Source organism: Apteryx mantelli, chromosome 5, assembly GCF_036417845.1.
Source record: "Apteryx mantelli isolate bAptMan1 chromosome 5, bAptMan1.hap1, whole genome shotgun sequence".
Taxonomy (NCBI): domain Eukaryota; kingdom Metazoa; phylum Chordata; class Aves; order Apterygiformes; family Apterygidae; genus Apteryx; species Apteryx mantelli.
This window is the reverse complement of record NC_089982.1, coordinates 56,170,141-56,389,485: the sequence shown is the minus strand read 5'-3', so window position 1 is coordinate 56,389,485 and position 219,345 is coordinate 56,170,141. Positions and strand designations below refer to the sequence as shown.

Genomic DNA, 219,345 nt, shown 5'->3' with positions numbered 1-219,345 from the left:
CTTTAAACTTGTATCTCCTGCTGTCTAGGAGAGCATCCAACCCACAGCTCACAGGGTAGTCTAGACTGCATGACTGGATGGCTCACCTAGATCACAGAACCCAGTCCCCCACAATAGCAAGCCGCAATCCAACAGTTAAATGTTGAGGGGAAAGGGGAGAGACAGAAGGAAAGAGAATATCCATTCCATATGTTTACTGAGGACCATGAAATAGTTCTAATACCTGTAAAAGCTTTAGGTGTATTGTAAAACATAAAGGCCACAACTTTAAAAGTCCACACATTGATATACCACAGGAACAGAACTGAGAGCATCAGCTTAACTGAGAGCATCAGGTCCTGGGCTCCTTAAAAGAGCAGGTAACTCACTGGCAGAGCTGAAAGGAGTAGCAAACTCGCCACACTTCTCTCCTTGGCATTCCCTGTTGCCCTGTTCTCAAGTTCAGAGCCCTCTAGTCATTTTTAGGTGCTTAATTCACATCATTCTTTGTAGAGGTCTTCAGGATCCTACCATGGGCTGCACTTGGCAGAAGGTACCCAACAGTTAAGAAAACAGGTGCCTAGAACCACTTTGGCACCAAGACTACAGGTTCTTCTAAAAATCCACTTCTCATATTCAGAGCATTTACATGAAGAGAGGGGTGATGATATTGAGAATGACTGCCTCACAACTGAGACTTAGTCTGCAAAATTTCACTCATTTGCTTTCTTTTCTTCTTATCTTTCCTTTCTTTCTAATTTTTCTTTTCTTTTAATGTGATACCATGTTAAAGTTCTTAGAAGAGAAATTCTGCCTTTCCCTGGAGCATTAAGAAAACTTCTCTTGAGCCACTTCTGTCACTATTGCACTTTGACCCTAGAAATGGATATTGTTGTTAGATGCGTGAAACGATTAGAAATTTTTCTCTGCCTTTTTTCTCCCAGAGTAAGAAACAACCACTTCATGTATGTTCCAACTCACAGTCCCTGTTCAGAGACCAAACTCCAGAGCAATACAGCATTTTATTGCCAGTTTCCATGCTGAGGGAAAGCTCTTCAATGTGGACTGCCATATCATTTGAAATACGCAGCTGTTTTGCTGTTTGCTGTATTCAGATATTATGTTCTTCAGTCTGATGGCTATCAGACTTGTCATTAGCCTACTCACAGCAATTCTCAATACCATGCCTTGTAAGGGCTTAAATCCACCTTCTGGCAAGCAAGTATCTTTAAAATACTTACTGATTTTATAATGACCAGGAAATAAGAGTTCAAGCTTTCTGGGATAACTGTTATTCCTGTCCTTAAAAATCTGGAAAAAGAATATAAATTCATCTCACCAAACTTGGAAGCAAACTTCAGTGATGGCAATATCCAAAATTTCTCAGGGCAATTTCATGCCACAAAAGTGGAAGGAATCTGTGCTTTGGAAACTGCAAAAAGCTAACTTGAAAGCTACTTTTTTAACATATTGTTCGGTTTCCATAGTGGAGAAATATAAAGTCCATAAGCAGAAAAATAACATTATACACTTTTGTGGCAATGTTAGAAATTGTATGTTATGTGTTTTAGTTATAGCTGTAGTTTTTGAGAGCCTGCTCTCCATTCATTCAGATCAATGTAAATCAGGAGTAATTCCACTGAACTCAGAAAGCTGGAATCTGCTTGCAGTTGTCCCAGTGTAAATCCCAAAACAACACTAGCTATATAATGGTGACATAGAAAGGCAAACAAATACAGTAACAATTCTGCAAAACAATGATTTCCTGAACTATTAAAACAGGCTACATTTGCGTTTAGCTAATAAAAAATTCTCCCTGCAGTTGTAAGAAAAATTATTCTTCTTAAATATTTGGTTATGTTACCTTTACTAGCAACAACCTGTAATATCTCCACAGGGAATAGTGAACAAGAGATTCTGTTTTTTCTGCTGGCCATAAAAAGAACATTGTGAATCTCCTGTTGAAAAATAAAAGAAAGATATTAGACTTGTTAATAAACTTCCTACTCTGCTCTGAAGCATTCAAAAGAAATTATATTTTTTACCAATATAGAAGTGAATTACTCTTTTTAATTGGGACCTATCGGTTTTTCAGTAATACATAAAGTAATAATATTGAAAATTGAACTTAATCTAGCAGTGACAAAATAAATGCAAAAGTAGTATCATGGCTCTTCCCACAGATCCTATTAGCCACAGTTCATACTTCTTCCTCTTAAAGATGTGAAAGGCATTTGTAGAGTGTAGGTGTGAGACCCAGAGAAATATAGATGTCATTAACCTAGTGGAGGCTGTGAAGGGTGCAGATGACTTGGGACCAGACTGCCTGTTGAGGCAGCTTCTCCAGCAGGCTTGCTGGACTTTGCATGGTGGTGACCAACCTACACAGGCAGCCTTGCAGCCCCGTAAATACGGTGCTGCTATTGTCTGTAACAGGCCACAGGCTTTTGGTGAAGCTAATGACACAGGCCTTCAGACTGGTCAGGCTTTGTCTGGACTTGTCTTGGCCTGCCTAGAGCTTTGTTTTAACTTGGTTAGCAGCAATTAGCTAATGATTGGGTAACTATTACCTACCTTGTTTTAGCTGTTGCTTAGCTTGGTACAAGTGTGTGGTTTAGCACATATATACTTCTGTAATTAACAGACAGTAATGACAAGTAGTTATTCTGTGTAGGGTGAGCTGGCTACACTTGACTGCAGAACAAAAATGCGGCCTGGAGGCATGTAGGCATGGGATGACAACAGGGACCTTGAAAGTACAGGATGACACTGGAGGCTCCAGGGCTATAAACAACTCACACACAGTCAGTTACTGGTCATCAGAGGAATGCAGCCTTGGGAGCTCAGCAAAACTGAATTTAGAGGCAACAAAGAGAACAAAGAACAAGTATCCACTGTACATAAAACACATCATATACAGTAAATTCAGATGCAACATGGATTTGTGAACCAAAGAAGAAAGAGCAAGGTGTACAGCGTGTTAACAAACGTGCAAAAATGAACCCAAGCAGATCCTAAAGAGAGCAAGAAGAAACCACCAACATTGTACTCCTCCCAATGATGGACTCAGGATGCTGACAACTCACTGTACCCACCCTTATTGAAGCCATAGATCCGAGGACCAAGAGGGGCAGTGAAAAAATGAGTATAGCATGAAATGAAGGGGTAGATGCTAAAAAGTTTCTGTATATAATGTAATATATTTCACTGTGTGCATGTGCTAAACCTATCCATTTTACTGTAATTAAAATTTCATAGTTGTGTCACAATAAAATTCTGTGTCTTAATAATTATATCCATATTGTTTTTCCATGTGACCTACCCTTTTCCAACCAAGCAGCAGTAACCGGAAATTACACAGTCATATGAGTCAATTTAAGGAGATCTGCAGAGGAAGGACTAATGTACTCATAAGGTGCCTGATTCAATTTTTTTTAAATGTCCAGAAGCCATAAAAAATTTAATTTTTTAGGGCTTCTGTCCTGAGAAATCCAGACATATTTTTGTTTTAAATTAAATTGGACCAAGGAATAGGAAGAAAATCTCCCTATAAAGATTAGACAGTTATGGAATAACATTAGAAATGACCTGATAAATGATTTATGGAGTCTAATTTCATGATACATCTGCTGCTTAACTAAACAAAACAGTATTACATTGCAACAAGATGACAACCCAGTCTGATAATTTTCCTGGTGTTATTCCTTTCAGATGACTGTATCTTTCTTGTAGTATGTATGGGCCTTTAGAACAAAAGGAAATTAGTGCAGGTTGAAGCCATGGCAATCTCTCCCCCATAAAGAGAAAGATAAAAACAAAGACTCTGGAGGTATTAGGGGAAGCTACATGGAAAGAGAAAAATATTCCTAAAGTAAGTATGTGTCTCTTTTTAAGGTGCCACCGTCAGAAGCTCAGAAATGCAGGGTGAGAAAAGCTCCCCTCCCTTCCAGTCAATCAGTTTTCTCCCAAAACCAAGAGCAAATCTAGGGGAGAGGTGGAAGGTACAACAGAGAAGGCTTCATATTCTTGCTTTTGAATGAAGAATGGAGAGGGACTTTCAAATACCATATAGAGAGAGGGCAATCCAAGACACCCTTTGCAGGCCATGGAACTGGGATACAGAACCAACCCTAGGAAAGACCATTATGTCTGCAAGAATTTTGGACTGAAGTAATTTTGTGTTTTGACTCTTATGGCTAATTCAGCAGTAGTTGGACCAGGCAAATTTAATGTGCATTCTGAGAAAGAGAATAGCTCAAGGCATATGTCTGCTACAAAATTCAATTTCTTCCACACGCACGCACACACATGCACACTCACCTACTGTTTGTTTCATAATATAGAAATGAAATAACACCCATTTAATTCGATTAAGTGTGTAACTGCATCTATTTGGAGATTTGCACATCACTGATAAGTTGCTGTGAGACTAAATCATAGGGATATATTCTGTAGGACATAAGACAGGTGACCTCTTCCATCATCAAGAAGAGTCTCCTGCTGTATCAGGAAACAATATCATATAATTACAGTCATCAACTCAAATTTCATATGCAACAGAGCAAATTGAGAGGTTTGGGTTTTTTTGGCCACCCCTGCTGCTATTGGAAGGCTGTTCTGGTAGCTCCTTTTTTAGTACCATAAGGCAGATCTATCCAGATGGATGCAATTTTGTTTGCTCTGCCCACGCTTCAAGCCAGCTGCATGCAACTCCAGTCCAGAAGCCACGTAACGACATTAGCCCACAGGGAATATATGCACTCAGTCCCAGGGCTGCACTAACACAGATACCATCTTTCAGAGGTAGAACATGTTATATCAATCTGGAGGGTGCGTTGAGTTGAAAGTACAGGTTCCTATGTCAATTGCTATAAAAGGCCTCATGAATGAGCTTTAGCTTACTAAGGCTAAATGTTCCACATTTCATGATTTTCTCATAAATATGGTTACCATGAACACTTCAAAATGATCCACAGTGTATTCAAGCACTGGGGTTCTTTCCAAATAAAATGTATTTCATGGCTGTGTATTTAACAAGGAATGATGCTTGTCCTTGGTCAGTTTTAAGATGCTGGCATTATCCTGCCTATGCATTCATTCAGAGATTTTAAGTGTTCCTTCACTTAAAAGTATTCCATCATTTTAAACAAAAAAAATCTTGTCCAAATTACTAAAAATGAATTGACATGACAGAATAGAACAGTCATATAAGGTATTTTGGTTTCTTAGTGAAATATTTCTGAATGTTGTTAAATATGCTATTATATAAAAACTTATACTTTAATATATTTAAATAACACAGTGGAATGAATATAAAAATCTTAACATAAACAGCTTCCATGTAAGACAGCAAATTTAAAGAAAAGAATCGTAGAATAAATTTAATGATAAACATACATCATGCTTGAGAATGTAACAGTGTCTACTTTTTGTGTTCAGTGGATAAATCTAGTAAAACAATAATCACGCAAATTTTTTGAAAGCAAAGCTTTTTTCATTTAGAAAAGAATTACAAAGAAAGTATTTTACATTTCAAATTATCGCCTAAAATGGTTTTATTGTTTTTCAAAATGAACAAAAGCTGCAATAGAAAACTACCTGCACATAAAAACTACAAGGAAAGAGTCACAGCCTTCAAAGTCAAAGGAGGCCATTTTGATCATCTGCTGACACAGGGCACTGATTCCCCTGAATTAATTCCTGCCTCAGTTAACACTTATCTTTCAGGGAAAAAAAACAAACTATCTCTGCTAGAAGTATTTCCACTGACAGAATCTAGCTCAAGGATGTAGTTTCAATGGTTAACACTCACTTTTTAAAAACTTATTTTAGCTTGAATTTGTCTGGCTCCAGTTTCTAATCACTAGAACTTTTCATGCAGACAGCTCACAACTACCTATGACCAGTTTGTCCAGGTTCAGATTAACTGTGCCATCAATGCAGAGCTACCAAAACTGGCTCTGCAGGAAGCCAGCTTGAGTCAGACAGCTGGCTCAGACTCTGCGACCTCCATGGCTCATTTCACTTTTCACTGGGGCATCCTGGTCTCCCGTTATCTCAGATAACAGAGGGTTGACTATGTCCGTCAGCTAACAAAATTTAAAACTTTCTGTTCCTTGTATAAATATCTGTAGGCTGTGATCATATCATACTTGATGTTTTTGATTATTAACATAAAAACTCTCTTTGAGTTTCTCACTGTAAGGTGTGTTATCCTATCCTTTAATCATTTCTGCATCTTTGACTCTTCCAAAATTTTCAACATTATTCTTTAATTCAGATCTTCTCTGATATTCCTGTTTCGTACCTCCACAGATTAATAATAGCTCTTTTGGCTGCTTTCCCAATAGGTTGCATTGGGATTTCATGTTGAGTTAGCTATCCATCATAAAGCCACACCATTTCCAGTTTCCTATTTCCCAGGATGCTGTGCACCAACATGTAAAAGTGGCCTGCATCCTCTCCGTGTCTTTATATGTAGCTATAACAAAAATACAAAAAAAAAAGTATCTAAATTACCAAGCAGTTCAGTTATTCTTTGCATTCTTCCAGCATCCTGAGACTTGGCTGGTATCCTAGCATTTGACCAATCAAAACTAGTTGTCCAAAGAGCTATAGAGTAATCACTTCAATGAAAACAAGACATCTGGCCATATTTTAGTAGTCATTTTTTAACAATTTTAGTAGTTATTTTTTAAACAATCCTCCTAATTACTCCAAGAATGAAAAATATTTCTTCATTACCACATAGAATGTGATTTCTATCAAATGGACTCTTCCCCAAAAGAGAACAGAAATATACAATAAACAATTCTGCCTTTTCTAGATTAAAATTAAGCATTCAACCAATTGCACCTGAAGTGGTCCAGTACTATCATAAGACACTTAAGGTAACTAGAAGTCCTTCCGGTCTTTCCAGATTTGCGCTCTTTGTGTTTTGTCTTTCCAGAAACATTCCCTAATTTTTCTCCATGTTTCTTAATTCTTACTTTACCATCTTTCACAATCCTAAGGAGAAGCTTCTTTTTTGATCACAGGATTGTGAGTTTGGCATTTTATAAAATGTACTTAGACAGTTCCCAATTCTTATTCTCACTGTTCTGTTCAAATCCCCTCTCCACTTTGATTCACTTATGTTTGTTTTTTGAGCTTTTGGAAACTACTCCCTTTAAAGCACTACATACCACTGTTCTTTGGTGTGTTCATTACACAGACCAAATAAATATACATATGGTACACATATAGCAGACACCAGCTAATTATTTATCTTGAGTTTTCTTTAAAACTTTGGTCTGACAGTGTTCAAGATCATTTGTTACCGAAAAGTACACTGAAGCCTCACACTCCATCAATGAATCACTCCCTTGCTGAGGCTGAAGTTAATGCTAGGAAATATTATACAAACAGTGAGAGCAATGCTGATGCCTAATGTAAGGAATAAAATCGTCAGAGGATAATGACAAGGAAGCCCAAGATGCATTGTAAAGAAGAAAGCTGAGGGAATGTAAGAGTGCTAAAAGTATAGAGGTGCTGCCAGGAGTGTGAATAATCATGTTTCTGTGGTGATTGTCCAGGTTGGACAACACTGGAGGGAAACAAACTTAAACTAAACTGAACCCTTATTTCAGCTTAACTAAAACCAACAGATTTACATCAAAAATTAATTTAGTTTTGTGAGATTTCATACTTAACTCTTTATTTTGTCATATTGAAAAAGAAAACCTCACAAAAATTCAGAGTTAGGGTGGAGAGAAGATGGATATTGTGATGTGCTTGGTATATAAATAAAACAAATGCTTAATTTATGGCAACCTTTTCTCACATGTAATATTAAGTGAGGGTCACATTTTGGTCAAGAGAAAATTAAGCTTCAGGAGGCAGCAGCACTCAGATATAGATATAGATGTAAAGGAAAAATCTTTGCAGCCTTTTTGCTTGGTAGAGTGGGAGGGATCTGATTGGCCAAAACCAGGAACATACAGAATGCTGCCAAACGCCAGTATTTTGTGGGATACTAGTTAGAATCCCGCCTCCAACTGTTAGAATCTTTCCTTCTTTTGTGTGTGCGTGTTGAAAAACAATGGAAAAACCCAATCAGCCAAAAAATGTCGATGAGAAGTGGACATAGAAACAAAGAAAGTTGGACCAAGTAGCAATAGGAGCTGAAAAAAAGGTCAAAGAGTGTTATCATGAAATGAAAATGTCTCTCCTCAGGAGAAAAATTAGTGGGAGGCCAATGTCTTGGAAAATTAGTGGCATGCAGATATATGCCTTAGAGCAAGAGAAAATTTGGGGGAATCAGAAGAATGATACGTGGAATGATGAATTTCCACTGGAAAAGATGCAAATTTTGCAAAATCAGTTTTAAGAATGTTCAGGTCTAAGATTGACTAGTTCACTGCAAACTTTTTTGGAACAAAATAATGATCCATGAGCTTACAAGTTTGTAGTCTTGTTATTTCCAAGAGACCACAAAATATTCCAGCTCTTACTATTCCGTTATGAGACCTTTATGTACAAATGAAATGGTGGACAATTCAACATATTGTACCCTTGTACAACCTGGTTTTTAATGGGATATATAAAGTTACTTAGGTCTGATTTTTCAAAGTGAAGGTCTGTTAAAGCATTAAATCACTGCTCATTTGAAGCATAAGGACATGAATAAATGCGTGCGACTGAAAATTTGGAAGGGAGAACAGTATACAAAACCCCTCAGCCAATTTTCTTGTTTCTTTTTCAAAGGAAAATGAATGTGTTTTCAACCAGAGACTATTCAAAGTTTGTTATAAAACGGTGAACAAGGTTGTCCACAGACCACTCTCCCTGGGAATGCAGCTTCCTTCCCCCTCCAGCATTGCAGTTGCTGAAGCCTGAGTGGCAGCTGCTTTCCAAAGGCACCCTTGGGTAGCATAACACAGCATCTAAATTAATCAGAGAACGAGGTCTTACCCAGGTGTTGAGGCTCTAGATGGCTAAAATCAGGAAGAGTGTTTCAACTCAAAGTCCTTCAAAAACAACAGCAAAATAATTCCAAAATAAGGAAGTTTGGTGGGCTAGGAAGTACAAACTGAAGATCAGATCAGATATGTATCTTAATCTACATTAGGGGTAACGTCTATACGCAGCTCTGGAGACAGGTTATATTTACAGCTGTTGAATTATCGGTGAATGGTTAGTTTCCAACAATAGTCTGGACAGCATTCTTTCATTTGCATCAAGCTACGAAAGCACAAGCTTTTCTTTTTTCATTCAAGTGCTTATTAGAGTATTGCCGTATGTCCCACATTGGTCACTATCTTGAATCTATCAAGGGCTAAGGCAAGTGTAAAATGCAACCTTATAAGGTTTATGCCAAGATCATACTTCCAAGAAGACTTCCTTCAGCAACAACAATGGTTTCTGCTATGGGTATAATATCTGTACTTAAATACAACATTATTAGGATTTACCAAGCACAAATTATCATACTGAAGCGGCTAAGACCAGGTGAGAAATTTTTGCAGATATGTATCAGCCACAATTTTTGGAAGGAAACTGTCTTCTAGTAAAGTAGCAGTACATTACTACAGCTGTTAGACATGAGATGTAATCTCGAATATAGATTTTTGTGTGCTTCTATGCGTAAATATCTTTAAAATAAATTATTTGATAGAGTTGCCCATTTTTGTTTACGTCTCCTTTCAGCAGACTGATGACAATAGGCAAAAACCACAGAAGATTGAAGAAAGCTATTTCCTTATAAAATACCATACCAGCTCTAAGAAGAAAAAAAGTTCTCATGCCACTTCATCAATGATTTCGGTTGCTGCTTCAATTATACGTCAGTTTTCTTATGAGTAATGCTTTAATGAGAACCTCGCAAAATGAAACAAGGTGGGTTTTTTTTTCCTCTCTGCCTGGGCATTGGTCCATTAGATACCGCGCAGCACCATCTGGTGGACACTTTTCTAATTACAACACTGGGTTGTGCTCTGAAACCATTGGACTAGGAGATGGAGCTAGAGCAGAATTTGCTGAGGTCAGCGTGAGATCAAGTGCTCTCATGGGCTCTAACCTGGGAACTAATCTAGTTCCCAGCATGTCTCCTGGACAGATACTTGACTTCTTTGCCTCAATTTACATATTTCGGATTCATTAAGTAAAGGTGAATTTTTATTCAGTTTCAGTGTTATTTCAAAATAATTAAATTGTCTTAAAATAATAGCATTTTCCCCACCTTCTACAAAGAGGTATCAACAGGCAGAGTGACAGTTAAATGTTTTATACTATTACTAACAGGAAAATAGGAATATCTCCTTTTACGGTTTACAAGATACATAGCATCTCAAAATTAGCCACATATGCAAAGTAAATTATAAAGGACCAGAGAAATTTGCAGCAGAGCATTCATATGTTCTGTAATATGTAAGCACAATCCCAATCACGAGTCTTTTTTCACCATTTACTCCTTAAGAGACAGATTCCAGTTTTCATCGATCACAGAAAATCCTTTGTATAAACTCAGCACCAGATGTCATAAGCTGCCTAACTAAAAATTGCAACTTTGTGGAAAGAAACCACTCAGCTGTTGGGAACTCCACAACACATTTAGACATTGAAAAGAGCCTGTCCTGCTAAATAGTGTTTTGCTACTCCCAAAGGAATATAATATTCAGTGTTCACCATGTCCCTTTACAATTACTTTTATCTTTCAACAAAACTGAAGAGAATAAATCTAATGGTTCCTAGAAGGGAATAGGACTAGAGACTTGGTAACATATTAGAAATATTAGACCATCAAAATGTATTATCCACTTGCCTTATGAGGAGGGACTAAAAGTGTCAGCATTCTTCTGTTTGGAGAAGAGAAGACTGAACTACAGAAATAGCCTGGGAAGACTTCTCCCCTACGAGGGTAGGGGGCTTGACTGTTCACCAGAATTTTAGTTTAAGATAAATAAGCCAGAAGTTGTTCCACCTGACTTTGCTGCTGCTCTTTCATCTACACTGACCTCTTCTTTTGCTGGCGAAAGCAATTGTGAGGCCAAATAGCAAACCCATCCAGACAGCTCATCTCTTCTTGCTGCTGTTGGATCAGTTTCAACTTGAATTAAGAACCCAGTCCAGCTTCCCACGCAGCCACACAGACTCTTGTGCTGGCAGAAGGAGTATAAGTGCCAAGGGTTGAGGGACCTACAACAGCTTCTATCAACAGCAACAACAGCTTATGCTGATTTAAAGGTTTTGCATAGCCATGCCCCTACATGTCACATTTTATTATGTTTTTCATTGGGCTCATCCATCACGATGAATGCCCTTACTTTGTTGCAGTACTTCCTTTTTGTACCATAAAAGTCATTAGACATAGATCTCACAAGCATCTCCATTACTGGCTGGCCCCTAACATAGAGGCCAAATATACATAAATATGTATAAATGTAGGTGAATAGGATGGACAACAGATCTGTGAAGGACTCTGTGCCTGAGGTTTTCCAGGCTTTCTACCAGCTTACAGGAAGTTTCCACATGTAGCGTCAGTAATACCATGCACAGACAAATAGCACTCAACTCAGCAACTATAAGCTACATCTTTGGCAGTTTCTGCACTCCGACGATGAAATGCCACAGCCCAGGAATGCTAAATCATGTAATCTAGTCTGGAGAAATCCAGTCACTACACAAACGTTAAATGACTGCTCAGTAAGTTCCTGCCAAGTTCATGGTTCTACATTTTGAGAGAAAGCAAAATGTTATAATATTTCTTAGTAACTCTCTCTAACCCCTCTTGTCATTTATACTTTTTAAAAGTCGTTATAAGTGAGGTTGCTGTCTACAGTGTTTACTTCAGGTTACATGTCACAGAAGGCCAAAATTGTAGGTGAATTGAAAGGATCCTCTGGAGATTAAAAACAAATAGATGGGTCCTTTAAACCATGGTAATGAAACTGGTTCTGGCAGTAAAATCGCCATGAACTGAGCAGAGCCTCCAGCTACCGAAATTCAGTACAGTCTTTTTGGTTTGGGACAGTGGAGGAGGAAAGCTGATCATTTGTCTCATCAGAGGTAAGATAATACTACTGGGGTGATAACAGGGAAGTTAATGAAAATGTTTTAACACCAAAACAAAATAAAATGCAAAATCAAAAATTTGCTCTCTCTTATTCCTTGCTTTGCGGAGACAGGACAACTAATTCCCTACACACGGATAATAAATAATACTGGTAACACAGCAGTCAACATAAGAAATTTGGAAAGGACAACATGGATCAGTAACAGTAGCAACTCAGCGGCAGGCATCTCTGTGTCTCTCCCAGCCTCCCTCGTCACTTATACCAAAAAAGCTATTCCAAAAAAGAAACTATATAACTTCTACTTCAGAATTTTACTTTTCACATAAATTGTCCATTTTTATGATATTATATCTATCAAACAAAAATATTATTTGACCTACCTAATCTTTTGTCTTTAAAAAAATTAATATTATATAAACAAAGTTCAGTCATAAATTGCTGGCAAAAATGCCTGACATATTTCAGTCCTCTTAAGATATAGGAAAAGATTTTAGAAAAGAATTATAATAGAAAAATTCTAAAAATAGGTTTTAACACATCATATTTCTAAAAACAATGCTAATAATATATACTTTTCCCTCAGCCCAAGTTGACTGAGTTGCTGCAAAAAGTAAGTCCCTATCACACTGGGTCTCTCACTCCAAGTATACATTAATAATGTGCATAAATCTAAAAGCAAAACTAAACAGCAAATGTGGTAATGGAACATTAAGCATTACAGATTCACATCATTTATGCTCCTCAGCAGCCATGCTTCTGTCTGAGGCTGCCAAAAGAAGCCCCAAAACATATTTTGAACTTCCAGAAGGCTAAAAGGAGGTCAGTCATGTCATAAAGAGACATCAGATTCAGGAAAAAAAATAGAAATTGCCAGGAAATCATTCTTGATTAATGTTCTGCATCATCTCACATCTTTAGCATTTCCATAACTCTCTTGAATTTATAGCACAGAGAAGGAGACCCTAAGCTAGGACATAAAACATCCTAAAAACTTGCTAGAACAGTTCCCTAGGTGAAAGGAGGTGCTTTGGAACCAGGGAACAGCAACTACCTATAAGAGCTGAAGGTCAGAGCAAGCTGTCAGGCCAAGGAACATGCCCAGCAAATATCTTTCCCTCAGTTTCATTACTTCAGTTCATGTTGCTGATCTGGCTTTAGAGATCACTGCACCAGAGTTGCAGTTCAAGGTCTTCCCAATAGGGAAAACATGGTCTGGGACCAGAACCCAAGCCACCTATGACACCTACACAAACCAGAGAAGTCCATAGGGATATAGAATAAAAAAATTGAAGAGAGAGAAAAAAAATTTAAAAAGCATAAAATGAAATATATTAGCAAATGGAAAGAAAAATTACTTACCCTAGAGTAGACATGGACTTTTTTGAGATGCAATGCTTTTTCCACCCAGATTTGGAGTGTTTGTACTTTTTGTAGGTGCTCAGTAACCCATGCTCCTCAGTAACCAAATTTATGGGGTATCTCTGGCTAATTATACCATCCTTTCTGATGCACCCAGGGACAGGAAGAGTGGGAGATCATAAGTCCTGCTCTTTTTATTATTTTTATAAAATTATTATGACCGTGTGAAAAATTAACTGTTTTTGTGTTTTCTGAACCTGCCATATGCTGGCTTCTCTTGGTGCCCCCTGGTCCTTGTGCTGGCAGCAGCAATGAACAGTCAGTCCCTATCCACATGTCACTTGGGTCCTTGCGGCTCTTTCCTACCCCTCCATAGCAGCTTCCTATCTGAGACATCCTGGTTGATGTAATCCTTGCTGACCACACTTTCTGACCCTTTTCCAGTTCAACTAGAAATGATGTACTTTGCTTTGCTCTCTATTACTTTCCTAGTATTTCCTAAGATTTAATTCATTTGGGGTTTTTGTGGACTGCTGCTGCTAATAGAGCTAACATTTTCATGGAATTGCCCATAAAGACTTTAAGAATCTGCTCCACAGAAATGATGACCTCAGAAGCCATCAACTCACATCTGAAGTTAGGATTACATTTTTCTCCATCTATCACTTTATGTCTATCTACACTAAGTTTCATCTTTTACTCAGTCTCCTGAAGTTCTGCTTTTTTCTCATGGGTTATTGCCCTGAATCACTCAATGTTAACAGCAGACCTCTGCACCTCAGTAGCCACCCTGCTCTCCCAGTCACTTATGAATAAGTTGAACAGTGGGTTCAGGCACAGATTCCTTGGGACTCTACTGGTGACTTCCAAAGGACTGTGATTTATTCCTGAAATTTATTCCTTCTCACTGCTTCCTTCTTGTTAACTAATTATATGCCCATGAAAGTACCTTCCCTCTTATCTCAGGGCTGCTTAGCATCCTTAGAAGCTCTTGGTAAGCTCATGTGTCAAAAGCCTTTGGAAAGCCAAAGCTAGTTCAACTGGATCACATTTATCTATGTGTCTACCCACCCCTTCACAGAACTTCAAGAATTTGTGAGGCAGGATTTATCTTTACCAAAGCCACGCTGACTCTTCTCCAGTATATCATATTTACACATTAATCTATCAGTTTTCACTATAGTTTTTTCAAAAAAATATATCAGTAGAATTTATACATATTCTACATGCACACATGGACTTCTGTATATGTCTAATTGCATTTTGTATTATGTAAGTCCATCAGGTCAATATTTGTCTCTATACAACAGTCAGTCCTTAACAAGTAATAAATACAAATAATAATATAGCATAAGTAATCACTGCATATCTCCTTTAAGCTAATTTTCTGTTTTAACTTCTAGTGGAGTAAAAAACATCCAGAAAGACTCAAAATTCTTCTGATGACATAGGAAATAATATATAGCACACTGTTGTTACACAGAAGTGATTAAAATTGTGTAAGACCCATATCCCCTCTGGAATGAGAAGGACTGAGAATGGTAGGGAATCTGCTGTGCACTAGTCCACTCCACAGACTGAGCTCCTTATGTTCAAACTTACCACAGAATCACAGAATAGCTGGGGTTGGAAGGGACCTCTGGAGATCATCTCGTCCAACCCCCTGCTCAAGCAGAGTCAGCAAGAGCAGGTTGCCCAGGACAACATCCAGTTGGGTTTTGAATATCTACATGATATTTTTATTATACTTTATATATTATAAGTTATATACACACACACACACACTTATATATAAATATTATATACTATATTGTCTAGATCTACCTGTGGGTACAAAGTGGGAGTGCTTCTTGGTGTGTCACATGCACTCCACGTGATACAACAGAGACCAAGCACCGGGTAGCCACCACTCACAGACTAGCTGACCCAGAAAGGGCTTATAAGAAATCAACAATCTTCAAAAAGTAGAACCATAATTATTCCATTTTTTAAAAGATGAAACAGACATATAGTATTTAAAGGCTTGTTAAAGATGACAGTATAATGCCAGAATTAGAATTCGTGAGTTCCTGAATGTCCAGCCCCTTTTCAGTCTGTTATGCTGATTTTTTTGCCTTATTTCAAACATGATCTCTGCTCAGTATATGCTTTTACCTTTAGCATAAAATTACACTGAGCCCTGATTGATCATACGCAATAAGATATATATGTAACCACATTTCCTTTCCACCATCTATAAAAAGACACTTAAGTGAGACAGATGGTTTACACACACAACTCAAGTTTTGTTTGCAAAGAAGCTGCAATCAAAACAGATAAATCATTTTGAATCTAGCTGTTGAAAGTATGTGTGTGGTCATTTACTCTGAAATTGAAAGAGGACCTATTTCAGACAGGAGTGTTTAAAGATGAGTTTGCACTGATGTGAATAAAATTATAAATTAAAAAATATTTTGGTTTCAACTTGTGTGAGGAATTCTTTAACTCAAAGTTTATCTCCAACTCTAATATCCAAGTCATTGCACCTTTCACTGCCCATTTGTTCTATCTAATGGAAGGAATACCCAGCAACCTGCCTAAAAGGTGTTGTGAAAAAAAAATAATGAAATATGTACTGGAGATCCAAAGTGCTATGAGGCACAAAATATTGTCGTTGAAAATACTTAGGGCCAATGTGTCAGTGAATGAAACCATAAATGTAATATTATGCTGCCTTCTGAAGTTCTAAAACAACTTCACAAGTTTTGAAAATCCCCTCAAACCCTTCATACTTAGTTTGCTTCTCCATTTATAAATTTACTCCTTCAAAGAAAACCTACCCTAGAGGTGAAAGCACTGCACAGGGTAATTAAAGAACGAAAACTAAAAAACAAAGCTTTAATTTAAAGACCAAGTTGAAACTCCGTATTTACCTCTGCCAATGGCAGTCAGTGTGCCAGGCAGCAGGGCAGGCCTTTGGTAAGGCAGAATCTTTACTTTAAAAATGTGCCATCAGGTCTGTTAGGGAAAGCATCAATAATTAAAGTTAATGCCTGGAAACTGGCAAAAGCTACGGGCATGATGACTCAAGCTCTTGGAGATCCATTCATTACATTCAGCTACAAAAGCTAGAAGTTATAAAAAATGCATGAATAAATTCTTTAAGTATTAACACGCTACTTCTTTAAATGTTTGTTCTGACCCAGGTGGCGCTGCTCTGAGTCCTTCTCTGCAGCTTCTTTTCACTTAAATGACCTTACATTATTGCAGCTGTCTCTTAGGATTAAACAAATTACTCTCTTAAAAATGTATTATTGAAGGTTCCTACTTTGTAAGAGGGAAAATGCTCTCTGGCATCCTCTCTTCAAACTCATTATGGAATGCAAGATTTCACAGCAAAGATTATATCCTTAAATTTAAGTATTTTGAGCTAAATATTCCACTTGCTCAATTCACTTATAGGCAGGGCAAAATTATGTACAAGTAGCTTATGAGCTGCAGAAGAGAGTGGATAAACCTCCCAGAGGCAAAGCTGGTAGACATAGTGCCCCAGAGGTGCTGTGAGAGGCTGTAGCACCCAACTGTCTTCCACATTAAATAAACAGTAGTAACAAATAAAAACAACTTTATGGAGATTTGGGCATTTCTTATTTGTTAGAGTGAAAACCCTTCCCCTATGATTTTGGGGTTTGATTTTCTAGATTGTATTCATTTCCTATTTTGTTTGTTTGTTTAGGGTGATTTCTCTGAAGGCTCCTTGCTGTTGGATTATTTTCGGTGGGGGTTTCCTCCCTCCCCACATAGCGTTTGGCTGGAGTTTATAAACAGAAGATTCACAGATTATCAGGAATATCTCTGCTGCCTTCTGCACTTGAACTTTTCTATCCAGAGCAAGGGGAGTTAGTAGAATTTTGGAGATGGGAGAAGAGACAGATGTTTCAGAGAAAGAGAGCTTACACCTTGCTATTTTTTACTCTGCAGCCAAATATACATAAATTGCAAGCTACATGGGTTCTGCAGCTGAGAACCAGGGAATCAGACATATGCCCAGCTCCCAGCCCATGTTTTAAACAGGAAATGAGTGTAAGACTTTCTCAAAATGTAACCTTCAAAAAAACCCCAGGATACTTAGCATCTGTTTAAGTACCTGACATAGTTGAAGCTATCCTAAATTACTTAATCCAAGCTAGAAAAAGAAATCTGGATATTAAAGGAAATAAATGTTTTGGACTAGAAGGTATGTAATAAAATTCTCACTTTTGAAAATCATGACTATGTTTAAATACTGCCACCAAGTTTCAAAAGGACACAGTTCTTCAGCTCACATATTATTGTTGTTGCCTAGATTTTATGGACCACCCATATCTTACGCATCTCAAGTGCAGACTTCCCACGAGGTATTATCCCACCAGCTAAATGCTCTATGATCTTTTTGTCACCCCTTATTACGTCTGTGAATCAATCACTGTCAGTATATTGCAATTAATATGATCTTGCTCAAATACACATACAATGGGGTGGATTTTAAAAATTCCATTTAAATTCTCTCTGCAAAATTAAAGAGTCGAACCCTGTGATACTTGGAGAAAAGCTTGTCTGCTCTGTAAGCATTGAACTCTCAATTCCCACTGAAATTAATGATGGTTGAAAAGTGCTGAGCACATTCCTTCTTCATAGAATCAGTCTCAGAAAAAAGCACAAGGGGAATTCTTTTTCCATAAAACAAGCAGCTAAGAATATAACTTAAAGGGTTTCCTACAATGATTTAACAATTCACTTCTGGTAACAACAGCAAGAATCTTGCATCAGAGTTAATTTTAACAAAAGCAAATGCAGTAATGTGCCATCTAACTCCAAGCCACTTGATGAAAGCATGTTACTGCATGTCGCAAATGAGTGGAGTAACACACTTCACTTGTGGGAGAGAAGCAGCGCTATGTTTATTGAGGTGAGATAACACCAGTTCAATTATCAATTAACAAAGTTCAGTCGTAAATAAGAATGATTTAACAAAGTTTGATTGGCAAGGTTCACTCGGTTATTTACTGCATGGAGGGCAGGGTCAAATGCAAGTGCAAAGGAGACCCTCCTATTTAGTCATGAGGTTCAGAATGGACCCCCTTGCTTTCCAAACTCCTTCTGAGAGGAGCCTAGGTGCAGCTGGATCTGATCCTAGTCTCAGACTTGGTCAATGGTTTATGTCTAAGGGATTATGTGCACAATCAATCAGAGATATAACTTAGCAAAGTTTCGCAAGTTCTCAAAGTTTCAGTATGCTATTAATCACTTACCGAGGATCTGTTACAGGTAAGGAATCTCTCAACCTCGAGGAGTAACCTTGAGAGGCGTCCCTGCTCAAGGGGAGGTTCTGCAGCGCAGCCCACTGCCATGCAGGAGAGCTCAAGGGGCCTCTGGGCTGCCCCCTATTTATGGGGGGGGGGGGAGATGATTGACTCATAGTCATATTTGCATGCTAGATGGGTCTTAGCTGGTGCATGTTCAATTAGCCCCTGTCTATGTGCTGTTTATGGCAAGGTCAGGTTGAGGGGGAGAGAGCACATCATGAGGGGAAAGGAGGACACTGTCGCACCGCAATACTTCCAGCAAGTGGGGAACTGCTTAAAGTGTGGTTACAGTCAGAAAAATGGCTTTGTTAGAATGACACCTTCTTATTCCACAATACTGATCTTGTATACTGATGTTCACTGCTACACCACATCTGTTTATCTTATTAGTAAAAATACAAAGGCATCAGGGAGGGAATTCCATGTTTTGACTATTTTTAGCTTTATGGAATGAACTCAGTATCGGAAGAATAAAAAAGGTTTTTTCTAAGTCAATTTATTCATATTTTAAAGTAAATTCGAATTGCATACTTTTTTTGCTGTAAGCTGTGTGTGTCTGTAAGATACATAGATAGGTATTTATCCTAATTATACCTGATACAGCTTAACCGGGGCCAGTTATAGCAAAAATTAAAAAAAAAAAAAAGTAACTAAGTAACTTTATGTGTAGATTTCCATGAGAACTTTCAGGACTGACAGTAAAAAATAATATGTTTTGATTCAGGAACTAAGCTAAATGCTGATATTTTTTATCAGAACCAAGTACTGTCCTGCTCCAAAACTGAACAGCTAGAACCAGTAGGTAAGTATTATTCAGTTATTGTAAAGGTCAGGTTGGCCCAGAAATGTCTTTATAACTGAGACAAAAAGCTATGGGAGTTACAAATTCCATATTTGTAATATCTCTTCAAAATACAATAACTTTTTAAGTCAGTGTGATAGAGCTTTATTTTAATGAGTCATACAAGATCTAAGAAAATTTTTGATTAAATATTTTTAGATGACATTGTATCTGCATGTCCTGAAGAATTCACATCAGCCATCTATAAAGCTATGGTTAATAAACTGTTATAACATTTACTGCAGTAACTAACTGTCAATTCAATCTAATTACAGTATTAGATTAAGTATATCTTATTACATTATCTAATTAAGTATATTTTATTACATTTAATAGCAATAAGAATGGCAAGCCAATAAAAGCTACAGAAGATTGACATTTAGCCCTATATCCAAAAAGACAGACACTGTCTGACCTTTATGTGAATAGTTATTATAGCAGAATCCAGACCCCCAAGTTAGGCACAGAATTTCTTTATAGAACATTTGGGGTCAAAATAGGATAAAAAAAACCCAGCATCTATGTGGGAAACCACCACATCAGCCAAGGGGAAATGCTAAGACAACTGTGTGTTGTAAAACCTTTTCTCCCCAGAACTTAGGTGCTTCCTTCTCTATCATGGTTCCCTTTTTGGGAGTGAAGCTCCAAAGTCCTTCCTCTCCATCTACAAATGCAGAGGACTAATTCAGTCCTTCCCTCACAGTACAACTGCAGGCAGAAATAGTGGTACTGCGGTTATTCAGTCACTTCCATTTTCTGGGTAAGCAACTCTGCCTTAGGCAATGCAGCTCTCCATCTCCCCTTGAAGAAATGCCACAGACTGCAGGTTACATGCAATTTCAGAGAGCAGAAGAGAATTTTGCATGTTTTCTATCAAAGATTTTTGTCTTTGTATATGGAAATGATTCTCCACCTTTGTTGATTTGCTGACCCCTGAATTTTTCCAGCTGAGGTGTAGTCCAGCTGTACAGAAAATTTCAGCTGACTGCTAGTAGGCTTGTTTTGTCTCACTGCACTTCACAGATCTAGAAATAGTCACAGACCCCAGAGTGGAAACAGTGGATATAGAACAATTACATACTGATCCTGCCAAACTGTGAGAATGAGCCTAACTCTCCAGCCTGATGGTTAGGACACGCCGGTGGGAGGCAGGGTGACTGGCATTCCAGTCACTAGCATCCAGAAAAGTCACAGTGAGCCCAGGACTGACTGGAACTCAGTTTGTCTCCTTTCCCACATATTCATCCTAACCATAAATAATCATTTATGCTAGGTAAAGTGTAACAGCATCAATGTGGGACACTTTGAGGATCTCATCTCAGTAATTCACTGTAGTTATTTTTAAGCACTTTGATAAGAAATAGGAGATGCTGGTTTGAAATCCCTTTAGAGGATTCTTCCACAACCTGGGTGAGTGCTTTGACCAGGAATAAAAGGTATGCCTTTTTTTTTTTTTGGGGGGGGGGGGGAGGGGGTCAGATCAAGTTCCGAAGGGGCTTAGGGATCAGTGCTTTGGTACCTAGAATCATGAAAGTTACAGCATCTGGGTATTGGCCCAGAGGGCAGAAAAATGTGATACTATCACAATGTGGTCAATAGCGCAGCTCTGACACAAAATTAGTGTCCTGGCCCAACCAGACACTTTTGTCTTTTCCATTATTAAAAATTTCCAGTAAAAAGGTCCCAGAATCCCTCCTAAGATCAAGTTCTTGTGCTTCGTTATCTTTACAATGAGATTTTAAGATCTAATCAAAATCTTGATGGAAATTTTATTTTGTCCATTGTAGCTAGGACATGAAGAACAATTTGATCACCCTCCTCTTCATAAAAAGCTTTTATACACTGACAGATTTATTTAGTCTATGGAGGGGAAAACTATGAGAGTGTGAAGCAAATTTTCTCCTTAACAATCAGATTTTCTGATGATAGTGCTGCTGGCCCTTGTGATTCCTCTTTCCCATTCTTAAAATGTGAATCCAGAACTAGATGGTGTGATCCAGGCACCTATTATCTCCAGGAATGCCTTCAGGGTTTGTGCATTGCAGTTGAGGAAAGCATGTTCTTGTAGTACTTAATAAGGGCCCCAAACCCAAATTAAGGTGAAATTTAGGATATTCCTTAGTGTTCCCCTACTGATTATCTTACACATCTCTCTCAGTGATTTTCTGAATCCTACTTTTAAGCACCGAGCTTTCTCTATGCAGAGAGCCTATGGCTCACTAAACTAGGGCTGAAGATTTCTCTATGGTTACCCAACATTCTACAGGCCTTAGGGGCTCTTGAAAAAGCCCTCCTAAGTACCAATGCTGTATAGCAAGGAAGGAAGGTTTAATATTCATGTATATGCTACTTCGATTTTTGCAGCTTTCAAGTACAACTTATCAGGCAATTATTTACTGAATGTATATCTCATAGTTACCTTGGGCCACATCCAACTTTCATTAAAGTGAATGAAGAAAACTCTGAGCTATTTCAGTGGTGGTTCATGACCTTTAGCTATAATTATAATGTATAATTATAATACACTAGTAAATTCACATAATACAGTAAAATTATAGAAATAAACATAATACTTTCTTCACATTGTGAAGAAATTTGTGAGGGAAATTTAAGATAGAGCAGAAGTTAGTACTACACAAAGAAACCAGTCCCTCAACTTTTTCTACACATTTATTTCTGAACCATATGCAAAAATAAGGTTGTCCTGCCACTATATAGCATCATTATCTCCATCTCAATGGTGGATCAACTTCATTTGCTATTTTCTCAAGATGAGATTTTTATAGTCAGCCTTGTTGGTGGCAAGTGCAACATAAATAACTATATACAGAAGAATACGGTATATGAAAAAAGCAGCTACATACAAGATAGTATGCGTATCTATAGTTTTGCTAACATGAAATGCAGCAGCAAAATCCAAAATAGATAACAATCTGTATATAATTTAGTTTTACAGTGTCTTAGTGTGAAAGAACCAAGTTTGATCTTCTTTGCCTGGGCATTACAGAATCATCATTGCAATTGATATCAGCCACTATTGGACAGTGCTAACCATGATGTAGCAGAATCTTTCCAGAAGGGGAGTTAGCAGAAAATGCCACTGCTTTTTGCACAGTACATCTTTTGACTGTGATTGCCATTGCTAAGATACTGGAGAAGTTTGTCCATGCCTTTTATTTCTGCTCCAATGTTCATTCATGCAAGAGATGAAGAAAAGAAAGTGTTTACAAGAGCTTCTCCCACACTAGGCCTTCAAGTCCCAAGAGCTGAAAAGGCTTTTAAAGTTTTTTTTCTGTATTCCATTATTTAGTTCTCCTTAAGCAGAAAAATTCTTATGAAGTTTGAACTTCAATTGCTTGCTTTATAAAATAAAGAACCACAAGCGCTGCTGAGTCTGTGATACTAATAATACATGAAACCACAGATGAACATCCACCATGTGTGTGGGAGACATTCTCTCTGTTTTGAAGGAGATTTTCGCAATCAAAATCTGTATAATGAAATTCATAAGGAGTGAAGAAAAGCAGGAGAAACATCCTGTTTAAATGATAGACTACTGCTGTCTAACTATGGACATATTAAACATCATGTAAATGTAACAAAAATGTTGTTGTAAAAAAGTCATATTTTTTGCAAGGCCACTTAAACTTTAAAATACATCTGTCATCATAATGGGAGCTGCAAAGAAGAAAGAGGGCTTAGTGGTTCTGGAAGACGGTCACTGACTCAGAATGAACCACACAAATATTTATCTTTTAGACACAGACGTGACTGGATAGTGAGGAGGAAATGGACAGGTTAAGGAGATGGATTTCCTCCTGGATACACTTAGTGTGAAACAGAGATCCACAGAAATGGAGAATATTTTGTCCTTTATGGAAAATGATTCCCAGTTCTACGTGGTACATACATCAAATATGGCCAATATCTGGCTTTTGAGCTACTGTGTGGCTCTCCAGCTATCTAAGGGAGCTACCTTTTGAGGGCTAGAGTATTATAAGACAGGTGAAAGGTTGTGTTTGTGTGGGGGAGCCAATGAGCCACCAGGCACTTTCAATGTTAACACTGGTGTATCACATGGGACTAGATGTTTACCTACCCTTTTCACCTGAAAAGGAAAGCTGGGCAGGTACCATCATCTTCTGGATCATCTTCTCCCTTACTACTCAGTTTTCCAAAATATATGAGATGAGTCTTTCCACAGCTGATCACACAAAGAATTTGGCATTCAGGTCATAGAATCAGAAATGCCATCCAGCTTTGAAACAGCTAATACTAAGGGAGTCAATCAATAAAAATATGATCCTTTGTCTCATGACACAGGATGCTCTCTTATACTCATTCCTATTACATGATATTTTATTTCTCTGCTCTGTCTCAAATGGGTGTGGAGAGTTTTAACTACATGCACATATTTCTGCTATACAGTGGATGGTACCTCTCTCTCCCTTTCAAATCAAAAAGTAACCCAACAACTTTGAATCTCAGATCAAATTACTGAACAATTTCTTCTTTCTCCAAAAGACAGTCTTAAAAGAAAAGAAATGTCAAGTTTTAGGATATTCATTCACAATCCCTAAATGCTATATCAGTTTTTTCCATCATAATGGTGTGTCATCTGCATTTGCTGTCCTCTCAAACTGAGATTTTTATAGTCAGCCTTGTTGATGACAAGCACAACATAAATAATAATGTACAGAGTGACGGACTTCTGCCTCCTTCTTGTAGGAAAAAACTGCTTGTTAACTTGCTTCACAGAGTAATGAGTTTTAGTTACCTCCTCATTCTCATCCACACATATTTGCAATTGATGTGTGTAGAGGTCATATATGTGCTAGATATCTGTGAGGAAGTCAGACAACATAACTGCACGTTATCTTTTGCAATATCTTGTGTAGTTTAGTGTCATGCAATTCTGCATTTAAACCTACTCTTCACCCTTCAGTACCTCAGCAGCAACCAAAAAAGTAGATCTGACTGTTCCAATTAGGTGGAGGAATCAATGGCAGAGTCATTTACCTGTTCACACACACAAACAAACCAACAGCATTGAAAAATGTGAACTCTACTGCTGAATTAAATGAAAAGTGCAAGCAGAAGAAATACCAATGCATTGAGAGGCTATATGAACCATTAATCACTAGAAGTATCATAAAGCATTCCAGTGTTAAAAAAAAAATCTTTATTATGGAATATTAACTCTTTGTGCCTATAAATTCCCACTAAAACTTAGTGAAAATCTCTTAATAAGGCCAAATAACAAGACTCTAGGATATCACACACACAACACACATCAACACTATTTCATTCATTGTCTCCATTAGTAGCTGATTATCCTTCTTAGCAAAGAGAACTCAGTGGGTTAACGGTGCTTCCTCTCTCCATTATTGTTTTATAAATAATACAATGACTACAATATTTAAATATAGAATAACACCTCTTACACATGATTTCATTAACAGGATATTCTGCAGCATAACAGATTATTATATCACATTTGCTACTTTCACATTTTTTCCAAGATCAAGAAACTAGATTTCTATGTTTGCTGAGTCCTCTTCTTAAAAAAATCACAAAACTATGACCATCATGAACCAATACACTTTGATAAAACATGTAGAATGTTTTCTTTGACATTTTCAAATTGAGTTGCATTATTATAGCATAGCTTGGCCATTATTCAGAGCTGGATTACCTTTGCAAATATTAAATATTGAATTTATATATTTAGTATTGACAAAAAAGTCTGATTAAAAATACTTAACTTTTTATACCCATCTAGAATCAGTATTTTATTCCATTAAATAGTTCTCTGAAGTCTCTCATTGCATTTCTATGTATGTCATTAAACACACCAATAACCAAAAGCACTTCTGGGCTATCAAGAATACCGCAAAGTATCCTACAGACACACTGCGATGTTCTAATAGAGCCAGTAAGTTCTCCCCTTTCTTCATTCTCAGCAGAGACAAATCAAGTTTCTCACTTCAAAGTTCCCTACAGAGAACATAATCAATTAACTACAATACTTGGCACATCATGATATAAAACTACTGCTTTCATTAGAACAGGAATACACTGGCTAAATAGCATTAGAAAACTACTTAGACAGATTTCTAGCCTTAGGCACTCATCCTTTGAATGAAGACTAGACTACTTAAGAATGTTTTTAGTAAGTAATCTAGAAATATATAAAGAGGTGTAGAATGGACAATAAAAATTATTCCTTATCTGTAATCTAAAAATAATGAAAGTCTTCAGCTTTAGCTCTAAAGAGACTTCCATGTCAAACTGTAATGCAGTTGCCATTTAAATTAGATTGAATAGGTTTTCTAGTATAACATTAGTAATTGATATACCACTACATCCTGTCATTGGAAAAACTCAAAACTCTTTGTCTATGTATAAAGTCTGTCTTTCTTTTTGTGCAGATGACCCTTCTGCAGGTCTAGAATAAATGTTGCTATCCTAGGGGCAACAATGCTATCTCCATAAGTTTTTCAATTTATCAATATGATATAAGCAACCCATGCCAAAATCATCAAACACCACAATATCAGTCATAATCATTATGCACTTACAAAGTGTACAAAGTACAAAAGTTTCATTATTTTAACAGAAAGGATAGCAAATAGTTGCCCAAGCACTTATTTTGCTTCTGTGCCTTTGAAAATGTGTCCCTAAATATTTTAAGTTTTTTTAAAATTTTCTTATAATTTTTTTAACAAACACACCTACTTCTATAAAGTCTGCTTCTTCAGCTTCACATAGTATTTCAGAGACAAAAGTCTGAGCTTTGAAATTCGTACCTCCTAATATGACACAAATTTTCCAGACAGTACTAGCATTCACCTGGTTCATGCCCTCGCCTTATAATTATGGTTTTAGCTTAAAGACAGATATATAAAAGCAAATCTAACATGATGCAATGTCACCAATAAACAGTTATAAAACGTTGGCAGCAAAATGTAGATATCAGAACATTTCCTAGAAAAACAAATATAAGATTCCATAACTAACTGGCAATCTTTGAAGGGTTATACAATTAAAAGACTATCATAGCAGGTTCAGGACCACTTGTAGAATCACTGACATGTACACCTTTCCTGTACAACTATTAGCGGTAAGCAAATTAACACTAAAATACTTGATTAGTAATTTGCATGCACATTTACTTCAGCAGTTCTCCAACATGTCAATCATGCTTGTCCATTGTACACACAAATACCAATTTTTGCACAAAAACTTTGCACGCAGCATTCTAAGTTAGAGGTTTTGGTACTAAGATATTGATCTGCAAGGTCTCTCAAGGACCTAAAAAGGAAAATAGCAAAGTAATTGCAAAATTCATTCATCCTGTCTTGAGACACATTTCATAGGCAGGCCATCCCTTCAGAAATGTTTACCAAGGGGCAAATTTTTCAGTGTACTAGGTCCTCAAAGACATGGAGGCACTGTGGTTTTTCAAAGCAGCTGAACCCCTCAACTACCTTTGAGCTCAAGACTACATGCACCCTTTAAAAATATGTCACTGTGTATTTACTTTCAAAAGAAATCCTGGCATAGTAGATATAGACTGACTCACTAATATTAAATATATTGTTATATGTGCTTATGATACAAGAAATACTAACAACAGTCATTTGTTAATGGTTGGCGGGGTTTCGCTTAGCAGTCTGTTAGGGATCTATCTGGCTAGAACAAAGTGGAAATAAGGAGGGACTTTACAGCGGCAAGAACAGGCCTGTGCTCTCTGTCTCTTTCCCTACAATGCTTTGGATGTTGAATGATATTCAGAATGTCAAGTGTTAAATAACTAACTAGATATTAAGGTATGACCAGTCTAACAGTCCTATACTGTCTTCACCTAGCTTAGACATAAACATGTTATACAGTGAAAAGCTTTCACTCTTAGTTTGTTAAGGAAAACAAAAAAAAAGAAAAACAACAGAATCTAATCTTATCCTCCAAAGTTAAATTACAAAATGATATAGTGGAATTAAACCATTCAGTCATCTGCTTTGTCAAAATTTATGACAGTTGCTTAAGAAATCCCTGAGGCAGTCAATGAGTCTATTCCTAATTTTGACATAGTCTTCTTTTGCAGTAGCAAAAGGCTATATTTCATCTCTCTGCCACAGGGCTTATTTCTACAGTGAATCTAATTCACATAAAATAAGGAAATGAATTTAAAGTGGACTGCTGTTTCTGATTAATTTAATGTGTGAACCCCCCATTTCAAATTACTTTGGCTTAATCACTTTCAGCGAAGTTATACTATCCCAAAATGCAAAAGAAAGGAGCACAAAACAGATCTTAAGACTTGTGCTTCTTGTACATATCAATAAACAAACTTTTGCACTGCAAGACCTGCCTTTCCCCAATATTCATGTGCTTTTGTCTCTATCATAAGCCTCAGACAAGGCAATGCACTGAAAGTTAGAGAATGCTTTGGACAGAAGTGGGAGATAGTAGCCTAATATACTTGAGGCTGGGAAATTTCTTGAACAGTTTGAGGAATTTTAAATTTAAATGATTAACTTTATGATGAGTAGCCTTCTGTATAGCACACTGGTTTTGCTACTTTGGCATAGCATAGAGAACATGGCATAGAGAACTTTGGGTTTGATTTTATTTGAAAATACTGATTATTCAAAGATTAGTACAACATTCTTTCTTCTTTTGATAGACTTTGACTTGGCAAAGTTGGAGCTGTATTTCACTAGATAAATACTGAAATGTTCTGTTCTTCTTCAGAATCATTTGCATCTCAAAAATACCGCAAGTTTTTAATTAAAAAATGGCTCATGGAAGCTCACAGAACACACAAGAGCCATCTCAAGGTACACTGTGGTAAACATGAAGTTGAACCCTGCCAGAAATAACCCACTGGCAAAAAAGATTGTAAATAATTTCTTTTTGTTGGTTTGGGCACAACAGTGCTTGAGCTCCATTGCAAGGTTCACACTAGTCTGGGTTTTGTCATTCAACATCTTTTTTTTTCTTTTTATAACAGCCACTGCATAAGGAAGTAAATCATTCTCCTTGCTAAAGAGTCTCATTTGCCACATTTTCCTTCATCTTCCTTGCATAGGAAGCATAATATCCCCAATAGGTCCCATCCCTCTAAGCCTTCCAATTAAGTTGTTCATTTTTGACCATCCCCATGTTCAGGACCCTATGGGGTGGCTCCTCTCACATCTGAAGTGAAAGGGGACAGGGGAACACGTTGTACTAGCTGTTGCCTTGACCACAGCACTGCCATTTGGTCTATGATTTGCCACATCTCATAAAAGAGCATGGAGTAATATTCCATCCCACTACCTTGTGATAAAAAGAGAAGGGAGAGGGTTGCCACCTTCACATTAGCTAAGTAGAGGTAAGAGAGATGAAGCCAGCCCTGCCCAGCTCTTGGAAGAAGAAAACAGAGCAAGGCTCAGCCTTTTAGGTTATGTGGAAGAAATTGGTAGAGCTGATACTATGGGAATGAAGATGGTTGTCAATAGAGGTTACTAGAGGCAAACACTGACAATAAAGAGGTTAGACAAGTGTTTGTCAGTCCAAGAGCCTTAATACATCCTAAGACCAACCTGCCACCAACACTCCAAGAGCTGAACTAAAAATCATCTCATCAGTGTGAGCCATGTAGTGGACTTAACCTCATTAACACATTTGCCAAATTACAAAATGTTCGGGAAAATAGTGATTATACTGTAAATTCAATGAATTGAAGAAAAAAAGGCTTGTGAAAACTCTAAACTGCAAGTGTTACAGAGGTGATATTTAGTTTATCAGTCACCTTCCTGTTGAATGAGACAAACAATGCTACAGTCTCTTAAAAAAGACAATGTTTGTCAATATTTGCCAAATGCTATAGCCCAAGTCTCATGATTATAGAAAAGGTTTATCCTACTAATGCAGCTAAACAAAACCCTATTACATCTGAAAAGCCTGTTTATTTTGTATTTACTAACAAAATAGAATCTAGATTTCTTTGCTCATTAGAATATAAAAGGATTACTCTATTCAGGTAAAGATATTAAAGGGCAGAAATACATCTTATTCCTGTATATTCTTCTTGTCCTGCCTAATCAGGAGGAAAAAAATCACTAACCCTATAGAGATTGTCTTTGAACTAGTTTGAAAGTCTAAAAAATCCTCATGTATTCAGAAAGGAATCATCCATCTTGAATATTCATTGCCTTGGTAACAAAGAACTATTTTCACAGATTATTAATGAGCTCATTTTACCCTTACTCTTTCTCTCTCTCCTCTGCAGAATGTTTTCCCCAGTAAAATAACAGCAAACAATCAACCTACTTTGCAACTTCAATATTAGAAGTAGTCACAATTATCTCAATTTATCAGCATATTTTAATAGTGTAGTCTTTACGCCTAATAATATATACCAAAGGGCCAAGTTTCCCCAGAGGCTTGCATACACATTGCCAAGGTAATATACTGTCATCTGCTATTTTTTCGTACCACAACAAAGACTGCCAAGCACAGGTCCCTCAAGATCGGGAAACTGGTATGAGCTATATTAGCATTTTAATACTCAACATAAGAACAACAGCTTCAAGTGAAATAGTCTAAAATGTCAGAGGCATCAATAATGTTGCACACTCCAAGCAAATGCTCTTTGTCCTTCTAAATGATATTTGCATAAATTCAGTGGTTATGTACGTGGGGCACCAGTATTACTGGATTAATTATTTATTAGCAGAAATCTATTTTACTTACCTGCCTGAAATCTTGTTGGCTCCTTTGCTCATGGCAACTATTCAGCAAATACTTAAGCTTTTCAAAATCTTTGCTCTGAAACAAACAGAATATGCAAATATTGGTCTATGTAATTATGTGGATTGTATCCTACCCGTCCCCACAGGCACTTAACATACTTTAATTATAAAGGCTTCTACAGTAGCCGTGGGGAACCATTTGAGATATGAAATTATTTTTCTTAAGAAGAAGTTCTGAAATACATCTTAATTTATAGAACATATTCTTTATAGAATACAGGATGCACAGATTGTGAAAACCTTAATGGAAAATAGTTTTATTTGAATGCCTTCTACTGCACAAATAAAGACTCAGCCAACAGATAAACTCCTCCATTACTGGAAGCAAGTTCCTTTCTGCTTTGTACTATAACTAATTTGCTGTCTGCTTGGTCCACTAAAGAGTCCAGGCCTGAAAGGTGTTGAGCTTTCTAGCTCCACTGAACAACCAGGGGAAAAGAACTGGTTGAAACCATCTCTTTTCACCTATTAGGAGAAGTAGTCAGGATCCTGTCTTAAAATACCTGATACATATTTTTTCAATTACCCTACGCGAAAATAGGTTTCCATATATTGTGTTAGTGCTTTACAGTTACAGGATTGTACAAGAATAAATGATTTTAACTAGGACAAAGATATACATTTTACAGTACAATAAACTCTCATTAGGAGTTCAGTGAAAACTGATCCCAATTTATTTTCTTACACATATATTCTGCTGTAGTATTCTGCAGGACTATTTTGTTTTAAGAATGCCTGAAAATGTAGACAGAATGTGTTGTAATCTGTCCAGGCAGATTGTTAAATCTGACCAAAATCCCCTACAAGTGAAGAAAGCTATACACCTATGCAAGGTCAACCCACATAGACAGACTGCAACATAGTTTGAGAATGAATGGGTAAATGAACAATAACAAGTTACCTTGAGTAGACAACATTCTGACAACTTTCTGAGTCTGACATTCCACACCAAGAAAATAGGTAGGACTCACAATATGTAACAGGATAAGTAGTCACACAAGCAAAATAACATATGAGGGAAGAATCAGTATGCTTTGTAGAGATAAGTCATGCTTGTAAATGTATTAAAGTCTCCTGAAAGAGTCAACAGTCATACTGAAATTGTTGCCCAGTTAAGGGAGTATGCGCAGATTTCCAAGATATTTCAACAAACCCTCACCAAAGTCTCTTAAGGAAACTAGAAACTAGAAAAACTAACATGTCCAAAGCTGATGTGGGGTCAGAAGGGAATTCCTCTCATGAACTAATGAGTAATGAAAAGACAGGGAATGAAAGGTAGAAATCAATGGTCTGTTTTCACAATAGAAGAAAGTTACCTCAAGTCCCTGAAGGCTTTGCAGTGTGACCTGAGTTGTCCAATACATACATATATAAACTGGGAAAAGGGAGTAAATAATGAGGTAACAAAATTTATTGACAATACAAAAATTTTCAGGATGATCAAATCTAGAGCTGGCAGTGATTGACAAATAGGTGGAATTGTGATAGACTGTTACATTTGTTGAGAGACCTTTCCCAAAAAGAATATGGTAGAACAAGAAAAAAGTGTAGAGAAAGGTAGCAAGAATGATCACAGATATAAGGAGAGGTTAAACAGATTAGGATCTTTCAGTTTACACAAGAAATGTTTAAGCGGTAAGATATCATAAAGGTCTATAAAATCACCAACAGTATGGAAATAGAAAATGACTGTTCGCCCCTTCTTACAACACAAGAACTAGGGGATGTCCAAAGATATTATCAGCTGGCAGGTTTAAAATGAACAAAAATAAATACTTTTTTATCCAACACATTGACTGAATTATGGAACTCGCTGCCACAGGATGCTAAGGAGTACCATAAACAAGTTAAAAATGAAAGTAGAAAATTTCATAGAGAATAGGTCTACTGATGGCTACTAAACATTATGAACTGAACACAACCTCAAGCTCAGAAAGTCCCAAGACATTGGGTGCCAGGAGTCAGATGAGCTGAGAAAAGACCACTCGGCACAGGCCCAATTTCTTCGATTCTTACCATAAAGGACTGATACTTTGGGTCACAATCAGGAGAAGATACTGAGAAGCAGGGAGATCTCAAGTCTGGCCTAACATGGCTGTTTTTTCTTATTGGGATCAAGGATACTATGTATCCTTGTCCTGTTTGTTCTTACTATGAAGAATATACAAACATTAAAAATACCAACCAGGTTGCTTGTAAAATAATCACCGGTATTGAATAACAGATCTCTTCCAAAATGTAACAGTCAATCTAGGTTGAACATTGCCCCTTACGCTTTTGGACTCCTGTCAATACATCTAGAGAAAAAAAAAGTGTACAAAAAGTTATTACTTGAGTGAATGAAAATGCTTTGCAAAGCCTTAAACATTTATGTATGTTCCTTGTTTTGAACATGAGACTAGTTGCTGTGATGTGATTATTCATACGCTTCAAGGTGAGGCAGCTGGAGGGGAACCAAGCAAAACAATTAAATAATAGTATACACAAAGGAAACAGTGGCACACACATTGCTATGTGTACATTATTTAAAATGTACATTTATAATTTAAGCCATCATAATCATCTGTGACATTCTAGCCTAGAAAATATGGCATCTGCAATCATGCAAGATGCACGCTTGCATGGGCATGCAATCACTATTTCCACATATCCAAATTTTGTGTCACTTAGTTAATATTATCAAAAACTGATGCAAAGCAGTTGCCTCTCAGGAACCAAGTTTCTTCAGATTTCATGGAAACAGGCAGCTAAAGAAAGGACATTAATGGTCCCATGAAGGAAATATGCAGGCAAACATTTTAGACATTTGAAATTCTACACAAGGGAGAATGCACTTCAGTTGGTATTCACGCTTCATCAGAGCACTTGCACCAGAAGAAAATGAAATTGAAGTGTGGATTCTCTGGTGTCCAATAAGACATTAACGACAATCAAAATTTTTCCTGTGGTTAGGACATTCATAACAGCTCTCACCAGTTTGGACTGATGTCTAAACAGGGAATAGCTCCCACTTATTTGCACAGTCATATCACAGTTCTAATAAAAAATCAACAAGCCACCAGACAGAAACCCTTTGGAAGCCAAGTTTATTTAGTTCCAAAATTAATTAATAATTTAATTAGTTCAATGGAATGACTTCTGAAATGTTTTTGTATTTGGCAGATACAGTGAAATTTCACTATTCTGTTGCAATATCCTTACATCGTTATGTGGGGAAAAAAAATGTATTTGTTACTTTGTTGGGTATTGTTTCCAGACTACCAGAAAAAATGTACCAAAAAAAGGCAATTTCTGCTTGGATTGACTAAACAGTGAAAATGAATGGCAACCTTCTGACCAAAATAACAAATTTATGGACACTGTATTTTATGACCAATATAAGTGATGTGTCTTTTTTTTCATTCGGAAATGAAAAGCAATCTTTCTGAAGACTGCTTCTGTCTGTTCAAGACTTTACAAAACCAAAAAGTACTGTGCTGGAATGAAAGATGGTTTGCCTTTTTTATTCAGTTATCCTTAGGTGAAAACACTTTTAAAGGTGACAAATTTGAACACTTTCGAGTCGCAAGAGGCAAAGCAGCAGAAAATTGTATTTATATGCTTAATGCATTGTGAAGACAAGTTTTGTCAGGCTACTGTGTCAATCACTCTGATGGTCCCAGTGTTAAGATTCCACACTATTGTCTCATGATTCAATCATTTGTTTTTATATAATAAAATATTAGTCATTTATTTACAGTTAAAGCTTCTTTTATAAAAGAGGGCCTTGTCTGTGAGTTTCCTGAAGTATTTTCTCATTTTAATTAATACAGACATACTTGTTTTAATGGAAGCAAAGTAACTGCAGCATAATTAACTTCCATGTAGATGCTAGATGAGGCTAGCTGGTTTTCTTTAGAGGACTCTTAACAGAAAAGGATTTAAAGGCCACTGCCAAAGAATTCAGAGCTGCGGTTGGAGCTCTTTAGTAGGGTTTCTGGAGGGTGGACCTCTCTAAAATTCTGTATCTCACCTATCTCACTAACTTTTCCAAAGTAGTATCAAACACATTTGAAGAAAAAAGTTTCCTCCTTAATAATGATTTTATAGATACATCTATTTTCACACAGTAAATGCTGCAGGTAGAATAGGACCTTCCAACAGGCAGGGCTGGTGATTTTCTGATTAAAGAGTACCAGGTCAAAGTGTCTTTTTGGCTGATTTGGTTTGATGCCATCAGCAGTGTCCATTCACAGGCAGAGATTAACCATGCCAAGCCATGTGCAGAGTCCCAGTCTACATTTCCGCATGGCAAAGATCTTTCACTAAATCACACTTCTGACAAAAAAGATGAAGCATCAAGTGTTTTGTTTTTTACTGAACTTACTGATAATATTTTTTTTCAATTATTCTGTGAAATGTAAGAATTAAACAAGGAGTAAGAAAAAAATTAAATGAATCCAAGTTTGCATCACCAAATGTTAAGGAGCTCCCAAGTCAAAAAAGCAAAAATTTTCCTTGGACATCTACTCTTTTTCACACACCCTGCATCAAATCATGCTCATTCTATGCATCCAGAAAACCCTAAAGAAGTCAGTAAGGCAAACAGAGTGGTATTACAGTTCTTTAAGTGTTACAGTTTGGCATGCAAGGCACGCGATTTATGACCATTGCAGAAGCTGTGGCTGTGTTTAGAAACAGACTAGGCAAATGACCTAGATATAGTTGATCCTGCCTTGAGGAAGGCAAATGACCTAGTACTCTTATGAGGTCTACTTTTCTAAGTAGTTTCTTTCATGCCCAGGACTCCTGCTAAACTGGACAATGCAGAATTGCCATCTGCCTTCATTATAATAAATCATTTTGGTTTCATGTAGAGGAAACTAGAAACTAGTTTAAGATCAAATCATGTAATCTGCAAACACTGGGCCATTACATTTCAGTTAATTACCCTTATACTGAAACCAATACTTTATAATTGACTAAAGTTACTCTTTGATAATGGCAGACACCTTTGAAAGCATTGAGATGTGTCCATCATTCCTCTCACTAGCTTTTTGCCATGATGGATTAAATTCGCTCTCAACATTTTTGTATTTTATTTCTAAGCTGAATGTATCTGACATTAACCTTTTTGAGTGACTGACAGCATAAGACAGCATACTGTAAATAAGCCACGCAACTGTCAAATATGTGCTCATCCCCTAAATACACTATCCATACAGATTATCTACTTGTATAGATTCCTGACTCTTTATGAATCTTTTAAAAATGGATTAGATGTCCAGCAGAAGTTTATAGTGTTTTAAGAGTGCTTTGCATCACATTGGTGTATTGATTTTAAATATAAATCCACATTAATCTGAAGTAATTGACTATCTCCATTAATAATAATGTTCAATTTTCATGAGAGAAGAGAACAGTTCCTGTGCCAAGGCAAATGAAAATTATTACTAGAGACTACAAAGGTAGAGATGAATATCATTATTAAAAAGTATGAAGAAGCTTCTGACAGAGAATCTATTAATGTTGCTCAGAGCAACTTTTCAAGAAAAACTGTCTTTATTCAAAGAAAATTACAAGCAAAGGAGAACATAAAAAGGTAATTTGGTTAGCTTCACAGCCTAATTTGCTTCATATATATTTATCAAAATACTTCCAGTCACAGTAATTCTCTATTGTACTCTCTTTCCTGTATTTTTATAAAACATGTCACCAAAAGTTACTGTTTCACCCATAGCTGTCAGGATCCTGAGCTAAGCTTTCAAGTACTTCCAGCTATCAGAAGAGTAACAATTACTGGTATGTCCAGACAGGCACAAGATTTATTTTTAACTTGGTCTTGGCTTTAGAGTTTCACCTCCACAAAGAAAAAAAATGTATGAGATTGAATGGATTATATCTGATTAATGAAGTGCTGAATCCATCATCCATCAGCCGGGATTTTATCCTGTTAATTAAATATGGCTCTAATTCATCAATGCATTATTATGTGCTTTGCTGAACAAGATCCTAAACATCTTATGAGTTAACTTACTGAGGCCCTAATCTTTAGCTCGCACATGTTTAAAATTCATTGTGTGTGTAAATTCTTCATAGAAGGGAAGTATTGGATACCTCCTGCTTATGTGTTACATTTTAAAATACACTTCTAATTTCATCCATAAAACGTCATGAAGAGTTTATCTCAAATAAACTCCTTTCATCTTCTTTCTTCCAAGAAAAGACAGTAACACTACTTTTTTTAAACTGATAAATTACATCACACCATTAGAGAAACCGATCACATCTAGATTTTAGTGTTCTTTATCAGAACTGATACGGTCTTGCGTCATCCACTGTTTGAGCATCTGTAAGTACCGAGGTTGGTGCAGGACTCTTTTAATGGGACCCCCAATGGAATTCAGGACAAAAGTAGTTCTACAAAAACATTTTAACCAACTGATATCTTCTCCAGCAAGTACTTGTATGCTTCTACTTTAAAACTGAATAAACAACTTGAACATATCTCATTTAATAGCACTGCTGCATGAAACAATGTATCCTCTGCTTTTTCTTACAACTTTCAGTACTACTTAACTAGTTTTATGCGTCATGACAGTGGGATCTAATTTTATTGACATAGTTATCCGCAACATATGAATAGGTAGCCATAACTGGGACTCAGATCATCTATAAATATCAGTGGGAAAACAGGTCCGAGAAAATTAAATCATTAATAAAAAGAGGGAGGATAACATGTAATGATCATTCAGAATTAGTTTTCTGAAATCAACTTCTGAAATCTTGCTATACAGCCAGGTCATTGCAGCATGTTTTTGGCGATTTCTAATTTATGCTCTATTTTATACTCTAAAACCTCATCTATGATGTAACAAATGGAGCTCTAAAGCTGTGAAGAAAACTTACAGAAAATAGATTAAGCATAAACTGAGAAAACTATGCCTGTCTGAAACCTCAGATAGAAACAACCACTACAGAAAAGTAAAGCCTAATTTAATTAAAATGGTAAATTATGTTTTTCAACCTATAGGGATCCTTTTGCAGGTTTGAGAGATTATTCTGAATGTTATATTTTCCTTCTTTCCTTTTATTTAATAGCATTGTCAAGTAAGGAACAATGGAAAAGATGCTTCCACTGAACATGGTGGTTCTTGATGTGAATTTGAAATGGAGATCAATGTACATCATCTGGAGGGCTTCAGTATGCAGAACGCAGTGAATTCCCACCTCCCTTGAGCAGTGTAAATGACCCCTTCTGCATGCCTTATTTCAGTCAGTGGGACAAGGTCAGTGTGCCTGGTTATAATAACTGAAGGTGTCAGGGCCTTCTGAGCATCAACAGGCGTTGCTTGCCTCGCCCAGCCTCACCTGGGACACCCAAACAGCCCCCGTGTCCACAGGTCCAGGGGCTGCAGGCGAGTCCAGGCCCCAGCCTTTACCTGTGCTGTGCTGCAGGCAGACCTGTGCCCTGCTCTGTCCCTGCTCTTCTTCACTTGGACTTGCTTTGCCACCTTGCCTTTGCCTAATAACTGTACTGTCACTGGAGCATATTATTTTCACCATCCTCCTCTGCTGGCCCTGAGCCCTGTGGGGGAAGGCACTGCCTGTGCCAGGGTCACCCTCAGCTCCTGGGTCACCCTTCCGAGGGGAGCAGCCCTGCTCTTGTTGCTGGAAGTATGTTTCTTCCTTAGTAGCAGAAAGTAATTAATCTCTTCTATACTGACTTAAACGAGTAATTATTTGCTTTGTAAGAATGTGTTTTCTTGAATGCTAGATGTTTAATTTTATTCATTAAAAATAGTTACAAACATTATTGTTAATTCCTTCATTTTCCAAGGACAGAAAGAAACCTAAACATGGTGACTGTTCTGCTGTTTCAGTAGAGACTCTGAAGCCCACCAAAATCAAAGGAAATCTTGTTACTGACTTAATGGGTTTTGGATCAGGCCCCAAGTAATCAGTTAGATGTATATACTAATGCACATTAGTAGAACCATAGGAGTATAGGGACCATCATAAATATCTGTTCTAAAGCTGGTGAATTGCTTTTTCCCAGAACTGTGTGTCTGAGAAACAATAAAGATTAAAAGTAGAGACATTTATCCTATTAGGACCTGCTTCTACACCTATTAAAGTTAATGTTCTGAGTACAATAAAGAAAACTATATTCAGACATTTAAGTTTGCAGAGAAAATACAGGGCATGAAAAGGAACAAGAGTAATTAGTTTTTGGCAGAGAGGTCTAAGATGTTCCCCTGATGAATGCTTCATGTTGTCAAGGGCTCCTTTGCAGACCACTGTAAACCTGAGGTAGAGGGCACACAGCTCTGAAGGACATCTGTAATTAACCTGTCTTGACAGTCACAGATAAATCCATGTTAAATTTCATTATTTGTGGCACTGGTAACAGGAAGCTTAAGTTGTTCTGGTTTATGTTATGTACCGTTTGTGTTTATGAGACACATTCATGGGAGGGATTAGCCAAAGCAGGGAAGGCTGATGGGGTGTTTGATGCCAGAATGGGAAGTTGATCCTGAGCCAGGGTTAGTATGTTCTTGCTAGATGGGCGAGTTACTGCCTAACTGCTGGCTCTAAGTTACGAAATTGTTAGGATGTTGGTTCATAGTAATACAAGTAAGGTGGAACTGAAATCTCACGGCGCAAATAATCCAATTGGCTTCTAGGAAACTGTTTCAATATGGCTTTTCCTATTCAGTAACAATGCTAGCAGAAGGCCAGGGGGAACTTTCTGAGTAGAATTAAATTTACACCATCTGGAGAGCTTCAGACTGCAAAACACAAGAATTTACTACCATAATCTTGAATTGTGCATGCTCATTTTTGAGTGAAAGCATGCTTATACATGTACAGCGGTGCTTCCAGCTCTAAGTCTAGCTTTGTTTATGAAATATGGGCTATTTTTCGCATGGGTCATTTAAAAGAACCTGTAAGTCTATATGGAGGGACAAAAGAGAAGAGAAGAGAAGAGAAGAGAAGAGAAGAGAAGAGAAGAGAAGAGAAGAGAAGAGAAGAGAAAGGAAAAGAAAAGAAAGGAAAGGAAAGGAAAGGAAAGGAAAGGAAAGGAAAGGAAAGGAAAGGAAAGGAAAGGAAAAGAAAAGAAAAGAAAAGAAAAGAAAAGAAAAGAAAAGAAAAGAAAAGAAAAGAAAAGAAAAGAAAAAAGAAACCAGAAGAGAAGCAAAGGGGAGAACAGAAAAAGAACAAAGAGACAGATGATAGAACTTGTAAGCAGGCAAGCAGCTCTATGTAGGCATTGCAGATACTCTTTAATTACTGTAAGAATCATCCTTCAAACTTTTTAATATATTGATGGCCAAACATTGAGACAGCAAAATCAGCTTCATGTATGCTGTAAAGGAAGATTCTGAAGTTTAGCAAGCCTCATTTCTATTCTATCTGAGTCAGCTAAGTAGCAGAGAAATAGAGGGGAAGAAAATTATTTGTGAGTCATCTCCAAAATGCCATTACCATTTCTCCCCAATGTGTTCTCATAATGGAAAAGAGACTATTGTAAAGTGTAGGGTAGAGATGAAAAAAATGTTTATAGGCATTATCCAAAATTCTCTAGCTGGTCCTGATATCAGTTGTATCAAAACTGTCCTGCTACATTCTAGCACAGGATGAATGAATCAATGAATCAAGAATCAAATGAATCAAGAGCAATAATCAACTATGAATTTTTCTGTTTCTTATTAAAACAGTGAACATTAAAATCACCATTAAACCTTTTAAGGAATATATTCAGAGTAGTTGTTTAACGCAGCATTTCAAAATGCATTACAGGATATTGCAGAAGTAATTTAATTTCTACAATACTTTTTGAAATATAATTTGATTTAAGAGGAGATATGAAGAAAACAGTGATATCACAGGATAGAATCTTCTGAGTACTATCTGCATAAACAACAGCTGAGAAATAAACCCATAGAAATTTCTTACAAATGCTTTTATATCAGTTTTCTTTTTTGGACAGCTGTATCTAAGAGTCAGCTGGATATGTATAAATTGCTATATAAGTTATCAAAAACTTTTGCTTCTTTTCCAGAAGATTTCTAAATATGAAAATATTAAAAATTAGTAATCTATCTATCAGTACATTGATAGTGCTTCATGACATAATATGCAAACATGTATGAATGTGTTTGCTCTGAGTCTCAGACTTAGCCAGTGTGCACAGTGGATGCTAAAGTCATGCAGGCAATCATCTTTCCACACAGTGAAGTCCAAGCAGGCATGGACACAAGAAGGTAGGAGGTAGAGGAACCACTGTATATCCACTAGTACTGCTCAGATAGCAGTCACACAGCCCTGCCCCACCTAAAGCCCAGACAGACATGGCTTTTGGTGTAAAGCTCAATTACTCTACTAATTTCTACTACGTCATGTACTGTTGACAAGAGTGCCACAATATTAATATGACAGAATATCCCAAAAGACAAAAAGTTCAAAAATATTAACACATCAAACCTCAAAACCCTCCTGTGAAAACTAGGGAATAATGACTTACAGTTTGATCAAACTGTTAAAAAAAAAAAAAAAGTAAGTGAGAATACTTCCTTGATAATCAGAGAAACATCCAGGCTAGACAGAACAGAGCTCCACTACTATCTCAGCTCTGTCACTTCCAAGAGTGAGGTTCCACTCACCATTGAGGCAGTTTCTCCAGTTTCAGTTGAGTCTTTCACAAGGGAGAACTGATAGAAAATTCTTTCAGAGCTGTACAGTTTTCCACACCATCCTGAAAATAGTAAAGAAACTAAGCATACAGAAATGTAGACAATCTGTAAGAAATTTGATGAAACCTCTATCAAGCAAAATCCAAAGATGTTTTATTTAATTACGTAGCACAATGAATGTCTTGGCATTCACCGAATCTAAGACTTTTAACGTATCAGGATTGTTATCAATGCACCTATTATACAGTTTAAAAAAATAAAAGCTTCCACATTTTCTGAAGGCATTTTTGTATCTGTATATTTGTTGCTTAAAAACCGCACAAAAATATTCAAGCATATGAGACGCAACATAAGCCACAGACTGTGGCTGAGTCAGACGGTTTCCTAATGAGGACTCTGGCACTGAGTATGAAGACTGAAACCTCCAACCATGATAGTGATGAACTGAAATCTGGGGCACGAGGAGCCTCAGCAAGGCCTTGATTCTGCCAAAGGCTGGCAGAAAAAGAGGAGGGACTGTGAGCTGCAAGCCGGCTTTTACAATCAGTCCCATATTCAAGGCATGGCCAGGTCATCATGGTTGTGGCCAGGCATCTGGACATCTCTGAGCCTCAGCTTTCTGCTCAAAGGTCTTTATACCAGGGCACTTGTCTGACATGCAGTTGTCTAGGTTTGGAAGTCAGCATCATGCTGAGATAAGCTGTTTTAGTAAGGTTCATGTAGTCTTTAAAGGGGTGAAATTTGTCATTATGCTCTGTACTAATTAAATATATCCCAAAACTGAAGCTTAGAGTAACTCTACTCTTCCAATGCAGGGGTGAAAATTCATCTATAGATTTAAGAATCACAAATGTCTTTCCAAATACATGAGATCAAAAGGAAGCAGAACAAATTAAAATCTTATAGTTGTTTCTTCTCCATCCTTTTTGCACTCATGTAGCCAATATGCTTACTATCTAGCAGGATGATTCTCATTAATTTTACACCAACATAATTTTATCTGATTTCATTTTGCTTCATGTCAGCAAAGCACCATATAGATCTATAGCACTAAACTATTCTAATAATATTGACAAAACCTTGTTTTTTTGAAAAAAACTTCAGTTTTTCCGCTCAACCTCTAAGTCTTCATTTTAGCAGTCAGTTCTTTTCTATATTAGATTACTTTCTAAGCAACAGTGAGAATATAAGAATGAACATTACATAAGGTATTTAGACATAATAAGCTTGAGTATAAGAATTAGAAGAGTATGTCCAACTTGTATAAGGAGCCAAGACCGAGACCAAAGGAAAAGCTCTTTCAGAGGGTATTGCAGATATTGAAATTAGAGGAATACTTGTCCTCAGAAACTTTACCCACACACCTGCAGAGTGGCTTGAACATAGAGAATACCTGGAAATATTCTTGGCTTATGTATCTAGCTTTGTATCAAGCCTCTCACAACTGTGACCATACTGAAGAGGGTAATTTCTTCTGGTCCCCAGGCTGCACCTGCCTTCTCAGGGCTCCTGTTACGCAGAGGTGAGCTCTCCTTCAGCTCACACGCTTTCTGTTCATAAGGAATGGCATAAGCTAATTTTGCCGTTAAACGCAAACAGCAGTAATAGCCATAAGGCTATCTAATCCCTTTATAAATTCTATTAGCTCTTTGATTTACCGATTAAAAAAAAATGTACTGACAACTGGCTTTTGCTAAACTGACGGTAGGTGGATTAATCTGTGCGTTTCTCCACGTATCCGTTTTTCCCCCTGCAGGGAGCCGCCCGGGCAGGCAGGCAGGCAGGCAGCCGCCGGCTCCTCTGCACCGCGCTCAGACGCGGGAGCCCGCGGAGCGGCTCGGAGAAGCGCCGCGGGGCGGCGGAGCCCGCGAGCAGCCCGCGAGCAGCTCCGGCACGGGGCGCGCCCCGGCGGGGCAGGCGGGGAGGTCGCCGGGCCCCGGCGGGGCGGGCGGGGAGGGGAGGGGAGCGGCGCGGTGAGGAGGGACGGCAAGTTTGGGGCGTGGAGATGCGCGGCCCGGCCTCCCCCCGTGCCGGCGGCCGGAGCCTTAACGGCAGCGGCAGGCAGCGCAGGGCCGCCGTGCGGCAGCGGGTCCCGCCGGGGGCTGCTTTAACCATGTCGCCCCCGCGCCCGGCGGCCGCGCACGTCGGCGCGGCCCCGCGCGGCCGGGAGGCCGCCTCCGCGGCGCGCGGCGCGCAGCCCGCGCAGGTGCCCCGCGGGCGCCCGGCGCGGCCCCGCGGCTCGGCGGCGCGGGGTGCCGGCGCCTGCCGCTGAGCCGGGGCGGGCGCTGCTCCGCGGGGCAGCACGTCGGGCCTCCGCGAGGGCGAGGGCGATGTCCTCGCTGCTGAAGGAGGATCTGGCGAAGAGGCTGTTCGGGCCCCTGCGGCAGAGGCTGCACGAGTTCATCGAGGTGGAGGGCTCGGGCGCGGAGCGGCTCTACCTGTGCGCCGCAGGTACCGGGGCGGCCCGCCGTGCGCGGCTGGCTCCGCGGGGGCCGGTGGCCAGGCTGGGTGCGGGCACGCGGGGCGTTGTGCACGCGTACGTGGGCATGGGCGGGCGTGCAAGGTGCGTGGGCACGGGTGCACGGGCGTGGCTGCGCAGGGGCGCATGTGGGTGCATGTGCCGGGGTGCGTGTGCATGGGCGAGTGCACGAGTCTGCAAGGCTGCGTCCACCGAAGGGCGGCTGTGCGCGGGTGCGTGCACGACTGGGTGCGCAAGGGAGTGGCAGAGGGCCCGGGGCGGTGGCGGCAGAGCCGCGGGCCGCGGGCAGCGCGCCGCCGGGTGGCTGCGGGCGCGGGGGGCGCGGGCTCTCCGCCCTCCGCCCCGGGCGCGGCGCAGCGCAGCGCAGCGCAGCGCAGCGCCGGGGCGGGCCGCCGCCGTGGAGCGGCCCCCGCGGGCAGCTCCCGAGCTCGGTACGAGATCCACCTTGCTGCACCGGAATTGCCAGCCACCTCCTGAGGTGGTATTTTCTCCTCTTTCTGACCCACTCATAAGGACTTGAGCTTTACAATGCGCAGGGAAACGTGACGCTTTCAACGCATCTGTTGAACAGTGTTCAGGACATGGGCATACTGCAAGTGGCTAATTGGCTTTTGAAAGAGCAATACCTTACTACAGCGCTAGGTATTTTGTAGGAAAGCATAACAATACAGTAACATTGCCCTGAACATCTGTAATTTTTAGAACTTTTGCACTATCCCTGATTTTGTTCTTAAGCCCTATATATTGTCCCAATTACATAAGTAACAATAAATTACAGTCTTGTGGTTTAAAAAAATAAATATTTCAGTGAGTGACTAACAAGAAGTTTGAGTAAAATAAGATGGTTGTGAGTGACAAACTTAAACGTCTGGCTGTTTACTAAATTTGATTTCAGGTATATCTCTGTTTAATAACTGCATTAGAACACAGTTTGAGAAAAGCGTGTAATTTTTTTATTTTTGCAACACTGAAAGATATTCAAAAAGAGAAATACCATCATCCAGAGGTAGCTAGGTTGAGGTGAACACCTTCTGCAGTTTGTTTCCTCTTGAGGTTCAAAATATACATATACAACAAATTATGTACTTGAGATTTTTTTTTGCCACTAGAGAATGATTTCGGCCATATCCTTTAATCATTATTTTTGTAAACACTGAAAGTCTTTAGAACATTTATACTGTTTTACCTATTATGGCAGTTACTGAGCAAGCTATGTACACTGCCCCCAAATATTTTTAGTAGAACGGACTTTGTATATTAGAACTGTAAAAGTAGTTTTCTTTCAAGAAATGGATTCTTGAGCTTTTAGTTCTTCTAAATGCACAACCAACCAACTTGATCTTATAGTTTATAGAACTATGTGGTAGAAGTGTGTTTAGTTATGTGTGATAGAACTAAACAGTTCACTATTATGAAACATCCAAAGAGGAAAAATAACAAAATTCTGTACCTTTAAAATCTTTACTGAAAATTTCTTTTCAAGGCAGAGAAGATCAAGCCATTAAAGAAAGCTTCTAATCAAATTAATTTAATAGAACTCTCTGAAGACATAAAGGAAAATTTATGTTGAGTATTAAGAGTGGGATCTCTCCAGTATCCAATATTATGCTTTTTTAATATGCTTAGGCATAGTCAAGTCAGTGGTGAGTAGAGTGGAAATTTGATTCTGAAAGATGGGTTGCATCCAGCATCTACGGTAATCAGTAGGAGTTTTTCAGTTTGAGTAACACTTCTATGAATTTCTATAGTAGACTGGTATTTGGGGGTATTAGAAATTCAACAAATACTGGGAATGAAGCTTCTTAAAATTATTTTTATTATTTAATGATTTTTAAAGAGCATTTGGCAATGTTTAACAGTTGCAAGTATCAGTGCTATCAGTACAATTAGCTAAGAGCAAACCATACTATCTAAAATCTTATCTCTGCAATGCAGCCTCAGAAAATTCCTATTAATTTCAAGTTAACCATAACAAAGGCAAATCAGTCAAATTATGTATAGGGAGGAAACTGTAGAAGTCTATACCCTTTTAAATATATGTTACAACAAAATCTCAGTGTGGAAGTCTTATTTTCATGGCATATGCTCAACATTATTGCCCCTCATTTTCATGATAGTTAGTCCCAATTCTTGAGTGAAGACAATAGTATCCTTTCACTAAATTGCTTTATCAAACCTGGGAGAAGGTAAAGCTGAAATGCAACCACATTCAGGAATTTTCAGCAACTCTATATTGATATGGCTGAGAAGAATGGTAGGGTTAACATCATATTATTCATTGGAAAAAAGAGGCTCTCAAAAAGGTGTTTGTTCCATAAAAGACCTTAAGAAACAGTTCAGGCTCTTTCAAGGCACTGTCATATCCATATACTCCACAAGAAAAGCTTTTAAAGTTTAACAGAATGAGAAAAGGTAGATCTGAGAAATGCTAATGTTACAAGAAAAAATATTTTTTATTTATGTCTGTCAAATGAGTTTGTAAACAAGCAATATCTAAACTGCAGGAAATGTAAAGAAAGGTTTTATTTGAAAGTGGTCCACCCCAGCTTCACCATGGGGCAGAACATGCTCTTAGCTTCATTCTTTCTGTTACAGCAGTTTCTTAACATATCTGTGTTCTGTCCTTATTTTCATATGGTTTCTATTCCTACACAAGGAGTAGAGAAGTGGCAGTCCGTGGGTTCTGCAGGTCCCTAAGACATCCAGTTGTGTTTCTGAAAGGACTGTGGGTCTTGGGGGGGGGGGAGGGGGCTGGGGTTGTTTTCAAGTCTGAGGAAGACTTACATGTTCACACACAGGAAAGCAAACAAACAAAATGGAAGAAGTTGAAAGTAAGAAGCGAACATTCTAAGATTAACTTAATGGATTTGCTTGTAAGTGAAAACCATTGTAATTCGTTGTAGAAGATAGTTTACTGGTGGTCCTTTGATAAAAATCATTGAGAAGCCGTCATTGGTCTTGAGTATAGGATCAGAAAGAAAACAACAGTGATTTGGATTTCCCAGGAAGCTATAGGCTGAGAGAGATTATAACCAATGTATATATTGTTCATTATTTTGCTTGGAAGGTGGAAAGAGGGGATATCAATACATATCCTTATCAATACATATCCTTAGTTTGTCTTTATTTTACAACCAGTTTCTTATGAACAGGTGAGAAGTAAAAGACATTTTGACAGGAATAAGCTAAGGAGCTTATCTGGGAAGATAGTTAGGCTAGTTTCAAAATGGGTTTTCAAAAATCCAGGCAGCATTTAGAATTAAAAGAAAAACTATTGCCAGATGATCTACAGAAATGTCAAAGAAAAAACGGACTGCAGTGACTTTGTGCTCTGTCCATAGCAACTGTCTTTGGTCCTGCATCCATAGCCTTGTGCTATGAAGGCAAAATACTCCTGTTATAAGTAGGTGACTTCTAGCACTTACCTTAGGCTGCAAGATGGCTGGAGAAGTGGTTGGCCCTCCAGTTGTTATGCTGGATGTGCAGGAGATTGTCTTGAAGACACATTACAGCCCAGGGAGGCACAGGTAATGTCTGTAACACTATGAGGCAATTAAAAGAAATATATATTAATTTGAAACAGATCTCTGTTGACCATCCATAAAAAGCAACCAAATCTAACAAGAAAAAACAACTTAGAAATTGATCTGAAATCAGTGTTCAGACTACAGTGCTTTTCACACTAATTATTGTGTTTTACAGGTGTCTGATCTCCAACACAGCACTTAATGTAATCAATTAATAATGGTAGTGATTACAAAGAGTGTCTTTGTACTCTTTTTACTCTCATTTCCTGCCTAATAGGAGGAAAATGGTAATTTCTATAAAGATAGTACCAGGCAACTTGAAGCTTTAAGAAATATTTTCAGTGTTATTTTTGTTAAGTGGCATTCGTATGTATTTTGTAGGGAAATACTATTTTAAAAAGTAATGGCCACATAAGAGAACTTCCATTCACAGAATAGAAAGTATAGCACAAGTCATGTAAATACAGAGCCTTGATAGTGGTTTCAGTTTTATAACTCCTGCACCCCAAAAAGAATCCCCCTTGCAGTAAATAGGATAAGTGGATTATTCACAGAGATCCAGTGCCAGAATTGGACTTTCACTGTATTACTTGTGAATTCAAATGCAAGGCTTTCCCACAAATACGATTCTCTTTTCACAGGATGGGTAAGGTAAATCCTAAATCTACTAAAAGCTGATGGGCTTTGTAGGCTGAGAACATTGGTCTATCTCTAATCACTGTGCAAAACAAAACCAGTAAGTCCAGTATAGTCCTATACAGTCCTATCTGCCATCAGTTAAGTTATTTAAAATGTAGTTTAAGTCCTTTATTATCAGAACTCTTGGGAAGTATTTGCTTCCATGTGTAAACTTTTTTTTTTTTTTGCAGTGACTAAAGGTGAAGAAGTAGAAATATGTATGGTTAAACACTTTAGAGAGAATCGAGAGGAGAAATATGAAATAGTTGAAAAGTGGTTTTTGAAAGATCTGGAAATGATTGATGGAAAAGAAGCAGATACTGTAAGTGTTATGTATTATTAAATACGTATGTCAACTTTTCTTGTGTTGCAATTTGTGATAGCATTTTGTGTGTCAAAAGAAAAGGAATTTTTTTGTTTATTGCATGTCAGAGGCTCCAGATTGCATTTGTACTGCTTGTAAGAAAAATTGATTTTGTTTATCTGTTGTCATTTTCTTCATTAGTCTTCTGAACTCCTCTTGAGATCTGAGGGACAAGCTAGGTGATTTCTAATTTGTTCATCATAACTGGGAATAAAACTCTCCAACTGCAGCACCCAGTGTAAATCTGGGTTAATTCTATAGATTTAAATATATGTATTTGAAAACAAAATTTAGCTACGTATTTTTATGGAGACTATGGCTCTGTCATTTGAATTCATGAACCTGTTCTCTATGTGACAAAGAGGATTTGTGTCAATGTATAAAACATCATGTAAGTACATGGTTTGGTGTACCAGCTTAAGAAATAGGGCCAAATTTTGCCTCTTTCACATAACTTAATCTTGCTCACATTACTTGCGGCAGTTACATATTTGTGTGAATAAAATATCTTTGGCTAGATTTGGCTCATGGTCTTAACTGTTAAAAGATTCATAATCTCTCAGATACAGCTTCAGAAGGGTAAAATTAGGCTACAATAATACAATACAAAACATACCAAAAGTAGAATTACATCCTATTTTGCAGAAACTGGAAGTATATGCTAAGGAGAATATCTTACTAAGAAAACATTTTAACAACCATCCACCCATAGAAAATATAGTTCAGGAAAAAAATACAGTGCTTTCAAATGAACATAAAATTGAGTTCAGATTACATTATACTAGGGAAATGGAAATCAAGAGCTGACAAAAACGTTTCAGAGTCTTGCTCCAAGGAAAATGACAACTCATTCTGTCACATCAACAGTTCCCCTTTGAAACAAGTCCCACACAACTCCTGCACAGGGAACGAGTCAGACGTGCTCTGTGCAGCAGTCTGCAGGCCCTCTAAACATTACCCTCAAGTCTAAAATCAGGAACTTGGAAACGGAGCTGAGCTCAGGTTCATTGTATACGTGTACCCTGAGGGCTCCTTGCAGCTTAGGCCAGAGGGGGAAAAAGCCACAAGTAATACTCCTTTACATCCTTTGTCTGAGTTATCTTGCTGCTGAAAATGTCCCTGTCCCTTTCCCAGCCAAGGCAGCTAGAGAATTTCCTGATCACCTGCCTAAATTAACTCCATCCTTTTTCTGAAGCATTATACTAAAAAACCCTTCTGAGATGATTCAGCCTTCCACAACTGGGATGATCTAAATCTGTCCTATTTTTTGTTAGAAAAAGCCTAAATGAACCTCAAACTCATAATTATAGGATGATTAACATTGCTATAAATATTCAGAATGTTGTTAATCATATTCACAGAATTTAACAGAACTTAGCTGCTGCTAGTATTGTGCCAAGGAGTCAGAAAGCATGGAGAATTGCAATTTAGGCAGGAAGAGCAATCAATATTCTTCCTCTGACAGGCAAATGTATTTATAACACAAGGCAAGTGCTTTTCATACCATGTGTTTTAGACAACAGGACAAATCACTACATTTCAAAACAACATTGTATAATCCTAATAAAGTACAGTGTATCACTTGGCAAAATTTTTCCTCAGGGCAAAACCCCTAATGGCAAAGAATAACACCTAGTTAAAAACTACTACTTTGTAAAGTTTTGAAAGATTCTTTAGTATGAATAGCAGAAATATGCAAAGTCCGTCAAACTGAGAAAAATACCCGAAGGTATCTGAGCAGGGAACAATAGAGTTGCTGTTCTAATGTCTGTAACGCATGTAATAATTTCCTTCTCTCTCCATTTTTTAGGATAATCCATATTTTGATATGCACTTCCACAAAGTCTACAGTATGGAAGCATATAGTTGTGCATCTAAATATACCTTTGCTCGAACATTAAACAAACTGAATGAAATGTATCTTAAAAAGGACTTGAAGATTGTGAACTTTGATAACACCTACCTAAATGATGATTCAATCTGGTCATCGAACAATAGAGATTGCTTAGTACTTATGAGGATATGCTTTTATGCTTCCAACCTTTTATGTCTCTCCCTATGTCCTCTCTCCTAAAGATGGATTTTATAACGTTAAGGTGAATGGTTGACTTTCGCTGACTAAACTTTCATAAATCATATGATAAGAGAGATAATAAGCGATATGCAGTACCTGCTTTTTAATTTTACATATTAGTCCAAAATGGAATATACTTTTTATATAAGCAATTGATCATTCATTTATATATATTAGAAGGGCCTCACTGACAAATACCTACAAATGTAGAAGACTTTCAACATAGGACCAATAATTCACATGTTCAATGGTGATTGCTCATATAAGTAGAGTTCAGCACTTGCTCTTATGTTTGTAGAGGCATAAATTATTCTTCATTAATAGCCAGAAATATTTTAAAGTATTTTAAGAACATTAGCAGTTAATTTATGTCTTGGAAATAGAAAAAATAAAGCAAACAAATGAGATCTGTACAAGAATGATGCACATTTCCATTTTCAAACTCATTGAAATATAGAACTCCCTTAAAGAGATCATACCTACATGAATACAAGGACCAAATCTTGGTCCTGTTGAATGAGAGTTTTGCCTTCAGGTTCCATGGGACCAACTTTTCACTTATGCATCTGTAATTATTTTTCCCCACAATGTCCAGTAGTCCCTTTGGCCTATCCATTATTTGTGATGCCATCTTAGAAACATAAAATGAATGTTTTTAAGTAAATTGCTTTCTTTATTTGTCAGACCTCTTAGTACTTTTTTTCTTTCATATCATTAGTGTCTTTGTTGCAATTTATTGTTCATGTATATGAACTGGCCCAGTTAGGGAACAGATATTGTTTATGCCTCTTCTCTGCCTCTGAACCAAGAACTAACAAAATACTTCTGGAGATCCTATATAAGCTGTAGTTGGTGGCTATTAGTTACAATTACTTTGTAAGCAAGCGATAGACTTTTCAAAGTTCGTAGAACTAGAATTCTGAGGGTAATTTCCGCCTGATGCTAGCTATGTATTGGCATATTTAGTGCACTACTTAAATGCATATCAGTACTTACAGTTGCATTTAACACGCGGTGGATTCTGCTGAGTGCTTTGGAAGATCTCACCCGTAACAAAAACATAAGGACTAGACTTGTGACAGTATTATATTATGGTAGAAATAAAGGACAAATTATAGCTGCATTGACCAGAAGCAGAAGAGGAACAATGTTGACAATAAGAAGCATAGTGATATTGCATCAGTCAGCTAAGCTAGCTGGCTGGTCTTCCTGTAGGCAATAGAGAAAGAAATGGCAACCCAAAAGCTGATTCAGAGAAACCTAAGATGAGTTTCTGGCCTGACCTTCCTGCATGAGAAAACTTGCTCTCTCTTTTGGAAGCCAAGAGAGAACAGGGAGACTAGCAGTGGACCAAACCAGCCAAGTACCTCAAGTTGGTTGATAAGTAGCTCCCAGGAAACCACAAGCTGGTTAATGTCTTCTTCCAATATATGCCATCTGTAAAATGGGATAGTCATGCAAGGATACTGTGACTCTTACTTCATTGTCGCTTTTCACATGGACTCCCACCTTTAAAAACATCTATATAAAGGTACTTTGGATTCAAAATTGAAACAAAAACAAGTGAGAATATATTTGAAAGACTGTATAAAATGTACAGCTTTTTACTTTACTTTTTAACACTGTCCTATCACTAGTATATACAAAGGCCATACATTTGATTACCTAATCTTTGAAGTTGCATATTTTATTCTAGGCATATGTTGTAAGTGATGTTCCTTCTAACACAGCCTTAATAATTATGTGTCCCTTGACAGTTGTGAAAGCAGTTTATATGGGTCATACAAATCTTCTGGAATTTGTAAGGACTTCTGTTGTACATTTGCCACGTAAATATTGTGAGAGAGGAGGACTGTATTTCTAAACATTGTTTATGAAACTTGGTTGTTCTTTTCAGAATGTCTTTGGGATAATCCAATCCGAGTATGTATGTTGTAACGTGTGATCCATACCTGCAAGAACTATTTGCCCAATATCCAGCTTTCACAAAGCCATTTCTAATAGCAAGTAATTCAGACTACTGTTATACATGACACATTGTCTCATTTGGACTGTGAATTATTGCACTGTATTATATAAAAAATACGGAACATCTAATAATAAACACTCCATAGCAATCCTTTGAAAGACGTGTATGGGTAGTGAATTCCTGACCAGTAGCTGTCTGTATTATGTTAGAAACTGATTAGAGAAAACTCTAGCTAAAAATGACTATAGTGTTCAAATATATTTAATAGACTTGCATAAGTAGTTTATATCTTTCTATTCTTCTACTGTATAAACATTAAACTGATTATATTAGAAAATAAATAATTCTGTACTATATGTGGCATATATGCAGTTAAAATCTGGCATTTCTTCTTCAGACATTCTTCACTATGTGATCAGACCAACCAAGAGGAAAGGAAAAATAGGGAAATTCTCCCTTTAGATTATTTCAGTTATTATCAAAAGGAAAAATATTTAAAAGAACTCTCTGGACTTGATCTAGGGACACTTACACAGTTCTTTATATAAGATATCAAATACACTGTGTATTGCTAATCTGATATGATTGTGCTGTAGAAAGTCTGTGTCCTGAGGTGTGGAAGACTGTCAGTGTGTGGTTAGTATAGCACAGCTGCACCACATGAGATAGAGAATATACTAAATTTTAAATGGAAAAGACCTGACGGGCTAGATAGCCAATCTTTCAATTGATTTGATCTTTCAAAATTGTGTTCTACATCACATTTCCTGACATCAGTTATACAGTGTAGTTTGAAACACAGCATTTGGGGATTCATCTGCTTCTTCTGGGAGACTTCTCCAAAACTGCTTAGGGAGAAACTTACAGGAGACTTAAAGGATGATCAGAAATGCTTTTGTAGCATTCTTACAAAAGGTTTCAACTAAATGGTGGAGTGAATTAATACTCAAGACTCTGTGTAGATTATATTCAGAATACAGGAATTGCTATCAGCCATATCTGTGTTCCACAGAAAAGTAAAAATCTGGCAGCCTGAAAATGAAGAAGAGTGATAATGAACGAAAAAGACTTCATGCACTCTTGGATAAGAGGCAGAGAGAGAAGAGTCTGTCATAAAAGATGGATGATGCTTTTTGTCCTAAGAAGTATCCTGTTTTTTAACTCTTAAACCATCATCAGAAGAACACATGGAAAGAAAAAGGATTTTGGAATATTTTGTTTATAATACTCATTGATACCATGTACATTTCTTTTTTCTGTACTTAAATGATTCATAAATTTCCTGCAACTCTGTGCTACAAAAAGCACTTAATATCAATATTCAAATAAGATGGTGCCATATCAACACTGGAGTTCATGGATTTAAGATGAGTTTTCACCAGCTAAGAGCCTTGAGCTTATATTTAAAACAGAAGGATTCTCTTCCTGTGTGTTTATCTTTCATTGATAACTAATCTTTCCCTGCATTCTAAATTAAACAAATACGGAGAGTGAACAGTTATTTGTCATTAAGGCTGTGACTTACATTCCTGTTCCTTCCTGCCCCCAATCCACAGGTCTAAAACCAGGAAAGTTCAGTCTTGGATCAAGGCAAAATTTGTAAAATAATTTTTGAAGGGAAACAGAACAGGCAAGGGGCCTATTCCAGACTGTGACTTCTGTGTTACTTCAAGTTCTTGTTCTCCTTTGCATATTGGAGTCACCCATATACTGACCCATCTCATCCCAATTGTCTACTTGTACTACTTCTTTCTCTGTCATCTGCCTATTCCCCAATACCTTCAGTCACTTTCACAATATAACTCTCATAGCTTCTCCCAGAAAAAAATGGGAGTGTATTATGTAATTTGTAATATGTAATTTTGGAATATTCTGTCACGAGTTAAGGCTCATATTGGAAGATCAAAGCTCCTTTCTAAAGAGTATCTGGGGGAAGCTGAAATAGGAGGAGCTATGGCACTGTGCATACTGTAAAATGATCTCACAATGACTGTTTTAACATGTATAACCATATTTTAGCATTAACCAACTAAGTCTTGCTTTTTGCACTGAAACAGAATTAACAGCTAAAGACAGAAAATGAAGAGGGGTTTGGACTATTAACAAAAGCTTTATGCAAGCCTATCCAATCCTTCATGGCTGCTTTGTCCAGCCTTTATAGATCCAGCCAGAGACAGTTTTATTCTGTGGATTAACTGAAAAATTACCCTACTGTAGCTTCTCTTTTAACCTTGGCCCTCATGAATGATATATTACAGAAGATGTATAGAGCATGTTGTTTTGTAAGTCAGAAAATAAAACTGTATTCAGTAAGACTGTATTGGTCAGTAATGTTTAATGTTTTCAGTCAAGTGGGAAGATGATACAATAATGATGAGATTGCCATTTTACATGTTAAAAGTCCACATGTATTGGCAACTTAACTATTACAATAACTTGGAAAAGATATTTACTATTGCTTTTTATCGGTAATGGCCTGGCTAATAGATTTTATCAATCATACCTTAAAGGCATAGTGATGTATTAATGTGACATAAATCATACAGTTCAAGTAATCTGTAATGATTTCAGTCTTCTCTTAACTCTGCATGTAAGCCTTGAAAAAATAGTATATTAATTTACATGAATAATGATAAAAATGAATGAAGTATATAGATCATGTGAAGAACCTCCTTCACAGCAATGTTTGAGCTGTAAGGTAGTTTCTCACTGAATGCAACAATGCCTGCAAGTAGCTAAGGCTATTTTTGGACATCAATTCGCATGGTTATATTCCAAATCCTGGATGTTGCAATTAGTCACAAAGTAACTTTTCCCTCTGAGTTATCACTGGCATCAAAGACTGTGAACTACTAATGGCACTTCTGGATTAGGGGTAGAGCCAAAATCTGAGTGCTTTTCACAGAAGAAGTGATAACAATCCTAATGCTGTGGTCAGATTCGAGTTACAACTTTTCCCTTGCAGCTGGGATCAGATATAAAATTCTTTGTCACTTGAAATTCTGAAATACTGTCACGTTACAACATTAAGAAACTTCCTGCAGTACCAGATATATCTGCATTTCTTTTATTAATACTGTAAAGGTCACACCCAGTAAAGATCTGAAATTGAAAGTGCATAGCTTCATTAATGGTTAAATTCTTAGCTATCGTGTATGAGAGGCAACAAAAAGTGCAGAGTATTAATTACGTATTAAAATGTCATGACTTTATTTTAAAAACATTAGGTTATACTATGCATTCTAAAGATTGATCTGTTTTTTTAGATCTCCACAGAGAAGCTGCAAAATATTCATTTAATGTATTATACACCTGAAAATCCATTTGTGATAAGAACAGTTTAATCAGCTTTAAAAAATGGAGAGGGGAAAGAGTACATATGGAACACAGAGTTGCACCAACTGATTACTTCCTGAAAAGCTGTGGAGAAGGATCCAGATGTGCTTAGATCCTACCATCTCAAATATCTTCTGTTGATAGATTTACATTTAAAATTGCATTTAGGATTCAGTGTTATGAAAGTTCATCCTATTTCCAAGAATTTTTCAGTAGAAATCTGCCCACAGTTTTAAGAGAAAGAGAAGCAATTCTTGTGTTCTGGCCATCCTCTAAATTCTATCTATGATAATAAATTAGTGAGCTATTTTTAGTAGATATATAATCCTCAAATATTTTAGTTCAAACCTTTTCCACTAGTTTGAGAAGTGCTATGAGAGAAGGAGAAGAGCAACTAACTCCCATCCCGTCCCTGCAAGTCAACTGCTGGAGGAGGGAGATGCTTCGTGGCATCTGTAGACAGAGATCCTTAACAAGTCTTCTCCAGCTCATTGCAAATTACTCCAGGTAATCAGCAAGAAGCACTGTTATTAAGATATCTAGATAGCAGGTCCCAAAACAATCTGTCCAGAGAGTTGCTAGACAGGGAACTGAGAAAAAAATGACCTGTAACAAAGAATGTGCTACTTGTATTTAACCTAATTCATTGATAACATAAACTAGGGTAAGGCTGTTCCAAGATGCAACAGGTAAGAGGAAATGTGAAGTGAGGGTTGATGGTCCATGCCAGATATAATAAAACTTCTAAATGGATGGAAGGAATAACATCTACGAGCCTTTCTCCTCCCCTAACAACATTTGTCTCCTAAATGACATAAAACTTCTTAATAACTCTGCCACGAGGCCAACTGATGACACAAGAGACATCAGAAACCAGTGGGCATTGTACCAGTTTTGCTTTTGGTGCCATCCATGTTATCTCTCCCAAGATATTATTTAACTATTCAGTTACAAACACTCTGGGGGCAGGAGTTCTGCCTTCATACTTGCATGTAAAACACCTGCCACAGTTAGTAATACAGAGAGATCATGTCTGTATTATTTTGTTGCTGTTTTATGACTTGTAATTACCACAGCAAGGTTTTACAAAGCAGCTGGCCTGACCTAACAGCTCATTGCTACTGGAGGGAGCTCCTTCCCCCTAGTGCTCAGCCTGGCAGGAAGCCTTTCAGGTTCTGCTCTTGCGAGCTGAACCAACTCGCCTCAGAGGCAGGCACACCTGGGAACACGGGCAGGAAGCAGGACAGCCCTTTTACAGGGCAATGAGACACCAGAGAAACTCACGGGCCTCGTGAGAAACCACCCAACCATTTCACCTGCTAGAGCACTGGTAGGAAGCTAGAGAGGCCAGTTCACCTCAGGCTTAGACACCTAGAAGCGCAACCCAGGCAACTCCTAAACACCACCACACAGTCAGAGCTCCAACCCAGCAACACCACCTTCCCTCGCCAGGCTTTTATATCCCAGGCCAGCGGAGCACCGCCCCCGACAAGCCGCGCCGCGCTTCCGCGGGGCCACCTCAGGGAGGAGGAGACCACGCCCTAACCGCCGCCACCGCCCGCGCGCCTCTACCACCGCCCCTCCGGGAGGGGCCGGGCCGCCCCGCGCTGCTATTGGCTCGCTCCACCCCTCCTGGTCCTCAGGCCCGTAGGCGCGTTGCCCAACTCCTCCGGGAGGGGGTGCGCGCGCATTCAGCCCGGCGCTACATGGACGTTCTAGCCTGCAGTCTCGCTGCTAGGCTGGGGGGGAGGGGGCGGTGCTAGGGTCACGTGAGCGGAAGGGGCCGCGGCGGCGAAGCTCGGCGGCTGTTGAGGGGGCAGCGCGCGGCGAGAGGTCGCGGCCGGAGCCGCCGTGTCCTGAGGCGGAGGCGCCCCCCTCGCCCCCCCCCCTCGCCCCTCCCCCCCCACGGTCCGGCCCGGCCCGGCCCGGCCCGGCCCGGGCTTTGCGGTGAGAGCGAGGCGGCACCGGCATCCTGTGTCCTTTTCCCCGCGCTGGGTGTGGGGGCCTGCTCTGGTCCCCGCTGCGCCGCTCCTTCCCGGGGCGGGTGGCCGTGTCCGGGCCGCCGGCGCGGGTGGGGCCGTACCGGGGCGGGGGGTGGGCCGGGGCCGCGCGGAGGGGCCGGGGCCGTTTCTGCAAGGCTCGCAGGTGGGAGGCGGCGAGGCTGGTGCCGGGCGGGCGCTTGGAAAGCCGCGGCTGCTGTAAGCGGCTCTCCTTGGTTTTCCTCGTAAACGAGCGATCTTTTATTTGACAGTTGGCAGTGAACGGGCTTCCCGGGAATTTTACAGTTAGGCTGCACTTTTACATTAGGTTGTTACCTGATATGATATAGGAGTGTCAATATTTTCCTGACTACACACGTAGAGAGGCTAAGCAGTGCTCATTAATAGCCTGGCCGAGTTGCTATATTGAATCTTTCCTATGTGTTTCCTGGACAGGCTGTGCCTGTGAGATGATGTCTTTGATAGATTTCATATAGAAGAGGCTTTGTAACATTACCTTACTGAAAAGATTATTCTAGCGATCTCACAAGGGATTTATTAGAGTCGGATTGGGCTCAGCTCTCTCAAAGCATTTTTCTGAGGAAGCAGCTTTGTCTCCAGCTTCTTGTACTTGTTTCTATGCTTCTTTGGGATGGCAGGAGTTGTAAGTCATGGATGAAGACTGTAGCAATGTACTTGGTCCTGACCTACAGTAAAGGTTTGGGGTGTTGTGACTCAGTGTTGAACTAGTAACAGAAGTTGGACTATACGTCAAGTATCTGATCTTGGGATTGATGTCTTCTGTTTTATAGGAAAGGTGTATTCTGTGCAACTGGGAAAGTTTGCATTAGCTCTGAAATGCGAGGATTAGGGAGTTGCAGCAATCAGTCTGAATGTGATTTAGAGCAGTAGGTGAAGTCCTGACCAGAAAAGATAAGTGATATTTCCAAAATGCAACAGGTTGTTGGTACCTTGTATGTTCATCTTATCCACCTGTTGAAGAATAACTGAAATGACAACCTGAAGCAATTTGGGAAGGAGAAGCTGGACCAAGCATTTGAAAGGGGAGGGAAGGTGTTAGAAAGCATCTAACAGTGGAGTATTACAGTGCCGTAGGGATGTCATATAAACAGCATTTATTTGAATGTCCTGAACTCTGAACACTTAGCAGTACTGATTCCAGCTTGGGATATTGGCCCTTTTCCCCCAAAGCGCTTGGGTTACTAATCATTAAAGTTACCAAATTCCCTGAGCTGCAAAATGTGCTGGACAGTTCGGCTCAGGCATAGTGGGACATAGAAGACTAAGAAAAACGCTAGTGCCTTTCTTGTTTCAAGTGCCAGGGGTACCTTTTTGATTTTGCTATGTGTTTGTCAGAGAAAGTAACCTATGCATCTCTAAAAGAAAAATCCAACACAGTTTTGTGTATTGTTTCATCATCAGGCAGTATAGCATGTGATGTGCATTAATCATGTTTTTAATGCATTGTAGAATTCTAAGGCACAAGTTGAGAGTAATACCAGAACTTCTGCATATAAATAAAAGAACTCAAACATTTCTAAGTATTGCTATTTTTAGACTACCTAGAGCAATCTCTGTGTCGTGTGAGGACCTGTTGTGAATCAGGTGATTATTGCTAGTGCCATAATTTTTTGGAACTTGATTTTTGCTTTTGTGATCTTTGCTAGCTTAAGTGTTTTTTTGGATTTCTACAACACTGAGGACTAGACCATGCTTTGCTAGTGAATTGGGTGATTATACAGAAGTCTTTCTCAGAAGTCCCGTTCAGAATCGTTCTTCAGGATTTTGTTCTTCATTGGTGCATAGTTAATCTAAGTTTGGTCTCATCCTTGATCATAAACTAATATACTAGAAGCTTTTCTCTCAGTGTGTTGCACAGTTACTTGAAGGTACCACCAAAAAAAAGTCAGAACTCTTAGTGATTATGTCTCTTTAAAAAAAAAACAAACAAGTTATTAATGTATTACACAAGTCTAAACCGCTTTCTTTTCTTGCAGTTACTTCTTCCCACCCTCACTTTCTCCCACTGCTGGCTTGTCCTTATTGCAGAGAGAGCTGGATCACTTAAAAAAAAAAAAAAAAAAAAAAAAAAAAAAAGCTTCCAGATCCGTTTTTTTCCCCTTCCTCTTTCCATCTCTTTCTCTTCTACCTCCTTGTCTGCCCCACTTCCCACAAGTCGCCACGAAATCCTTTTGTTATTCAGGAGAGCAAGCTTTTCAGTATTGTGAGGAAAATACTTCTGCTTTCAAAGGTGGATGCACCTCGTTTGTACAACCTAATGGTCCCACCTTGTATCTGCATTGTATGTGATTACATCATTGACATGAAACTAATTCTGCCAATTTACCAGAAGGCGTAAAAGGCAGTCCTTGATGTCCTCATACTGCCTTCTCAGTTCACTGTTACAGGCTATGAGAATGAGGAAGCAAAGTCTGTTTGCAGAACAGACAGAACTTTTAGCAGAAGTCTTTTCTTTTTAGCCACTCGGTTAGAGTACAATATTCAAGATCGGCCCTTCATCCCTAGAAGTTTGTTGCTAGGCATACGTGTTTTCTTTCTCTTTTTCTTTTTTCTTTTTCCTTTTTCCTTTTTCTTTTTAGATACCCTTTTACTATTTCTCTAGATGAGAAACTCCATAATTAAAAATCTGTGATTTCCGTTTCTGAGATCTAGTTTATGTACACCAGAAAAGGCAGCAAATGAGTCAAATGTAATGCCTTATCTTTGCAAAACTGTACTGTAACCCTTTTAGGTGTAGGTGGCCTTGGAGTTGATCGTTCTACCAGCTACGAAAATGCATTCTGTATTGCTGTAACATTTGCCAGATCCTCGTTGGAAGATAAAGAGGAGCAAGAACAGCCTATTAGATTCAATAGTATGTGGTAGCTGACAGGAACAGTGAAGCAGGTCTTGCAAAATGTTAAAAAAACAATCAAAAGACCTGAAGCCTTACTTCTAGAGCCTTAGCTCTGTATCTGTCCTGTTAGTGTCTTCCAGGAATTTTTCTGTTATGTAAAAGGAAGTATTTTGTGCAAGAGACCTCAATAAGCAGAAGAAAAATATAACTTTTAAGATGTAGGAAAAAAATATTAAATTCCATAATGTGGATCCTCCACAATGTTGTACGTTTAAAGAAATGTAGTGCCTGTTCACTGGGTCAAGTTATAGACCTGGGACTGCTAATACGGCAATAATTTTCCAGTAATACTCTCCAGGAATTGGCAATAATCAGTTTGAAAGTAGATAACAACCGTAAGTGTTCTATACAGAGCTATCAATGTGGGAATAGTGCAGTGTTGTTCCCCCCTGCCACCAAATAGAATATAATGTTCTTACTCTATGTTAGGAAAGGTGTTTGATCAGGATACTTGAGAACGCTTTCATAACATCGGATTAACTGCTAATTTAGAATTTATCTATCTTCATGATACCTAGGGAGAAAGGAGTGGGGAAGCATGTTGGGATGCAGAGGTACTGATCCAAAATCAGATTTTTTTTTTTTTCCCCCCCTCTACCAGAAGAGAATTTAGTGATCTTTAAAATATGTATGTGGTACATTCGGTCCCTCAAGACTTAAAGTAAAAATTAAAGTTCGACTTGAAATTGCAGAATGTGGATACTGGTTTGAATGACTGCTACAATATGCTTGTATGCCCAATGTGTAAGCTTGATCTGGGGAAAGTCCTGAAAATATAAACAAAGGTTTTAGGTGTATTTGAACAATTCTGAACTCTAATTTCCATTTTAGGTCATTACTGTAGTGATTTTTAGATTCAGATTCTCCATCCTGTCTCATTCAGTGGGGCTTTTTTGGTCACTTGTCTTTATACAGATTGTTACGTTTCACAGCATTTGTTCTCACCCATTCTAAAATTCTGCTACCTAGTGAAGGAGTCTTTTTTTTTTTTTTTTTGGTGATTCCTATTTGAACTTTTTTCTTAATGTTCTATATTCCACTTTATTGTTAAGAAGCTTTTTGATGTTTGTTATATTAATCAGAAAGATCATCCTAGTATTGAGAAATTACTGTTGTCTAACTGAAGTAAGGTAAGGAGCTTTATCTTGGACTTATTCCCAAAGTAGTCAGATGTCTGTTATGCATGTCTAGATTATGATTCATTAAATTACCTGTAAAATGTAATTTTAAAAACCTGTAGTTGCTATAAGTAAAAGACTAGTTCTTTTTGTGTATTTTGCTAGTCTCTTAAGTCTGCTTGAATGTAGTATGAATTCTTGAAATCTTTTAGCTGAGAGAAAATGACTGCAATCAAGCATGCTTTACAAAGGGATATTTTCACTCCCAATGATGAACGCCTGTTGAGCATTGTGAATGTATGCAAAGCCGGCAAAAAGAAGAGGAACTGCTTTTTGTGTGCCACAGGTATGTAGTAATACCACATGGTATTTCTGTCTTCATCTTTTTGTTTTTTTATTCAGTTGATTTTTTTCTTAGCTTTATTTAAAATATTTATTCTTGCCCCTTATAAAACAGGTGCTTCCATTTTTAATGGAAAAATTAGTTTTAGGTTATACTTCTGTTACTGCTTCTATTAAAACAGACACTTTGCTTTTACTCTCAGATCTTATTGTAACTTGCAAGGAAGAAATCAAAATTATTTGTGTGAGACTAGGTGGACTTTTGAAGAAGGCTTTGTGTAGTGCTTAAAAAGAGATTTAGACCTTTAGGCTGATCAACCTAAATACGATGCAGCAGGGAGTGCTGGTTAGAGTCCAAGACAGAGGGCTCTGGAAAGGCACAGAAACTGAACTGAATTTTAATGCTCCTTTGAGAGTGTGTGCATTATATTACACCTCTTCCAAGAAGATGCTCTCGTCCAATTTATCAGTAAATTAGTCAACTAGTTTTTTGGGTTTTTTTTTTCCCCACTGAAGAATCTCAGAAAGCATTTTTATTCAGAGTAGAATCTCCAGTGACTTCTTTATGTTCCTTCAATAGTGCAGCAATGCGGCCATAGTTCTGCTGTATCAAAGAAATAGCCATGAATTGGCTTCGGTACTTCAGAAGCTGTACAGAGCTGCATATCTGGATGACTGAAACTTAAACTGAGGTGTGGATACTGAGGATGAAACCTGTTTCGAGGGTTCTCTTCTTGTCAAATAAAAAAATCTGAATTGTTTGTAGGGGAGATTTAATGAGTTTAAGTATAGCAGAAACGGATGTTAAAGTAGTTTGAGTATTTCAAAACTACTCTTATACTTCATTTAACAGTGACAACGGAACGTCCAGTGCAAGTAAATGTGGTAAAGGTGAAAAAATCTGACAAGGGAGATTTCTACAAAAGACAAACTGCATGGGCACTTCGAGATCTTGCTGTTGTTGATGCCAAAGATGCTGTTAAAGTATGTGTAACTTTTTTTAGTACAAAATCTGTTCAGGACACTCTTAGTTCCGAGTCGGAGCTAACTTACTTGGCCACTCATTGTCATACAGCTTTGATTGTTAATGTGTTAATTTGGATTTAAGATGATACATGTCCATTACATTTTCTTCCAGTTTTCCCAAGAATATAACCCTAGTAAACTGAGTCTGAATAGTGCAGGTATGCTTGAATAGAAATATTCTGAATATCTGCCCAGTTTATTGTGAATGGTCTCTTAGGGACTGTACAGTACTTGTGCTAAGAACCAGTGGTTTTTGTCTGCTTCAAGTCCTATGTAAATTTTGATTCCAAAATTTAGTTTCCTTTGAAACAAATCATGGCCATCCTGTTGGGCTACATACACTTTTTTTGAGAGGACACTCAAAACATTCTTAATGAGTAATATATAAGAGTGTAGGTAAGCTCTTACATATGTCCTCTAAATCATGGCAGTGGCCATATGTTGGAAAGCATGCAACCCTGAGCTGGTGTTCTTTTCCATAGAACAAGAAGCATAATCTGTTTCTGGCCCATTAAATTCATCTAAGATGAACAGGCAGAGATGAAAATTTTTCATTCCGTGATGTGCAAAAAAACTACTTACGTCAAAACTGAAAACTCCTGAGCTTTTGTCAAATGTAGGGTAAATATGCTTTGTTACTTTAGATATTCATATACTTGTTAGATAGCTTTTAGATTTTCCTTGCTGTTCCATAATATCATGTTGGAGAAACACCTCCTTTAGTCAAGGTTCTGCTTAAAATTATTCTGTTCTTCAGGGTTTTCTTGCAGAACAGAATTTGGTTAAATGTGGTTTTGGAAAAATGCTCTAATGCACATGCCATTTAATGAATGATTTTTGTAAACTTTCTTTCAAAAAATCTTTGAATACCAAACTCTCAGATATTAAAAAATGTCAAAATTGAAGTTAAGTGCATCATGTCTTGATTTATAACTGTGTGATCCTATGCAACTTTTTTGACATGGGTCCTTCCCTCACTAGTTGTCAGATGACTCAAATTTTATGTCATAATGCACTTTTTTGGGGGGAAAGAGGGGGGAGAAAGAGGTATAGTAATTACATTTCTCAATATGAGCTACATGAGGAACTTTTATTGTGCCGTACAGGAATTTTCACTTCCCATCATGTTCAGTTTCATGTGCCACCTGCTTCTCCTACAAATATTAGTAACAATACAAGTAATATGTAACAGCAATGGTAGTATTCATTTTTACAGACTATATGGAAGTAAGAAGTTAATGCACATCTGAAGCAATAACTTTTTCATCAGAAGGAGGCTGAACCTTGCAAAATGCTTGAACTATGATCTATAAAAGAGCCTGTGATCAGTTGCAGTGAATAGTGGGTGCATAAGTGGCCATAGAAAGGAAATTAAGTATTTTAATTAAGTGTTATCAAAGCAATGTTCTCTTCATGGGATGATATGCTTGTTTTAAAATATTTCTGCAGCGACTTTTTACCTAGAACCCTTAAAGAACCAAGTGGCCTTTTTTTATCTTGTCCTCTGCTTTAGATGCTATCACAGCTATAAAATATATAAACTGCTCATAATTGTTTTCTGTTGCCAATTCCCTTAAGTTTCCTTGAGCTCTGCTGTATATATTGTCAGTAATTCCAGCCACGGTTTTTGGTGACAGAAGGCTAACATACAGCATAAGTCATTCTGAGGACAAAATTCCGTGGCAGACGCATTGTAATATGTTTCTTTAAACTGTCACAGGTTTCTGTGTTATGTGTTACTGTTACCTTGTCTAGTTTGAGAAAACATTTTTCATGGTTTTTACTTATTCTTGTAATGTTGTAGCTTCTTCATTAAGGTGCATCTGGGTGCCAGTACTAGCATATCAGTTTAAGGTTGGCATCTGTGTAATTTAATTTTATCCTGTCATTTCAATAATTAAATGAGTAAACAGTCTCTGCTGGTCAGAGAATTATTTATGACTGTTAAGCCTGAAAATTTTCTCGTCTTTTGCAGGAGAATCCTGAATTTGATTTACATTTTGACAAAGTATACAAATGGGTTGCCAGCAGCACAGTGGAAAAGAACACTTTCATTTCATGTATCTGGAAACTCAATCAGAGATATCTTAGAAAGAAAATTGACTTTATTAATGTTAGTTCACAGCTTTTGGAAGGTAAATTTCTACAACTGTATGTTAAGTGTAAAGTTTAATAATTATCAAGGTAAAACAGGTATACTAAGTAAATAAATACTAATCGTGATTTTTTTATTTTTTTATTTTACTCCTCTTGTTATTTTCTTAAAAAGTTTTCATATAAACAAGATGCCTGGAAAACAGATCTTATATTGCAAGACTGGAACAAAATTATATGTTAATGAAATTCTAAATATCATTAAGTGTATTGCATTTCCAGGATATTCTGTTCCTTGAACAAAATAAAACCTACCTGAAAGGTTTAGGAGGCCTAAATGTGTAACAAGTCTTTGTTCTGGTTCTCACTTGCCCTGAGCTAGGAAAATGCTTTAAAAAGTGACATTTATATAGCATGCTAAAGTTTATATAAGGCTTTTATCTGGTTTCTAGTTTATGAACTGTGAAATATCTGTTAAATTCTGCTGGAAGTGCAGCTTAAGTGACTGCTTGGATGCTAAGAGGGCTTTGTATTTTGTACACTCAAATATGATTTTTTACATTCACAGTATCTTTTAATAGTTAAACTTTTAGTGAAGACTAGTGAGTAGACATTTCATACAGTGCTTCTATAAGAAGTGGCCAAACTGTTGATTGATATTAAATAGTAGACTGGTTTGTACAGAAGAACTTGAGTAATTAGAAGCATAAAACAGGGAGGAAGGCAGCTTAGTTTTTCAGTGTTGACTGAAATTTGTTTTTCATTGACCAATAACTTTTCAAGTTCTTGCAAAATTAAAACATTCAACTTACTGCTGCTTAAAAATACGCATGCTGTACATGCTTTGCCTAGCTAACATTCTCTGCTTCCTTTCTTCTGCTTTTCTGTACCTTTTAATTCTCCAGAACTGCCTAAAGTTGCAGAAGGTGCGTAACACCTTTTTTCTTTATTCTTCTTTGTGGGCAATTTTTCATAATTAACTTATTTTTTTAAATAGTGCTTTCAATAGCTTACTAAATTGCTAGAGATAAGTTAAGTTTCAGATGTCCTAAACGCTTTCCATGAGGACTACATTAACGTCCTGTAAACTTTGTTAGCCTTTAAAAGGCTTTTTGTAATTAAACACTGCAATGAGAAATCATAGTTCATTCAAAACAAAACAAAAAAAACCAACCCCCTAAATTTGGTTATATAATTTTCATTTCCTTCAGTATTGTTTTCCCTGTGATGAAACTTACCTTGAGCAGCAAGATAATTTTTACTTATTTGATGATGTGTTTCTTAACTAACCTTAGTATCTTTCCCTTTTTATGCTATGCATACCAAAAGAGACTCTAGTTTCTGTGAAATTTCTGCTAATAATTCTAGAATTGTACTGCAAAATATTCAGACGCGCATTACCAGCATGAGAGGTGAATGAACTGAGGCAGTGTGTCCCTTTATATATGCAGTACAGGAAGGTGGCTGTTTGTTTTTTGCGTATGTTACAGTTTGGAGGGCATCACTGCTGTGAACCAGTTCTGGAAATCTTATTGAAATACATGGAAGACTGAGACTTGACTTGAAAACAATGTTTGTCTAGGTAACAGGTGCTTGTTGTGAAAGTGATTTAATGGATCCATCTACTTAAAAAAGATAGTCGAATATACTTAAGTATGAACATACTGAAGTACTCTTAAAATGCTTGGGGCCTTCTGCTTTTGATAACATGTATTTTATTTCCCTTCTCTACATAAGAATCAGTTCCAAGTGGAGAGAATCAAAGTGTAGCAGGAGGTGATGAAGAGGCTGTGGATGAGTACCAGGAATTAAATGCAAGAGAGGAACAGGATATTGAAATAATGATGGAAGGGTGTGAATATGCCATATCTAATGCTGAAGCCTTTGCAGAAAAGCTGTCTAGAGAGCTACAAGTGCTAGATGGGGTAAAGATTTCTTCTAATGTACAGTGTGTTAGCGTGTAAAACTGTTTTCATTGATACCGACTATGTAGTGTCCTTTGAAAAGGTAGCTAATGTCCTGCTGCATATTTAAAAACATATGCATTTATGTTTTTATATTGTTACTCCTACGCAGAATTACACACTGCCTTGTATCAGATTTTAAAGATCTTGGAATTCAGTATTCACCTTCCAGATCTTCTGGGGTGAGCCTTAACTCTTCAAATGAAGCACAGAGAAGAAAAAAGAAAGGCAGTCTGTGCACACCTCTCTTTTTTTTCTTTTCTTTTTTTTTTTTGAAGGAGAGGGTGTGGCGAGATGTTGATGTTCATGTCCATAGATGTGAACTCCAACTAAAACTTTACTCTGTTTAGAGGGTAATTAGGAAACTGTTTTAGTCTCATAACATTGCAGAATTCAGCCATGTTGTTTGTTGTTTTGCTCTTTAAACAACTGAACCTTCCAGTGTTTTGTTGCTTACAAAAGTAAGAAGATGCAGGGGATTTCTCACAATCTTAAGGGAACAGTCAACAGACTCCTCAAATTGCCAAGTTCTGTGTTCATCTTGTATTTTGAAAATGTTTGTTATCATAGTTACCGTAGATAGTTGGTCTTGCAATAAAAAAGACCATCTTATCACTTAAGCTGTTTTTCTGGAGCTATAAAATGTTGCAGTGTAGTAGGGATTATTGTATTCAATTTTTATTTTTGTGCAGATAAATACTTGAATCCTGAGAACTTGAGAAAAGTTTTGGTTTTATATCTTTTCTTTATGAAATAATGAAGTGTCATGGACTGAGGGACTGCTATGTTCAATAGCACTTCAGATGAGAAGAAAGTATTAAAGGTTTAAATTGTTCAGTCTCTTTCAATCAAGAGTTTGAAAAGTGTGTGTTTGATATCCCCTTCTGTCTTCATTACTGTCAGAATGCTTTTGAGATACAAAAATGCCTCTTAGAATCTTATGGCTTAATTTTCTGTGTAGGCAAATATCCAGTCAATCATGGCCTCTGAGAAACAGGTGAATATCTTGATGAAGTTGCTGGATGAAGCTCTAAAGGAAGTTGATCAGATTGAGATGAAGTTGAGCAGTTATGAAGAAATGCTTCAGAGTGTAAAAGAACAAATGGATCAGATTTCAGAAAGCAACCACCTAATCCATCTCAGCAACACAAACAATGTGAAGCTACTGTCCGAGATAGAGTTCTTAGTGGTAAGCATGTTTGCTGTGCTTATCATGACTGTTCACGTTAAGGTCGTTTGTTGTCACCCTCTTTAGCAACCACGTATGAAGTCTGTTTAAAATCAATTTGTTTCTCTGTTTTGTTCTTTCATTAACTTATGTAAGTTTTTATGATAATGGAATTATATTTATCATTCTTTGTTTAGCAGAATAGCATAAAGCTAAACTCAACCTGCTTTTGGCTTATAGATAGTACTATCTATTATTTTGTAGAATCATATGGACTTGGCTAAAGGTCATATAAAGGCCCTTCAGGAGGGAGATTTGACATCATCTCGAGGCATTGAGGCCTGCACTAATGCAGCAGATGCCCTTCTGCAGTGTATGAATGTAGCTCTTCGTCCAGGTAATGGTTTTGTTAGACTATAGTCTAACACATGGAATTTATTATGGTAGTGTCTTTATTGTAAATTCCTTTCCAACTAATCTTAGATGTTGTTTCTGTACGCTGAGGGAGTTGTCACCTGTGGTCCCTTCTGTTCCCACATATGTTATATAGTTTGTACTCTGGGGTTCTTTTTGTTTGCTTTTAGGACATGATATGCTTCATGCAGTCAAAGAGCAACAACAGCGATTTATTGACTTGCGTGAACAATTTGCACGGAGGCTTGCCAGTCATCTGAACAGCGTATTTGTTCAACAGGTATTAACTTACTACTTTATTTGAATTTTCAGTCACAGACTTTTTCTGAAAAGAAGAATGCTCTAACTGAAATTGGACATGTTCTTTGGTACAAGCAGTAAGTGAATGGACTGCTAGAGGCACTTCAGGTGGAGAGATTACTAAATATACCAAACTGTAGTGACCATAGAAATAATCTTATGTTTACCAAAAAAAAAATCAAACCCAAACCTCTGTAGTAGGTTTGATATCTGCACTAAGCACACCTCTGAGATATTTAAGGATTTATTTTAGCTGTAAGGCTTAATTAGTTGAGGAATAAAGGTTAAATTTTAAAGGTTTAGGAGGCTGAGAACACCAGAGTTCTTGCTGTCTGCACTTCAACAGCCATAAAAAAAGAATCATTCAAAGTAAAACTGTTAAACCTTGGTTTTGAGCCTTAATTTGAAATACTCAGAAATCACTGTCCTGAGATTTGTTTCCAGAGGATGGATGTCTTTAAGCATCTTTTTGTTTTTTGTTTTTTTTTCTTTTTTTATCTCCAATTAGTTTACTCAGACCCTACTTCAACTCTATAACAGGTCCTACTATCTTTCAGTGAGTACATCAGGTTTGATACAAGCTTTTGTAACTAACTTTTTTTTTTTTTTAAGCTTGCCTTATCTAACTAGCAGCTGCATCTTTGACTTTACAAATAAGAAATTTATCCTTACTATTTGTGGAGCATCAGATTTATGCCCCTTCTCCCTTTCAGTATTTGCATCGGCTCTCAAGCTTTGTTTATCTGTGTGTTAGATAACATTCGTCTGATCTCTGGAGTTTGCTAAGAGATGATGCAGCACTGAGATGTATGGAGAAAACATATATTCAGGAAACTATAATATTTGTACAACTGTACGGATATTACAATTACATGTAATTGTAATAATAGTTGTAAATAGAAAGGTAATTCAGTTTCTATACATATTAGTGCAGTCAAAGGTTTTGTGGTTTTTAATGTATTTGTCTTTGTGCAGAAAATGGAGCAGAATTATGCCAGGTGATTGTATAGAAAATTGCATTTGAGAGTGCAAGTGTGGCTCTTTATGGCAGGGATAATTGTTTTCTACGTTTTCTTCATTTTACAGAAGAATTCCAGTTCTACAGCATGCTAAAATTTTGGTCTTTAGCTTCTTTTCTTAAGAAAGCATGTTTCTCCTGCTGCTTCTCATTTTTGAAAAACTGGGCATAGCCAATCTGTCAGGGCCTCAAAATGAGCAAGGAGAAAATTAAATGATGAGAAATTATTATTACTGTGTAATACTAAATATATTAGATGAAATATCTTTAAGAAGGCTTTTCAGTGCTATTGAGAATGAGTGACTTTATCATTTTACCTTTTTATCTAAAAACTTTTTTGAATCCTGGTAGTAATAGTGGTCTTGTTATCTTTCACATAAATGCCCTCTGAAAAGTTTTGGCCAGCTATTAGCCACCAGATATTAATCATCAGGTTAAAATATTGCATCACTGCAAGTTCAAGCAGGAGCTGATAGTCTGCAAGAAATGAGCCTCTGTATTAAATTTTTTGCAAAAAAAAAAAAATTTGTTTACCTCATTTTGAGCTATAGATTTAAGTGTTGCAGATGCAACAGATTTGTGCATTATCTTACAAAAATGACATTGCTTTGTTAGTCAGATGAATGGAATGTAACCATTTCTCAGTCCCACATTATTGAAAAGTCTAACAGGAACGTTTTCTGTTACCTTTAACATCTGAAGAGTTGCATATTTGTTTAGAATGTTTCTTTAAAAAAAATGAAAGCCCTTCAGGAGAAATCTAAAGCAGGCAAAGGTTTCTAAATTAGAAAAGGTGAATGTGAAAGCAGCTGCCTAGACGTCTTCGTGTTAATGCAAGCAACGTGTTCTGGTTCAGAACTCGTTAGATAAAACAACAAAGTTCCATTGTGCTTTTTTTTTCTTCAGCTTAAATATATTAGCTTGAAAGTGTGAGCTTGATCCTTTTATTTATTTGAGTTTGTTTGCTTTTAAAAAAAAAGCTGTGATTCAAACTACTGTCATAAAATATTAGGGTGTTTCATCTCTTCTACATAAAAATGAGAACAAATTTCTAAAATTTTAAACAGAAACACAACTTTGGATTGCAGCTCACTGAAGTGTGAAATTATCTTCAGTAAACTGTTACTAACAGTTAACATAGTTGTCTTTATTGTGTCCTAATAGTATTTCATTAACTTGCAAAAATGTATCTGTAATTTTAAAGTTGTGTTTTTTCCCCACAACCAGGTTCAACATTCAATTAAAATGCAACACTAAGCTTTCTGCCTTTGGAACAGTGCAATGAAATAGTTGAATAACAAACTTGCAGCTTCCTTTGGTAACAGTTAAAGTTATACAGAATAGAGAGAGGAAGCCTGGGTTTTTTGATGGGGAAGGTACAGTTAGACCAGAAGCATTTCATCTTGGAATAGACTTAAATTTTATGTAATTTAGACTAGGACAACCAGAATGATTATTACTGTGGAGAAGTTGGCTTGGAAAGAGGCATAGACTGGGAAGGGACTCTTCATATGTAGTTTTATGAAGAATGTAAATACCAAGCAAAGAATTACTTTAATAAAATAACATGCATAAAAAGTCAGATGAAAGAAGCAAGAAATTTGGCTGTATAGTAGAGTATTTCCTAGCAGTAACATTAGCTAGTCTTTGGACTGACTTAACAAAGGAAGTTGTGGAAGCTGTCAGGTAAATTATTTTAAACTATAATGCACTTAAACATGAAAGGGTATACTGTAGGAGTAAGTGTTGCATGCTAGGGGTTAGAAGAGAGAACCACAAATGGTTGCTATATCTAGTTTCAATAAAGCCTATCAAAGACATGTTGAAAATATTGTTATACTTCAAACACTCACTTGTAACAAAGATAACTATCACTGTTAATTTACTACATTGTAACTCTGTGCTTCTTTCTCTTGTGTCTGTTTCTAATCAATTTTTATGCATAGATGCATGCCAAGAAGTACACACAGTATGATCTCAGCGATTACATGTGCTATATATTCAGCAGCTACTGCTGGATTCTAATTCCAAGTTATATGTTGCAATTATGCTTTAAAAAGTTAGCTTTTTGTTGGATTCAAACTACAATATTTCAGTTTGTTTTAGAAGGGAAATTAACTTATCGGTAAGTGCGAGCCTTCCTGGTTGTCTGTGAGAATAAATAAATGAAGTCCTCTAGGACTTCTTTGTCTTTACTATGGGCTTATAGTGGTCCATTTGTGTCTCATTTATCTATGTCATTAATAAGAGAGCAGGACTTAAAATAAGCATGTGTTGAGGTTGGATATGAAAGTATTCCAGCTTTATGTAGAAGCTGGCTTTTTTTGCATTGCATTACCTAGTTAGTAAAGGTTAGTCTTTATAATGAATAGTAAGTCTCATATGCTTAAAAAAAAAACAAAAACAAAAACAAAAAAACTATAACTGCCTTGTCGATACCGTTAGGGCTTTTTTAATCAAAGAATCTGACTAGTGCTCAATACAATAGAGAAGAGCGAGTCAAAGTCACTTATTTTTGACTCTGTGATCCAAACTGGCAGCTGTTACAACTTAAAGAAGTGCAAAGGCAGCTTTAAAACTATCTTTGTGTTCTGCCTACTTGTTGTATCTAAGCCTAAGTGTCCAGGAATGCCATCTCTGTTAGGGGATATTGGCACTTGTTTGACCTTTTTAAATTGCCTGCATATTCTACTACAGGGACTAAGGATTATTTAAGGCGGGTTTTTGTGCTGTTGTGGCACAAGCTAATACTTAAGATCAAGTTCTGTTGCTGTATTTGTTATAAGCCAGGTAATAAATGCTTAATGGATAACGTTAAAGCCGTTTCAACATTAAACCCCTCTCCTGTGCTTTAACATTGAGCTAATAGTTTGTGTTCTGCTACCTCACTGAACTGTGGTGTCATCTCACTTGTCTCCTGGTTTGCCCAGGAAGCTTGCAGGTTCAAGCAGCTGAAAGCTTAAAAAGCCAGATCTTAAGTTGTTATGGAATACAAAGCAATCTTTGCTTAGAGGATTACTGTTTTTTCAGAAGATCCCCTGGAGAAAAGGAAGGAGGAACATAAAGCTAGTAACTTGCTTTTAAAGGATTGGTTTATGCTGCATGTCCTAATCTGCTTAACTCCAGTAAATGTTTACTGAGCATGTGTGAACTGGTGTTTTCAAAGGTCAAAAGAAGCAGCTTTAAAAAGAAGTAGCTATGTGGCTTTTTTTTTTTAATACGAAAACTAATGTAATATTCCTTTACATTGTTCAGAAACAGTTGAATTCTTCTTATTAGACCTTCAGTCTTGCACTCTCTTGCAAAAAGTGCCCAACTGACTTCTCTTGAAGGCAAAGTTATAAGCAGTTGGGGTCTTAAAATGAGCAAGCTTACTAAGGTGCATTAGCTGCTGCAGCTATATCGTCTTAGTGTCTGTTATATAATATCTAGAGACCCAAGTTGGAAAGATAGATATTACAGTGGGGATCTGAAGTTGAGGTGATTTTTAATTTTACACAAGATACTTTTAATGCTTTTCTGTTTGTCTGAATGGGATGCTGTCAATGTTTTAAGTTATTCAGAAAATCTCTAGTGTATCTGTATAGTGCTTCCAGATTTATTTTTAGTACTTTCTTTTGTTAAGGGTCACGATCAGAGTTCCACACTTGCCCAGCACTCTGTTGAATTGACATTACCCAATCATCATCCATTTCACAGAGATTTACTTCGTTATGCTAAACTGATGGAGTGGCTCAAAAACACAGACTATGGAAAATATGAAGGTCTAACAAAGGTATGTGAAATGCTCAGATGCTTCTAGAGAATTTACATAATATATTCTTTTTACAAAAGTCAAAAGAATTGCCTATGTATGTGTGCGTTTTTCTTAAATATTCCTTCGTGTTAAATGTAATTCACTGCCTTCCTTTTCCTGTTCCTCTTTGGAATAGGAAGCTTCACTTTGGTATTTGTTGCATTCCATATTATTTTTCAGGTTCCTATATGTCTTTGTTCTGAAGCATCATACAATATTAATCTCAATATTTATGTAAAACAGTTTGCCATTTTACGATCTAGTAAGAATAATAATAAAGCTATTTTCATATTGATCTATTTAGTTTTAGTTTTAGTTCAATAGACCTCTAAAGCTTTTGATATTCTCAAATGAAATAGAAACATTTTGGCCTTGTATTTGTGTAATTTTTAATCATGTTGCTTAAAACTGACTTGAAGTGAAAAAATGATTACAGATGTACAGAAGTTCTTCAAATAGAAGTCAGAGGAAAGTTAGTCCTTAACAGCAAGTTGTCTTTTATTAAAGTACTATCATTCAATCTTAGTTTAAATTGTGGAAGCTTTAAATTAGACTCCTAAATGGCTTTGAAATAGTTGTCCTTTGCTTTCAGTGCAAGTCAAATGTTCATTGAACAGCTAACATCTTTGTCTTTAAATAAAATAAAATTAAATTAACAGATTTATAGATTATATGTGTTAGGTAACAGAATTCTGAAGAAAATAGAAACAAAAAATTCTCATGGACAGACCACCTCAAGTAAAAAAAAAATTAAACCTTTTTAGTAAAATCTAAAAACACATAATCTTAAAACTTTTTTCAGCTGTTGTGCCTCTTATCTTCTGAAATTTGAGCTTATTTTCAGCAATGTTTCAAACAAAAATGAATTTGCAATTCACTGAATCTTGTAGTAGGCATGCAGAGTTTGTGCCTTCCAGACTTTTCTGGTTTTTGGTTTTCCTAGTGGGGGAGTTTAATTAGGGAAGACACATACGCAAGAGGATGTATAGGAATGGTATCTTATTTGTTTTTCTGGCATAGTAATAGTCTACTAGAAGAGACTAGGGAGAATAGTGCTGAATTCTCTCCATTCTACCTTGGATTAAGTTCTGCTCCACCACCACTAACTCTACTGTATGCACCAGTGTGTATGTATTTCCTTATGGAGGGGAAATAGCACTTTTTGATTCATTTCTCCATGAACTCTCCAGCAAAATGGGTATCAGCTACTTAAATATCATGAATATATATTTGTGTGTATATATGTCCAAAGCAGTTTATTTTGTACATTTTATTTTCATGCTGCTTTTTAAAAATGAGTAGTATGTATACCCAACCGTTAACTAACTTGTCGTGTGTATAACCAACTGTTAACTAACTTTCAATTTTTCATTTAAGAATTACATGGATTATTTATCACGACTATATGAAAGAGAAATAAAAGATTTCTTTGAAGTTGCCAAGATCAAGATGACAGGCACAACCAAAGAAGGAAAAAAGTTTGGTAAGCTTCCAGGAGGCATATATCTTCCTTTATTTTGTATGTGAATAATAAAAAAAAAAAATACTCATCACAGCTTCTAGAGCCAAAACTGTAATGCTGTCCTGTGCCTAAGCTGGAAATTGGCTGTTTGGCAAGGTAGGAGGTGGATGGAAAATATGGCTAGCAAAACTTCTGACTTCCCCAAGGTCAAGGTAGCACAATGGAAATCTTGTGAAATTGGGCAAGATCAGAAGATAAGATATGATTTGTCAGATTTATAATCTACTCTCAATTTTTAATGAAGAACTACTCTATTTTATTTCTGGATTAAATTTGAAAGATAACTCTTCTAGTTAAAGTAAGCTTTGGAAGCATCCATATGTGTTCTTCTGCTATTTCTGCTTTTAATAAGATTTCTGGTGGATTTTGAAAAGGCTAGTTTTAATGTTAATTCTACCAGAGGAAACCTGTGTATTCTGTTGTTTTTTTAGTGGGATTTACATATGTAGTCTAGGACTAGAAATCATGCTTGATTAACTTGTAGGTCTTTCCACTTGGGGAAGAATGAGCATGGAAGTGAAGTGATTCTAAAAGTAACCTGGACACTTAGCAAACAGCAGTGATATAGGTGCATTTATATATTAGGTATTCTATATTTTAAAGTACATTTTCAAAATTTGTTTGCTTAAGATGTCTATATTTGCCAAAGTTGACTAGCTTGTAAATCCTAAATTCAGAAGTGAAGTGCAGGTTGGACTAGTAAGTTCTGTCAAGCCTATTTTGGGTCTTGAGCTGATACTTTGAAGACTTGTCGTAGAGAGCAGAAAAAAGTAATGAGAGAAAGAAAGCAAGACAGTGGTGAGACTTGACCAGGGCAGGATGGGGAGGAGAGTTGGAAAGAAAAGCCTTGGCAAGCTGTTGGCCATGGAGAGCAAGTGGTGCCATAGTGTGTCATGGTCACAACAGTTAGCTTTTCAAGACTTATAAAATTATCTCATTCCAAGAACAAAAAATTTTAATATAAATTTATTTCTAAAACACTGTCTTGCAACATCTCTTGTGATTTGCGTTTGTGAGGAGACAGTTATACTTGACTTCTGTAAGTGTCTTGAAGTGCTGCCAATTTAGAGAAAGGTTATTTAACTCACCAGCCTTCACCTTGAAGGTTTCTGTTGTATATTTGGGTAAACTTCAAGTATGTTTAAAACTTGCACAAAACAGAGTCCAGCAGTAGAGTAACAAAAGAATTTTTTTTTTTACCAGTTCTCTTGATTTTGATTACTTTTGCAACAGGTTACACTTTCATAAGCATACAAAAAAGTATGTTTTTGTTTGAGTCTCTCTGGTGACTGCTTGACATGGAAAACTTGACCTGAGTGTTCAGTCCTCCAAAAATTGGTAGTCATCAGTCTCTAAATAAAGCCAAAATTGTAAGCTGTATCCAGTGGGGGACTCTGCCAGGATTATTAATGTTATGGTTAGTAAACTTTAAATAATGATTATTAATGGCTGCATATTTGAGGCCACAAGCAAATTTGGCAATGAATTAGATCACCTTCTTACAGAAAACTTCTCTCCTCAGTACTCGTCCTGTTCTTAATGGCACCATTTGCAAAGCTGGAAAACAAACTCTGCATGTTTTAAGAAGGGGGAAAAAAAAACCAAAAACAAACAAAAAAAAACAGTTAAATGAATATGGATTCATTTCAACATTTAAATATCAAATGATGTGTTTATTTTGTAACAGCTTATAGTGTGTAATTTGTAAGGCTTATACATTGAAGGTAGTGATCATAACATTCCTAGTTGCACACTACTTCATTAATTCAAAATGTATCACTTCTTAATAGTACACTTAAGGAATAGCATTAGGTGTATAATGCTCCAGTTGTACTCCGACACTAAAGACGACCTGATTTCAAGCTGCCTTGGTGTGTGTTCTTGCCTTTTTTCTTTTCTTTTATTTATTTTTTTCTTTTCTTTTTTGTGTGCTTTGGGAATAGCACTGCTATTTGAATGCCTCAAATGCAGAGGGGATGCTGGGAGAATTATTCTGGCATTCTATGTTAGTGCAAGGTTCTCTGTCTGCGTTTTTATGGCAAAAATATTCTGGGTCATGAGCATTCACACTTGTCCTAGTCTTGTTGTTTTTTCTTCTGATGAAGCCAAGACTTTGATACTTAAATACCATAAAATCAAATGTGGGAAAGAGGGCTACTATTGTTACATGGTCATATGATGTGGCTTCTCAAATGCAATATTCACTGTGGCTCCTCTGATTGTTGAGGGCCTGAACTTTGCGTGCATCTCTCTGCATTCTGTAATGTAGTCCCATGTGCTTGGGAATTGGGGACTGTGAAGAACTGGGACTGATGCATGACAGATGCATGTGCTACATATACCAGCCTTAAAACTTGATTAAAAAAAAAATAAATAAAGCTTGGCTGGAATTAAATTTGAGTTTGACATTAAAATTGTCAGTGGTGTTGTCTGCTTGAGAACATCTGGTATTTAAGACATGTTTGTGGCATTTAGAAGTATTTACTTATCCTATTACAGTAGGTCTTGCTTGCTTGCTCCATTTTGGGGGGCTTGAAGCATCCATCCTCATCAAGATCCTCTTAATACCATGTATTGCTTTTAGTGTATGTATGCAAATGCCTTTTACTGGTTAGGGAGTCTCTATTTACTACAAATGTGAGAACATTTTTATCATGCCCATTTACTCTGAATTTCAGATTGAAGTCCACTTGAGGAAACTGTTTTATTCTGCACAGACAATCAAAAATATAAAACATAATTTTTTTACTAAAAACTTACTGTTTTCATCCTCTCTGAATCTGCAATCATTAATTTTTGATGCAGCATGAATAACAAAGGTATATTATCTGTGCAAACATCCAAGTTGCTAACAACAGAAAAACACAACAGGCTGGTCAGTTTTATTAGAGATAAGTTAAAAAATGATTTTGCAATATTGGTGGGCTCATTTAATTAAAGGAGGTGGAAGATATCTCTGACTCAGTACAAAATTACATAAATACATTTCATTTCTTTGTTTAGTGTCCATAGAACAGTTGATCTTGGAAACTGAGTCTTTTGCAATATTAATGCTAACAAATAAAGTAAGTTAATGGGCTTCTCTGTTTGGGAGAACTTAAAAATAAATGTTACTAAAGGATGTTCTTTTTCTTTGAACAAACCATACAAGGAAAAGTAAAGTTTAATACTTAGGCTTAATTTGTTTTCCATGTAGTTTAGACACTGAATTTCTAGAGTAGTACCTCTCCAACTAAATGTGTTTGCAATGTAGTTACTTGCTGCTTATAGTTCTCTGCATGTTTCTTTCCAGTTAGAGCTTAACTTGCATCTTGTGCATGGTTTGTGCAAACTGCATTTTAACTTGTCTTTGTCTTTGATGCTTGCAACCTAATCCATCCCAGCTACACTGCCTCGAAAAGAAAGTGCTGTCAAACAGGAAACTGAGAGTGAGTATAACTAGTTGCATTAGTTGTATTGTCAATGCATGTGTATCAATGTGAAGATGTAGTGCTGCATCATGGAACACTTACCTAACATTAAAGCAGTCTGTACAGAATGAAATAAACATTAGCAGAATCATTGTTTTTGTAAGGCAAGAATGAAGTGCAACTGAAATTGTTCAACATAAAAGTTGGATAAGACAAGGTTTTCAGGTAAAGGTACCATCTGCTTTTCCCATGCTACTAATTGATCTAATAGAAGTTTGTACCTGAAAGTTTGTCTTAGCTTTCCAACTTTTCCAGTAGGTTGAGGTAATATCTTTTATTAGACCTATAAACTTTGTCTTGTCTGTGTCCCTAGACCATGATAGCTAGGAGAGGATATCAACAGGGCAATTAAATGAAATGTTACAGGATTGCTTTTAAGTTCCTTCACAGTTGAAATTTGAGAAGTTTACTTGTGGATCAAATATTGATGATACCTTGTTTTTGTTACTAGTTTTTTCTACCCTGTTCCAACATTTCCAGAATTCCAGAAAACAAATGTTCCTCACCACTAAGGGAAGGCCCTGGAATATCAGGGAGAAACATCTTGGTGTTCATTATGATCAAAGGGAGGAGGGAGCATCAGCATACAGTAGAATATACTTGGTGTTACAGATCAGGAAAAATAGCTAGGGTAAACTATGTAGGCAAAAGGATCTAAAAGTTGAAAGATCAAGTTCAAGAAAAGATGGAAAGTGCTTGTGTGTACATAAGGCTTCTTAATTTCTTCCCTTTGTAGATTAATTCTCATGCTTATTGGCAGTCTTTGCCCAAACTGCATTCACAAGGATCAAAACTGGTCTTTGCTTCCAAGTTTTCAAGGAGACTATCTATCCCAGTGTTTCTTATACCTGACAGTTATGTTCCTTTTATACTTTTTCCATAACTTACAATGAAGGCTTTTATAGCTACATTGTACTTAACTTTGAAACTTGCTGAAGTATTTCAGTTACCTTGGTATGAAAAAATGTGTTTATAGCAAAAGTATTTGCAGCTTAGATGAAAGTTCAGTTAATTGTTTGATTTTAATGTAGGACTGTTAGCAACTCATCTCAGGCATTCTGTAACAGATCTGTTCTTCTCAAGTATTTTATTCTACCTTTGCTTCCCTCTCTCACAGTCTCTTTATTTCATAGGTCTCCATGGAAGTTCTGGAAAACTGACTGGGTCTACTTCTAGCCTAAATAAACTCTCTGTTCAGAGTTCAGGAAACCGTAGGTCTCAGTCATCCTCACTGTTGGATATGGGAAACATGTCTGCCTCTGATCTTGATGTGGCTGATAGAACAAAATTTGATAAGGTAAAGCAGAAATGCTATATAGAATTTCCTCTTAGTTTTGTATTATAACTTCATGTGTAGTTTAAAAATGTGTACCGTATAGGAACATTTATCATAGTTCATTTTAAATCCAAAGCATGACAATGTTTTAAATTCCATATGCTATGCACATCTAATAAAGGCAGTTTCTAAGAAATACATAGATCAGATTATTATTCTCTGTGATTATAAAAGATTGTATCTAGTTAATTTGTAAGCTTGGCTTGATATGTAAAGATATCAAACATTAAAAAATGGTGAAGAAAATTTAAGCCCAATATATATTTTTAATCAAGTTTTTTAATCAAATAGAAGTTGCACTGATTGATTCTTGAACCAACACAAGCGTTCATGAGTTCTATCACATTTTGTCAGTATGTAAGCAAAAGTGAAAGGTAAGAAGGCATAACCATTTTTATCCAGGAACTGAGCATGGCCCTAAAATTTTATTTATACTGATTTCACATCAGTCTTCATCAAGGTGGTCTGCTTTAACCAGTGACACCAAATTATTGCTGGAGTGTCCTTGGTATCCATTTAAAAAGGTAACCTTTGAAGGTGTCAGTACTTCTCATTTCTTGTGGAATTAACATCTAAGTGTGGGAAAAGGGCTATTCTCAGGATAGGAGATAAAAATAATTTACTTTTTCTCTATTGAATTATTTGATGGAAGAGTATTTTTCTTTTGCCTTCCCCAAATTCTTGCTAGCTTTCTGGGAGGAGGAAATATTATATGCCTATAATAATCTAACTAAGTTAATACGCACTGGCTGCTTCAGTAATAATGTATGCAGAATTAAAATGATAGCTTTTTAAAACAATTTTATACCAAAGATTAAGTGTTCTGCTATTTTTTCTCACCTTATTTTGACTTTTATTTCACCCATTTGGGGAATTTAAGAGTGACTGAAGCATACAGAGTTGTCAGCTATTGAGCTGACCTAGTAATTTGTTCAAAAAATTTTTTTTTCCTGGGGAATTTTCAGTAGTGTGAATTTACTACTTTGTCAGAATGTTTTATTTATGTAAATTACTGTATGTTTTAATCCTTAAATACTTGCAGAGAAAATATATTGTAGTGTGTAAAGATGATAAAGGTAGATCAGAACTATTTGTCTAATACTTGATTTGCAATACGAGTAATTCATATTAGTAAATTATAATGAATTATTGCCAAAATACTTACTGTTCAATTTTAGATTAAATCTAAAAATCATGATGAATATTTTTATTTCAGTATGAAACTTGCTGTTCGTTTCTAAAGATGTAATTTACAATATTTTTCTGTAGAGCAGTTATCTTCTACATGCATAGCTCCCCCATTTTTCTTCCCTGGGGCTTTTTACCTCCTCTCAGCAACTTAGGAGAAAATAGGGTGGTTGAACCCATGACTTACTATTGAAATGCTAATGTATCTGCAACAGCATAAAAGTCCTTCCTCAGGCTGAGATTGAAAAACTTCTACTAATTGTGGAAAAATGTTTTTTGTTCTTTTCTTTTTCATCTTCCCTTATTTTATATGGATGAAAAGGAACTATGTTTAAGATGCAGGCAACATTTATAAAGGTAAAAATGTGAGTTATTTCCGTTTCTGTCAAGTAGAAATCAGCCTTCTAACGTTTACTGAAGATGGGAAGTATAAAAATCATGTGCAACGAACAGTTAAAAAAATGAGTATTTTTAACTGTTCCAACTATTCAATATATTGATGTAATATTTGTCTTTCTTTTAGATTTTTGAACAAGTATTAAGTGAGCTAGAGCCTCTGTGTCTGGCAGAACAGGACTTCATTAGTAAATTTTTCAAACTACAGCAACACCAGAGCATCCCTGGAACAGCAATGGTATGGCGCTCTCAGTTCTGTCACTAAGTCAAAAACATTGAATAGGCCTAGCAAGAGGGATGGATAACTTCTGAATTAATTTGGCAGTTATGTGAAACAGGCAGTCACTAATTCATGTTCTCTGTTAGCTGGCAGAATCTTTATTTCTGGCCAGCCAATTCAAAATATATTAAAGGAGGACTGACGTTTTTTGCCATGGGCTTGTTTCCTCGTAAAGCCAGGCTAAGCCTACTATGTCATGATGTTATGTAGGAAGGAAATGGGAGGTAATTGTTTGTAATACTGCATTGTGGGGAACATGGCCAGAATTCTTCTGCCAGAACCTTGCAAACTGTTGTATTTCCTTCTTTTGGAGGAAAGAAAAAAAAAAAAAAGCTGATAATTACATTATTGTTTTTCTCAGACGTACTTGTCAGTTAAGTACAGAATTTGAGCCAATCTTTCACCTTCCTGTGTATACATTCCTTGTTCTTACAGAGTGAAGCAGAGGAAATGGATGGAGGAACTTTATCTCGTTCATATACTTCTGGTGGTCCTCAAACTATATCATCTGAGTATGTGTTGATGTTGTTTATTTTTAGTTCTTAAGCCTAAGCATGAATTTCTCTGAAGTATCTTTTTCTTCATAATGATGCATTGTTTCCTTCAGTGAAAATGAATAATGAACTCTAAATTTGTAACTAGGCATTGAATGTGTCAATAAATTTTGAATTTTTAATATATAGGAGGAATGCTTCTGAATATAGTAGAAAAAAAATTTTAATACTCTAATAGTTTGCAAAGTGAAAGGAAACAAGACTTTGTTACCATGCAAAATATGCTTAGCAAAACTCTAAATTTGCATGTGGCAGCCTCCACACAGAAAACAATTTTCAGAGTACTTTATATCTGTGACTTTCAGTTTTTCATTCTGAAAACCCTGATAACTGTTAAATGCAAATGCAATAAATTTGTCCTAAAAATATGTATCGAAGAAGGCTGTAAAATAGCCTACTAAACTGTCAGAGTAATACTTTTATATATTTTTTAATAGGAAGGACATGATCCGACAAATGATGACAAAAATATTTCGCTGTATTGAACCTGAGCTGAATAATCTTATTGCACTGGGGGACAAGATTGATAGCTTTAATTCCCTTTATATGCTAGTTAAGATGAGCCATCATGTATGGACAGCACAAAATGTGGACCCAGCTTCCTTTCTCAGCACAACACTTGGAAATGTTTTGGTGACTGTCAAAAGAAACTTTGATAAATGCATTGTAAGTTCTTTTAGTTATTCTGATTAATCTGACTAAAACACTATAGGAAGCCTGTTCCTATTCAGTTAGATTTTTGCCTTTCCTTATAGTTGGATTTTGCTTTTAAATTAAAGTGAAAATGAGTGACTTTATTGCCATATATTGGCCCCACTTTCAAAAGAAATTTAAGTAACTGGTGGTTGTTTCTCTTCCCTCTCCATTCCAGTTTTCTTGAATGCTTAACTATTTATAAGAAATAAGACTACTCATTCTCAGAATTTCACTGCTGTGAGTTAGCTGACCTATTTATTTACTTATTTATTTAAATTTGTAATTTTATTAAAATTACTGAGGCAAGTCAAGTAAAATACAGCTCTCTGGCTTTTTGACTTAATAAATAACCAAAACCTCCTAATCTTACGCTCACAGGGGAAAAGCAAAATCCTTATAATATGCCAAATAGACATCTTGTCAACATATTTATTTCTCTCTCATTGAAGAAGAAGCTGATAGAGATAAAATGGCAAATCTTCTGGTAGTAAGAAAGGCAGCTCCTACTGTTGGAAATTTGCTTTTCCTAATACAATATGCCCATAGCATGAAATACGGCAAGTTTAATGAAAACATGTTTGCTGGTATAACTGCTAATTTTTTTTGTTATGAACATAATTTGAGTCTAAACCAATATAATAATACTGATCAAGATACTTTAAGCAGTAAACTGGTCATGAATGAAGCTGACTTTTTCTTGGATAATACTCAAATAAGATTTCAGTAGGAGATTAAAGAAACTTCTTCTAGCAAAAGGAATCTGTTTGCTTGGTTGAATCAGAAAAGTTCCATGTTAGATTATCAGAATGCAAGTCCAAGTGTCATTTGCTTCTGGTGAGCATGTTTATTTAAATACCCAGTAAAGGAAGAAAATTTTGCTCGCTTCCTTTATATACTTCCCCAATGTCCTTTTTTCTTTTTTCTTTTTTTTTCTCTCATAACAAACTTTTTTGGGTTAAAAATGGAGAAAGACCTCAGTAGAGATACATCTTAAAAGATAAAATGATTTCCCTGTTTCAATAAAAGTCAGTTTTTCAGTATGTCTAAAATTTTTTTTTTCCCTTATTGTGACGTGGTCTGAAGTCATATATTGGAGACTAACTTCTTTATTTTTGTTTTAAATTTAAGAGTAACCAAATGAAACAGATGGATGAAGTAAAAATTTCAAAGAAGAGTAAAGTCGGGATCCTTTCATTTGTTGCTGAATTTGAAGAGTTTGCAGGCCTTGCTGAATCAATCTTCAAAAATGCAGAGCGCCGAGGAGATCTAGATAAAGCCTATATAAAACTTATTAGAGCTGTTTTTGTCAGCGGTAGGTCTTTTGAGGTGGTTATGCTTAAAAGTGATTCTTTTCTTTGACCTGTTTATAATTTTTCTCCAGTTAACAGATACTGTTATTTTTGAAGGCTCTGTACTCTTTTTCACAAACTCTGTGAACAACATTGTACTGAAATTTTTGGAATCTCATCATCAGTAGGAAAGCACGTGTAAACTTATTTGATTTTTTTTTTTTTAAAGCAAAGGATTAGATATTCCGTTTTTGCGAACCTGAAAAGTAATTTTCAATTATGACAAGAATCTGTACTCAATATGTATGGTCAGACTTGCAATGCTTTTTCTTCATTTTTATTACTAACTTCAGCTACTAAGCCTTTTTCTTTAAAAATAATATTCCTGCTATTTTATTGCTATTTTATGCAGAGAAAGCACTAAAGGTTTCAGCTGACTACTGAGAATTAAGTTAAACAATAATGGTATGAGAGAGAGAATGCCAAGTAAGTAGAGCGGGGATTCCTAGCTTAGAAGATGCATTTCACTGAGGAATGTGTATGTGAGGAGTGTGGAGCAGACTTCCTACCAGCTTCCTTTCCCTTGTTAGTCAGACACCACTGCCTTGTTTTGGCTCTATTACCTTCCCTGAAGTTGGCCAGGACTCTGGAGGAAGAGAGAAGATGGCAGCAGCACTACAAGTCCGACCTTAAATGGTTTCCTGTCTTTTCTTCCCCAGCATGGCCTAGTTGAGGAGCTGAATCGGGATGGGATCCCTGGCATGTGGATCTAGTGCCGTTCATCTTCATAACCCTTGAAGGGAGCCCATCCAGGCCTACTGCAGCCTTTGAATTCTGGCTATCAATCTGCCCCTTTCTTTGCAGATTAGGTCCTTTGTGTCCCAACCTGTCACAGCAGTGTCCTTCTCCAGCCTTCCCCATTTTCCTCATTATACTGTAGAAAACTGGCAACAAAACCCTCATTTAGCCATTTTATTATAAAAAAAGAAAAAAAGGGGAGGGGAAATAAGTCAGTAAATCCTGGAATATTGTTCCCTAGACTTGGAGTGGGAGGAGTTTTTTAGAATTGGGGGGGAAAAAAAGGGGGGTGGGCAGGGGGGAAGGAAATCTCTCCGTGCTGGTTTACCTGCCTACTTTAGAACAGCTCCATCTATGGCACTTCCCAGCCAGTGAGACATACCTCTCTTTTAGAGGAAGAGGACAAAGTAGCGTCAATGAAGCTCGTCTGAGAAACTGTAGCACGGTGGTTCTGAACATATTATGCAATACCGAGGAGATGATCACTTCATAGTACAGAAGACTAGAGTCCATATAGAGTCAGCAGTAGCATCCTAGCTAATAGGACAGTGGATTTTAAAAATGTTTTAATGTTATTTGATTGCACCTGAAATTGCCGTCCTTAAGAAGGTACGGTTCAAGCGATAAAATTAACAAACACAAGAGACAGGCAAAACTATACAATGGTAGAGTAACTAGTGCAGCAAGAATTCAGAAATGATATTTTAAAAGGGATTTGAGATGGAAGATGCGAGTCAGACATAAAAGGAAAAAACAAAGCCTGTTTTGGATTAGTACAGAGCTAACTTTGAGAACAAGGTATTATGATGAGGGGAAAGAAAGAAATAAAGAATGAAAATGAAACAAAGTCAAACTGATGTATAAAATCAGTGCAAGCAGGAAATTCCATTTAATGCAGTAGGATATTTAATTTACAAGTAATGTTGAAACAGAAAGATGTAGTACTTAAGGTTGAATGAAGAAAAGATAAGACCAAAATTGGCAGTAGCAGATTTTTCCGAATGACATTTCAGTGATCTGACTGAAATGGTCAGCTCTGTTCATTGATACTGTGGTGCCCAGGAAGGTGTGCCATAAATGATCCTTTTCATGGAAGGCATCCTATTTGTTAGGCTTGGCAAAATGGCTAATGGATGAGTGCGCATAGAGACTTACCTGCATTCATCATGGCTGACGCCATCCTCTTCCAGTTTGCATTTAGGTACAGTAAGGGAGCAATAAGGTGGAATTTCTTGTCTGCCCTGAACTTGTTTGAAAGTAATAGACCATATGCATGTCTATCCATTTTCATTATCAAATTTGGGTAATGAAAGTAATTTTGACCACAAAATTAATAAGATAAGCAAAAATTGCTGAAGAGAAACTGGGGAAGTAAATTTAAAACAAAACAAAACAAAACCCTTGTTACTGAAGATTTTTCCTCTAAGAAAGAGGGGAAAGAGGCGTTTTGTTTTGGTTTTTTTATATAGTTGTCATGTGAAATTTTTAAAGGCTAATAAAAGCATACTTGTAAGCCTCCACAAAATGCTTGATAACTTCTCAGTTACGTAAATGACTATGTAGTGACTATTTTGTATCTGTTCATAAGTGACTTTTGATAAACAAATTCCATAGTCTTAGAACTAGTACATGTATGTTGCTTCTCTTGAAGTCTCTCAAATATTCACTTATTTAACAATAGTTATGGCAATCATATAAATGGTTGTTTTCAACATAAAAGTCCAAATTTCTTCCTGCAATATTATTGTTCTTTTTTTTCTTTTTTCTTAAAATTTGTCTGTCCTTCAGGTATTTTAAGCTTCTGTGTTTTGTTTTTCTCTTCTAGTTGAGAAAGTGGCAAATGAAAGCCAGAAAACACCAAGGGATGTGGTCATGATGGAGAACTTCCATCATATTTTTGCAACACTTTCTCGCTTGAAAATTTCTTGCCTTGAGTCTGAGAAAAAAGAAGCCAAGCAGAAATATACTGATCATCTTCAGTCTTATGTAATCTACTCACTTGGACAGCCTCTTGAGAAATTAAATGCAAGTATATTCTGGTTTAGCTTGATACATTTGAATGATGCAGAGCAAGCAAACTCTCTTAAGTGTTCACTTTGTAAGGTCTGATCTTTTTACTCATTGCATATATCATAGTGCCTATCTTATTATTTTAGACTTAAGCATGACTGTTGGTACTCTAACTCTCCCCTCACTACTTCTTCCCTCAAAACCAGTTAAGACATTTAGGCCTGTTGGTTAATCAGTACTGTCCATTGCCATGAAAAACTTGGTTATTTTCTTCCAAGACTACTATCCTCATGACTAATCAGGAGCTTTGCGATGTCTTTCTCCACCTCAACTGCAGAGAAAATTACTGGTTTGGGGGATTTTTTTTTTAAACATTCAACAATAATCATTGCTATAACTCTCATAAGAAAGTCCTACATGTCCTATGTTTAGCTAATTGTTAAACCAAATGCTGACTGAGCTTTAGCCTCAAAATACTTCAGTTCTGCCCACTGAAAGCTCCCCAGTGTTAATTGCTTTTTTTCTATAAGAATTTCAGCCTGCTACTGCTTTCAGCCACTCATTTTCTGAGAGACGGACAAACTGAGGGAAAAAAAAAGTCTAAGATGTATTCTCTTTTTGTGAATTAAATAGCTTATTACTGCTTCCAACCTCAGTTGATGCTGTGGCTTTACACAGATGTTCATTGGCATACTTCCCTCTGTTTTTAAACATAAATTGAGCTACCTGCTGGGGGAAGGTGAGAAAAGGCAGCAATTAGGAATAAATACTGCTGCTGTATAATTATGGTGTAAGTAGAGAATTTTCTATTCAAATGAATAGTCCAAGTTCCTGCCTTAAAGATCCAGCGCTTTCCTAGGCTGTGATCTCATTAATTGAGGAGTTTGAGAAAGATTCAGTATTGGTTATAAGGTTGCAAAGAAAAGCTTGATTACTTCTAGAAATGGTTAATTTTAGTTTTACATTGGTACTTATGGAGCAACGTATCAGTGAGCTGAGCTCTGATGTTTATGGCTGAGCAATGCTACCTTACTTGATTAAAAAGAAAAATGGAGGGAACACACAGGAACCATATTGTCGAGCAGAAGCAAGGTAGGCCATCAGACAAACACATGCATAGTTATATTTAATGTCTATCAGAAATCTAAACTAATTAATACCATTATTATTAGCATTTTTTTGAAGGTGTTGAAGCTCGTGTGGCTCAAGGTATACGTGAAGAAGAAGTAAGTTATCAACTGGCTTTCAATAAACAAGAGCTTCGTAAAGTTATAAAGGAATATCCTGGTAAGGAAGTGAAGAAGGGATTGGATAATCTCTACAAGAAGGTAGACAAACATCTCTGTGAAGAAGAAAACTTACTTCAGGTAAACTAAATCATGGTTTACAAAGAATAATCTGAACCTCTTATAATATTTGCACAAACTTTATTACTGCTTTTGCATATGTATTTTGTAGGACATGTCTAGCTTCAGAGTAATTCTGAAAAACACTGTTTTGAGCTGGACTTCCTATAATCCCATGCTGATTCTATTTAACAGATTGATTTTTAACTATGATGGTAAAGAGAGAGTGGTCACAAAGAAACTTCCCTTATGATTCCCCAATTGTCCATTAATGGGTGATTTCTATTTCTGGAACATGCTGAAAGAGGAGAGAACCAGGTTTAAATGAACTACTAATCTGATTCGGAAATTTAGCTGCTACTCTATAGCAGCATATACTTTCAATTAAATCTCTTCTGTTAGTGTATTGTGTAATATTTTTACAATATTCTGTAAATTCTCTTACTGGTTCATGACTTAAGCACTTGTTAAAGGCTTTTTAAAGCCTTACTGTGAATTAGTAACACTGTTCTGGTTTTCTTTTTTTTTCTTTAACTATACAATACAGCTTCTTTTAGGGAAAATCCCCTCATCCTTTCCTGTTTTCTACTTTGAAGTGTAAATTTAGTAGGAGTGATGTAAACTTTTAAGACCTTAAAAGAAACCCAATGGGTAAAAACTATTTTGCTAACGATACAACTCGGTTTACTGTACCTTGATGTTGGCAAGCTTTACCTTTCAAATATCACCTTCACTGTACTAAGACTCAATTAAGGAGCCAGTGTCTTGCAGCTTACATTCTGTGCTTTGTGCCAGTTGGTGTTTTCTAAAGTTTGCTTTCTTTGGCAGGTTGTATGGCATTCTATGCAAGATGAGTTTATACGTCAGTACAAGCACTTTGAAGGGCTGATAGCTCGCTGCTATCCTGGATCAGGAATTACTATGGAATTCACTATACAGGATATCTTAGACTACTGCTCCAGCATTGCACAGTCTCACTAACTTCTGCAAGGGGAAAGAAAAGCTAACAAAGTTTGTGCCTGTATGTAAGGGAATCAAACACTACAAATGCAATTTGTTTTAAAAGGTGGAAATCTGTGTATATGTATAATTAATTGTCCTATGTCAAGTCACACTCTTATTTCAAATGTCTTTCAGTGTGAAATGAAACCTTCAGTACCTGGTTGCTCTCCTACTGGGTTGAAGTACTGTTTGAAAGCATTAATTCTGTGAAACACTCTGGATCTATTTTTCCCCTCCCCTAATGTTCAGATACTTTTATTTATAATCCCTTTTTCTTGCTAAAAGCAACTAGCACTAACTTCCTAGTACAGTAAAATGATACTACTCTCTTCACTAATACTTTGCTTCTTGGAAATTATGTAAGCATTAAAGACTACCAAATTTCTTTCCTTCCTCATTCTATAATGTATGGATGTGGAAGTTGTGCAATGGGAATACTGAATTCATGTTCAAAGACATAATGCGACCATGGTTGTATTTCTTAATTAAACTGTGTTCATCATATTCTTTTCCTCTGTGGAGTGTCAACTGTTAATTTTTTGCGTTTCTGAAGTACTGCCATTGTTTTGTCTCTGAGGACCGAAGTAGAATTACTTAATTTCACAACAATTCTTTTTCTCCCTTTTAGTAAGTATTGGCTAAATATCAGTATAGCCCTACCTTCATGTAACCCCTTCTTTCTTGGACTTCAGCTGCCTGTGATGCAAGGCCTAGTTTTGATATGGCACAGGTGAGTAAGCATGGCTCAGACATCTGAGGAAACTGCTAAGTTGTGAGATACAACTGATAGAGCAAAGACTCTTTGAGGGTCTTGTGGTGAGCTAAACTTGTAGCTCATTAAATCCTAGCTATTTTTTATTAATATTTTGTCCTTCAAGTGTCTCTACATGTGACAAAAAGTGCCCAAAGCAACCCCAAGGGGCGGGGGGGGGGGGATTAACCCTTAGGAGAAATTCCCTTAAACTGGTACAGAGAGGGGGAAAGGGGACTACCTGTCAATTCTATACCAAGTTAGTTGTAGGCACCTCAGAATGGACTGAGAATGGTAAGAGCTCAGGTGTAGTTGCAGTGCTTGTGGGGTAAGCAAGCCTGCAGGTCACAACAGGAGCCATTTCTGAAATTAAAACTTGCATAGTGTCAGAGGTACTTAAAGGAGAAGAGAGTATACTGTTTTTTAATGCTTTGTGAACGGACCACCTTGAACAAAAGAGCCTGTCAATGCTGCAGCTGGCCGAAGCTTATCACATCTCTTCTGTCGGCCGTGCCTGTCTCAGGTTGCAGGGATCTGCCCTAGGCTCAGCCCCCGGCTTGGCTTTGCAGCCTCCCTTGCTTCAGGGCGGGGGAAATGCCCGCTAAGCTTTCGGGGAGGCGACTTCAGGAAAATGGCTGCTACCGCCTCAGACCGCCCGCAGGAGCCGCCCCGCCCCTCCCCGCGGCACGAGGGCTGCCGGGAGCGCGAGCGGCGCGGGAAGGGGCGGTGGTTGGCGCGGCCGGGCGCGGGCCCCGTTGCCGAGGTGACGGGGCGGAAGCGGCTGCTGCTCCGCGCGCCATTTTCAAACCGCCGGTCCGGCCTGGGCGGCTGCGCTGGGGCCTGCGGAGCGGGAGAGCCAGCCTGGGTGAGCGCTGCGAGGGAGCGGCGGGCGGGCGGACATGGCTCCTCGCGGCCCTGTCGGGGCGGGCTGTCAAGTCGGGGAAGGAGGGAGCTGCCGGTGGGTCCGCGTCTCCTCGCGGGCGGCGCTCAGCGGCCGCCTCGGGCTTCTGTAGCCCCAGCAGCGGCCGCTGTTGCAGCCCGGAGGGTAGCGTTGTGCTGGGCCGCTTCCGTGCGTCCTTCCCCTGACGCCGGGGAGAGCCGTTTAGCACGAGCTCCAGGTCTACACAGCGGGCCCTCGTCTCCTCCCCTTCCCCGCCCGGAGCAGTGTCTCTGCCGAGGCCCCACTGAAACGTCTCAGCTACTGCATAGTGGTTTGCTCTGGGAGAATATGCTTTTAACGGAGTGTCTGGTGAGACCGACAGGGAGGGAGGGTGAGAAAAATAAAAATAAACCTATTTCAAAGGGGATAGGCCTTCTGTAGGTGTAGATTGTGGTTGCTGAGAGGTTTTCCATACAGTTTGGGGAGATTATGCTATAATGTAAACTTACAGTTTTTAGTGACTCTTCAAAGAAATCTGTTTTCGTAGAACAAAAGCTGTCTTTCTATTAGCAAGTTGGTGACACTTCAGAGTAGGCATAGTGCCTGAATATCTTTGTCAGAAGTGTTTTCCCAGCAAATCAACTTGCAAGCAGATTGTGCCAAAACAACAAATGCAGATTTACTCAGGGTACCTTGAAAATGCCATTACAACAACTGCCCTTCACAATACAGCCATGGATCCTGTATATGAATGTAATAGACTATAGTAAGCTTAGTCCACTAGGTGACTTTTTTATATGGGTGGAAAAAAAACCAAAAAAACTACCTCTTTATAGCAAAATGAGCTACACAATAATTCCAGGACAGAAACAGATGCTTTGTGAACATCTTTCACAAAACAAATGCCTCCAGCTCTGCTGCTCAGATCTCATGAATGAAAAATGAATTTGGTGTTTTCCAGAGATGATGCTGGAAACTCCAGTTTGTAATTCTCTTTGTTAATGTTATGGACTCTGTAAAGAAACTCTTTTCATGGCATATTAATATGGTAATTTCCTTCCATGGTTGATGAAGTAGTCTTAATTTCCTTTCCTGTAGGTTAATGATCATATTATCTCTTCTACTGCAAAGATCCATCTTTGTTGTCCTTTTTATTATTATATTTTCTAATTGATAACGCAAGTGTTACATTTGGAACAGCCTTAACCTGTATTCACCTTGAGGTTTGCTGCATTGTTTTCAGACTGGCAGGAGGCCTTGACTGCACTAAAGCTTGTGTTTCTCATCTAAAATGTTTAGATGTTTCTCATCTAAAATGGAAATTGTATTTTCTTCCTAGGAGTGGTAATGTACCTGAAATATATAGATATTGGATGATGTGAGCTATTTATGTGGTTAATGTAGCCTTTCTCATGTGGGAAATACCATATTGAAACAAAGTTGTTCGAGTACATCTCAGCAAAATTGTGGACAAATCTAATAGGTTCAACATGTTCTGAGTCATGTCAACAAGGCAATCATGGCAGAAAGACTCACAAGACTATTAAATTTCTTTAAAGACAACAATGTTCTGGGTTGACCTGACTGGGTAAGAATAATTCAGTTGAGGGAGAACACTTGAATTTACAGAAAGCTTTTGAGAAGGTTCTTTACCAAAGCCTTTAGGAAAATGTATCTTTTTTGGATTTGGAGAAAAAAATTTGTGCTGTAAAACACTGGTAAGTGATCTGAAGAATGACTTACACAAAAGGGACAAAAGGGACAAAAGTTTGCTCATTATATGGAATCGTTAAGAGCTGTCCAAAAAGTTGCAGAAGAATATTACAGGACTAACTGATAAAATCGGAGTTAAGGGTCAGTGTTGATAAATACAAATCATGAGCTCTAGGGTGGCTGTTGTCACTCAGAAAAAGAGATGTTAGAATCGTTAGCAATAGAGAATGCTACAGCAAATATCTTTATGGCTGCTGTATAAATCCTTGGTGCAGCCACATTTCAAAAACAAGGTGCTCAGAGCTGCTCTCAGTCTCAGAAAAGGCACAGAAAGGGGTGACAAGGATAATCAACTATATGCAATGCTTTTGCACAAACTACCACAAAATTTTGGAAAATAAATTACTGAGGAGGATATCCCTCCTAAATATAATATACCATCATGAATGACTGAGAATATGACTAAGTAACAATTATTTAGTATGTCTTACAATAATTACAAAAAAAAGTCTCCCCATGAATTTATCATATGGCAAGTTTAAAACAAAAGGCTGTACTTTTCCAGATGTACAGTTTAAATCAAGAATTCATTGCCATCAGATATTTGGATATAAGCATGCTAAAGACTCTAAAAACAGTTAGACATGGAAGAAGGGTCTGTCAGGCTGTATTAATATAATGATTTAGGTGGAACTTCAGACTCACAAAGTCCCTACACTATAAGGTTATAGAAAAATAAGATAATTAAGAGGAAGTTTTACCTCACATTTATTTATGTTTTATACTTTCACTGTCGTTACCATCAGAGATGCAGGGTATTGGGCCAGACAGATCTTAGTTTCTACTGAATCAGTACAGCAGTTCTTCTATTTGCTTTATATCTCAAGAAAGCCATGTTTTCCTGATGGAGAAGTTACTAGATGCTTTTTGATGTGATAATACAAATTCATCTTTTTAACTGATATGATTCTTAAGGAGAGAATGTGCTCAAGAGTTATTAGCTTATTTCTCTAGTAAGTAATATAAGATGGATTCCTGAGATTAGATCTAGACATAGTAACGCAATCACTCCTTTTTTGAACTCAACATAAAGAATCCTCAACGTGAATGCAGAAATACCAAAGTCATCACTTACAGCTTTCCCTTCAGCTGCCAAAGGAGAATGAAGGGCATTTAGAAGAATGACTTAATATTGTCCATTACTGGTTTGCAAAAGGAAATGTTCCTCCTCCTTCAACCAACCCAGTACAATATGTAAGGAATTGTTCTCCATGCTGTTGCCCCTTAATATCTCAACATCCTGAACCTCCTCAAATGAGTATTTTGGTAGTCTCTGGAATAGATGCTGTGCTCACAGGAGTGGTGCTTTTCTCTCATCTGTTGAGCAGTGCCTGGCATCCATAGTCCTGCTGCTAGACCTATTTGTATTGTTTTGATACAATTAGATGAAATCTTCCTTTCCAGCTTCAGACATGAGAGAAACTTCTTTGTTTTCTAACTTTATTATTAATAAATAATTTCATTTTAAATATTTGCATAATTTTTTTCTCATTCTGTTTTAAAATCTGGGAGATTACGAAACAGCATGGTTTAAATAACAAATGATATTCTTTCACCTGTATATGAGATGTAAACAATGCTTCTTCTGATTAGTAGTTTGGCTGCCGAGGTCTTCTGCATAAAGAGCAGGTTAATACTGCAACTCCTGAAGAAACATGAGGGAAATGTTTTACATAAATAATTAGTTTACTAAAATATTACTAACTGTTGAGGAGATATGTATTCACATATCTGAGAAACATCAGCTTTAGTATTCCATTACATTTCTCATTGTATAGCTAAATCCCAAAAGACATAATGATGTGAAAACGCTTCCTCCCTCAAATATATCTGGCAAAAATAAAATTCTCCTCTGGATTCAGGTACAGTAGTGCTGATTTGGACCCTTTTAGACCATGTTAATGATAAAAAATAATCAATCAATCAAAAGAAAAAAAAACTCACAAAGTGATCCTTGAACTGAATTTTTCAGGAAACTGCAGATAGGACTGTACCACACTGAGAGTCTTTTCTTTCCTGCTTTCCCACATAGAAGAAGGGTCAAGTTCAAAATGTTATGCTGCCTTCAAAACTTTACATTTTTTTCACATTTTTACAAAAGGTTGGCTTAATAAGTAAAATTTATATAAGAAAGCAAAAAAGCATGGGGGATTTTGGAAAATTAGCCGTCAGTTTGGTTTGTGGAAGATACCATGATGACTGTGATTCAAAGAATCAGAATCCACTGATTTTATCATCTTCCCATAGTGAAATTTTTTTCAGAATTCAGTTCTTACAGGCTGGAAAGAGAATTTTATGTTCATATTATAATATGTTATGAAATGTTTGGATAGAAACAACTAATTTTCAAGGTAAATACATCTTTGTAAAGAAATGTGTAAAAATTTTCTAAAAGTTTTAATTGTTTTGATTTACCTAAATTTTTAAGAACATGCTTATATATTTCCTACACAAAAAATTTTTTCCATTATTGTTTTCTATATTACTGTAGTTTTAAAGGACAAATGCTGTAACAGACAATCTTTTGCAGGTGACCTGTTTTTCTTGAGTGTGAGAAAGCAAGTTTGAGGTGTGTTTACAATGACCACAGCCGCAGAGCGAAAGTTCATTAATCTCAGGAAGCGTCTAGATCAACTGGGCTATCGGCAGCCATTGGGAGTGGAGAGTTTACCTCTGGTGGAAAAACTTTTTAGGTATTCAAAAGGAGATTTGCTAAAAAATATAATAGTCATATGCCTTTTTTGATTATGACATATGAATGAAAATGCTTAGTTTGAAGATTATTTTCAAATAATGTTATCTCAAAGCTAATGTTTTGTTTCTGTGTGTCTGAGGGAGTCAAATGGATTTGCTTAAGCAATGAGAACATCTTAAAATTTAATTTAAATTGATTGTTAGATAGTTCTAAGGTTTACAATCTAAGAAAATCCTGTTTTTTAGCCTTGTAACAGAACTAATAGTTCTCTTAGACCTATATGAGAGTTCTCTTTTATATACTAAGTGTTTTCTAACATAATAGTTACTATTGATAGGTGATTAAAAGACACACAACTGGTCATATTTGCTGATGTCTGAACTGTGACTGAAGAGAAAGTGTTCACAGCTCACTTTTTTATGATTCCATTTGGAGAAGTATATGTTCAAATTTGCTATATCTGCAGTTGTTATAGATAACCTAACAGAAGAAAATCAAGCTTTCAGGTGATCTTAATATTTCTGCCATTTCATGGCTTTGATGCTGTTAGGAGCATAGTAATTTCTGTAGTAATCCAATTATATTTGACTGAACATGTGCTTAGGTTAATATTCTGGTTCTAGTGCTAGTTAGCACCTATTACAGATGAAAGAACTCTATGTAGGCAAATGTGAAATAATCTATCTTCAACATTAAGTCTCATTCTGATATCTAACAGATAGGTTTAATCTCTCAGTCTTTGATATTATTTTCACAAAAATGTTTATAGCTACTTATCACTAATCTCTTATGTAGCTTTTGATCTCCATATAGATAGTAGTACCCTTCTGGTCTTTTTGATTGTTGACTTTGTGGTAACTTTCTTCTGTGGTAAGCAGTACTACAACTTAAGTAGTGTTTAGAGGAAAAAATCGGCTTGTCAGGTTTGAATTTCTCTATGTAGAAAAGAGAGTTTATTCTATTATTAGATGCAAGCTCTTTATATGATTTTTCCATATCTTTAATTCTTTTTGCATATTCGTCCTGTCCTTTCTTGTTTCCTTTTTTTTTTTTTTTTTAAGTGAATGATTGCGATCTTTCCATTTTTCTTACGTGAATATTATGAATGTTCTCTTTGCCTTTCTTTGAACCCATTTGTTCTACAGTAAATAGGGTCTCAGTCAACAGTTTTTTTTCCTAACATCAAAATAAAAAATGGCATCTGCAATTTAAAATTTGATAACGTTTCTAACATATCTCATGTTCCATGATTCTAGTGACCTTGTCCATACAACAGAGAGCCTGCGCAGTGCAAAGTTATCTGCTGGAAAGATTGAAAAAGAATGCAGCAATTATGATGCTATTTTGGAACCTTATAAAACAGAGAATGCTAAACTTACCAGGGAAAATAATGAACTACATTTAGAAATACTAAAATTGAAAGAGCAATCTGATCGTCATGTTAAAGGTAATATAAAAATTGTGATGCTTTTTTGATCCTTCAGTGTCAAAATAAAATTGTGGACAAATCTCTGATCTACAAATTCACATATATGTATTTATTTATGTGAATGACACCTTTAATGAATTGAGGTTTATGTACAGATACTTCTTTTCTAGTTAAAAAGCTTTTGAGCTCATACACATCATTGTTTTAATTAAGCATGAAACCATTTGAACCTTTTCACATATGCTTTCATATCTTGAAATCCTACTTTTTAGTTAAAATGCAGAAATACTGTTGTGAAATGTGCCTTTATTCTACAAAGGGTTTTTATTTGTATAAATATATATAAATACATACTTATTGTGTTTTTGTGTGTGTGTGTATATATATGTGTATAGTCCTTTTTAGTTCTCTTTTACAATATTTCACTCAACTGATAAAAAATTAATTCATTTTTTTAAAAGAATGCACTGAAGTTTTTAAAGCCAAAATCATGTAAGCAGCATAAGTTATGACAGTTAATATGTTGATAAATTGCTCTTCTTTAGTTTGATTTCTTAATGAAACAAAACTCTTGTGATAATGCTGTCCATCTATCATTTCCAGTAACTTTTAACCCTATTGACCAGTTTCACCCGTATTTGATAGGGGAATTGAAGTCTCTAAGCATATCAAGGTCCTAAAGGATTTTTTTGGGGGGGGGGGGGGGAAGGGGAGGTAGAGAAGAGAGGTACTATCTAAGATGAAAAGGGAGGGAGAACTCCAACAGCAGCCATCTGGCCAGTCAACACATCTAGGTAGACACTAACTGCAGCACAAGGTTTTTTTTTTTTATTGGCCTGCTGGCTAAGCAAAATAAAAGGCATGGGAAGAGTTCTGAGGTAGGTAGTGATGGGAACATGAAGGGAAACCCGAAGTGGTTATGCTGTAAGGTAAAAGAATAGAAATCCATAGTTAAATAATTCTGCTTACTGAGGTTATTTGTTTATTGTTGGTGCTGTTAAGTAGTAACTCATCACAAGGTTAAGGCATTTTTTCCTCTACTAGCAAAATACAGTCCTGTCTTGCATAGCTTAATCCTCTGTACAGAGGTTACGTTTCTTTGACACAAGGCAGTCACAGTAGTCCCTTGTCTCTCTGTTGGCCATCATGTAGAGTTAGACTGACCAGGGCAAAAGGGAATAGATACCCATATCTAGCTATTGCAATATGATATAGGTAGCTATGCCAAGAATTCTTCTAATGCAAGGGAAGCAGTGCAAGTATAGCAAGTATGTAAAATGTGTGTGAAGCAGAAGTTCAGACATTTTACTCTTATATTCTCAACAATTTGGCAGAACCAGAAATGCTGGAGAAGTTTAGAGTTATCTTTAAAAGAGTATAAAAGCTACATGCAATATTTAGGACATTTGAAAAATTCATCTATGGAAAAGAGCATAGGATTCTTTTATGTCTGTGTTGATTCTGTGAGGAAGAATAATAATGAATGATAAGGATAATGCTGCTTTTTTTTTCTCCCCCTCAAAGATTTGAGAGCTACCTTAAGGAAGGTTGAACATGAAACAGCTGACTTGAAATTTCTGAATAACCAGTATATACATAAAATTAAAATGCTAGAAAAAGAAAACAAAGCCAAGACTGAAAAAATTCAGCAGCTTCAGGAGAAGAATCTACAAGCAGTGGTGCAAACACCAGGTAAGTGTAAATAGTCATAGACTTTTTTACTTTTCTGTAGGCTTTTTTTCTGGTTCTTCCAGACCTTATCTTCTTTTTGTATGGAAAGAGGGCTTATTACAACAAAATAACACTATCCAGCACAACAACATTACCTTTTGAAACTTTTGGCTCTGAGGTCAGGTTGTGGTATACAGAATCACAGAATGGTTGAGGTTGGAAGGGACCTCTGGAGATCATCTAGTCCAACCCCCCTGCTCAAGCAGGGTCACCTAGAGCACGTTGCACAGGATTGTGTCCAGGTGGGTTTTGAATATTTCCAGAGAAGTAGGCAGATTTGAATATGAACCTGGAGTCAATAGAAGACTATTAAATTAAAACATGACTGGAAAGCTCAATCAGTGGCTAATTTTCTAATGCTGCCACTAATTTAATCAGAGCCAGGTCTCGTTTGATGCTTGGATCTTCTTGACAATCAACTGATGATATGTGAGTGACTAATTCAGATTTTTGTAATCAAGATCCAGTAGTAGCAGGTTACAAACAAATAATTCAACCCTCTGGAAGCTAACAATATTTAAAGTGTCTTTTGATAAATTAAAATGTACTGTATGTAACTTTTAGGTTAATTTCTTTCTCCTTTGCTTCCTTTTCTTTGTCTTTTTTTTGAAATTAAGGGAAATAATGAGAAGTAGTAGTTTGTGAAGTTTTGAAACTAAGTCTTTTCTCTCTTAGTCATTTGACTACCTATGTGGTTTTGGCATCTGAAAGAAATTAGTATGTAGTTATGGGGAAAAAATACCTTTTTTTTTTTTTAACATCTTTTTGCATTTCATATCTTTCACTTCAAAGATGCTGTGTTACACTTTTTTGTGTCTTTCTCCATACTTACTCCTCTGTCTCCTGGGATTTTTCCATCATCAGATATAGTGTGATATTATTTATTTGTGTAATGAGAAGTAATTGTTCCCTCTGGAAATAGTATTATGTTTTATTTTGCATTCAAGCAAATAACCTATTCTGCTTTGTTATGTCTATGATGCAAATTTATTAATTCCCTGAAATGACAAGAGGTTAGAAGGAAAAGAAGTATTAATAAACAATGCAGAGGTTAGGTCAGTCATAAAATAATTCTTAACTGTGAAAACAAAATGGTTTTTGTGATGTTTTAACTTAACTTTTTTAGTTGCTTTCTTTAACTGCCAGTGGACCTGGTTACTGTACCAGTCAGTCTCCCACTTTTCTAGCCCCTGTCCTGCTAATAAATTGTCTTTTGCCTCCTTACTTCTCCTGTTCTCTATCTTCTTGCATTTGTCTAGGTTGCTAAATAGTATGTGGGGGGGTTTCCTCTAAAGAGCCAAAATCTTTTTTTCTGTAGCATTTTGTAGACTCCAGTGCTTATAGCTACTGTTTAATATGGAGGGAAGGTTAAAAAGTAACAAATTCTACAACTTGGAGCTGTAGAATATTTAGGAACCAAAATGCTGGGGGAAACTAATTGTGCTGGAATTCACATATTTCCTTATTTTAAAGGTGGATTGTGACAAAACTGATACTAACCTGCAAGAATGGTGTTGTCAGCACGTGTAATTTTCACCAGCATACATCAGTAAGATAAAATGATGGAACGCGCCAATTCAGAAGTAGCTGAATAAATATGAATTTTCTTTATGTATAAAAAAAAAAGAGTCCCTTGTTTTCATTTCAAGTAATAAATATTTGGGTTTGGGCTTTTTTAGGTGGCAGAAAAAGAAGCATTCCATTCAGGCGTCAACGCATGCAGATAGACCAGCCTGTTCCCCCGTCAGGTGTTAGGGCCTATCCAGTTCCTCAGCCAGAGGACCCTTATATTGCAGACCTTCTTCAGGTGGCTGATAATCGGTAATTTAAAGAATTTTTATAATATAAATGTTAAATATCTGCTGCTGTGATTTTTTTTTTCCTCTTCTGCCTTTCAGAGATGAGATAGCATTTCATGTTGTTTCAAGTTCTTAAGTAGGATTCTGCTTTGTGATTGGCAGTGCTGCGTATGACAAAGTTGTAATGAGTATTTAATAAGCTGCTTACTTTCTTAAAGGATTTCTCTTAAGATTTCTTTATTGGTTTTACAGTTATATCAATTTTTAAATCAGGTATTCTGGAAAGAAGCTAGGTGTAATTTTTTTTGCATAGGTGTATTTATTTTGGAAGTCTGTGATATTCTTGATTATGTAATACAGACTTGGGGCCCTGTACTGTGAGAGGCTCTGGTCAATTTAAAAAATATATTTCTGATCTTCTTATTTTGAATATATCTCAAACAACATTTTCTGCATTAATATTTTGTATGAACAAAACTTTTTGTTATTGATACGTTTCTTTCGGGAGCAAAGAGAAACTACTAATGCCGAATTGTTGTGCATGTATAATTTTTCCGTGAATCCACATACACAATATATTGCTACATTTCAGAATTCATGAACTTCAGTCAGAAGTAACAGAACTACAGGAAAAATTGGAGATATCTGAACGTGGAATGAAAAATTATAGCAAACAGGTATGCTTACAGCATTTATTATTTCGCTGCATTAGTCATTGCAATAGCCTTGATTATAATTTTTGTATTAACCTCAGTGGAAAGCATTGAAGGTCTTGTGAAATACATTTATTTTAAATCCCATAAATTGATTTATTTCTTTTCCTCTGCACTTTCTTGATTTTATACTTTTTGAGACACCAGCAATGCTAAAATACTTTTAAATGCAGTTATACTCCTACTGCTCTTGTTAATGTATTTTGCATCTTAAAATTTACATTGAAAGACCTGTTTTTGAGAATTGTAAGTAGAGTTTCTGTGTGTCTAGGGTTTTTTAGTGCACAAGCATCAATTGCTTGAAAATCATAGTTTGATCTACAGATACGCTGGAAGAATATATGTGTATTTTTTTCACAGTTTCGACCAGTTAGAGTTTTTGAATTTTGAATTTTTTAAATTAATCTATGGCCAACAGATTTTACAATATTTAATTAGAACGGATCAATAAGGTATGTATTATCTTTAAATGAGGAAATTGCACCAGTTGTTCTTATGTTATTGTATCTTTCAGTATTTGGGGATTGGTGGACACCATCCTCTTTTTTTGTTCTCAGCTTGGTTTTCCTCTTCCAATTTTCCCTGTTTTTCACACTGATATAGTCATTGGACAGAATTATCTGGTTTAAAAGCTGGTTCCACAAATTTAAATGCTAGCCTCAGGTGGTTAATTTACATCATCTATTAATTTCACTTTAAATGAAAGCTGTTGGTTTCTCTTCAAGCAAATAATCTGATAAGAATTTTTTTCAGTATTTTTTCACAAACTTAGCTTTTACCTTTGATTCACTTATTTTTATTTCAAAGAAATCTCTTTGTTCAGCAAAATCCAGAATTCAAAAATATTTGGATGTTAAAAAGAAACACAGCATTACTGGGTGCATCTTTTCTTATTGAATGTTACATAAGTGTTTATTTGAACAAAGGTTCTGTAAAACAGTGTAGAAGATAATAAAGAACTAACGTTTTTTTCCTCAAAGGTTGAGCTAAGAGATAAAGAAATAGAGCGTCTAGTGCTAGCATTGGATGGCGGTCGCTCTCATGATGTTATGTCTCTGGAATCAAGGAGTAAAAGTAATGAGAAGCTTATTGCCCATTTAAATTTACAGGTAATGGATTTATTATTGGCAGTTAGTCAAAGCTAAAAATAATGGCAATCTTAGAAAAACAAACAAAACACCCCCCCCAAACCTTCCAGCTTTTCTTTTAAAATGAATCACTTTTGGATATAAACTCAATCTAACTTGCTTGCTTTGCTTTTTCAATAGCAGTGTTTCTTATTTAAAGAAATTTCAGTTCTTAGTTTAAAAATCTCTTAGAATGTTTTTGATTAAAAAAAATTATGAATTCACACTTGTGTATAGTAATGTTCATCTAAGAGTATTCAGAAAATTTCTGTATGATAAACTGTTTTGACTAAGTTTGAAAAGATTTATTTTCTTTTAAAAATTTTGTTTTTTTCATACATTCTGTTTATGTTTTAGAAACTAACACTGTGTAGATATATGTATGATGAGGAGTAGTCCTGCAGGTGATCCCATCAGATAGTGGGGAATCCTCCTTGTTGAATTCAAATGGTTCTCACCTTTCCTCTGACATAGACTTGCAAGGAAAGAATAAGCTTAAGATACAGATGGTTATATTCAATGTGCATGTTGGCATGCATTCAGTATTGGTCTCAGAATAAGAATTTCTAAATGAAATGTAGGACATGCTAGACTACAGATCAAGTAAAGCCCATCTGTGTATACACACCATCAATTCTGTTTTTCCTGCTGAGTTTTGTTTTGTATACCAGTTGTGCATGATGTACAGTGGCTTGCAGAGTCAGATTGCAGAGCTTATTAGTTCTTATTAGTGCTGCAAGAATACAGACGAGCTATGACTTGGAAGCAGTACAGCTACGTTCAGTGATCCTGAATTAGTAAGTCATGCTGAACGCAAATTGACTGCACAGGAGTGTATGCAGGTGTTTGCACTGTGCTTCCAGAGCAGCATAAAGCCAGTTTTGGTCCAGCAAGGCTATTTCTTCAGGCTCGGTGCCAGTATACCACTTTTACTCTCTGAAAATGGGTGGATATCTCCCCAAAGTAGTATTTGTGAATGTAAGAGGGCTCAGGCTTGCTTTCCTGTCTACAATAATAATTCCTTCTGGAGTTTTGAGGAAAATGATACTGAGATGGAAGTGACAGCACCTCTGTTATCCTGAGGTATATATATTTTCAAGATATTCCAGGCTTCTATTTCCCTGGGTAGTTTAATTTATTGTATATGTATTTTTCCTTCTGCTAAATGTCTCTGTCTTCTCTTCCATTTACTCTGAGGGAAATGCACTGTCAAAACCAGAATGTCTGTAGAGCAGGATTTCTGGGGATGTTGTGTTTAAGATGCTGAGATATGTTGGGGGCAAGATCAGTCTTAGGAATCTGATAAAGCTTTATTTTCATGAAGGAGTAATGGTGAGGCTAAGTCCAACTAATATACCAGAAAGGTAGACAGAAGAAACTTTCCTCACATCTGGGATAATTTAGGAAAGCTTTGAATACACTGGGTCTACTGGGTTGATGCCTGGCACAGGTTTCTATACAGATCTCTGCTTTTCAGTACTTCACATTTTTAGAATAAACATTATGTTTTGGTAGGTTATATAAGGAACACGGTGCAATAGTGAATCCTTCACCATGCACCTTTGCAAAATCATTTTTCCATGTTGATAGTTATTATGTTCTAACAATAGAAAATCTTGCCATTTTTTAACAGAATGTCTTTTTTTTATTACGAGCTAGAGATACTGTATTTTGGAAGATTTGGAGGAACTTTTACTATCTTGTTTAACAATACATATTAATATTTTAATGAAAAATATCTTTTAGGTTGAGTATCTTCAACAAACAAACAAAGAACTTGAAAATCGCATCCAAGAGCTGTTGGACACTAAACAAAATGTGACTAGTGAAGTAGTGCAATTAAGCAATAAAAATGAAGAACTGTGTCAAGAACTAAATGAAATAGACCACTTGGCACAGGAGTTGGAAAGACACAAGGAAATTGTGCTTGAGACTGCAGATAAGGAAATAGGAGAAGCAAAGGTAATCACTAACACTTTACAATGTGAAAGATCTGCTCAGCTCTCAGGTGGTTTTATACCCTTCAGCTACAACAAACTACATATCAGCTTGTATAGGAAGATTACAGAGTTGTTTTTTTTTCCCCCAGTTTACATAATATTATCTAGAATTTCTCTCTGAAAGATGATTCCTCGCAGCAGTTTGGGCTTTTTACTGTATTAGGTGAGATTATTTAATTTAAGAGGCACTTTTAGTCTTCATTCTTCTGTGAACTCAGTATGAAACAAAATTCTGAGATTCTTAAAACTATTGGTATGTAATAGGCAAGTGTTGCCTGTGTTTGGAGATTTTTTTCTATGAGAAGTCAAGCAGTAATTCGTTTAATTGCTGTGTTCAAAAAGAATATGGGTGTGTATGGAGCAAATTTTATATGCTTTCAATTTTTAGGAGCTTTACTGGATTATGTGTACTTAAAATCTGCCAATTTACAAGGAAATAATTATACTTCATTTCCTACAAAAATGATGTGATTCCTTTTTTTTTTTTTGTAACATAGGAATTGTTGTCATTTTACATATATAACTTTTAACATGTAGTTTAATTTTGGTTGATAGAAAGAAATTGAAAGAAAACACGGTGAAATACAGGATCTTGAAGAAACAATAGCAAGACTTAAATCAGTAAGTAAAAATAATTTCAGTTGAAGTATCTTCAAAAAATTCCTGATATGATTTCGTCTTTCCACTTACCGTGTCTGGTTTGTAGCACTTTTATCATAGTCATCCAGATGATTCTTTCCTTTGTTATAAAAATTACCACTGCTTTGCTTTTTTTTAAGCAGAAAACTTGTATTATCCCCAAATTCTATTAAACTAATGTAATAAATTTAACAACTAAAAGAGCTACATCATGTTGTCACAAAATAAGCTGAAAGATTGCAAAGTATGTCAAGAGTAATGCTTACTTCAATTCAATAAAAAATAGTATAAAACAGTGATGGTCTTTAACAAATTTTAAAGTGTAAAACATCCATATTAAACAAAAGTATGTAGTGAAGTCTAATAAAATATTAAATGACTTTTTATGAATATCTTTATTGGCACTTAAATTTTTTGTAATACTGCTTGTTATTTCAGGAGTTGTGTTCCTGTCGTAGAGAGAAAGAAAGACTGAGTGAAGAACTCTTTGGAAAATCAGATGATAAAGAGAATCTTGAACTATTGTTAAACCAGCTTGAACAAGAGAAACAAAGACTGTCTGAAAAAGTAGAGAACTTAGAAATAAAAGGTAAATTATCAAATATAGGTTCCTTTAAATGATCTTTCTATAATTTTTGAGATAGTAAAATCATATTTAAGATACAACTAATAGTACTAAGAGACCTGATATGTGTCAAATAAAAAGCACAGTAGTTCTTCAGTCAGAACTGAAGTTAATTTTTTTCACAAAAGCCTGTTTTCATTCTTTATTTGCGGAGTGAAAGATGAACCATTTATTGTGATCCTATAAGACACCCTAATACTAATAATACAGTAGCTTCATACAGAATAAATTATTTTGTCCAAAACTTTTTATTCTCTCTCTCTCTCTCTCTCACTCTCTCTCACTCTCTCTCTCTCTCTCTCTCTCTCTCTCTCTGAATAAATGAGGTCAGACCATGTTTCTTAGAGTTTTGTCCAGCTGGGTCATGAAAACCTCTAAGGTTCCACGACCTCTCTGGGCAACCTGTTTCATTTTTAATTTATCTTTGGATTAAAAAATGTTTTCTTTGTATCAGATCAGAACTTTGCCTGTAGCAGTTCATCATCATTGTTTCTTGTTCTCTCACAATGCCCTCAGTGAAGAGCCCGGCTCCATCTTATTGATATCCTTCTCTTGGCATTGGCAGGCTACTGTTAGGTTGCCACCTAGAACCATCTCTTTTCCAGGCTCAACAAGCTCAGTTCCCTTAGCCGTTCCTCACAGGGCAAATGCTCTAGCGCCCAACCAGCTGGGCGAGTCCAGGGGAGGACCACCAAAGTTTATCAATGTCTTTCTTGTACTAGGGGGGCCAAAACTGGACACAATAATGTAGATGTGGTCTGATGAGCACTGAGTAAAGGGGGGTAATAACATCCCTCTGTTGGTATGGCCCAATATGCTGTTAGGCCTCTATTCCTGCCAGAGCACGCTGCTGGCTCATATTTAGCATACCATGAACCAGAACCCTTACGTCCTCTTCAGCAGACCTGCTGCAGGGAATTAGTTCATCCCAAATGCAAATGTCTTTATGGAATTTCATGAGGTTCCTATACAGTTAATTGTTTTTATTTCTTTTTCTGCAGAACGAGAACTTGTCCTAGAAATAGAAAGAATGAGATTAGGATATGGTATAGCCCTAGGAGACAAATCTCCATCTCGTCTAGATGCATTTGTAAAGACTTTAGAAGATGATAGAGATTATTATAAGCGAGAACTAGAATATCTTCAGAAAATGATAAAACGAAGGTCTAGCCCAAGCCGTAGGACTCCAGAAAAGGTACTGTTCCTGTTGTCAAGACAAGCTGAAAAAATATTGGAAATCCTGTAGTTCCCTTCAAGGAACTATCAAATGCATTTTCAACTTCAGCAGCAGCAAATGACTGTAATAATTTTTTAATTTATGTTTTTAACAAAAAAATAATTGAGAGGAACTTCGGTGAAATTATTTTTAATTTTCCTATTCACATTTTATAGTAACATTCATTCATTATTGGTCATTTTGTTTAAAATAGATACAATTAGATGATAAACAGAAAATGTTTGAAGTTTTATTGTTTTTCGTTTTTTCACTGATTAGTTGTTATTGTTTGAATTATACCAACAATGACAGGCTTTTTTCTGGAATTACAATTTATTACATATGTATTTTTCATGTATTATTACTACTGTGAGTTTTTTCTTTCTTGTATTACTTAATTATCCAAATATTTTATGTATATTTTAACATAAATTTTATTAATCACTTTGCAGAGTGAAGATCTTAGATTGGTCACCAGAGAAAGAGATGAGCTACAGTCCATGTTAGACAGATTTGAAAAACACATGATAGAAATTCAATCCAATGTGAAATTATTGACTGCAGAAAGAGACAGATTAAATGTTCTTTATGAGCAGGTAAAAAGAGATTGTTTATAATTGGCATTGAATTAACTAATTAACGTGTACTGTACTATTGTTTATTTAAAAAGGGGAAAAAAACTTCTCTCCATAATAGAGCTTAAGGAGTATAGACCTATTAGAATATAACCAAGAATAATATAATTAATATATATATATATTTATTCATTTTTAATAAAATGGTGTGTTACAAAGTTAGGGTATTAACTTCAAAGCTGTTCTAACTTACTGTTCTGGCATTTGGAAAGATCAGGAAAAAGTAAATAGAATGCATGAGAAAGTAGAATAAGAATATAGGTTGGAAAGCAAGGAAGAAGTAGAAGTAACTGATAAGAAAATAGAGTGAAGTTAGGCTGTAGGTAGAACGACATAACTTTGTTGGGAGGATAAGTTCTCGTGCCTCCGTGATTTAAGATTTTGGATGTCTAGGGAAAAATAGGAATATAATAGCAATTCTAATATAATAACACCATTTAAACTTGCTCTCATTTTGTTAGTGTGTATGCTGTGTTAATTGGAATCCATGTATGCTAATAAACAATAAACTTTTGAAGTCTCAAGGTGAATTAAACAGGTTAAGAAGAGAAGCAAAACATAATTTACTTTCTCAAAGTCATGTGGAAGAGGAAAGAGACATTGCAGTGACTGACTTCAGAAGACTAATGGCAGAAAAAGAAAGCCTAAGAGAAAAATTAAAGGTAATCATTTTTTTTAGCTCCATTCCTTTCAGTGAGGTGGTATATAGAAAATTTTGGCTTATTTGATGATACTATTTGTGTCAGGCTGTCTGTCAGTTCCCCTTTTCAATAACTTTCAAACTTGTCTAATTTCAAACTCACTTGAGAGAGCTGGGTGAATTGACTGAATTATCAATGAAACCTCAGTCTCTATGTGGGGATGAGGAGGGAGGAACATGCTGTAAACGCCTGAAGGCAAGCAAGCATCTTGATGTGAAGGATCCAAATATGAAGCCCCAACCACAGATTTTTTTTTTCTATTGTTTATATTCTACTTATATGGATTATATGAATTAATCTTTAGTTATTGTTCGTTATTTTGTAGTAAAGTGTATTTTAAATAACATATAACTCAACCATAAAACATAAATTCATAGCAAGCCAAATTTCATTATTTCTAACTTTTAGAAAATACTTGTTGACAGAGTAATAATTTTCATGTTACTGTGATCTTTTGACATCTAGCATTAACGTGTAATGTTTTACTTGGTTAGAATTAAGAGTGTACAATTTGGGGTGTTTTTTTTTCCCTCTCAGACTCCATTATTGGGCCATTATTATAATGTATACAGGTTTAGAAAACTTTCTGAAAATCCAGAAGTTTAAAAATCATCATTCATGGATTGATCAAAGGGCATACATATGTCAAGAGAGGCTATGCTGAATGTTTTCATAGCTTGATCTACTACCATCAAAATAGAGAACTGGGGTCTATCAGAGTGCAGTGAGTAACTGACCTCTGTGCTAACACATGTCCATTCAGAGGAAGAGAGATGCTTCCAGCTCCATCCTTTCTTGTAGGTGATTGTGTGTACTTCAGCACGGCTTAACAGGTGGAAGTGTTTAGTTATTTCAGCAGCATCTGCTCTAGTGCAACTGTTCAGAAAGCTGACCAGCAGCATTTTCTGTGTGCACCACGTTGAAATATCTTGCATAGCTGGGTGGTACTTTGGTATTTTCTTTTAACTTATGGGTATTTAGTAGCAACTTATTTTTGGATGTTGTGTATCATTGTGAACTGTGTTTACCAAAGCCCACTGAGGGAAGAGGAGGAAAGTCTTAGTTCATACTTTAAAGAATTATACATAGAAATTCATCTGTGAAAGGACATCAAAAACTAGGCCCTCTGAAAGTTCAAACAAACAAACAACAAAAATAAACCAAGAAACCCTGTCCCACCAGTAAAATATAATAGCAATATAGTCCTTTTGCCATTGATTTGTGTGGAAACAGTGTTATCTCCCTAGCTCAGAAATATTTACTGTTATATATGAATTTTAACCTTATAATTGTGATTTGGATTTCTATTGATAGGGTTAAGTTATGAAGACAGGACAACAGTAGTAGATTTGTTTATATAGGGAAATTCAGCTAGAGTGTGAATATAAACTGCAGTTTAAAATACCTATATGATAATTTGAAGTGTATCTAGGCAAAAATATAAAGTAAATATGCCCATGCACAGAAAAATATGTTTGTATAAACAGTGCCTAAATAACAGGAAGTATCGTTTCAAAATCACTTCTGCTAGAATGGAATCATGAGGAGTTTTGAGATATGCAGTTAACATCATGTCATCCTAAACTTTGGCTATATAGATATTTTGGTTGAATAGATCATTGCACTTAAACTACTTTGAAAGCAGTTGTTTTGTATAACCATGTAAAACTTTGCTTCTGAAAGTCTGTGCAAAGCATAATCCAGGTAGATTTGTTGTTTATGCCTATTACAGGGAGAAATCAAAAATCTTTTTCTTTTAAATAATAAGAGAAGAAAATTTGCTTGGTTCTTTCCTTTAGTTTTAGCAAGCAATCAGTGCCTGTTTATTAAGACAGTCAGAATTCGACAACTTTTAGATAACTAAATCAAAGTACAGATATAACCTGAAAAGTGACTCTAATTTATATAATAAGGACACTAGTTTTCACATGTCTTATTTAGTTGATATCTGTGTCAGAAATGTTCACTTGCAACTAAAAAACTTTTCTTAAGGCCAACCATGCAAACTCAACCAGAGGTTGTGAGCCTGTTTTAGTTTCACAGCTCTGTATACGTTTTGGAAAGTGGATAGTTGCAAAAATATATATATTATTTAAAATTAAAATAAATGGGTATAGTTTGGAATATCTACAGGGAGCAAAACTGCTGAATGCAATGTTTAACCACTTTTTGAGCAAGGTGTCACCTCAGTTTAAAATGGACTTCATTTCTTGTAGTCTTAGCACACCTATTTTAAAGCCTCATTATCCCATGACGAAAAGAAAACCTTTTCTTCTCTGTAACCACAGGGAGTAAACAATGTATGCATATGCTAGAAACAGTGGAAAGACAAATATTTTTAACTCTTTGGTAAAGTAAGTGTTAAGCACTGACAGAAAGAAATACTGGCCTTAATATTAGCTCCTGTCTAGATTTAAAAATGCTAAAAGCATTGATTTTTAGTTGTATGTCTTCTCTCTAAAAAAGAAAAGCAGTTGCAAGGTTTTGAATGGATCTTGTTTTGATACTCTTGGAAGAAAAGGAAAGTGGAATAGAGTTGTCACATCATATGTGAAAAGAGTATTGTACAAAAAGCATCATGCTCGGGTCTTTAGAAAGTTTGAGAGTTTGTTTAATAATTTCACTGCAGTCGTGCACTAAAGTGAGACCAGACAAATCATTTCAAACAAGATTTCTTCATAGGCTTGGAGAAAGACCAGTTAAGTTTGTAATATGTCTTACATTTCATATTTCCAAGGTTGTATTTGCACAAATATAATGTTAATTTCTTAAATTAATTTCAAATTACTTAGAACATTAAACTCTACTTGCTTGCTACCTTTCCTGCTGCCCTGTAGCTCTAATTTTTCTCCAACAACTCACAGATATTATTTCAGTTGGGACCAAATATAAATGTACTTTTTCTTCTAAAAGTCCTGTAAAAGATTAACTCATATAGAACAATGTTATGCTGACCTGCAGTGGTGTATTTTCAGCATACAATCTGTAGTTTTATAGAAATAACTTTACGTTGGATTGTTCATCTAAGAGTACAGAGCACTGTTTTCTTAAATCATGCTTGAATCTAAAAATGTGTATCTTATTATATGTAATCCTGTACTTCTATCTCAGATTCAGCAAGAAGCAGCTAACCTTGAAAAATCAAAGATGCAGCATGATATTTCAGAACTGGAAAATAATATTCAAGGGGTAAGTGCATTTTTAGCAAGTAAGCTTTTATTACTTCTAGAATAGGATAGACTTTTCAAGCAATTAATTTTGGTAGCTGTTTTCAACTTAAATTTGTTTAAAAGCTAAAATTGTAGGTTTTTACAACAATAAATGGTCTTTTTTTAATTGCAGTTTGAGATGGAAAGATGTGAACTAAAGACTACAATCTCTGTTCTGAAAGAAAGAATAAATTCTTTGGAAAATGAATTAAAAATGAAGTCCAGTAAACTTGCCCAGACATCAGATGATTCATCTCAATTTAAAGCTGAGCTTTGCTCACTTCAGTAAGTCTAACAAAAAATGTGGTCTTTCATAGATGCTCGCATAATTTTGTTTGTTCTAAATCTATATAGCTGGGGAAACACAGTAAAATATTTTCAAAATATCTTCAAAATGTTTTTGTCTTAAGGACATGTAAGCGTGAGTAAGAAAAGTGCTGTGGTGGCTTTTCACAGCAAGCTCATTCTGGGCTCGTTTGGTAAGCAGATACACAGAAAACTTTTCTGTCTAATTCGGAGTGAAAACTCTCCTCCTAGAATTGCTTCCTCCTAAAAGCGTGTTCTCTGCTTATGAATGTGGCAGAACAGAAATTTCTTAAAGGACTTCCAAATGCCATTTCTTAAAACAAAGGCAGATGCCTGTGCAAGCTGCATCAGTGGGACCAAACTGTGCCAGTTTTACAGAGGTTTCAGTAATACTGAAGAGCTTATGCCAAGTGTTAGGCATTGAAGTTTGACAGTTGAGTGGTTGGTCCATGGAGAGCCATTCTCGTATGGCATCTGACTTGAGCCATTTTTCCTGCATCAGTCTCTTTCATATGCTGTCACTATCACAAACATACTACAGTTTGGAGAGCTGACATCTTATGATCCGTAGGGTCCAATGGAGTTTTGCCACCTTACTCAAAAGGGGAGGGTCAAGTATACCCACGTATTGTAAAGGGTCGTTTAAACAGGTAGGATCATTGCTGGCCTGTTTTAAAGCTGTTTCAGGAAACAACTCCCATCAAGTATCTAAACATGGTGAGATAGAAAGAGGCCTTAAGAGAAAGTAGAAATAGAGTACGGAAAAAATCTGGACAGAAATTTGGAAATCTGAGGTCTGGTTTAGGTGGAAGTGAGAGCCTGAGATGTGAGAGACATTACTGGACAGGTAATGTTGTAGATGAGAACTTAGGCATGTTTTGCAAGCCAGGGTCTGGGGGGCACATGAAAGACTGCAGAACAGTACTATATTATACATTACTGTACTGTATAATGGTACAATAGCAGGGGTAGATAATTAAGAAGAGCTGATGCTCAGAGGCATGCCTTGGAGTTCATCTAAGGCTCCCCATTGCACAAAGAAGGTGCTCCCATAGCTTGGCTCCCATGTTATTTTTTTCCATCGCGTGGGTGCCAAAGCACCCACGTAACACTTTTTTTTTTAATGCTGTATCTTTCTAGTACAGCTGCTTATCTGTGGAAAATATTCAGTATTTGCACACAAATGCATGACAGATTTTCTAAAAAGGAGCAATTTTTTTTCCTGTAAATTATTGTAACATTGAAAAAGTGTGAGGAATCCTGTACCAATAGCTACATTGTCTGAAAAATCTTCAGAAAGTAAGTGTATTTGTTAGTAAAATCATGACTCCATTGATAGAGGTGAAATATTTTATTAGACTCCTTTACAATTTTAGTGGAAATCATTGACTGATATATATAAATAAAAGGGGAGATAAGGAGTGGGACTGTAGTTTTTTCAGCATTTGATTCCACTTTGTCCATGGTGGCATTTTGATACTATTGTGTTTGGCGTCTCATTTTTTTTCTGTGAAGTTTAGCTCTAAATTGAATGAGAACAATCTTTATCTTCAGATACATTGTGTTCTGGTGTTTTTAAAGATGAAAAGCCTCTGTAGCTCTTGCGGAAACCCATTTCAGAGGGATTTTTTTCCTGAACTAATTTTTAAAATAAGTCCATTTAAATGCTTTGGAATTTTGTTTTGTACTTTTTTTTTAGTTTATTCAGATACTTTTTTGCTAATTGTTTTGCTAAAACAATCATGTAGGTAGGTGATCTCATACACCTTTCAGTTCTGTATTTCTTAAAAGTAGGATCAGAACTGTAGTTGTCGATTTGGTTATGGTTCTTAAAATGTGGAGTGGTATGGCTGATAACCACTGCTATAAGCTACATATTAAAATCTTTATATGGCTAAGAGTAACAAGACATAAGTAACAGGAGTTACGTGGCTAAGAGTAAAAAAATGAGTAACAGAAATGAGAGGAAGTGAATATTTCAGAGGATTAGAGTGGTTCTACACAGGTTCAGTTGCCCCTTTTTGGAATGGTGTTGAGGTGGACTTGCTGTTGGGGCCATGGCAATCTAGTGGTGTTGTCTTCAGCAATCCCTGACAGTCTTCTCCCTCCCAGAGCCATGCTGCTGGTCAGTATGGCGCAACCCCATCATGAGGTTACACTGGAACTATTCTAGCACTTCATGCAGCTCAAGATCCTCAAGTTGATGACCCTGACAAAGTTCCCAAGTTTTTTGAACTCTATATTGATTTCCTAGGCTCTTAAATGAACAACTCCAGAGGTCTGTTGAAGATTTACAGCACCGGTTGTCTCTCAAAAAGGATGAACTGCAGTCAGCTCAAGAAGAAATTGTAAAGCTAGAGGAGAAAATAGGTAACCCCTTGTTATTTTTTTTCCTTTTATTTGCTTTTTTAAAATCAAGAATACTTATTCTTTTATTTGTAGATAGGTTAAACCAGAGGAGCACCTCACAGGATGAGACAGTCGATGTGCTTAGAAGTACTATTACTGTTTTGGATAAAGAAAAGGACAGTCTTCAAGAAACCGTAGATGAAAAAACAGAAAGAATTGCATGCTTAGATGACAACTTAGCTAACAAGGTATGTGCCATAAAAATACTATTTTGTACTCCATGTGGAGTGCAGTTACATTTCAGGCAGATATTTTACCTTGATGACAAAAGACTGCACAGAGCTCTGGGCATATTATGTTTGGATCTGGGCAATACAAAGGGTCATTTGTCAACTCAACAAAGTTTTAATTATGATTGTTGGTGTAGTCCTTCAACACTCTAAGAAATAGAGGAATATTATTTGCATTTTGCACTTGGAGGTATATCTTGAGTCATATCAAAATAAGATTCTGGCTTGAGGTCGCAGAGTCTGTACCTGACTGCCCTCTCTTTTTAATGACAAGTCAATCCTTTACCAATAAAGGAAGGAACCTTGAAAATCTGAATGTGCAATTACTTGATGCAATTACTGATTGTTGAAGAGTTAAAATAAAGGTTTAAATATAAAGGTCTTTAGCTTGAAGTATCCTGGTGTGTTGCAATACAGTGTTACTGAATACAGTTTTTGCTTTTATTTCCACAGGAAAAAACAATTACTCACTTGCGACTAACTCTGTCGGAGTTGGAGTCCTCAAAAGAGTAAGTAAAGACTAAAACACTTTCTTTAGTAATTTTGTTTTCTCCAATGAATATCTTTAGTGGTCTTAAAGCTATAGTAGATGGCTTTTTAAATTACTTTGGTGTCTTAATTACTTTGGTATTTAATTGTTTTTGGTGTAATTATTCTGTTTAAGTCAGGTAAAGGAGTGTATGCTGTTGAAAAAGGTATATGTGACTTTTGAAGACACTTTCCTTACAATTACATGGTAGGCTGCTAAGATACTGTTAAGACAGGCATTAACAATTGTTTTCTATTTTTGTTTTTCCTAATTAGTAACAATCTTAATTCTCAGTTAAAAAGTAGCTTTGTAGCATTCTAAGTACTGCTCTAGATATTACTAGGTTCAGACTCGGAATTGATCTCCAATTATTGGCAAGCTAATTCTTCCTGCTTAAATTACCAGCATGCTCTTAATTAAAATACTCTGCTTTACTGTCTGCTTTTAAATTCTTGCTTCGTAGTTTTTTAGTGAGTTTTATCTGATCCTTTCTTGCCAATTTTCAAACACCAGTTCTACACCTATGACTTCTCAAAAGAAAACAGTTAAACATCTGAAGACCAGTTTAACTGAAGTTTTGGTACTGTGATGCATGAAGTATCTGTGGCAAAAAACTAATGCAAAAGTTTATGAAAATTCATGAATATTTCTATTTTTTTTTCTGTTTACTCTCTTCTTTACTCTTTTGACTGTTGCCTTACACAAGTGTAAGCTATAATATTGGAATGGATCTGTCTGCTTCCTTCGTAGTATTGATATGCAATCACTAACAAACTGTAACTACTACCAAACACAGACAAACAAAAATATCTGTCATTACTGTAATTGCATAATAAATGTGTAAACTTTTTATGCCAGATAAATCTTCAAAGTTGAAGATGAACTCTATTTTGAGTATGTTGAGATTTCAAAGCCTTAGCTTATTTGGCTACTTTATTAACTCATGGCCTGTGTAGTGATGATAACCTGTTTGTCAGCCTTTGCAGAGCAAGAAGTTTAGCATCTTTTTCTAAATTTTTTTGTGTATTCAGAGCCTATGTCTGATAATTTTCAGCAGTATGTGCTATAGTATGAGAAGGGACATTTTAAATAGAATTTTCAAAATCCCCCACTTGATAGCCAGCTGAAGGACATGCTGAGCAACAGAGACCGCGAGATAACTAGTCTACAGCGCCAGCTTGATGCATCCCACATAGAACTTGCAGAAACAGGACGAGTAAAGGAAATAGCTCTGAAAGAAAACAGACGGTTACAAGACGACTTAACTACAATGACCAGAGAAAACCAGGTATGAGTGCACTATATAGTATTGAAGTATTAAGTTATGTATTGCTTGCCTACATATAGTTGTAAATCAAAGTTGCTACATCCTGGGTTTTGATTTGCTCTATGAAGTTATCAGTATTTGTTGAGCACTGGAGTATTAATAATGACTGGGTAGAAATTGTAAAAGTAATTACTGTCAGTACTTTTAGCCTAGCTGATACAGTGGGGAAGAAATAAACAAGTTTTCAGTTTAGTCTCCCTTCCCCGGATTAAAAAAAACAAACAAAAACAAGCTAAACAAATTTAGTAAAAGATGCAGTTGTACTGTAATAAAGTTATATTAATTAGTTATATCACTTGCTAGTTGGTAGTTAATTGGTAGAAACTGGTAGTTAATACCTGTGGAACAGGGGGTATATTGAGGGCAAGAAAGCAAAAAGCAGATGGCAAGTCATTAGTGCGTCATAAATAGAGAGAAGGAGAGAAAAAGATTGTTGGTACCTCTGAACGTATTCTGGTGCATAGTCATTCTTGCATTTTATCCATCTAGTTCCCATGGAGCATTTTATGTACTGGGTGAGGTATGCAACACTTTGAGATTAGCATGTTTTGCAATGTAGATTTTAATGTTTATGTTCTGTGAGCCTTGGTAATGGTGGCTGTAAAGAGGTGTTGAGAGGCTTTTTATTTCCTGGTCTGGCAAGGTCCGTTTCCACTGATGTGTGTTGCTCTGCAAGAATTCTGCTTTCACTGATGAACTGGGAGAGGTTAATTTGGGGGGAGGAGAGATGAGAGGGCTTAAAGGCTAGGAGATAGGATTGAAGAAAGCTTTTTTTTTTTTTCTTAAGGTATGATACTCCTGAATAGTCTGAATTTATTTCCTGATTTCAGGAATGGATAAGAATGCACAGTCGATGGGAACAGAAGAGGTTCCCTTTCCAGTGTGTCAAGGTTGTGTGGGGTTTTTAGATGGCGAATTCAAAGTGCCATCTATTTTCCTGGAGAAATGTTCTTATTGGAATGTCTTTGCTTTGGTAAGGTAGGTGTCGTGGTGAGGTGGTATCTCAGAGTTTGACTGTATATTGCAGCTTTTTTGGGTGGGGATCTTTGTTTTGGATTTTTTTGTGTTTCTTTGTTTGTTTGTTCAGGTCAAAAAAGGACCTGAGTATGCAGAATTTTATGTTTGTCTACTATTTCATTTTTTCTTAGCTATCTAGTGCTTTACAGTCATAGTGTACCTCCTTGCTAACAGCTAGCCGGTCAGTAGCTTTAGGCCAAAAAGTTTTTTATGTTCTGATTTCCTAGGTAGGTGGGAAGTAGTTTGTTTATGATTGCCTGGTGGCTGTGAGTCTTGATCCATGTGTACTCACGGACATCCTTCCAGTTGGAAGGTACACAGTCTCTCTCAGCATCCAGTGGCTAAAAACATTTCCTTGCAAAGTGTATGCCAGAAGGGCACAGCTTAAACTTATGTCAGCTATAGAATCAAGTTGAAATAAAATCTTTAATGCCTTGAGGAATTACCTATTTCCTTGAGATATCATCAAGCTTTAGAATGTGCCGTGTAATTTATATTTTATTGAAAGATAAACCGTCTTACAGAATCACACAGAATCACAGAATGGTTGAGGTTGGAAGGGACCTCTGGAGATCGTCTAGTCCAACCCCCCCTGCTCAAGCAGGGTCACCCAGAGCACATTGCACAGGATTGCGTCCAGGCGGGTTTTGAATATCTCCAGAGAAGGAGACTCCACAACCTCTCTGGGCAACCTGTTCCAGTGCTCTGTCACCCTCACAGTGAAAAAGTTTTTCCTCATGTTCAGATGGAACTGTCTGTGTTTCCGTTTGTGCCCGTTGCCTTTTGTCCTGTCGCTGGGCACCACTGAAAAGAGTCTGGCTCCATCCTCTTGACACCCTCCCTTCAGATACTTGTACACGTTGATAAGATCTCCTCTCAGCCTTCTCTTCTCCAGGCTAAACAGGCCCAGCTCTCTCAGTCTTTCCTCATAAGAGAGATGCTTCAGGCCCCTAATCATCTTTGTGGCCCTTCGCTGGACTTGCTCCAGTAGTGCCACATCCCTCTTGTACTGGGGAGCCCAGAACTGGACGCAGTATTCCAGATGTGGCCTCAGCAGGGCTGAGTAGAGGGGGAGGATCACCTCCCTCGACCTGCTGGCAACACTATTCCTGATGCACCCCAGGATACCATTGGCCTTCTTGGCCACAAGGGCACATTGCTGCCTCATGGTTAACTTGGTGTCCACCAGCACTCCCAGGTCCTTCTCTGCAGAGCTGCTTTCCAGCAGGTCAACCCCCAACCTGTCCTGGTGCCTGGGGTTATTCCTCCCTAGGTGCAGGACCCTGCACTTGCCTTTGTTGAACTTCAGGAGGTTCCTCTCTGCCCGCCTCTCCAGCCTGTCCAGGTCTCTCTGAATGGCAGCACAGCCCTCTGGTTTATTGGCCACTCCTCCCAGTTTTGTGTCATCGGCAAACTTGCTGAGGGTGCTCTCTGTCCCTTCATCCAGGTCATTGATGAAGAAGTTGAACAAGACTGGAGCCAGTACTGACCCCTGGGGGACACCGCTAGCTACAGGCCTCCAACTAGACTCTGCGCCACTGAGCACAACCCTCTGAGCTCTGCCATTCAGCCAGTTCTCAATCCACCTCACTGTCCCCTCATCTAGCCCACACTTCCTGAGCTTGTCTATGAGGATGTTATGGGAGACAGTGTCAAAAGCCTTGCTGAAGTCAAGGTAGACAACATCCACTGCTCTCCCCTCATCTACCCGGGCAGTCATTCCATCACAGAAGGCTATCAGATTGGTTAGGCATGATTTCCCCTTGGTGAAGCCATGCTGACTACTCCTGATCACTTTCTTGTCCTCCACATGCTTGGAAAGGGCCTCCAGGATGAGCTGCTCCATCACCTTTCCAGGGATGGAGGTGAGGCTGACTGGCCTGTAGTTCCCTGGGTCCTCCTTCTTGCCCTTCTTGAAGACTGGGGTGACGTTGGCTTTCTTCCAGTCTTCTTCAGGCACCTCTCCTGTTCTCCATGACCTTTCAAAGATGATGGAGAGTGGCTTAGCAATGACATCCGCCAGCTCCCTCAGCACTCGTGGGTGCATCCTATCAGGGCCCATGGATTTGCGGGTGTCAAGTTTGCTTAAATGATCTCTAACCCCATCCTCCTCAACCAAGGTGGTGGTGTAGGTCAAATAAAAATTCTGTAAGATAGAAACAGTTGAGAGGTCTGTGAACTAAACTTTGATCAACATTATTCTTCTGTGGCCATCTTCATCTTGAGATGTTCCTCATGCGTTGGTCACAAGCTAAAATAGCCACTGGTGTGTAAGGCTTATTCTGTCAAAAGCACAGATGGCATGTATAATGCATGTCTGTATCCACATTTTCTAATCGGCTTTATTCCATCTCTTCTTACTTGGACTTCTGTGGGCCTTGAATCCATGGCTGGGAGAGCCAGAAGTGTGTGCAGTCTTGTTAATCCCTCACATAAAGTATGAGAAGTAGTGAGGTGGTTTTGTGCAACCCTTGGTTACTGCTGACCAAAAGTTTCCTAGCTCCAAATGCATGAGGTGGATATTCCCTTACAACAGAATGTGCATATGAACAGTATATAACAAAAATGTCCAGTATTTATAAGGTAAGTTATAAGCATTAGAAAAACTTGGTTAGAGAGGGTATTAATGTGATTTAAAGAGCTAGCCCAAAGTTTTGTTGTAACTTATTACTGTCCATTGAGTTTGTATAACAAATGCAACTCTTTTACAGCTCATCAAGAGATTCAAGTGCTTTGTACAATTTTGATACTGAGATGCAAATGTTACTTTGAATTTGTTGTAAGTGCCAACTCTAAAAATAGTCAGGGCCTTGTTAGTTTAACTGTTTCTTTCCATTTCCCTCAGTCAACTCAGCTGAGTCTGAGGATGGTATGTACAATATAGCAAGATGTTTTAAGTGACAGTGACTCTGAACAGATTTTGTAAAACGTAGGGTACAATACATAGATATGTGGGTGTATTATTGAAATTAGGGATGCCATTCGCAGGTATCTAATAAAATGAAATATTAAATATTTTCATAATATGATGACTAAAGTTTACCTGGTGTGTTTTGTCATGCTACCTCAGGGACAAGCAGCCTGAATTCAACAAATGCTAAATAAGGCACACCACAGAAATGGTGCTGTTGACAAATGTTGACATACCATCAAAAGAAGAGGGGAAGGAAATATGGCTATATGCTCTATTTCCCCCACATTTGATGCCATCATGTGGTGTCAGCTACTCAAGAAAGTATGTTTTCTTAATGCGGTGAAAACTGGGGCATTCTACCTGGGGATAGCATAGAAGATTCTTGCCTTTTTGGCAAGACACAGAGAAAGATGAGAGCTGAACCTGAGAGGGAACCAGAGAGGTGGCTGTTCCATCTCAACTAGATTCCAAGGAGCAATGTTGGTGTTTAAATATGATCTTAATAATGCATTTGGTTATTTTTATTTTTGTAGCATCTTATTGCAATTCTGATTTAAAATAAATATTTGCTTGTTACCAAGCTGACTCTTTGGAGAATTGACACGCAAAACAACAGTCCCTTGCTTGATAAGTGAACCTTAAAGCAAGACTTAAAAAAAAAAATCCCAGCTTCTGAACATGTATGTGTTAAATCTTCCAAAGAGCAACAGTGTGTGTCACCAGAGGAGCTGCACATTTTAAAAAACGGTATAACGTTCATTGCTAATTCTGTGATTATTGTTGACGGGAAAACTCTTGATCTACCTAAGGTAATAAGGGATATATCTGAACTATACAAATCCCAAAGGAATTTGACTAAATTACTTAAAAGTAGAAGAGAATAAAATCTAGGGCATATACAACTACTTTAATTTAGTCTGACCCAAAAATATACAGATTACTTTACTCTAATGCACTGTTTTGCCTTTATGCAATCTTTTTAGGCTGTCAGTACTGAACTGGAAGATGCAATACGTGAAAAAGAAGAGATGAAGACTAGAGTTCATAATTATATAACTGAAGTTTCCAGATTTGAAAGCTTGATGGCCTTAAAGGTAAAGACATAATCTGTAGGCATTCATTGTTTTCAGTAAATGCGTTGGGTTGAGAGTGTAAAATTTTAGAATTTAGATTTTAGAATACAAGAAACAAATTAAGAATTGTAGGGTTTGGAATTTTCCCCACCACCATCACTTTTTTTCTTTTTTTTTTTCTTTCTAGCAGCAGTATTTTCAAGCTACTAATAGATTCTTATAAAAACTTATTAGTTCTGAAGCTTTGATAAATTCTGGCACATATCAACTTCACTGATGTTATTTAAGTTGGCCATAATACTAGAGAAACCGTGTTTGAAATATTGTTTTTCTTTTTGAGTTTTGGGGGTTTTTTACAAGGCAACTGGTAAAATATTTGGTACTATTTCATCATTATAGGCAACAAGCAAAGTTAAGTGATAGTTTTTACTATTTGACACTTTTGGTAAAGAGAAAACTTACGTGTGGTTCTGCTATGGGAAAGAGTGTAAAAAAAAAAAAAAAGTGTTTTCTCTGTGAATGATGAAAGTTAAAAGTATTTCCTGTACTGACAAAATTGGTTTGCTAATGTGTTTTATCCTGATACTTGGAATCACAAGTATGAGCCTGTGAACTAAATATTAGAGTAGTCTAAATATAATTTATGTTCAAGTCAATGTGAACTGATAAATTTATTATGTGACTTTGAATAGGAAAGAATGAGTTTTGATCAGACTTAGCTTACATGTGCTGGAGGAATACATATAATTCAGCTACTTTTTACAAATATATATTGAAGCATAGACAGAGGTTCAGGTCAGTAGTATCCATTAGCTTTGGATCCCCAATTTAAAACACTTGGAGCTTAGTTTTTAAGAATGTTTATAATTATATTGCAAGTCATATGTCCAGAGCAGTTCAGCTACAGATGTGGGTACTCATAATTTTGGCAATGGCAGTGTAATTATTCAAATCAAGTACCAAGAAGCTGTAGAATATACAGCCAATGGCCAATTATGAAAGGTTGGTTTCAGGGTTTTGTCTGGTATTACACATGATTTTTGTCTGTAGAGGCAAAGATTTTCTTTTCTCCAGTGTTTCCGCATTGCAGTATTTCTGCAGTGTTTGGTTGCTTAATCATGAGTTTCTCTTTCCTAGTTGCCCTTGCCTCATTCTGTCTGTACCTTCCAAGTTCTGGAGGAAATACAGAAGGAATTTCGCAAACAATAGCCTTCCTCACCAGATAAACCTGATTCATACTAGCAGCATGTTCAGCCTGCTGTACACTGCATGAAGAGGGGAAGAGGGAAAGGTAGCTAAATACAGAGGAAAAATAAAGCACCGCCTTATAATACGCGTTTCCAGTTGGACCAAATTAAAATTCACAAGCAACATTTGTTCTATCACTGCTTAACTTGTAAGCACTTTTAAGTTCGCAGTTCCATACTTTTATGATAGACTGTTTATGTGTATATGCCCAAATAGATTATCAGTCTTTCAGGCACTGTTGTAATACAAATATTAGTAAGAGTGCAGTGTATACAGGAACTAAAGATGGAGTCCGGCTGGAATTTTTTGGAAAGAGGAGCACTGTGATCAGTACATCTCAGTAATGTGACACTTGACAATGCAGAGAGATCCAAAAGAAAAGCCTTGTAACTGATTAACTGCTGGTCAGTATTTCTATGTAATAAAACTGAATGCCATCACTGTATCTATTTGCCATTTGGACCTGCAAAAGGGATGATACCCTTTCCTAATTGCCAGAAAATAGGGTTAAGAAAATGGAGAAAGTTTCTACTTTCTCATGGAAAAAATGTTATAAATATGGGGAATAAGCATTAAAAAAATCAAGTGACTTGAAAGTATGTGGATCATTACAGAGTGGTTTACTGTTTCATCTAGGAAAAAGAAAATCAAGATTTGTTAGAGAAGTTCCGAATGCTCCATACGCAAGCTGAAGACTGGGAAATCAAAGCTCATCAAGCTGAAGGAGAAAGCAGCTCGATACGGCTTGAACTCCTTTCTGTAGATACAGACCGGAGACATCTTCGAGAGAGAGTAGAACTTCTAGAAAAAGAGATTCAAGAGGTAATAATTAATGTAGTATAATTCTGTCAAGGAAAGTGAGTTACATTCAAGTTGTTTTTAATGAAGTCAATGTATTGCTTTTAATGCTTTAATGGAAGTTGATTCCTACACATGAATATTTCAATTGTGGACACTTCAGATTTTGAATTGGTAACTGATTCTGGTTAGACACATTTTCTCTTTAAAGGTTCTGTAGGAAACTTTTGTTTATTTGCTTAAAAAATATTTGCATGTAGCTTTATGAGTATTTTGAAAATTTAGTTATTAAATTTCTTTGAAGCCTTTGAATAAAGAATTTGAAGCATTGGTGACAAGAATAAAGGTAGATAGAAATCTGGTAGTAGTCTAAATCTAGTGGTAGTCTAAATCCAGAAATCCATTATCCATCAGGAATTTTGTTATGCAGAAACCTAGACCAGTATTATAGAAAATAATGAGGTTTATATTTTAGAAGCAGTAAGTTCATGGAGGTCAAGAAGGTTTTAGAGTATAGTAGGTGTGGACTCACCATAGTTTGTCTATCTTTTAATTCTCCAGAAAAAAAGAGTAGTAAACGATAGTAAAGAATAGATTGTATTTTTTGTTTTTTAAGCTTTTAATTCTTCTTCAAAGCTGCAATACAGCCTCCTTCCACTCTTGTTTAATGCCTGTGTAATTCTTCATGATCTTAATAGTTGTTCTTAGCTGTGATTTAGGGAGAGGGAAGGCAATTAGTATAATCTAAAGTTCAGTTTACCGTGCAGGGAAAAGGAAGTACAAAAAAAGTGTTACTCAACAGAGAACTGTTGCATTTAACACTGGGGGTGGTATCCGTGTTTGTCTTTGTTTAGCATATCGTTGCACATCAAACATATGAATCTCAGATCTCCTCCATTACAAAAAATATGTCCAAACTGGAAGAGGACCTTAAACGTGAAAGTCAGGAAAAGTCTTCTGTGTTGGCTGACCTGACTTCTGTGAGAGAACTGTGTGTGAAACTTGAGTCTAGCAAAGACCTTTTATCTCGGCAGCTGACATCCAAAAGCATGGATTATGAAAGGGTAAGTAGCAGAGGCAAGTTTAATTTATTATAATAAAATATCTTATTTTGTTTTTAATCAACAAACGTGTGTTATATTATAAATACTATATTTTTTGTACAGAAAAAGGGAATTTGATTCATTACCATTACCAAATGTGGCAGCCATAGATTTGCTAACTAGAAAGGCAAGCTATATTTATGTGTTTTTATGTACTTTACCATAATTTTCAAATTTTCAGTTTTTTTTTTTTAATAAAAGATGAATAGTGCATCTCTTTTTTAGAAATTAAAGACTTTTCTCTAAGGATTTTTTTTCAATTGAAATGAAATTTTAGATTTAGCTGAAATGCATAAAATACTTTGAAATATTTGGGCCACAAAGGTGATTAATGGGCTATAGCATGTCTGATATGAGCAGAGGCTGAGAGAGCTGAGACTGTTTAGCCCAGAGAAGAGAAGGCTCGGGGGGATTTCTCAATGTATATAAATACCTGATGGGAGGGTGTCAAGAGGACGGGGCCAGACTCTTCTCTGTGGTCCCCAGTGACAGGGCGAGAGGCAATGGGCACAAACTGAAACACAGGAAATTCCACCTGAACACAGGAAAACACTTCTTCACTGTGAGGGTGGTTGAACACTGGAACAGGTTGCCCAGAGAGGTTGCGGAGTCTCCATCCTTGCAGATATTCAAAACTCAACGGACCCAGTCCTGGGCAACCCACTTTAACTGACCCTGCTTGAGCAGGGGGGTTAGACCACATGATCTCCAGAGGTCCCTTCCAAGCCCAACTCTTTTCTGATTCTGTGAAATAGTTATTTCAATAGAATAAAAGCAGTATTACATTTCCTTAATATGTGAACTTTTTTCTTTGCAACTGATTATTAAATGAAGTTGTGTCTATACTTAGTGACTTGATCTGACTTTCTGTTACTGTATTCAAAAACATGGGAACAGTAAGTCTCATCCTCACAGAATTTGTTTATATTCATAAAGTAGTTTTAGGGCTTAATATGTCTTTTGAGCTCAGTTTCAGTTTTCATTTTTATGAAACTTTCAATCATTTCGTTTTTTGTAACAAGTTTTCAGGAAAGAGAACTCTGTGTGTTTGTGTTTGTAAACCAGTGTATTAATAATGAATATAAATTTGTGCCTTAGGTTCTAGCTGAGTTAGAAGATGTAAAATCAGAGGCAGAGTTGCTGAAAAAGCAGTTATCCAGTGAGAGACTTACAATTCAGAACCTTGAAACATTGCTGGCTACTAGTAGAGATAAAGAATTTCAGAACCATTTAACATCGCATGAGAAAGATTCAGAAATTCAGTTACTGAAAGACAAGCTAACACTCGCCGAGAGCAAACTGTAAGTTTTAATTGTTGTATGTTTTATATGAGTTATGAAGAAACTTATGCACATAGTCAAATCTTCACTACTTAGTATGGTTGAGTGGATTTTAGCAGCCATGCCTTTTGGCCTATCATGACATTGTTTACTTTTAAGTTTCTCTTGGGATCTTTCAGATCTCTTTGAGTATTCACAACTAATTGCAGTAGACATCAGTTTAGCACTAGCAGTGTTCCAAAGGAAACCTACTGTTAGAGATTGGTACACTCTGCTGAGCTTGTTTTCACAGTCTTGAGAATAAGCACTCAATTTCTCTCTGAATTTGTTCCCAGTCTGAACTCCAGATTGTTTGCTTTGGTTTAGTTCTTTCTGTGCTGGTCGTTATTTATTTTCACATCAGAATCTTTCCCGCAGCAGTCAGGCACAAGAGGTGATGTCTTTCATGAAGTTTTCATGTCTGATTTAATTCTCCCATCTTTTTAGGGGAGTCACTAAAATCCTTTCCATAAGCCTTATAGGTAGCTGATCTGTTGCTGGCATTACTGGACTTTATTTCCACTACAGAGCCAGACAAGACATGATAATTGATAAAATTGTTTAGTTGAGTGCATCTGTAAATGTATGTATGCATTCCAGTATGATTTGGATATTTAAACTTTGCATCCCAATATATAACTCCTCAAAGAACGTGACTCTCCTCCTTCACAGGTTCTGATTTTGTTCTTAGCTTCAGGGAGCAATGGATTTCAGCTCTGCTTTTTAGCCAAATGTCACATTTTTATTTGTCTTTGAAGAACTGGCATCTGTGAGCTTAACTATTAAGACAACTCAAATTTTCTTAATTATGAACTATATTTTTATGCTTTTTTTTATTGGAGAGTATTCTGAAGTCCGGACTCCTTTAGAGCAGCTTGGAATCATCAAGCATCTCAAAGCAAACAGAATCTGAATCTTACCTGAATTATTTTTAGAGTAAAATTTTTACATATGTATAGTGAAGATGCCTGATGTCCTTGCTTTGATTACAATATGAATCACTTACATATAAAATAGTAAAGTCATAGCTCTTTAAAAAAGCAAAACTACATTTGCTTCTATTAGTATGAACTGTTAAGTAAAAAATGGTATATCACGTATTGTTTCTTTAAATATAAATAGAGCTGAAACTGACACCTACACTAAGTGTGGCCAGCACTTTCCCTTATAACTGTCTTTGTTTATAACCTCAGTAAACTAACAACAACTTCTTATGCTGTGCATCTGCCTAAAGTAGTGGGTTTTTTTTGTTTTTTTTTTTTTTTTATTAACACTTTTGCAGAGGAAAGGTTAACCTGTTCGGAAGAATGAAGTTAAGGGATGAATATGTTATTCATATGAAATTCATGTACCAGAGAAGTGAGGGATTTAATACATTTTCCTTATGATTTGGAGCAGGGAAATTGAAATTTTGGTTGTAGGTATTATCATGTGTTGAAAATACCTTTTATTCTCCTGGTGATGAATTTACCGGTGATTATAGTGATATCTTTGCATTAAATAGCAAGAAGGAGCAGTAGCAGCTGAATGTAGAAGGTGGTGAAGAGTAAAGTCAAACCAGAATTTCAAGAAAGGAAGAGCAGATACACCCAGTTAATAAGTACTAAGGTGGGGCAGAAAGGAAACACATGGAAGGTAAAAGGACAGATCATGCTCCCTTATAAAATACAGACTATAGCATTCCTGTACTGAATCTGTAAATGACAACGCTATCAATCAGTCCTGAGCAACTCGTTGTTCCGTATCTTAGAATCACTGAATTTTGTTTACTTGAAAAAAAAAAATTCTAAATCACATACAAAGAATATTAACTGTTGGAATATCCTGACTACTAAATAAACAATGAAAAAGTTAGAAAAACTGAAAGAAAGAAAGAATTAGGTTTTCATTTAATGTTAATTTGGCTTTCCTGTGTACAAACATGATACAAGTCTATTTAAATTACTTCATAGTAATTTCTTCACAAAGTTTCTTCTAAAGACATTGTAGGACTCTTTCTTGTTTGTTGCAAATGTCAGTAGTTATGTTTTTGATAGGGTGGAATACTGCAGGCAGAGGGAAAATGTTCTCCCGGAGGAACAATGGCTATTCTATCGCACTGAGTTGTTCTACTACCTTTACCCCAAACATTCTGTATCTTTCTAGGCAAATGTTCAGATGTGGGAGCTATTTGTATATGCCCTGTTTTCCAGTATTGAGTTTGTAGTACTTGGAGACTAAAGAACAGAAGCTTTAAATGCTCACAGCTGTGCCTGAAGTCCATGGTGGTTATGCTTGTATCTTGTGAAATAAAAGAATTCAGTGGACTTGGCATAATTTCAGTTCTAGCAGATGAAAATTTTCTGTCAGTATTGAACATTATTTACAATTTTGGCCTTACCATGCCTGTGCTTCCACTCTCTGTTTATAAAATGGAGTTTTCACAACCTCTGACTTTAGATTCTCAAAATGAAGTTTTGCTTGAGGAGCTCTGCGGTGCCATAATTCTGAGTTCTGTGAAGCTTATGAAGGAGCGAGTAGTTGTATACTTGGGGTTCTATTTGGGTAATAAGGCAGTAAATGAAATCTGAGACTCTTCAGTGATTAAATATTAAATAAACAGAATGTACTGAGTAGCTAAACTACTTGTCAAGAGCTATCTGCATCTCCTGTGAAAGAGGTAGATGTCCTGTGGGAAAAATAGTATGTGATCATATAATCTTATTATATGATTACTATGCATAAAGGTTCCAAACTAAATTAGTCTTAATCTTTTCTAATTTTTGAGTGATTGACTTCATGATCTTAGTTTTGTTTTAATGTCATTTACATGTAATAACCTCAGAACTTACAGAACTGTTTGCTTTCTTTTTATTTTACAATAATGATACTGGGTCCTGAATTCTTACCTCCATCCTGAAAGCGTATGCCAGTCTCTGAAGGACTTAGAATAAGATATCATCGAAAGCTGAAACCTCTTCTCTTCTGCATCTGTTCACAACACACTGGATCAAGAGATCATTCTAGGAATTTTACTGATGAGTAGGGAACACAGGAAAAATCTGCTTTTTTTTTTTTTTTTTTTTTTTTTTTTTTTTTGGATCAGATCACTTGAGTAGCTTGTATCTCCCTGGAGTCAGACCAGCAGGTGCCAGATGGGAGGTCTGTGACTGAGCTAGAAATGGAATCCATTCTCCGGAATTCAAGTCCAGGGCTTTAGCCACAAAGTAGTACATCTTTGCATCCTCCAGAAGTGACTTTTGAGCAATCTCCATCATACTGGCTTTGAAGACTATATGGAATAACATGGTTGTCTAGATTCTGATTTAGACACCTAACTTTACGCTCAAGTTAATGATAATTTTGCTTGCTTTCTAATAGAGTTTACGGTGTTTTGCAAACAAGCATTGAGCTATCCAAGCTGATGGTTAGCTGAGAAGTACATTTAATTGTTACTTAAGATTGACAAAGCTCCTTTTCTTTCTGATTCTTGCAGTTGAACCAGTTGGGCCCAGTCAGGAGGTAGCTGGTCTGAGCTTGCTTTAATACCAGTTCTACATAGATTTGATTCAGTTATGTTCATTTCTAGCCAGAGAGTTGTAGCCTGCTTTGATACACTTTTTGTTGAAGCTATATCTGTTACTTTTGTGTTTTTTGTTGGTAGCTATTACTTTTTTTTTATTCTTTTTAAATGTACACCTAAAGACCTTCTCATATTGCAGCAGAGGCTAGTAAATCAATAAAACAATCATTTGTTTCATCTGTTATTATAAAACATGTCTATGTTTAACTTTGTCCAAAAAAAAAAAAAAAGATGTACTGTAGTAAGAATATGGTGAGAGGCTTGCTAGCTTCTCACTTCTTCCTCACCTTAATTGCTTCCAGAAACATGCTGTTGTATTTACTGTTCTCACCGCTTCTGATTTGTTTCTGTTTTGGGCTGTGTGAAGCAACATGTTAAGTATCTCCTTTTGTTTTTGTTTGCATTAAGTCCTCTAAGCTCCTAGCTGACGGTGTTCAAAGAAAACTTTGTTGCTTTTCATGGTTTTTTTTTTTAGAAGCAGTCATAACAGAGAGGTTTCCATACTTCGAAGTAAAGTTGCGCAGCTGCAGACTGACTATGATGTTTTGAAAAGACAACTAACAACTGAACGATTTGAACGGTAAGGGGCTGTATATTTCCTAGTAAGGTGACTTCTTTTTCATCTTTAAAACTGTTGGTTTTTTAAATACAAGGAGAGTTTATGGAAATTTGTGTTCCTAGTGTCATACAAAATCTGATGTTCTCAACTTGAAAACTGCTCAATTTAAAAAAAAAATGCAGTTTCTGAATTCCCTCCTAAATTTTGTGAATTTACCATCGCTTTTAATTTTTTTTTCCCTTTCTCATGAAAACAAGAAGAAAGTTGAGTGACATTGTAAGAAAGCAAGGCTCTTTGCAAAGTATTGCAAGTATCACCAAGAAAAAATATGGGAAAAAGTTAATTCTTCTTCCTCCTAATATCCTGCAGTACCAAAGTGTTACGTAACTAAAATTACTATCTGTTGGTAGAGAGCGTGCAATTCAGGAGATGCGTCGACATGGCCTCTCTATGTCATCGTTACGCACTTCGCCTCCTCTCAGTTCAACATTAAGGTCTCCTTCGCATTCTCCAGAGCATGCAACTGTAAGGACAGCTGATCGAGAAGAACCTGAAAAGTAAGTAGTTTGATTTTTATCAGATTGTTTCCATGTGAGTTGGATTTAAACTGTGTGTAATTATTTACTTCTTTAATTATATTAAATTCTTAAATACTATAGGAGGTGCTAAGTTCTTTTTTTGTTGACTCTGATACTATAAAATATTGATTGGAAATATTAGCTGCAAAGTGCTCTCTAAAGACCATATAATGTAACAGACTCAAATTTGTTTTTTTTAATGGTTTTACATCAACTGACAGCTTCCAAACACATATTGCCTGCTTATTATTGTCAGTAGTTACATCCAAATATGTATTGCCAATTTATTCTTTTTATTAGTTATGTGCAACCAACAAATGATTCATATTAGGAGATGAACCAGAAATGCCATGAAATTCTCTCAATTACAGCAATGAAGGAAAGACACCCCACAGGTCAAAGTTTAACTAAAATGTGTTTGATTCTGACACATTAGATGAAACTGTCCAAAGAAGTGTCTGAGAGTAATTATCAGAATGTATTTTTCATTGTTTGTGCTTGAAGATTATTAATATCTAAAGTTACGGTCTTCATAGTCTGTCAAAAGTAAATTATAATCAGCTTCTCATCTGTTCATTTTCACTTTCATTCTTCTACTTTTAGAAATCATTTTTGTTTTAGATAATGTCTGTTTGGTGTTAGAGGCCTGATGATTAACTTTATATCCTGTCTCTCCCGTACTATCATGCATCTCAGTAAAGAGTGAAAAGACAGAGAGATAAACAGTGATTGTTTTAGGAAATTGCTAAGTACGCTCACAAACCGAACTAGCTAACTGCTAAACTCCTAGAGACAGTTCCAGACTGGTGAGAGTTCAGACTTTTTCATGTAGGTAAATACATATGGCTTGTCCTCAGGCTTGCTTTTTCAGGCTGGCATGATATGATCCACAGTTTTAGGCAAATTTTTTTTTTTTCTTCTGAGAGTTTATGGCCAGAGAGGGAAAAGGAAGGCTGTAGTAGATGAGATATGAATAATGGGGGATGATATAGCACTTATGACTTTTGCTCTACTGGCGAGCTGTTGGACAAATCCTCTTGTCTTGCAAACCAGTATTTTACACAGTGATTGGTGGATCACTTTCATCTCATTCTTGAGAAACTATTAGATGATATGTTTCTGAGAATGAGTAGCATTATTAGAGAATTATCTATATTCTTCCTTGTTTTATAGCAAGTCAAAATATGTTGCCTTTTGTCCAAAACCAATATAAATAGTCCAGTTGCTATACCTGAGGAATATTGCAGGGTGAACTATTTTTCTTCTTCTGTTTATGTACTCCCTTTTAACAATGACAACTCTGTGCCGTATATTATCAGGGAATTCATGTTTTCATAAAGTGTATATTTTTAAAGAAAGTGTTTTTTAACAACTGCATTCATATGCAGATTAATTTTTACTCTATTGCCTTCTCAACCTATTAATCAATTTTTACATTAGAATGATCTCTGTGTTACCATCACCATCTTTCTCATTGGCATTACTTATTCCTTCTTGGGAGCTTGACACAATAAAGGGACTATGTAATTACACTATTCTGTAGTATAAAAACTTTCTCTAGTTTGATTTAATCTTCTCAAGAAATTTTCTCTTCACTTGAGCAATTAATTAAGAATGATATGTGTTTACAGTTTTGGATAACATGAGAACATGAGGAGATCAGCTCTAATTATTACCTTTTTATTCTAATTTTAATTAGTAAAAAAATATTATAAGCAGATGGCTTTATTTTGAAACTTTTTCTTTATCCACCAGAAATGTGAGCTTCAAGGAATAACCAATACTTAAGCAATAGAAGCATTATCTTGTTTCAAGGACTTGTTTTTGAAAATTATGAAGGCTGACATGTATGTAGAATATCTACCTCTGAGTTTTCTTCAAATCAGTTATCACCTTTGAAATTTGTGAAAACCTGTGAAATAATCAGCTTTGCAAAATTCTACTTTTCCAGTTATCTGGGTTGACTAGATTTTTGCTCGCTGTTTTGATCATTTTTTTTGTTGTGGGTTTTTTTTGTATCGAGACTGGCTAAGCTTTGTGATTATTTTGCAAACCTAATGTAATAATTATAAGAAGGAAACAAGTACTTGATAGGACAGCCTCTTGTTTTCATTTTACTATTTGATTTCTATTTGCTTATCGTATATGGTTACAGAAGTTCATCTTACAGTGTGAACTAACATTGGAGAACATGCTTATTTATCTTAAAAAATGCTGAGCCAATATATATGTATACTGATGATGGTTTCCTGTGTATTTGTGTTTTTAACAAGTGTTTTTGTTTACATATCATTACTTTTAAACACCATGAAGAATGCCAATATATTTTGTGAATGCAAATTGTTTACTGTAGATTTTTCTTAAAAAATAGATCCATTATTTATAAATGTTTTTGACATGTAATAGAATTATTCATCTGCTTTTCTTTAATGTTTTTCTGAAAATGAATTTTTAAAATATTTTCCCAATATTAAATGAAAATGAAAGAAAAACTGATATTTTTAGAAAGTATTGAAATCCTTCAAATATTATAAAATTAATTCTAAAGTATTTTATATTCACATTTCCAAATCATATCTGGAGATATTTTTCAAATTTTCTTTTAAAAAGATCAGAGCAAAATCTGGAATCCTTCACGCAGTTGAGCTCAAGCTGTTAGAGAGGTGACACAGGTCTTTACATTATGACACACATATTGGGTAAGTGCAGTGACAACTAATCTTTAAAATAGCCGACGTACTTAGCAGAGGATAACAGCAAATTTAGACTATGAAGTAAGATGCAACTAGCATTCAGAATCTTGTGATAAACTGTTAAAGTCCATCTATACAGATAATTGTATATAAGATCATTGTTCTATTCTAAAATGTTTCTTTTCTGATAGCTACGTGCCATTCAGGTTGATATAATGTCTATTGGTTGGTGTTATGCAGAGGACTCGAGGTGGGAAAGGTATACCGTTGCTGTGCATCTTTGCGTTGACAATTAGTAGTGTTCTACTTGCTGCACGTTGAATAAAAAACTATGATCACCAGCTAAAATTACAAGCATCTTTAATATGTAAGCAACATATTAAATGATGTGAAAGAAATTTTTTTACTTTTATATTTTGTCTCTTTTGCACTAAGATTGTTACAGTTATAAATTAATAAAGAATAATGTATTAACTGGAACTATTGTCTCATTTTCATAGATAAATAATTGCTACCAGCTATACAGATGTATTTTATTTTTCATATATTTTGTGAGTTTTATTCAATATGTCTATGTATGTATTAAATTATACTCATTCAAAACAACTTAGAACACATGTTCAGAAGTACCTGAAATACTTGCATCATCTTAGGCTTCTGAGCCTCTGAAAGGAATCGTCTATTTACGATGGGTGCATCTCATACTTTTTGTTTTTTAGGTCGCTCATTTCCCACAGGAATGGGGAGATCATTGTTGCTAAGTGTTATTTAGGTATTAATACTGTATTTAATTAGGTCAGTAGTTCCCAGTGACACTAGTTATTCAGGATGAAACTATGTTCATTAAGAATGAGAAAAGAACTTATTTTTCTGCTCTCAGTGTCTTCATTGGTGACTTTTAAATATCTTAATTATTTTGTATATAACACCTTTTATATCAGAATCTGAATTTAAAAAGTGGTGTTCTGTTTTATTGAAAATACTTCATCTCATCTTACTAGAAAATGTATATTCTGACATTACAATTAAAATCATCTCACTCCTATTAATAATGCTACTTGCATGAAAATCAGTTATGTAGAATTAGGGGAACGTCCAGCACAGCTGGTATAATAAAACTAGTATTATTTCAGTGGCTCAAGTCCATTTATGCATTCAGCTTTGTAAAACTGAAGCAATACTAATATTCAGACTATAGTAGGGCTGTCATTTTACCTTCTGTTAATATTATTTTGTATACCTTTTGTTAGCAACTCAAAAGTAACAATTACACGACTTTCGTTTTAAAATCAATTATCTTATTTCAGAAAGCACAAAATGAGCAAAAATTTGTGGAAGATTTAAATCACTGGAATGTCATTTATGAAACAAGCCTTCTGTAAGTCAGGGATATTAAAATGATTGATTTGGACTTTACTGGAGTAGTTGATCTCAAGGAAACTTCTGTGCTGTCCTCACCTCTGGAAGATTAAAAGATCAAGGAAGCCTCATGACCTGTTTTAGTCCTCATCTGGGGTGAGTTGAAAGTGCAGTGGGGCAGACAAATTAAGTCATAGAAAAAGCTGAAATAACTCAAGTTGTCTTTCTTTTGTTATTATCTGCCAGGCGGGCACCTAGAAAAATAATAAAGCTAAAGCAGTGATAGGAATACAAAACAAAAAAAGGAATCTGCAGAGAATAAAAGGACAGTTTTTACCAGCTGATTAAAGCCTGAGTTGCTCAAATAAACCCATCAAAATGTCATTTTAAGAATTTCTTAGAATTAAAAATCTTTTTTCTGCCTTACAGTATGTCCTTAAAATTTGCGTGATTAATCTAAAGTTAAATAAGCAATTGTAGGGTTCATTTGGAAGACATTTGTTCTCTGAATTTTTTCACTCTGAATCTGAGAAAGCTTCAGATTCCTCTATGATGCTAGTTAAAAAAAGGTTAAGATTAGGGCTTCCATCTTTCCATCTAAAATACTTCATAGAGAAATTGTTGCATGTGCAGCAAGTCTGACCCATTCAAATGCTCTTTCCTAAATGAGGCCATCTGACCACAGACTTTTTTTTTTTTTAATCATTCTCTGAAACAGAATTTTCTTACACTGTTAGCAGAGAAAAAGAGGAAGTATAAAATCAAAGGTGTGCTGTTTTGATACCCTAATCTTTTAGCCTTATGTATACAGACATTCCAGTTTCATTTGATCCTCTGAAGCTTCTTGGGCAATGCAAAGGTAATAATAGCTGCAGCAGTTTCAATTCTTGGACCTAAAGTCTTTACCATTCATCCTCCAGCATAATTATCTTTTCAGTCAAATGTAGTACCACATAAGATATGTTGCTTCTTTCACACAAATCTGCTCATACACTACCTCATGAATGTTGATTGCAGACATTTGTAGAATATTTGTGGAGAGAACCTGTTTGATATAGGTGTAAAATAAATTCATTAAAAAAGAACAAAGCCAAAGAAAACTCAGATTTAATTACTTTGTGTTCAACTAATGAATTTTCTGCTTGGCACTGACTCTGATTCACTAGAATCAGCTCTAGAGATGCATTTAAAGATCTCTGGATTTTTGATGGGCTTCTCAAACGTTCAGCTAGCAACCATGTCAGCTATAAACTTTTCAAAGTAGCTTATGAGGAAATATTTCATTCTTGAGATTTAAAAATTGTATAAGCAGGTTTAAAGGCCTACCACTTCAGCCTGAAGCAATGTACCTTCTGTCTCATCTGCTCATCACATTAACCCTTCTTGGTAAAAATAATATTGACAGCAGACAGAGGAAAATTCTCTCCCCAAATTTTTTTCAAGCAAATATTCCTTGAGTCTTAATGTGAAATAAGCACTTGAATTAGTCTAATTTTTTAAAGCAGTTTATATACCTGCTAAGTATTATATTTGAGTAAAGGTGCAGCAAAGTTTCATAAGCTAGATTTCTTATAGCACTCAGTTCCATCAGTTTTGGGGGAAAAAACATAGTGGAAATATCTCCAGGACTTTTCATTTCTTTTGAGGTTATCGCCAAGAAATTTCTTCCAGCAGCATTATGCCCATGGTGGCCAAAGCATATTAACAAAGCAAAGTTTGTGATGAGAGGTATGGTCAGTGTAAGTGGGAAAAAAATAGATGAGATTTCAGGTACATGAGCCCAGAGAAGGGTTTTGTGAGCCTGAAAAGTTTGTCCAGCAGAAAACAGCTCAAGACTTGATTTTTGTTTGTCTCAGAATGTGCTAGGAGTTAATCAGCATTGGTATATCAAGGAAAGTGGCAAGTACACATTACAAGAATACTAGCAGTCTGTGTTATTTCCCTGAAAAATGTTCTGATATTAGAAAATATTTTAAGGGCCTCAGTGAACACATTTATCCAGAATTACTACATAGTGGAAATGTCAAGATCCAATATTGTTTTGTTTGAATTGCTCCTGATAGGTAGATTTCTGGACCCTGTCTTTTGTAATCTGTAAATCATCAGTCAAATGTATGTGCACCTGGGAACTCCCCTGTTACACAGCAATGAATGCACTCAAGTTGTGTGATGTGGCCCTCATCCTAATTATGTGTCCAGATGTGTCTTGTCACCTATCCAATAAACAGACATCCTGCTCACTGGATATCTGTTTTGATGTAAATAGATATATTTGCTTAACTGGGTCGTATGGTTGGATCTTGGATATAATGTCCCATGAGCAGAGATGTGATTATATCCTGTCATAATCACAGGATATCCATATTTGTATGATCAATGTATTTCCAGTCCTATTACAGGGGACCCAGCAGCAGGCCTAATAAATTATTCTAATGGGTCTCTTACAGCCAGTAGTCCACAAGAAACTGAGTCTTTCTATATGCTGTGATCCTGTTTCCTTGATGTTACAACAATGAAACTTAAATTCTGTATTGCCAAGAGGAACTGAGGCGAGGATTGTCCTGGTGTGTATACACTGGATGAGGAATGCAAGCACATTGCTGGTGTACTTTTGGCCTACCATTTTCTAAGAAAGTTAAAGGTTCCAAAATGAAATGTTTGATTATAATGTTTGATATATTTTTAGCACAGGTAATATAGACAATGTGATTTAAAGATAGAGGTTTATCGTAAAATGAGTTAATTTTTCTATGTACTTTATTATTTGTTAAATTATTTTTTTCCCTCAGACATTGTCACTGTTGCTTGCTGTCAATATACTAACATAGTGATAAGTATTTGTGTAGCAGTGGTGTTAAATAATAGTATAAATATAGTATAATAAGTAATACTAATAAGTAATAAATAGTGATAAGTAATTGTGCATGGCCTTGCACTCATTTATCAGGCAAAATATTAATTTCAGTCATCTGCTATTAAAAAAAAAAAAAACCTTAAGAGTGTAGCTTTATTCTTAGTGAAACAAAAAGAAATTACCTACTGATATTTTATCTCCCTCTTTTTATCTGAAATTTTAGCATTAGTGAAGTGAATTTATGTATTCAGTTATGATGCAAGTATTAATGTCCCAACTATTCAGGAAATAGTTATATTTTTTGCTTAAGGAAAAGATAGGTTTACTTTTTGGTGTATTTTTAAAAGAATGATAATTTTGCTTTCCAGATAAACAGTTTTTCCTACTTTTTTGTTTTGTGTTTAAATATAGAACTATATTATGTGTGTGTACTGGGTACTGAAAGTAAGATTTAACATGTACCCCAAGGAGCTAGCATTCTAATCTAGGGAAAAAAAGTCATTCAGATGCATGAAATCTCTCAAGTGGTGTGCTGCATGCTTGAAAGCCCAAGAAACCTGGTTGTGGTCACAGCTGAAAAGGCTGGAAAGCAGTTTGGTTTGTGAGATGTCAATGAGACTCCATTTGCATAAGAACCATGAGCAGTAATATTTCCTTCTTATCTCATCCTTTACAAGTCTCCACTTTCTTCTGATTCTCTATATTCTTACTATTTGTATTCTTTACTATTGTTCTTTCAGTATTTTGTCAAAATCCTGCTGTAAGTAAATTGAATCATCTCAATCTGTTCTTCTAATGGAAGAAAGCACTATACCAGTCTCAGAAAAAAAAAAAAATTAAGGTAGGAAAAAAAGATGATGAATTCTGATTGAGTAATAGAAATTGAGTCTATAGAACTGCTGCTGTATTTGTTCCGAGTGGGAAGGTGTATAATGAGTGACGCAGGGATCTGAAGAAAGTGATGAAATATTTCTCAGTTAAACAGTTAAATGTTATCCTGGAGCATGGAGCCCAGGTAGCTTTCTCTTCAATCCTGCCAGTGAGGGAGAAGGACTTCAGGAGGAGTGGATGGATCCTGCATTATCCTTACAACTGTGGGAACCCTTTGAGGACTGAGGACTGCTAGGAAGAGACAAGATCCTCTTGACCAAGTGGGGTGCAAGCATCTTTGCCAATGGGTTGGCCAACCTGCCGAGGAGAGCTTTAAACCAGGAACAATGGGGTGGGAGACAGGGACCCACAAACAAGTGAGGAAGTAGCGAAGCAGGTTGGTAAGCAAAGGGTGCAGGGTGTTGTGGGCAGGAGACACCTGTGAAAACAACAGAAGAGGATGGAAGGAGGCCCTCTCTAAGTGTATGCACACAAATAAGAAAGGGCTGAGAGAACAGCAGTATGGGAGAAACTCTCATACATTTTCTGGGAAATCAGCGTGACTGCGTGCCTCTGAACTGTCTGTACACTAATGCATGCAGCATGGGGAACAAACAAAAGGAATTCGAGGTCTGTGTGCAGTTGCAGGGCTGCAATGTCATTGGGATCTCGGAGATGTGGTGGGATAGCTCGCGTGACTGGAGTGCTGCAATGGGTGGGTACAGGTTCTTTAGGAAGGACAGGGTGGGAAGGCAAAGTGGAGGAGCTATTCTTTATGCAAGAGAGCAGCTGGAATGCCCTTGGGATGGATGAGGAGCTTGCTGAGAGCTTATGGGTTATGATTATAGGGCAGACCAATGTGGACGACATTGTGGTGGGTGTCTGGTACATACTTTCCGATCAGGAGAAGTAGATGAGACCTTCTTCAGACAAGTGGAAGAAGCCTCATATTTGCAGGCTCTGGTCATCATGGGGTACATTAACCACCCTGATATCTGTGGGAGGGACAACATAAAAGGACACAGTCAATCCAGGAAGTTTCTGGAGGGCATTGATAACTTCCTGACAAGTGATAGAGGAGCTGACAAGCAGAGGCACTCTGCTGGACCTCATACTTACAAACAAGGAAGAACTGGTCAGGGCCAGCCTTAGCTGCAGTGACCATGAGATGGTGGAGCTCAGGAGCCTGAGAAGAGGAAATGAGATAAATACCAGGATCATAACCCTGGACTTCAGGAGATGACTGCGACCTGTTTAGGGACCTGCATGAAATACAAGATAACTGTGCAATGTAGCCCTGGAGAGACGAGGGATCCAGGAGAGCTGGTTGATTTTTTTTTTTTTTCAAGGATTACCTCCTCCAAGCTCAAGAATCGTCCATCCCATTGAGCAGGAAGTCAAGCAAAGGGGACAGGAACAAGGAGCTCCTGATTAAACTCACATAAAAAGGAAGCATACAAGAGGTGGAAGCAGGGACAGGTGACCCAGGAGGAATGCAGAGATGCTTTCTGAGGGTGCAGGGATGGGGTTAGGAAAGCCAAAGCCCACCTGGAGTTGAATCTGGCGAGGGACAGGAAGCACAACAAGAAGAGCTTCTGTAAGTATATCACCAGCAAAAGGAAGATGAGGGAAAACGTGGGCCTGCTGCTGAATGGTGCAGGGGCCTTGGTGACAAAGGACATGGAAAAGGCCAAGGTACTTAATGCCTCCTGTGCCTCTGTCTTTACTGGTAAGACTTGCCTTCAGGAACCCCAGGCCCTTGAGACCATGGGGAAGTCTAACCCTCAGTAGAGGAGGATCAAGTCAGGGAACATTTAAACAGATTGGACGTACAAAAGTGCATGGGATCTGATCTGATGCATCCACGAGTGCTGATGGGGCTGGCCAGTGTCATTGTGAGGCCACTCTTGATAATCTTTGAAAGGTCCTGGTGATCAGGGAAAGGCTCCTGAGGGCAGGAAGAAAGCAAATGTCACTGCTATTTTCAAGAAGGACAAGAACGAGGATCTGGGAACTTACAGTCCAGTTAGCCTCACGTTGATCCCTGGGACGGTGATGGAGCAAATCCTCCTGAGACCATTTCCAAACATATGAAGGACAAGAAGGTGATTGGGAGTAGTCAGCTCAGTGGATGAGGGGAGAGCAATGGACGTGGTTTATCTTAACTTTAGCAAGGCTTTTGGCACTATCTTCCATAACATCCTCACAGACAAGCTGATGAAGTAGGGACTAGATAAGTGGTCAGTGAGGTGGACTGAAAAGTGGCTGAACTGCAGGCTCAAAAGGTTGTCTTTAGTGGCAAAGGGTGTCTTTAGTGTCTAGTCCATCTGGAGGCCAGTCACTAGTGGTGTCCACCAGGGGTCAATACTGGGACCAATACTGCTTAGCATCTTTATTAATGACTTGGATGGTGGGACAGTCTGCACCCTCAGCAAGTTTGTAGATGATACAAAACTGGGAGGATAGAAAGCAGCTTTGCAGAAAAGGACGTGGTGGACAAGTTGATCATGAGTCAGCAATATGCCCATGTGACAAAGAAGGCCAATGGTATCCTGCGTGGCATTAGGAAGAGCATTGCCAGCAGGTCAAGGGAGGTGATCCTTACCCTCTACTGACCGCTGGTGAGGCAACATCTGGAGTGCTGTGTCCAATTCTGGGGTCCCTAGTACAAGAAGGATATAGATGTACTTGAGCGAGTCCAGTGGAGGGCCAGAAAGATGATTAAGCCTCTGACATATGAGCAGAGGCTGAGAGAGCTGGGATTGTTTAGCCTGGAGAAGAGAAGACACAGGGGGGGATCTTATCGTTGTGTTTAAAAACCTGATGAGGAGGGGAGAGTAAGAAGATAGAGCTAGACTTCCGCAGTGGTGCCCAGTGTCAGGACAAGAAGCAATTGGCACAAATACAGGAAATTCCACTTAAACATAAGAAAAAAAAATTTAGGGTGAGGGTGATTGAACATTAGAGCAGGTTGCCCAGAGAACTTGTGGAGTCTCCGTTCTTTGAGATATTCAAAACACGACTGGACACGGTCCTGAGCAATCTGCTCCAGTTGACCCTGCTGAGAGGTCCCTTCCAACCCCAGCGATTCTGTGAAATTTTCATAACAGTAAGCTGATTAGGTTAACCTCCCTATATCTGTAATGAAATCATACTTTATTTCCTACATTAGCTTTGATTTTCTTATTTTAAATTATAAGGATAAAAATAATAGCATTGCCATTGTTTTGGCTCAGTTTTGGATTTATCTACATTAGAGCTCAGGTAGACCATGAGTTTTGGTATATTTCATGTTATTTTTGCCTATCCTAGCTGTTTGTGGTGCTAGCTCAGCTTCATCTGAGTAGAATTGGTTCCCCAGAGATTTGTCAGGGGTGTTTCCTTTACCATTCCAAGCCAGTGACGTGGGAATTAGATTGTTTAAACAAACCAGAATACTGTGATGGCAAATGGAGGAAAGGGGGACAAGTGAGAATGTCAGTGCCTTTTTCTACTCAGTTTTAATACTGCTGAGAAATGACGCCCATATTTTCTTGAATGCAGACACAGAAATGAGTTACAGCATGGTTGTTCTGGTGTTGGTAAGTCAGAAAGTCTACAGGAGCAAATGCTATTGTTCAGGAAGTTTATAGCTTTTTTCATTGAGCCTGGAAGTACGAAGAACACGTTGACATTCTGAGCTTTCTTTGATTTAAAAAGAGATATGTGGGTTACTGGACTATAGCTGCATGTGTAACCCTTTTCTGTATGCTTTTATTTTGAATAAATGGATGAATGAAAACGTACGGAATGGGAGGGAAGTTACCGCCCTAGAGCAGCCTGCTCAGTGCTTTTAAATGGTGTATTTGCGCCACCTAGTGGACTGATGTCTTCTCTAACGATCACGGCATTGACAAGATAGGATTATTCCACAGAAAGTCTAGATACATCTAATAAACTCAGAGTGGAACAACTAATAATAAAGCCATCTGCTCTTAAAGCCCATCCATCACTTTTTCAGTGAGGCTTACTATTGCATTACTTTCCAGAAAGTGTCACTTCTTAAGAAAAAAAATTTTGCTTTAGCTTATTTTTCTCCTCCATGAAAGTGTAAAACTGATCTTTGTCAAAACAAGATCTGATATAATTGAGCAATTGCAGTGATTGGAAGGACCTGGTAAAAACTGAATTTACTTGTATTCTGATGGTTACTGTGGAAGTTTTGCATCTATACTGCCAAATTTTACTGCCTAAAAATGTGTAAGATCTGCAACAGCACAAAAACAAAACAGCAAAAACCCTGAATCCTTCAATGGAGTGCTGCAAAATCCAGCTCTGATAGTTGAGGGTTTTTTTGTAGCCATATATAAAAAATTGCTAATATAAAGATGCATTTAATATACTTAACGTCCCTCTAGATACTGGATCTGGTGTGTAAAGCTTTGTTTCTGGTGTATCTGTTAAAGACATCATGCCCTGTATGCTATGACTTTAGCAGTGAAGGGACTGAAAAGGGAATGGAATGCACCTCTTATGGCTTATATGACTGGTCATCTGTACAACACTGCAGGTGAAAAAATGCCTTCTAGCATTTAATTAATGTTTATACCAGAGACATACAGCTAATTTTTTGCACAAATAACACCTCTGTCTCAGGAATTCACTGAGTTGCAAATCACTAGTGAGTGGGAGAGTTTTCTAAGAAAATAACGGTAAAAGCTTGCCTATTTTTCCTCTAATACACAGTATGGGCCACAGAGACAGAAAAATGTGCAATATAGATCTTTGGTCTGATCTAGCATAGGTGCAGTAAGATGCTGTGAGTAAGATTCTGTAAGATGCAGTTCCTTTTAAAAATAGCAGAAGGAACACTTCAGATTGGGCCAGAAAGTTAGGGAGCAAGCAGGATCCAAAACTGTGTGGCATTTTGTCCATGGGTGCATCTGAATCCAGATAGTTGACTGGATGGATAGTTGACTGAAAGTTTTCTTTCTCAGCGGTGGAGGAACATGGATCACATGATGAGTTTTGATCCAAAAAGTGGCAGTAGGGATAGGACTAAGTGCAAGATCTGGCTTTGCTGCACTCTCCTTGGAAAACTGGTGTCCAGCACTGGTAAAATCTCGGTGTCGATAGCAGAGCAGGAAGCTTGGGGCTCCAAAAGGGGGATAGGACCACCAGATCTAAGGATGTGGAAAAGAAGGGAGGGTGTTTCCTGTGTGGCTGTGGTGGGGAACAGCTGGGTTTTGTTTTTTATTTCTTGTTATTTCTGCCTTTTCTTAGTAAATGAGGGGGGTCAAAAATTGTCCGGCTACAGTGCTGGCTAGGCACCAGATTCAGACCTAGGTCTTACTGCCACATGAGAGCAAATGGGCCTCCCAAGTTTGGGTGCAGTCAGAGCTGCAGGTTTGCTCTCTTTGGGCATTGCAATGGGAGGGAGGGTGCGAATGGGTACAAACATTAGTAGGATCCAGCTGAATCCAGATAAATCCAGCCTGTGCCTTTCTTCACAATAAAAGGAGCTGAACACGAGGTCGAGAGTGAAGCGATGGCTTTGGGTGATGGAGGCAAGTCCCGGGCAGGAGCCGGCGTGCCCGGGGCTTGGCGAGGCGCCGCGCCGCGCCGCGCTGCCCCCGCGGGCTGGGGCGGGCTGCAGGGCGCATGTGAGCGGCGGCGCTGGCATCGCCGTGGGGGGGCAGCCGCGGGGGGAGCCGCGGCGGCTGCTTGAGGCGCGCTGGGCGGCTGCTGCATCCACTGCAAGAAGAAACCACCCTTTCCTCGGTCGCTTCTTACCAAACGAGCGAGGGAAAACAGGTAGGACCTTTTTGTCTCCTTCACAAATTGCTGCTTCAGTGCGAGGCTTTCCGCAGCCCAAAGCTATCGCAGCCGACCATGCTGCTTTGCATCCTGACCTTGTCACTCAGGCGTTAGCATCGCTTCGCCTTTGCTCGGCAGCGGCTGTGTGTCGGGACCGGTTGTCAGTCGGGGCTGCCTTCTATTGTTAGCGGCGGCTGGCGTTTCGGCATTGCTGGAGGAGGTGTGTGCGCGCTGCTCTCTATCGTGCATCCGAGGTGGGGAGCCGTTTTTGCTACATGTGGTATTTCGGGTTTTGAATGCCAATGAAAAGCCATTGTAGCCGTGTACATGCTACTGGCAGCTGAATGCACAGTGAGGAGAGGCAAAAAAATAGCACATGTAAGTAGCTGTATGCCAGTGTTCAACTACCTTTGATAAACGAAAGGGGTAAGAAAAAGAAGGGGTGGGAAGGGGTGATTTTCGGAAGGTGCTACTTTGTTGCTGCCAGAGAATTCAATGATCGCTATTTTTTAAAATTTCTTCTATTTTTCCTTTGTTAGCGTTTTCCCAAAGAACCCTGTATTCTTTTAGCTTTGCTGAAAAACACAATCTGTCAGAAAGATGACTATGTTTCACACTATGCTTCTCAAGGACTGCATTGCTTTGTTTAAGCTCTTGTAAGCCATTTATCATAAAACTGCCATCACGTTTTAATGAGCTATGAAATCTGCTGCTTTTCATGGTTGAAAGACAGTAGTACATGATTTCTGTTTCTTACCCCTTCCTTAAGACTGGAGCAGGTAAGCTAGAGGTAATAATAACTCTCATGGAAAATTGGTTTCTTACACAATCTCTTCTATTAGAAAATGTCTATTTTAAAGATAAAAATATGACTTAAATCTTTTCATTACATATCATTAAGGGATTTTTAGTGAATGGGGTTTGGCTTTTTTATTCATTTTGCAGGTATTAACATGAATAGATCACAAATGTGCATATCTGTAGTTGTAGTTCATAAAACATTATTATACTTCTGCTCTGTTATTTTAAGTGTAAAAATGCCCAATGAAACACAATTCAAGGGGTAAATAGAGACCTGGAAGCCACAACTGTGCATCCTGAAAATTTAATATGCCTGACAATAATGGCACTGAAACTGATCTGCTCTTGGTTGTATGGGGGATGGTGAGCAAAGAGCAAGGTAAGTGTAATTTACAACCACAGGCCTAATAATAAATATTCTGTAGATAATTTAAATTTGTTATATTCCTAAACAGATTTTATGTACCTTCCTTAAACAGCGTATAGCAATTGTATGAGAGGACCTTTTTTCTCAGAATTTTAGGAGGTTTAGCCACCCAATAGCAGTAATGCTTATCAGGTCCTGTATTTTATTAGATTAAAGATAATAATAGGGATTAGAATTGATTTTTATTTAATACTTAGTAATGCACTCTCAAATACTGCCATCACCAAAATAATTCTAATTGCACCTTGCATAGACAATTAAGTCTTTTAATTATATCAAAACATTAATCAGCGACATAAATGTTATTGTGAGCTTCTTCAACAAAGCTACTGATATTTTTTAACATGGGCAGTGATTAGCAGCTCTGCATATAACTTACTTTATGTGATTTGAATACAGGTCAGGAATTACCAAATTAAAAAATCCAACTCTTTCTTGGTTGCCATCTATCTAGCAGATAAGAGGCGCTTGGTTTTGAATATTTCATTCAACAGTGAACTCGAATTTAAGAGAGAGGCATCTATCTATGAAGCATATAGAAACTTTACATGAGAGTGATTTATTATGTACTTATGTCAGAGTTTGCTAATTATAAGAATTCCCCAGAAATCTTTACTAATAAATATGGTACTTAGCAAAGAGATTGCTACTGTTTGATATTGGGGCTTCTTTCCCTCCCGAAAGGAAAATATGTCTCCGAACATCCTATTCTAAAACTAAGCACTCTTTTCAAATAGCCATGTGGACAATCCTGCATTTAGAAAGAATTATTTCACACTTATGAGAAATGAATATTCTTTCCTATACGTTGTGTAACGTGATTTACAAAATTGCACTGATAGCAAACACTGTTCGTGTAAATTATGAATGCTCTTGCTGTGTTCTATGGTAAGGCATTCACTTTTTTTTTTTTTCAGTTTATTTCTTATAGTTGATTTTGGGTCTATTGCCTTGAGAGGTTATACAGGTGTTTGCAGTGGTGACTTGTTAATCCATTAGATAAATTCATTTATTTTTTTTGACATCCAGTTACTGCAAACTTAAACAAAATAGATTTACTTTAAAAAGGGGCTGTTATTTTGGCAACAATATTTTGTTTTGATTGCAGATACTAAAAAGCATCATTTATATTAGTTTCACGCTTCTGATTGCTGTAATAAGAATACTGAAGTTTTGAGGTTTCTTCTGCTTTGCCTATTAGTCATTCTGAATATCATTTTGCCAGGTATCTCTGTCAGTCTCTGAAAACTGAGATACCCATGTGGAGAGGGTTATTTCAATATATTCCTGGCGTAGATGTGTCAGTTAAGCTCTTTTCAAATAAGAAATACATGGCATAATAAGAATTGACTGAAAAGGGATAATGAAATTATGAATATGAATGTATTTGATTGTTTTATTAAAATGAAGTCTAGTAAACACAAATAGAATTTTTATTTAGATAGCATGTGTTTAAATTGACTGCATTATGTCTTTTTTTCCTCACAAGACAGGACAAGAAAAATATTTTTTCATATTCTGAATTATTCATATTGGAAAATAGCCAACTCTGCTTTTTAGGAGTTTTTTTTTGCTCACACAAAATCAATGCAGGAGTCCTTTATTTCTTAAAGGCCCAAATAAGAGAATTAGAGCAAATATGAATAAACCTACTGGTGTGTTAGAAAAGTACAGTCAATTTCTTAGGCATCCACAGACTCAGGGCAATATAGTTGCATAATAGCTTCCTTCAGTGTGATATAAATGTTGAAATGCTCTAAACACCTATGATTTTTTTTGTTAATCTGCACCGTATGTATTTGAATAAGATTTAATGGAGTTGTATGAATTGTGTGGTAGAACAGAATTTGTCAATCTTGAATAACATTATAGAAGGCAACATGAAATTATAGTGTTAACTTTAACTACACTAGTGCTTCCACTGGACAGGTCAAATTCTATTTCTTTATCTATTATTTAAATCAGTTAGTGATGGATAAAATGTGTGCTTGTTTCCATGGAGATCCTGTGAGTCCTGTCTTTTAGGAAACAATGAGTTATTGTGCAGATCTTACACTTATTGTTTTATATCACTTCCTGAAGGGACTGTCATTCCTTTTGATTCTCTGCGTTGCATACTATATTATTTCTTTGATCAAGAACAAAAAAATATTTTCTCAGAAGTATACAATATTTGCACTTACTTTACATTTGGCATTTATACTTATATTGATAAAGTCTTATGAAGGAATAAAATTGACTTGTAACAAGCAATTTTTAATTAATGCTATTCAAGAACCAGTGTGTTAGATAGGCTGAGTCACAGTGACTTATTAATTAAGTTTAAGGGAAAGAAAAATATGAAGATCTTTCTGCATATTATCCTGGATAAATGGCTTAAACTGCAGTTGCACAACACATCAAGTGAAGATAAGTCAAATGCTACTATAAAGGTATAAAATACATTAATATATTTTTTGACCATAGTTTAATTTCTCCTTGGTATATGCATGCTGTATACCAAATTACAGAGTTACAAGAAGTTTCAGAAAGACAAGGCCATCTAAGAAAACAGTCATATATAGCTGATTGTATTTCATGGGACTGAATGATTTAGCTAAGCAAGTGTAGTTAAGACCTTTCTGTCAGCTACTTTCATTTGTTGTAAGTAACATTTATATAGTAAAATCAGTTGTCAAATACTTCATATCCCCCAAATGCTTTGAAATAGCTAAATTTATCATTTTAACAATAATACCTATCTAAGCATTATTTTCTTCAAGTATATTGCTTCAAGAACAGCTATATGAAAACAATCCAAATGAATGAAAGCTCTCCTCGCACTCTAGTATTTGGGTGTGCAAAAAGTTGTAAGGAAATTACATTGCTGATCTTGAATGTTTTTTTTTCATTACTCAGCATATTTTGAAAGTCAGCAGTTAGACTTGAGCAGCATAAAAAAGCAGCTCAATCTAGTGGCTTTGTGGTGAGGCTTCGTGTAGTATGTTGCATATAAGAGATGATGTTTATTGTAACTTGAAAGGTGGAGGGAGTGTAATGAAATTAAAATGAACTGAACTGTACAAGATGCTGACTTTCATGTTGCTTTTCAGAGAAAAATGATTTTCTTCAAAATAACATGCACTCTTTCTCTGTGACCTTTAATAAAGCCATGTTTGAAACTCTCTATACACAGAAGAATAAAGATACAATTACAGTGAGCTGTGAAACAATCTGGCTCAATAAATAAAAACAGTAAATGAAAGCCGCGTAAATTCACAGTACCTGTGGGTATCTGTTGGTGGACATGTATTATAGTTAGGTTGAGTGGGACCATCTGCCAATAAGATTGATCCATCTTCCCCATTGTAAAATCTGTTTTATGTTGCTTATAGCTTTGCAAAGGTTTAGCCTTTTGGGCTGTAGTTAATGGCATGTCTTTATATCTCAGGCTAATTTTTGTTTTGATTCATCCAAGTGATTAACTGAGAATTAGACTAACTTTTGAAATGTTAGAAAAAATTCTTAAGACCTTTTAAAAACATAGTAGTGTCATTCTATTTTGCATCTAGGTGCCAGATCCTGATAAGGCAGCATGCTGTTGTCAAAGGTATGCATTTTTACTGTCTTCATGAAAGCCTGCCCAAATTTTCTATGTCTTCAGAATATTGTAGTTTTTACATGTTCGCACATAAAATCTTTAGCAATATACAATGAGACATTCCACCTTTATTCAACATCCACTACTACAGAATATTTTCAACACTGACCTCAGTGGTGCTTATTACACCTGCAGTTGACATATAATCTGAGAGGAGCTGTGCATATGCTGGAAAAGAGAATTAAGATTCAATAGAACAAAGATATTACAGGTAGTATCAACTGTATAAATACAGGCTTAGGTAGTAATTCTCCAGAAGAGCAGCTGTGGTTTATGGTGGATTACGTGGTGAGTTATGGTGATAAATTAACAACATCAGATTGCTGCAATAATGACAAATGTCAGACTGTGACATATAGATAGGATGACAATTTGGAAGACATGAGAACTGTTACTTCTGCTCCATTCAGTAGTCCACCTCAACCGTAACACTGTAGCCGGTTGGAGTGCACACTTCAAGAACGATGCAGACCGTTGGAAAGAATCCAGAGAAGAATGAAAACAATTGAAGATTTAGAAAACATGGCCTATAAAGAAAGGTTGAAAGAACTGGAGCTGTTTCAGCTCCAATGAAAGAAGAGTGACAGGGAGAACAAGACACGGAAACCTTCAAATGCCACAAAGCTATTGCGGAGCAATGTTCTCCATGCCTGTGCTGGATCAGGCCATATGTAATAGGTTTAGCATTCGTGAAACTGAAGCAATGGAATAGATTATTGAATTAGGTTTTTGAGGATTTTAACTTAATGAGAAGTTATCCAAATATTAGTCAGGAACAACATAAATATGGCTGGTTCTGTTTCGAGCAGTGTGGTAGAATAGATTACTCTTAGGGCTTTTCTAGCCCTATGAATCTCCAATATTTATGCTTCCTGGTGTTGACTATATTGTAGCTTGTCCCCTCACAGATGCTGTTTTTGATAGGATTGCCTGTATGCGAAGTCTCCAAAGTGAGCAGGCGTGTGAGTGAAGAACCTTAGAACTTTTCTTGTAATCTCTTGGGCCAGCCCTCTCTTTAAGATCAAATCTGGATTCATTCCTCCCTTCTTTCATAGTGGCTCCTCTGCTTGTCCCAGGGCATTATGTGTGAGGGATCAGAGGGCCACGTGGCTTTGGGAGGAAACAGATCTGGTTGACAGAGGGAAGAAAAGGAGACAGAAATTGGAGAGCATAGGTACAGATTTAACAAGAAAGTGGACTATGTGATGAGTAGTAGTAGTTGTACAGCATGAACACGGGAACATGAAGAATGTGAAGGGTGGGAGGTAAGACCTTGGGACAGGTGACTGGGACTTGGTCAGGAATAAGAGATAAATTGCATGATAGTAGGTTGCTGGTGGAAACTCCCAATAAACCAGAAGCCTTTACAAGTGCAAACTGGGATCTCACATGTAAGGAGAGCCAAAAGAGATGAAATCACATGACTGGGAAAAGGTGAGCTGGAGACTGTGGGACAGAAGTAATGAAAGGTTGGAGGAAATAGGCAAAAGAGTCTGAATCAGAAGATTATGCTCTCTTCTAAACCCTAGCTGAGAATCCAAGGTTGTACCTTGGCATTCACGCTTTGGGAAATCCACTGTGATTTCATGGTCTTGTCATACGGAGGATGGCAACCTGTTATTGCAATCAGTTATTGTTACCTCAGATAATAGAGGTCAATGCAGTGGATGTAAAGACCGTACTGCACTGCACCTTATGGCTCCTGGTTGGGCATGCAGAATAAAGGATGCAAAAGAAAGCGTTTTTCAATCTGTTTAACAAAGTATGCACAAACTCAATTAAAGAGGATTATCAAGTTTGCAAGCAAAAGATAGAGGGTGCCAGAACTAAAGTTCCTCTGAACATTTAGCCCCTTTGTATGTATGTATTTGTTACCCACATAACTCAAGATTTACTGAGTGTACAGGATGGAGCTGCTCTCAGTGTGAATCATGGCTGCATATTGAAACAAGCTGTGATCCCTGGCACCTGTGTCATTTCTTGCAGAAGTAGGAAGATATTTGGAGAAAGTGAGGTAGAGAGTGGCTTAGCAGAAGCATTTTCATGGACTTAAATTGAAAGCATAGCTAAAGGCACCAGAAACTATGCAAGATTAAGGCTTGCTATTGCAATTTTGACTTAAACGTTTTTTACTTAAGTTGGTCATAGAGATAGTGATGTAGATAAAGATCAGACTCTAATTCTCACCTAGCCCAGCACGAAGCATTAGTACCTCCCTTACTCTGCAAAAGCATGAAAAGAATTTGCTTCTCATGGCAAGAAAAACAAAAGATAAGAGTGTTTGCTTCTCATATCTGCTTCTGGTAGCAAATAAGGAACTTTCTTTTGGAGAAATCACGTACTCTGACTTCAGCTGTCAGAGCACCATAAGTTGCTAAGAAAAAAATGTGGCTGATTTTCCTTGTTCTCTCAGGATCCTGTTCCAAGCTTTCCGGATATTTTGCAGTAGCCTGTGCTGGCCCATCTGGCAATAATGATGAATGGTGCCATACTGCTCCCAGTCCAGAAGCTTTGGCAGTCATTGCTTCATGTGTTGCTCAGGTTTGGAGTAATGACAGACCCTCAGCTTGTACATGTGTTTTTGATATTCTTTCTAACCACCCTGTTCCAACTTCCCATTGTCAGTGCATGGGTGGATTGTACTAAACAACCCTGCTATGCATTTTTTTTTTCCCCCCCGGCAGGTAGTTTAATCTTTCAAGCACCCACAGAGCCTGCTGAACACCGTCATGAATTTCTAGGTTCTGGTATCCTGCTACCAACACCTGATATTTGATAAACTTCATGCTTCAGGTGATTGTGTTTCCTCAGATAAGATAAGAGGGCCTCCTGACTTCTAGGTTTCTGTTACAAGCTGCTGTGGATGCAGGAGGAATAACGTTGTAGCAGTCGTGGTCTAAGGGTGTTAGTGAGACAGGACTTGTGGAGTTATGTAATAGCTTTTGACATATCTACTAATAGAGTTGAAAAAAAAGTAGACAAACTTTGGGGCACACAAGCCTTTCTTCAAATATGAAGTGAAGGTTTGGAATTATATCTTCTCAGACACCTATGTGTGGCAACACCATCTCCAGAAGTTAGAGGATGGATTCACACTGCCTTATAATTCACCTTCCCTGGCAGGCTTCAGGAGTCCTTCCCACCAGAATTTGCCTCAACAAGAGGCAGCCTTACTGTAAGCTGTAAGGATCACTGAAATAATTTTTTCTCAACCTAAGTGTTTTATTGGAAGTATTTTATATTGTCAAAAAGAGCAGAAGATGAAGACCCATTTGTGACTCTGACGGGAAGCTGAATGCTTTTGTTTGTGAAATGGAACAGTCCCAGTGTCATTAGCTGTTATATCCTGTTTCACATTACTTTATCTGCAGAATGCTTATTTACAAATTGCAGTCTGACTGTTTTGAGAAATTACCTTCAATTTGTCATGGTCCAGATCCAAAACCAGTATAGGGTAATGCTATTCCAACTCTCTGTGGCTCTGAGATTCTCTGCCAGGGTCTTTGTGACAATAGTTGTCAATTTTCAGGAGAACAGAATGGCTCCTTATGCTTACATTAGTGACTGATTAGTGAAGGACAGTTCCCCTGAGCAGGGATAGGGTTTCCTACAGTTTATTCTGTATATCTTTGATTCTTTGGATGTTGCACTGCCCATGAAAAAAAAAAGTCTCATCTAACCATGCTTTAGAAGACAGAATTTGCAAATATTGACCTAGATTTGCTGATTGGCAGATGACCCTATGACAGCTCCACTGAGGACTGGAGGACTTAGTCTACTACAGTTTGAAGTTTTGTCTGAATGCATTGGACCAGATGGGAGTCTATGTTTATGTGAACATGTCTGCATACTCGGGTGAAGTTGGTAATACATGCTTACATGACCTTGCAAAGTGTTACCTTTGGTTTTTGATTGTCATAGTTCTGAAAGACACCTTGTGACTGCATTGATCACAATTTTGCAGACAGATTTGGACTCATTTTTGATCATGGGAAGTCCCATCCAATATTTAGAAGGGAATGCATCTTTACTCCTAACCCTCATCCAAGCAGTAGTTGTGCTGCTTTGGTCAGTTGGAGGGCTTATTCAGACAACTTCAGAACATGGGTCTCCGATCACTGCAGAAGTACCGTTTGCCAGAGTTGCAAGCCCTTTAGAATGTATTTCATACCAAGCAATGTCACATTTAGTTTCTGACAGACAGTGACACCACACTGTGAACAGGCACATGAAGGATGACAGGACATCTCTTCTTTTGTCAGGAAGTGGTTGAGATTTAATGTCTGTTCATCAGCACTAGATTTATTTAACAGTAACTTCTGTCTCATGAGTCCTGAATAGTCCAGCAGACAATCTGAACTGCCTCAAGCTAATGGACCGTGAGTAGGACAGCATTTTAAGAATTAATTTTTGGAACTGAGTTTTTAAAGACAATCTTGTTTTCCATGGAGACATGGAAGGAGAAGGAGCGTGCCATGGATAATGCTGGGGTCAAAAATGTTTTTTTACTGAAGCAGTATGATTTATGCACATTGAATATGTGTATGGGCATATAAGACTATATTCCTCGAAGAAACTTCAGTTGTTGGTAAGTGGTCTTCCTTTCTATCTCCATGGATTTTCTGTGTACCTCAACATCATTTAAACTAAACTGTTCACAGAGCTCCTAAGTTCTGTTTTTCTCAGTTTGTGGGTGCCGTAGTTAAGGTTTGAAGGCCTATTAATAGAATTGCTTAATGATATAACTTTGAAGTCAACAATTGTATTTTGAATGTGTAAATAACCATGCAGTGATAAGTAATCACAAAAATCCAAACATAAATGTTTTAAATTGGACACCCCAAATTATTAACTATATTTTTACCATAATTTTGTGGGGCAGGGGGTGCATGTGCACATGCATGCCTTGCTTCTCTGTTTCTGCCAAACAGGATGAAAACATCCCCCTTGCTTCCAAGATGCTCTGCAGTGTTCACAGTTCCCATCAAGATTTGTTTGTCCCAGTGGCCAGTCTGTCCCACTGGCCACTCTTGATCTTCAGGAACCTCTGACTCTCTGAGATTTACACTGTTTGGTATAGCTACTCACTCATGGCACAGGGCACAGCTGAGCCCAAGTGTCTAATCCTGCTTCTTCAGTGGATCGCTCACTCAGTTTTTCCCAGTCACGCAACTCAGTTTCGTATTAAATTTGTCACTAATGCTTCCTTTTGCAGAACTTTATTGTATGTGGCAAGCATAATGATACGTACGTGCTATCATATAGTGCCCAGTGGAGTCCAAATGTCCAACAGTCTGACACCAAAAAAGTCCAAGCAATGTCTCTCTTTTACATATATGTAATTAGTTCTTTACACATTGTATCATGCATTCTGCTGTTGATTATGATCTCCTATTGTGTGTACCTCTTATACATTTTAATTCATCACTTTTAATACACATTAAGTATTCATGCAAGTTCCCTATGTCAATAGCACCCATTAGGTCTTTTCATGTTATGTAGTGGCTTACAGGTGTAGCAGCTTAAGCTTGCCGTTACTTCAGTTGCGCAGCTATAATAATTAGCATATTTTCATATATTTTATATAGAGAGATATTCTTCTATAAATTATAGCATTGATGTAACATAGATCTGTATTAGCACAGCTTGAGCCTACAGGCTGATACTACAGTACTGACTGCACTAGAGGGTTTGTGAGGAAATCAAAATTCTGTCTTCAGAGCAAAGTATGCCTACTGTATGGTAAATCAAGCCTTTGTTTCTAAGCATGAAAAGAAATCTTGCCTCAATGCCCATTAAATCAGAAAGAGTTTTACTATTCTCTAGCCTTTTAGTGCTCATCTTATGAATAATAATCGTTTTAAGTAATGTTTTGGATGTAATATCATGTCTTTGTGTATTTACTAGATACATTTGTTCAGTTTGGGTTCTTTTTTTGGTCAGTCTAAGGCTGTCAAATAGATGTCTTCCATTCTTTGTAGTTGCTGTCTATAATTAGCTTTACTATCCTCTTCTGCATTTTATTTACTTGGACCATGGAGGATTCAACCCTTGGAATGAGTTAGCCAAAATATGAACACTTTTGACAGACAGCTAGTGTTCTAAATATTTAAACTGCCATGGAAACTTTTTTTAATTGAGATTGTATAAAAATTTTAGATAACCCTAATTGAACTTGATGGAAATTGAACCATTTCTAAAGAAAAAGCAAATTTTTTAAAACAAAAACCAAACCTCAACCTTGTTTTCTAGTAGGCAAAGAAAAAGCATCCCAGAAAACTACTGATGGTATTTCCTTAATATTCTCTCCAATCTGGCAATGATGCGTGTGAGGATACAATATTGAATTCATAGTTTAAAGTTGTAGAATATTATAAGCTCAGAACTTTCAGAATATGAAGTTGTGTCCTGCACCATGAAACAGAAGAAAAATGCTACACCCTGGGAAACTGTATGGCTTGGTTTTAAGTTTTGTCATTTATAAATTGGTTTAATTTCCTTCTTTCCTCTCTTCCAAATGAGCAAGTGCACGCATGCGTGCGCACACACACACACACACACACACACACAAACCAAAGAATCCTGCTTTTTTGGGTTCTTTTTTTATCTATAGTAAAGTTACAAGTATAGAAAGGATTCTAGCATTAATATTTTCTTTCCAAATTTGGAGTCCATATCTGTGGTTCTAGTTATTAGAACCAACTAAATTATATAACAATATATTTATTAAAATATTGTTATTCAGTAAAGGAGTGTGTGTGTACATGTATATGTATTGTTAAATATAATGGAATAAATAATATAATAACTGCTCATCCCCAAAAACCTATTACGGAAATCATTTTACAGTCTATGGCTAGCCTGCCTAATAACCTTAGCTATGCAGTCCCTATGCAAATGTCAGCCTTCCAGCATCTGCTTAAAAAGCCACCCTATTGCACTGCCATCCCAAATTCCCACAGCGGTTAGTGCTGGGAGAGGGAATTTTGACCCAGAGAAATGTGCACCAGAGTGGGAGCAGAGACAGCCCAAGTAAGATTTTGTTATGCGGTCGTTGGTACTTGCGGGAGCTACGCCAATTTTGTTTGTGGAAAGAGGCAAAAGGAGTATGTATTTCTGTTGACTCTGCTTTGCTTTTGTGAGTACAAGTGTGTCAGCACTTCTAAACACCACAAATACTGTGTATATAATTGTTACTTGGTACTGATAGCTGTCACTAACTGCTTCCTAGGGATGATGTCAGTGAACTCTGCTCTTTAAAAGAGAGATACCAGTGAGAACTCAATGCACCCTCGTGATAGATCAGCGCTCTCGTTAGTTCAACCTGCTGACCACAGTCAGGGAGCAGCCTTACTACACTGGTCCCACAGGACCTGTTGCAGCACCTTTGGGAGACAAGAGCAGGCCTAGAGCAGCTGTGGTGGAGGGCGTGCAGAGGGGCTGGGTGTACAAGACAGGGAGCCAAACAAGCAACAATTCAGATTGTTAATCAGAGTCCTCCTACTACAGGCATTGAAAGGGTTTTACCATGCTGTCTCCTGTCAATACCTAAGTGTCTTTGGGAGCTACTGGGTTTGAGCTTGCCTGTGAGGTAGGCTAAGCGGGGAGGGGAATGCAGTCAGTTCAGCACCCAGGGAACTATGGCTGCTTCTTTTATTATTATAAAGTGTGCATTTTTATTTATGTTTCTTGAAACTGTGAGTGGCTTCACATTTGAGGTAGACTTATGTTTGGAAGGTTCCTTCCCCCAGAATTTAAAGAAATTAATAGCTGTTCCATCATGAATAGAGCTGCAAATGGTGGTGACACAAATGTGCTTCAAGATCGGTGCTGAGGAGATCTCCAGCAGTGTTTAATTATTCAAATTGTTATCTGGTGACCTTAACATGTGCTGCTTTATAGGTATTTGCTTTTGGTCTTAGTACTCTATGGATGGAGCTTCTGCTGAATTCTGCCTCTCTCTTCACATATTTAGGGACTGCAGTGCCAGCTTTGCACTTTTCAGCAATTTATTGCAATTACCCATTGCTCTCTTATCACTTGAAAGTTTCACCTCTCTTGTGATTTTAAGCCCAGACCTGTCAGTCTGCAAACAAAGAGGCCCCTTGGATTTCTGTTTTATGCTTCTTCCTGGCTATAACATTTTAAGCCCTGTTAGTTTCATTTCTAGGACTGTTTATTATTGGTATCATTCAGCAGAAAAGACAGAGGCAGCTTGTTGTTGGATTAGTTTTGTTTTTTTTTTTTCCAAAACAATCTTTTAAAGTTACAGATAAAATTCCCTGTTACAATAAGCTATCAAATTTCAGTAATTAAAATACTAGCGGTGTTACATGGGAAGTGATAATATTGATTAGAATCATTTAGTGGTTAACATGAGATGTGTAAACAAATAACTAATATGAGACTGTTTTCCCAGGAAAATAACAAGCTGAAGGCATTTCTCTTTTTAATCAGAAACTTATTTCAATATATTTGAATTGATAACCTCTCAATCTGGGGATGGGAAGCTGTCTACTGTCTCAGTGAAAACATACTCTGCGTGAGGAATAAAAGATTGATGGTTGTTTTCAGGCTTGTCGCTGGGTGATCTAAATCAGAAAAATACAAAATGATTACAGCATGTGCTGGCACCTTATAATTTGATGGAGTTTGTAACTGATGAAAGTGAGCTCCTTTTTTAATGCTTGCAGGCTGCCCTCAAAAAAACATTCTCGTATGGTTTATCTTTGAAATCTTTGTCAAGAACTACCTGACAACCTCTGTGAAATAGGAAGCAGGTATGGATGGCTGTGAACAACTGCAGGTATTCTGCAGTAGTCTGCTCTTGACTTCTGTTGAATTATTATTTTTTAAAGCAGGAATGAAGTCACACCAATATGTTGATACAGCTATGTGAATTCATAGGTTAAGTGTTTACATTTTTTGGACTTTTTTCATTATTTTAGTAGAGGAATTAATGTCTTACTGCAACTTTGAGTTTCAGGAAAGTAAAACACTGCTGTCACACACTGAGTGACATTGCCAGGAAGGATGCTCATGTTATAAGAACTTTGCAGAAGTTCTAACAGAACTTCTTTGCAGAACTTCAATTTACAGTTCTTTGCAGAACTTCAGAATGTAAGACTTGCCCGTTTCTTACTTCTCTTCATGTCACCTTCCAGCTTCCATTTTTGACCTTTTCATCCTTTCCTAAAGGAAGAAGTTTGAATGTCTCTTAAGTTGGGCAATGATCTTTTTCTGTATGTCCTCCTGCAAGAGTTTTCTTAGTTACTTTTGCATAAATCATGAGTGGTGGTATCAAGTGTGAAAGTATATAGTGGTATCAAGTATGAAAGCTTGCATGTTTGGATTCTAGACACAGGTGGTGGTGGTTGGACTGGCAGTGACTGTGACCTTAAGTTTAACTCTTCATTAGATGTCTCACAAACCTAGCTAGATTAGCATTTTGCACTGGGATGGAAACCTTGCTCCTAGATATTTCTGCTGGGCTTTTTTATCCTTCGCTAAGGTCTGAAATTCCAGTTGGTTACTTCTGTTAAAATAATGCCAGAATTAAATAAATAGACTTGGCAGCTGGTAAGTAGGTTTAAACAATAGGGAGGACAACCTCACCACATATGCAGAAGTACAAGAAAAAGGCTGTAAATCTTGGGTTCTCTTCTGTCTGCCCCTTCATCCTTCTCATGCAGGGAAGAGTATGTGGGCTTCTAGTCCAGCTGAAAGCCATATGAATTTGGTGTGTGTGGTCACGTTAAGGAGAAATCAATATACAGGCACAAACAATGGGCTTTTAAAGTGGCACTTTGCCACTGAAAATCTGAGAATGAAGCAAAAGGTAATTCTCAGGCTAGCCTCTAGGTTTGTGCTGCTGAATCTGAACTCCCCCAATAAATGCATCTTTATTTTGCACATGGGGGATATGCAATTCGCAATAAATGAAATGACAGCTATTTAAATGGCAAAAATTCTGATATAAATATAATGTATTAGATAAATTTCTGTACTTACTTAGATGCCTTGGTCCTGGTACAAGCAACTGTTGCCCAGTTTCCTGATGAGCCTTCTGATAAAAAGGAAGTAAAGCATTGCTGAGCTTGAGGGAATGTCACTGCTAGAATGGTTCCACTGGTCAGTGATATATATATATATATATATGTATATATATATATATAAATCCTTGTTGTAAAATGCACTGTTGAGTTTATAAAAGATTAGAAAGAGAAGCAGCACTTCCCTGGTCATATATTTGCTTTCTTGTCAGAAACATATCTTCTCTTTGCCTTACCTTAGTACTTCTGTTCTTTCTCTGAGTTGCTGCTATTTTTGTGATGAGGAAATCCTTAAGATTTTGCTAGTGTGATACATCTACCTTATTGATTCAATTTTTATACAACCCAGTCTTATCTGGAGTTTTCTTAAAAAAAACCCACAAATACCAATTATTTTTAATCTTCCACATGCTTCACTAATATTCTGCATTTTTCCCTAGGACTCTAGTGTCGTGATGGTCAACATTATTGACAATTTTTTATTTAGTATTAGAAACTAAGTCCCTCATTTGTCTAGCAAAAAAGTTCCTGTTTTTGAAATATTAGAAGAATTAGTGTCCATCAACAATCCCCAATTGTGCTATATGATCTTGTTCATTACTATTTTGCATTGTTGATATGTACATCTGTTCTATGCCTAGTGAGAATGAATGCTTAAAAATAATAATAGTATTTTTTTTAGTGATGGAGGAAACAGTGGAATTGATTCTGTGGTGCTTAGGTTCTTACCCGTGTTCTAGAGCTCTTTAAAGCAGACTGCACAGTATGAATCAAGGTGATTAAAAATATTTATATATCTGTTTATAAAGTGGATATTTTTTCTTTGTTTTTTAAAAAGCAAGTCTAAAGGGAAAAATGCAAAACTGGTTAATGGCATGAAATGTTTATACTGTATAGACTGTTTGTTCTTTCTCTTCATACGAAAGTACTTTGAAAGATAGTTTAATAATATATACTTGGTACCTAAGTCAAATCTATCTAGTGCTTGTATTTTTGCTCAACTGTTACTTAATACCCAAGTACCATGGCTTTAATACACTGGTACCATGGCTTTTTAATATGATAACAAGAAATGGTTCATAGGTCAATGCATGCTACAGTGGTTTGATGTTTGTAACTCTAGTACATTATATCAAATAACAGTTTGCTGGAGAAGAATGTTTTCCTTTAGGAAATATATTTTTTCTGTATGAATTCTTATGCTGCTTATGTCTGTTTTAATATTCCATGCACTGTGACAGATCTTGGATTCATAAAGCTATTTGCAATGAGTCTTTGACACCATTTTCATATCTGAAAACATGAAGGACATTCTTTTTTCAGCATAGGTTATTTCAGATACAGACCTGGCTTTAGTCATCTCACATAATTGCCAAGATAACATGCAACAGAGCTACCTGCCAAAGGCGCTAGTCAGCATTGTTTTCTGTGAATAATTTCCTGATCACCCAAGCTATTACTGTGCTGTAAAATTTATATATATATCTGCTTAGGTATGTCTGTTTCTCTAGCCTTTTTTTTTTTTTTGGTAATGTAAGAAAACCTTTTCTGTTAAGTTTCATAAACTTCACTCAAAAATTAAGTACACTATACATATTCAGATTCAGATCCCCCCCCCTTCCCAAAAGTAACAGATGGTTTGTTTGCTCTAAGCCTATTCTACCCACATCAACTTCTGTTTTTAGCTGTGAATGGTTTAATATAGCATTGGCGTCATGTCAGTTACTGTCACCGTGCAAAATAAGAAACAATATATGAACATTTTTTCCAGCAACATAAACTGTGTTCATTGCTAGTGATGGGGAGATAATAAACCTTTAAGTTTGTTAGCAGATTCCTGAATGTAAATGTCTCCAAGTTGGCAGGACACAAAAAAGCTATAGTCAAAAAATCTTTTGACTATATTGCATTCTTCCTTAGGATCTGGACTTACTATCTCAGGCTATCTACACTATGCTAATGGGGTCACGTATATTTCAGTTCGGCGTTGGCTGACATTGGGCCTTACCTGTTTAGGGATGTCTGATCTTAGACTACTTTGTAGACATTTTGGGTGACGTTCTGCTCATCGTCTGAACTGAAATATTGGATTCTTTTTAAAACTCCAGTAGGTCCAGGCATTTGCTATCATTTGGAGCTGTGTCATTCAGTGTCCGGTTAAAACACTTTAGATAGAAGGCCTTTGGTTTGTCAGCGCATAGAATGGGCTGTCTTGATCTATCCAAAAAGAGAACCTTTCTCTGCTTATTTGATCATTGTGCAGGACAGCTGAGATTTGATATCCAACAGCTGAGGTAATTTGAAGCTGTCTTGTGCAAAAAGCCCAATACTCTGTCTCTGCAGATAAGAATAATGCTGGCCTGGCACTGTCTAGGTAGTACATGCATTGGTTTCATCTGTGTCCACATCTGCAACTGCTTCGGCTCTGTCTTCCTGGTAACATTCTCTCTCTCATTTGCACATAGCTCTATGAGTCATTAGGGGCTGCTTTGTCAGTTGTATGCATCCTGATCCCCATTGCAAAATGACAGATTCTTCTTGTGTAGCAACTTTACACAGGGAATAGCAATTTATTTTTAGCAATATAAGCATATTGGTTTTAGTGTCTTTTTGCCTTTGCAGCTAACCTCTTCTGGACTGAAAGCAGGTGTGCATTTCATTGGCATAGAGGGTCTGGTCACACTGTGTGACTGAACTAAAGTGCACATTACTCAAAGCACGTGGAGCATCTTTTTTGGGTTGTACAATTGTAATTTTTACTCTCCCTAATTTTGCAGATCACCCATTGGCAACAACTGGTGATTCAGGTACTGGAATAAAGGAGAGTAATAGTGGAAGTTATTGACATACGGAGTGGAAAGAGAATTTTTTCTATACATTAGAAAATACAAAGTGATACAGTACTATTAACAGAAAAGCTGGAGTTCTCCTGTATCTGTATGTGCGTGCATAAAGAGCTATTTTCTAAATGATACCCTTTTTATTTCTTTATTAATATAACCAAGAAGAATACTGAGTTTTTTAATACTGAGATGTAGATTTCCTAATAGCTATGGACTTCTTGAAAAAGCTAAATTCTCATCAAGAAAGAGGAAAGTGAAATGTCTATCCCACAAAATAGGTCTACTGGCTCAGACAAGAGTTGCACTTTTTCTACAGTCGCTAATTGCTAAAGCACTGTGAAGAATAATACTCACCCAGATTTATCTTTTCCTCCTTCAGATAGAAGGCTTTCAGAAAGGTTGGTGGCAGTTCAACCTGAGCTGAGATTTTAAAGCTGACTTAATTGAAAAGTTTCATGAATATTTTTAATTCTGTTTTAGACCAGTTTTTGAGGTTGTTTCATGACTGATCTAAGTTAAACCAAATTTAAAGTCCATGTACCTTTTATTAAATCTTTCCTTTTCATGCAGACAAAGCTTATCTGTGTAGATTCAAGAAGACCAGTGCAAAGTAACCTAATGCCCAGTGGGGAATGGAGAATGGCTCAGGACATTAAGTTGGCAAATGAGGAATACCAGGTTGGCCATGAGCTAAGTCTGTCAAAAGACAAAACTGTGGGTTAGAGTCAAATGCCTTTGTTGTTTTGGCTTTGACCCCCTGAGCAACTTTAGACTATGCATTTTACCACTGTATGCTTCAATTTGATTATCTGTGAAAATATATGTAATAACATCTGTATTACTTCATCCAGTGATTTGACAGTATGGTTATACTGTTCAGTGCTTTTTTGTTCTTGTATCTCATATGGCCTCCATAGCTGAATAGTGTTACGTTTATTCTTGGGATATATTTTGTATATGCCTATGTATGCATGTGTTTAATATGCATAACAAATTTATTGTGGTAGCATTCAAAAGCAGTGCTGCCAGTAATAACAAGGGGACTGAAACTCCATTGTGCTAGGCCAGAAAGAATAAGTTTCTCTAGTCAATATGATATGATAATGAGGCTTTGAATAAGATAAGAATTTTGTTTTTGTAGATGATTTAGTTATGCCAGTTTAAAATAGATATTAAGTTTACAGTCTAAAATAAATAAGAAGTCACAGTGATGTGCCTAGGAGCAAGAGGACAGTTTTAGTTATATATACTTCAAGCTGGTTTTGTCTTTTATAAAGAAGAATCAGTAAAAAAGCCAAGACTCTAGAGGAAACTATTCTCTCACCCTTTAGGTTTGTGATTTAGGTAAACAGATCTAGATTAAGACAGAAAACTTGGAGTAACAACTTTGGGCCTCAGAAGAGCATCTGAATTTGGGAAAGCTAATCCCTAGTTCACTTATTCATTAACTTCACTGTGGGAATAGGCATTCCTTCTTCTTGCTTATGTAAAAAAAAAAATCTTCATAACAACCCCGATATATTTTCTTGCCTATATAATATTCTGTCATGTTTTAAGGACTCTTAACAGCAATAAAAGCAATTTTTCCCCTGAAGAATTTCAACTCAGTGGAAGATTGTTGCAAACAACTGCGCTTTACCTTGATCTCTGAAGACCTCATTATGGTCTGAAACTGATTGCAGTGCTGCCCCTTACTTCCATGGAGCAGGGCTGCTCTGTAGAAAGAGATTCTGTTCACAGGCAGGATGCATCTAGCAGTGCCGGACTAGTGAAATGCTGGTGGGTTTTTTGTTTTTGATGCCTGAAACAACCATCTAATATATGTTATGAATCTTATACTAGCACCTTAATGTTATATCAGAAGACAGAGGTATAAAAAGAAAACAGTACAGTACAGCAAACGAGCAGAGTCACATAATCTCACCTGACTATTGCAAATAAAGTGCTTTCAAGCCAGTGCTGAAAATCAGCACATGCATCATAAGCTGTTACTAGTTTTACATGACACATTTTTTGTGCTTCAGTGATCTCCTATACACGTTACAGATTAGATGTGATGAACTAGAGAATTTGGCAGGGAATCTGTGACCCAGCTCTCAAAGGCAGGCTTGCTGTAAAGCAGCTACAGTTTGCTGTGTGTGCTTTCCATCCACAGTGATCATTTCAAGTTGGCTATTTGCAAATGGAGTTGACAATATATAATGTCAGAAACTGGTTTCTGTGTTGGAAGTACCTGTTGTGCTACACTTGACAACAGAATAATTCACTCTAGGATGTGAGATTCTGCACTGTAAGACAAGTTAGAATCTAATTAAATGTAATTTTCACCCCAAGTAAAAAGTCATTATTCCATTTATACAGACCACGTATTAGAATAGGATATTAGTGAAGGCATCAAGCATATATAATATTATAAGATTGCTTGTTCTGCTCTTGGTGGGTAATTAGGTCGTCTATACCTTGTGTTTGCATAACAGTTTTTTTTGAAGATGTTTAGACTTGCCCAACAATTTTTTGATATCATCAGTTTTCCATCCAAATATGAGACTTTTTTCATCAGTTGTTTTTTAAATATTATATTCATGTACAGATTAATAGGCTGAAATGGCTATGCTTCCAGAAAACATTTGAAAAAGAAAAAAGGCTGCATATGATGTCTCACAGATCAGTTGAAAGTACATGCTTATTTAATGGAGAAAAGGAGATGTCATGAAGTTAGAGTTGATATTTGCATATGTTGCACAATATGTATAACTGAATTTCTTTACCATGAACCAGGTATTTCAAAGGTAATTGTAACTGGGCTTTTTGCAGTCTTGACTACAGTATGGTTTGTTTGAGCACTGGTAATCATGTTTTAAGAGTAGGATGAGGCTGGGAGGAAAATTCCTTTTGTGTCCTTGATTGCCAAGTTACCAACCTTGAGTAGGGACACAGTAAGGAATACATAAGTTGCAAATCAAATATCTGTCAAGTGTTAGTATCCTATCAGTAACATGCTTCAGCATACGTGGAAGTCTAAGAATGCTTTTTAAAAATTGTTTAGTTGGAGTTGCAGAGTGTTATAGCAGTATTTTAGAGCTGAAATTTTAGCCAGCCTCTAAAATTCCATTCTTTCATCATACCTGTTTTGAAACAGTATAACACATGTGATGAAATGGGCAAAGTTAGACCCTTGTTAGTCAGGCTTTAAGACCAAATTCTAGGTCAGGGGAGATTATAAAGATGAGTTTTTTCCTTTTCTGGGTCTTACGGCATAAAATCTAATTCTAGAATTTACATTCTACATCCCAAAAGGTTTAGAGCAACTGCTAAGAAAAGTTATTTGTGGAAGTAAAGAAAGAAATGTAGAGTTACTGGTGAAGATAACAAGGAGGAAGACTGTGTGTGATTTTTTTTAAACCATACGTATTTCAGCTCTCAGTTCATGTAAATGAGTTTTTTTCTGAAAATGCCTCCTTAACATGACACTGTGTTCTTTTAAATATGCTTTATAATCCTTTCTCAGTTGTTGCTTATTAGTCAGCCCTGATACAGTTGATAGCACATTATAAGCAGGAACCATTTTTCAGTAATTGTTTTAACTTTTAGTCTTGTGCACCACTCTTAAGAGTGGAAGCCTGCAGAATCAGCTGTAAAGTGTGTGCTGGAAAAATGACTTTCTGCTCTGCTGCTTGACTCTTGGGAAACACTGATGCTTATTCTGCTTTGGCTAGGGAAGGGATGCTGGAGTAGACAAAGCTTAGAATTACCCTCCTAAACCATTAAAACTCCTATAAACCAATATGTTAGTGTATGTCAATGATGATCAAGCCCAGCTGGTTTGCTCCATGGCACCCTATGCAGGTTTCCAACTGATGGAAATAGAGTGTTGCAGGACGTTTGCTCTATCAGTATAACAGGGAAGTTCTCTTCTCATTTTAATTAGGGGACAAACCTCCTGTTCCCTTTTTCTTTTCTCTTCTCCCAGAGAAGAAAACGAGAAAGAAATACTGGATACAAATTCTGTACATATTCTCCTACCTGAGTAGGCATAACTATGGACTATGGGCATTTGGAGACTGGTGATCCCCTGAACAAGCTACCATTGGGAAATAAATGGAGCCAAGTTTAGTTTTCAAGCACTACGCTACCTATGCAACTGCCAGCAGTTTCCTTCTTGGCTGTTGGACAACATTGATTCTTTCTTCCCTTTCTGCTAGGTTACTGAGAGCTGAAGTTTGCACCATGCAGCAAGGTGAGGATGACAGGCTAGTCGTGGACTAGCAATGCAGCAAACAGGAATATCATACTTCTGTTTTGTTTTGTATTGTTGTTGTTGTTTTTAGTTCCCTTCTGTTCTCTGTTCCCCACTCCCCCAACACACACTTTCCCCAGTGATGAAAAAGGGTTAATATTTTGAAGCCTGTAGGAGTTGTGAGGAAAAGAGAGTAATTGAAGGTAGATCCTAGGTAGATGTTTTTCCCATGGTGGATAACTTAGCAGCATTGCGATACAGTGCTCCCATGTATTCTCTGGGGAGCATGGGCTGTGGGAACCTGATCCATAGTAGCCTGTGGTCAGGGACTGGATGGTGCCAGAAATTTTAAGTGGCTGTTTACGCCGCCAGGAGCAGAACACAACAGCTGAGACCTGTAGAGGTGGTCAGAGAGTCTGACTGTAAACTCCTTGTTACGTAACACATTTATATAAGAAAAGAAATTCTAAGCTGGATCACTTGGGCTGTGTGTCATATGGAGATACATAACGAAAACCTGCTGGTTGAAAATAATCAGCCGTATTTTGCATCAGTGTACTCGTAACTAGATAGTGCAGATGTGAGAATGAATGCTTTCTGTAGCTAAGACCCAGTTGAAATAGCTCAATAATACAGCTTGGTTTGGTCCTGCTTTGCACCAAGCACAGTATACCCTCTCTAATGAGAAGGTACTAGGAAAGGATTTATTTTCTTTGTATATTGGGCAGATGTGATACTTTTGTTACTGCTGTCTAGTCTTATCTCAAAACCAAGACTAAAAAGATGCTGTGCCTAAGACTAGTGGTTTATCTGTGCTAGTACTACAACTGATGATCCTGTTGCTGGGAATGGGGTGATAGCAACTGTGGATACTTTTAGGGAGAAGTCTAGATCATGAAAGGATATACAGATTGGGTTTATTAGAATTACATCTTCTAAATATTTGCATTTTTGAAACTCTTAAACCAGTGTGATTATACATTTCTCCATTGATATTACGAATTGCTTACCATTTGTTTGTTGTTTTTAAGCAACAGATGTATAAGCAAGAGGTGTCAGAGCAGTGAACTGGATAATATGACAGAAAGAGCTTGTAGAACAAGTAAAGCTGGATAAAGGAAAAAAAAATCGGGGGGGGGGGTGTCATTTTTGCTGGAAATATATACCAGATTGTATAATAGAGTTCTCTTCAGATCAAGCACTATTCATATTGTGAATAGCCTTTTCAAGTAAATATGGTTCACTGGCATGAACACTGAGAACTGCAGCGGCTGTCAGCATCTGTTCTTCTATGCTTGGAACAATTTTTACATTGAACATTAGAGGCCAAAAAGATTTTAACTGTGGTGTAACACTACATTGTAATTTTTGTACTACAGTCAGTCTGGCAATGCAACTTTTTTCAATAAGGAAGTACAGCAAGTAATGTTGTTTGCGTGAATCTGACTTAACAAAGCTCTGCCTCCGCAACACTGTGTTAGCATAGAAAGTATTTATTTTGTAGAATGACATGCACATTTTTTGTAAATAAGGGGCAGATCCTTCAGAACAGATGTTTAATGTTAGTTGAAACTATTTTAATTTATCACCCTAAAAAAGTGATATTTTCTTCTAAATGATAATTGCCTTACTGTGGTTGCCTTTTAAAATGCAGAACTCTATTCACAGAGTTAAAAAAAAAAAAAAACCCTCCTTGTATGCACTTTTCAAACAAGTGCTTATTTATTTTTGCTTTGTTTTTTAGCATACTGTCTCAGAGCATCTGTGTGAGTTTCACCCAGGAAGCATCTCTGTACTGTCTGGAAGCCAGTCCTAAACTTCTCATCCATAAAAACTGGTGGGTTTTGGTCATAACAGTCCATGCAGTAGCCAGATTTTACAGTCAAGGCAAGCTTCATAGTCCTGAGCACTAAAAATGTAATATCCAGTTTTACTACTCGGGTATGTTGACCTCCAGGGAGGTGGGGAATTCTCTACAGTGCAGATCCAGTCTTTCCAAAACTTTGCTCAAGTAGAAGTCTAAATTAAGACACATTTCTCTGCCCTCAGTAGTGGGAGGTTGTGCACAACCCTGAGATTTAGTCTTTGAGTCCACCTGGGGAGTTAGGTAAGAAGCAAATATGTTGAAATGACAGTAAGCAGATTTGCTCTATCCCAGGTAGAATTTACTACATTGCAAAGGATCTGCATTGATCCAAGAATAAGTGACACGAGCCTCCTGCTGGGCTTCTGTGCTGGAGTGGATTACACCTGCATCTAGCTTTGTCTCCAAATTGTAGATATTTCTAGTGTCTGTCACCATGGTATCCTAGCAGCTCCAGCAAGGAAAAAAAACAACCCAACAGTGGGTCCAGTCTTGTTCAACTTCTTCATCAATGACCTGGATGAAGGGGCAGAGTGCACCCTCAGCAAGTTTGCCGACGATACAAAACTGGGAGGAGTAGCCGATACGCCGGAGGGCTGTGCTGCCATTCAGAGAGACCTGGACAGGCTGGAGAGGTGGGCGGAGAGGAACCTCATGAAGGTCAGCAAAGGCAAGTGCAGGGTCCTGCACCTGGGGAGGAATAACCCCATGCACCAGTACAGGTTGGGGGTTGACCTGCTGGAAAGCAGCTCTGCAGAGAAGGACCTGGGAGTGCTGGTGGACACCAAGTTAAGCATGAGGCAGCAATGTGCCCTTGTGGCCAAGAAGGCCAATGGTATCCTGGGGTGCATCAGGAAGAGTGTTGCCAGCAGGTCGAGGGAGGTGATCCTCCCCCTCTACTCAGCCCTGCTGAGGCCACATCTGGAATACTGCGTCCAGTTCTGGGCTCCCCAGTACAAGAGGGATGTGGCACTACTGGAGCAAGTCCAGCGAAGGGCCACAAAGATGATTAGGGGCCTGAAGCATCTCTCTTATGAGGAAAGGCTGAGAGAGCTGGACCTGTTTAGCCTGGAGAAGAGAAGGCTGAGAGGGGATCTTATCAGTGCATAAAAATATCTAAAGGAAGGGTGTCAAGAGGATGAGGCCCGACTCTTTTCAGTGGTGCCCAGCGACAGGACACAAGGCAACGGGCACAAACTGAAACACAGGAAGTTCCATCTGAACATGAGGAAAACATACACAACATACACAACATACACTTGCACCTGTGTATGAGTTCTCTGCTTAACTTGACCTTTCCTATTAATTGTTTGGGTATGTGAACCCTTTTACTTCAGAGGGTCAAAGGCAATTCCAGTCCGTTGACACAACTCCCTATACACTAAACTAGTCTTTTTTATAATAATTTATTCATTATAGCTTAGTATAGCAGTCACTTCTGGAAATCATCCTTCTGTTAGAAGCAGCATAAGATCTTTACACACTCTGCCATGACAGAGCTGTCTCTGGTGGGGGATTTCTGTCACTGAGAGCACCAATGATATACCACACCTTGGGATCATAATGTCAAGCTTAATGGGACTGCCTATAGCTGGTGGCTATCTGTCATTATTTAATATGCGAAGGCTTCTTTCTGGCAGCCATTAGGCTTCAGAAATACAGGCCGAAGTGATGGATCCATTCTACATTTGCCCTTGGCTCCGGATGAAGTGAGCTGTCAAATGTTCATCCTAGCTGATTTTGAACTGCAGATGGACATTGCTAACATTTAGCCTACAAAATGCACCATTAATATCTGTAGGTCCTAGTTTTCAAATCACTGTATTTCTATTCTGGTTCAGTTTCTTGGATCAATGCATTAACTAGTGTTCTGGGACACTGATTGGGAGCAGCACGCTGAGAATTCAGTTCTTCATGGAAAAAACATGTCTTGGAGCATCCAAGCTTGTTTTATAAATTGAAGCACATTTTTCTTCTGAATGCAGGAGTCCGTTCTATGTTCATGTCTTCTAAATCCTCCATGGCTCTCGCACAGTGCATGTATTATGTTTGGAATACCAAACAAAAAGAGCAAACAAAAAAGCATGTGTTTTTCATCACCCAAATTTTCCATAAAAGAGCTGTAGCTCACCTTAAACTACAAGGCTTGCTATGTGTACTTCGGGAGCTAAATGACTTGCTATCTGAGCTGCAAAAACTCACACTAAAGTCTTTATTGTAGTGTTTTGGCTGTGCTGCAACAGCTGCAAAATAGAAGGCTGAATTGTTTGCTCCGAGGTCATCTTAGCCTGGACTAAGAGGCTTTTTTTTTTTTTTTTTTATTCCTGTCTAGCTCATAGGGTTCTATTTAAACATTAGTTAGACTGTTCTCTCTATTCTTGCTCTACCAGTGCTTTTCTGCATCTCATTAGCAGTCAGAGCTGTAAAAAAGATGGCCATTATTTTTGTATGCTGTGTTCTCCCTGAATATGGGGCTTCCTGCTTCTCCACTCTTTCTCCTTAAAAACATGCAGAATTTCAGCTTTTTTTAACCACTTTGTGTATTTCCAGCAATCACAGGCATGCAGGGAAACAGATATAACGCTTTATAAAACCAGAGTATTTATTATATTCCATAATATATTGTTTTGGACCAAAACTTGTTTACAGGTTTCTCAAACCTTTGGAGAAATGGAGCTGACACCACCGGTGTTCTGTATGGAGCTAAATATTGTCTGTGTAAAATGTGCTCTGCTTAACAAATATTGTGGCCATAACTTTTCTGTTTAACTAATCTGTAAGAATGCAAGATATGCCCCACTTCTTCTCGATGCAAAGGAAACTGAAATCAAACCTATATTTAAATAAAATTAGGAATGTCTCTTTCAGGGAACTAAGTGAATTATTTTCATCCATGAATTAATGAGCCACTTATTTCTCCCACAACAGTACAACTAGAATTGGTACTAGGCAAACATGAAAAATACAATAAAATAAAGCTTGGTGACATCAGTTTTTAAAGAAGGGTAGTGGACTCAGCCACATCTTTCAGTCAGATTAATGATAGGGATTTGATTAAATACCCTGAATTGCTTCTACAATCACAACTAGAATGTTTAAAGCATTCAGCTAATCACCTTGCATTCACATTTATGTGTGCCTGTTCTCTATGGAAATTTCTGGATGAACCCAGCCAATGATCTGGGTAACAAGCTGTAATGCACATTATCAAGAACTTACTAACCTTTCAGGATACATATCACTTAAATAGCCATGTATTAAGAAAAGGAATTTAGATATCTAATGCACAGATTTCTCATATCTGAGAAAATACATTTATATTTTTATTTTAACTTGCAACCAGCTTTTTGATGATTCTATGATGATTCTTTAGTGATGCATTTCATATATTTAACATTATTAATCAACAAAGTCTGTATATAATTTTGCTTGCTACTTATAGAGAAATCAATTTATTTCTTAAGGTCTCTTGCTTTTACACGGGCCTATTCTAATGTATCTCTTCAAAGCCTATGACTCCTAAAGTGAAAAAAATTTGCAACCTTCTGAAAATATTGTATTGTTTGTTTTTTTCTTAGGAATTGATTGAGAAACTACTATACAAGCATGTAACTACCTGATTTCTAGAAAAAGGGGAAAGCTACATGGTCAGTTAATTTATTTTCCATAGCACATCTGTTTCTTTGAGATGAGTCTAGATTCAGTGATGTGTGCTGAGATGTGCCTAGATTTTATATAATTTCTATTATCGTGTTTTTGAGTGTTTTCAGATGAGTAACTGGAAAAAAAAAAGCAACTTTTTTCTCCTGCTTACTGCACTGTACTCTATTGATAGCTCTTTTTCTTATTGATACTTATTGATAGATCAAAAATATATTTTAAGAGTGTGCATATTTGATCTAAATGCTCTTTAATGGTTGGTAGAATTATCTATTTAATCCAAACATAAGAGCTTTTTGGCTGTTCTGGAATGAGCCATGAGAGGTAAACTGGCATTACTGATGAATGAAGGATTTATTTTGTTGTCTAAATCTTCACTGTCATAATGGGAGCTCTCTACCAAAGGCTTGTTGAAAAGGTCAATTCTGCAAAATATGATTTTCTTGAGTTCCCATTTATCCATTTTCCATGATTTTAAGATGTTTTGAAATCTTGCCATCTTGAATGAGAATGTTATGCATGCTGTTTTTTTCTCTATGTGCAAAGACATCAGTATTCATGCTCGCATTTAATTTTTAGGTACCCGTCTGCTGAGCAAAAATTGAAAAGTGTAACACTGAATGTTGTTTTAGAGAAATAAGTGATAGCCAGAGTATAATACATGGGCAGACCTCAACATAGGGTTTGTGGTATCCTTTACCAGGCATACAAATTCCAGGCTGTTTTGAAAATGGCAGCTGAACGAGAGTATATTTTGAAGGCAACACAAAATAACTGAAGGTGTGTATTTGGGGGTTATTTTGACATTAACATATTATCTAACACATTAAAACATATTATGCAATAAATAATAATGAATAAAAATCAGTGCAATACAACGTGTTATCTAATACATTGTGTTAAGTATGAAATGTTTTGTCTGTCTCAATTACGTTTTAGTCTCATGTACTAAGAAATACCATATACAATTTTCAATGGTGCACTGACTTTTAGAACAAGATTAACTATATTCTGTCAGTTCCTCTAACCTATCTTTCTGTTAGTAGCTCACTGAACCATAGAAACTGCAATTGGTTCATATCAGCAATTGGTTCCTATATGATGCTAGGTTTGCTGCAGAAAATGTGATAAAGTGCTAAGATTTTACATAGTTTCAATTACTGCTTAGACAAATTTGTGAAGGAGAAATCTGTCATCTTAAACACACAGCTGCTATTTCTGCTTTAGGAAATCCTTAGTCTTTAAAAGCTGTTAGACTATACCAGGAAAGTATATGTATAATCTCTCACGGTCTTCCTCAGACATTTCCAGGGCTGGATGGGTCTTGAGCTGCCGCAAGTTCTTAGACTGCCAGAACCCCACGTAGAGATTAATCTAATCTTGAGAAGAACTACTTACTACTTCTGTTATTATAGGATAGTAAATCTTTGACCTTTTATAGCATCTTCTGAAAGTTGTTGTTGTTTTTAAAGAAAAGTTTCTTAGTTAAGCTTTCAGGCCATCCTGTGAGATAAGTGACTAAAATACATTGTGCATTTTAGCTGTTTAGGTAAACTTAATATAAGTTAACTTTTTGATTAACATTAATTCTTATGGTGGACTCGTAGATTTGAAAGGGTGGATATAAAATACAGTCTTCCTTTTTTGGAAAGATTCCTTATGTTGGAGGACTGCTTCATAGACCTGTCATACCTTTGAGCATCTGAGTGGAGAGTATCCCTCTCTATTTGCTGTCTTATTTTGGGAGTATGAGAAAAAATGGACTCTAAGGATTTGCTTTGCAGCTAAAGTTTCCCAAAATGTATCAGTTTTGAGGGTGTTCCTAAGCTTGAATCTTAAAGAAAAGGCTGTGTTGGTCTTGAAGAATATAACAGTTAAATCAAAAGTGTCCAGAAAGACTTGAAATGGACATGGAATTAATTTCTGTTCAGTTCTGTGTATGCAGTATATTAACAGTTGAAGCTAATGAGGTTCCAGCTCCATTTTGTCAGACAGAATGACTAGTGAGAGTATGACCTAGCTAGAGCTGCTAGTTTTATCTTGCAGGCATAAGCAACCATGGAGTTTGGGGCTTTTGTTTGGAAAGAAAAGGTCAGAACCAGATGAAATGTGTGGGGAAAAAAAAATCTACTGCCCCTTGCCTGAGAATGCAGCCATGCTGATACTAGATTTGGCACTGGGTACAGTTGGGAGGTAAGAAAGAGACACTGGAGTCAGAAACATCTCTTAAATTTACCTCTTTATTGTAATGTTAATTTCATTACTAAGAATTACAACAGATAAACCGATTGCTGTTTGACCTCCTTACACAGAACTGAAAAGGTTTTGGTCTTGAATTTTCAGCAGGACTAATAACATTTATAAAAGCTTGGAACCTGCAAAAGTTACCAAGTCAAATAGCTGGGATTGTAATAAACTTGAGAATGCATCTGGCTTCTGGCCAATAAATGTGAAATAATTGCAACATTAAAGAGAGAAGGTTTATGTTTTTATGCTCCAGGTTCTCTTCCAATTATATCTGTTTAACATAATTTAATAGATAGCAAGTTAGTATTTGTACATGATACGGTTAAGGCTTAGGAAGTATTTAATTTAATATTTTTCCCTCCAGTAAAAGCTTTTCTAGGCTTTTGGGATATCAGTGTGTTGTAATTTAAATCACTTGTTGAATCCTTACCACAGGTGTTTCTCAAGATGTTTTTTTATAACTTTTACAAAACCTACTAGAAATACAAGATGCATTTTTATAGCATGTTCCCCTATTTTGCCTAGGAGGTGGGGGAGGAGAGTGGTATGTTAGGTGGGGCAGCATCCCATACTGTTTTTAAGGATTAGCACATGCTTTTTATTATTTTTTTTTTTCTGGGAGAAAGGACAATTTCCTGAAGGTCTGCAGGAACTCAGTGAGAGCCAACCCAGCTGGAGCAGGCCAGCCCAGGAGCTGCTGCTGCCTCTTGTAGCTCCCCTTGGGTTATTATCACCGCAGGTGTTACAAGTGCCTGTTTTTGAGAAGTTTTGAGTTTTGCCTTGCCCAGTGACAGGGTCAACCAGCCCCTGCAGAGCTCAGAAGTCAGTGGGCAGCTCTGTAATTCGGCAGCTGTTGCCTTTCGGCACTCTGTGTCAGCTGATAGATGGTGGCTCACTGCTGAGAAAGGTAGTAAATGAGTTCTGAGATCAGCAGGGTATGCCAGCCTGCCACTTAGGGAGGCAAGATTTAAATGGTATGGTAATCACACTGCATTTGCTTGGGAATATTTAGTATCTATATTAAAAAATAGTTACAAATAAATGGCCTTTGTTTCTGTTTGTACGTGGAATTTTTCTTAGAATTCTGGAGTTGCTTTTGGAACAGAAATTCTGGCTTTGACCGGTTCTGTTAGTGACTCGAGTGGAAATGATATGTGTCCTTTTACCATTAAAGTTAACATTAGAATAGTGGTGATGCTTGTTCTAGTTCTGACTTGCACAGCACTAAAACCACAGATAGGCCTTTATCATAATGAAGCAGAAATGTGGTTCCATTTTTCAGGCACCCTCCAGTCCTAAAAGCCATGATCTACTGGATTTGGAAAGCCTACCAACTAGCTGGAACATGGAAACGTTGCAGGAAGATGCAGTATGATGGTGCATGTGGGAATGTGCATGTTTTTGTTTTGGTTTGGGATTTTTTGTGAGAGGAGGATTTTAATGGAGTATCAGAAGCTAGGTTGTTTCAGGAGCAGGGTTTGGACATAGAACCAATTCAAAAAAGGCAGTAATTATTAACTTTCTCTCTTTCTAAATCGTAGAACACCTCACCTTTAATTATGCCCTTTTCTTTCTTTTGCCTAATCTTTAAATAGTAATTGTATATTTTATGTTCAAGGTAACTTTGATACATGTTTTTCCTTTTCTGAATGTTTTCCTTAGAAAGTCTCCATGGACTGCCAACAGATGCGTATGAAGGGTTTTGTTGCGTTTTGTCTCCAAAAAATGTTATGATTCAGTGACTTTAAGGCTTATGCCTATAACACTGTAATTTGTTTTGAAGGTTCTCTGGAACCTCCTTGTCACTGAAACGACGCTCGCTTGGTTTCTGGTTCTTGTATAGAATTCTAACATTGCTTACGTTTCAGATTCTGATTCCTCCAGGAGTTTTTGTTTCAGCAAGATTGATGAATGTTTAAAAACAAAACAAACAAAAAAAAGAATTCAGAATGCTCTGCCAGTGCTTCTAGGCATAAATCAGTTTGCATTGCGGCTTTTTTTAAACCGGCAAATATATTTCTTTGTCTTTTTGCCTTTTTAATCTGCAATTAAATGTTTAATTTGACAGTTATATATACATGTTTATTCTAGTTCACTATTTAATGTTACTGAATATTATATGGCCATTGCAACTCTCCTTAGATCAGTGTATGAAGGGCAAGATACTCATATAAATACTGCATTATTTAAAACAATCCCCCAACTAGAAAAATAAATAATACAAATGACTCTGTTAGGTGGTGCCTCAGAAACATTACTTTTAAAGGGTACAGATTAATTGATCTTGTTAACCTAGTGTTTCAGTCAGCCCACAGTCTACTCCAAAAAGTCAAATAAAACAGTATGTGGCATCTCATGGAACAGTAGTGTTGATCACCTTCACTTCTGTTCCAGGCTCTGAAGGACTGTACGTAATCTAGATCCCCTTTTTCTTCATGTTAAAACTGAACTATTTGGAACCAAATTGGCTTCAATCTTGTTTTGTAATTCTTATTTGCAAATAAAATGACAAGTAAGAGAGGAAAATGGGTTTTAAGGTGACAGGATTTCAAAACCATTTAAACCCCTTTCTTAAAATTGCCCTTTTCTCTCTAGGGTCTCAAGTTTTTTGGGTGGGTAGGTGATGGGTTATACATGGGTTTCAATAAATAAACCATGAATGATTTTGCAAATTATTTTTACAAATGTAACTTGCGCATCCCAAATGATTAACTGCTTTAAGATGCTAGTGGTCTTCAGTTACTATGAAAAATCATAGTAAAAGATAGAAGAAACTATAGAAATTGAGATGTAAGTGAAAACCATAAAAAATTGATAGAATACTGTGCAATACTGTACAGAGGAAAATATATACTATTTTAAATCTACCTGCAATTCAAACTTAACCTGTGACTGCAAGCACTAATTTAAATACATGTTAATTGTCCTGTTGTTGTATCATTTCAGGGTAGAGTTATCTCTGTCTTTGCCTCCATACGGCCGGACCATTAGCAGAGGCCTGTCTTACTTTGGAATTCGGGGAGGGCAGCGTTCATCTGGGAGACAGTTACAGTGTGGCTGAGCGGTTCCCCCTTCCGCCCTCGCTCCTGCCTGTATTGCTGATACATGGTCTAAGCAGAGTTCTGTTTCCACAAAAGTGTTTTGTTTTTTTTCAGTTTTGAAGAGAGGAAAAAAGTGTTCTTTGTATTTTCCTCTGGCAGGGAATATCTAGATATCAAAGAGAGTAGAGCATTTGAGCCTTTTTAAATTATTCAGGACTCCCATATATTTTACATGAGAAGATATTCTTGTATATCTTGATTAAGCAAAGGAAACTTGTCAAATGTAGTGTGCATTAATTTGTAGAACTTTAGATCCTAAAAAGATAGATATGAGTAAATGTAGCTTATTTATATAAAGGAGATATTACAGTAGGGGGACATAAGACTCTAAACCTTTGGTTTACATGATTACAACTGAATTTTCTGCTACCATAAACATCACCTAAATTATGTGAAGACAACTGCCTGCAGAGAAATATGAAGCTGCTAAAACATAAAACTAGCAGGAAAAGTAACTGGTGACTATTTTAATTACAGATGTTTATGGAGGTATCTCTGTTTAGCTCAGTTTCAATTTTCCATCACTCAAGCAAAACAGTTTAAGCCAGGCTCTAGCTAGCTTGCTGAAGAAAAATCATTTGGTTTAATCCTTAGCAATGGAGTAGAAATTACAATAACATTTTATTCCCAGTGCATAAAAACCCTGAACAAAAATATTTAAAGTGTGCCAAAATAAAATTAATATACTCTATAATTAACCGCTTTGTGTTTGTTGATGACATACAGATGTTCCACATTTATACTTGCTCAACAATAGTAGGCATATTCATTAAAACATTCCATCAGTGTCTACTGGATACATGTCACTATGGTAAATGTAGATTTGGAATTTTTGATTTATGACAGGAATTAGAAATCTTAAAAAAAAAAAAAAAAAGTATCACACTGTCTCACCATGAGAAAAGTCTGGTTATTCTTCAAAACTCAGCATATGTATTTTTTTCTTTAAGGGAAATTTTATTGAGTAGTTGTTTGATGCATAAAGACCTGATACACATTTTTCTCTTCTCTGAAAAATTTAATGAACTGTTCCTTTAGAAATTGGAAATGTCAAAAATGTATGCATGCAATAGTACTTTTTTGCATCATACTGCTGCAATAGGTGTGGAATCTTAGTACGGCCACAGGTTCCCCCCCCCCCCCCGAATGTAGTTGAAGGTATGATTATGTGATAGGTCTACTAAATTCTGACCATTTTTACCACTCATCATGAGTATATTTTAATGTCTATGTTCAGAATAAAACAGATGAAAATATCTGGCATCCCACAGCTATAAAACAGGTTTTCATTATGAATCATTCTAGAATCATCAAGTTAAACATAGTGTCTTTGGATTTCACTAATGTCAGAAATTTAATCCTACAGGTAGAGTGGAAAGTAGAGTTGATTTACATCTAAAAATATTCAGAGTAACCTTATTTACAAAGCAATCACACTTGTATAAATATATTTTTAAATGCTGCTGTGTGTGCATGCATATTTATGTACATTTAAGTAGTTGCTACCTAATCTCTAGTGTACACTAAACAGTAAAACAAGTAATCTATCAGTAGCCTATATATTTGGCTGATGACCCATAACTGACCATGGAACGTGTGAGTGTCTTCATCTGTTTTTTATGATACAATGAAAGGATTTCGAGCCAACGTGGTTACCTCCATTTGTCACCTCACTGTAAAGTACAGGATAAATTCTCTGGAAATGGTGGAACTGTATGTTAAACTATCTTTCACTTAACAACCTTTTTGATTTCTGAGGTTTGTGTATTTTTTGTGTAAGTAAAGTCAAGTCAAATTAAATGAATTGAAACAACTGCAAGCATTACTTTTTAGTGAAGTATTTCATGTGAACGCTTTGCTGTTTTACCCTAGAATATATATGAGTGTGACTTTATTTTGAAGACTGTGATCCTGTGGAGAGGTGTGGGAATCTGCGTGTGCGTTGTCAAAGAAATCCATTGTCAGAAGTATGGGATACTATTTGCCCAGCTGAGGAAGCCTTCATAGAAGTCAATGCATTGCTGATAGTGAAAGCCAACAAATTGAGATACTATGTTTCCCTAAAAAAAGGACTTTTCTCAGTGTTTTGGTAATAGTTTGAACTTGATAAAAATACAAATCCTGTGTTCCTTTCACTGCACCTGGAGTGGAATAATTATTCTTCTCCTGGTACGCATAGAAGTTATCTCAGTAAGAAAGCATGCTACTGGCCAGTGTTAGTTTCTGTCCACCTTGACTATTGTGTTTGTTCCAGGATTTCTTCGCAAATGGTAACAAATGCTTTTATTGTTTACATAGAAAGAAAAAATCTCTCTCACCCAATCAACATAGTTATAGCTAGTGCAAAATCTGTGTGTCAGCCGGAAATTTGAAATGTTCGCACCAGGATATGTTGGATGAAATCCTGGCTTCGTTTAAATTGGTGGGAGTTTTGCCACTTACTTCAGTTGGCCCAGGATTTTTCTCAGCATGTGCAGTTTAAAGGATACTGAAAAACTTGGGACAATTTTGGTGGACCAGATGGTTGTGTTTAAACCTCCGATGGTACAAAAGTAATTCATTTAACTTTTTGGCACAAGGCCTGTGTCTTTTCAAACTGGGAAATGATGTCTGGAGTTAAAGCTTGAGCTATTATAATAGAATGGGAAAAATGGACTAATATAGCAACATAATGATGTTAAATTGGAAACCATTATCCACTTCAGTAAACAATGAAAATTCACAGTGACAATCAGGGTTTTCTTTCCCCACTACCGTGTTCCTTGCTGTTGACAGAAAAATCAAATCAGAAGATTGTTTTATGGGGTAACTGATTTAGCACTTCCAATGTGTATTTTTAAAAAACAAAAAAGCCATTGATTACAAAGTGATGCCAATTGCTTGACTGTGATGGATTTAGAAAGTAATGTTTTGTACTGAAACAATACATAAGGGCTTAATCTCAATATTGAGTAATGCTCAGCACACATTTAAACACCCTTCAACACACATGACAGCTTTTAATTAATTTCTCCTTTCTGCTACTATTTCTAATTTTTCTATCCCTGATGAGCTGGTATCTAATCCAGTAAAATGAGCAAGGGCTGTTGGTTTTAAGAAGCGTAATCATCTTGTAAAAATAAGACACAGGACAAATATTTGTTTCAGGTTCCTTGCCAAGTGCCAGAAATTTAACCTTAAGAAAAGTCTATGGGGCTGTTACTGAATCTCTTTTCCCCATAGGATCCATATTTAATTAAAAAAATTATTATGAAGTAGTAGAGTACAGACTGACTTATAAGCTAGGTTTCCAGAAGCATGGCAAGAGCAGAACCCTTTCCCTACTGATCCAGAAGCAGTGCTGAGCATGCTGTGGTGTGAGAAGTCAAAGTTTCTCTTCAGGGATTTATTTCAATAGAATGCTTAAAAGGCAGGTTGCCCATTTGTAAAAGTAATAATTTCTTCCCAGAGCTCCACAAAGAACTACAATAGAAGTCTTCCTTTATTAGATTCCACACCTTTGATGAACTGTTGCTTTATTTAAATTATTGTAAAAATGTACTTTGTTAGTGCAGGTGCTGACCAGCTTAAAAACAGTGCAAAATGCTTCCTGTACTCTGCTCAGAATGTAAAAATGGCATAGAAGCTGAGCCAGTAGTGATGTACATCACTTAATTGGGACATGCTTAATAAGAAAATCTGTTTAATTGGGATATCTTCCAGAGAAACTGTTTAGGCTGAGACTGAATGGAAATGACTGCTGCTTAAATGGGACATTATGAACAAAAAAATCATCTAAATGGGGGTGCATTTGGCTAGGGACGTGGTACTAAGCAATAATTAACTGAGTGTTTAAGTAGATATGAAATTTCTTAAATACAGAAATCAGCAAATAAAGATTATGCCCTCCTGAGGTTCTGTCCTGAAAATTCCTAGGCTTATATAAAAGGCATCATAAACTAATAGTGGCCAGCAACTAAACAAATATTCTCTATTTTCCCTGCCTTCTAGGCCAGCATTCTTTTGCTCACAAAACAGATGGTTTTAGTCAAGCAGCCATCATTGCATCTCCGTAAATGTGATGTTTTGATCCTGGTTACTGGGCCTTAAACTGCCTCAGAGGTTTCACCCAGTTCTGCTCTGGTGGAAGTTTGCAATTCAGTTCAGTAGCAACAAACCCAAAATCCAGCTAACCTAAATAGATGATAGAACAAGCATCCTTTTAACTCTTGTGTTGGGCTCTTGTTCAAATCTGACACTTCCAACCTACTTACATTTGTCTCGAGATGCATTTTATATATGCATTTATCTGAGTGACAAGTTTATTTTCTGCTTCTCTTTTTGTTCTAAACTATGCTGCGTTTCTTGTATTGAATACTGAGTCTCTTTAGTATATTATATTTTTCCCCAAAGCACTGCTCTCTCTGAAGTGCAAAATGGATCTGCATATCTTATTTGGGAATGTATTTCTGTGGACCTCATCCTTATAGGAAGATACAGAATTTTACCCTCTTTGCGATACTGCCTTCCTTTTTTTTCCCTTAACATCCTACTTCATTTTCATCTAATGAGCCACAGACTTCCAGGAATTAGAGAAGGGACTCTCTATATGTAAGCTGGCATGAGAGATTTCTTTAGGAAGGCAAACAAAGCGTGATCTGTGCTGTGGCAGACTAAGCAAATACATCACAGAGGTTCAGTGGAAGAGAAGCTAGGCAGCAAACAGTAACGCATGTGTTGGTACTGCCCAGAGTGTTGTCCAGCTCTGTCACACTGAGGAATGCTGCCTGGATTCATGGTGCCATTTGAGATCTAGCTGCAGTAGTAAAGAGATTAAAGACTAGAAGGCTGCTCTCCTTTTCCATAAAGAGGAGATTGATTGGTGATGTGTTGTGTGAAATTTTAACATGATTTTTGGTGTTAATGTTTTCCTTCGACCAAAAAAGCCCAGACTTTCTTGATTTATTGAAAGAAAGAAGTCTAAGAAAATAGTGTTGGGTGCTACGACTTCTCTGTATAAATCTATCAGTATGTTTTAGAGCTACAACAGTGACCAGGGAGAATCTGCAGTAATTTGTCACTGGATGCCACAGAAAGGAAAGCACATGTGAACAGGGTCTGTGTACAAAGCAGAGCAGAGTAGACTCAAGAATTTCATACCCTTTTGCTTTTATGCTATTTAATTGCCAGATTAGTTTCTCCTTACAATTCCAGGAAGCTGAGGCTCCTGGAGGGAACGGGAAGAAATGAGGAACAGGACAGGGGTTGTCTTATTGCCTTTCCAAGGCCTCCACTTTGTAGCTGTCTCCACTGAATACCATAGTATGGTGAAGGCAGGATAGAAAAAGCTGCACAGGATAAAAAAGCAATGTTTTTCAGTCTTTGAGAATATATTTTTCTTGGGCTGCCTAAAGAACCAAGTTTTTACTTTTATGTTTGTTTTAAATTTTGGTAGTGAGTGCTTTTGTCTACGTTACAGGATGTGCCTTATACATATACCTTTGTAAACTCTTTGCTTTATTCCAGTCAGTATCTGGAAAGCACTTGGTAACCTGAAAGCCATTTCTAGTCCTTCTGATGGTGGCTTGTTCCATGCTGGTAATTTTTTAACACGAAATCAGTCTGTTTAGGAGGAAATGCTATGTCCTGCCACCTTGGACTGGATTTAACTGTGGCTTTTTACTTCCTTTAGGCAAGTAGGACTGCTTTCCATGCCAAGTGCTGCCAAAAATGGTTTTTCACGGCAGCTGCGTATTTTATAACACCACCACCGAATGTTTCATCTTACTCCTTGTTAAGCATGGAGTGGGCTTTGCTGAGCTGCACTGGCTGGGGTGTGCAGCGGGATGGCGATGTGGGCAGTGACCCTGCAGCTCCTCTCTCCCTGCTAGGGCCCTCAGGGCACCAGTAGGACTTCATTGCCTTGCCCGTGATTGCCCTTGGCTCCTGGGCACCTTCCCTCAGGGAGCAGCCCCGCTCTTGACACTACCCAGTGCCCTGCCATGCATCACATGGGGAAAGGGGGGACTGCGGGTGAGTGGCCTGAGCACTTACACTGAAAGCTGCTATTCACTCAGAAAGTGTGCTAGACTGAGGCTGCTGCCAGCCCCTCTGTGCAAGCGCTAGCCACAATATTATGAATGTCTGGTCACCGTGGAGAGAGTGAAGACAATTGAATTGCAGTCTGAGGTGTAACAAGAAATAGCTTGTCACAGAAAATGGACATATGCAGTCGTTTCTAGTCATTGGCATTTTACATCATTGAGGCAAAGATACAGCTATGCTAAAATGTGATGTATTTACCGTTCCTTTAAATGTTACTGTCTAGTTGGTGTCTTTCTAAATGTCTCATGGTTCAAAAAGAAATAGTTGGGCTTGGTAAATTAATTCTCATGAGAAATTTTAGGATCTGTTGGGTGGTTCAGACTAGGTGATCATAACGTCCTATTTTCGCCTTACTCCCAAACAGTGTTGGTCCTCTGCTGAATGCAGATTCCTTGGCACTCACTGAGAGGACAGAACTTTTTCAGTTTGTCTTGGCTTTCAAGAAGTTTTGGCCCAGAAGAAGGGCCTGGGAAAAGATGTGCTGATTCTTCACTCAGAGAAAAAGAAAAAGGCAACGTCTGCTCCTCAGAAGTAAGGGCTGGCTTTTATGTATCAATGTGTGCTTGTGAATGGCATTTAATCTCACTGATTAAGGGTGAGAATTGTAAAAATTAGCAAGTGTCTGTATTTTAAAAGGTGGTATTTGATGGCATTAGTTTGTCTTATTTTTAGTGATTATCTGGTAAAACTCCTTGCCCCTCACTAAGAAAGAACAAACAAATTCCTAATAAGAGCTTAAACTGCAAAACTGGACAGTGTAAAAAAAAAAAATCCAGAAACAAAACAAAACAAAAAATGCCAACCCCCCAAACCTCTCTTTTATAGAATCAATAATATATGTATGTTGGAAAGCAATCTTCTTTAAAAAGCTGAATTAAGTGCACTGTTTACAGTGCTGTTCAGAGAGTTGGCTCTAAAGGTAAATGTTTATTCCATGCATGAAAACCTCATAGTTCAGAGTGCTGAGGAGACTGCAGGAAGTTATGTTGAGCCTGGAGAGATCACAGCTTGCAAGAGTGAGTAGTCAGGACCTCTAGTTTTCTAATTTCTAAAAATTCCAATTTCTAAAAAATTAGAAGGCCTTACTTTTCTTTTACAGCTGTAGTTAACTTACTTTTGTGGGAGCTGTTGGGGGGGGAAAGGATAAGAAACATGGTGAATATTAGTATTGATGAAAATGGAGGTTAATGCCAGGGGTCTGAGAGTTTAATACAATAATATATGAAGTCCTGTAAGAAATCTAAGCTACAGGTATATTACCAACTCTACTCACTTAAAATTTGCATATCAAACAAATGTTACCCTTCCAGGAAGAAGAAAAAAAAAAAGGCACGGCGGGATGTTTTATCTTTTTAATGGTAATTGGCATTGTTTATTTGCCTATGTCTTAACTGGTATTTCTGTTCCCAACACTTCCTTCATAACTATAAGGAACATTTAAGAAGGCATAGGCTGAGGCATTGGGGGTTAGACTAGATGATCTCCAGAGGTGTCTTCCAACCTCAACCATTCTGTGATCGTTCCAAGGGGCTGGATTTTAAAAAGCACATCAAATGCTCTAAAAACTTGTCTGGGCACAAACTCAGGTCCTCAACTGTTAGGTGGCAGTACTGGAGAGAGAGCTGCTTCACCCTGGACATGAGAGAGCATCTTTTATTCTGCTCCTGAACAGTTCCTTCTAATTAAGTGGAGATAAGTCTCAGAAACAGAGCATAGACCTTATTCTCATTGACTGAAGTGCAGGGACCTCAATGATGCTGATAGCAGAAGAGAAATACGGACTGAATTCTATTAACTGAGGGAAAAAGATTGTTTGTGCCCATCAATAAATTGCTTGCATAAAGGGAACTGTTAGGTAAAGGTTATTGTCTTCAGCACTGAAATCAATAACATACGATTTTACGCCTGCTTTTAGGATTTGGTTTCTTTTGGATGTTCTGGAATCTCTAAAAATATCTGACGGGTTTTTATTTTTTGGGAAAGCATGACTGTCAGCGAGTATTTTCCTTCTCTAAACGAATGTGGGTGTATGTGAATATGTAATGCAATTAATTACCCGCAGTGGATGACATTACTTTTCTAGATGGTGCTGAAATAGAAGTCAATAGTCACTCTAAAATAGCTTGAGTTTCTAGCCTTCAAACAAATAAAGAAGAATATAGCTTTGGTGGGTGATCACTGTATTTCTTTGCCCTGCATGCGTGAAGTCATGTTCTTATTATTACAGAAAACAGCAGAATATTATCAGGAATGATGTATTGGCTTGATACAGAGCCTCGGGAGATGTGAAGAGCCTCATTTTGCCTGTCTGTTCAGAATCCCTGGGAAAAAGTTCTCTACAGGTTTGTTGGGGGTTGTTTTTGCTTAAAATTCTTTTTTAATGTAAGCCAAAGCTTGTTGTTACTGTTGCATAAAGGAGCAATGGTGCCTTCCAGTCACTGAGCTATGTTCTCCTAGTGAGACTCACTGATCCTAAAGGTACATGGTAAAGCAGAAGGCAAGCTAAGACAGTCTGCTGAGCTTATTACTCTGTGCTTGGTGCCTGAGCAAGTTCTGAAGGAGTGGCTGAGAACCATGTTACTTAACTTCTTTGGGAACACAAGAATATAACAAGTTATTTCCGAGGCTCAAAATAAGTGTCAGAGCAAAATTAAGTGATAAACTTTCTACAATGCAGTGAGTACATATGTGCAAATATGAATCATTTTAGTGCTATGCAGCTCATAAGTGTACGGGCACAGTGATCAACTGTAGAAGGATTTTTCTTGCTGTTCAGGAATGCATTTGACTGTCACATAAAGAGAAGTGTCAGCCTATTGCCTTACTACAGGATTGGCATCATGATCCACCACTTTGTCAGTCTCAGACTGTTTGCCAAAAAATGGCACATTTTTATACAGTATAGTGAAGAATACAGTTGATTCTTTTAGAAGGCTGTTCAAATTCTAACCTTTGCTAGGGAATGTTTAGTCTTGTATTTTCAGACTTTTTTTTCAATTTTCATATGTGTTCAATACATGAGTTAGGTGCTACTATGCAGGAATAATTTGGGTTTCAACATACATGGCATTTTACTTTCCTTGGGTTTTAAGTTCCAGTTCCCTATTATGATGGGCAATTATGCCATGTATTGCTTTCATAAACTTATCAAATTCTATCGTTAAAACTGATCACAGTTTTTTGCTTCGTTATTTTTTTTTTCCAGACTCTTACTGTTTTGTAGGTTGGGAGGGAGGAGTTCTCCACCCTCGTCATAGCCAGTGCATACCTATTGGTTCTTGTGGAAACACTACCTATCATCTTAAATAACTTTCTTCTTATTCTCTGATGTATTTCCAGAGAACACCTCCTCTTTGCTTTAGTTTTACCAGACTATAGAATCTGGCATTTCTGTGCTGTTGTCCCACTGTGTGGTGCCGAACAGATACATATGCAAAGATTTTGGCTGGCACTGATTTACCCAGCTCCAGAAACCAAAGCAGGAGCTCTGTGCCTCATCTGACAAGGCTTGCTGAAAGCATACAGTCTTGCTAACATAATTTCACTTCCTTCAGGATGTGAGATGGTGTTTCTGCCCAGGGGTCAGCTGAGCCTATGAACATGCCCTGTCAGTTTGTGTTAACTTGGGAGCTCTTACTCCACTGTGCAATGAGGCCTTAATTTTCTCTTGTAACATCATTTCTCTTTTCTCCTGATCATTCTGCTTGCTAGTCTTTGCATATGCATCCATTTGAATTATTCTTCTCTGATCATACGAAGCCAGTGCCTTGTACAGCAGCATGAGTACATATTCTCCTGAAAATTGTTAGGCCACTAAGATGAGGAATAGGTTTGCTTCTTCTTTTGCTACATTACCTTTTATTGATTAATTGTCATGCTTAGATATGTCATGGTTAGTAATTCTTCTCTGCAATTTAAGGATTAGTGGCTAGATCGAAGTTTTGTAAGTGACTCTGGACTGCTGCTAGCCTGGATGAATAACTGATCACTGATTGTTGTGGGCACCCAACAGTTTAAGCTTTCATATAGGCAAGCAGTAGCAAAATTTGTAGATGAAATCCAGCATGTCCTTGCTACTCATGATGACGTATATAAGCAGAACATAGCTAACTACCACAAGATCACTCTGTTCTCTTCGAAAACAGAGGCTTATGTTGCTTGTGTGCTGCCACCCACTAGAGGATCTGTTTCTTTTTTTTCACCCTCTTTTCTCTCATTTAAAATACAGTGTCTGCCACTTGGGAAAATGCCCAGTCAGTGTCTGTTTCAACACAGATTATCAGCTGAAACTATCTCAACTAGGGGGGCATGTTAGAGAGAGAGAAGTTGTATCTGGGGTTTGTTTCAGTCTCAGTTTCTGGATCACAGTCTTATCTTTGTTTCTTTCAATGAGCATAATCCCAGACCATCAAGCCTCCCACAGCTCAAAGTGATCAGATTCTGCCTGTAATAGATGTAGATGAATAGCTGAAAATTTCCTGGATTTCATTCATTTGAGCAGTAGATAAGATATTCTAGCTGCATGCTATTTGGGGTCCCAAGATGAAATGAAAATGCATTATTCTTTTAAAGGATTGTTCATGTAAGACTTGGGTTCAGCTTCCTTTGCTCAGAGACTTTACACAGATCACAGGGAATGTGCAGAATTTATTCAAAATGTCGTGGCTCCATGCTTAAGAGAACAAAGGAGATTAGAACTGGACACATGAAAAACAGATAGAGCTCCTGCATAACTATCTTTCTGCTGGTAAGGTAACTTAGCTTGTTTTCTGGTTTTTATTGTTGGGTCTTCCTATTGCAATCTGGCCAATTGTGGCATTGCAAGCCCTTGGACTTCTAAAGGCTTGGTTAGCCCAGAAAAGCCAGAATTCCTTATTCTGAATGACATGCACAATTGTTTTATGTAGAAAACCATGGATCTGTCCTGTCAGGGTTTTATGCTTTTATACTAAGAAATACTACTAAATATGATTTTTTAAAGGGATTTTAGAAAATGACAGAGCTGCAATATAGTGTTTTAAACTATTATTATTGAGGGCTAAATGCTATTTCTTTTTGTGTCCAGTAAGCTATGATGAGGCATGTAATCAGGCAAGTTTCAGGCATATCATTTTTCACATGGTTTGTGCAGAGGAAAATTAGTAATATTATCAAACTGTGTAGTTTAAAAGCCTTGAGTACTGAGATAGACTCAAAAAAAAAAAAAAAAAAAAGCTCTGCTGTTCACTGACTTGTGAGCAGAGGAACTCAGTATTGCTGAACATGGTTTACATTTTCTCTTGCCCTTTACTTATTGACAGCAACTTTCTTTGGCCACAGATATCATCAGAAGGCTACTGCCCAGGGTCCAATGGTTGGGGCCACAGTTCTGTCTTTAAAAAAAAGAGATGTTAGTAAGTGACTCAAGATGAAGATATGTATGCGAGTGCAGACATTTGCTAGGTGTTGGTATAGTGGCAATAGAGTATGTTAAAATTTTTAGGACTCCCAAAATATATTACTATTCTTACTGTCGGCTGAAGGTGGTGTGCTAAAGTTTGAAAATGTAATGAGTCAACCACATAAGTGGTTTGTCAAAAAGTAAAACTAAGCATCACTCCAAGATGTGGAGATCTGTGTGTAAAATTTCTTTTGATATCTTTTGAGCAAGTGATGAAAAAACATGTCTAGTATTCTGAAAAGGCACTATCATTTTGAAATATTATTTTCCTGATCTTCTAATTGCCCATTTTTTGATAAGTAACCACCAGGGCTATTAAGAGTCCTCTTTGTGGAAGTCAACAATGAGAGTAACAGGTCTGTTGCATTTATTTTCCTAACATCAAACTAGATATAGGTGGTTGAAAGGTACCGGACCAAATTATTGGGGAATATGTTTTTGCTCCCATAATGGCAAAACTGGAGTGGGGCAAAGGTTTAGCTGTATGATTTCACAGCCTGGGGAAGGAGATTTTTTTTTCTTAGAACTGGCAAACTTGATAACACAAATGTAATACAAAATGCAGCACCTAGATGAAGAATTTTACTATGTGTTTTAAGTGGTATAATGGAACCATTAGTGATAATTATTTCATTTTTATTTGTATGATGGTCTGGTAGAATTGCTTTTTATTGAATCATATAATGGACTTGCTCTCATCTAAGAGGAAATCCTAAATCTTTAGTGATAGTTAATATATCGGAAGAAAATATAGATGCCTTTAGAAATGTTTTATTTCTGAACTGTTTAGGCTTTCCTGCACAAAATAATTACTAACCTACTTAAAGCCCTGAAAGCGTCTAAGGTGACAGACTGCATTTTAGTACTCTTTTAACTTTTATTGTAGAAAGGTCAAACATTTGTCAATCTAATTCTGTCCTGGTAACAGATGTTTCAGACACCACAGGGTGTCTGGAACATTGAGAGGAGAAATAGCAGGTTGAAGCCTATGCCTGTCAGAAGGCCATACCCAGCAACTTTACTACAAGATAGCTCAGCATCTAATAAAGGCCAGTATCTAACTTGTAATTAGGTGTGACCAGTTATTTGTGAATTACATAATATCACCTGTGATAAATCCCCCCAAGCTTTCTGAGCTTATGGAAGTTTGGGGAAAGAGCCTAAGCTCCCATAATATATAACTGAATATTTGGAACTAGAAGACACTGAGCTTTGCTTTTTGCACTGCCACGACTACCATCTTGCCTTCCTGCCTCAGTCATGATATACACCCTAGCCCTCGCTGGTCCTTGATGTCCTGCCATTACCATTCAGCATCTCATAATAGCTGTGTTACGCCAGAGTAATGAACCTGTCATCCAGCTGAGTAGTTCAGAGATGCAGGATCAGTCTCTGTTCTCACTGACAACTTTTGGCTACAGATTTGACATTCTGCCTCAAGTTATGAAATCTGCATGGAATCACTTCCATTAAAATACACTTGGATAGCCTTAGTGTAAGAGCTCTGAGATGGAGCTGCATGATGTGCTCTGAATATTCATGGTTTTCCCCTCACAAATCTTCCTTTGCAGCACATGTTCCAAATCGGAAGCTCTATAACCTTCTTTCATGTTAGAGAAATTATTTCCTGTAGAAGATGGTGCCTGTTTGTCTGTCTCACAATATTAGCCTCTCTCTGTGCTACTGTTAAGAAATCCCAGGTTCTCAGAGCACCACTCTGTGCTGCCAAAGGCGCATAGGTCACACTTTTCTTTGCCTGGAAGACAGTGTGCCCTGACAGTGGCCCTACAGTTTCGCTTTCTATTTTGAGATACCTGCTTCATCCAAGAGCATGCAGCCCATCTGTAAGTGCTTACTCTTTTGCACTTCTGAGATGCTTTGTCTAATATACTGTTCAAGGTGATCTCATCACCTTTTAACTAGCCTTTTGCAGCAGTTGCCTATGTTACACCTTGGGATTTTGGGATGGTTCTTGGCTGTGACCCTTTTACAAAAAGCATGCAAATGCTTTGTAATGTCACTAAGTTTCATTAGTCCTTTGCTAGGCTCCACAGAAGTTGAAAGGCAGCTGGATACTCCATACACCTGACATGGGAGAAGAGTCATCTCAGCACAAAGACGTTTCTGTGTTACATTTTCTACAGTGTTACCAGAGGTGATGAAATGAATGCCTCTTTTTTGCCAGAGTTTTGCAACATCATTATCAGTAATGAAGATAGAACAATTTATGTCAGCTGAAGAAAAAACTTTCTCATCAGAAGTAAGCTTTACAGTTACCTATAAATACTATTCTGTTTACTTGCCATCTTTTTCACTTTAGTAATTTCATTTACAGGACACCAGTAATTTGACAGGTGTTTGACACACAATTTGGAAACAGTTTTTAATTTACCAGGAGTCTAAAGGTCCTCTTTATCTGATCTAGCTCAAAGCAAATCCCTTCTGGAAACAGCACAACCTACGCTGCATCACAGTGAGAAAGACAGACTGGGAGTTTTTGTGGAAGCAGATGGTTCAGTGGGCTGCATTTGATTCGTAGGTATGCAGCTCATGTGAGCATGAAGTATTTATTTTAACTCAGAAGCTATTCTTGTTTAAATATTCTTACATAGGTATTGTTTTTAAGTGCTGCAGTTTCTATGATGTTTCCAATAATGAAAGCAAATATACATGTACCAAATGCTTATCATCTGAGTACCAAAGACTTTGCTCGGGTTTGCAGTTGGGGATTGCTCAGAAAGCTGTTTCCAGGCACAGCTACCACGACATCTTGAAATAATTTTAACTGAAGTAACAGAAGTACTTTGCTACTGGCCATAATAAGGAGCACTGATAATATCTCCTGCCTGGTCAACTGAGCTTGTAACTTCTAGAGCTAAAGTCAGTGGAAACTCTTGGGAAATGTCTTGTATAAAGAATTTAATTACACCTACTTAGAACTGAAAATAAGTCAAGGTTAAAGCACTCAGAAAAATAACGGAATGATAGGTATTTTAGCAACAGTAAATGATTTAAAAAAGATTTGTTCAGAAAGCACAGAAGGTTCATCTAACATAGACAGATACAGACATTTTTAACCTCTAATGTCCTCTTTTCTCTTGACCTTCCCTCCCCATCAGTCTCTGGGAGTTAGATAAAATAGAATATAGATCAAAGTTTGAGTTGGCAATAACAAAACAAAAACAAAAACTCCAAGACCTATCCCAACTTTGGCTCTTCCTCAATACAAAATCCAGAGGAATCACTGCAGAACTTAGTTAGTATAACCAAACTCTGTCTGAGCACTAGATGCAAATCTCAAACACTTTTCTTTCCTTCCTGGAAGTTTAGAATATTCTGGCTTTTATCAGTCCTGACAGGTGCGCGGTTAATTTTGCCCAAACTGTCATAACAAGATTTTTTTTTTAACTATCAAAGTTTTGCACAACTTTGCTTGCCCTAATTGATATTTTCCATCCTACCTGTTCAGTCCTGAGTATTATTTTGGGATGTTTCAGAAGAAATTGACTTCTCCCTTTGGGGGAATGAAATCTAGAGGTGGGGAGAGTTTTTCCTTTTTTAAAATGCTTCACGACTTAAGCTGAAAAATTCTAAAGCCTGCATGCTTTGGGGTCAGGATTTCAACTGTGGTAAGAGGCCTGATGTGGTATCAGGGATCTTTTTACTGTCCTCACAAAAAAGCACTTAAGCGATCTTCCCTTTCCAAATCTGAAGATAGTTCATACATATTCAGTACGGGTTTAGTAGATACTACCTGTGATATTCTTCAAAGATAACATCTACAGTTGCCTTCTACATCCTCTCATGATGTGCATGTGTGAGTGGAACTGTTACATGTGCTACACCGGAGTGGAGAGACCTCAGCAGAGCTTTCTCCCCAAATTGCTTTATGTTGTTTCCTTCAAATGTGCTTCCTACACCTTTCAGACCTTTTATTCCTATTCTTTTCAGATTGTAGTCAATATATCAAATATTTTTTAATGGTGCTTGTATTACCAAGGCCATAGTTGAAAAGTTATGCTGGTGTTAACTGTTCAAGAAAAGCGTTTTTTTGTGAGGAGAGCACTGCAAGCAAGCAACTATGCAAGCAAGCAGAACAAATGAATCTGGAAAAGTTAATAATTCTCTCTAGAGTAGATTTTGTGTAGTGAGTGATACATGAGAGTGACAATAATGAGAATAAAATGAGCACTTTTAAAATAAGCAATGTTCACTTAGAGCCCTAGCTTAGTCAGGCACTAGAGTCTTTACAGTGTGATGTAGCTCTGAAGAGTGCTATTCTCTGCAGGATTCTTGGCTGCCTAGGCCTAAAGCTTTTTTCTTTTGTCTTTTCCAAACATCAAACCTCCCTGCTCATCTGTACAATCCTGTCATGTTCCCTGAGTTATGTCTTTGGAACTGCCCATCTTTGCCTCGTTCATCTGCTAAGAGATAACAATATAAGTGTCCAACTAAATAAGGGTTGTTCAGTTTGTCTTGTAAGTACTATGGTTTGGGGGGGGAGGGCAGGAAGCAGTTTTAAAAAAATTAGCTGTTCTGAACTCCCTCTCTCAACCATGCAGTAGATCCTGATAGTGGCTTTGCCCCTCTTTGATTAGTAGTGCACAGCACAACTGGTACTACCACGAAGGCAGAAATGCCAGCACGATGTCCCAGTCCTTGGACAGCCAGTCTCCTCCAGGGAAACAGTTTGCATTGTCAGCTGCAGACCCTCTTTGTAAGGCCCCTTCCTACCCTGTGGTTTGTGACCATCTCTGTGCTGGAGGTTTTCCAGCTGTTTGGTTGCCCCCCAACTGAGGGGGGGCATCATATCTGCCAGGGTAGAAGTGAGCAGCTGGTGAGGGAGAAGAGGATGGACCTATTACAGGAAAAAAAAAAAGAAGATTAAACAATTATTGTTTGTCAAAACAGTTCATAAATGAACTATATCTTAACAACCCAGTTTAGATGTAGCAATTATTTGCTCTTTTATTACTTGCCTTGTTTGGAGTTATTTCACTGCACTCTGAAATGCATCTATAACCATTATATATATAATACATTTTGATAAGATACAACAGTATCTAACAAGATAGTCTAACAAGACTAGCCCTAGCAAAGAGAAGACTTTTCCTTGTAGCATACTGATCTTTGAGACTTGTTCAGCGTTTCATAGATTTGCAATTCGAAACCCTACTTGCCTCTAGGATACAAATTACTAAACCAAGCTGCATCAGAATTAAAATCCTGTACAAAGCTACAGTAATTTGGAAAGAAAGGTTCTACCACAGCCTATTATTTTTGAATAAAGGTGATAACACCTCTTTTGCACTTTCCGAAATCAGGTAGCTAATTCTGACACAGAAAGAAAAATAGCTTTGCAGCAGAATGAACTCAAGCTAAAATATTCTGGCTGCAGCTAAATTCTTTGGAAAGATGAAGTCTACCTTTGGAGAATACTCAACTGTTCTCTTAATGCATTTGATCGATGTAATCCCCCAATGACTAGTCTGCAAGAGCAAGGAAGCTTTCTAATGCACTTCTTCAACGTTCTGTCTCCATTAATATTTCCATGCCATGAGGAGATTTTCCATACAACCAGGAGGCTGCAATTTACAAATTAAAGACACCTAAGGGAGTAACTTCGTATTCAGTTAGAAGATGTAGCCATTTACCTCTCTCATGTGAGCATTTTGAATGCTTTCTGTAGGTCTCTTGTGTCAATTTGAGAAAGCACCTGAGGGAGTTTGTAGGTTTTGTTAACCAACACACAGGCTAAAACTGATCAAACATCCTATTAAACTAACCAGACATAAGTACATATTTTTCATGTTAGCTCTAAATCACGCTAGTGCAATGGATTTGTTCAATCCAGCCACTACCTGAGCTCTGTGAATTTATTAAAATCTGTGCATGCATCTTTGCATTCCTTCTCTTTTGATTCAGGTAAGGTTATTAGTGAAAAATCTTACAACCTTGTAAATTGCATATAGACCCTGTTATTGGGAGGATGTCTTTGTCCCATTTTAATTAGTAAATAAGGTTGAAGGTCTGGCTGTCGGGGAGGTAGGGATTTGTCACCTGGGGACATCTGCTGTTGGAACTTTTGCCATTTCACCGTTTTTCTTCAGATCAGGAGTCTTAACGTGTTTCACATTCAACATATATTTGTTGGGTTTCACCTTTGTTTTTGTTTTTTTTTTTTACAAGTCCATGTTTTCACAGTGACTAGGTATATTTGAAAGGTGGCAGGCTTGTTCTCTGTGAGGAGTTTAACACTGTCAAGCACTAAGCATGAATTTAGACCCATGTGGTCATCTAATGTGGTACTATTCTAAAAGAGTTGCACCTAATATTCTTCATACAATAATGTATTTGGTCAGTGTGGCATGATTTGTTGATCTTGTTCAGATCTTGGAAGACAAGTGTTGGCACATCATCATTTTACATGTGGAGCTGGCACTCCTTGCAAGAGTGTCTGGAAGGAACCAAGGTTACAAAAGAACTATGAAATGAATTGCTGTAAAAGCTGAAATGTCCCAGATGCCTTGTGTGCAGGGAGGATCATGCTGCTGCTACTTATATCATGTTCATTTTGTGCAAGGACTTTCAGCCTTCCAGACCTGTCATTTTCATTTTATTATGGCCACTGATCACAAATATTGTCATAATTGACTGAACAGAAAGTCCCTAATAATATGGAAAAAATTACGCGGTACAAGAATGATAGAATATGAAGACTGATAGTGTCATCTTGGGTAGAAAAGAGCGTGAAGATTTTGGTTAGACTATGCAAATGAGGAATGACTTTCCTACCTGTGAATGGCAAGGAGCAAGTCCACTGGTTCCATTTAAACCAAGCCATTGTCATGTAATTGCCATTTTACACAATGTAACACAGTGTAACACAATGCAATGTGACTCTGAAGAAAGTTAATGCAAAAAATAGATCAGAAAGGACCCAATCCTATAATCTTTTAGTTTTAGTATGACACAGGCTGTAGTATATGTCAATAGTAATGAAATATATAGGGTTGGGGTTTTTTGTAAACCAAAAAATCAAATTTTTTTTCCTGATATGTAAATCAATACTCTCTGGTTTAGTCCACAGTAAGGCATGGACAAATTTTTAGGCTTCTCACTTATAATTTGAAAATAACCAAACTAACAGTTGTGGAAGGCCACATTTTGCATTTATTATATTGACACAGCATATCTTTTCTTTATGGTATCTGTATTGCTATTGAAAATAATCAACTGAAGAAACCTAGGGGAACTTAGCAGCATTCGTGCAGGTTTTGTGTTTTCAAACAAATGAACTTTTCTCTCTTTCAAGCTGTCTATTGATAATGTTTTGAGAATTTATTTTTTTCAGCATAGGGAATTGTTTTTTAATGTCAAGGGAAGATGGACTTATCAAAGATTTGAAATTGCCTTTGTCTCAGATGCATATGATAGAGTGCTTTTTTAGACTCACAGAACCTAAAACAAACATAGAACAAGCTGGAAACATGCAAATCGTGCTTTCATGTACAATTTCCAGAAATTTTATTCTGAGTTCTTGGCAGCAATACTCTAGGGCCAATATTTCTGGTAGTATTTTGGTAATTCTTGGAAACTGAAATCTAGAATACAAAAATCTTATGAAAGCTTCTTAGACATTTTATTTTAAAAATAGATATGTTGAAAAGAACACATTCCCAATTTTAGCTTAATGATTCATCTGCTTGCAGTGGGGTGTCAGTGTAAGTATTGTGTTTGCTCACCTGTTTTTCTTTTCTTAATGTTTGCTTTTGTTGGTGTGTATATATAAGCACATATAAAAAAATACATATATGAATATAAAAAGATATAAAAACCACACACGTGCGTGTACACACAGACAGACAGACAGACACACACACACAGACACACAGAGCTTCTGTAACTGGTATTCAGTTCTCCATAGTTTTGGCTCCCTGCTCATTTCTCTGAACAACCCCTCTAACTTTTTATTTCCTATAGAGGTGTCTCAATTCTGTTTGTGTCAGCTGGACTTCTTAATTGCTAGTACCACGGTGAGCATTTGGGCATTCCAGTACCACTGATAAATGTGGTACTGGATAAATGCCCAACTTACCACTAGGCAATATCCCAAATTACTGAAATAAGATAATGCAGGAAGTTATTACGATGTTTTTTATTTTTCAACATAACAAAATACTAGTATCACAGATACCAACCTGCTGACCTTTTTCTAAACTTGGAAAAAGTGCTTAGTAATTGGGTCCTTCATATGTTCAATGTCACTTTAATTTTAGCTATACTTACCTAGAGAAAAGAATAATCTCTGTGTTGCTCTGAGAAAAGAGAGAAACCAAAGATCAAGAAAAGTAGATCAGGGCACTGAAAGTTTCATTATAGAGAGACTGGATCTCTGAGTTTAAAATAACACAATTAAAAATCAATCTACACTAGAAATATTTCCTTGATAGTGAAGAATCTTTTGTCCTTCAAGAACAGGCCTTTTGAAACTGTCAAGACTTGAGTCTCATGATGGATTTATGTTGTAACTTAATTATAAATAAGCATCCCAGTACAATTACTAAGCAAGGTCCCAGTCCTGCGAAAGAATGTCCTACTTTGTGTTGCATATCACATTGTGCAAGATGTGACTCGAATCTGCGACTGTGGAGCCTCTGACTGAGCTGATGCTTTGTTTTATGAGGTCTCTGAACTCCTTTAGGAGAACCTGCTCCTTCAGAGGATCTGTGCCGGCTGCAATCTGTTTGTCATGTTGCTGGAAGCACAAGGCAGGGAACGAGTTTCCAAGTGAAATGTCACAACAGTGGTCTTTGTCCCAACTTCCCATTGTATTTTCTTTTCATCTCCCTTTGGGACATGCTACTTGAACTGTTTTTCTTTCAAACTTCTGTCCATTTTCCTGCTCTAGGCATCTTTTCACTGAGAGAAAGCGTGTGAACTTAAGTGTCTCTGCTATTTACAGCTGACAAATACTTATCTTTTACTCTCTGATTGGCAAAGATGCCCTTTTAAGGTTGGTACAGGGAAAATATGAGAAGTATAGCACTGATCAATAGGCTCGTTGGTCAGTAATCTACTGTTAGGATTTATTATTGCTGCAATAGCAGCAGTTCCAAAAATGTCTTGGATACTTCTCAAACTTAGGGAAAGATGTAATGCTTGTCCGGAAGAACATGCAAACCGTATAATTAGAGCAATCGTAGCTTAGGAAATTCAAAAATAACGTAGGAAGACTTCCTAATCTATACTTCTTTTGATGTGGAGAGAGAAAACACAAAAGTCTGAAAATATCTGCTGAAGTGAAAACTTACTTAGTGTGTGAAAATGCAGAGAGTGAAGACAAACAGTGTTGCTGTTGCTATGCAGTACTTTCACACCTACATTTCTTTCACTCTATGTAATTTTTCCATGTCTGTCGCACTGGAGGTGGTGGTGAGTTGCACAGGCAGCTACACCTGAGAAAAAGTATCTAAACTACTTTAAAAAATCACTGACTTGAATGTGTAGTATTTGCAACTTCTAACTTCATCCAGTCAATCTTTTCTGATAATTTAAGATTACAATAAAAAACCTCCACTCCTTTTATAAGTAGTTACTTTTTTAAAGGGCTTTTATATCAAATATCTATTCCTTTTTGTAATGAATAGCTTCTGCAAAAGATGCATATTCTGTTTGGAAAAGTAAAAACAGTAAAGAAGTTATTCATCTATTGCTTCACTTTGTTGGGAGACAGAGCTATTTAAGTGAAAAGAAAGCACAAAACTGAATAAGAAGCACAAATTCATCTTTTCTAGGAACTGGTCTTTACAGTTATCAGAAGATGACTTTTTGAATAATTGTATATAAAATTTAGCATGTGTTTCTTTGCAGTGAGAAAAAAAGACCTAGCAGGAAGGCCTTACTGTTTGAGAAAAGCCTTTAAAATAATTCTTAGTTTATTCTGCTGTTTAATTCAGCAATGTCATGAAATTTTGGTCTTCCTCATTTTGTTGGGAGGTTTTTCCAAGTGTGTTCTGAGATATGCCCTCTATTTAGATGAAAGAACAAAAGATTGAATTTCTAACAGAGCTGTTGTTTCTTGTTAGCCCTCACTAGATATTTAAATTAATATTAACCAGTTTTAAGCTGTGTAAATGAGTAAATTAACTGTTTTATTTAATTCTTCTGGCTAATGCTGAGGACTTTGCATTTATTTGTCTGTCAGAAAATTTTCAGCATAGATTGAGTTGTGAAAGACAAGTAAAAATTTTTCAAATTTTGAAGCTTTCTTTTATATGTTGTAAAAACTTGAAGAGTGATTTTGTGTGTGCCTGTGTGTATATATGTATGTGTATGTATTTCATCTTTGATATTATTACCACTACTGGTAGAAGACTCAGGAGCCTTGCTGATGATAAGGGGCAGCGTCACCTGTCAAACTGACAGGTACTAATGTTTGCTGGAAAGTTTTACATTTTGTTCCTGGAAGTTTCATGGAATTAAAAATATATATATATATATATGTATATTCTATGGTACTTTGCATGGGTAATCTCAAGGGAAGGATAAACTAGAGAGTTGTGATATGCACATATTAGAACTTTAATACAATGAATGCTTTCAAGTCCTTTTAAGACTTTTCTTACTTCCTTTGAACATCTTGCTTTTATTATAGTTTTACAGAACTAGGTTATAAACACCAATAGAATTTCTGTCTTTCACTAGATATGGGGCTTTATTAAATAAATATTCTGAACACTGAGCAAGAAACAATATATCCGCATATTTCATAGAAGAATGTCAAATCTTCACAGAGCAGTTTCTTTTCCTCTCTACCCTTCTCATCTTGAGGTTTGTGCACCTTATATTTTATATCCTAGGATAACTAGAAGCAATTAGGGAGGCAAGGGAATATATAGGTACATCTGCAACCTCTTTATTCTCTCTGTGTTTAAAAGAAATCAAGATTAAAATCAAAGTATACTATCTCACCAATAGTAGTAGAAGAAATGTTTTTATCTTCTCTCTGTTATCCCTCACCACTCTATTTTCTTTATTCTCTCTTTATATGTGAGAAAGAAAACGTAGAAGGTTAAAAACTCTTCAGTTACAGAACCACTGATTATCCCTAAATAATATTAATCTTGTCTGGACAGCATAGCTTTTTACATATAGATTTCTTGCAGGGAAACAGTGATAAATCTCTATGCAATCCCACGTCTTAATTTCCAGATGTACAGGAGAAGGGAAAAGTACAGCCCATCTGTGCCATTTGCTATCACCTAAACTACATTATGTCAGTATGGGAGAGTGATGTGAATGCATGTGAATCACAATGCAACAGCAAGCAAAAGCATCCATCAGGAGGAGGGTATTGGGCTGCCAGTAACCATTGACCACAATTTCAGGGTCAATTTGTCATATTAGAACAGGTTGAAAAACTGTATCTGGAACAAGCTGGAAGAACATTATGTTTAATTTGCTTGTACAGCTAATTAGAAAGTAAGTTCTTAAACATATAGCAAAGAAGGCAGCTTAGATCATTTGCCAGCTAAAATGATTGCATGAAGCTGGCATGACACTCAGCTGTGAATTTCCTCACCATGTACCATGACGGCTGTTAGCAGAATGGCGGTTGCCAGTGAACTGCTCCCTCTGTCTCTTTTCTATAGAGAAGAAAAGAAACAGCATGTCTGTAAGGGTCCGGCGGGGGCGACGCCTGGACTCCCGGCAGGAACAGATACACAAACACAAGGCACACTAAGGTCAATGCTGAGCGTTTATTACCTCTGCGTCTGAGCGGGGGTTCCCCAGCGATTTCCCGATCGAGGCAATAAAGGAGCGGGAGAGTCCCTGGCACCGCTGAGCGTCGGTCCATGGCGAGGAACACCGGGGGGGCACTATACGTGGGTTTTGTGTACTACACACATGCGCAGTGGGCACGTTGAGCTCATCGCTAATCTCGAGTCAAAGCCCGGGTGCACACCACACTGGCATAGGCCCAGCTACATGGCTATGGGTCAACATGTCCTGTTGATGCTCCTTTTCCCACGGAACAGTCTGGCTAGCTTCCATCGCCTATCTCCTCGACATTCTTCCGCACTTTCCCATACACTCCACCCCCGCGATGGAAAGCTAGTTACAGGCCATTCCAGTCTTCAGAAGGGCGTGTGGTATGAGGGCAAGGGAATTTACAAAGTAATGAAATCAAAACATAACATAATATAATGCGAAAGATAAACAAGAGTTCTCCTTGTATGAGGTGGCCCGGCCATCCCCTTAGGGAGCCAAACCAATTAGCCAGCCAGGCATCTCCGCCATTCTGCCAGGTATGTTGGATAATGTTCTGTAAGTGGCTGATATCAGTCTCAGTAGATGCTGATTCTTCAGTGATGGTAAAGCAGCACATCCCAGCAAAGTCAGGATATCCATGGTTGTAACACAGTAGGAGATAGTCGATCACTAGATGGTCTTGCAGTGTTTCTTGCCGTACTGCTCCCAACTCTTTATTTAAAAGAGGCAATGGCTCTAGATGTCCAATTTAAGCCTTGAGCTAAAGCACAGACAACATGCTCTAACCGTTTACAATCATGCGCCACCACCCCCGGGATCCCAGCTAGGCTTAGCAATAGGCCTAGGGCTTCCGCATGAGAAAATAAACTTACATGGAGGTTACAAATGGCATCTAGGATATGTCACGGGGTCCTTCACCGCTCCATCATAAAGGGAAGGATGCTTAAAGTAACGCAATCTACAGTGCATGGGCCACCTGTGGCGTTGGCTGGCACATATGTATATGCTGTAGTGACACACAGAAGGAACCAACTTAAGGGTAGTATAATGTGAGCAGATGCATAAGTAATATTTATAGTGTCATTACAAATTAACTGTGTATTGGTTACATACCGCAGAACAGAGGTAGCATTTACAAAGCGAAAGCAAATATATGCTTTAGATATGTTAGCTATACAAAAAGAGTAAGTCCAAGGTGTCATCTTTTGGGAAACAATACCCGAATTGTATAAATTCATGGGAGTAACAGAAATACCTTTTTTTTTTTTTTTTTTAATATAACTCTGTAGTACCATGAGTGGAGCTGGTACACCTATGTAACACGTAGTTAAGACATCATCCACTGATCGTCCTCCTGCAATACAGAAAGCAGAGAGGTTAGCTGATCTTTGTGTGAGCCAAATCCATGTATTTACATGGGAAGCTGGATGGTCTTGTAGATTAACGGCATCTGTCGTGGTCAACAAGAGGCAACATCTCAACAGCAGCTTACAGATGCCGGCGTGATAACCTGTTGATGGGAAGATAGAAAGGCATAGTATCACCATCAGGAAGAACTAGAGCAGTGGCTCCTGGACCATCTGCTAGAACAGTGCCAGGCCGCTTTTCCTTTTGAGGAGTTAGTATCCACACACTGGCTAAAGAGTGTGTTGAGGGTGTTTGCTGAACTTGAGGCACTCCGGCACTGTGGATCAGAATTCCTCGCAGTATCGGTGCTCCCTGTGCAATATTCACTGGCGTGGATATGGATACCTGGAAAGATAAATCTTGAGAAGAGGTCAATAAGAGTGGGGCTATTTGGACAGGTATCAAAGGTGTAAACAGCCATACACACTGTGAAGGGCAGTCAAGTCTTAAATGTAAGCTTATAACCCTTTGTTCAGTAATCGTGAGTTGCTCCGGTGTATAGAATTCTACCTCCCCGGAGGCAAGTATGCAGGGGGCAATTCCCCCTTCCATTACGGATATCCGAGCAGGAGTTGCTAGAGTCGGTTTGGCTTGTACTCACTCATAGGGAGTAAGCATTCCAACACGCCTGTTGTTAAGCATAAACAGCGCTTGTGGGAGCATGCTCATCCACCCCCTTAAGGTTTGCGTGGTGGTAAGCTTTCGAATTTGTTCTTTTAGCAGGCCATTCATTCTCTCTATTAATCCACTAGCTTGCGGGTGGTATGGTATATGCAAGACCCAGGTGATCCCCAAGTCCTTTGCCCATTCTTGTACTACATGGCCTGCAAAGTGGGTACCTTGGTCACTCTGTATTTCTTTTGGTATACCATAAGTATACATGAGCTGCTCTAAGCCCCGTACAGTAGAGGATTGATTCGCATGGGAGGTAGGATATGCATACATAAGGCCTGTGTAAGCGTCTGCAGCAGTCAATATATACTTTCGCCCCTGTGAGGGGGGTAACAGGCCTACATAATCTACCTGCCAGGTCGCAAAGGGTTGTTCGCCTCGCTTGATGCAACCGTATGTGCTGGTGAAAGGCACTTTTGTTATCTTCATACAAACGGGACAGTTAGCACGGGCTGTCTTATACCAATGTAGGGCTAACATGGGATGGCCTCGTGATAGATCCCAAGCCTGAGCTGTGATGGGGCCACGATGCCCTGATCGTTCACGCGCTTGCCAAGCTTGCTTTAACTCTGAGGGAGTTGCCATCTGGTCGACTGCTGTATTATGCTGAGTTTCGAGGGTCTCCTGCTTCTGATGGGCATCGACATGTCGCACAGACACAGCTTTAGTTTGCACAATGTCCCAAATCCTTTCCCACAAGGGGCTCCCCCAGAGTTCCTTATCATGTATCTTCCACTGTGCAGCGGCCCATGTTGGTAACCAGGTTTGCAGACCCTTGTATACTACCCAGCTATCCGTATAGAGGTAGCGTGCATCTCCCTCATCGAGAGCTGTAGCTGCAGCCTTTAGTTCAGCCCACTGACTTGAGTATCCCGTTCCTGAGGCAAAACAGATAGTATCCGTGGCAGGATTATATGCTACAGAGCGCCACACTCGCTCTCCTGCCCAGGAATACACTGCACTGCCATCAGAAAACCAGGCCCACTCTTGTTGCTCAGGAGATAACGTCTCAAAAGGAGGGGCCTTTGGACAGGCGATGGCTCTATTGGGGGAGCAAGGGGGGGCAGCCCCTCTGGCTCTGACAATAGAGGCATGTGCTCAAAACGTACCTCCCCTAACAAGGTTGCATGCGGGGTGCTCATGTCCTTTCTCCCTGCCTTAAACCGGGCTTGTAAATAGTGTTTCCATTTCCACTGAGTTGCAGCTTGGGCCACCCCCACATGGGCCCTGATGGTATCATCTGTCACTCATGCCTGAATGGGGATGGGGGTGTGTACGGTCACCGGGTCACGTCCTGTAACTCGTTCGGTATCCTGCAAAGCCCACACCACAGCCAAGAGCTGTTTTTCCAGAGGTGTATAATTTGCTGTGGCCCCTTGCAGGGAATGGGACCAGAAACCTATAGGTTCCCACCTTGCGTGGGCACATTGCTGCCACAACCCCCAAGACACTGTATCCCCCATGACCGTTACCTCCAGCTCGAAAGGCCGTCCCTCATATGGAGTGAATAGTTCACAATGTTGGACCACCGCCTCCTTGCACAGGTCGAAGGCTTGCTGATGTTCTTTAGTCCATTGCCACTGGCTACTTTTTTTGGTCAAACGCTGTAGCGGCCGCATTAAATATGCTAAGTGGGGTATAAAGGTCCTCCAGAACCCCAAAAGGCCCAAAAAAGCTTGTAGTTGTCTCACAGTAGTGGGAACAGGGTACTGTTGAATGGTATTGCACACTTTCTCAGGGATAGCTTTCGTCTGCCCCCTCCAGACTATCCCTAAGAATTGCACACTGATGTCCGGCCCCTGTACCTTCTTAGGGTTTACAGCCCACCCCCGCTCCTGTAGGGTCTGTACTAGCAATGATTACTGCTCACGGACTTGTTCTTCAGAAGGTCCCATTATCAAAATATCATCGATATAATGGTGGATGGTACACTCTGTAAGTGGGGGGGGAAGATCAGCTGAGATCATCTGGTGGCAAATAGTGGGGCTATGTTTATAGCCCTGAGGAAGGACTTGAAACGTATATTGCTTATTATCCCATGTAAACGCAAATTGGTCTTGCGATTGCGGGGATATAGCGATAGAGAAGAATGCATTTGCCAAATCAATGACAGCTTTCCATTCTTGCAGATGTTTCCCTATGCCTTCCAGCAGAGTTACCATGTCAGGTACTATGGCTGCTAATGGTGGGGCGACTTTATTTAGCTCCCTATAATCCACAGTCATACGCCATGAGCCATCAGGCTTCCGAACAGGCCAAATAGGACTATTGAAAGCCGACAGGGCAGGGCGTATTATTTGGGTATGCAATAAAGCATCTATAGTTTCCTGAATCTCCTGTTCCCCACCAGGAATTCTGTATTGCTTCACTTGCACTACAGTGGGGGGAACCGGTAGATCCACTGGGTCCCATTTTGGATACCCTCTAATCAAAGTAATGGATCGCAACTGCGGTAATGCAGAACTTTTTCCAAAGGAGAACAATCCTTGCAGGGTCTGAATATCTCTGCCCAGTAGCACATCGATCCCCAAGATATACTCGTGAATCGGTGCTAATAAAACAGTGGCAGAAAATGGGGGGGTTTTGCCAATTGCTAACGTAACTACAGCCTGTCTCGCTGGGGTGGCTGATCCTCCCAACCCACATATATGGGTAGTGGCCTTCCCCGGAGCTACTGCACTATGTAGTACAGTAGCTTCTGCCCCAGTATCTACTAAAGCAAGCACAGCAATTTCTCCTCCAGAGCGCCAGCGAATTCGCAAGGGTGCATAAGGGCGTCGGTCCCCCGATGGTAAGCTGCAACTGACGCTCGTGTTGCAGGGGACCCGCCTCCCCCTCGTTGTCTTTTGGCCGGCAGCTTCCACGCTGTGGCTGGAGCGGGGGGGCGGTAGGCTGTGTTCGATATTGCTGATTAGCAGGTAGCCGCTGCCACCGCTTGAATAAGTCAGCAGTAGAAAGACCATTTATCTCATCACGTAATACCCCTGCCTGCAGCAAATCAGTCCACATCTGCCGCCTCGTTACCTTTCCACTCAATTTAGTAGTCCCTGCCAATTTTCTTCCTTTGGAATTCCGAACTGCTCTCGCTTGCTTAGTATCTGGTTCACCAACAAGTGTCAAATCCCTTATATTGTGTATTAAAGCCCCCACTGTTCCAGTTGCAGGCATTACTATGCCAAATAGTAAGGGCTTTAAGGCACTTGGAGCCCCCCTTAATAACTGGGTCTTCATCTGCCACATTATTTCCACACCATCCGGTCCTTCTCCATCTGCTAATCCAATTGCTACCCCTAGCTGCTGCAACACGTTGATCCCTTCCTCCAAAGTACGCCACGCTCCCACTGTGGCGGCTAACTCATCGGTGGACGGATAAGCACCTACCACAGCAGCACATAACCATTGATATAATGTTGGAGCTACAATAATATTTCCTGCCCCGTCCCGCGGAGCAGTTAATTGGGTAAGATAATACTGAACTTGAGCATCGGTTGATAAGGGGCTCATTAAATTCAGCTCCTCTCTTACGAGACTAAGCGATCCAGCACCTGCATCCCATGCTCTCACTAACCAGGCTAACAAAGACTCCCCATGCTGCTGCTGGAAAGCAGTTAAAAACTCACGCAATTCCTTCGGGGTATACGTCCTAGATTGCTCCACTGTATTCCCGTCTACTTGCCTCTCCCCCTTCAGTTGCACAAGAGGTCGGACCTGGGGAGTAGCCGATTCTCCTTCTAATCCAAATTCAATCTCCGAGTCAGATGAAGTACTCCAAATATTACCATCCCACTCCTCCGGGTCCCAGGAAGGTCTAGTTATTATTGCTCTCACCTGTGCAACTGTAGCTGGGGCCTTACCATAGTGCACACGGCGCTTGTTAGCCATTCGTAAAGCTAATCGCTCTACCCTATGGGTTAATTCCTGACTTTTTTCAGCTTGGCTCGTGATCAACTCCTGTGCTACCGCCCTCGCATCACGCAAATCTCCATTCTCCTTCTCCAGATCTTTTACTCGTTGCTGCAAAGATGATACCTCATTATCTAAGGCTCGAATGCCCGTCAACAGCGCCCACCCTAATTGTCCGGCGAGCTTCCGAGCTGCTTCCGAAGCAGCACGGAAGGGCATAGCCTGTAAAGCGGATTCAACCGCCTTCGGGGTAACATTTTCCCCCTGTGCCAACTCTGGCCAGTCCTGGGGGACTGCCAGAGTGGCAAGCAATGCAGCTACCGGCCCCCACCGCTCAGTCTGGGGCTATCCTGGCAGCCGCAGGCGAGCAGTCCCTCCGTGGCTCTCGCCCTCCCCCTTCGCTCTCCTCGGCCACGGCGTTGTCGTTTGTGTATCCTGCCGACTACGCCAGTTGTAAGGGTCTGGCGGGGGCAACGCCTGGACTCCCGGCAGGAACAGATACACAAACACAAGGCACACTAAGGTCAATGCTGAGCGTTTATTACCTCTGCGTCTGAGCGGGGGTTCCCCAGCGATTTCCCGATCGAGGCAATAAAGGAGCGGGAGAGTCCCTGGCACCGCTGAGCGTCGGTCCATGGCGAGGAACACCGGGGGGGCACTATGTGTGGGTTTTGTGTACTACACACATGCGCAGTGGGCACATTGAGCTCATCGCTAATCTCGAGTCAAAGCCCAGGTGCACACCACACTGGCATAGGCCCAGCTACATGGCTATGGGTCAACATGTCCTGTTGATGCTCCTTTTCCCACGGAACAGTCTGGCTAGCTTCCATCGCCTATCTCCTCGACATTCTTCCGCACTTTCCCATACAATGTCAGTCACAGAGCTGCCAGCCCAAAGGTCTGTCCAGCGAAGCCTTGGCTCATTCTGTTCTCTTTCCCAGTGACAACATCCCTCCTGCCAAAAGAGCTAGACTTACAAAGCTCTCCTTTCTTTTTGCTTTTTTCAACAAAAATACTTGCCTTTTTTGTTGTTATTGTTTTCCCCAATGGTGATCCTTGTGCATTGAACAACCTCATTGGAATGTCTCGCAAAGTCACTCTCCTGTCCTCATATAAATTCTCTCTAAAGACCTGTTGTCCTCGACGTCATTAAGAAACCTGTGATTATCAGAACAGTTTGGAATAGCTGACTTTTTTTAATTAGGGACTACTCAAGTCTCTATCAAGTGCCACAGCCTTGAACTCACAGGACCTGGATTCAGGTATTTGGACCTATGTTTGCTCCTTGTTTTGCACAAGAGCAGCTTTACCCTTGTGCAAGAACCACTGTCCTATTCTGACTTTGTATCAGTAGCTGCCATATCTCCTTTGCCTTTGGCAACTTCCAGGCTGCCAACATGTGAATGAGCCGGGAACCAAGTCGGGCAGGAGCAGCTGCAGCCACGGGCGTTGGAAGGTGAGGGAGCAAGACTGAAAAACAAGACTGGAGCCCTGAAGAGCTGGGCAGCTGCTGTGCATGAGGAGGTAGTTACCGTTGCTCTGTGAGGCTGAAAGAAATGGGTAGTTGCTTGAGCAGTGTTTCTGATCAAACATTTGGTCCCTGTCTCCCTCAGGATATTGCTGCAGGCCACAAGCTGGACCTCAGTGATCGATGTTAACTTTTGTATCATTTACCAGCTTAGACATAATGACTATTTGTCTGTTCTTAAGGACAGCAAAATGCATTTTACTCATCCTGTTAAATGATTCACTTCAGGCCAGTCTTGGATGAGATGAAGAGATAAGGCAGGGATCCCCCTCTTAATTATTGAACTGTACACTGGTTTGTCCTCAGGAGTTTCTACTTTTTGCTGCTGATGATCTGTGGTAGTTGGGATAAAAACACAAAGTCTGTCAAAAGGAATCTGCTCCAGCATAAAGATGGATGCTGTTGTGTTTTTCTGCCTGCTGGTGCGTGGCATTGCTGACTAGAAGGTTTTCTACCTATGGAGCATGCTGTTTTTATGCCTCTCTAGTTATCCGAGAATGAGGTCACTCAATTTGTTAATGATTTAATACATATACAGTGCCTTTCTTCAGAGGGCTTCCAGGACAGCTGGCAAATTTATTTATGCACCAGAAAGTACCTGAAACAGATGTTACTGACTTCTCTATAGATTGAGAAGATAGTCACAAGGAGCTTCCCTCCCTCTATTCTTGGATATACACCAGGGTTAAGCATAATTAATCCAGAGGCTTGTGCTGTCAGTGGACTTTACAATGTGAGATTCTTCAAGAATGATTCTAAGGCTTTTCCTTTCCTTTCTTCTTTTTCATTCAAGTTCTCTTGACAGTTTGAAAACAAGTGGCAAGAACTGAATCTTTTACTCATGTTGAACAGAATTCTACTCCACATGCAACTTTATAGCCCCATTTAGATTAGCCTGTAGTGCTGAAGTCAATTTAGATCAAATAAAGGTAATAGAATCTAGTCACATAATATTGGAAATAACAATTTGTCTAGGTGTGTTTAGAAATGGTGTGAGTATATACTCAGGAATTAAAGTATCAGCCATAGAACATTGTTTTTATTTGCACTTTAAATGGGAAGAAAAGAACCAAAGAAATTTTACTTGTCAAAACCCATGATAAAAGAATCTTGCAGTGACTGATGACCTGTCTTGATGACCTGATCCTTTAAAGTAATGCAAAGGATGCAATAACCTATTTTCTTCTGGTCATTAGAGGAATAAATGGCACAATAAACACAGAATCAAAATAAAGATCTTGGTAACAAAGTGAAAAAATGGTAATATTTCATATTTTTCACTCTCAGAGTGTTAGAAGCATTTCTAATTGAAGATGTTTGTGGCCTTTGAGAAAGAACATGATACAGTGTTTCAAAAGAAAAAAACCTACTTCTTTTGAAGGAAGTGTTGCTCTGTAGCAGAGACATCTAAGCCCTGAGAGAGGTTTTATTCTCATTTATTTCTTGTTACTTTACACCATTTTGCCTGTGTAAGCAAGCACTGCAATAAAATGTACTTTGATTCACATTTGAGCAACCTCCCCTTGGCTCTATAGCAGGCTGAGGTTACTCAGAAATGATTTGAGAGCTCTGCTAGGTCAGTGAGTGTGCTAGAGGAGCTCTCTCCAACACTGCATCACCCATGTAGGCAGGTGAAACTGTCTTGATTTTGATTTAGCTGCCATTTGGCATCACTGAAGGTAAAACTAGAGCATGCTCTGCCTGCGCTACAACATTGCAGTGTGTTAGCACCTTGTAAGAGTACACACGTTTTCCTATTGCAGTGCCATCGAGATCTGCTAAAGCTGGGCAAGTTTTCTCTTTTGCATGCCTCATCAGCAGTTATGCAGGTTGAACAGTCTTTATTTTCCCGCCTGTGTGTCCCCCAGTGTCTTTAGATGCAGTTTTGCCTCTCACCTGTGCAAAGGTGATTAATCTTCACTGCCCCTCACTGTGCTGAAGTGCAGTGAGAGAGTGCTGAAGTGAGCTGGGCACACTGCCGCAAAGTGTCTGTGTTCTTTTTTAAAGTAAAAAAAAAATAAACCTCATTATCGGAATGTACTGTAACTTGTTACTAAAACAGCTTGTATATTAATAATAACTTGTTTTCTAAATCTGACGATGCCACAACTGCTTTTATGAGTTCTAATATTTTTCATAGCTGACAAATCATTTCCAAGCTTTTATCTGCTAAGTGGTTTGGAAAAAAAACCTGTTTTATTGATATTCTATATATTTCTACATATTTCAAAGACTTTAAATTAAGGCGTTATTAATTTGAAGATCACAGTTTTAAAATGCGCTAAAACTATTTCTAGGTACAGAATGATCTACCAGGTTCTAAAGAAAACAAGCGATTTGTAGAGGGATCATCATCTTGCTCATGTTACAAAACACTGAGTCACAGCTTTCTGCATCTTAACTGAACCGTATCTCTATACTCTACCTTTTTTTTCATGACTTGTTGATACTGGCTTTCTCTGAGAAGCATTTTTTTTTCTTTCTTTAAATCAGAAGCTTCCTTTGCATCAGAAAGAAAGTATTCTGTGAGTAATGTTGGTTATATTTACCTGTGGGATACTGAACATATTATTTTCCTTTTGGAGTGTTAGCTCAGCTACCTGAGAAGCTGAAACACACTCTTTGAAGAACAGAATCTGTCGATATGAATAGGTACATTAATAGACAGGGGGGGAAGAAATAGTAGAGTCTTTTACTGCTAGAAATATTTGATGGTTTGCCATGCTTAATTACCTGCCAGTCTTGTGTTGCATGGCAAAATAACAACTATGTGGGTTATGTACAAGAACAACTATTGTCTGAGAAGCTGAAAATAGACCAGTGGATCGATTTACCACTTGTAACTCTAGTGAAATGGTAGCTATTTTCAGGGAACTGTTTTTATAATGGCTTTTTTCTGTTACAGAGTTTTGTACTAGTAGTATTTCTTGAGGTAAAGTGTAGATCGTGAAAAGGTGAAATACAGAACATGGAGCTAGCTCTCTGTCCCCCAGCACGAACATGAGAAACTGAAGCAGCTTTTTCTTTCCTGATTTCCATTCCAATTAGGTTTTCATGGGCTCTGGGTCCTGACATCATTGCTTTTGTGTGTTAATTTTTACGTGGGATACAGTAATTGTTCCTAAGTGTATGCATAGTATGCATCTGCTTAGCTTTTTATGCTGGAAATGTACATTTCTAATATTGCATTGAATTTTATGGCTGCTTTGGAAAGAGATAGTATAGAATAGCTTCCTGAAAGAAACTTTCAAGGACAACTCTTCCATATTGGCCTGTAGGTTGGAAATTACTTTTCATTGAAATGTTTCACTGACCTTCTTTCCCCACTTCTTCCCCTGAAAGGGAGCAGGAATTTATTAGATAGAAGGAATACCCTTTTTGTTTGCCTGTTACAAACAGAGCATCTCTGGGAACGTTTCATGTGCTTAGTAGTAAGTGGTGATTGTACTTAAATTTCTTGTTCTTGCACCTTGAACAATATCCTGGAATTTAAACTCCTTCAGATTCTGCTTTTCAAGAACAATAAACAAATTCAAAGATTATTCGGTTGCTCTCATGCCTCAAAACCTTAAGTAGCGAAATGAAAATTGACCCTACTTGATGAGAGTCACCAGTCGATTTACTACTTCTGTTGAAATGCATACAAGGTAACAGAAGTGAAGTCTCTCAGTTACAGCAGGTTCTTCATTGCAAATGCATTGAACTCCTGACATGTGCTGTGCTACAACCACTAGCATAAGGAAGGTGCAGGAGGGGCAGGGAAACCTGTGAAGCTAGCAGCCAGTCCCTCTGCGAAGTCCTTCTCTGCTCTGCCAGTTAGCAACACAACATCCGCAGGGCAGGGACTGCCAGAGAGTGCTGGTGATAGCTTTTGGTTGCGTGCAGGATTTAAAGATAAGAACTAAAAAATGTCTTTGGGCTGACAATTGATTTTTGGTGGGGCTTTCTTTTTGAAAAAGTGAATACATTCTTACCTGTTTTGCCAGAACAACCTTGACCTGAGGTCCTGTTGCAGGCTACAGAGTTTCCATGCCCAAATCCTTGTGCATGCTATTTTCAGTACTGTGTCTTGTGCCCATAAACAAGAGGGTAATGCTGAGTGTATATGTGAAAATTAGATTTGAAGTTGATGTGTATAATTGGAAACTTCAGATATCCAAAATCTCATATATGCACAAGTACCAGTGTTCAGGAACTTCACAGTTTGCCATAGGCATAAGAATACCTGTTTTTTTTTTTTTAGAAATTTGGCCTGACAGGAGCTCAGGATGTTTTCATATTGCATTTTTCATATTTCATTCACAAGGCTGCCTTTGAAGACATCCTGAATATTATGAGTAGTGCAGAGTCAGCTGTGCAGTAATTTGTTGTTTTTCAGCTTGAACTGGCCTCAGTTTCTTCCAGGTGCATTTTCTAGGATGAGCACTGATCTCGATCATTTGTGTTCTGGCAACCTGAGAGAACCTGCAAATGCTTAACCCAGGAACTTCAGCAGCAGCTGAGTATTTGGGCTAATAATCCCACAACTTAATGCCTGCAAACTGATGGCAAGTTGTTCTCTTTGGACTGCTAGTGACTGAACAATGTGCTTTATCTCTGTTTTACCTGCTGGAGCATGATTCTGGTGATACCGTGACTACATCATTTCTGCAGAGTACTCCTATTTCTAGCCTGAGGATATAAGTGATTGGGTGAATGAGTATAGCAAATAATATTTAATGTCTGTTACAGTGTAGGAATAGGATAGTTGTTACAAAATCCCTCAGTCTGATACTTGCTTTTAATTATATGCAAAATGAAGCACAACAGTGCCTCCATAAGTGTCCAAAACTTTTACATCATGGTTTTGTTCAAAACTCCAAAAGTAGTTTCAAATTTTGCAAAACTAAAAACTAGAAAAAACAAAAGGGAAATCAGTTTTAAAAACTAGTTCAGTTGCTTTGTGCAATTTTATTGCTTGTTTTCATCTCTATAAAACTTTCCTCTAATGCAGCTTGTTCAAATAGATTACTATAGCTCGAACTTTTTTGTAATAAAACAACTTCTTTTTCATTAAAAAGGCATTTTACACTTTTTGCCAGAAAAATAGTTAAAACTCATTTTTACAGACTCTAGCTGACAGAAAATCAAAGTTATGATAAGTTCTCATTTCAATTTTTAGAATTTGTAAGATTTTCCTTTCGAGAAACTAGACCCAAATACTGCATTTTTAATTTGGCCAAAACTACATTAAAAACAGTGACATATTTTTCTTGAGATATAATTGATTTAGAACTGCAGGATATGGCTGTTTGGAAGGAAAAATAAGAAAGTGTTGCTGTTTTGCTAGTTAGAAAGAGTAAAGAAAGACCATTTTGTATGAAACTGTCTCAGAGGGAAATAGGAAGCTAATGAAAATCTTTCTGGTTGCAATTTTCTAATGTAAACAGTTGAGATGTTTTCAGTCAAGAGATGTGGCAGACAGAAATTGCTCAACTTATAAGAACTCCCTTAAGAGGAAAAATAAAAGAATACTCTTATGATGGGCTAGTGAAACATGAACTAAAATTCTCTCTTTCCCTCTTGTGTCTAGAAGGTCTGGGAGAAGAATGTTAGCCACTGGTCCCTAGCAGTGTGCCCTGCTTTCTGATACCTTATGCTAAAGAAAATTCTCCATTTCAGAGAGAGAGGAAGACAGTGTGAAAGTACAGAGCATCACACTCCACCTTGAAAAAGGTAAGGAAATGTTTTTCAGCTTATTCTTTAATACTGTAGGTGATGTCTTCTTTTAGTAATTCATTAAGGTGGAGGAAAGAGAAGTGAGAATGTAGATAACAGTTGACTAGTAAAGTATTTATTTTAACCTGCATGTCTTAACTTATAAACAGAAAAAAAAAGCTTTTTCACATTAAAGGAAGAAGAATGTAATGCATGTGTTACAGTATTTTAGAACTATTTTTGTGTTATTTTACTTGAAAGAGAATAGAAACAAAAACACAACACTGTTGCTGCACACAACAGCAAATATTTTCTTTCATTTCAACCATTGAAGGTATTCTTGGCCATGCAAAGATTTATGTAGTCTCTAGCCTATTAACCATCTTTGCTTTGCCAACACAGATGTATTGCATGTTTGTAGAATGCTGCCACTGGGAATTCGTGCTAAGTAATAGTCCATCATTAAGGCTTTTATCAGAGCACATATGCATTGTTTTCCTTACTGCAAGGTTTTTGGTTGAGTGGTCATTTGTAAAATATTTCCAACTATACTTCCTTAGACACTTAAGTGCTAACAAGTGTTGGAAGAAGCCGAAAACAGCTAAAAGCTCCTGAATTGCAAATGTTTCCTCTGAAAAGTGAATGACAGCAGCAGAGCATAAACACTCGATTTTTTCCATTCAGATTTTTTTTTTTTCCCCTCAGAAGGATGTTGGAATTGTGAATGATAGGTATGAATTTCCTTCTAGAGCAGCCATTCGGGAATGTGGTCCTGGGGGCAAGCATGTTCATCAGTGACTTCATCTGCAAGCACCCTATTCAATTTGAAGATAAGGCAAAACAGAAACTATCATGAATTTGCTTTAGTTATAGGGGCAGCTAGAGCACAAATTTGTTTGGAGTGTTCTAGCATTCAGCGTGTGATGTCAAGGCACACTGCATTTCTATAAAACTGAGTTCAGTGTTCATATAACATAGGAATGCTGCCTTTGCACAAAGAAATTATGTTGCACTTTAAGAAAATTATTCAGTAGCTTGAGGAATCTATCTTGTCTAACGAATCTCACCCTGTAAATTAGCAAAGGATCTAAGAATCTTACATTAATAGTGACTGTCTTGCTAAAATATATGTATGACTGGTGTGTTACATGGAAAGAGAATGAATGAAAGGTAGATATCATTGACAACTTCTCTTAAATGCTCGTCTGAAATACATTTGCCTGTTATTAAGAAGAAAAGCATCTCCTTTTTTCTTGAGATGGTCATAGTTGTAAAGTTATTTTTCTGTTTTTCTAAGTGTATATTTGTGAGATGTTGTCTGTTAATGTATTACAGGCAGGATGTTTTCTTATTTTTTCAAAACAGGAAGATACCAATTGTGCCACCACCAATGGAAAGCGCTCTGTGAATGCAGGATGCTTCCTAACTGCTTTCTCTAACTACATATTTTCATGACATTTGTGCGTAAGGCATATAGATTCTGAGCTATCTTCTGTTCCCTTTAAATAGACTTCATTCGTGCATGCAGCATTGTAGCTTTTCAAATAGCATGTTGTTTTGCTTTCCCTAGCCTCAATAAAATATCTGTGGCTTAAAATACAAATATTCCAAGAGTGGACTATGAGAGTGGCAAGTTACAATATCATCTCCAGATTGGTTAATATGAATTTCATAAATACAGTATGCAGGACATACATTTCTATATAGAATTTGCATATAAATTTTGTTCCAAGAGAATTAAAGCCAGTTTTTTCCTACAGTGTACCCAGTGTTCTTTCATAACCCGCCCCCGTATTTCATTGTTAGAATACTCTGTTTTTTGCTACAGAAAATAGGAGCAAAACTTTAATAGGGAATAATCTGTACTATGAGTAGAGATTTTGCTTTATGCATATGATTCTCCTCATTGTAAATTATCTGTATATGTTACGTTAGTCAATTTTTGAACAGTTGCTTTAAGTCCAATTCTTTTATTTGTTTTAATAATATATTTTCTGTAGATCCTTCTACCATTTCGTATTTTCTAGGTTTAAATGCCTACAGCTTCAGGCTCATATTTACTGGTGGTCCTGTCCTGCTTGTCCAAAGGCTTCAATTTTCCTTCAAGCATGCTTTTTGTTTTCATTTTTCAAATAAGTGGGAGAATAGTAAAACCTTTGTTCTTTTCTGCTTTACTGAAGTTTCTGATTTCATTTGTATCATTCCAAGCAGTTTTTTCCCTTTGTCCCATTAATTTCTTGTTTTCCTTCTTTTGCCTCTCTTGCTCTTTATGTTTATCCAGTTCAGATTTCTTTCTTTTAGTAGCTGACTATAGATGCATTTGCTTGTGTTTTTTTAGCCACTTCAGTGGAAGTACAAACTACAGGGATGTTCTTTGCTTGAAAAATTCTTTGAAGGACAGTGTAACCAAATGTGCAAATAGTCAAATCACTGTGCAGTAACCAGCTTTGCAAATAATCAATTTCCTCATTTTAATGAAGAAGAGATCCCAATGAGAAGACAGAGACCTTGATTTAGTCACCATTTTGTTATAGCATTTGTTCATGATTCATTTATTTTCTAGATTTGTAGTCTTTTTTGTGCTACACTTGCAATGAGTTTTAGTGGTAATTAGACTAAGCAGTCCCTTGATTTGTGAACCTTCTACACATTAATGTGAATAAATTGGTTGTCTTCTCAGATATAATATCACAAAAGAGTTAGAAGGTCTTTCACTGTGAACAAACTGATTTCATGCTCTTCTACAACTTGGCCTTAGCTTGCTTGTTTGCAGGACAGTGTCATGACCTCGTGGATGCCTAGTGATGCCACGCACCAGATAAAGCTTCTCCTTTAGTCTGTGATATGCTTACCAGGTGCCTCTGGCCACCAGGGCAGGGGGCTTGTGGTGCTGTGCTGTCCTGGAGCTCAGCTGAGATGCTGCATGCTGGCACCCCAGGAGAAGAAACCATCTAGAAAGACCAGCTGCACGTATTGCAGCCACAAACGTGGGGCCTTGCCTATCACATGTCCTACTTAGAAAGATCCAACCTGTTTGTCCCCTCCATAATGAAGGAGGAACAACCAAAAAGATGTCTTGAGAGCTGCAGCAATCTGAACTGATGTTTATAGTTCTATGAAAAGTATTTTCTGATACACAATCAAATGATTAGTTCAGAATATTACATCCTCTGCAGAACTGCACAGAACTTGGCAGCAGGAATTTAAAACTGGGGTGGTTAAATCCAGCTGCTGATCATGGTATGGCCATATGATAATTATGGGACTTTGACAGTGAAAATTCTAAAAATGTTGATGATCTGAAAACTATGCTGTGGATATCAAATAATTATTTCATATTTCATATATAGCCATGAAGAATACTGTAAGCAAAAATATCTGAGGGCAGAGGTGATTTTTGCTTCTCTAGTACTATTAGAACTGGGTCAATGAAAGGCTTCCTTATAGTTATTTTTTTGTATTGCTATCCCTACATTAAAGGTTGATATGAGTTTTGAAGGTCAATTTTGGATCTTAACAGCACTCAGGAATTCAGGCCTGTAGTTTTGGGACAGGACAAATCTGACACAAATCCCTGTTTGACTTTGGTAATGTGGTATTTGTGTTTGGTTTAAGTATCCAGCTGGCTAAATATTCTTAGAAGCCCTAATTCAGGAAAACAGGGAATCACATGCTGTGAATTTTAATATGATTTAGTGCTTCCTTGAGCTGGAGGAGTTTGGCAGCTCAATACCACTGTGGTCCTGGCTTGAATGGCTGACTAGGATGGAGAGAGGTAAAACTTTTCAGGAAATTCTAAAAGGCAAAGGCACCTATGTCTATATAAGAGCTAGTTAGGATATGGCATGTTAAACTCAGTACTGGATATTAACAGACTGTGTACTCTATTCATAGATTTAAATTTTTACTTTAAATTCCCTGTGGCTTTCCCCCTCTCCACCTGAATGACTCTATTATTTGAAATGCAGCTCAGGGTCTTACACTGCTTTTGAAAAGCTGCCCATACATTCTTCACTGTTTTTACTTCATGTTTCACTGCAGTCCTTGATCTTCTTGACGATCTGCAGTCTTGCCTGAATTGCAACTGAAAGTTGCCTGAATTGACAAAAGGCAGAGCTGTCTTCAAGACTTGGTCTTTCTTTAGCTACATCATCTTTATTGTTATGTAGAAAGGGGAGCTAAACTCTCCTGTCATAGCTGTATGGTGTTTTGCACTGTGGGGTCCTGCTGAAGTGAAATTTTGTTGCTGTAATTCAGGGTAAAACAATATTTACATGGTGCTGTTTTGTACCTTACTCTTTTTCCACATTGCATATGTTACTGTCTAAAAATAAGACTTCTCCCTCAAAAAAGAATGGTTCTGGAGATGAAGCAAAAGTACGAAAAAATATCCAACACGTAGGTAGACAGATATCACTATAAAAGCTCTTCAAGCCTTTTAAGCTTTTATTTTAATCTGACTGTATGTTTTACAGAAGGACAAATGCTGTAATTCTTTAATGGCTATCTTACTAGGTCTGGAAGGTATAATGTACCATTACGAATAATACCCCTATGTAACCCAGGCAGTAAAAGTATCTCTGTTATTGAGCCTATTAATTTAGTTCTTTACTGCTCGTTGAAATTTAAAGTATGTAAAACATGCAACTAAAGATGGTAATCCGAAGAAAATAATTTTCTGTAAAAATGTTCCCTTGCACTTCTACAGCATTTAGGTAGTTAATGTAGTGTTTTGGACTATAATACTGTTAAATCCTATTATACTGTTCAATGTAGTGTTCATGTAAAGCACTTTATTTGTTTATTGTGTTAAAAAGGAATACTGCAAATATTATTAAAAATAACTGGAGTGCTATTAGTTGTTTTTGTTAGTTATCATAGAAAGAAATATAGACAATAAGATGGAGAACGCGTTCTGCACAACATGAGTCTTACTGCAGGGCTCAGTGATTTGTTGGAGGTGAAAATTACTGGTGCTGCTGCATTTTGTTATGAAACACAGCTACAATTTTCGAGTTTTAAATATTTAATAGTCTAATGACTCCTGTACCCTCACCACAATGCTGCTATTGCATAGTTCCAAAGAAGCTAAAGGGTAAGACATCTCACTGCAAGAAGAAAAGTGATTTAAAAATAAGTGAAGCTTAAACTCATGCTTGATTTCATAAACTCAGTGGTTATATAAATGTGCTATGCTATACTTCTTGTTTCAGTAACATTTGAAAAAAAACATGGCTGCAGCTGAAAGGGATACTAACCAAAATGTTCACTCTGAAGTACTGGGTATTGATGATTCAGGTACTGTAAAATTGGTGTTTTGGTTGCAAATTAAAGAGACAGAATCCATTTTCATTTTATTTACAGAGGAAGCCTCTTTCTTCCTCATGAATTCCTTAGTGCAAGGAATCTGTTTATGCCAAATAATCTCTGCTCTGGTATTGAAAAACTGTAGAGTTGACCAGACTATTCTTGCAGTTCTTTCTTACTGTGGACAGGTCTCCCAATGTCTTTCTTATATGGTCTGAACATGTTTGATTGCTTGGGCTAGCAAGTTCTAAGTATTTGTATTGGGAGTCTAAGTTACTTTTAATTTTTTTTATTATTATTTTTTTTACTAAACTGTTGTTTCTTATTTGCAATATGTCCATAAGTTTCTAAGACAAAATGTGTGGAAATTTTGTCCAAGGAAGGATTGGATGAAACAGTAGAATTTGATCTAATATTGTTTCCCTTTCTTTTTTTTACCCTTTTTCCATCCCATTATTTTGAGCTGCAGCAATATTCAGCTTGATTCTAATATGCTATGAACCAAAGCATCCTAGAAACTGGCTCTAAGAAGCCATACAGTATTCAGTTTATGTTGTCTTTCCTTTTTTCAGTGAAGGACTGTTCATTTCAGTATGAGCACTTTGTCAAGGTGAATGTTCTAGCACTTCATGTATGTATCCATTTGTTTAATATATGTGAGAAACTCTTCCTGATACTTAATCTG

At 37.5% G+C, this 219,345-nt stretch overlaps 3 protein-coding genes across 9 annotated transcripts; all 3 read left to right on the top strand.

Moving 5' to 3' along the window:
- The first annotated feature begins 43,364 nt into the window (after positions 1-43,364).
- On the top strand, positions 43,365-50,156 carry EXOC1L (exocyst complex component 1 like). The gene is made up of 3 exons (XM_067297149.1): positions 43,365-43,485; positions 47,910-48,040; positions 49,893-50,156. The coding sequence occupies exons 1-3, from the start codon at positions 43,365-43,367 to the stop codon at positions 50,154-50,156; spliced, it is 516 nt and encodes a 171-aa protein (XP_067153250.1).
- A 7,217-nt stretch (positions 50,157-57,373) lies between these two features.
- EXOC1 (exocyst complex component 1) lies at positions 57,374-90,009 on the top strand. 4 transcript variants are annotated; one of them, XM_067298031.1, is made up of 20 exons: positions 57,374-57,408; positions 61,709-61,842; positions 62,692-62,822; positions 64,840-64,999; positions 66,696-66,883; positions 67,884-68,111; positions 68,355-68,487; positions 68,675-68,784; positions 69,313-69,360; positions 73,448-73,597; positions 74,996-75,101; positions 78,524-78,568; positions 79,744-79,907; positions 81,658-81,768; positions 82,246-82,322; positions 82,802-83,030; positions 84,189-84,372; positions 86,973-87,172; positions 88,330-88,524; positions 89,332-90,009. In XM_067298031.1, exons 2-20 carry the CDS (start codon positions 61,719-61,721, stop codon positions 89,482-89,484), a joined length of 2,736 nt encoding a protein of 911 aa, XP_067154132.1. In that variant the 5' UTR covers positions 57,374-57,408; positions 61,709-61,718; the 3' UTR covers positions 89,485-90,009. The 4 variants fall into 4 exon arrangements, with proteins under 4 accessions (XP_067154132.1, XP_067154134.1, XP_067154133.1 ...); XM_067298033.1 differs by lacking the exon at positions 69,313-69,360; XM_067298032.1 differs by lacking the exon at positions 78,524-78,568.
- Positions 90,010-90,167: 158 nt separating this feature from the next.
- Positions 90,168-171,494, top strand: CEP135 (centrosomal protein 135). 4 transcript variants are annotated; one of them, XM_067298027.1, is made up of 27 exons: positions 90,168-90,235; positions 95,440-95,602; positions 96,861-97,051; positions 98,558-98,725; positions 100,444-100,585; positions 101,156-101,240; positions 102,257-102,385; positions 104,150-104,365; positions 104,959-105,024; positions 105,481-105,631; positions 106,669-106,862; positions 107,336-107,479; positions 108,037-108,180; positions 111,331-111,408; positions 111,562-111,713; positions 113,989-114,104; positions 114,177-114,331; positions 114,827-114,882; positions 116,022-116,190; positions 121,144-121,254; positions 123,118-123,303; positions 124,134-124,343; positions 125,481-125,683; positions 129,739-129,843; positions 130,233-130,379; positions 167,717-167,809; positions 171,415-171,494. In XM_067298027.1, exons 2-27 carry the CDS (start codon positions 95,490-95,492, stop codon positions 171,419-171,421), a joined length of 3,531 nt encoding a protein of 1,176 aa, XP_067154128.1. In that variant the 5' UTR covers positions 90,168-90,235; positions 95,440-95,489; the 3' UTR covers positions 171,422-171,494. The 4 variants fall into 4 exon arrangements, with proteins under 4 accessions (XP_067154128.1, XP_067154129.1, XP_067154130.1 ...); XM_067298028.1 differs by lacking the exons at positions 167,717-167,809; positions 171,415-171,494 and adding an exon at positions 133,011-133,567; XM_067298029.1 differs by lacking the exons at positions 167,717-167,809; positions 171,415-171,494 and adding an exon at positions 132,156-133,567.
- The last annotated feature ends 47,851 nt before the right edge of the window (positions 171,495-219,345 follow it).

What these genes read in the sequence shown, in the direction of transcription:
- EXOC1L (XM_067297149.1), top strand. Translation starts at nt 43,365, where the DNA reads ATGTCCTCGCTGCTGAAGGAGGATCTGGCGAAGAGGCTGTTCGGGCCC. An exon ending in GCTCTACCTGTGCGCCGCAG is followed by an intron (nt 43,486 to 47,909) that starts GTACCGGGGCGG and finishes TTTTTTTTGCAG; the next exon opens with TGACTAAAGGTGAAGAAGTA. An exon ending in ATGGAAAAGAAGCAGATACT is followed by an intron (nt 48,041 to 49,892) that starts GTAAGTGTTATG and finishes TCCATTTTTTAG; the next exon opens with GATAATCCATATTTTGATAT.
- EXOC1 (XM_067298031.1), top strand. Translation starts at nt 61,719, where the DNA reads ATGACTGCAATCAAGCATGCTTTACAAAGGGATATTTTCACTCCCAAT. An exon ending in CTGCTTTTTGTGTGCCACAG is followed by an intron (nt 61,843 to 62,691) that starts GTATGTAGTAAT and finishes TTCATTTAACAG; the next exon opens with TGACAACGGAACGTCCAGTG. An exon ending in CAAAGAAGGAAAAAAGTTTG is followed by an intron (nt 75,102 to 78,523) that starts GTAAGCTTCCAG and finishes AATCCATCCCAG; the next exon opens with CTACACTGCCTCGAAAAGAA.
- CEP135 (XM_067298027.1), top strand. Translation starts at nt 95,490, where the DNA reads ATGACCACAGCCGCAGAGCGAAAGTTCATTAATCTCAGGAAGCGTCTA. An exon ending in AGAGAACTTAGAAATAAAAG is followed by an intron (nt 105,632 to 106,668) that starts GTAAATTATCAA and finishes CTTTTTCTGCAG; the next exon opens with AACGAGAACTTGTCCTAGAA. An exon ending in GATCGAGAAGAACCTGAAAA is followed by an intron (nt 130,380 to 167,716) that starts GTAAGTAGTTTG and finishes TTTGTTTTTTAG; the next exon opens with CATACTGTCTCAGAGCATCT.